Raw genomic sequence first — 288,358 nt, 5'->3', positions numbered from 1 at the left:
GAAGCTGGCTGCCCTTTTGAGGCAGCCTCCTATAGATCCCTTTGATGGTGGTGAGGTCAGCACAGGTGATGTACTGGGAAGTGTTCACCACTTTTTGCAATCTTTTTTGTTCCTGGGCGTTCAAGTTGCCGAACCAGTTGTGATGCAACGAGTCAATATGCTCTCTACTGTACACCTGTAGAAGTTCAAGAGAGTATTCGTTAACATAACAAATCTCCTCGATCTTCTATGGAAGTAGAGGCATTGATGGACTTTTTTTTATGATTGCATCAATGTGCTGGGTCCAGGACAGATCTTCAGAGATATGCACGCCCAGGAATTTAAAGCTTTTGACACTTTACCACCAACCTGTCAATGAAGACAGGTTTGAGGATCATCAGTCCTCTTCAAAAGTCAACAATCAGTCCTTGGTTTTATAACCATATAACAATTACAGCACAGAAGCAGGCCATCTCGACCCTTCTAGTCCGTGCCGAAGATGTATTCTCCCCTAGTCCCATATACCTGCGCTCAGACCATAACCCTCCATTCCTTTCCCGTCCATATAACTATCCAATTTATTTTTAAATGATAAAATCGAACCTGCCTCCACCGCCTTCACTGGAAGCTCATTCCACATAGCCACCACTCTGAGTAAAGAAGTTCCTCCTCATGTTACCCCTAAACTTCTGTCCCTTAATTCTCAAGTCATGTCCCCTTGTTTGAATCTTCCCTACTCTCAGTGGGAAAAGCTTATCCACGTCAACTCCCTCTCATCATTTTAAAGACCTCTATCAAGTCCCCCCTTAACCTCTGTGCTCCAAAGAATATAGCCCTAACTTGTTCAACCTTTCTCTGTAACTTAGTTGCTGAAACCCAGGCAACATTCTAGTAAATCTCCTCTGTACTCTCTCTATTTTGTTGACATCCTTCCTATAATTAAGTGACCAAAATTGTACACCATACTCCAGAATTGGCCTCACCAATGCCTTGTACAATTTTAACATTACATCCCAACTTCTATACTCAATGCTCTGATTTATAAAGGTCAGCACACCAAAAGCTTTATTTACCACCCTATCTACACGAGATTCCACTTTCAGGGAACTGTGCAGTTATTCCCAGATCCCTCTGTTCACCTGCATTCTTCAATTCCCTACCATTTACCATGTACGTCCTATTTTGATTTGTCCTGCCAAGATGTAGCACCTCACACTTATCAGCATTAAACTCCATCTGCCATCTTTCAGCCCACTCTTCCAACTGGCATAAATCTCTCTGTAGATTTTGAAAATCTACTTAATTATCCACAACCCCACCTATCTTAGTATCATCTGCATACTTACTAATCCAATGTATCACACCATCATCCAGATCATTGATGTACATGACAAACAACAGTGGACCCAACACATATCCCTGTGGCACCCCACTAGTCACTGGCCTCCAACCTGACAAACAACCATCCACCATTACTCTGGCATCTCCCATTCAGCCACTGTTAAATCCATCTTGCTACTCCACCATTAATACCCAACAATTGAACCTTCTTAACCAACCTTCCGTGAGGAACCTTGTCAAAGGCCTTACTGATGTCCATATATACAACATCCACTGCTTTACCCTCATCAATTTCCCGAGTAACCTCTTCAAAAAATTCAAGAAGATTAGTCAAAGCCCATGTTGACTGTTCCTAATCAGACCCTGTTTATCCAGATGCTTATATATATTATCTCTAAGTATCCTTTCCATTAATTTGCCCACCACTGACGTCAAACTAACATGTCTATAATTGCTAGGTTTACTCTTAGACCCCTTTTTAAACAATGGAACAACATGCGCAGTACGCCAATCCTCCGGTTCTATTCTCGTTTCTAATGACATTTGAAATATTTCTGTCATAGCCCCTGCTATTTCTACACTAACTTCCCTCAATGTCCTGGGGAATATCATGTCCGGACCTGGAGACTTATCCACTTTTATATTTCTCAAAAGTGTCAGTACTTCCTCTTCTTTGAATCTCATAGTTTCCACAGCTGCTCTACTTGTTTCCCTCACCTCACATAATTCAATATCCTTCTCCTTGGTGAATACCGAAGAAAATAAATTGTTCAATATCTCCCCCATCTCTTTTGGCTCTGCAGATAGCTGTCCACTGACTTTCTAATGGACCAATTTTATCCCTCGTTATCCTTTTGCTATTAATATATCTGTAGAAACCCTTTGGATTTACTTTCACCTTACTTGCCAAAGCAACCTCATATCTTCTTTTAGCTTTTCTAATTTCTTTCTAAAGATTCTTTTTACATTCTTTATACTCCTCAAGCACCTCATTTACTCCATGCTGTCTATAATTATTGTAGATCTCTCTCTTTTTCCAAACCAAGTGTCCAATTTCCCTTGAAAACCATGGCTCTTTCCAATTTTTACTATTTCCTTTCAACCGAACAGGGACATAAAGATTCTGTCTTTAAATGTCCTCCATTTCGCTTCCACATCTTTCCCATAAAACAAACTGTCCCAATTTACTCCTTTTAAATCCTTCCACATCTCCTCAAAGTTAGCCTTTCTCCAATCAAAAATCTCAACCCTAGGACCAGTTCTGACCCTCTCCATAATTATATTGAAACTAATGGTATTGTGATCACTGGTCCCGGACAGTTCCTCAACGCATACCCCTGCCACCTGACCCATCTCATTTCCTAACAGGAGGTCCAGCCCCTTCTCTAGTAGGTACTTCTATGTATTGCTGCAAAAAACTATCCTGCACACATTTTACAAACTCCAACCCATCCAGCCCATTTACAGAATGTGTTTCCCAGTCTATGTGTGGAAAATTGAAATCTCCCACAATCACTACCTTGTGCTTACTACTAATATCTGCAATCTCCTTACATATTTGCTCTTCCAATTCTCGCTCCCCATTTGGCGGTCTATAATACACCGCTATAAGTGTTGCTACCCCTTTCCCATTTCTCAGTTCCACCCAAATAGCCTCCCTAGACGAGCCCTCTAATCTATCCTGCCAAAGCACTGCTGTAATATCTTCCCTGATAAGCAATGCAACACCTCCACCTCTTGCCCCTCCAATTCTATCACACCTGAAGCAACGAAATCCTGGAATATTTAGTTTCCAATCACAGCCCTCCTGCAACCATGTTTCACTGATCGCCACAACATCATACTTCCAGGTGTCAATCCAGGCTCCAAGTTCATCCACCTTTCTTACAATGCTCCTAGCATTAAAATAAACACATTTAAGAAACCCACCCTCTCTTATTCTCTGTTTATTGTCTTTTTCTTCTTTCTCCCCTACAATTTGGGTCAGAGTGCTACCATTCTCTGCCTCCTGACTGCTAGCTTTCCCAATTTGAGTCCCTCCCCCCAACCATTGACATTATTGACATTAAGGGCAAAGTTATTGTTTTGGCACCATTCAGTCAGACAATCGATCTCCCTCTGATACTCTGACTCATCATCATCCGTAATTTGTTCAACAACGGTGGTGTTGTCTGCGAATTTAAAGTTGATGTTGGAACTGTGTCCGGCTGCAGAGTCGTAAGTACATAGTGAGTTGAGCATGGGGCTGACCACACAGCCTTGAGGTGCTCCTATGCTGATGGTTACCGAGGAATAAGTGTCGCTGTCAGTTCGTACTGATCGTGTTCCGTTGATGAGGAAGTCATGGATCCAATTGCAGAGGGATGTGCACAGACCCAGTTTTCTGAGCTTGGTAACCAGTTTGGAGGAGATGGTGTTCAATGCCGAGCGGTAGTATGAGAACAAAAACCTGACCTACAGTATATGTTTTTATTGTCCAAATGGTCCTGTGGAAGTTAAAAAAAAGATTTAAACTTACAAAATGGATTCAGCTGAAACTAAGAAGCTGCCACCTTCTCCTATTAAATGGCAAAGCCAGCAAAACACACTAACCTTTGCTTTCAGTAACAAAACTAACAAACTGTTCATGTTCCCTTTCCAATAACATAAGCAATATAACAAGCACGGCTTCATGGATGTCTCCTCTACAATATAAACATTGAGAGAGAATTCAGACTATAAGATTATAATATGCGTCATAAGTAGAAAAAACTAAAATGCTTGTTCTGCAGAAATATAACCTCATATAACCATATATGGCTAACCCTTCCTCTGTCAGAAGCCACTTCCACAGTCCAATGCATAGTGGAAAGCCAGCGAGATTGCATCTTCCATGGATGTATTGTGGCAGTAGGCAAATTGTAGTAGGTTCAGGTTCTTGGTCAGGTAGGAGTCGACATGCGCAACAACCAATCTCTAAAAGCAATTCCTGACCACGGACATTAGTGCCACCGGTTGGTAGTCATTGAGGCTTGTCACCTTACACTTCTTGGGCTATTAATGTTGTCCTTTTAAAGCAGGTGGGAACCTCAAACCTCAGACATGAGAGGTTGAAGATGTCCGCAAAAATGGCAGCCAGTTGATGCGTGCAGGTTTTGAAAATGCGACCAGGTACACCATTAGATCCAGACATTTTCCGAGCGGTCACCCTCCTAGTTCTGTTCTGCCATCTAGCAAGGACATGACAAATGCATTCAGTGGTTATCACAGGCACAATCAAGTTGTGTTGAAGGGAAGATCTGCAATCAAACAATGCTATTTTCATTCATGTGACACAAATAAACGTCTTGAAGAACTCAGCAGGTCAAGCAGTACCAATGGAAGAAAATTAACAAGTGACGTTTCGGATCAGGACCCTTCATTCAGATTGTAATATTTTTTTTCGCATCCATCTTAGTGAGGAATGTGGAGGAGTCACTGGTGGATGTTCATGTTAAAATGTATTTTGTGTGTTCTGTTGCTTTTTATTGGTATGGCTATGGCAAATCAAATTCCTCGTATGTTGCAAAACATACTTGACTAATAAAGTATGAATATTATGATTATGATTATGATACAGACTGTTGTTTCACCTGGAGTTCCTCCAGCACACTGTTCATTGCTCTGGATTTTAGTATCTGCAGCCTCTTGTGTCTCCACTCATGAGAACTTTGAATTGCCTGTTACTGAGCACCTGAGACACCAGGTGGCAGCCTTTCAAAAGGATGGGGCTCTCGGAACAGAAGGCTGCTGTATAATTTTACATTCTACCCGCTGAGGATACGCGACTGGCACATGCATAAAGATATCTGTCTGCATAAACACGTAATTGTTCACCGTGTGTAATTGCCAGAATAATTCAGAAAGTTATAAAATTATGATTTCCTTAAAAACTAAGCAAGCGTTAATTTCATTAGACTAGTCAGAGGAGGTGGACTCTACACTTCAGCAGTGTTTCAGCAGAAACACTGACTGGAAGGCATTTGCAGCCCAGGCCACCCTTGACTCCCACACGGACATTGACTCCTATACATCCTCTGTTCTGGACTTTATAAACTCCACCATATAGTGTCACCTCCCTCAAACGGGTGACCATATTCCCAAATCAGAAGCCATGGATGAACAGCGAGGTCAGGCTACTGCTGAAAGCACGAGACACCGCTTTCAGGTCAGGCGATGCTCGAGCCTACAGTTCATCCAGGGCTAACCTGAAGAGGGGCATCAAGAAGGCCAAGCACTACCATAAGCTTAGGATTGAGGAGCACTTCAACAACAACTCCGACCCCCGACGCATGTGGCAAGGCATCCAGGCCATCACGGACTATAGACCCACCAACACCACCCCCACATCCAGCGACGCCTCCTTCCTTGAGGAGCTTAATCACTTCTATGGCAGCTTCGACAGGGACAATCTAGAGACGGCCATCAAGGCTGTGCTCCCTGCCGATCACCAGCCCCTCATACTCACCCCCTACGACGTGTACGTGGCACTGAGTAGGACTAATGCACGTAAGGCTGCTGGCCCTGACGGCATCCCCGGGCATGTCCTCAGGGCCTGTGCTGCGCAGCTGACAGACGTCTGGACTGACATCTTCAACCTGTCACTTGCCCAAGCAGTTGTCCCCACGTGCCTTAAAACCACCTCCATCGTGCCGGTGCCAAAACACTCCACTGCGGCAAGCCTCAACGACTTCCGCCCAGTTGCACTTACTCCCATCATCACCAAGTGCTTCGAGAGGCTGGTCCTGGCACACCTCAAAGGCTGCCTACCCCCCACACTGGATCCCTATCAGTTTGCCTACTGCAAGAACAGGAGTACGGAGGATGCCATCTCAACGACACTTCACTTCGCCCTCTCCCACCTCGACAACAGAGACACTTACGTAAGAATGCTGTTCATCGATTACAGCTCAGCATTCAACACCATTATACCCTCTAAACTGATCACCAAACTCGGTGACCTGGGCATCGACCCCTCCCTCTGCAACTGGATACTCGACTTTCTAACCAACAGACCCCAGTCTGTTAGGTTAGACAAGCACACCTCTTCAACCCTCACCCTGAACACCAGCGTTCCACAGGGCTGTGTGCCGAGCCCCCTCCTCTACTCCCTCTTCACCTACGACTGCACACCTGTACATGGTACTAACACCATCATCAATTATGCAGATGATACAACGGTGATTGGCCTCATCAGCAACAACGATGAGTCGGCCTACAGGGAGGAGGTCCAGCTCCTAGCAGCATGGTGCGCTGACAACAACCTGGCCCTTAACTCCAAGAAGACCAAGGAGCTCATTGTAGACTTCAGGAAGTCTAGGGGCGGCACGCACACCCCCATCCACATTAACGGGACAGAGGTGGAACGTGTTTTCAGGTTCAGGTTCCTGGGGGTCAACATCTCCGATGACCTCTCTTGGACCCACAATACCTCAACACTGGTCAAGAAGGCTCACCGGCGTCTCTTCTTCCTGAGGAGACTGAAGAAGGTCCATCTATCTCCCCAGATTCTGGTGAACTTCTACCGCTGCACCATTGAGAGCATCCTTACCAACTGTATCACAGTATGGTATGGCAACTGCTCTGTCTCCGACCGGAAAGCACCGCAGAGGGTGGTGAAAATTGCCCAACGCATCACCGGTTCCACGCTCCCCTCCATTGAGTCTGTCCAAAGCAAGCATTGTCTGCGAAGGGCGCTCAGCATCGCCAAGGACTGCTCTCACCGCAACCATGGACTGTTTACCCTCCTACCATCCGGGAGGCGCTACAGTTCTCCGTTGCCGGTCTAGCAGGTTCAGGGACAGCTTCTTTCCTGCGGCTGTCACACTACTCAACAATGTACCTCGGTGTTTGCCAATCACAAACCTCCCCCCCCCCTGGACACTCCTCATACCAGGAAAACACTATGACTGTATGCATGTAAATAGATGTATTTATTGCTCATATTCTATGTCGCTATCTGCATATCTGCTAACTGCATTTCGTTGTCTCTGTACTGTACACTGACAATGACACTTAAAGTTGAATCTGAATCTATGCTTGTACATTTTAACAGTTGAAATATATCGCATGTCACAAACTTATCTTCTCCTGCTGCCCTCCCATTTAAATACGGGCCGTACCGACTGCAGAAACTCAAACAAATGTAAGCAGTGCATTTGCACACTTACAGGAAGAGAGACATAGTTAGATCTCGTATTGAAATAGATCAAAGCAGTGATATATATGCGGAGGAGTACCATGAAACTGGAGATTTCAGTACAATCCAAATTAAAGTGTGGAGATGTTGGTACACAAACACGAACAGCAGATAAGATTCGGGCAAGTTTCAGAAGTAGCCAGTTCCAGGAAAGGGACAGTCAACCATTGATTTCCCTTCTGCAACACAATTATTGGTCTGTGATCACCATGGAAAGTATTTCTGTGTCCTTAATCAAAGGCAGGACAAATCTATAAGGAGGAATATCTCACCAAACTTACCTTGGTAAGTGCAGTGAGAGCAGCGACATGCTGGGATGATGCATGTTTTTAATACCAATGTCCAGGACCAAGTTTGTTGAGGAGCGACCAGTCGCACGTCACAAGGGTCTCAGTGGAGAGTGGAGGGGGGGGGGGGGGGGGGGGGGGGGGAGAGGGGGTTTAGTGGCATTTGGCAGTCTCAGAATCTTGGCACAGGGTGGGGAAAATCAGGGCCATGAGGAAACATAGAAATTAGGTGCAGGAGTAGGCCATTCGGCCCTTCGAGCCAGCACCGCCATTCATTGTGATCATGGCTGATCATCCCCCATCAATAACCCGTGCCTGCCTTCTCCCCATATCCCTTGACTCCACTAGCCCCAAGAGCTCTATCTAACTCTCTCTTAAATCCATCCAGTGAATTGGCCTCCACTGCCCTCTGTGGCAGGGAATTCCATAAATTCACAACTCTCTGGGTGAAAACGTTTTTTCTCACCTCAGTTTTAAATGACCTACCCTTTATTCTAAGACTGTGGCCCCTGGTTCTGGACTCACCCAACATTGGGAACATTTTTCCTGCATCTAGCTTGTCCAGTCCTTTTATAATTTTATATGTTTCGATAAGATCCCCCCTCATTCTTCTAAACTCCAGTGAATACAAGCCTAGTCTTTTCAATCTTTCCTCATATGACAGTCCCGCCATCCCAGGGATCAATCTCGTGAACCTACTCTGCATTGCCTCAATCACAAAGATGTCCTTCCTCAAATTAGGAGACCAAAACTGAACACAATACTCCAGATGTGGTCTCACCAGAGCCCTGTACAACTGCAGAAGAACCTCTTTACTCCTGTACTCAAATCCTCTTGTTATGAAGGCCAACATTCCATTAGCTTTCTTCACTGCCTGCTGTATCTGTAAGCCAACTTTCAGTGACTGGTGTACAAGGACGCCCAGGTCTCGCTGCACCTCCCCCTTACCTAACCTAACCCCATTGAGAGGATTGAGAAAGGGGAGAATTGGAGGGGGAGGGATCGAAAAAATCAGTTCAGGTTGCGGGAGAAGGAGACTTATAGTGTGGGTTAAGTGCAGAGTGAGGAAAACCTGCCCATATGTAGTTCCCAGCTGCAGGCTTATCGGCTTTACACCTCGATGTCTGGCTGACACTGGCTTTGTCTATTGAGGGTGCTTGTTCATGCCCAACTAGCCCACACCATTCACAGGCCACCCATCCCATACTCTTATTGTGCAGATGTTCCAGCCAAAACATTCTTGTTCCTGGATGGGCAAATCTGCATATATCCAGGTGTCTCTGAAAGTATACACACCAGTTCAGACTAATGGAGTAGAGGAGGGAGGTGAGGGTGGGACAAAGCCTGGAAAGTAGTAGGTGGATACAAGAAAGTGGGGTAATTGGCAGATGGCTGGAGATAGTGACAAATGGTGGAGAAACAAAGGGGTCAGATAAGGAATATAGGGAACATAAAGAGTCAGATAAGAGGTGTGAAATGTAAAATCAGAGGGAGCGAAATGAGTGGAAGGGGTGAATAAAAGGGAAATGGGAAAGTCAGTGTTGGAAGGGATGGTAGATGAGCAGAAGGCGGAGGAGGCATGAACATGATCACAGAGGGGTGGGAGCAATGTGTGCGCACTGAGGGGGTTTTATTTAAATTAGAGGAATCAATGTTCATACCATTGAGTTGTAGGCAGCCCAAGCAGAATATGAGGTATTCTTCCAGTTGGCAGTTTTTATGCGGTCTCACTGGCAAAGGAGGAGCCTAAGGATAGAAAGGATTCTAGACATCTCAGGTTAGGCAGAGGTTCACTTGCACCTCCTCCAACCTCATCCCTTGTTCAAGATGTGGACTCTTGTACATCGGCGAGACCAAACGCAGACTGGCCGATCATTTCGCGGAACACCTTCGCTCAGCCTGCCTGAATCAACCTGATCTCCCGGTTGCTGGACACTTTAATTCTCCTTCCCATTCTTACACAGATTCAGTAGCGGACTGGGTCTAAAAATATTGGTTGCCAGGATACAAAGGGGGCCCACTTCATCAGGGGCCCACTTGATATAGGGGGCCCACTTGATATAGGGGCCCCCTATATCGGGCAAGTTGACACCCTGGCCAGTCCGCCACTGCACAGACCTTTCGTTCCTCGGTCTCCTCCATTGTCAGAGTGAGGCTAAATGCAAATTGGAGGAACAGCATCTCATATTTCGGTTGGGCAGCTTACAGCCCAGTGGTATGAATATCGATTTCTCTCACTTCAGGTAGCCCCGGCATTCCCTCTCTCTCTCTCTCTCTCTATCCCACTCCCACCCAAGTCACACTTGCTTCTCATGTTCACCCTACAAACAGCTTACAATGGCCTGTTTCCTTTATCATCGTTACTTTTTTGCATATCTTTCATTCATTGTTCTTTATCTTTCCACATCATCATCTATATCACTCATTTCCCTTATCCCTAACCAGTCTGAAGAAGGGTCTCGACTTGGAACATCACCCATTCCTTCTCTCCAGAGATGCTGCCTGTCCTGCTGAGTTACTCCAGCTTTTTGTGTGTATCTTCTGAAAGGATTCTAAATTTGTCCAGCACTTTATTTATTTTATTGAAGATTCCAGCATCCGCAGTCTCTGCATCTCCAAATACCCGATCTGCTTTCTAATAAAATGTAATTGCAAAGTGCAGATAAACATTACGATGGTAGGCTATAACATTCTTGTCCTAGGAGAATCTTCAGTCTGAAGAAGGGTCTTGAAGAAACGTCACCCATTCCTTCTCTCCAGAGATGCTGCCTGTCCCGCTACATTACTCCAGCATTTTGTGTCTATCTTTGATTTAAACCAGCATCTGCAGTTCTTTCCTACACATTACCCTTAGCAAAATTGGTTCATTTCATGTAACTGTTGTCCCTCAATCAACCCACCATGTAACCTCAAGGTACTAAACTCCTAAATTCACTATCCATTTTACATTGCTTTACAGTTTGCAACCCTTAACAAAAATCACATTAGATGTAATTATTAATCTCTGCCATTCAGACAAAGGATATTATATCAATGGTACTTGCTTCTGAGCAGATGATGTCTTAATTTATATGGCTCATTCTATGTCAGGTCACAACACAAGGTGTAATTCAAACTGTCCAAAGTGGCTAAAGTAAAACAGGACTAACGTCAATAAGTATAAATTAATGAATTGGCTAAGTAACACTTTCAGCTAAGCCCGTACTAAGGAGCAGTGTAATATCATAAATTGTTAACAGTGTTTCACCCTACAGAAGCTCTCTGACTCGCTGGGCATAGCTTATATTTAAAATTAAATGAGAATATGTAAAATTTGCATCCTTTAAATGCATAGTATAATTACAAACTATGCCTCCTGTCTGAAGAATAAGTGTATGTGTGTATTACCCGGTAGACTGCACTAAACAGCTCCTTCCTTGAATCTTCGTCTTGCTCTGAAGAGTGGCCAGTATCAGCTGTGTCAAGTTTTCTTAATAGAGGTTGATCGAAATTGACTATCACCAATCCAATCCCTTGTTACCTGCCCAAAATGGATTTTACATCAGAATTAATCAACCAACTAAACTATTCACTTGCTTCAAGGATGATAAATTGGCCCTCTTTTGGAAATCAAGCGTAACCAAATTTAACCCTGCAAATGAGACAAAGCTTTGAGTTTCTCTATCAAATGGATAACTGATATCAAAGACAGAGCAACCAATATTTCCTTATAACATAGAATGAGGCCATTCAACCCACTGAGTCTGTAGCAGCTCACAGAGCACCTGGGTGTCATGGTACACCAGTCATTGAAAGTAGGCATGCAGGTGCAGCAGGCAGTGAAGAAAGCGAATGGTATGTTAGCTTTCATAGCAAAAGGATTTGAGTATAGGAGCAGGGAGGTTCTACTGCAGTTGTACAGGGTCTTGGTGAGACCACACCTGGAGTATTGCGTACAGTTTTGGTCTCCAAATCTGAGGAAGGACATTATTGCCATAGAGGGAGTGCAGAGAAGGTTCACCAGACTGATTCCTGGGATGTCAGGACTGTCTTATGAAGAAAGACTGGATAGACTTGGTTTATACTCTCTAGAATTTAGGAGATTGAGAGGGGATCTTATAGAAACTTACAAAATTCTTAAGGGGTTGGACAGGCTAGATGCAGGAAGATTGCTCCCGATGTTGGGGAAGTCCAAGACAAGGGGTCACAGCTTAAGGATAAGGGGGAAATCCTTTAAAACCGAGATGAGAAGAACCTTTTTCACACAGAGAGTGGTGAATCTCTGGAACTCTCTGCTGCAGAGGGTAGTCGAGGCCAGTTCATTGGCTATATTTAAGAGGGAGTTAGATGTGGCCCTTGTGGCTAAGGGGATCAGAGGGTACGGAGAGAAGGCAGGTACGGGATACTGAGTTAGATGATCAGCCATGATCATATTGAATGGTGGTGCTGGCTCGAAGGGCCGAATGGCCTACTCCTGCACCTAATTTCTATGTTTCTATGTCTATTCCCATGGATTTTTCCCCCAGCCCATTCTCCCCACATTATCATCAATTCCACCTCTCCAACCAACCCCCAACCCCTCTGATCTTCTGAATTAACTGCCTCAAAACTTTAAAACCTGCATGAGCAGACAGAATCAGAAGAACAATTACGTCGATTAAAAAGGTAACAGTGCGAATGGCGAGGTACTTCTCTTAAGCAGACTGACAAAATCAATTTGACTTGTTTCATGCCTGCAGTTACCAGGCTCATTTATCAAATCACAAACCGAATGAGTTGTAAAGAAAAGAGGAAAACACTGGAAACCCATTTCAAGCCGGAAAAATATCTGGTTAACGATGCCTTACGTCGGTGTTAATGAGACCTGGTTTTGCAGTTTTGTACACCCTAATCGACGTTACATTGCTGAGGGGAAAGTGCCTCCAGTATATCTAGGACATACACGAAAGAATAAATTGCAAGAGTATATTCACACACAATTAATGGATCAGCCACAGAGCCAAGATAACATTTTATAAGCACTTTGGGTTTAGGGTTTCTGATCTCTCAGTCATGTCTTGTACCTTTTATAGAATCCTTTCATGGAAATTATATATTTTTGACATGCTGATTATGATTCTCACTTAAAAACATGACAAACAAATTGTTTCTGATAATTCCAAATAGACAATTCATCAATGTCACTGTTAATTGCTACATAATATTCTTGGTTACTGACTATTTAAATATCTCTTGAGTATTTTTTTTCTTAAATTTGGAGCAATAATGAAAACAAAACACAGATCTAATATTAAGGAACGAACAGAGTTATGCTTTGGTGGAAAGGAAGGTGGGTAGAAAAATGCATAGTCAGAGTTAGGAGCAGTTGGGGTTAGATTTTTGGGACAGAAAGCATTACTTTAGAGATACAGTGGGAAACAGGCCCTTCCTCCCACCGACTCGACCAGCAATCAGTCCGTATATTAACATTATCCTACACACCAGGGGCTATTTACAATTTTTATCAAAGCTAATTCACCTACAAACCTGTACACCTTTGCAGTGTGGGAGGAAAGCAGCAACTCTACTGCTACGCCACATGTGTCGTGTATCATAATAGATACATTTTTAATATTATTCCAACTTGGTTTTTAGGACTATGCTTCCACAAGTTACGTCTTTGCATTGATTTCATTACAGAAAGATGAATTTAAAGTTGCTAGAAATTGTCGTGCAGAGCAAAAACTATATAAATTATTAAATATATATGTAGACATGGGATTTATTTACAATGTTGGGAGTGTTAGCATCAGGATTCTTACAATTTGAGAAAGGGTGAAAGTTTTGTATAATAATCCAATAGTTCAACAACCATATGAATTCTGGTTTGAAAAGGCACAAGTGCCCTCAGCCCGGTCCAACAATGGAATGGAAGAACCAGGACAATGAGGTTGGAGCACAAAGATTGGATATAAATTTAAAAAACGGATACAAAGTGCTGGAGTTACTCAGCAGGTTAGGCAGCATTTCTGGTGAACATTTCTCATGAGGTCATGTTTCAGACAGGACTCTTCTATCCTGGAGGTTATGAGAGACCATGGGAAAAGTTGTAAGGTGCAATGTTTAAGAAAAATGGTTTGCTTACTTTACGAGTTACACAGAAAATAAGCCATTTTCATGATTTGCACTCACATCTTTGCCCATGGGCTTTTAGTGTGAGATTAACATGATGGTTCAAAATAAATATTTTAGAAATAAAAAAGATTATCCCCTGACATATTAGTACCTCTTATATTTTTCAATCTGTTGAAGGGTTAAAAAAATGGGATTATCCTGCAATAAGTTCACCTGTCATGATTCCAACCAGAACAAAATCTAAAGCCCATAAAGTAAAGTCTGCATTTGGTGATTGCAGATTTTAATAGAAAAATATGATAACAATTTAAAACAACATCGATTGAGCTGCTGTAGCCCTACCTTGTTGAATGGAGTGCTTGGTAGTCAGCAGCTCACAACTGCCTACACTTTGCAAGCCATTCTGTCAGAAATGATCGATGCTCCTCCTGTGGTGGAACTGAAGAAACATCAGACCTTTACAAACATTCAGCATCTGTATGTGAATTCCAACTGCTGTAACTGCAATGGAAAAAGCAGCCATCAGTACGTGTGACCAATGGCCCTGTTTCCTAAATGACTTAAGTCCGTGTACATGAGGTTGGGGGAGTTTTGTATAACATGTGAGATGGAAAGAAAGCAGCTTGAATGGGGTGCGGTTGGAGCCAACATTTCCTGGTGCTACTTGTACACAATTAATGCAAACTGCTCATGTCTATTGAGAATAGTTGCCTCAATCAAAGAAAACAATTGCTTATGACACAAATTTAAGTAAAGTTATCAAATTGGTGCCCGAGCCTTATTGTGTATTGTAGGCATTGTCAATTATCCACTTAACACTGCAACGCATACAGAGTTTAACATTACTTATGTAATTAAAAAGAAACAAAGTGAGCTGCGACAAAATTGCAGTCAGGAAATCTCCATACCTGTAAAATTAAGTCGTCATGTTTATTGTTCTTTGCACAAATACGGTGAGGTACAGGTACAATGAGAAACCTTACTCACAACAGCATTAGACGCATAGATTCAGGCAAACACACAAATACAAATGATACATCAATTATTCATAACATTTCTTTAAGAAAGAAGATTGGGCAAAAAAAACAAGATATTAGTGCAAAATCATAATTAGAAAAAAAAAATACAAATCCACAGTAGAGCAGAGGTGGTCCATAGTGTTCTAACTATGTTTCTATGAGAAGGTAGGATTAAGGTTATTCATGTTGGTTCAAGAACCCAATAGCTTTAGGAAAGTTATCCTGAACCTGGCAGTGTGGAACTTCAGGCTGCTTTACTTCCTGTCATATGGTACCAAAGGGAAGAGGACATGACCCCAATGATGGGGATCATTGACGATATATGACAATTTCTTGTGGCAGCACCTCACATAGATGCTTTCAATGGTGGGGAGGCCTGTGGCCTTGATAGACTAGGCCGAGTCCAAAACTCTCTGCAGCTTCATGCATTCTTGTGCATTCGAATTGCCGTACCAGATAATGATGCAGTCAGGATACATTTTACAATCATAGTTTGTAGAGTATTAGGCATTAGCTGAATCTTCCAAGAAAGAAGAGGTGCTGGCATGGCTACTTGCACCCATGATTGCACCCATGTGTAGGGGCCAGGACAGGTCAAATCACCAATGGACAAAATCAGTGTGCCTATGATGCTGCTGCCAAGAAGATTAGCATAGCACCTGTACTTCACCGTACCTGCGCATATGACAATGAACTGGATTGGACCACCAGCAGCCCCAGGCCTAGTAGTTTGCTCCGATGCAGTCCCCAGTTCAGTCATCTGCTGGAAGTCCAGCTCCAGCATTCTGACACAGCTACAATCACCAGCGCTCGATGATACGACTGAAAACACCAACAATGTCCCAAAGACAGGGTGCAGGAGAGTTAATTGGCTGCCAAAAATTGCCCCTAATGTGTAGGTGAGAGGTGGGATCTTGGGGGAAATGAGAGGAATGTGGAAAGGACAGGGGGGGGACATTGTAAACAGGAACTTGATGGTCAGCGTGGCTTCGGTAGAGCGAAGGGCCAGTTTTCCCCTGGACCTCCCCAGAGGTTATCGCTGACTCCTGCATTATTCATAGAGCAATGAAATCCTCCTCGATGACCTGACCAACATTCCTCAAACAACAAGAAGCTCATTTTCTCAGTGTGGTTTGTACAAAATGAGCACAGTGTTTTCCTTTCAACATTGTCCACAGCCCACAATGTATTTCAGTGTCTGTGAAATGCTCTGGGATATTCCGAGGCTGTGAAAAGAATTTATTCCACTACTCATTAATTTTGTTATTCTCCCAGATGGCCATTTGGGGAAAAAAAGGCAACAAACCCGATGTTTCAGCTGTAATTAGAGGTATTGCTCTCTCTGGAGCCTAGGTGGGATCTCAGCTGAGTTGGTCAGCCCAGGTGGTGCACCCCCTTTACAACGGAGCACATAAATGATGGGGAAGCTACACGTCTCACCCAATTATCTTCCAACTTAAAGGGACTGACCGAACAAGTGCACGGTGCACACCGGTCACTCAGCGCTCACATCAGGATCTCGTTACTTGCGATAAGGAACAGCTAACCTGACCTTTCAGAATTTCAGACAAACAGGAAGACCAAAGGATCGGCAGCAGAAACATTGGAACAAAACCCCAAACCTATTATTTATACAATTCTCCTGAGTTACCAAATAATAATTAGTGTGGCTGAAACATCGTTACAGACCAGAGTCTGCCTCAGGTTACGCAAGCAATGTCATTCAGTTATTCCATCAACTTTCACAGATCATAAATATGATAACAGCAACACAATCAATGGCAGTTATCGACCGATTTGTAGTAGGAAATATATTGCTCTCACCGCTGTCATCTCTCACTTTTATGAATATATGTGACAACCTGCTGCTCATTATACAGTTACCCAATTAACATCCAAATTCGACAGAACATATTGGAAAGCATAACACTATAACCTTGTCCAACATGCAAGGAATGAAACCTAATGTTGCTAAGGATCAAGAATAACCTCCTTAAAACATAGGTTTAGTTTTAGGCTTAAGTTTAGTTTTATCATTGTCACATGGACTGAGGTGCAATGAAAATCTTTGCTTTGTATGCAAACAAGTCAAACTTATGTACAATAGACAGAGCAAATGGGAAGATACAGAGTGCAAAATAGTTCTCAGCATTGTCACACAATACAATGTAGTCACAACAGCGGGGCAGCATAGTGGTAGAGTTGTTCCCCAACAGCGAAGATAGACACAAAATGCTGGGGTAACACTGCGGGACAGGCAGCATCTCTGGAGAGAAGGATTGGGTGACATTTCAGGAGGAGACCCTTCCTCTCCACTGACATCAGCCTGAAGAAGATACATAGACAAGGAAGTGTAAGGTGTGAAAACAGGAGAAAGGAAATTGAGATTAAGGAAAATCTAGAAAAGATCATTGTTAGCTGGGAGAAGGTAACAACAAAGCAAGCAGAGATAAACTGTACCTGGAGACAGTAGGACTGGTCCAAGAACTGGGAAGGGGGAGGGATAGAGAGAGAAGGAAAGCAAGGGTTACTTGAAGTTCGAGAAGTTAATGTTGATACCGCTGAGGTATCAGCTGACCAAGCAAAATATGTGCTGTTCCTCCAATTTGCGCTGGGCCTCTCTCTGACAATGGAGGAGGCCCAGGACAGAGAGGTCAGAATGGGAATGGGAGGGGGAGCTAGTGTTTAGCAACCAGGAAGTCAGGTAGGTTTAGGCTGCCTGTCCCACTGAGTTACTCCAGGATTTTGTGTCTACCTTTGCTGTAAGGGAACAACTCTACCACTGTGCAGCCCCACAGTCGTGACTACATTGTATTGTGTCACGATGCTGAGAACTATTTTGCACTCTAGATCTTCCTATTTGCTCACTCTATTGTATTAAAGTTTGACAGAGTGAGGCCCAGTGCAAATTGGAGGAACCGCATGTCATATTTTGCTAGGGCAGCTTGCACCCCAATGGGTGTAAGAAATATAAAAATAACAAGAGGGTCTGGGACTTTGGGGGAGATGGGGAGACATGAAAGAACAAATGAACAAGCTAGAGACAGACAGAGGGGAGAAGGAACTAAACCAAAGGCAGCCCAACAATATACAGATGACGGTGAGGAGTACACTGGTATACAAAATGAATGCCTTCCTGCTAAATGAAGAAAGGAAAGGCGCCCATTGCAATAATGAAACTGCGATATTGAAGAGCTTTTCACCAGACACCATCACTGTTCTCCACTACCTTGCTGCAGCTGGCCGGCAGGGGACTGCTCCAGCAGTTTCCTTGCAACGCTTGCACTGAATGAAATTGGATACTAATAAAAACCACATTACCCTGAAAAATGAGCACCGGCTGGCCGTACATTCGGAAACCACACTCCATTATTGCAGGATGTGTTCTGTCATGTGGACTCCTCGGCTGAAGATTTATGGAAAGACGTTACCAGTCTACAATACTGCACAGAAATAATTGCAATATTTTATGGATGGTTTGCAGCAAATGGGTTACAGTATCGAGATTGTTGCTGTTCACATGTTGTGGAGGGGAATAAATTGAAGCTCCATCCCATTTATGCCCAGCAGCACCACTTTTGTTTTCTTGGTGGTGACGTACAGGTAAGAACAAACACGTTCATCTGTGCCTTCAGAGGATGCATTATTTTAAGGTCTAATTAAAAATATTCCAAAATTCACAACAACTTCAGAGCACATTCTGGATTTACAAAGCATTCCCACCACTTCCAAAATAAGGTCCCCAGTCTCCCCAGCTGTGCCAGAAAATCACAGGACGACTGCAACTGGTAGTCACTCAGTCAGTGGTGTTGAGCAAACTGTTGGAGCTGGGTGGAGAAATATTCAGGATTGGATAAGATTTTTGATGCACTGGTGTTAATTTTCCAAAATTCTCTAGATTCTAATAGATTAGAAAATAACAAATGCAACTCCTTTCAAAAAGGGAGGGAGAGCAAGAGAAAGAAACTACAGGCCGTGCCCAAGTTATAAACGTCCAGCTCTTATGGACACCTGCAAACATGAACAAGCTCCCAGGATATGACTAAATTCAAGAGAAGACCCAGAGTGCTGGAGTAGCTCAGTGGGTCAGGCAGCATCTCAGGAGAACATGGATAGGTGATACTTCAGGTCAAGACCTTACTTCAGACTGATTGTGGTGGGAATCTCCTTTACACATTCTCCCTTTTGATCTTATAGCTGTACACTTTAGTATTTGACTGCTCCACCTTGGGAAAAGATTCTGTCTATACCTCTCATAATTTAATAAACTTCTATCAGGTTGCCTCTCAATCTCTGCCGATCCAGAGAAAATAATTTGAGGTGTCCAACCCCTCCTGGAAGCTACAAACTTCTAAAACTTCCAGCATCCTGGTAAACCTCTTCTGAACCTTAAATGTAACATCTCCAAGTTTACAGATAGCACAAAGCTGGGTGGCAGTATGAACTGCGAGAAGCATACAATGAGGTTACAGGGTCACTTGGATAGGTTGGGTGAGTGGCCAGATGCATGGCAGATGCAGTATATTTGGTCACAAGAACAAGAAGGCAGATTATTATCTGAATGGTGTCAGATTAGGAAAAGGGGAGGCAACAAGACCTGGATGTCCTTGTACATCAGTCACTGAAAGTAAGTATGCAGGTACAGCAGGCAGTGAAGAAAGCAAATGGCATGTTGGCCTTCATAGCAAGAGGATTTGAGTATAGGACCAAGGAGGTCCTACTGCATTGTACAGACAATAGACAATAAGTGCAGGTGTAGGCCATTCGGCCCTACGAGCCAGCACCACCATTCATTTCGTTGTCTCCACTGAATCTGATTCAATGTGATCATGGCTGATCATCCCCAATCAGTACCCCGTTCCTGCCTCTCCCCATATCCCCTGATTCCGCTATCTTTAAGAGCCCTATCTAGCTCTCTCTTGAAAGTATCCAGAGAACCGGCCTCCACTGCCCTCTGAGGCAGAGAATTCCAACTACTCACAACTCTCTGTGAGAAAACGTGTTTCCTCATCTCCGTTCTAAATGGCTTACCCCTTATTCTTAAACTGTGGCCCCTAGTTCTGGACTCCCCCAACATCGGGAACATGTTTCCTGCCTGTACCATGTCCAAACCCTCAATAATCTTATATGCTTCAATAAGATTCCCTCTCATCCTTCTAAACTCCAGAGTATACAAGCCCAGCCGCTCCATTCTCTGAGCATATGACAGTCCTGCCATCCCGGGAATTAACCTTGTAAACCTACGCTGCACTCCCTCAATAACAAGAAAGTCCTTCCTCAAATTAGGGAACCAAAACTACACCCAGTACTCCAGGTGTGGTCTCACTAGGGCCCTGTACAACTGCGGAAGGACCTCTTTGCTCCTATACTCGACTCCTCTTGTTATAAAGGTCAACATGCCATTCGCTTTCTTCACTGCCTGCTGTACCTGCATGCTTACTTTCATTAACTGATGAACACGGACCCCCAGATCCTGTTGTACTTCCCCTTTTTCCAACTTGACACCATTTAGATAGTCATCTGCCTTCCTGTTTTTGCTGCCAAAGTGGATAACCTCACATTTATCCATATTAGACTGCATCTGCCATGCATCTGCCCATTCACCCAACCTTTCCAAGTCACCCTGCATTCTCATAGCATCCTCCTCACAGGTCACACTGCCACCCAGCTTTGTGTCGTCAGCAAATTTGCTAATGTTACTTTGAATCCCTTTATCTAAATTATTGATATATATTGTAAATAGCTGCAGTCCCAGCACCGGGCCTTGCGGCACCCCACTAGTCACTGCCTGCCATTCTGAAAGGGACCCGTTAATCCCTACTCGTTGTTTCCTGTCTGCCAACCAATTTTCAATCCATGTCAGCACTCTACCCCCAATACCATGTGCCCTAATTTTGCCCACTAATCTCCTATGTGGGACCTGATCAAATGTTTTCTGAAAGTCCAGGTACACTACATCCACTGGCCCTCCCTTGTCCATTTTCCTAGTTACATCCTCAAAAAATTCCAGAAGATGTCAAGCATGATTTCCCCTTTGTAAATCCATGCTGACTAGGACCGATCATGTTACTGCTATCCAAATGTGCTGCCATTTCATCTTTTATAATTGACTCCAGCATCTTCCCCACCACTGATGTCAGGCGAACTGGTCTATAATTCCCCGTTTTCTCTCTCCCGCCTTTCTTACAAAGTGGGATAACATTAGATACCCTCCAATCCACAGGAACTGATCCTGAATCTATAGAACATTGGAAAATTATCACCAATACATCCACAGGGCCCTGGTGAGACTGCACCTGGTGTATTGTGTGCAGTTTTGGTTCACCAGATTAATTCGTGGGATGGCGGGCCTGACATGATGAAAAAATCATTGGGACTTCCCTTCCTTCCATCATGGACATGGGGTACAAGCGCTGTCTGATAAGGGCATCACCAGAGCCCCCACACACCCACAATTTGGAAACTGCTTAACTCTTGGAGGAGGTACCGCAGCATGATGCGGGACAAACACTTTCCCATAATGTTACTGAACAAGTCCAAAACCGAGGCTAGAACTTTTTAAATATCGACACTTTTTAAAACTTTTTATATATATTTATTTTACAGAACCATGCACATGAGGCATTTTTATGGACGCACCTAGCACTTTTTACTATTACCTGATTTTGGAGAGTCAAATGCAACGAAATTTCGTTCAAGGTGCACTGTGTCTAGGTGTATATCTGAATGACAATAAAGTTTTCATTCATTCATTCCACAGAAGGCAGTGCAGGCCAATTTACTGAATGCATTCAAGAGAGTTGGATATACAGAAACTATTAGGGTTAATGGAACCATTGTGGGGGGATGTTTTTATGTTTATTGTTAAATTTCTTTAATGTTCAATCTTTATCTGTGTGCTGCATGGCAAGACAAATTTCACTACACCATTTGGTGAATGTGACAATAAATGTCCTTTGTCCTTTGTCTGTTAAGGTACGCCATTAATAGTTGAGCAGAATTTTTAGCCTATGTTCAGGAAATTGTCTTCTAAGATATTTATAAGTACCGTTTATAAGTAATTATTGCAGGAAAACCTCACATTAATCTTAGTTTTGATTGTTTATTTAATTGTTGCCATTAATTGTATACATTCCACTTACATTTGACCTCCCGAAGTCCAGCACCTCAGACTTGCCAGTGCTCAGCCCTATGCTGTGCTCACTCTATACTCATGACTGCGTAGCCAGTCACAGTGCGAACTCCATCATCAAGTTCGCTGACGACACCACTGTAGTGGGACGTATCACTGATGGGGATGAGTTAAGAGTATAGAAGAGAGATCGAGCAACTGTCCATATGGTGCCAGCGCAATAACCTGGCCCTCAACACGAGCAAAACCAAGGAACTGATTGTGGACTTTGGAAGGAGTAGGAGGGGGACCCACAGCCCCATTTATATCAACGGGTCGCTGGTTAAAAGCGTCAAGAGCTTCAAATTCCTGGGCGTGAACATCTCTGAAGATCTTTCCTGGTCTGAGAACACTAATGCAATTATCAAGAAAGCTCATCAGTGCCTCTACTTCCTGAGAAGATTACGGAGAGTTGGTTTGTCAAGGAAGACCCTCTCTAACTTCTACAGGTGCACAGTAGAGAGCATGATGACAGGTTGCATCGTGGCTTGGTTCGGCAATTTGAGCGCCCTGGAGAGGAAAAGACTACAAAAAGTAATAAACACTGCCCAGTCCATCATCGGCTCTGATCTTCCTTCCATCGAGGGGATTTATTGCAGTCGCTGCCTCAAAAAGGTTGGCAGTATCATCAAAGACCCACACCATCCTGGCCACACACTCATCTCCCTGCTACCTTCAGGTAGAAGGTGCAGGAGCCTGAAGACTGCAACAACTAGGTTCAGGAATAGCTACTTCCCCACAGCCATCAGGCTATTAAACCTGGCTCGGATAAAATCTGATTATTAATAACCTTATCTGTTTTGTAGTAAATGCCTACTATGTTCTGTGTGCTGAAGCAAAGCAAGAATTTCATTGTCCTATACAGGGACACATGGCAATAAACTCATTTTTACTTGAACTTCAACTTGCCATCTATAGGTAAGCCAGTTCTGAATCCAAGCTATTAAGACCGTGGATTACATGCAGCTTCATCTTCTGAATCTTGAGGAACCTTGTCAAATGCTTTGTTAAAGTTCCTCAGGCCTTCAGATCATTGATCTGAAACATTAACTTAGTGTCTCTCTTCACCAATACTGCTTGACTTGTTCAGCATCTCCAGAAATTTCTGTTTACATTGCATGATTTAATATTAACTTAGCAAAGGAAATTGGATAGAATTTCAAAGGTAGAAATTTTAAAAGCTGAGGCAGTGCGTCTAATCAGAATAGTCTAGCAAAGGGCTAGCATTGGCACAATGGACTGAATGTGCTGTAACATTCAATGAAATTCTTCCACCTCATTGTGTGGGTACAGCAGCTAAATCAACAGGCAGATGATGATGACTTTATCTGGCTCTCATGCTAATCATTGAGCATGTCCGTGCATACCAGACAGCGATTTCATCAGTCTGACTGACAAATGACCTTCTCCCTGACATTTTCTACCAGTTTGTTAAAAACTACTTTTCACCACTCTTACAAATCTTTCAGCACGGCCTATTTAAATATGCTTACATAAAGTAGAATATGCATAATTTGAGGAAAATTCCTGTTTTAGAAAGATTCCACAATACTTGCCACCTTAAAGAACTCTACACATTCTTTAATGGGAAGCAGCTTTCAACATACTACAAGGAAATCAATCCTCAGCTTCCAGAGTCAACAACATTTTCAGCATTATCTTCCACCATAGTCATGGAGCTATACAACACGGAAACACATCCTTCAGCCCATCTTGACCATGCTAAGCAAGTTGGCGCACTATGGTAAGTGCTTTTGCCTGTATTTGGCCCTTATCCCTATATAATTTCTATTCATATATCTGTCTAAATGGTACTCACTTCTATAGCTCATTGCGCATATGATCTACCCTTTGAGTGAAAAATATGCTCCTTAGGACCCCTTAAATCTTTCCCCTATCACTGTAAGCCTATGCCCTCGAGTTAAAGAATCCTGAGAAAATGACTGTGAGCATTCACTTTATCCATGCTCTGCATGGCCGTGAATACTTCTACAAGGTCACCCTTCAGACTCTTACCCTACAGAGAAAAAATCCCAGCCTATCCAACCTCTCCCTCTCTCAATGCTAGATAATCCCTTGTGAATCTCTTCTGCCCCCTTTCAAACTTAACAACATCCTTCCTCCAACTGAAACCAGAACTGCACACAGTACTCCAATGACTTGTATGCTGTGCCAATGTGCTAACTTTAGCACTCCATTTCCTTCCTAATGAAGACAAGCATGCTAAATGCCTTCTTCAACACAGTGTCCACCTGACTCACAACTTTTAGAGAACCATACACCAGTACTGCCAGATCTCTCTGTTCTGCAATACTCTCCAGGTCTCTACTGACACCTCAATCACTTGCCCTGCCCTAAGAAGAGGTCCAATGTTGTGTCCTCTCTAGTAGGACCTTCTATATGTTGATTAAGGAATCTTTCTTGGATACATTTAAAAAGTTCTATCCCAACCAAGTCCTTTACACTTTGGGAGACCTAGCCAATCTCCCATGAATACCACCTTATTATTTTTGCAGCTATCTGCATTCCCTCCGCACATCTGCTCTAATTCATGCTGACTATTGGTAGGCCTATAATACAGTCCCCATCAGTGATCATTTCTTACCTGTTTCAAAGTTCGACCCATATAGATTCTCACTGGATGATCCCTCAAGAATTTCCTCTCTGAACACTACCTTCCCCGATACAGAAAGACCACCTCCCTTGCCCCATCTCCATCCTCGCCCCTTTTTTTCTTGCCTGTATCTCTGCATCAAGAGAATGAAGAGATTTACATTCACTACATTGTAGCATCTATAGCCTGGAACGTTGAACTTGTCTCAGCCATGTTCCTGTTATGGCTATAATATCCCATTCCTCCAAGCCAATCCATGCCCCCCCCCGAGTTCCTCTGCCTTACCTGATAAACCTTGCGGCGTGGCGATGACACTAGGTTTGCCAGTGACCATAGCAAAACTCACAGTAGGGTGAACTCACATGATGTGCATTATTTACAGAGACAAGAAAGTCCAGGATTGCATGGGGGCACCGTCCCTCATTGTCAGGGTGCATGAACTGTGACACCTGTGATCTCGGGCTTGTCCCGGCTGTTCAGTCCTGATCTCGAAGGAGGGAGCGTGCCGATCGCAGGCTTCTACCCGCAGTTCTCTCTTGCCTCAAGAAAAGGAACTGGTGGCTCCCAGGCTTATCCTATGGGCTCAGTTTTGGGGCTTGAAGAGGTGATGCTGCCGATCCCCGAGTCATCCTGGTGGCTGTCTTTGCCTCTGTGTGTGGGCGCAATTCCTCATTGTCCATGGGCATGAAGACGCACTGGCAACTCAGGCTTGCCGAGGGGCGGATATCCCGGAGGGGGAGGCAGGGGGGACACGCCCCCCCACCCCCACATTTTTTGTAATCCGGATTTTAAAAATTGGTGAAATTTCCGTGAGAATGGGAGTGGGCTTCATCCGTGAGACATCGGTGGGAGTGGGACTGATCATTCGATGATTGAGGAGGGAGACACACATCGGTCAGCAGCATCAATGGAGGAAGGAAATAGGGGGGGGGGGGGGGGGGATGGGGGGGGGGGTGGGGGGGGGGGGGGGGGGGGAGAGAGGGGGTTGCGGGGGGGTGGTGGGGGGAGGGAGTTGTCCATCAGAGGCAGAAGCAGGGGGGTGGGACTGAGGATAGAGCGCGGTGATTGGAGGAGGGAGACGTCCTGGTGGAGCAAATATCAGAGGCACTGGCTGTCTCGGGCTTCTTCCCAGCAGCTTAGTCTTGACCACATGGTGGCCCTGGTGGTCTTGGGTTTGTCCAAGTGGCTCAGTCTTCCTAGAATCTGCGACACGGGACCACAGCTAGTAGAGAGACATTGAGCTTTCTCTCCCTTGCAGCCCCCTCTTTCTTCTGCTTCTTCTCTTATCACCTCTGCTCTGGCTGGATGCCTGGGTTTATAAGGAGTAGGCTGACGAGCTTCAGGTGGGCGTCCCATAATAAGCTAATTGGACCCAGCTGTTACCAATAGTGCTGGGGCTTGTCCACTCTCAGCCTGTCCACCAGTGATGCAGATCTGAGGAGCATCCGAGGGAGGGAGCACAGTCACATTCCCACCTCCCCCACCCCTTTGAGACAATCCCGGGACTTGAGAGTGAGATAAATAAATTCTGTACTAGAGAGTTCTACTTTTGTCAGTTTATCATCTTTTTCTGTTCATATTTCCAGCAGCAATTATCTAGTTAGTTAGTTAACCATCTCTGAAGGGAAAAACAATATTTGGAAACCTCTGAAGGTGCAGAGTTCTACAGTGAACAGGAATGGCTGTAAACATGCTCAGCAGCAGAGACTGTGACACCTTTCAGTGTCAAAGTAATTTAATGTCCTTTTCAAGCAAAGTCCTTCTGAATGATACTCCGCTATTGTGTGCAGTTTTGGTCTACCTGGAGTATTATGTGCAGTTTTGGTCTCCAAATTTGAGGAAGGACAATCTTGCTATTGAAGGAGTGCAGCATAGGTTCACAAGGTTTATTCCCGGGATGGCAGGACTGACGTATGTTGATAAAATGGAGCGGCTGGGCTTGTATACTTTGGAATTTAGGATGAGAGGGAATCTATTGAAACATATAAGATTATTAAGGGTTTGGACCCACTAGAGGCAGGAAACATGTTCCCGATGTTGGGGGAGTCCAGAACCAGGGGCCACAGTTTAAGAATAAGGGGTAAGCCATTTAGAATAGAGATGAGGAAATACTTTTTCACCCAGAGAGTTGTGAGTCTGTGGAATTCTCTGTCGCAGAGGGCGGTAGAGGCTGGTTCTCTAGATGCTTTCAAGAGAGAGTTAGATAGGGATCTTAAAGATAGCGGATATGGGGAGAAGGCAGGAACGGGGTACTGATTGTGGATAATCAGCCATGATCACATTGAATGGCGGTGCCGGCTCGATGGGCCGAATGGCCTACTCCTACACCTATTGTCTATTGTCTATAAAATGGGGTCAGATGTTGGAAACAGTAGCAATCTTCCATTTGAATTTCTTCTCCCTTCATGTGGTCACCCAGTGTGGTCTTGCCTGCATTCTCCACCAGTCTGACCGGGAATAATGCCGGGATTGACAGTGACCACACTGACACTCGCAGAAGGGTGAACTCACGTGATATGTTTTATTTACAGAGACAATAAATACCAGGAGCTCATGGGGGGGGGGGGGGGGGCGCTGCCCCTCCCCATTAGGGGGCGCTGCCCCTCCCCATTAGGACACGTGGGCAGTGATGCTACCGATCTCTGGCTTGTTTCAGCAGCTAGGGATCAGAGCGGCATCCAACACAGGGGCCCTGTCACAGCCTCTAGTGTTAAATAAATGCAGTTTAAACCTCCAGTGCTTCCTTTCTTTTTGCAGTGTTATTTATTAGATCCCAGCATTACAGCTTCATCTGTCTCCAGCTATCATTTGCCAGCCTCCCTCCCTCCACTCCACCACCTGGCTCCATGTGCAACCTTTTGGCCTCACCTTATCTGTTTCAACCTATCACCCACCATCTCCTGCCTCCCAACTCCACTACTCCTCCACCTGCTTCTACTTGCCCATCATCCTGTCCTTACCTGGTTCCACCTCACACCTGCCAGTCCTCCCTTGCATTTATATTATACCTACCTACCCCCCCCCCCCCCCCCCCCCCCCCACACACACACACACTCAAATCAGTGACGCAGGTACTCAACCTGAAATGTGGACCATCCCACCGCCTCTACAGATGTCGTCTGACCTGTGGCACTTTTCCAGAATTCTATTTGTAGCTCCAATATCCTCCATTTCTGTAATATTCTCGGAATATTTTCATTTTCTATTTTAAGAGCATGTCATGGTGATAAATCACTTCCCAAAGGGACCAAACATTGAAATATATGCATAGGGAATGTGGACGGACTATAAAAGCAATTGAAACCTGTCCCATTATATTGAAGTTGGCTTAATCAATACAATACATTACAATCAGTTGTAGACGTCACTTGCACATAAAGTGCAAGTGAAATGAATTTGTCAGCAGCGGTACAATGAAAAAGAACACACAAAAACACGCTAAAAATGTAACACAAACATCCACAACAGCATTCATCACTGTGGTGGAAGACACAACATTTGGCCAGTCCTCCTCCATTTTCCCCCGTGGTCGGGATCTCAACCCTCCGCAGCCGCCACTGCGTGCGTCCAGATGTGCAGACAAGGTAAAAGTCCAGGTAAGTCCTGAATCGGTGCCTCCCCACCGGAGACCGCGGCTTCAGGTTGGTGTAGGCTGCAGGCTCTTAACCAAGAAGAAATTCAAATGGAAGATTGCTACTGTATCCAACATCTGACCCCATTTTATAGACAATAGACAATAGGTGCATGAGTAGGCCATTCAGCCCATCTAACATAACCTGATGCAAAGACACCATGTAAAGATTCAGATTTAGTTTGGCCAACTGGATTACTAAAGAACACACAAGAGGGCCAGCTGATTGTTCACACAACTTTCAAACAGACAACCAGCTCAAAGCTCTTAACCAAAATAAAGTGGGAGTTATTTTAAAGAATCAACTTCAAGCATTGCCTCCCTGTATCAACTCTTCTAACTCTAACAAGACTAATGTAATAACAAGGAACTGCAGATGCTGGTGATACCAAAGAAAGACACAAAGTGTTGTAGTAACTCGGTGGGTCAGGCAGCATCTCTGGAGAACATGGATGGGTGACATTTCAGGTCGGGAGGTACTTCAGACTGATTGCAGTGGGGTGAGGAAGAAAGCAGGAAAAGAGGAGGGGCATGAAAAAGCATGGCCGGCAATAGGTGAACGGAGGCGAGGGAGGTCTCTGATTGGCAGATTGATGAACAAAGGCCAGGGACAAAAAGACAGGTATAACCCTAAAAGGTATAAAGAGCTATGGGTTGTGAAACTCGGGGGTAGAAAAGTTGCTCATTGCTTAGCCAGTGGAATAGATGCAGGGGAAGAGGGGAGGGGAGAAACTGGTACAGATTGGGATATCAACTCACATGCCTGGAATGCTAGTTCAGATCACTATTGAACAATCTCCTCAATTTTGAATGTTCTTCATGAATATAACTTACTGTCTGTCTGTGAGTTGTCCGATGTTGGTAAGCGCTTAGGTTTTGAACATTGTGTGAAATCTCAGACCCCAAGTGTGCTCCTTTATTTGTAACTTAATTTGGCTCTGAATGATCTCGGCACACAAACCCCTGACAGATAGATATTAAGCCACAGAGAATGCAGATGCTGGAGTCTTGAGCAAAAACCAAAGTGCTGGAGGTACTCAGCAGGTAAGGCATCATCTGAGGAGGGAAATGGGAAATTTCACAACAGAAATGCTGCCTAACTCGCTGAGTTCCTTCAGAATCCATCGAGCTCTCACCACCTCTCTGACCATAACCATACATCTTTCTCTGTATATGTGGATCATCTGAGGGAAAAAAGACTATGAAAATAAGGCCCCCAGTACTGTGGAGATGCACTGGTTTCATTCTGAGGCTTAGAGGATCAAATTAATACAATCCGCTTTTAATACAATCATCCCACAGCAGCTAGTGGAGAAGCTGAAGCTGTTAAAGGTGGATACTGGCACTTGCAACTGGGTCCTTAACTTTTTATCACAACGGCAGCAGACAGTCAGGGTGGGCAGTCGGACATCAAGAACCATCGCTGTGAGCACTGGCTCTCCCCAAGGCAGTGTCCTAAGCCCCCTGCTGTTTAGTCTGCTTACTCATGACCGTACTGCTAGACTCAGCAACAACTATATCAACAAGTTCGTTGATGACACAACAGTGGTGGGTCTCATCAGCGACAATAATGAGTCGGCGTACAGGATGGAGGTGGAGCTGCTCACAGGATGGTGCAGATCCCACAACCTCACTCTTAATGTGGGAAAAACTAAGGAAATGGTGATCGACTTCAGGAGGGCTGGAAAACAACATCACACTCCGCTGTATATTGATGGAGCTGCTGTGGAGAGGGTCAGCAGTGTGAAGTTCCTAGGACTCCACCTGGCGGATGACCTGACCTCTACGACCAACACCACAGCAGTGATCAAAAGAGCTCAGCAGCGGCTCCACCGTCTCCGGAGACTAAGGAAAGCAGGTCTCCCTACTGCTCATCTAAGGACCTTCTACAGGGGCACCATCGAAAGCATACTGACCTACGGCATCACTTCCTGGTTTGGGAGCTGCAAGGCTTACGAACAATATCAACTCAACAGGATAGTGAAGACAGCCAGCAAGATCATTGGTGCCCCACTCCCTCTCCTGTTGGAGATCTATCAGTAGAGCCATCTCCATCATCAAGGACCCCTACCACCCATCACACCACATCTTCCCCATTCTGCCATCTGGGAAGAGGTACAGGAGCATCAGCTGCAAAACCAGCAGGATGCTCCACAGCTTCTTCCCACAGGCAATAAGACTGATTAACGGACTGTGTCCCCTCCCCAAATATCGTTCACCAACACATTTAACCTCATCCATAGTGTTTAAGAAGGAACTGCAGATGCTGGAGAATCGAAGGTACACAAAAAAGCTGGAGAAACTCGTCTGAAGAAGGGTTTCGGCCCGAAACGTTGCCTATTTCCTTCGCTCCATAGATGCTGCTGCACCCGCTGAGTTTCTCCAGCTTTTTTGTGTACCTTCAACCTCATCCATACTTTGACAGCTAGGCACCTGTCAAAGTAAAGCCACTGTCGGTCGGAATGTCTGTTTTTATTCTATTGTAAATTTTAGGCCTACTTTCTGTTTTTAGACATGGTAATTTTAATTTGTTTTTAAAGCTCTATGTATTTATCCCTTTTTTACGAACTACACTGAATGGAAACTGATCGAGTAACATTTTTTCATTTCCTCTGTGTATGCAAGTACTCAGTGAAAATGATATTAAATAAATACTGAATACTGAATATGAGCTTGAACCTGATTTCCAGCTGAACAGCCATACTTCCTTCAATTCAGCAGCAAGCCTTCTATGCAGTATTGCAACAAAGAGTTTATGGACATCTCTCTGCAAAAACGTTAACATTCTTTCTTTCAGCAGTACACGGATTTACTTCCTCAAACAACTCCAGCACACTTATCCTGGCGTCTGCTGCGAGTTACTCAGCTCTTGTAACACATGTAAGCAGTTTCACAATAAAACATTTTGTGCATTGTTTCAAGAGTCCTGGGAGAAAATAAAATGCAGTGAATTGGATGAAATAAACTGTTTCATGTGTTGTGACTTTTGCCCTTTGTAACAGCGAGAGGCCGAAAATGGAAAATGTGTCCTTGTGAAGATAAAAACTACTTTTGAGTGCCCTGACATATAAAATGAAGGTCATGTCAGACAAAGGGTGAACATTTAGCTCCTTAATAGTTGTGTGGGCACTGAGGTGTTCAGCAGTAGATGGTGAGATAGCATTAGATTAAAAAAAATTACAGAGAGAACGTTCCTGGAGAAAGCAGGCTCCCAGCCATCCAGTCACAGCAGAGTTAAAAGACACCTCCCAAAAACAAACGGATTTCAGAACCAGAGCCTTGTGCAGAATGCATCAAATGCGGTTTAGAATAAAGATATAAAAGCAACAGTCTGAATTCAGCCGAGAGGTTAATGGGGTACGGAGGTCTTTGTGAGCAGAGAAATAGGGCGAGGAAGTCTGTAAGGAGTTTGCAAACATAAGCATCATTTTATTATTATTCAGGTGGCCACTGGGTGCTCAGTAACACATTTGGTGTAATTCAACCATTTCATGAAAATATTCATAAGACAAAAAAACATATTAAAATAGGTGCAGGAGTAGGCCATTCGGCCCTTGGAGCCAGCACCGCCATTCAATATGATCATGGCTGATCATCTAAAATCAGTACCCCGTTCCTGATTTTTTCCCATATCCCTTGATTCCTTTAGCCCTAAGAGCAAAATCTAACTCTCTCTTGAAAACATCCAGTGAATTGGCCTCCACTGCCTTCTGTGGCAGAGAATTCCACAGATTCACAACACTCTGGGTGAAAAAATGTTTCCTCATCTCATTCCTAACTGGCCTACCTCTTATTCTTAAACTGTGACCCCTGGTTCTGGACTCCCCCATCATCGGGAACATTTTTCCTGCACCTAGCCTGTCCAATCCGTTGAATTTTATATGTTTCTATAAGATACCCTCTCATCCTTCTAAAGACAAAAAAGTATTTTATAACCAATTGCATAATTATTGTTGTACAGGACAAAGTGCAGCAGCATTCTAATTCGATGAACCCCACAAACATAAATGAGATAATTAAAAAGAAAAAGAAACTGCAGATGCTGTAAATTTGAAATAAAAACAAAACGTGCTGGATAGACTTAGTTCAGGCAACATCTGTGGGAAGAGAGAAGGAGACACAAGACACTGCAGATGCTGGAGTCTTTATAGTCAATGTACCAAACTGCTGGAGGAACTCCATAGATGCTGCTGCACCCGTACCAGCTTTTCTGTGTAACCTGCTGGAGGAACTCAGCAGGCCAGGCCACATTATGGAGGAAAATGGACAGATGACGCTTCAGTTCAGGAGCCTTCTTTGGACTGATGAGAATCATTTGAAATCATCTTTCATAACAATTAGCAAAAATTAGAAAATCAGCATGCTATAATTTGCAAAGAACAAAGTGAATGTTTATAATGGTGACGAGGAAGAGAAAATGGCTGATAGAGTCAGAGTCACACAGCACGGAAACTGGTCCCTCGGCACAATTTGCCCATGCTTACCAAGTTGCCCATCTGCCTGCATTTGGCCCACATCCCTCTAAACCTCTCCTATCCATGTATCTGTCCAAATGTCTTTCAAATGCTGTAATAGTACCTGCCTCAACTACCTCCTCTGCAGCTCATTCCATATAACCACCACCCTCAGTGAAAAATTTGCCCCTCAGGTTCTTATACATATTTTCCCCTCTCACCTTAAACCTAGCCCTCTGGTTCTTGATTCCTCTACTCTGGGTAAAATACACTGCGCTTCCACCCTATCTATTCCCATTATTATCTTATACACCCCTACAAGATCACCCCTCATCCTCCTGTGCTCTAAGAAATATAGTCCTAGCCTCTCTCTATAGCTCAGCCTCTCAGGTCCTGGCAACACCCTCAAAAATGTTCTCTCCACTCTTTTCAGCTGAGACAGATGATGTTGGAGCCAGCTGAGAAAGGGCTGGAAAGGCTCATTAGTCATTAATAACCAGTTAATCCAACAGTAGGGTGTGTAAATAAAAGGAGATGAATACAGAGGAGTGAGGGAAAGAATGCTGGAATCATGAGATACAAAATACAACAGTCACTGGGAATCTGAAATAAACCAGAATGTTGCTAATACCCTGCAGGTCAGGCAGCATCTGGGGAGAGAGATAAACTGATTTAAAAATGCAGGTTGTTTAAGAAGGAACTGCAGATGCTGGAAAATCGAAGGTAGACAAAAAGGATGCTGAAGAAACTCAGCGGGTGAGGCAGCATCTATGGAGCGAAGGAAATAGGCAATGTTTCGGGTCGAAACCCTTCTTCAGACTTTGACTCGAAACGTTGCCTATTCAGTAGATGCTGCCTCACCCGCTGAGTTTCTCCAGCATTTTTGTCTAAAAATGCAGGTTGATGACTTTCAACTGACCAGTTCTGAACAACTTAGGAAGGCTGCCATCCGATATCTACTGTGTCCCCAAGGCTGTAAACATCCCAGTGGGAAGTTGAAGTGCTGTTCCTCTTGTTCCGTTGGAATGGTGTAGGATAATGGTTCCCAACATTTTTTAGTTCATGGCCCCTTTGGGATCTTTAATTTTTCTGTGGCCCCTCCTGACATTATTAGCGGAAAAAAAAGTGACCCCCTTCATTGAACCTGTGGCCCCCTAAATCCCCAAATGTTTCTGTGGCCCCCCTGAAATTTGCCATGGCCCCAGGTTGGGAATCACTGATGTAGGAGACCTAAGATGAAGTTCACAGTGGGAGCAGGACGGAGAGTTAAAATGACAGGTAACTGGAAGCTGATGGCTACCCCTGCAGAGTGAACAGAGATGTTATACGAGGTGGTCACCTAATTCGGGTTTGGTTTCTTTAATGTAGAATCACATTAAAAGCGCACTAAATTTGTTTTGGAAATGGAGAGATAAATATTGCCCAAGGTACTGGAGGAGTCATCCTCAATGAAATAAAGCTGAAGGCTATTTATAATTGGGTCATAATTTAACCTCACCTGTGTGATCACCCTTCAGCATCATAGCAAGCCCTCAATACTCATAATAACAAATGTAAAGATTGCAACCAGTAATCTAAACCGAGACTCGTGACTCGTTAGCGCAAGGCACACACAGGAACTTCCCTAATCTAACTGATACCATTGGGGTTACATTCAAGCCTTTCAAGTTCTTTATTAGGTCAAGTTCAGCTTGATCAGAATGGACTTCAAACATGTCTGAACATCTATCGCTGTCTTAGTGCAACTGCACATGGAAGAAACCATTAGAACCAAGTTTGTCCTCATACTTTTAATCCCGTACAGAATACAGACCCTGAAGGGCAATGCCTAGTTCCAAGGATGTCTTTTAAGCCATATCTCATAGCATATTACAGCATGACTGTACCCTGCCTACAAATACTCTACTCACAAAGACAATCACTAAATTGTTTAAATAAGCCTTGGCCAGCTTTTACATATGGATTACTTTGGATTAGTATTTAATCATTGTTCAGCAGGTTTCATTTGACACTCACCACATGATCTTCATTTCTCTTCTGGTTTTGTCCTGTCGATATTTAGCACCCACACTATTTGATTTTGGGCTCAATTTGCTTTTGCACGGTCCCTCTGAGATTCAGCTAACTAACTCCTGGAAACGATTACTTAGGTAGAGTCAACACTGTATCATGCAGCCCGTTGCCAGCAATACTGATGAATCAGATTCAATGTGTACAGTTCATAATGTCCCCAAGTCTCGGAACCATCTTCACACACTTGACCTTCACAGACATGTCCTATAACTGGATTCAGCAACGGTGTCTTTTCAGATATATTCATTTACCCAATTAACAATGCCCATTCAATTAACTGCAGCAATCAGAATGTGCCAAAAAAGTATGAAGGTAATTTACATAACAAAAATGAGTTGATCAAAAAATTCTCACAAGGGTGCAATAAAGAAGTTTAAAGATGCATTTCATGAGATTTTTAATTAAGGTTTAAAGATGTAATTTGCTGAACTGCTACTGAGGCTACTGTAACAAATGTATGGCCTCCCTTTAGAAATTCTCTTGATAAAACTCTGCTACTTCCAGAGGTTTGTGTGTTGTATTTAGAGATGTGCATATTCTGCTCACTATGTACAGGGACAGGACAGCATGAGTCCGTTCGATTGTTTTTGTCCACTGTCATTCAATTAGAACAAGTTAGATTGAAAACCAAAGTAAGTGGACTGTAAGAGACCCTTTGGAAACAGTGATCATAGTACGGCAGGTTTCAGGGTGGTCATGGAAAAAGGTAAGATTGGTCCTAAAGTTAACGTCTTAAATTGGGTGAAGGATAATTCCGGCAAGATCTAGCAGAACCTGAAGATTGAGATAAGGATCTGCTGCAAGAGTGAAAAACAACACCTGATAAGTGGGTGAAAAAAAGACACAAAGTATAACTAACTCAGCGTGTCAGGCAGCATCCCTGGAGAACAAGGATAGGTGAAGTTTCGGTTCGAGACACTTCTTCAGACTGAAGAAGCGTCTCGACCCAAAACGTCACCTATCCATGTTCACCAGGCATGTTCCTTGTTTCTACCTGATAAGTGGATGGTGTTCAAAGGCAAGATAGTAAGAATTCGGAGTCACCATGTCCCTGTAAGGATAAGAAGCAAAGATGGTATAGAAACATAGAAACATAGAAAATAGGTCCAGGAGTAGGCCATTCGGCCCTTCGAGCCTGCACTGCCATTCAATATGATCATGGCTGATCATCCAACTCAGTATCCCATACCTGCCTTCTCTCCATACCCCCTGATCCCTTTAGCCACAAAGGGCCGCATCAAATTACCTCTTAAATATAGCCAATGAACTGTGGCCTCAACTACCTTCTGTGGGAGAGAATTGCAGAGATTCACCACTCTCTGTGTGATTAGGGAACTTTGGTTAACAAACAATATTAAAGGTTTGATCACAAATAAGTATATCAGGCATTGGCATTTGGTATCAAAAGAATCCATTGACATTTATGGGGGATGTAGGAGAAAACAAGAAAGAAATCAGGAGGGCGATTAGAGGATGTGAATTGGCCTTGGCAAACAGGATCATGGAGAATGCCACAACCTTGTGTTCGTTTATCCCGTTTGTTGCATACTATCGTCAAAGAAAAAAGTCTACATGATTACAATGAAGCCACCCACAGTTTAAAGATAAAGGATAAAGGATGGAGGATAATGGGTACAGCTGTCCACATGCGCTACATTCTCCATCATTTTCAAAAAGATCAGGTAACCAGATTCCAAGACAGTGCAAACTATTGGTGGCCGAGACATGATGGTGCAGCGGTAGAGTTGCTGTCTTACAGCGCCAGACTCAGGTTTGACTACGGGTGCTGTCTGTACAGTTTGTATTTTCTCCCTGTGATCGCGTGGGTTTTTTCCAGGTGCTCAGGTTTTCTCCCACACTCCAAAGATGCATGTTTGTAGGTTCATTGGCTTGTTAATTGTAAATTGTCCCTTGTGTGTAGGAAAGTGCTGGTGTATGGTGTGATCGCTGGTCAGCATGGACTCAGTGGGCCGAAGGGCCGATTTCCACAAGGTTTCTATAAATGTCTAAAAAGTCTACTGAGAAGCTTTCAACCAAATGGTCCCTTCTATCTCTTTACATTGTCTCACTCATTCATTTCCTTTGTCCTGTCAAGGTTTAAAATACTTACCACAACGGCGCAGAGCATGCAGAACATGAAAGTAAAAACACAAACATGAGCACATGTTCAAACATAAAACTTCACATGTTTAAGGGGAAGCTGGTTTAATGCATAACAGAACACAATGGAAGGATCTGCGGAAAGGGTGAAGTGCAGCAGTAGGGCATCAGGATCGCCAAAGTAGCATTAACTTCAATTAGAGTTTAATTTAGAGACACAGTATGGAAACAGACAGTTTTGCCCAATATGTCCACACCAACTATTGATCACCCATTCATACTAGTTAGATGGTATCCCACTTTCTTATCCATTGAAGGGATTCAAAGTAACATTAGCAAATTTGCAGATGACACAAAGCTGGGTGGCAGTGTGAACAGTGAGGAGGATGCTATGAGAATGCAGGGTGACTTGGACAGGTTGGGTGAATGAGCAGATGCATGGCAGATGCAGTTTAATGTGGATAAATGTGATGTTATCCACTTTGGTAGCAAAAACAGGAAGGCAGATTAACTAAATGGTGTCAAGTTTGGAAAAGGGGAAGTACAACGGAATCTGGGGGTCCTTGTTCATCAGTCAATGAAAGTAAGCATGCAGGTACAGCAGGCAGTGAAGAAAGCGAATGGCATGTTGGCCTTTATAACAAGAGGAGTTGAGCATAGGAGCAAAGAGGCCATCTGCAGTTGTACAGGGCCCTAGTGAGACCACACCTGGAGTATTGTGTCCTGGAGTACTAGGACATTCTTGCTATTGAGGTAGTGCAGCGTAGGTTCACAAGGTTAATTCCCAGGATGGCGGGACTGTCATATGTTGAGAGAATGGAGCGGCTGGGCTTGTATACTGTGGAATTTAGAAGGATGAGAGGGTTTCTTATTCAGACATATAAGATTATTAAGGACACGCTGGAGGCAGGAAACATGTTCCTGATGTTGGGAGAGTCCAGAACCAGGGGCCACAGTTTAAGAATAAGGGATAAGCCATTTAGAACAGAGATGAGGAAACACTTTTTCACACAGAGAGTTGTGAGTCTGTGGAATTCTCTGCCTCAGAGGGCCGATTCTCTGAATACTTTCAAGAGAGAGCTAGATAGGGATCTTAAAGATAGCAGAGTCAGGGGATATGGGGAGAAGGCAGGAACAGGGTACTGATTGTGGATGATCAGCCATGATCACATTGAATGGCGGTGCTGGCTCGAAGGGCCGAATGGCCTACTCCTGCACATATTGTCTATTGTCTATAAGAACATGGACAAAATAATGTAGTATTTCCAGTATATTCCAGAATGTAATAATTTCCAGTATTTTCTGTCCTATTTTAGATTTCCAGCCTCTGCAGTTTTTTTTTAATGTTCAAATCTCATCATGGTGGCTGCAGAATTAAAAGGCAATTAATTTCTGAGTGATGGGCTGACAATCTGGCATTGCAATATGCAATAACTTCATATTTTGTAGTTATGAAATTTTGTTTGAATGAAGCCACTGTTTACATTTGTGGGATGGTAGAATGGAAGAAGAGTTCAATGTTATGGCAGGTTTGTAACTTGTGGAGGTGTGGGCACAGGGATACGAAGGTAAGGCTTCTGCTGAGGACAGACCTTTCAGCATTGGAGAGGGGGAGCTCAGGGGGAATGGTGAAGACACAACAGAGTCTGAGAAGGGCAGAAGTGGGGATGGGACTCAGGGGAGAAACCATGGAGGAAGAAAGGAGGCTCAGAGGGAAGAGGGGTGTGCGGGGTAGTATAGAAGCGGAGAGTTTACATTAGTGTTCTTAGAAAATAGAACCTACCATCACACCCCTGCATGGTCTCTGTATGAATTCAGGCACAAGTAATGCAGCTGACTTCTAACTTCCCTATGGAATGGAGTCACAAGCTGCTCAAGGACACTAAATGTCACACGGAGAAATGTGTACAGTTCTGATCAGCACATTGTATGAATAATGGTCCTGTCCCACTTAGGCGATTTTTCAGGCGACTGTCAAGTTGCCGGCAGTCGCCTGAAAAACCGTCGACTGTATCAGCGACTGTCAGAGTGGAACACACACACATTGCTTCCTTCACCAGCCCGTTATACAGTTGGGGGATAGGGCAAGCGGTGGGAGCGCTGAGTGAAATTCACACGGTGCAAAGCCAAGGTGACACCGCGATGAACAGGAAGGTTGGCGCTGTAATGAGGACGCCTAAAGCACAGTGTGCGGTAAATCCTTTAAAAGGGGGGGGGGGGAGAGGGGGGGAAGAGGGGGGAGATGGGAGGAGAAGGGCGGAGAAGGAGGGAGAACGAAGGAGAAGGAGTAGAGACAACTTTTAAGAAGCCAGAGATACACGGCTATGAAGCTCGGCGGACATTAACGTTACCGGTCGGTTATGCTTAGTTCTGAAAACTACTGCTTATGTTTTTTTTCTCCAATGAGCCAATGAAATTCACCGGCTACAACCTACGAGAAACTACAAGAACCTTCGACCTCCTGGCAACCCACTAAGACCTCCTGCCGACCCACCTACGGCACGAGAATTCTCGCTACTCTTCATGGCTGCTTCATTCTGATCACCGCTAATTTTTCAACCATAATGAGGACGCGACTAATTCCCAGAATGCAGGAACTCCTCACGACCATGAAGGCGACTCCCCAGCAACCACCCGCGAACACGTGGCGACCATGTGGCGACTGCATAGTCTCCTGGAGTCGCCTAAAATGTCACCTAAGTGGGACAGGGCCCATAACATGATTAAACTGGAGAGAGTGTGAAAAGTTTCACAAGGATGTTGGAGCGCTCGAGTTATCAGGAAGGATAGGGTAGGCCAGCTCTGTTTTCCCTGGAAAGAAGGAAGCTGATAGGATAAAGGTATATAAAACTGTGAGAAGCGTAGATAGGGTGGATTTCCAGAATATGTTTCCTAGGGTGGAGAAAGACTAGAGGGCATAGGTTTCAGGTAAGAGGGAGGAGGTTTAACAGGGAACAGAGGGGTATTTTGTTTTCTGGTTTGGGATTCCAGAGGCCTAGGTAGAGGCAGGAACAGTAACAACATATGAGAGGCATCTGGACAGGTACTTGAATGAGCAGGGCACAGTGGGATATTGGATTAATGAATACCTTCCCTTCCAGGGTGGTCCTGATCTCCCATCTGCCTCCTTGAAGACCATTGAACTATTTTTAATCGGACTTTATCGGACTTCAATGTTATATCTTGCACTAAAGGTTGTACCCTTTATCCTTTATCTGTGCACTGTGGATGGCGTGAATATATATATTCATGTGTAGTCTTTTCTTTGACTGGATAGCACTTAAACAAAAGCTTTTCACTGTACCTCGGTACACATGACTATAAACTAAACAAGTGGGATTGGTCTAGATAGTCATGATGGTCAGCATTGGTATGGCGGGCAGAATGGCCTGGTTCTATGCTGTACAACTCTTTGATTGACTCCCAATACCAGCAAAGCCTTATGAACTAATTAAATAAAATACCACCAAGGAACAACTGATTCTTTTCTCTGTATTCCACGTGCTACAAAGTGCTGAAAGAGTCTGGCATTAACCAAATACTTCCATATTTCTAAAATATAAAATCAGTGCAAAGTCAATGCTGGAAAATGCAATAGACTCGCTGCCGAAGCAACAATGCTCATTAGCATCTGAAACATTCAAAGACACGGCTTCAATGTCAGGAGGTAAACTAAGAGGCCATGGAACACAGAGAGAAAGAGAAATTTGGAGATCTTATCATCTATGTTTGCCTCATCTGATAAAGACTAAATAATGTGGGATATGAAGAAAAAGGAGATGCTTTATGCAGATGTTACGTCCAGAAACGCCACTTCAGTGCAGCACTGGAATACTCTGCTAAATGAAACTTCATGCAGACAAGAACAAAGGGAATATAATGTTTAAATGACAGGTCTGCTGAATGAATACCAGTCAGTCAACCCACATCAGTTCCCCAAGGAATTCCTGGGATATCATTTACGGTAATTGGCTATGTCTTATGTGCTGGAACAAATTGACCCATTTAATTGCAGGAAATGTTTGAAGTTCTTTGCCTGAAAAAAAATGTAAACTGTCAGAAAGGCATCAAAAGGAAAGCATTTATCTGGTTCACAGAGGCAGACAGTACAGCCCTAATGGAATAATTAGAGCATTAATATCTTTCATTGTTCACCAGTACATAATGACCAGAAAATTTGATTTTTGACCTTCTGAGTTCAATGGGGATACGACATCCTTTCAAAGACATGCATTGCATAGGTGATGAGACAGGGCAATGCTCTCCACTCATAGATAACAACCATCACCAGAAAAATGTGCAAATAAAGGGCACAGCATCAGGAAAGAAAGGTTCATCAGCAACATGGAATGGGAACCTTTAATTTCCCAGAATTATTGTAAAGCAATACCTTCTCTTAAGGCACGCAAACGTTCCTTCTCCAACAGCCGAAATACAACAGGATTGGGAGAAGCAAGGAACTGCAGATGCTGGTATCTTGAAGCAAAACACAAAGTGCTGAAGTAACCCAGCGGGCCAGGCAACATTTCTGGACGACATGGCTGATGCCTATTCTATCCATGAATGGCCTGACCCGCTGAATTACTCCAGCAATTTGTGTTATACTGCAAGGTGTCATCCACTGCAAAGCATGATGTCTCTCTGTACTCATAGAACAGCACAGCACAGGAACAGGATGGCCCTTCAACCCATTATACCCATGCTGAACATGATTAAACTAATCCCTTCTGCCTGCAAGAACTCCGTATTCCTCCATTCCCTGCAAATCTACTGTATGTGCCTGACAAAATCCTCTTAAACACTACTACAGTATCACATTTAGAAACATAGAAACATAGAAAAGAGGTGCAGGAGTAGGCCATTCGGCCCTTCGAGCCTGCACCCCCATTCAATATGATCATGGCTGATCATCCAACTCAGTATCCTGTACCTGCCTTCTCTCCATAGCCACAAGGGCCACATCTAACTGCCTCTTAAATATAGCCAATGAACTGGCCTCAACTACCTTCTGTGGCAGAGAATTCCAGAGATTCACCACTCTCTGTGTGAAAAATGTTTTCCTCATCTCGGTCCTAAAAGATTTCCCCCTTATCCTTAAACTGTAACCCCTTGTTCTGGACTTCCCCAACATCGGGAGCAATCTTCCTGCATCTAGCTGTCCAACCCCTTAAGAATTTTATAAGTTTCTATAAGATCCCCCCTCAATCTTCTAAATTCTAGCGAGTACAAGTCAAGTCTATCCAGTCTTTCTTCATATGAAAGTCCTGACATTCCAGGAATCAGTCTGGTGAACCTTCTCTGTACTCCCTCTATGGCAAGAATGTCCTTCCTCAGATTAGGAGACCAAAACTGTACGCAATACTACAGGTGTGGTCTCACCAAGACTCTGTACAATTGCAGTAGAACGGCACGGACTAGAAGGGTCGAGACGGCCTGTTTCCGTGCTGTAATTGTTATATGGTTAACCACCCTGCTCCTATACTCAAATCCTTTTGCTATGAATGCTAACATACCATTCGCTTTCTTCACTGCCTGCTGCACCTGCATGCCTACTTTCAATGACTGGTGTACCATGACACCCAGGTCTCGTTGCATCTCCCCTTTTCCTAATCGGCCACCATTCAGATAATAGTCTACTTTCCTGCTTTTGCCACCAAAGTGGATAACCTCACATTTATCCACATTATACTGCATCTGCCATGCATTTACCCATTCACCCAGCCTATCCAAGTCACCTTGCAGCCTCCTAGGCAAGGCAAGGCAAGGCAAGTTTATTTGTATAGCACCTTTCAACAACAAGGTAATTCAAAGTGCTTTACATAAAACATAGGAAAGAAACACATATAAAATGACATTTAGATGTAAAACGATTATTAGATTATTCAGGTAAAACAATTACAAAATTAAAAGCAATCAAATAAAATATTTAAAATAGAATTAAACCAGGAATAGAAGTTACAGTGCAGTATAGGTAATTAATAAATTGTATTGTTTACTGAAAGGGAGCGGCAAACAGAAAAGTCCTCCTCACAGAAAAGCATCCTCCTCACCGCTAACACTGCCCCCCAGCTTCGTGTCATCCGCAAACTTGCATTCAATTCCCTTGTCCAAATCATTAATATATATTGTAAGTAGCTGGGGTCCCAGCACTGAGCCTTGCGGTACCCCACTAGTCACTACCTGCCATTCTGAAAAGGACCCGTTTACTCCTACTCTTTGCTTCCTGTCTGCCAGCCAGTTCTCTATCCACATCAATACTGAACCCCCAATACCGTGTGCTTTAAGTTTGTATACTAATCTCTTATGTGGGACCTTGTCGAAAGCCTTCTGAAAGTCCAGATATAACACATTTACTTCCACCTCCATCTCTGGCAGCTCATTCCAGGCACCCATCCCTAACTGTGTAAAAAAAACTTACACATTTCCTTTAATCCCTCCTCCTCTGACTTTAAATCTGTGCCCTCCAGTCTTTGACATTTCCACCCTGAGAAGAAGGTTCTGACTGTCTAGTTAGTCTATTTATGATTCTCATATTATATATATTATATATTTCTATCAGATCAATTCTCAACCTCCGACATCCCAGAAAAAACAATACAAATTTGCTAACCTCTCCCTGCGCTAATACCCTCAAAACCAGGCAGCATCCCGATAAACCTCTTCGGCAGCCTCTGCAAAACCTTCACATCCTTGCTGCGATGGGGCGACAGTTTTGTGCTTTCCACAAGAAACCCAAACTCTCCTCGGATTCAAATTTTGTTTGATGGGGATGTTGATAGGACAATGCTTTCTGCAACATAAAGGAAAAGTTACACTAAAACTTCCTTCCGTCTTTTGTAAGCCTCCCTGCACATAATCGGACACATTTGTTGTTGTGTGGTATTCACAGTGGAAGGGCAGGTCCCGCAGTTCACAGTAAGGATTATGGTGCATGGGGCACATCATCCCATTCAGAAAAGTGATGATAGGTAGAACAAATAGTCAGACTTATTTATATGCACAACATGTTGAATAATGTTTAGTGTACAATGCCAAGATGGATCTTGTCAGTCAATGCTAAAAAATACCTCTCACAGGGCCAGAGACCCGGGTTTGATTCTGACATTGGGTGCGCTCTGTGACCATGTCAGTTTCCTCTGGGTGCTGTGGTTTTCTCTCACATCCCAAAGATGCACGGGTTTGTGTGTTAACTGGCCACTGTATATTGTCCCTAATGTGCAGGGAGTAGATATGAATCTAGGCACTCACGTGAACGGATGGCCGATGGTCGGCGTTGGCTTGGTGAGATTGTTTCAATGTTGTATCTTTCAATCAAAACATTTAGATGCAATAGCTTAAAAACTACCGAGGCTGTGGGACGTATCAAAAGGCAAACAGCTCCTCTCCAGCTTATGAACATCTGACTTGTGTACAGCCCGCACAAACGAGGAGACCAGCAGGATGGAATTGCTGGCTGCTGCAGAGCTGTAGGCATTTTCTGCCGCATGGGAATTCAGGAACTGCACCCGGCCGTAACCTGGTGAGGGCCTGTAAATTGTTGCAGCCTAACTGAACCCATGTTCAATTTAGAAGCAAGCCAAACCCAATCAAGATTCATCTGCGGATTGACAATAAGTCACTTCTGGATCTCTTAGGTTTTTGTATCTTTGGTGCAACATTTATAAAATGTCTGTACAGGATTTAGTATAAACGTCAATCTCATTACGCACAAGAACAAAAGATTGAGAGCAGTAGTAGGCCATCTGACCCTCCCAGCCTTCTCTGCCATTCATGAGGACCATGGCTGTTCTTTCAACTCAGCACCATTTTCCAGCCAAGTCTCTTGAAGGTAAATTTGAAGCCACGTCTCTTCCAGCCAAATCTCTTCACCTAAGTGCTAAATGCCCTATCCCTCTTTCTCAGACTGTGACCTCTAGGGAAGGGGCAATCCATCCGCCCTGCCAAGCACTGTAAGAATTTTGTACATTTCAAAGAGATCTTTCAGTTTTTTGAACTCTTGAGAAATAAAGGCCTAGGTCTGGATAAGGTCACAGGGACCAGTCTGGTGAATACCACTACTCCCCCTATATGACAAGAGCAGGGGAGGAGACCAAGATTGGAACCAGTACACCAGGTGTACTCTCGCCAAGGATCAATATAATTGCTGTAAGACATCTTCATTTGTCTACTCAAATCCTCTTCTAATAAAGGCCAACACACCATTTGCCTTCCTAATGACTTGCTGAAACTGCATGTTGGCTTTCAGTGACTTGTGCACTAAGGCACCCTGGTTCTATGAACATCAACAACACCCTGTCATACTCACTTAAAGAGTGTTCTGTGCATCTAGGCCTCACATTTATCCACATGGTATCCCCCTGCTGCATTCCTGCACACTCATTTAACTTGTCTGTATTCCTCAAAGCCTATTTACATCCTTCGCACTATTCACAATTCCCACCTAAACTTGTAACATCAGAACAAATGTAATATGTAAATGTAATATTTGGTGCCCTTGTAAAAATCACTGAGATATGTTTGTACCACTAGTCACGGCCTGACATCGTAGGGAAGATCCACTTATACCCACTCTGCCTTCTATCCATTAACCAATGCGTATCCCATGCCTTATGTTACCACTATTCCATGCACTCTAACCTTGTTCACAAACTGCCAGTATGGACTGAAAGGAATGGAACGGGTAAACACACATAGTCTCTGCCTAGAGATGGGGAATCGAGGATCAGAGGACATATGTTCAAGATGAGGGGGGAAAGATTTAATAGAAACCTGAGGGGTCACGTTTTTACACAAATGGTGGTGGGTGTAGAGAATGAGCTGCTGAAGGAGGCAAGTACTATCAGAATGTTTAAGAATAATTTAGACAGGTACATGGATAGGATAGGTTTAGGGGAACATGGGCCAAATGCAGGCTGATGGGACTAGTGTAGATGGGACATGTTGGTCGGCATGGGCAAGTTGGGCCAAAGGGCCTGTTTACACACTGTTGGAATCTATGACTGTATGAAATGGAAACAAATATTGGTCACACATCATGGGGGATGAGGGGTCGAATAAGACATGGTTAGCTTGTGGACAGCAGTTTTAGATGGCAGATTAGGAGAGCAACAGCAATTAAGATGGAAGGAAACAATGATCTATTTTTGCTCGTGTTGACCAGGAGGTAATATTGAAATATTGGCCTGGCTACTTTAAGTTTCCTGTTCTTATTTGAACTCCGCCATATAGGTAAAGATCTTTTAACATTCATTAACAAAATCAACCTTAGCTGGTCCCCTCAGCCATGTCATGAGGGGATCTGAGCCTATGACTTTGTATAAGGATCCCGATCCGAAACATCATCTAACTATGTCCTCCAGAGTTGCTGCTTCAATCGCTGAGATACTCCAGTATATCTGCAGCTCCTTGTTTCTCCATAATTCTATGTCAGAGGAAAGACTGCAATCAATTGAATGAATGAATGAATGAATGAATGAATGAATGAATAAGTTTATTGGCCAAGTATATTCACATACAAGGAATTTGCCTTGTTGCTCCGCCCGCAAGTGCCAACATGACATACAGTGACAGTTAGGAATGACACATAAAACATTAAACATTAATAATAAAACATTATCGATTAAACATGTGAATTAAATAAAACACCAGCGCAAAAGGAGGCTACAGATATTTGGTTATTGAGTAGAGCTACTACTCGTGGAAAAAAGCTGTTTTTATGTCTGGCTGTGGCAGCTTTGACAGTTTGGAGTCGCCTTCCAGAGGGAAGTGATTCAAAGAGTTTGTGGCCAGGGTGCGAGGGGTCAGAGATGATCTTCAACGCTCGCTTCCTGGCCCTTGCAATGTACAGTCAATGGAGGGAAGGTTGCAGCCAACAACCTTCTCAGTTGATCGGATAATTCGCTGCAGACTCCGGGTGTCCTGCTTGATGGCTGAGCCAAACCAGACCATGATGGAGAAGAAGGTGATGGCCGTATAGAATTGGACCATCATTGCCTGTGGCAGATTGTGCTTCCTCAGCTGCCGCAGGAAGTACATCCTCTGTTGTGCCTTTTTGACTGTGGAGTCGATGGTAGCCCTCCATTTAAGGTCCTTGGAGATGATGGTTCTCAGGGACTTAAAAGACACCACAGATGCGACTGTGGTGTTGTTGATGGTGAGTGGGGTGAGGGGAGGGGGCGGGGCTCTCCTAAAGTCCTGGTTGACATATAAGGCATCAAGGTTATAGCTCGGAACTCAAAATGCCCCCAATCCACCCACCCCCACGGTTCTATAAACTGAACACTAAAAATTTGGCTGTTGTGAGTCAGGTAATCCCTATGCAATTGATGTGCCTCTGTGACTCAGAAAGTCATTTCCCTCACTTGTGAATTCTTAAGGGGTCAGAATAATTCATTCCAATGTAACGAATTGAAACAAGGACGGATATTAATGGGAAGTGGCTGCTTGGTAATTTTGTGCCGTCTCTTAGGGTTCGCATTGTTCTGAGCATCACTTACCTGACACACTTTCTCTCTTACTGAATACTAAAAACTGCCAGTTTAGTTTCTGCTCTCAGGATATGTGTGGGTAGCAGGATCTGTTTGAACAGTTTTCTGGATAAAGTGGCATTCTAATCAAATAAACACACATTCACAAAGGTGCAATATTTGTTCTAGTCCCGGTTAAAATGCAGGATTTTTACTTGCCTTTTAGCTATTCACGGCTTCAAAGCAAAATCCTCACTGATAATCCTCTGAATATTTCTCCCAATTCCAGCATTTTCACATTCAAGTTCCATTTGGAGACTGTTGGCACAACACTCACATTTCCCTGTTATCGGAATAATTAAAAAATGAGAATCAAATATTTTCTGCATTTTTTAGACTAAAATATACGTTGCAAATTCTCAGGAACAGAATCTTCAGAGGATCAGAATTTGTGCAAATGTACATCAGCGGTCACCTTGTCTACTGAATCTGAGGTCTGAGACAAGATCTGATCAGCAATGAGGTCTTGCTGTGGATTCACAACAAGTTTGAACAGTGTGTTCAACAGTGTGGATCAATAATAACAGTAAGTGCTCGCTGCACTGCCTCAAATGTGAGACAAATAGAGAACCGTTCCCACACATTTTGACTCTGCCTGCCTATTCACTCCATCTGGGTGCATATGTTTCGATCTCTTGACTACGCCCTGTCTTTGAGAAACACAGACATTTTGAAATGGACTCTGGTGAAGAGAGTGCTGTGTCTTAATATTTATCCATCAAAGCACAATCCTTGCACCGACCCAAAGAAACATGAATTTTATCTTCCTTCATTCAAAAAAACCTGCTCACCACTAGTTAATCTCCTCTGCACCCTCTCCAGTGCTATCACATCCCTCCTATACCTTTGTGACCAGCACTACTCGCAGTACTACAGCTGACATCTAAGCAAGGTTTTATAAAGTTGGAGCATAACCTCCCTTCGATGCCCTGACTAATGAATACCAGTATCCACTATGCCTTCCACACTAGGTTATCAACCTGTGTTAACACCTTTAAAGATCTTCCGACTTGTACTCCAAGATCTCTTTGTTCCTCAATACTTCCGAAGATCCTGCTATTCATGGTGTATGGGCTGGTCACTTTTGTACTCCACAAATGCATCACCTCACATTTATCTGCATTAAATGCCATCTGCCATTTTTAGCCCATTTCACCAAAACATTGACATCTCAGATTCAGATTATTTTATTCAATGGGTTTCAATTACCTTAACTGTGTTGTTACACACTCATCAACAACCCCAACCAACTTTGTTAAACATGATCTTTCAGTAACAAACCAGTGCTTATTAAATCTCCTTGTTCAATTGGTTAATTGGTTAATTTTGCTCTTGATAATTATGAATGTTTGTTTTAATGTTTCTTGGTATGTTTTATGTAGGGGAGTTGGGGGGGAGGGATTGGGGGAAACCTTTTCCAGTCACTTACCTCGATGGAGATGCGATTTTCTCCATGTCGCAACTCTGTCCCCCCCTGCGGCCTACAACGTGGATGGTGCGGCCTTCAAGCCGCGGGTACGGTGTGGACTTACCATCGCGGAGCCTGGGATCTTTTGCCGAGGATACTTAGAGATAATATATATAAGCATCTAGATAAACAGGGTCTGATAGGAACGTCAACATGGATTTGTGCCTGGGGTCATGTTTGACTAATCTTCTTGAATTTTTTGTTACCAGGGAAATTGATGAGGGGTAAAGCAGTGGATGTTGTCTATATTGACTTTAGTAAGGCCTTTGACAAGATTCCTCATGGAAGGTTGGTTAAGAAGGTTCAACTGTGGACTTATAAATGCAGGAGTAGCAAATGGATTCAACAGTGGCTGAATGGGAGAAGCCAGAGGGTAATGGTGGATGGCTGTTTATCGGGTTGGAGGCAGGTGACTAGTGGGGTGCCTCAGGGATCTGTGTTGGGTCCTTTGTTGTTTGTCATGTACATCAATGATCTGGATGAAGGTGTGGTAAATTGGATTAGTAAGTATGCAGATGATACCAAGATAGGGGGTGTTGTGGATAATGAAGAGGATTTCCAAAGTCTACAGAGTGATTTAGGCCGTTTGGAAAAATGGGCTGAAAGATGGCAGATGGAGTTTAATGCTGATAAATGTGAGGTGCTACACCTTGGCAGGACAAATCAAAATAGGACGTACATGGTAAATGGTAGGGAATTGAAGAATACAGTTGAACAGAGGGATCTGGGTATAACCGTGCATAGTTCCTTGAACGTGGAATCTCATATAGATAGGGTGGTAAAGAAAGCTTTTGGTATGCTAGCCTTTATAAATCAGAGCATTGAGTATAGAAGCTGGGATGTAATGTTAAAATTGTACAAGGCATTGGTGAGACCAAAGCTGGAGTATGGTGTACAATTTTGGTTGCCCAATTATAGGAAGGATGTCAACAAAATAGAGAGAGTACAGAGGAGATTTATTAGAATGTTGCCTGGGTTTCAACAACTAAGTTACAGAGATAGGTTGAATATTAGGTCCTTCGCAGGTTAAGGGGGGGACCACTTTAAAATGATGAGAGGGGACAAGTTGATTGACAAGCTTTTCCCTTTGAGAATAGGGAAGATTCAAACAAGAGGACATGACTTCAGAATTAAGGGACAGAAGTTTAGGGGTAACATGAGGGGGAACTTCTTTACTCAGAGAGTGGTAGCGGTGTGGAATGAGCTTCCAGTGGAAGTGGTGGTGGCAGGTTCATTGGTATCATTTAAAAATAAATTGGATAGGCATATGGATGAGAAGGGAATGGAGTGTTATGGTATGAGTGCAGGCAGGTGGGACTAAGGGGGAAAAAAAAAAAAAAAATTTGTTCGGCACGGACTTGTAGGGCCGAGATGGCCTGTTTCCGTGCTGTAATTGTTATATGTTATATGGTTAACTGCGGGGCCTGTGGACTTTAACACCGTGACACCGTCTCCGATAAGAAGCGGCCGACTTGGGAGCTCCATGCCGCGGAGTGTTGCGATCCGTCCTGACACCGGAGTATCGATCATCCCAACTTGAGGGCTTGAACAGCCGGACCGTCGGCAGCGGCACTGCGGAGGTTTCAAGGCCCCGGCCACAGGTGAACAAAGGAGGAAGATGACTGAACTTTATTGCCTTCCATCACAGTGAGGAATGTTGGTTCCACTGTGGTGGATGTTTATGTTAAACTCTATTTTATGTGCTGTGTGTATTTTTGCTTTTTTACTTAGTATGGCTGTAAGGTAACTCAAATTTCGCTGTATCTTAATTGGTACATGTGACAATTAAATTGAATCTTGAATCCAATTGAGATTAACTGGGAACATTCCTATTTAAAGGTCATACAATTAAGGAACAGGATGAAGCCATTTAGCCCTTTGAGCTTGTTCTGCCCTGTACCTAGACCTGACTGACATCAGTGCCGTTTCCTTGTATCATTCCCAACATTGCATAATTCCCTTAATATCCAGAAAAGTTCTGAATCTCCAAAGCCGTCTGGGGTAGGAATTTCTAATGATTTCTGATGATTCTCCACGCTCTAGGTGAAAATTAAAATGAAGGCAGTCTCAGAATAAAAAGTGAGCCAGTTTGATCTGAAAGAAGCTGCAGTTTTGCTATGATGCTCATTCAATGTACGATTAGTCTATACATAGAGGGAGCAGCACTGTACAGCTGCTGCCTCACAGCTCCAGTGACCCAGATTTACTCTCATTCCCCCAAGAAGTAGCTTAAGGTAGTTGCATCTGAAGAAACTTCAGTAGAGCATGGGTCTGTTAAGTAAATACTTTGTAGGGAACAACACTAGAACAGGCAACTTTGGGATCTTCAATTTTATTCCCAAGACTCCTGTATTTATATTGGATATGAAAAGATTCACAACACTTTTTCCTTCCAATATGGCCTGTCAAGCTTTCAACCCTCCTTCCCTGTACTCCTAGATCACATGTTTTAACCTGGTCTGTCCCCCATTGTTCTTCACTCTGACCAAAACCAGGTTTCCAACTATCTTGGATCCCCTAGTCTCTGGGACAAGACCTCGCCCTGTCAGGGTCGTTCAGCGGCTGGTCTGCAACAACCACCTCATGCAAAATAATTTACATACAGGCATCTTCCACTTGTTGGAACTAGAGCAGAAGCAAGTCACCCTCATTCCCATGGGATTGCCTGAGGAGATGGGAAGCCCATTACCTTGTCCAGTGTCCACCATTCTAACTCTATAGAGGTACTTACATGCTCAGGCCTTTGAGTTGAATGCACTTGTTCAGGACTGTGTACCGTAAAATGCCCCAGTCCCACTTAGGAAACCTGAACGGAAACCTCTGGAGACTTTGCGCCCCACCCAAGGTTTCCGTGCGGTTCCCGAAGGTTTTTGTCAGTCTCCCTACCTGCTTCCACTACCCGCAACCTCCGGCAACCACCTGCAATCTCCGAGAACCGCACGGAAAGCTTTGGTGGGGCGCAAAGTCTCCAGAGGTTTCCGTTCAGGTTTCCTAAGTGGGACGGGTAAGGCATAGGATTCTCTATGCCAAATGTGCTGAACACATTGTTTTCTGATTTAGCAAAATAAAGATTTATTGTTGCCCACTTTAAAATATGCAGCTTCCATCTGGCATCTTGTACCCATCTCTGTAACATTGCTGATTCTAGCTGCTCTTTTGGTTCTCTGAGCAACCCAGTCTCCCGGTTGCTTTTTGCCACTCTTTATTTACTCTTTATTACTGTTATGCCTATTGTTCCCCCAGAGCATATATTTGTTAAATATGCTCCATTGCCCCATAATGAAAATAGCTTCCTTTAATTTGTCATGCATTCTTTATAATATTTTATGGTCATTAACCAACCAATGAAGCCACGACAGCTAATGGCCAGTCTCATTCACAGAGACAGATGATGCGACTCACTCTTTTAAATGCTGAAAAACACTCTTGGGGAATTTTATGTCTCTTTCTTAATCAAGTCACTATTGCCATTTTCTTACATTCCCTAAGCTTACCTTATTCATCACTCTTCACTTGTTTCTTAATCGTCAAGTCAAGAGACAAAACCATTTACAAGGCACAGAGTATAGAAGTTGGAACGTTATGTTACACTTGTACAAGATGTTGGTGAAGCCACACTAGGAGTAATGTTCAAAAAGGAACTGCAGATGCTGGAAGATCGAAGGTACACAAAAATGCTGGAGAAACTCAGCGGGTGCAGCAGCATCTATGGAGTGAAGGAAATAGGCGACGTTTCAGGCCGAAACCCTTCTTCCGAGAAGGCCGAGACCACGTCTGAAGAAGGGTTTCGGCCCGAAACGTCGCCTATTTCCTTCGCTCCATAGATGCTGCTGCACCCGCTGAGTTTCTCCAGCATTTTTGTGTACCTAGGAGTATTGTTTTCAGTTTTGGTCAGCCTGCTAAATAAAATGTGCCGTCAAGCTGGAAAGAGTGCAGAAAACCTTACAAGGGTGTTGCCAGGACGAGGTATTGAGTTATGGAGAGAGATTGGACAGGCTAGGACTTTGTTCCCTGGTGCATAGGAGAGACTAAGGGGTGATTTTATGGAGATGCATAAAGTCGATCGCCAGTGTAGATTAGTTATATGTTATCACACTTTCTCATCCACTTCCTGCACATTGGGGACAATTTTACAGAGGCCATTTAACCTACAAACTCCCCATCTTTGGGGTGTGGGAGGAAACTGGAGCAGCCGGAGGAAACCCATGCAGTCACAGGGAGAACGTGCAAACTCCACATAAACAACACCCGAGGTCAGGATTGAAACTGGTCTCTAGCGCATTGATGTCGTGCCAATTCTATTTTTAGATTCTTCCACATTTTCATCAACTCTCCCCAGGTTCCAAAGCACTCACCAACACACGCAGTGCAATATACAATGGACGATTATATTACATGCCACATGTCCACGTGATGTGGGAAGAAACCAGAGCACCCGAGGGTAACCCACATGGATGCAGGAAGAACATGCAAACTCCACACAGACAGCTCCAGAGTTAGGATTAAATCCGGGTCTCTGACACTGTGAGTCTGTGTAGGAGTGGAAGTGGGTTGGTTATGAAAAATACCACACCGCCATTCTTGTCCCTTTCTCCCTCATAACAAGTTTTGGTGATTTTTTTAATGCCCCAATGTTCAACTAATAAATAATCACAATCCACTCACTTCCATTTTGGTGAATAGAAATTCACATTACAGCAGAGTTGGAGAGTTCAGAGACACGTGTTGCAGATGTTGGAATCTGGAGCAGGAACAAACTGCTTGAGAAACTCAATGGATCAGTTAGCATCTGATGAGGCAATGGGAGAGTTGACATTTTGGATTGAGGCCTGCATCAGGATTGGTGCCGAACCGTAGCTAAGGTAGGATTAGGGTTGTGTAAGGTTGGTTCAAAAAACTGATAGTTGCAGGGAAATAGTTGTTCCTGAACCAGGTGGTGTAGAACTTCAGGTCTCTGGGCCTCCAGACTGATCGCAGCAGTAAGAAGAGCCTGGATGGTGCAGGTCCTTGACGATGGATGCCACTTTCTTGTGTAGATGCTGTCGATGGTGGGAGGGCTGTACTCATAATGAACCGGACTCAGTTGACTACTCTCTGCAGCCTCTTGCATTCCTGTGTGTTGGAATTGCCTACCAGGCCCTGATGCGATCAGTCACATGGCCCAGACCACATCTTCTGATATTCCTTCCCTAAACCTGTCCCAACCCTCTGCGTTTCTCTCTGGCCAAATTTGTTTTGATAACACCTTTCCTCAGCGTTTTTGCATTTCGAGTATGAATACAAATGCACGTTGTTACATCAGTGCACCTTGACACCTTGTAACTTTTGTTCCCATATCTAACGTTGCCAATATAGTCACCGCCATGAATAACCAATGTGTTTAGCCTTAAAATGAATATATGCCTGAGTGCGTTGGCATTTCCCCTATAATTTAACAGATTGAAAAATATTTGGCAGTTTGCTTTTTCTCTGTTTCAGGATTAACTTAATCTCGTCAAGCTTGACTCCACAGATAAGAACCCGGTCGGTGTCTGTGAGACTGAATTTCATCTTCCATTCATATTAGATGTCCCTGACTTTTGTAAAATGGAAATTCTTGGTTGGCAGACAACTACCTCTTTATCGTTTTTTAAATCCTTAATTATCTGCAAATGGCAAGTGCCATAACTGCAATTTTGTCCCATGACCTGCAGAATTCAGTGGGTCTTTGCATTGCATCTTACTGATTAGCAAGCTATTAAAACATCATGTCCTTTGCAGAGATCTGGGACCTGGAAAGAGAACGCAACATCTCAACCAGTGAAGAATCCTTACTGAGACCCAGGCTTCCAACTCAGGAGGTATAAATCAGCTTTGTTAATCAAATATAAAATTGTGTTCAGAAAGTAAATTAGGGAGGGAATGAGAGGTGAGCCTGAGGGAGAGGGCACTCATTAAAAGAGACAGAAATCAAGTCAAGAGAAGTTGAGAGTTTAATTATCGTACGTCCCAGCAATGCTGCAGCCTAACAAGCACATTAATACAACAGCGCACAAATAAATAAACAATAATCAATAACAACTAATAATCAGCAATACCACATAGCCATACCATGATTGTATAAAAGTGAAGTCTGTATTGCAACCAGAAACCATCCTTGGAAGATTATAATTACCGAGTTAATGGTTAGTGCTGTGTCATGTTCAAGAGCCCGATAGTTGCCAGGATGAAGCTGTTCTTGAACCCAGAGATCCTGCTTTTCAGCTCCTACACCTCATTCCTGAAGGTAGTCGCGAGATTAGAGCATGGACAGGATGCTGTGGGTCTTTGAAGATATTATATTAGCTACGTTTTTAAGGCACTGCCTCCCATAGATCCTTTTGATGGTGGGGTGTTCAGTACTCATGATGTACCAGACAATGTCAGCCACTCTGCAGTTTCCTTCATTTCTGTGCTATTGAATTACCGAATCAGGCTGTGATGCAAACAGTAAAGCTCTCGACTGTATGCTGTAGAAGTTTGATAGAGTATTCGGCAACATACTGATTCTCATCAATCTTCTAAGGAAATAGAGGCATTAATGAGCTTTCTTTGTGATTGCATTGATGTGTTGGGCCCAGGACATGGAATTTTCAGAGATCTGCACACCCAGTAACTTGTAGTGGTGACTTTTCACCACCGCCATCCTGTTGATAAAGACACTTTCATGGATCCCCAGCTTTCCTTTCCTGAAGGCAACAATCAGCCTCTTGGTCTTACTGACGTTGAGAACAAGATTGTTGAACTGGCACCATTCACTCAGATTATCCTTCTCCTTCGTTACCCGTTATTCATCAAACAACGGTGGTGTTGGTCGGTGAATTTAAAGATGTCATGGGAGCTGTCACTGGCAACAGAGTTATGGGTATAGTGAGAGTGGAGCACACAGCCTTGGTCAATGGCTATCGAGGAGGAAGTGTTGTTGGCAATTCATACTGATTGTGATCTGCCAATAAAGATGTTTGGAATAGACAATAGACAATAGGTGCAGGAGTAGGCCATTCGGCCCTTTGAGCCTGCACCGTCATTCAATATGATCATGGCTGATCATCCACAATCAGTACCCCGTTCCTGCCTTCTCGCCATTTCCCCTGACTCCGCTATCTTTAAGAGCCCTATCTAACTCTCTCTTGAAAGCATCCAGAAAATTGGCCTCCACTGCCTTCTGAGGCAGAGAATTCCACAGATTCACAACCCTCTGCATGAAAACGTTTTTCCTCATCTCCATTCTAAATGGCTCACCCCTTATTCTTAAACTGTGGCCCCTGGTTCTGGACTCACCCAACATCGGGAACATGTTTCCTGCCTCTAGCGTGTCCAACCCCTTAATAATCTTATATGTTTCAATAAGATCCCTTCTCATCATTCCAAATTCAAGAGTATACAAGCCCAGCCGCTCCATTCTATCTACATATGACAGTCACCCGTCATCCTGGGAATTAACCTCATGCATCTACGCTGCACTCCCTCAATAACAAGATTGTCCTTCCTCAAATTTGGAGACCAAAACTGCACACAATACACCAGCTGTGATCTCACTAGGGCCCTGTACAACTGCAGAAGGACCTCTTTGCTCCTGATCTCAACTCTTCTTGTTATGAACACCAACATGCCATTTGCTTTCTTCACTGTCTGATGTGTCTGATGTATCTGCATGCTTACTTTCAGTGACTGATGAACAAGGACCCCCTAGATCTCATTGTACTTCCCCTTTTCCCCACTTGACACCATTCAGATAATAATCTACCTTCCTGTTTTTTGCCACCAAAGTGGATAACCTCACATTTATCCACATTAAACTGCATCTGCCATGCATCTGCCCACTCACCCAACCTGTCTAAGTCACCCTGCATCCTCATAGCATCCTCCTAACTGTTCACACTGCCACCCAGCTTTGTGTCATCTGCAAATTTGCTAATGTTACTTTTAATCCCTTCATCTAAATCATTAATGAATATTGTAAATAGCTGCGGTCCCAGCACTGAGCCTTGCGGTATCCCACTCCTCACTGCCTGCCATTCTGAAAGGGACCCGTTTATCCCTACTCTTTGTTTCCTATCTGCCAACCAATTTTCTATCCATGTCAGCACTCTACCCCCAATACCATGTGCTCTAATTTTGCCCACTAATCTCCTATGTGGGACCTTATCAAATGCTTTCTGAAAGGTATCCAAGAAAAGGTACACTACATCCACTGGCTCTCCCTTGTCCATTTTCCTAGTTACATCCTCAAAAAATTCCAGAAGATTATTTAAGCATGATTACCTCTTTGTAAATCCATGCTGATTACATAGAAATAAAAAGGTGAAGTTTCTAAATTTGAATATTTTGTTTTTCTTAAATCATCTAACATAAATTAAAATCTGAAGGAATGTGAACTTGCATTATCAGTAACAGAAAAGTTGCTGAGCATTTTTTAAGACAATTTTGTTGTAAAGGCTTACTTAAAATTAACTGAATATACCCTGATTTTTACTGGCAAGCTTGGTGGCATATCAGGAGCAAGTGCTAATTCTCTCCCTGAAATATATTGTTAGATTAAAGATTGAGAATTTCAGTGGTGGGTTAAGATTAACATTAATCAAAATTGAGGAGCAAATGAGGAGAAGCCATAGAAAGCAACAGCTGTGGTAGGAAGGGGAAGTGTGGAAGTCATTAGACCCAGCGTAAAACACTGAATGGATAATTACCACACCATGCCAGGGGTCAAGACTTTGAGCTACCTCAGGAGTGTAACATTTCTGGATGGTTGGGTACAAGATTAACAAGCTCAAAGTGCTCAGATCAAAGTTAATGTTAAGGGCCACTGACCAGAGTTAATGATGTCTTTGATACAAAGAACTCAAGGACATATTTACATTTAGATTATATAATTACAAATAGCAGGTATTAGAGAAAAATAAAAGTAATTAGTGCTGATACGATGACTAGTGTTTAAAGATGAATATATATATAGTGCTGGTTTATTTTATGCTAGGTTACGATGCACACATGTGCTTGTGACTAGTACATCAGGGAAGAATCTCTCAGGATACCAGAGAGATTATCAGAGTCCCAGAGCACAGTAGCAGGTCCTTCAGTCCATCAGGTCCGTGTGAACCATCAGGCAGAAATCTAATTTGATTTCCCCCACTCCCTCTAGATCCTTCCCTTCACCTATGACTTTGGGGCAATTTACAGTGGACAATTAACCTACTATCCTACAGGTCTTTGGGATGAGGGAGAAAGCCAGAGCCACAGTCACACAGAGAACATGCAATCTCCACATGGTATCCAAGGTCAGGATTGAACCCAGCTCTCTGGAGCCTTTAAGTAGTGGCTCTGCTAGCTGCACCATGGTTCTCCCACTGTTATATTCCAACAGATATGCAGTTAAGATTACTTGAACTGTAACGATAAGTCCTTGAGTTGAGTGTTGGAGTAAAATACTGCACAATTGGGGCAGCATGGTGGGCCAGCAGTCGAGTTGCTGCCTTGCAGCTTCAGAGACCTGGGTTTGATCCTGACACGAGGTCCTGACTGTATGGAGTTTGTACGTTCTCCCCTTGACCACGTGGGTTTTCCCCGGTTGCTCCCGTTTCCTCACACATTCTAAAGACATACAGGTTATTGTTTAATTGGCTTCAGTAGAATATTGAAAATTGTCCCCAGCGTGTAGGATAGTGCTGGTGTATGTGGATCGCTGGTCAGCAGGAACTCAGTGGGCCAAAGGGCCTGTTTTCGCACTGTCTCTCTAAACTAAACTAATCTAAAGGACACATCAGACTGCAACTTCTTGATTTCCATATTCCACTTCACATACATGGACTCCAAGATACGCTGTCTACAATAATAATTACTGCTGCCATCCTTACATTTTTCTACAGACTAAATCTGGGCCAATACACATGCTTTCAGGAGAGTTTACAAGATACTGTTAAGGTCAGAGAACAGCAATTGCTCAATCCAACTCTCTGTTCAATATATGCAGCAAGGTTAAACTCTACGTCACGAGTCAGTTGGTGAAACCTGACTAAGTTAAATTTTGACCCAATAAATAGGATTAAACAAAAGAGGAAGAAATTATTATATATTGTCACGACAAACAGGAGAAGCATCAAAACCAAAGCTAGTATACACATAGCATGCATAAGCAGTCAATGGTTTATCAATTATTTAATTAATAATAGATCAGCCAGACTTGCAAACTATTAATGTAATGTCTAATTAACTGTGATTGGATCTTTAACTAATAACATAATATGTTGAATTGATGTCTTAGGAATTAAGTAGAACCAGAATCTCAGCCAGAATTGATTTTGGATTGAAATTCATATTTTGACCACATCTTAAATATCCTTGCAGATGAACATTTCTAATTGAACCTTTTCCTTTAAAGACAGTCTCAAGTAAATAACCTTCTGGTGACCAGGCTACTAAATCACATGGTATGTACAGTGACCAGAGGTTTTCTATCAGAGAAGTTGAAATTTACTGGAAAAATCAGTGATGTATAATCAATTTCTCTCCTGCATTTTCAATACAATGTGATTATATGGTCATGATTTACAGGACTATATAAGCTCAGATGTAGTTGAATTATATATTTCAATATTTGTTAAAAAAAAAAAGTGTTCAATAAATGGTAATAGGAAAAACACATATTTTAAAAAAATCTCTTAGTTTTATGGTATGCTGCTTAATTAACATTTCTTTTGTTATACATCTTCGACATCAGGTCATTTATCTGTTATAATGAGTCTGTTAGGGATGCAACCAGACCAGTTTATACTTACTGAGCGTTATGACCATGGAGAGGCATTGAATGTGGGCAACTGGGCCAAAGACCACAGGACAGTTGATAGACATTTTATCATTGGCACAGTCACACAGGATGTTGACTTTTAATAATTGCTCCAATAAACCCCTTTGGTATTTTTGCTATGATGCAAAATAACTCTTCTTTGGTCAGATCATACTGAAGACACCTCGCCTATCCCATAAAGGAATTCCATCTGACTGCAGTGCCCACTGCAGTGCATTCTGGGCTCCCTTGTCAGTGCACTGGCGGGCAGAGGGCACTTGACAAAGACAGATTGGGCCCACAAGTTAAAATTGTGAATTACGGCAAGGCCAACTTTGAATGTATTAGACAGGAACTTACTAAAGTTGATTTGAGTAGGTTATTTACGGTCAAAGGGGTATTGGGATCCTTTTAAAGGTGTGATGATGAGAATTCAGGGCATGAGTGTTCCTGTTAGAGAGAAGGGGCAGGCAGGCAGTAGTAAGGAAGCTTGGATGCTCAGGTGGAAACCTGAAGGGCAATTTTTCACTCAAAGTGGGTATATGGAACAAGCTGCCAGAGGAGGTAGTTATGGCAGATACTAAAAATGCTACTAACATTTAAAAGACATTTGGAAAGGTACAAGGATAGGAAAGGTACAAGGATATGGGGCAAACATGGGCAGGTGAGACTGGTGTAGATGGGGCAACTTGGTCGGCATGGGCAAGTTGGACCGAAGGGCCTATTTCCGTACTGTATGACTATGTCTCTATAAGCCAGTCGCAGTAGAGGTCAGGGAATGTGTAGCAGAAGGAATTTCTCTGAGAGGGTGAAATAATGTGGCTATTAATGTAGCAATTATGCTCCTTTATGTAATGTGTTGTGGTTTTCATTTCAGATACTCTTTCCTGTGTTCAGTGCAAGTGGCTAACTACAAATTACTTCCCTTCTTGTCCTTTTCTGAGAGAGAAATTTTAAATTAAAGCACTCAAATGCAATTTGAAACAATGAACTGAGATTAGTGCATATCAAATATATAGCACCACTGTATTAGTAGCTTGTATGAATTATTTCTGCATCATATTAGCATACCAAATGACCCAAGCAACAATTAAGACTGCACAAGACTGAAGATAGTTAAATTTCAAAAGGAAACTCGTAAATCTGCAATGACCCGTTGAAAATAAAATTCATATTTTTATTGAATGGGAATGTATTATCTTAGGGGTTCTGGCATTTTCCTTAATACCTTGTTAAATGTCCTCATATTAAAACCTATCAAACAAATTTGGAAAATAACGATGGAGAAAATAGTGTTGATTAGGCAAGTATATTTTGTGTACCAGACATTGTGTTTCCAGGCGTTCTATTAAGCATTATCTGGATGATCCTTTGTTTCTTTCTCCTGGCTGCATTTGTGATATGACAGTCCATCATATCAGCTCACAACACCTGGGCTGTCTGAAAAGCAGCAATAATCAAAGAGCAAATCACCAGTCCCAACTCCTATCAGACACTGGAGAAACTGTCATCTGCAAAACGACACATCAGCAACAAAGGTCTGCTTAGTGTTAGCAGCTGATGGCTTCATCTACGGCTGCCTATCTCTGTTCAATAAATCCATTGACTGAGCTCCCTTCCTTCCCCACCCCACCTCAACATTGCATTAACCTCATTTCTGAATCTGCTGCTCAAGCTTCCAATGTTGTTCAGGAGTCACAGCAAGGTCAGAGGAGATTAGCCAGGAGCTCAGCTTGTACGAGTCGGCTGCTTGCAATTTTTTTATTAAGAATGCAGACATAACACAGGATTATTTTTAAAAAGTGCTCCTACCTTTCATTATTTCTTAACTTGCATCTTACTTGGTGAAGCAGGATGTGCCATTCAGACCAAAAATCCTACATCAAAGCAACTATTGTTCCACACATTCCACTGATAAATATGTATCTGTAAGGCAGGTGAAATCAACGGTACTAGACATAAAGCAGAGCAGTTACTGACTGCACCAATATCCATCATTTAAGGAATAAATGTGAGCACAAATGAACATCATGTGTAGAGTCAATAGCCAAAAGTGTTTTATTGTCATATGTACGGAAACAGAACAGTGAAATTCTTACTTTCAGCAGCACAGCCGGTCTGTAAATAGTAGTCAATAGATAACATAATTTCAAAAAGTTCAATAATTAAAAAAACAATATAATGCAAAACAGAGCAAAGCCCCAAGTCCCGAGTGCAACCTAGGCAGTTCGTAGTTCAGAGTTTGGTTGGAGTTCGTAGCGTTCAGCTGATGTTGGGAAGGAACGGTTGCTTTACCTTGACATTACAGTTTTCAGACTCCGATTTCCCTCAGATACCTACCTGATAGTATGAGTAAAACGAGAAAGTCAGAAAATATTGGTCTTAGCTCCTTCCTGGATCACTGATTTTCTGAGACACTGCCCCACATCAAGTCCAGAAGGGGCAGGGTAGACATATGTTTGCTGGGGTGGCATCAGTGCCATGGAGGGTGGGGGGGGGGAGGCAGATGGAAACTAGTTGTGTTGGAAGGAACTGCAGATGCTGGTTTACACCGAACACAGATACAAAATGCTGAAGTAACTCAGCGAGTCAGGCAACATCCCTGGAGAAAAGGAATAGGTGACATTTAGGGTCGAGACCCTTCTTCAGACGAGGCTAGGAACTATTTGTTGGTTTGGGGTAGCATGTGTAATGGAATAACATTATTGGGTTCTGGATTAGGTTGGGTGTGGGGGAAGGGAAAATTATTCAAGACTGGTCTTTCCAATGTAGGGTAGGGGAACCCCTCGGTTTGGGTGGGTGGGTGGGGTTGGTCGAAGGATAGGGCGGGCGATGGAACAGAATAATGGTGGGGGAGTGCTCTCGTATGTGGTGCTGGTGAGATCATAATTTCCTGCTCTACACGAAATGTCCCAAGAAAAACATTGCCCACGTTCTCTAAGAAGCATTACACTGGAAATGGGACCATGTCATCTGCCACAGAAATCACCCTTGAAATGGTCTTTGCTTTATTTCACTGAACAAAAAATGATTTTCAGTTCCATAGTTTGAAATAAAATATTAAATTGATATTTTTTGACAAATAGGTTCAAGCTTATTTTAACATTTTCTGTTAATTCTCAACCAAGTGCCTCCTTCAGGATTTTAGGGGATGGAAGAGAAAATTGTTGATAGGATGGTGAGAAGTGTGTCCTATTCCAGATCAGGTCTTCACATTAAATTCAATGCTGTTGCAAGAAAGAAGGGGGTGTTTGTTAGCAGGTGAATCTGTTTGAAATTCAGAATAGCTAATGACAACTCAAAGTCAATGATTGCATTGAAGGCAGGGCAGGCTGCTTGAAACAAGGAGTGCAGAAAACAAAGTACATTTCTTCAGAAAGCAGTATCTTCAGAAATAAGCGACGGAACATATGAGAGCAACTGCATCAATTTATTTAATAATTATTATAAATTAACTAATTAGTAAGTCCTATAATAACTATTGTACTTTAAAATGATTTTGCATTGCTTGAATTTTGCACTAACATCTTGTATCATTTTGCTGTTTTGCACTCTTCATTACTGCATACGGTTGACTATGAGCTTTGTGTGATAAATGAATTCCATTGCATCTTGCTTATTATGACAATTAAAATGATTATTATTTAACTTATTAAAATGTAATTTATTATTTAACTTATTATTCCTCCTGGGGTTAAAGGGTGTGCCAGTTGATTACCGACAAAATTACGAACATCACAGTTACTGTAATGAGATACAAGGAGGATTCGAGGATTCGGATCAGTGATGGAGAAAACAACATTCCAACAATGTGAAATAAATAGAAAACAACATTTTTGAAAACCACAATAAAACCCATAATGACAAAGCAGAAAATAAACACTGAGTCGCACACACCTTTTAACTCAAAAATCGAAACGTTTTTGAAATATGGGCGGAAACCAGAGCACACGGAGGAAACGCATGCAGTCACAGGGAGAACGTGCAAACCCCACACAGATAGCATCCGAGGGCAGGATTGAACTCGGGTCTCTGGCACTGTGAGGCAGCAGCTCTATCAGCTGTGCCACCTTTTAGGATATTTTCTGTTCCAAAGCCTTGGCAAATTTCTTAACTGCGACGCTCGGATCTGGACACCACATTCCAGCTGAGGTCTAACCAGCAGTTGATTAGTATCGTTTTTACGCTTTTCCACTCATTGCATTCAGTGACAATTCTAAAGATATCATGCTTTAAAAAAATCCAAATTGTCCTGTCACCTTCAGAGTTTTACTCTCATCAATGCCCAAACATTGCTGCTTCTCCTCAGTCTTCCACCGAAATATGTAATGTCACCTTTCTCCCCTTCTCTGCATTTAAATTTTCTTTTGAAGTTGTATTCATAAACCAGCAAGAACCTACTAATTAGATACAAACATCTATACACCTATTGTATTGGCAATGAAGAGCAGCTCTCATCTCCACTCTATATGTTTTTGTTTCCCAGGATAACACTGCCCCTTTATCAGATGAATAATGTCTATTTTGTTGAGAGTTGTAAAAGACCGGCATGGTGGCACAGCGGTAGAGTTGCTGCCTTACAGCGCCATAGACGCGAGTTCGATCTGTAGGGAGTCTGTACGGAGTTTGTACGTTCTCCCCGTGACCTGCGTGGGTTTTCGCCGAGATCTCCGTTTTCGCCGAGATCTCAGGCTGTCACACTACTCAACAATGTACCTCGGTGACTGCCAATCACCCTCCCCCCTCCCCCGGACACTCCTCCCACAGGAAAAACACTATGACTGTATGCATGTAAATAGATTTATTTATTGAAATCATATTCTATGTTGCTCTTCCAGGGAGATGCTAACGGCATTTTGTTGTCTCTGTACTGTACACTGACAATGACAATTAAAGTTGAATCTGAATCTGAATCTTTACCAAAGGTTTACTGAAGGTTTACCAAACTCAAAGACATACGGATTTGTAGGTTAATTGGCATGGTATAATTGTAAATTGTTCCTAGCTTGTGTATGATAGTGTTAGTGTGCAGGGATCGCTGGTCGGCACGGACACGATGGGTCGAAGGGCCTGTTTCCACGCTGCATCTTTAAACTAAACCTCATTGCCCCACCCTCACCAAACCTCTACTCTGCATGAAAATAACTTGATCCTGTTTGTCTGTCATGATTTGGCGGATATAAATTTGTTCAACTTGTGATGGCGGCGACATTGTCTCTAATAATCAAACAACTATAGATTTAAAAAAAGGGAATCAAGAGATATGAATTAGTGCAGGAAAGTGAGACTGATACCAAGTATCAATCAATGAACAGCGGAGTAAAAAAGGACTGAATCGTCCACTCCTGTTTCTTTTTTGTTTTATTTTCTTTACCTAGAAGTACATTCCTTCAGTCCCTTGGCTAGGATTTCATATGAGCATAACAATAATAAATGTTTAGAACATAAATTCAGATGGCCATCTAAAACATAAAAAAACTAAACTAAACTCAGACAAAAATTAAACTCAGGATGCTAAAAGCTTACAAGGTAATGGCATTAAAAAATTAGAAAAGGCCATTTAAGGCCACAGTGCTCTGGCAGATCATAAAACCCTTTTGCCTTGTGTAACACATGCGTTAAACCTTCTCTCAGATTGGCATGTCATTGCCCAATGAGTTCATGAATACATTTTTCCTTAATGTCCTTCTTCAATAATTTATCCGCATAGGCATTGAATCAAGTAATTCAGCTCAAATCTTTATTCTTGACTTCCTAATTGTAACCTTGTCCCTTTGCCTATTTGAAATCTGTCAAGATAAATAATGTGCCTGAGCTATCCTCATTAATGTTCCTTGATCTTAATACTTAAAATTAGATCACCTTGAAATCTATATTCTGTAAGATGTGAACCAGTTTTCCTCAGTTTAAGCTCCAGATTTACAAGAAGAGAGTACAAGGCACAGTTTGGGCAACACTCTTCACTCTGGAGAGAAGGAATGGGCTGAGACCCTTCTTCAGACTGATGTCAGGGGAGGGGGCGGGACAAAGATAGAATATAGGCGGAGACAGTAATGTAGTGGCCATTTGGCTTGTTTTGTGTGTCATTAATGATGGCATGTGTCTTTAAATTTTAGACTGCCCGTTATATTGTGGGTGGGATTTATGACGTATTTTAGGGTGTGTTTGGAGCTAAGTTTCTTGCGCAGAAGCTTAGTTTTTAGTTTAGTTTTGGACCAGCATGGGGCAGGTTTACCATTTGACCATGCGAAGTGTAACGGAGACACGAGGAGTTTTCTAACATTTAATGCAAAGGCTGGAGTTCGATGAAGATTATAGTGTACGAGTCGGAAGAAGTTTGGATGTACCTTATTGTTTATCATCAACAATAAATAATTCATTAATCAAAAGACTGTGTTATGAAGATTTATCTGTGAAGAAGCTCTGAAGGTCCCCGACAGAGAGCTCGCATGCGTATAACGACATTCTCCTTAATCATGTAGCCCACTTAGCGGCTAGAGGGAGTAATCTCTTGAACGATATAAAAATCTGCCGCTACAAGTAAGACGAGTGGGAGAACTCGGAAGGGGAAGGGGATGGAGAGAGAACGCAATGGCTATCTGAAGTTAGAGAAGTCATCGTTCATAATGCTGGGGCGTAAACTACCCACACAAAATATGAGGTGCTGTTCCTCCAAATTGTGCTGAGCCTCACTCTGACAATGGAGGAGGCCCAAAACAGAAAGGTCAGATTGGGAATGGGAGGAGTTCACCTGTGGAGTGACTGTTCATCATGCCGTGATGTTATTATTGAACTCAGCAACTACATAGCATTTCACAGCCACTAGAAGAACAGGCTATGAAGTTATCCTTTTATCGCATCCAAACTATACTTATCAGTGATCACCTGCTATGAACCCAGCTGCCTTTGCACCACTGCCAGAAGAATGTGACCATGATTGTCTATTGCTTGTAGAAGCAGCTGGACTTAAAGAGTCATCCGATTGATAATCCTGACCTGGTCCTATTTACCGATGGCTCTTCACACAGTGATGACAGATTATTAGCAGGATATGCAGTGGCCACACCACACCAAGTGCTGGAGGAGTACGCTTTACAATCCGAAGTGCTAATATCTACACCGATTCTCGCTATGCTTTTGGGGTTGTACATGAATTTGGGCAGTTATGGAAAAATAGAGGACACATCACATCAACAGGAAAGACTATTAAGCATGATAAACTGGTCTTAAATTTATTGGATGCTATTTAATTGCCAGTTATTAAATGCGAAGCTCATACATCATCGGATGATGATGTATCAAAGGGAAACAGGTCAGCTGATTATGTAGCCAAACAGATTGCCCTGAGGCAAATCCCGCAATTACAAGCGGTTAAAATTAAGTCTGCAGCACAAAGAAAGCTCCCAGGTAGCATTGATATAACCCAGTTATAGGATGCCCAGAGCCCAGCATCACTCCAGGAAAATAATTTTATTTTGGAGTCACGCGAGTGAAAACGTGAAGATGGCCGTCCAGGCACACGCGCGTCATCTCGTCAGACGCATTGCGCTGCAACTGCGATAGGAGGATGGACCTTCAAGCGGTGAGTGAAGGAGAACCTGAATGCAAGTATTTTCTACTTTTACTTTCAGGCTGCTTTTCTCCGGAGACTGCGTGCAGAGACACAGGCAAGTCTTATGTATGGAGAAAGGTGGGAGGAAGAATAGTAAGCGCACCACAGTAAGCACTCAATAAGTAGAGTAGCGGGCGCCCGGCTAAAAGTCGATTGTAAAGAAAGAACTATTTTACACGGGGGGGGGGGGGAAAGTCCCGTTGAAACTCCCGTTGAAACTCCCATAGGGAGCAAGGCCATAAAGAAATAACAGGCCTGGAAGACTCGGAGGAGTCTGAACTATAGAATTTATAAACTGGAATTCCTCATGGGTAAAACAAACTCCAGAAGGAGTGTGAAAGACGCGGGCTTAAAGCGCTGCCGCTGGAACACCCAGAAGAGGTTCTGGGAAACGTTGGCCCAGATTTGAGCCAGCGACTGAAATGCCTGATGATAAAGATGAATATATGGGCTGACCTGACAGGGAGGCAGCACCAGAAATGTCTGAAAGACAATACAGGCGTTGGTCTACAGGAGACCCAGAATATGGAGCAGCACCCAAAAGTGGGCTGCCAATATACAGCTCAATGGAAGAGCTTGATGTACCTCAAAGAGGGACAAAAAAGCGTAGGCCTATCATAGAGCCATCGCATGTAATACCTGATATGGAAATCCAGGTGAAACCCATTATGAGGAGGAATATCCAGAATACTCTGATACTCTGATCAGTTGAGGACCAGAGCCAATGCAAAAAAAAAAAAAAGAAAAGTGCCATGGGCTGGCCCAAAGGTTCTCTAGTCCCAGAAACAAGGGACAACCTCTATCAGAGGAGATAGCAGAGAGTATAAATTACCTGCTTTCCCATCAGTTGGAAGACCAACGATGGATGAAATTGTGAACAAATATAAAATCCCGCAGAACTGTGCTCGGTTAGGAGTTCCAGCTGTTAAAAAAGAAGTGCGGAATTATATGGGCACTGCAGTAAGAGCTCAAGAAATGAGATTACAGCGGGTATTAAAATTAATGGGGTCAAGCATTAAGGCATTTGTCAGAGATCTGGAAGAAGGAAATGTGACAACGTCACAACAGGATGTGATGGGAATGATGTGTAATGCACATTTTGGAGTAAGTCTGTGATAAGACCTAACATACATCCTAAGTTTGCAGGGCTTTGTAAACCATCTAATATATAATTGCCACATTTACTCTTTGGAGTGGTGCTTGCCCAAAAACTGAAGGTTCTCAACGAAGAATCAATAACCATCGGGATGATGAAGCCACCAATGTTTGGCAGCACAGCTAGAAGGCAATATCCATACTGAAGGGGAACTGAATACAACCACAGGACGTGGAGGACATGGTATTCCCACAAGGGGCAAGGTACAAAAGGTGATATTGGTAAACCACGAGGTAGGTGGTTCTGGTTCTGAAAGAAACATCAGATGTGTCCTACTTACAAATTGGGGGTAGGTTACAATTCTTTTTAAAAGAATGGAAACTAATAACATCTGATGCATATATACTGTGCAGTATAATGAGGTTTAGAATTGAATTTTAACAGAATGAAAATCCCCTACTCAACATATTCCAAAAAGTATTCAATTTTCTCTAAAGAGATTAGAAAAATTCAAATAGAAATTGATATTTTGAGTAAAAAAGGGGTAATACAGAAAACAACATAAAAAACCTCACAAATCTCAAACCTTTTGTACAGTATAAACATTTCAAAATGGAGATTTTACTAATGCTTTGCAATTAATTTCAACAGAATGCTGTATGGCAAGCATACATCTCCAAGATAAAGATTGTAGATATTTTAAATTTGTCTGGATGACTCAATAGTGGCAATTCAAAGCATTGCCTAATGTGTTAACTTCAGCTCCTAGATTGTTTACAGAACTGCTGAAACCAATCTTAGCATTGTTAAGAGCTCAAGGCCATTTGATAATGGCTTATTTGGATGACATGTTATTGTGGGAGACACTGAAGACATGGCAACAAGCCTCAGTTTTAAAATGAGTTGGTAAAATGAATCCAAAATTGGCTGGCCTTGAACACAGATAGTCGTAGTTGGGTATTTTATGACTTGAGGCCTGTGACTTGTGGAGCTTTGCTGGGTTCAGTGCTGGGTCTTCTGCTATCTGTAATATTTAGAGCCAGGATTTTGCCATAAATGCCATGTGCCTTTTCATGCCTTTTTTGATGATTTCACTAAGATAATGCCTTTTTCACGACCGAGTGCCTAAATCAGCCTTTTTTTTGCCATTTTGCTAAAAGGTCGTGCTATTTTCTCTAATTGTACCGTGATTACAATGACGTTTTCTACGTTAACACGTTAATATTAATGTTATTATTAATGTATTAACATAGTATAACTTACATGAAAATTTCCCCCACTGGGGCAACACCGGGGGTGCCACTGTCGGTCGTTCATTCGTTCGTGCCGTTGCCCGCTGGTTCAGCCTTCTCCAAGATCTATTTAAGAAACAACTGCAGATGCTGGAAAAATCGTAGGTAGACAAAAAATGCTGGAGAAACTCAGCGGGTGAGGCAGCATCGATGGCGAGATGAAATAGGCAACGTTTCGGGTCGGGACCCTTCTTCAGACTGGGGGGGGGGGGGGGCAGGAAAAAGAAAGGAAGAGGCGGAGACAGTAGGACTTGAAGGAGAGGTGGGATCTCGTAGGATCTAATCTAAGATGGCGCCTGCCAGCGGTGACTTTTTGCTAACAGCCAAACAGAAGATTACTTACAGCAACAAGCAACTTATTCATGCCTACTATATTCTGTTGTGCTGAAGCAAACCAAGAATTTCATTGTCCTATCTGGGACACCTGACAATAAACTCTCTTGAATCTTGAAGGTTGAGGGGGAGGAGAGAAGACAAGGGATATCTAAAATTAGAGAAGTCAATGTTGATACCGCTGGGATATAGACTACACAAGCGAAATACCCAAGCTTATCTCCTCATTACATTTACTGCTGGCTCCAGTCGCAAATCTGAGTTTTCGAGTGATCTGTGCAAGGCATTCATTGATGCTGAAAGTTCACTGTGGAAATTGGCAAAATATTCTCTCAGAAGTTTTTTGTTAGAGAAATACTCAGAAGAACATATACCATGGAAAAATTATGTTGACAGCAACTTCAACATTGTTGTGCAGAAAATTAGAGATGAAGTTGCATGCAACAAAATATGGATCTCAAGACGAGACAACCGATGCTGTGGGGAGATATGTTGCCAATGTGGTAATCGGTACATTGGAGGCAGGTCAACCATCAAAGTAGTATTTGTTGACATCAGAAGTATTGGAGAAGTGAAACAGCTCAACTATTAGCCAGTTGTTTACATCTGCACGCTGTACTTTGGCCAGATGGCATAAAACACGAGAATGTTCTTCTGGTTGTGACTGATGCAGCTCCGTACATGAAAAAAAATGCTCGTGCTCTTAAAGTTTTATTCCCCAAAATGTTGCATTTGACATGCTTAGCTCAAGTACTTCATAGAATTGTCAAGCACATACGTAGCTTGTTTCCAAATGTTGATCGCCTGGTTTCCAATGTCAAGAAAATCTTCCTCAAAGTCACGTATGTAGTTGTTCGAGGAAATGGCGCCCGAGATTCCGCTACATCCTCAGCCCGTTTTCACTAGGTGGGATACTTGGCTTTCTGCTGTACTCTATTATGCTGCAAATTTGAAAAAATAAAATAGATCCTGTTTTGAAGAAGGATCTGCTACAGTCAGGATCGTCAGTGAAATCATGCCAAAAAAGTCCCTCCATCGCGATCTTGTGTTTATTGCTTCCAATTTTGCAAACTTCCCACAAGCTATCACTTCCCTTGAGAAATGTGGTAAAACATTAGTGAATAATTTGCAGGTTTTCAACAAAGTAACTGATGATTTCCGTAAAATTCCTGGTGATGTAGGTAAAGATATACAAGAAAAAAGTGAGAGAGTGGTTTTAGCTAACAAAGGTCTTGAAGAAATACAAAAACAGCTAAAGTTCTCAAATGTAGTTGTAATGCACCAGATATCAACATGAATACAGAGTAGGTGCTTGTTTCGGGTATGCACCAGTGACAGCTGAGGCAGAAAGAAGTTTTTCACAACTGAAGCATATTCTGTCTGACAGACGGCATAGTTTAAGACCAGATAATTTGATAAGAAAATGCTAGTAATTATGTGCACCCAGGCAACATTGGTCATTTAATGTAGAATACCTTTATTATTATTTTAACCATATTTTGGTGGTCGAAATACATTTCTTTTTATGCCTTTTTTGTCAATAAATGCCTTTTATTGTGCATTTTTTGTAATTTTATTATGCCTTTTTGCCTGCCTATTTCAGTGTTTTAGCGCCTAAACATCCTGACTCTAGTAATATTATATGTGAGATTTGGATGAAAATGATCTGATTAGTAATTTTGGAGACACAAAAATTGCGGGGCTGTAGATAGCCAAGATGTTTATCAAGGGATGCAGCAGGGTATAAAACATGGAAATTTAGGCAAAAGAAATGGGAGATGGAAATATAGTTCCAGCATGCATAGTTATTTAGGTTGAATGTAATGGAGGCACAGAACTTAAAACCAGCCATACCACTTTGTGTTCTTCAATAACTTGCTGACACACAGCTTCTGAAAACCAGCTAATTGGATATCAAAGAATATTCATCAGCTTGTGTACGAGCACCAAATTTTGAACTTCTGTTTATTCTGGTTAGTACACTGAGGAATTTTTTTGAATATAAAGTCTACATAGAGGACACATAATGTGTAGATTTATATATTGCACAATAAACAAAAATACAGAACACAATCATACACAGACAGAATGCAATACACCAACCCAAGTTTTATTGGTGTGCAGAATGTCAATAATTATAAAAAAACAACTGTGTTTGATGCCACAAGCTCTACATATTTCTGTGCAACATTCCCTAAAAATGACACCAACAACATATATTAAAAGTCAGGTGTAAATTTATTTTTATTTCATTTCTACATGTAACAGAGAATCATGCTGGGATTGTTAATGAGAAATGGAACAGTATTAGTGCTGGTAACTCATGCAGTGATTACAGTATAACCTGCTCATTACACAGTGAAACATTACCATAAAGTTTAAGGTGAACAATCTCCTAAACACAACTTGGAAAGTTTTGATCACCTAAACAATTTATTCTGCCATCTGTCTTTTCCTGTAACTCCATAAGATATGTTTTGCTTAGATACTGCTTCATTTTAGCAATTAATGGAAGAATGACACACCCAAGTAAATAAAAGTTATAATTTCCCCAATATAGTTTCATAGTGGGATATCATTTGCTGTTGCACTGTGTAGGACTGTTTGATTTTAAAATATACAAAAAGCTAGTCAATGAAAAGGCTGACCCGTTCAGTATCAAGTGGTGTCAATAATTCCGTTTTAAAAAGGATGCCAGGACACACAATCACGAAGGGAAGCGGGCAGACAGGTAAAAATGAGCTCCCATCCAACCTTGAAAGTTCTTTCACGCGTTAAGTTTCCATTTGGATCTTCAAATTTTTCTGATGCTAGTTAACACTGCCATAGTGGTGTATTGACACCACAAGGTGGATGATAAATGATTATCCATGCCAAGTTTAGCCACTTGTAGAATTTACAACTACTGAAGTATGATCTCTCCCCAGGTTCCTGCTACTGCTCAAAGTGTTGCTAAATCAAATGGATTCAAAGAGATATACAGCACTGAAACTGGCCCTTCCGCCCAACTCATCCATGCCGACCAGATGTCTATCTGAGCTAGTCCCATTTGCTTGTGTTCAGCCCATACACCTCTAAACTCTTACTGCCATTTATTTGTCTGAATAAATGTTTCTTAAATGTTGTAATTGTACCTGCCCCCACAGCTCCTCTGGTAGCTTGTTCCATATACATTTTCCAATGTTCTATAAACTCAGGATTAGTTCCTGTGGATTGGAGGGTAGCTAATGCTATCCCACTTTTTAAGAAAGGCGGGAGAGAAAAAACAGGGAATTATAGACCAGTTAACCTGACATCGGTGGTGGGGAAGATGCTGGAGTCAATTATAAAAGATGAAATAGCCGCCCATTTGGATAGCAGTAACAGGATCGGTCCGAATCAGCATGGATTTACGAAGGGGAAATCATGCTTGACTAATCTTCTGGAATTTTTTGAAGATGTAACTAGGAAAATGGACAAGGGAGAGCCAGTGGATATAGTGTACCTGGACTTTCAGAAAGCATTTGATAAGGTCCCACATAGGAGATTAGTGGGCAAAATTAGGGCACGTGGTATTGGGGGTGGAGTGCTGACATGGATAGAAAATTGGTTGGCAGACAGGAAACAGAGAGTGTGGATTAACGGGTCCCTTTCAGGATGGCAGGCAGTGACTGGTGGGGTACCACAAGACTCGGTGCTGGGACCGCAGCTATTTACAACATACATCAATGATTTGGATGAAGGGATTCAAAGTAACATTAGCAAATTTGCCGATGACACAAAGCTGGGTGGCAGTGTGAACTGTGAGGAGGATGCTATGAGAATGCAGGGTGACTTGGACAGGTTGGGCGAGTGGGTGGATGCATGGCAGATGACGTTTAATGTGGAGAAATGTGAGGTTATCCACTTTGGTAGCAGGTCACAAGGCAGATTACTATCTAAACGGCGTCAAGTTGGGAAAAGGGGAAGTACAGCGGGATCTGGGGGGTCCTTGTTCATCAGTCTATGAAAGTAAGCATGCAGGTACAGCAGGCAGTGAAGAAAGCGAATGGCTTGTTGGCCTTTATAACAAGAGTTGTCGAGTATAGGAGCAAAGAGGTCCTTCTGCAGTTGTACAGAGCCCTAGTGAGACCACACCTGGAGTATTGTGTGCAGCTTTGGTCCGCTAATTTGAGGAAGGACATTCTTGCTATTGAGGGAGCTCAGCGTAGGTTTACAAGGTTAATTCCCGGGATGGCGGGACGGTCAGCTGCTGAGAGAATGAAGCAGCTGGGCTTGTACACACTGTAGTTTAGAAGGATGAGAGGATATCTTATAGAAACATATAAGATTGTTAAGGGTTTGGACACGCTGAAGGCAGGAAACATGTTCCCGATGTTGGGGGAGTCCAGAACCAGGCACCACAGTTTAAGAATAAGGGGTAAGCCATTTAGAATGGAGACGAGGAAAGACTTTTTCTCATAGGGAGTTGTGAGTGTGGAATTCTCTGCCTCAGAGGGCGGTAGAGGCAGGTTCTCTGGACGTTTCAAGAGAGAGCTGGATAGGGCTCTTAAAGATAGCAGAGTCAGGGGATATGGGAAAAGGCAGGAATGGGGTACTGATTGTGGATGATCAGCCATGATCACATTGAATGGCGGTGCTGGCTCGAAGGGCCTACTCCTGCACCTATTGTCTATACCCACCACTCTTGTGAAAGAATCCAACACTCTTTTAAATAATGTAGAATTCAACATTTCTAGACAGCCGAGAATCCCTGATCTTGGTTAATTTAAGGAACAAAAGTTCAAGGAGAGCAGAGTTCAAGGAAAACAATAGCATGCTCAAATCCAAATATCTTATTAAAATCTTTCACCATTTCCCCCATGATTCCTAACCTGGTTGCGAGAAGACTATATATGCACATAGGAACAAATTATCGATTCTCACATATTATCTAAAAAAGGACAAGATCTCATTTACTTTTAGCCATTACCCAAAGGCTTTCTACTACATATTAAATAAGGATTTCAGAAAATACATTTGTGTATAGAAAATGGTGACATACAGCAGGAATTACTCCAACAGCACCATTTTCACTTCTTTGCAGATGCACACAATTGATTTATTGCATTTTTGGAAGATCGCACAGTATTAATTACTGAAGATTCAGAAAATATTGGTGACTTAAATCCAGTGATTTTCAACACATGTTCTCCAACATGAAAAATTCTAATGTGAACAAGTGCGAGTCCTTTTTTCTGCTTCAGTCAATTTTTTTGTGGCAAGGTTTGGAACAACAATATCTTTTTACCAACATCAAGTCAAGATTGGCTGATAATGGTTCATTATAGTTCATTTGCAAATAATTAGTCTCCTGAACAACCTTAATAGATTTCAGATCCACAGGTTCCTTATTTCTCACAGCACAGCTTCTGGTATGCTTCTCAAAGGAAAAGGTGCCAGGAACATATTCCACGAGCATTATGCCATTAAGCTAAGCTCTTGATGCTAATTTCGCACGGAATGTACTTACACGTCTTGTAGACCAACACTCATTTTTCTTAGTGCTACATTTTTCTTTCCTTCACTATGTATGTACAGATATGATGTCCACATAATTAATTGAAACACTATCCATTGTTGAAAATACGCTTTCCTGTTTGCTTTCTTCCCATCGCATTATATTAATGGCCCTGATTTCCCCGTACCAAAATTGCTGAAAGCCTGCCCAAGGCTACAATGTTGGTTCAAGCCTAGCTTTTGACAATCTTTTGCTTGGAGCTTGGCTCCAAGCACTTCAGAGTGAACCAGCATAGCAGAGGGGATTGGCACAGTACAGATGACTAGTGTCGCAGAAACTCTTTGACATGAGGAAAAACCTAGACTCTGAATGTCAAAGCTGGGACTGTGCTCTTTGTGTTTTGTTAATGTCTCTTATTTTTACAAATTATTACAAACATTCAGCAACAGTCAGGACCCAAAACAAATTAAAGATGTTATTAAAATTATAAACAGTAGAGAAAAATTACATAAAAAGCTATAAATATCATCCACACAGTAAATAACAAATATAATTATTCAAATAAACAATAAAGTAATATCTATTCATCTTTCCCCTGGGAGAAAGTGCTTATTTGTGCCCAATTGAATGTGGTGCACTATTCTGCACCATTCACCCAGACACAGGTTTGGTGGAATTTTTTGCCTCAGGGTGAGAAGTCTGCAGAAGATCGTGCTGTCTGTTGGACTCCATAAGAAACACATCGGGACAGCACAGGGGAGGGGGGTTGAGATGCTTCTGCTATTACCAGTGCTGGAAACCAGGATGTTTGTGTGGTTTAGTCTCATGCTGGTGCTTTTGTCCAGGTGTAAGGTATACCTAATGTACTAAACCGCAGAAAAACTCACGTTTCCCTTCACTAATCTGAAAACAAGACATCAATTATACTGTAGCCAAAGCTGGTGAATTGATAAATGCATCAAACATCTCTTGGGGTTTGAGATTTTGGCTGTGATGGAAATTTAAGAAAAAGAACAGCAACAAGATTTCACCCCTACCAAAAAGAACTGTTCAAAATATCCAGCAAAACTCAACATTGCTATGACTATTACATCCAATTGCCAGTTTGGCATTGTGTATGTAGTATGCAATTTGAATACTTGCAACAGATGGAAAAATCCAATCTTTCTCAGTTGTTAAATTTTAGTTAACGTTTTTATTTTTGACTTTAATTTATTATGAAAAGTGAAATACCTAAATGTGACTGACTTACTAAGTACAAGGTGCATTAAACATTGAATTCTTTGAGGTGCTTCCAAAGCCAAAGTACAAAATCACTTCACATAAGACAATGAAAGTTGTGTTTAAGTGATTGTTCCTTTTAAACAAAAAGGTGACAAAATATATGCTTACAGAAAAGAACCTTTACACTACATTTCCGTGTGAAGCAATAAAATACGCGTCATCCTCCATCACCAATGATGTGCAAAGGTTAGATACTTGACAATACACTCCCATAGTGCAAGAGAATTCATCACCTTAATGACAATAAGATCTTACAGTATGGAATAGCTACTGTGACAAAGTACATATTTGATGATACCCTTAACGCGGACAGGGTTCGCTACGGGATAACAGATCTATTTAAAGAGACAACACAAGAGTACTGCTTCTCCACAATTGGAGATAAATATTCTAGTTAATTACAGTAAATTACAGTGAAGAAACTACCATTGTTTGAATGGGTTGATGCATTTTTGCTAACTTTGTGGTAAAAAGTTCCACATTCTCAATAATACTCTAGGTAGTTTCTAAATTTGTCATCAGATTTACTAATCAGAATCTTAGATTTGTGACCCTTGGTTTTGGAACCCTACAAATGTGGTGAACAGCAGTCAATTGAATTTACAACTCAAGAATTGGTATTGCACACAAAGGCACACGAGTTGGGATGTCAGTGGAGTGGAAGGGACAATTGATTGCTGCAGGTTTGAAACTCCTTGTTATTTCTAATAGCGCAGCAAAATTCTATCCAGTATTTAACTGGTCATGGTAGGTCATTCTTTTCTTTCATCAGATACCCATTTACCTTATTTATCAAAATATTAGTGCTCGAAATCAGTATTCAGATTGTTATATCCAACAAAACAACCTCTAACATTAGAGCATTGGCTTTACCTCTTTAAATGATTTCATATGTCAAATCTTTCCTACGACTTCTTTGTTTTTTCCTTTCCAAGGAAAAATAAATGTCTCCAAATCTAAACACTACTGATTCAGATAATATAAATCAGACAACCCGAGGATCTACCTGTGAATAATTTTAAATAAAAATTCTATGTGGCAACCAGCATTCATCCACAATTAAAAGCAGAATGGGTTCAGGTAATTCAAATAGGTGTTAAAGGTGATAAAAAGTTCTAAATTTCTACAGATTTACTGTTTTGATCTCCAGCTGGTTGGGATCGTCATTGCCTTTCTACGTATCCTGAAAGAATCAAGTTCAGCACTGGCTTGTAGAATACATCCTAAATCTGCTGATAAAGTGAAGCAGGTTAAGCTCAAATTCCATTAAGATATCAGATCCATCTCAAACTTTGGTCCAGGATCTAAGCCAGTGGACTGTTTAATAAATAATTTCAATCCATTAATTTTCTACTTGTCTAAAATAATGTTCTCCCCGTTGGATTGCAACCCTGTCATGGTTGGGGAGCTTGTGTGTCTCAGTGACCCCTAGAGCTATGTCAGCGGGAGATTCGTCTCCTGTTAGGGTCTCCCATGCTGGACAGGTCGAAGGGTAGAGGCGAGACGAAGAGCGATCCACTGGTCCTCCAGGTTGGAGGTTGAGCACAGGGCTAACAAATATCGTAAAACAATTGTCTCGTAAAACAAATATGTTACGGAAACAGCAACTGAAGGAATCAACATGACCTGGGGTAGTGTCCAGAAGCTAGCCCAGAACAGACAGGAGTGGAGGACCTTCGTTGCTGCCCTACATGCCAGGAGGCATAATAGGCAGTAAGTAAGCAAGTAAAATAATGTCAATAAAGGGGCTCTTGAATACAAGCTTGGGAGCTGCATCTTCCACTTTACTTTCTAGTCTTTTTCTTGGAGTGAGCTGTATGGGTTCAATTAGAAAATCATTCTAGTATGCAAAAGTGTGGCAAACCCCACTTCTTTTGCCATATTCAAAGCAATGGAACTTTAGTTATTTGCTTAGGTCATAAGCAGATAGGCACAACTTGCCATAAGGTTTCAGAATCTCCTTGATTTAATACATTTGCAGATGTGCAGAAGAATGGGCATTTCTCTCAAGCCAGACCACAATCTAAATATACAGATCGCATAATTACCATTCTTCCACACCTGATTTATTCAGAATAAAATACCATTAAGGCCAAAAATGTATGCTCAAGATTTTTGCCCAGTGCATTAAACGCTGAAACTTTTGACTATGCAACTACCTTGTAATAAAAACGGTAATTTCTTACATTTAACTTGGATTTCTAAACACTGACAACAACAAACTTTGAGCTTTCCAAAACAATTCAGAGATCTTAAATGCACAAGAAATTCTGCCCGTTCCAGAATGAAAGCATATAATTAAGAATAATTTCACTTGTAATTCAACAAGTTTTCAAGTGATCCAATCACTGCCAACTTGCATCCCCTTTTATTTCAGCACCACGCGACATCAACATTTAATGGAATACAATTAATTGCTGTACTATTAAGTAAAATTTGACCCTTTACACTCATGATTACTTCATTCTGGTGCAATGGTTTAATGCAAGGAACATTTGCATTTAAATATATGCTATTCCAGTTTACACAGAAGGAAACAAGCACATCAACAGTCGTGCATGGAGAATGAGCAGGAAGAAGCAGCAGGCATACAAATAGACTGTTAGCATTCCTTTCATGGCCTGGCTAGGCTGCAATTTAAATTTTGCTAAAATGTATTACATCGATTACATTTAAAAAAAGTTTTTTGGGGGGATTTTGACCTTTCGTGAACACTTATTCCCAGTGGAAAATGAATTATCACACAAGAGTGCTGAATTTGCCTGAACAAGAATCACTTCAGTTGAATGAATAGCATTGCCTTGGATAAGATGAACCCGAGAACAATGTACTAATTAAAAAATATATAGTGTTTCAGTTTGCAAACAAACAAATGCTACAGCTATTGCAAATTAGGAGATTCCTAAACCCAGAATACTTGGGAGGACAGATAATTAAACAGATTCTAATAATGCAATAATTCTGATTTTTAATGTAGAATGTTCACATGTTTTCAGTGGAAGCAGTAGTTTTCTCCTCCACCTGATTTTCCCCAAATCCCCACATATTTCTTTAAATTAGATGTTTCACCTATTAACTATTATACACATGTAGGGAAAAGTTACAGGGAATCCCAAGGTTACGACAGGGCACCATTCCTCAGAACTGTTTGTAACCCAAACAAAAGCAGTTTGGAGAGGGTAAGAGAAGCAGCTCTGATGGGAGAGCAAGCAGTTCCAGTTGCAGGCCTCACTGAATCAGTGAGTGAGACAGACTGCCCAGGGTACCCAGCAATGCTTGGCTCAACCCAACCCCAATTGTTGCGGCTTGGAGCTGGGGGTGGGGGAGATGGCTTGCACAAATGCCCAGCTCCTGCTGGCAGAAAATGTCAGCAGCAGCTAAAAAATTAAGCCCCATCCATCTGCTGGGCTCCCAAGTGCTCACTTGTACATACATGGTGTTCATAAATCGGGTGTTCATAACCTAGAGAGGACCTGCAATCATTTAATGCTACATGCTCAGATTCATATAATACAAATAGATGGTGCTGCAGCTATAGTGCAATCAGAAAGTATTCAGACCTCTTCACCTTTTCCACATTTTGTTACGTTACAGCCTTATTTTTAAATAGATTAAATTAATTTCTTTTTATCATCAATCTGCACACAACACCCCAGAATGAAGAAGCAAAAACAGGTGTTTAGAAATGTTTCCAAAGTAATTAAAAAGAAATAACTGAAATATCACATTAACATAAGTATTCAGACCCTTTGCTATGACACTCAAAATTGAATTTAGGTCCATCCTGTTTCCATTGATTATCCTTGAGATGTTTCTAAAACTTGATTGGAGTCCACTAGTGGTAAATTAAATTGATTGGACATGATTTAGAAAGCACATACCTGTCTATATAAGGTCCCACAGTTAACAGTGCATGTCAGAGTAAAAACCACGTCATGAAGATGAAGGAATTGTCCGTAGACCTCCGAGTCAGGATTATGTCATAGAAACATTGAAAATAGGTGCAGGAGGAGGCCATTCGGCCCTTTGAGACAACACCGCCATTCATTGTGATCATGGCTGATCGAGACACAGATCTGAGGAAGGGTATAAAACAATTTTTGCAGCATTGCAGGTCCCAAAGAGCACAGTGGCCTCCATCATTCCTAAATGGAAGAATTTTGGAACCTCCAGGACTCTTCATAGAGCTGGCCGCCCGGCCAAACTGCGCAATCGGGGGAGAAGTGCCTTGGTCAGGGAGGTGACCACGAACCCAATGGTCACTCTGACAGAGCACCAGAGTACACTCCACCAATCAGGCCTTTATGGTAGAGTGACCAGCCCGCTTGAAGCTTGCCAAAAGGCATGAGAAACAAGATTCTCTGGTATGATGAAACCAATTTTTAACTCTTTGGCCTGAATGCCAAGCGTCACGTCTGGAGGAAACTAGGCACTGCTCATCACCTGGCCAATACCATACCTACGGTGAAGCATGATGGTGGCAGCATCATGCTGTGGGGATGTTTTTCAGCTGCAGAAACTGGGAGGCTAGTCAGGATCGAGCGAAAGATGAACAGAGCTTCTGAAGAAGGGCTTCGACCCGAAACGTTGCCTATTTCCTTCGCTCCATAGATGCTGCCTCACCTGCTGAGTTTCTCCAGCATTTTTGTCTACCTTCGATTTTCCAGCATCTGCAGTTCCTTCTTAAACAAAGTACAGAGAGATCCTTGATGAAAACCTGCTCCAGAGCGTTCTGGACCTCAGACTGGGGTGGAGGTTCACATTCCAACAGGACAATGACCCTAAGCACACAGCCAAGACAACGCAGCAGTGGCTTCTTGACAAGTCTGTGAATGTCCTTGAGTGGCACAGCCAGAGCACGGACTTGAACCTAATAGAACATCTCTGGAGGGACCTGATAATAGTTGTGAATCAACGCTCCCCATCCAACCTGACAGAGCTTGAGAGAATCTGCAGAGAAGAATGGGGGGAAATTACCCAAATACAGGTGTGCCAAGCTTGTAGTGTCATACCTAAGACGATTTGAGGCTGTATTCGCTGCCAAAGGTGCCTCAACAAAGTACTGAGTAAAGGATCCGAATACCTATGTAAATGTGATATTTCAGTTATTTCTTTTGAATTACTTTGCAAAAATTTCTAAATACCTGTTTTTGCTTTTTTATTGTGGGGTATTGAGTGTAGATTGATGATTAACCATATAACAATTACAGCACGGAAACAGGCCATCTTGGCCCTACAAGTCCGTGCCGAACAACTTTTTTTCCCCTTAGTCCTACCTGCCTGCACTCATACCATAACCCTCCATTCCCTTCTCATCCATATGCCTATCCAATTTATTTTTAAATGATACCAACGAACCTGCCTCCACCACTTCCACTGGAAGCTCATTCCACACCGCCACCACTGTCTGAGTAAAGAAGTTCCCCCTCATGTTACCCCTAAACCTCTGTCCCTTAATTATGAAGTCATGTCCTCTTGTTTGAATCTTCCCTAAAAAAAGAAAAGAATTTAATCCATTTTAGAATAAGGCTGTAACGTAACAAAACGTGGAAAAAGTGATGGGGTCTGAATACTTTCTGAATGCACAGTATATGGAACTCTAGTACAATAATTAGAGTATCTTGAGCAATCCCAGGCATCACACTTTAGGAATCATAAAGCGGTCAAATGGAGCGCAGCTTGGATATACCAGAATTATTTGAGGGCTACATTGAGTAGAGGTTTCACAAATTAGGATTACTTTCCTGAAATTTATGAAGGTTAAGGGTGGGGTTGGATAGTGTTGATTTAAGATGTCAAGACATTAAAGGAAATTGATATGGGCAGGCAGTAGGAATTTATTTCAGCTGGATGAAGAGTTTAGGAATCGAACACAAATCTTAAAACTAGGGCATTTAAATGTGAAGTAAAAAAATATTTAGAGGATGGTAAAATTCAGAATTCTCTGTCTCAAATGGCAATTAACATTCGGTTAGTTGTTAATTTAAAATCAGGGTTGATATATTTTTGATAAGTAAAGCTACTACGGTGTGGGGGAATACAGATCAGCCATCATCTTAATGATCAGCAGATCATGCTCAAGGGCAAAATGTTTTTTTGATGTTCCAATTTATTTGAGTGCCCAGGTTAGCACCTCCAATTTGCAGCTTGATTTGTCTTCTATTTATCAAAAAATTGTGCACACCATTGAGAACGCCAACAATTTTTGCATCTGAATTCACAGCATATGGTCCCTCTCTTAATAGGATGCCCTGTGCAATAAGTGCCAAATTTGAAAATCTAACCCATTAAGCAAAATTCAAAATTGTTAAAATCCATGACTATTTCCCACATAGCTTTTAACAGAAACTGCAGTTAACACTTTCCTTCCAAAAATTAGGTGCATTTGAAAGAGTAACACTGATTAAAAATACGGGAAGGTGCTGCACAATTGAATGAAGCTATCAATTGTTGACATTACCCTTCAGTTTAGAAGCCAATTAAAACAAGTATTGTGTATACCAATTATTGTGCTATTTAAAAAAATCTAGCCAGTAGCCAAGAAAAGGGGACATGTTCTTATTTTAGAAAAACAAAATTAAAAAATTAGTTTAAAGTTAATAAATACATCTGACATATGGAATTCCAGCAACTTTCAATTCCTAAAAATCCCAACATTTCTCTGCATTTAGACAGACAAAACAAACTGATCCTGTTCAATGGGTTTTTTCACCCACATGCCTAGTCCACTCTTCTGGAACTCTTTGATCAAGGTCTCCTTGGCAGCTTGATATTCAACAGCAGCCTGCTTTGCATCATAGTAAGAACCAGACTTCTCTTGCTTGGATTGAAGCAAACATGGCAACTGTAGGAATAAGAAAATATATGTATGGAGTGAAAAGGAGCAGGAAAGCAAATTACATACATAGGTAGACATGAATGCATATGTTAATTGAATAAAATAATTCAGCATAAAATCCTCTTTGTTAGAGATTTTCTCTTGAGGTGTTTTTCATAACAACTGGAAGTAACATAATTTCAAATATCAGGATTACAAATGAGTTATTTGCTAGTTCAAAATGTGTATAGTGCTGCTCTCAAAATTAAATGTTGCTTTCATTGGGCAATGAATGCTTCTTCGGAAATAAACACAGGTATGGTGGCTTAGTGGTTTCACTGCCTTCAGAATGTGACAAGTTCAATGGCTCACAAAATGACATAATTCAGTCTATGGAACTTTGGAACTTAGTATCCCGACCAAGTTTGTTTTATGCATGATTCCAATTTAATAACTACTGATATGCCAGGTCACGTACCAGTAATAACCGAAATAACTAATTTTTACCTGTCAATTAGTAGGAGTGACCATTACATAATCCGTGTGAAGAGTAAGTTATATCTTCACATTAAGGGTAGCCTGCACTGTATATATATATATATATATATATATATTATGCTATGTAGGGCAGATAAAGGATAGATCTTCCAGAACAAAACAAAAACAAATGTTTGAAGCATTATGCAATGTTAAAAAGGTTCACAATACCAGAATAAACTCGATTTGCATACAACCTATAATTCAGATACATGTGCATCCCTACATCAGTTCATCCCGAGCCAGTTCCCAAATAAACAGAAACAAAACAGTTCCCATTAATACTCCATAAACATAGAATCGTATGACTTGATATAAATCACATGAATACAATCCGCAGCAAAATAATTTGTGTACGTCAAATTCCCTTTTGAAACATTTAACTCATCCTTTCATTTCATACAATGTATTCCAGATCATAATTCACTGCACAAAACAAACCTCTTTAGACAATTACAATAACCCGGTGTCCGATGTTTATTAATCATCCCCATTCCACACAATTAAAACAATCTTTGAGTGTAACATTTTACGTTGGTGGGTCATTTGTTGTGAGTTATTGATTACTGTAGTTAAGAGGCAAGCATAATTATCATGCAAACCATTAAACAGATGACCAATTTAAGTTAACTGACACATCAATGCAGGTTCCAGCATGTTTTTCCCCAAAAGAAACCAACGCCTTCAGAGGAAATTATGTACTGAGTACATTAAAAATCTACAAACTATAATAATGGACAATCAAGCAGTTTAGACTCCAGTTGTACTTTTACACAATTTACAAAATATACTTGACTGATGCATCAGTCTCTCTGCTTGCTTTAAGGTTTCTAAGTAAAATACATTTGGCTAGACGAGTGTTTTTAAGTGACAATGGTGATCAATATCACAAACACCTATTAGGTCAGACTACAAAGGAGTTGTGAGGGAAATTCCATGTACATGGTGCTGAATGCAGAGTGTAGTGCTAATGGAATTGTACTCTGCGTCTAACTAATGGTGCAGCATATAGTTGTTTGTGCAACCTATCAAAAAATATTTAACAGAACAATATAAGACTAAGTTTTACATATTGGACTTTCCTGGAAGACCAGCTTTGGTGCAATTTAAAATGGAAAATCTTTGCTGGAATAGAAAGCTATTTTAAAATATTACGTTGATAGGAAATTTCGGATTCATCATACCTTGGCATGCAAGCGTAACCAGCGACTGTAAAGAGCGTGTTTACACAGCCGAGACGGTCGCCCCATATCATCTTTCCCTGTCATGGCATTAATAACTTCCAAGGCTGTGTCATCTACAGCCCAATTGACACTGAAATTTGGAGCTTTGCCTGGCTGACGTGATTCAGTGTTACTTATACCTAAAAAGAGACAAACAAGTTCAATGAAGATTATAGTCAGGTGTTGAAACTGTGAAATTATTCAGGGTGCTTTATCCACCCCATTACCTGAAGGCTGTAGAGTAATGAAATCAACATTTTGTATTTGCCTGTGTATACTTCACCACAGCTTCTGACAAAATCTGTAGAATGAATGTTTGAAAAAATGGCATCACTTCCACAAGTTTTAGGCTCCACTGAATATATTTCTACTTGATGTGGATGCCAGCCAACATTAGAAGTGATACGAGTTCATTGGAACTATGTTTGGCACTTTGAATTATGGCTTGAATATTGGGCTGATTAGCCTCATTGGTGAGGCAGTGTTTTGGCTAAATTGGACAGTCAGCATCTGTTGGCATCTCTTTTAATGTTCTTCAAAAGATAAAATCTAACCATCACGTACTCTAAATCTGTTTACTTAGGCTGTAGCTTATAGATATCTCCTTTGCATGAACATGGTTGGAATTTGTTACTTTCAATTGCATCAATGAAATTCTGTAGCATATTTTTTACAATTAAATTAATTTGGATATATTTGTCTACTCTGATCTTGGTCCTGTGTGACATTTCAGATATATGACTTCAATATCTATGGGAAATTTTAATGTCAGCCCTGTTTTAATTGCCATTATTCTGGTCTCTAAATCAGAAGGTGTGGGAGTTCAAGTACCATTCCACTGAAACAGAACATGGAACAGTACAGCATAGGAACAGGCCCTTCGGCACATAATATCTGTGCTGATTATTATTATTATTATTAAATCGTTGAAAGCATTAGCGACGCAGTGGTGCTGGTTTCCGACGGGCACAGTGACGGACACATCACACATCTCTGTCCTCCATGCAGCTGGCAAGCTCCTCTTTTGTCCCTACACATGTGTCTTCCATCATGTCTTGGCATCATGTGCCAAACATGATGCCAAGACCAACTCTTATCTGCTTGTACATAATCCATATCCCTCTAACCCCTGCATATTCTTGATTAATCCTGCATATTTTTGCAGGATTCTAGGACAAATGTCTACAATATAAAGGTTCTGCTATAAATTTTAACTGCATATGATTCATACTTTAATTTGAAAGTATAGACAGCATGTCATGTAAATGACCATCCAGAATACTCGATTTCTGACAAACTCCCATGTTTGTCAAATTCCACTTCTAAGAAGAAATGTTAACAATAATTGATAAGGTCCCACACAGGAGATGAGTGGGCAAAATTAGAGCACATGGTATTGGGGGTAGGGTATTAACATGGATAGAGAATTGGTTGGCAGACAGGAAACAAAGAGTAGAAATAAATGGTTCCCTATCGTATTGTATTCAAATTTATTGTCATTGTCTCAATTTGAGACAACAAAATGAATTTCCCTTACAGGCAGTATCATAAAAAAATCACAAAAAAATAATAAAAATAAATAATAAATAAATAATACAACATATTAAAAATAAAATTGAAATTGAATTAAAAATTTAAAAATTAAAAAAAAGCACAAACACAGAAAGTCCACGACACAACATAACATAAATGGCACCAAGGTGAGGATGGCACCATAGTCCAGCCAGCCTCCCCTCCATGTTCATCATTATAGCCAGGCAGTGGCGAGTGGAGTGTTGCAAGGCTTGGTGCTTGGGCCGCAACTATTTACAATATATTAATGATTTAGATGATGGAATTAAAAGTAACACAGCAAATTGGGTGGCAGTGTGAACTACGAAGAGGATGCCAGGAAGTTGCAGTGTGACTTGGACAGGTTGAGTGAGTGGGCAGATGCATAGCAGACGCAGTTTAATGTAGATAAATGTGGGGTTATCCACTTTGGCGGCAAGAACAAGGAGGCAGATTATTATCTCAATGGGGTCAGATTAGGAAAAAGGGAAGTACAACGAGACCTGGATGTCCTTGTGCACCAGTCACTGAAAGTAAACATGCAGGTAGAGCAGGCAGTGAAGAAAGCTAATGGCTTGTTTGCCTTCATAACAAGAGGATTTGAGTATAGGAGTAAAGAGGTCCTTCTGCAGTTATACAGGACCCCGGTGAGACTACATCTGGAGTATTGTGTGTAGTTTTGGTCTCCTAATTTGAGGAAGAACATCCTTGCTATTGAGGCAGTGCAGCGTAGGTTCACGAGCTTAATCCCCGGGATGGCAGGACTGTCATATGAGGAGAGATTGGAAATACTGTGTTTGTATTCACTGTAATTTAGAAGGATGAGAGGGAATCTTATAGAAACGTATACAATTATAAAAGGACTGGACAAGCTAGATGCAGGAAAAATGTTCCCAATGATGGGGGGTTCAGGACCAGGGGCCACAGTCTATGAATAAAGGGGAGGCTATTTAAAACTGAGATGAGAAAAAATAATTTCACCCAGAGCTATGAATTTGTGGAATTCTCTGCCACAGAAAGCAGCAGAGGCCAATTCACTGGATGAATTTAAAAGAGAGTTAGATAGAGCTCTAAAGGCTAGTGGAATGAAGGGATATGGCGAGAAGGCAGGCATGGGTTACTGATTGTGGATGATCAGCCATGATCACAATGGCGGTGCATGCTCGAAGGGCCAACTGGCCTCCTCCTGCACCTATTTTCCATGTTTCTATGTTTAAAAAGAAGAATTTAAAAAACGACAAATTTCTGAAATGGTTCTAGGCTATATCAAAAAGAGCTCACAATCGGTACACAGTTCATTTAATTCAATGCCTTCGAACTCAATCTTTTCATCAGATGTAGCAAGTTCCTTTTCAAGTTGTCAGTCTCCTTGTTTGGTATTCTTGCCAGACTTCGTGAGATTAGACCATTTTCAGATATGATGTTTGACCTACCTGTAAAGCTAGCTTTTATATTCTGTGAAAGATGGCAATCTTTTCCAATCTTTCAGCAGCTGTCCATGCAGATTAAATTAATCTTATTTCTGACCACACAAAGGTTCAGGGGTCATTACTTCAAAGTGGTCATGCTCAAAATAGAACAGAATAAAAATATTGGGCTTTATATAAAAGTTCACAGCTAAAATGGGCTTAAATAGGGCAATGCAAATAAACTTTTACACAAAGTCAAATGAAAGATTTGTTTTCTCAATATCATAGTCGTTGTGCAGTCCATAATATTTATTGCAAAACTTTCCAAAGAATAAAGTCCATTGTAGAATTTTTATTGAATTGTCTGCTACATTTCTTCAGTTTTAATATTCAACAGAATTGTATACATTTTGGACAGAATTATGTGCCATTTGTTGCTATGTTCATTGCGCTGCTTGTGAAGTGAAATACAAGTTACAAATCAGCAAGGTCAAAAAGGTTCATAATGAGCACATTCATTCTTCCTGTCTGTGATTTAGTGTTTAAAAGTGAACGATTAGTCAAGAGACTCTGGGGACAGAGGCAAGTGGAAGTTGAAGTGGTGGCAATTCAATGGACAAGGCATGCAATTTAACCTGCCAATTTGTTCCAGGCTGCAGCTAATTAATTCATTCTGCAGCAAAGAGGTTTTATTCATCAGGATACAGCAAAGAGTGTTTAAGAAACAGGATCATTCTAGCAGGACTGCTCATTTCTTGCTAACTATCAAAAGCTGCTTTTTCCTCATCTGAACTTCTCATTCCCTGGCATCCCTCGGCATTCTATTGTGACAGACAGAGGTTGTGTCATCTTTTGACAGTCAAGAGTGAAAAATGGTGGCTAAATATGACATCTGAACTAATACATATCTATATAACTAAAAGTCTCATCTTGACCACTTCCTGTCTACGCTGTATATTGATTTTAGAAAAAACGCCACCATACATCGCTATGAGTTTTGACCATCTTACTCACAGTCCTCCTCTGCCGGGGCAGCCCCGAGGATTTTTTCCGATCGATGAAAAATAAAAAGGTTATGAGTGTTTAAAAAATCTTGAGATCAGCTGATTGGTCCTCTCGCATGTCAATCACCACGGTGAAGGTAACGCCTCTTCCGGGGGTGGGGGCAGGACGACAAAACCCCGGATGCCTGGACGTGAGTCAGTCACTCTGGAAGATCGCGAGGGAGAGTCCACAACTGTGATTCTAAGCTGAGAATCAACTGAACTGTGAGTCTGCAATGTACTTGCAATAAATGATTTGTTAGCCCTTAATGACAATGTAATGAGTTGTCTGGCAATTTGGAGGGCTGCACTCTGCGTGAAATGCTATGAAACTGAATTTGGTGGCCTGCACTCTGCCTGAAATGCTATGAAACTAAATTTGGTGGCCTGCACTCGGCTTGAAATGGAATTTCAAGGAATATCCCTGAGTGAACTGCCAGCCCACCAGCCCTGAGTGACTGATCTGGCAGTCCACCAGCCCTAAGTGACTGAGCTGCCAGCCCGCCAGCCCTAAGTGACTGAGCTGCCAGCCCACCAGCCCTGAGTGACTGAGCTGCCAGCCCACCAGCCCTGAGTGACTGAGCTGCCAGCCCACCAGCCCTGAGTGACAGAGCTGCCAGCCCACCAGGCCTGAGTGACTGAGCTGCCATCCCACCAGGCCTGAGAGACTGTGCTGCCAGCCTACCAGGCCTGAGTGACTGAGCTACCAGCCCAAGAATCCATTTGGCCCACAATGTCCATACTAGTCCTCTGGAAACCAGTCCCTTTGGCCCACAACACCCATATTAGCGCTCCCGAAAGCCCCTCCCTCCCTCACTGGCCACCAATATTCGAATTGGTGTAGAGGTGGAATATTGCGTTGGGGGACCAGCTCTCCCGTGTGAACATGGGACCCAGCGGGTCCCACTTAGTCTACTAATATATTATATGTATTAGTATGTAGTATATGTATAAGTTCAGATAAGGAAAAATATCTACAGGCCCACAAACAATAGTATGGATATAGGGTGCAAGTTGAATCATGGGCATCACACGCCTCAGCACTCGTGAGTAAGGCAAGGCAGCGCCTTTACCACCTCAGGCAATTGAGGAAATTCAGAGTGTCTCCGAGGATCCTCCAGTGCTTCTACGCAGCGGCGGTGGAAAGCATCTTGTCCGGGAACATTACCATCTGGTTTGGGAATTGCTCTGCCAAGGACAAGAAGGCTCTGCAGAGAGTGGTGCGTTCGGCCGAACGCACTATGGGAACTTCACTTGCCCCCCTGCAGGAACTATACATCAGGAGGTGCAACTCCAGAGCCAACAATATCATGAGAGACCCCTTCCACCCCTGCAACGGACTGTTCCAGCTGCTACGGTCAGGCAAACGCCTCCGTTGCCATACGGTGAGAACGGAGAGGTTGAGAAGGAGTTTCTTCCCAGAGGCCATTCGGACTGTAAACGCCTATCTCACCAGGGACTAACTCTACTGAACGTTTTTCCTTCCATTATTTATTATGTAAAAGAATATGTGTGTTATGATTGTGTTTATAGTTTGTTTGGTTGCTTGTCTTTTGCACAAAATTCCGCGAGCATTGCCACTTTCATTTCACTGCACATCTCGTATGTGTATGTGACAAATAAACTTGACTTGACTTGACTTGACTTGAATCAGGGGTTAAAATTGACATGTAGTAAAGGTAATGCTATGGTTGTTATGGGAGATTCCAACATGCAGGTAGACTGTGAAAATCAGGTTGGTACTGGACCTCAAGAAAGGGAGTCTGGATTGCCTCCGTGATTGATTCTTAGAGCAGCTTGTATTGGAGCCTACCAGGGAGAAGGCAATTCTGGATTTAGTGTTATGTAATGAACCGGATTTGATAAAGGAACTTGAGGTTAAGGAGCCATTAGGAGGTAGACCATAATATGGTCAAGTTTAATTTACAATTGGAGAGGGAGAAGGGTAAATTGGAGGTGTCGGTGTTACAGTTGAATAAAAGGGACTATGGAGCCATGAGGAAGGAGCTGGCGAAAGTTGACTGGAAAGATACCCTAGCAGGGATGACAGTGGAACAACAATGGCAGGTATTTCTGGGAATAATACAGAAGGTGCAGGATCAGTTCATTCCAAAGAGGAAGAAAGATTCCAAGGGGAGTAAGGGGCGACCATGGCTGACAAGGGACGTCAGGGACAGTATAAAAATAAAACAGAAGAAGTACAACGCAGCAAAGATGAGCGGGAAGCAAGAGGATTGGGTAATGTTTAAAGAACAACAGAAGATAACTCAAAAGGCAATACGGGGAGAAATGCGAGGTACAAAGGTAAGCTAGCCAAGAATATGAAGGAGGACAGTAAAAGTTTCTTTAGGTATGCGAAGAGGAAAAAATTAGTTAAGGCCAAAGTTGGACCCTTGAAGACTGAAAAAGGTGAATTTATTATGGGGAACAAGGAAATGGCAGATGAGTTGAACAGGTACATTGGATCCGTCTTCAATAAGAAGGACATAAACAATCTTCCTGATGTACTAGTGGCCAGAGGATCTGGGGTGACAGAGGAAATCCACACTAGGCAGGAAATGGTGCTGGGTAAACTGATGGGACTGAAGGCCGATAAATCCCCAGGGCCTGAGGGTCTGCATCCCAGTGTACTTAAGGAAGTTGCTCTAGAAATCGTAGACGCATTGGTGATAATTTTCCAATGTTCAATAGATTCAGGATCAGTTCCTGTGGAGTGGAGGTATCTAATGTTATCCCACTTTTTAAGAAAGGCGGGAGAGAGAAAACAGGGAATTATAGACCAGTTAGCCTGACATCAGTAGCGGCACATTTGGATAGCAGTAACAGTCTGAGTCAGCATGGATTTACGAAGGGGAAATCATGCTTGACTAATCTTCTGGAATTTTTTGAGAATGTAACTAGGAAAATGGACAAGGGGGAGCCAGTGGATGTAGTGTGCCTGGACTTTCAGAAAGCATTTGATAAGGTCCCTCACAGGAGATTAGTGGGAAAAATTAGGGCACATGGTATTGGGGGTAGAGTGCTGGCACGGATAGAAAATTGGTTGGCAGACAGGAAACAGAGTAGGGATTAACGGGTCCCTTTCAGAATGGCAGGCAGTGATTAGTGGGGTACTGCAAGACTCGATGCTGGGACTGCAGCTATTTACAATCTACATCAATGATTTAGATAAAGGGAATCAAAGTAACATTAGCAAATTTGCAGATAACACAAAGCTGAGTGACAGTGTGAACTGTGAGGAGGACGCTATGAGAATGCAGGGTGACTTGGACAGGTTGGGTGAGTGGGCAGATGCATGGGGCAGATGCAGTTTAATGTGGATAAATGTGTGGTTATCCACTTTGGTAGCAAAAACAGGAAGACAGACTACTATCTAAATGTTGTCAAGTTGGGAAAATGGGAAGTACAACGGGATCTGGGGGTCCTTGTTCATCAGTCAATGAAAGTAAGCATGCAGGTACAGCAGGCAGTCAAGAAAGAGAATGACATGTTGGCCTTTATAACAAGAGGAGTTGAGCGTAGAAGCAAAGAAGCCATCTGCAGTTGTACAGGGCCCTAGTGAGACCACACCTTGAGTATTGTGTGCAGTTTTGGTCCCCTAATTTGAGGAAGGACATTCTTGCTATTGAGGGAGTGCAGCGTAGGTTTACAAGGTTAATTCCCGGGATGGCGGGACTGTCATATGCTGAGAGAATGGAGCGACAGGGCTTGTATACTCTGGAATTTAGAAGGATGAGAGGATATCTTATTGAGACATATAAGATTATTAAGGGTTTGGACATGTTAGAGGCAGGAAACATGTTCCCGATGTTGGGTGAGTCGATGTTGGAGACGAGGAAACGAGGAAACCTTTTCTCACAGAGAGTTGTGAGTCTGTGGAAATCTCTGCCTCAGTGGAGGCTGGTTCTCTGGATACTTTCAAGAGAGAACTAGATAGGGCTCTTAAAGATAGCGGAGTCAGGGGATATGGGGAGAAGGCAGAAACGGGGTACTGATAGGGGATGATCAGCCATGATCACATTGAATGGCGGTGCTGGCTCGAAGGGCCGAATGGCCTACTGCACCTATTGTCTACTGTATTTGTCTATGGATACATTATTTGCTCTTATTATAATGAATGAAGAACTGAAGCAGCTCTGTATATTCCTTCTTCACCATAATTTCCATTACCTTGTCAATGACTCCATTTCAGCCTTGGATCATTCTTTGCTTAGTAATGTTTTTGAACATACTTTCATGTATTTGCATCTTCATAACATTTCCTTTGTTCATTACTATCTAAACTCTCACCTATGGCTTTATCGCCTTTAGACGATTTATTCCATTCAAAACAGCTAGCCTGTGACCTTTTACTCACATTTGCCACGAGGTCCTCTTCTATTGCTTAATAAAATTCATCTATTACCCTGGTTCGCATTAGTTTACCTTGAGTCTTAATGAACCTTAAATTAACTTAAGTCTGAAGAAGGGTCCCAACCGAAATGTCTCATTACCATTCCCTCCTCAGATGCTGGCTGACCTGCTAAGTTCCACAAGCACTTTGTATTTTACTCAAGATTTCAACATTCTTGTGTTCTTATTAACTTACATTCATTTTTGAATTGGCAATATCTCTATTTTAAAATTCTTACAAAAATTAAAATTTCCTGATTTCAAATGCTCCAAAGCATCATTCTGCCTTAGCTCTTCAAGGTGCGCTGCCCCGTACAACCCTTAGAGTCATTGAGATATCTGCAAAATTTTAGTTCTGGCCTTCTTGATCAAAATATATTTTAACCATTCCTTGGTTAACCAACTGTTGACACAATGTTCTGGAATCCCAATTCAAAGACTCTTTATAAACCTTTATAACCAACCTCCAATAAATACGAGCAAAATACAAAGTGCTGGAGGATCACACCGAGTCGGCAGCATCTGTGGAGGGAATGGACACGTGTATCCTGGGTTGGGACCCTTTCTCAGTCTGAAGAAGGATCCCGACCTGAGACGTCGTCGGTCCATTCCCTCCCATTAATGATGCTGACTCATTGATTTCCTCCAGCACTTTGTTTTTTTTGCTGAAGATTCCAGCATCTGCAGTTACTCGTGTCTCCCGATAAATATGATTTGGATGCTTAAAAGTTAATTTTAATCCAATATAAGAGTGTTTAGATTAGCCTGTAGATGCTAAAAGCCAGAATGAACTCACCACTAAGCAAAGGCCTGTTGAGAGTATATATGCTTGGGAGCTCTTCGATATCACCAATTCGCTGGTAGACGGCACGAGACAAGTGATCAGCATGGTATAAACTACCCAGAATAATGCTGGCAAAATAAAGAGGCTCCATAAAATGGCTTAACAGAGCTCCTTGTAATCCAAGCACGTTCCATCTGAAAATAGAGACACCATTATTTTGCCATGAAATAAACAGGGAAGTCATCAAGTCACAACAGTACTATATACTGATTTTTTTAAATTCAAAATCTTGTGTAGTATGATACTAGAACTAGACATTTCTGATAAATTTTATAACTGCAGAGAGCTTAAATATAGACAAGCATACATTAAGCTGCAGATTAAAATGTTCCCTGCCAGTATGACTGGCACATTCATGTACTCTCCATACACTCTTATGCCATACTTATTAGTTTCAGTAATACTTCTAAACTCACATACTGGTTCTGCATAGGTACGTTTCTGAGAACTGGATAGAATATTAAATGAGACAAATAAATCAAGTAGCGATCATCATTAATAGAAATATTAAGCATTAAAACATGGAAAGGCAATTTAACAGACATTGACACGTTAAATTATAATTTAACTGCAAACGCGGCACATGTTCAAAAGTTTAACAATACCATGTACTGTCTAAAAAAGCAATCCATAGTGGCATTAAATCGTGAATTATATTTAAACTAACCTATAAATTCTTTTCTCCATTTGGAATTCTTTTCATAGAAAATAGGTGCAGGAGGAGGCCATTTGGCCCTTCGAGCCAGCACCGCCATTCATTGCAATCATGGCTGATCGTCCCCTATCAATAACCCGTGCTTGCCTTTTCCCCATATCCCTTGACTTCACTAGTCCCTAGAGCTCTATCTCATTCTCTCTTAAATCCATCCAGTGATTTGGCCTCCACTGCCATCTGTGGCAGGGAATTCCACAAATTCACAACTCCCTGGGTGAAAAAGTTTTTTCTCACCTCAATCTTAAATGGCCTCCCCTTTATTCTAAGACTGTGGCCCCTGGTTCTGGACTCGCCCAACATTGGGAACATTTTTCCTGCATCTAGCTTGTCCAGTCCTTTTATAATTGTATATGTTTCTATAGGAATTCCCCTCATCCTTCTAAACTCCAGTGAATACAAGCCCAGTCTTTTCCTAAACCTTTGTATCACAAACCCATTAAAAATGTATAATGTAACTGAACCTATATAAAACCAATGACCTCACTACAACCTGGAGCTCAATGCTCTTTAGACAGTGGAACTGATTGTAGTTAGGAGAGCTCCCCCCCCCTCCCCCCCCCCCCCCCCCCCCCCCCCCCCCCCTCCCCACAGTCACATCTGTGGAGTCATTTAAGTTGTTTGGAACCATCATCTCCAGGGACCTCAATTGGGAGGCCACCATCGACTCCACAGTCAAAAAGGCCCAACAGAGGATGTACTTCCTGCAGTAGCTGACAAAACACAATCTGCCACAGGCAATGATGGTCCAGTTTTATACTGCCATCATAGAGTTTGTCCCCGCCTTCTCCATCATGGTCTGGTTTGGCTCAGCCACCAAGTATGACATCTGGAGGCTGCAGCGAATCGTTCAATCAGACGAGTAGGTTGTTGGCTGCAACCTTCCCCCCCATCAACGAACTGTACATTGCAAGGACCCGGAAGCAAGCGGGTAAGATCATCTCTGACCCCACTCACCCTGACCACAAACTCTTTGAAGCACTTCCCTCTGGAAAGTGACTCTGGACTGTCAAAGCCGCCACAGCCAGACATAAAAACAGCTTTTTTTCCATGAGCAGCTCTTCTCAACAACCAAAAGTCTGTAGCCTCCTTTTGCTCTGGTATTTTATTTCATTCTTCACATGTTTAAATTATAATGTTTCATTCTTAATTGTTTTCTGTATATCGTGTTGTTACTTGCGAGCAAAGCATAGAAACTTAGAAAATAGGTGCAGGAGTAGGCCATTCGGCCCTTCGAACCTGCACCGCCATTCAATATGATCATGGCTGATCATCCAACTCAGTATCCTGTACCTGCTTTCTCTCCATACCCCCTGATCCCTTTAGCCACAAGGGCCACATCTAACTCCCTCTTAAATATAGCCAATGAACTAGCCTCAACTACATTCTGCGGCAGAGAATTCCAGAGATTCACCACTCTCTGTGTAAAAAATGTTTACACAGATCTCATCTCAGTCCTAAAATATTCCCCCTTTATCCTTAAACTGTGACCCCTTGTTCTGGACTTCCCAAACATCGGGAACAATCTTCCTGCATCTAGCTTGTCCAACCCCTTAAGAATTTTGTAAGTTTCTATAAGATCCCCCCTCAATCTTCTAAATTCTAGCGAGTACAAGCCGAGTCTATCCAGTCTTTCTTCATATGAAAGTCCTGACATCCCAGGGATCAGTCTGGTGAACCATCTCTCTGTACTCCCTCAATGGCAAGAATGTCCTTCCTCAGATTAGGAGACCAAAACTGTACAAAATACTCCAGGTGTGGTCTCACCAAGACCCTGTACAACTGCAGTAGAACCTCCCTGCTCCTATACTCAAATCCTTTTGCTATGAATGCTACCATGCCATTCGCTTTCTTCAATGCCTGCTGCACCTGCATGCCTACTTTCATGACACCTCGTTGCATCAAGGCAAATTCCTTGTATGTATACATACTTGGTTAATAACATTTATTCAATTCAATGATAAACAGCTGGCTGAACCAAAAGATTTAGACTCAATGGAAGAATCTGATGCATATGCTCCATTAGCAGTTGATACATTCGTTAAGGACCTTATTTTTAATTTATAATTTAATTTTCTGATTTAAAGTCAATCTAAACACATGCTGCAGATTGGCAATCTAACCACATGCTCCGCATAATCATTTAGGTGATCCAAAAGGATATTTTGAGGAATCCCATTGAATCTGTACCCAAGCAGGAAGGCTACATAGTGTGGAAACCACTGCATCAGGGGTCGGCAACCTACGGCCCCTGGGCTGAATGCGGCCTGTAAACCGAAATCATCCGGGCCCGCAGGCGTGTTTTTTTCCCTGTAATCATCCGGCCCGCAGACTTCCATCATCTCCGATACCTCCCGGGCCAGAGGCCGCGGCGTCAAGGCGTGGTGACGAAAGGTGGTCTGCGCTGGTGCCCACAATGGCGGAGCCACTGAGCAGTGCTGAGTGCCGAGCTCTGGCCGTAACGCATCCTGCGCAAAGATGTCGGCACGGCCGCGTGTGTCTGGGCTTCACTGTCAGGATCGGGGTTGTCAATAGGCCGGGAACGAGTGAGTAACTAGGGGCCAGTGCTCCGGGTGGCGTCCTCGAAGGGGCGGGATCTATGTGAACACGTGATTTGATGCCTGCGATCCGCTCACTGACATGCGTCCTGGCCCCTATGCAGAACAAGGTTGCCGACCCTTGCACTACATGGTTTTGAGATTCTTGTACCCATGGGTGACAATGATTGACTCACTGACAGCATCAATCTTGGTGCTATAGGGGTCTATATTTGAACCAAGAACGATGTCCACACACCTCAAACACAAACAGTTTAGCATAGCCTGACATGAGTGCATTCTATTGACTGATCAAGAACCTTGAAAGATCATCTAGCTATGGACCTGTAAAAATGCAGCAGAGATAGCATCATTATTTTAACTGCCAGATCCCTTCTATAAAGGAAACATATAATGCTCATGATCAGTAAATAACAAGACTCTGAAACATTAAAGTTTCCTTCAACATCAAGAAGATCAAATGAAACATTTTAAAGAGTTACCCTTCTGAACAATTAATTCTCTCAGTCTGATCATATCAGGAAAACATGACATGACATCTTTGATTAAACGTCCACAAATTCAGTAACCACGCTGTCATACCCGCTAACGGCATTCTGGCCCATTTATGAACACTATAATCAGTTTTGTGGGGTGCACAAATTCAGACTCCTGCCACATTTGGAAACTAATTAAGTTCAGCCATAGGTATATGGTCAACACTGTGGGATTAGAGGGAACACAGAATCATTGTTATAATTAGATCAGTTGCAATCATATTAAATGGAAGATCTGGCTTGAGGGGCTGAGTTGTCTACTCCTGCCTCTAATTAAGTATGCAGTCCAGAGTGAGATCAAATCTGATGGGATTCCCACATGAATAAAACTGCCTCTTTTTAAAGGTGAACTTGAGGATCATTCTACAACTGCATTATTACATATAGTGGGAAAGCCCAAGAGACTTACAAGCCCCTGGCCTTGACTTCCCAAATGACACAAAACATCCACATAATTCTTGCTGAAAATGTACATTGGGAAAACTGTCACAAGGACATGCATTCTTCATAAGGCAAGGATTCATTATTACATCTTTGTCATACTAGATCAGCAATCTCAGCAGGTATGAATCTAGTCTGTTATTACATAGTCACCTTTGGGCAGTCTCCCAATGAAAAATTACTTAACAGGAATTCTAGCCTGATAACCTAAGCATGGATTTTTTTTTGTCACCCCCATTTAAATTGGAATTGTGTTGATTTGAGACTATGCCCACCTTCTCCTTTAAATTAGTTGCAGCAGAAATCAGGGACCCTGAATGTTCCTGGTAATGGCAGGCTAAACCAGTGGACACCAAACTACATACAAGCAATCTCAGTGTAATGGGTTGCATTCTAAGCAAACAGTCCAGTTCACGATTTTCTGTGATGTGAAGCCACGTCATCTGCACATGCACGAAGAATTGAAAGTTGAAAATTAACATTTTGTATTTAATTTTTTTCACATATTTTCATGAGAAGAAATTTCAATTCTGTATCCCAAATTTATTGCGAATTACACAAGAGCATATTTCTGTTATGCCAATTGCTGTAATGTGAAGGTTGCCTGTGTATTACAAAGTCATTTGTCATGGACACATTTTAATAAAATCGGCTTTAATCCCTCTCATCACAGACATTGATATCCTGAGAGAGAACAGAACTTTCTTGCTACATGTAGCCGTTTGATATCCGATAACTTTAAATCTGGTGTAAGTCATATTACATCACTGTAACTACACAAGGTTTCTGGTCTGGATGGCAAATGAAATGCCGCAATTCAACTTTCCTGCCTGTTCTCCATAACCATCGACTATCCTATGGACAAAAATCCGAATCATGAATACATTCGATTAGATTAGATTAGATTAGATTAGATTCCTTTATTGTCATTCAGACCTTTCGGTCTGAACGAAATTATGTTGCCTGCAGTCATACACAGAACCAATAAAAACAAAACATACAATAAACACAAATTAAACATCCACCACAGTGAGTTCACCAAGCACATCCTCACTGTGATGGAGGCAAAGTCTTAGTCTCCGTCTCTTCCCTCCTTGTTCTCCCTCTGCACTGATTCAGTCTAACAGGATATTAAAGCAGATAATTCGAAAGATTAATGACCCTTTGAGAATAAATTCTTCCTCACGTCTATCTTAAATAGGAAACCCTTTTGTCAAACTTTGAGATTCCCCCACGAGGGAAATATCCCCTCAACATCTATCTTGTCAAGTTATCTTAGAATCTTATAGGCTTCAATAGGTACATCCCTCATTCTTCTAAACTCCAAACAATATAGGCCTAACTTACCCAACTGCTCTTACGAAATCTGTTTCTCAAGATCCAGCTTAGTGAAAAATTTCAAAATTGTCTCTAATGCAAGGATAGCCTTCTTTAAATGACGGAAACAAAACTGAATGCAGTGGTGTCACCAAAACCATTTGCAAAATTACATACTCTCGTACTGCATCCCGTTTGCAATAAAAGCCAATTCCGCGATTTCCATCCAAACTGCTGTATCTACATGCTAGCTAACTTTCTATGCTTCAAGCGCAAGGACATCCACAACCCTCTGTTTCAGTGATTAGGTGGCCTTCAAATGTCAACTGAATAATGAGAGCAGGATGATGTCCACAGGCACGTGATATTCATTTCCAAATAAGCAATTGGATGGTATTAGGTAGAACAATGCGTTATGAATTTGAATTGCAATCAAACATGGAAGCCAAATGCCAACACCACTGGGATACAGTAGCACAGTGCTACAAACAGATAATGCTGCTGCTGTACACCTCCAGTGACCCAGGTTCAAGTCAGGCTATGAATGCTGCCTGGATGGAGATTGGGTGGCAGAGAATTCCACAAATTCACAACTCTCTGGGTGAAAACGTTTGTTCTCATCGCAGTTTTAAATGGCCTCCCCTTTATTCTTAGACTGTGGCCCCTGATCCTGGACCCCCCCCCCCCCCCCCCCCCCCCCATCATTGAGAACATTTTTCCTGCATCTAGCTTGTCCAGTCCTTTTATAACTGTATACTTTTCTATAAGATTCCCTCTCATCCTTCTAAATTCCAGTGAATACAAACACAGTCCTTCCAATCTTTTCTGATATGACAGTCGCGCAATCCCGGGGATTAACCTCGTGAACCTACACTGCACTGTCTCAATGGCAAGGATGTCCTTCCTCAAATTAGGAGACCAAAACTGCACACAATACTCCAGATGTGGTCTCACCAGGGCCTTGTACAACTGCAGAAGGACCTCTTTACTCCTATACTCAAATCCACTCATTATGAAGGCTAACATGCCATTAGCTTTCTTCACTGTCTGCTGTACCTCCATGTTTACTTTCAGTGACTGGTGTACAAGGACACCCAGGTTTTCCTAATCTGACACCATTGAGATAATAATCTACCTCCTTGTTCTTGCTACCAAAGTGGATAACCTCACATTTATCTACATTATACTGCATCTGCCATACATCTGACCACACACTCAACCTGTCAAAGTCACCCTGCAACCTCCTAGCATCCTCTTCGCAGTTCACACTGCCACCCAGCTTTGTGATATCTGCAAATTTGCTAGTGTTACTTTTAATCCCATCATCTAAATCATTTAATATATTGTAAATAGTTGCGGCCCCAGCACCGAGCCTTGCGGCACTCCACTTGCCACTGCCTGCCATTCTGACAGGGACCCGTTTATTCCTACTCTTTGCTTCCTGCCTGCCAACCAATTATGTGTCCATGTCAATACCCTGCCCCCAATGCCATGTGCTCTAATTTTGCCCACTTATTTCCCGTGTGGGACCTTATCAAATGCTTTCTGAAAGTCCAGATACACTGCATCCACTGTCTCTCCTTTATCCATTTTACTTGTCACATCCTTAAAAAATCCCAGATGATTAGTCAAGCAGGATTTCCCCTTCATACATCCATGCAGACTTGGACCAATCCTTTTACTGCTATCCAAATGTGCTGTTATTACTTCTTTAATAATTGAATCCAGCATCTTCCCCACCACCGATGTCAGGCTAACAGGTCTATAATTCCCTGTTTTCTCTCTTGCTCCTTTCTTGAAAAGTGGGATGACATTAGCTACCCTCCAATCCACAGGAACTGATCCCGAATCTATAGAACATTGGATCTCCAATGCGTCCACGATTTTTAGAGCCACCTTGAGTGCCCTGGGATACAGACGATCAGGCCCTGGGGATTTATCAGCCTTCACTCCCATCAGTCTACCCAATACTATTTCCTGCCTAATGCAAATTTATTTCAGTTCCTCTGTCTCCCTAGATCCTCTGTCCTCCAGTACATCTGGGAGATTGTTTGTGTCTTCCTTAGTGAAGACAGAACCAAAGTGCCTGTTCAACTTGTCTGCCATTTCCTTGTTTCCCATAATTATTTCACCTGTTTCTGCCTTCAAGGGACCCACATTTGTGTTTAATAATCTTTTTCTCTTAACATACATAAAGAAGCTTAACATACATAAATAAGCTTTTACTATCCTTCTTTATATTCTTGGACAGCTTTACCCTCATACTAGGGGTAGTAAGTTGGTTCAAGAGCTGATGGTTGCAGGTAAGTAGTTGTGGGACTTCTGTATCTCATGTCCGATGGTAGCATTGAGAAGATGGTATGGCTCAGATGGAGGGAATCCTTGATAATAAATGCGATTTTTGTGGCAGTGCCCGATGTAGTTGCTTTTAATGGATGGGAGAGCTGTGAACCATGACGGTCTGGGCTGAGTTCATCACTCTCTGCTGCCTCTTGGTTTCCTGTGATTTAGAATTGTCATACAAAGCCACAATCTAACGTGTCAGGTTATATCTGTAAAAGTTTGTAAGAGTATTCAAAGACATATCAAATCTCCTCGAACTTAGAAGAAAATAGAGGCACCAGCATGCCTTCTTTATGATTGCACCTTTGTGCTGGGCCCAGGATAGGACAGGTCATCCAAGATGTCCATGCCCAGGAATTTGATATTGCCAACTCTCTCCATCATTGACCCACTAATAACCAGCGCTTGGTCACCTGAATTCCCATTTCCCAAATCAACAATCAGATCCTTGGTCTTGTTGACGTTGAGCAAGAGGTTTTTGTTGCGGCACCACTCAACCAGGTGTTTTATCTCTTTCACCTACATTGACTCATCACCACCAGTAATTTGTCCAACTATAGCAGTCGTTCATAAATTTATAAATAGCTCTGGAACTGTTACAGTCATTTGTGTAAATAGAGTCAAGCAGGGAGCTAAGCACGCAGACTTGAGATACACTCGATTTGATGGTCAATGAGAAGGAGATGTTCTTACCGACCGACACTGTTCTACTGATGAGAAAATCAACGATCCAGTTGCAAAGGGACGTACAGAGGGCCAGGTCCTGGAGCTTGCAGGAGATTGTAGTGTTGACCCATGTTGTTTAGCTAACAGTTGCCACATCCTAAGATTCTAACATCCCACCTAAAACCTAAATTATAAATGAAGCTCTAGGTGATATAGACCACATTTTATGCTTACCCGAGAGGTTGGAAATACTTCAGCAGAATATATTCTGCAAGTACAGATAGAAAAAACTATAAATCATTTAGAAATAGGTTGCTAATTAATGACAGGTTTCAAGCACTTTATACAAATTGTGCATACATTTAAACACAAAACATGAAAAATTAATCTCACTGTAAACCAATCGTGTTCATTTAAAAAAAATAGAAACCAGTATACTGAAACAATTCAATTCTTGTTTGTTGGTGCATTTGAAGCTGACAAACAGAGGAAAAGAATAATGGTTACTTTCAATCAGCTTCTTAGTGAGAATACAGTACACTATGTGAAGTTTGATTTCGGTCCATCTTGTGCACGATACATGTGAATGTAGGTTGCTAGGCAGGTACGGTGACACAAGTGGCAAAATCTACTTGCGCAATTGAATCCACAAATGGGGATACCATTCAAACAAAAGGAGATCGCCAACAGCATGGTTTAAAGAGGACCCACATCGATTTGCTGGTAGGTACTCTTAAGTTCTTTCTTTGATGTTGCATCCTTTTCAAACAACCATTTCACCTTAATACCCATTCCCTTAGGGCCTTTGTTCAATCTCCCTTTTCAATCCAATAGTGTGCTTCGTCAGACACCACTCACCAACATCACACAATTTCATGTCCAACCGGTGTCCCCTCATCCATCCTTACTATTCACCTTTCTCTGACCAGCACCACTTCCTCCATTCATTATCTGATCACAAGTCTGCCTCCTGCATCCATCAATGCCCCATCATCCTGTAGCACCAGACACAACCTTCTCCTTGTTCCTCATGCAATTTGGGATCAACTTGAATTGCTCCTTTTATCACACACAATGCTTGAGTCCTGTACAAATTGAATTTTAGTGATGGGGGGGGGGGGGAAGGATGTGGGGTGGAAGGCTGTTAGTGGTGGTGGAGGGGAAGGGGTGAGGAAAGAGGATGAACATAAAACTTGGCAACTGTTTAAACTACTTTTGTTTCCCAGCATAGGATTTCCAACTCAATGTCTTTGATTCAATCACAAGTTTGTTATTTCCTTAGTGCACACTACAAATAAAATATTAACAAATTAGGTTACTCACCTGGCTATTTTATCACTACATGACATAGTGAGTAAACGTTCTCCTTGTAACACTCCATCCCATGTCTGAATGGTGTTGCTGGATCTAACTGGAATTGTCCCTTCACCAGATTCAATTTTTGTCCTGAGTTGCCCTCGTGCCTTCCGATTTGGGTGCTTGTCTCCCTGATCTGCCATTTCAGAAAATAAGTGATATGACACCAACTATGTACAAAGAAATCCAGCATTAAAATCGATGAGGTTTAACGTACATAGTAGATTCAGATGTGACGTGAATAACCAGTGGATTTCTCGCAATTGATCTCAGGTAAATTAAATGATTTCAGTCACATTAGTAAAGATGTGTAACAAATGGTTCAAACTTTTTGAGAGTTGTAGCTGCACTCATTCAAACAAGTGGAGAATATTTCATCCTGCTACCAGCCTGTAGCTCATAGTTGCGGGAATTCTTTAGGGTATCAGAACATGAGTCACAACCCAAAGGACATCTAACCCATCATAAAAACCCATCAGGAAAGGAAAACTGCACATAACGCATGTGTTAGATTTTTAACTGCCTTCTCAGATCAGTTGCAATTAGGGGTGGCCAATAAATGCTATCACTGTTTGCAATGTCTACATTCTGTGAACAAAGAAATAATATAGTCAAGACAATATTTGTATAATCGGTCCAGTGAATTCCTGAATGTCATTTGTGGAGGATTTGGCACTTCTGACGAATATCAAGAAAATGTGTAAGGAGGAACTGCAGATGCTTGTTTAAACTGAAGATAGACACAAAAAGCTGGAGTAATTCAGCGGGACAGGCAGCATCTTTGGAGAGAAGGAATGGGTGACGTTTAGAGACTGAAGAAGGGTCTCGACCCCGAAACGTCACCCATTCCTTCTCTCCAGAGATGCTGCCTGTCCCACTGAGTTACTCCAGCTTTTTGTGTCTATCAAGAAAATGTGGTTGGACTCATTCTTGTTGGAGATGGCATTACCTGATGTTTTGTGATGTCAATGTTATATTCAGCATCATGTCTGCATATTGTGAAGGTCATGCAAAATTGGGGCTTGGGCTGCTTCCTTTACTAAAGACTTGGGAATGGAATTGTACATTGTTCACTGATAACGGAACATCACCATTTCTGACTGAATTATGGAAGGAAGGAAGGTCACTGAAGGTGGTTTGGCCTAGGACATTGAAGGATTCCTGCATTGACGTTATATGAGAAGATTATGGAGATTTGGTATGTCAGAAATGTTTCCCTTGAACTTCTACAGATGCACAGTAGAGACCATATTGACTAGTTGCATCACTGCCTGGTTCGGCAACTTGAATGCCCGCGAGCGAAGATGACTGCAAAAAGTTGTGAACACTGCCCAGTCCATCACTAGCTCTAACCTCCCCACCATCGACGGGATTTACCAGAGTCGATACCTCAAAAAGGTAGACAGCATAATCAAAGACCCACACCACCCTAGCCACACACTCATTTCACCCCTGCCATCGGGAAGAAGGTACAGGAGAACTGTAATGTCCAGGTTCAGGAATAGTTTCTTCCCTACAGCCATTAAACACTACAACCTCAAATAAGCTCTGAACTACATAGACTATTACAGTCATTATTGCACTATTATTGTTTGTTTTTTGTGTGTACATGTGAGTGTGTACGTGAACTATATATGTGTCTTGACTCTCTTGACTTGAGCTGAAATTTAGTTCTGATTTTTATGGAATACTTATTATTGATTTGTAACAGCAGAAATGCAAATTGCAAAGCTCAAGGCTGGTTGTGACCGAAAATAATAAGATTAATTGTTACCTAAAATATTATCGAAGATACTATATATTACTCATACTACAATAAAACACTGATAGTTCAGCACCTTTAGGACTTGATGATGTCAGACGAGCAATTTGTTTTCCCAAATATTGGATGATACTCCTACTAATATCCATTCACTTTCATTTTCCATTGGACATGATGAGCATGGTGGGAATAGAAATACCCAAGGACTTCAAACCCTGGCCAGTCACAAACCAAGCGCATGTTCCTGATCCCCGTTATTCCAGAACCAACCCTAGCTCCAGCCAGTGGTTCCTTCCCCAATAATAACTCTGACAGTAACCAACAACAAACCCTTACCCTCTACTGCTGCCTCATGTGGTGAGAAGATGCGGGCATCTCCACATGGTGATGTACTGATGTAAAGGTGGAACTGCACATTTTCCTTAAGTTTGAAGCCACCTCCTTCGCATTTAATAAAAATTGATCTGTGATGGTCTTCTGTCTTGTTGCTTTAAATGAGATCACAGCATTGTTTGTACAACAATAAATAGTACAATATACTTTAGATATATCCAAGCACAACCTTGTATGCCAGACTACCTCCAAACTGCTGAAAGAACTCCAGGCAATTTTGTGGAGGAAAATGGACAGACAGTGTTTAAGGTTGGGGCATACTCAGGCTAATGGACAGGGTCATGGTCTGAAATGCCCATTTTCTTGCACAGCTGTTGACTGACCTGCTGAGTTCCTCCAGCAGTTTTTTTTTTGTTCAATGTTGGACAAAAAATTAATATATATAAAATGTATAAAAGAGAATGTTGTGAGAACACAGCAGGTCAAGCACCGCCTGAGGAGGCAAAACTTGAGACACTGCAGTAGGACTGTGAGGGATAAGAAACAATTGCCAGGATATAGCAGTCCAAAGGATTGTAGGATAAGGAGATGGAATTATGTGGGGAGCAGGAGGGGCTAGGAAAGGTGAACATAGGGAGAATAAAATGAGGCAGCTAGCGAGTTTGTGAGGAGAAGGACATTGGAGGGGTAGATTACATGAAATTGGAAAATTCTATATTTATGTCATTTAAGCGAACTAAGCAGGATGTGAGATGTTTGCATTTGTATTTGTCCTCTTGATAGAAATGGAGGTCAGACTGTTCAGGAAAACAGATAAAAGGATAAGTGACCATGCAGGGCTTTAAACACAACAATGAGTATTTTAAGTCTGAGAATGATGAAACTGAGACCTATACTATAAGTAAGAGATGTCAATTAATGGATGAACAAACCATGACTTGAGATTAGAAAGTTTCAGCACTTTGGACCAACTGATGTCTCTGGAGGGTGGAGAAAAGATGGGGAGGGAGAGATAGTGAGGGTGATGGTGAGCAAAGGAAGGAGTGGGGTAGTGTATTTAGAAATGAAAGAATGCAAGGGAGTCCTCATCAAATCCACATAGAGCTTAATGCAACTTGACCTCAGCCACAGAGAACATAATTTTCATAACTTTGATTTGGTGCTAAATGTAGATGAAATCCTGCTTTTAATATTTAAAAAAGCAACGTGGGCATAATCAATAGGGCTTTAGAAAGCTGATGTGCAAAACGGTTGGAGTCTGCTTCATTACTTACATGAACAGAGAGGTTAAAGATATTTTTTAACGGTCAATAGAACAAAGGAAAGAAAAAAAGTGGTAGTAGCAATGTTAGCTAGCACGAGAGCCAGGGTGTCAGGAGTGTATTACAAATCAGGTTGAGGAAGCAGTTGGTTAGGTCAACTTCAAAAATTGTTGTAAAGATAGGGACATGAGATACCATTGTGATAAGATTCAATAAACAATAGACGCAGGAGTAGGCCAGTCGAGCCAGCACCGCCATTTAATCTCAGGGTTGGAGATGAAGCATTGGCATATTGTGCAGGGAACAGTTATAGAGCAGGGTGGTAAAGTTCCCCAAATATTGTTAAAGGTGAGAAGAGAGAGTAAAGGGGAAGAGCTCAAGCAAATAGTTGACAAAAAGTAATAGAGATACCTGTAACCAATAAGTCACAATAGCAACTGAATTCTACACAAGATAATAAACTGCAGTGAAATAGAATTGTTATAAAACCTGGAAGAGTATGAGATCCTTTAATTCCACCAACCTTAAATAACACTCCATTTGGGAATAAAGAAACCGGATGAGAGATCTACGTGCAACAATTTCGGCATGACAATCATTCAGAGCCAGGCCTCGGTCACTCATATACTCGCCGTTGATACATTTAGTTCCAGTGGCAACACATATAACCATGGCATCTTTGACATCAGTTCCTGATTTCAGAAGTGGGGATGAGGGTGTGGAGGAGGTGGGGAATAGGGTGGAGGACAAAGCAAGAAACAACAAGTCAATAAAGTACATTATGAGGAATGAACACATTTATGCCATAAAAGACCAGTTGCCCCACTATAGCTGCACTGAATTAATGTTAAGCATAACAAAATACATTTTGGTGTCCTATTTTCTCCCCAAGCCATGCAATTTTCTCCCCAATCTGCTCTAAATACGTATATATATTTTCCTTCAAAAGATACTGTGGTCCCCTGTGTGAGGCAAACTATTAGATGCTTCTACTCTGCACTCCTCTTTTCAGGCCCCAATTGATAAATTGACCCTCATCATTGACTCCTGAACCAAAGAGAATAGTCAATGAAATGGCCAGTGACGCATCAAAGAACATATGTAAATCAATGTAAAAATGCCAAGTGAGAAAACTTCATCTGTCCTAATTGAAACAAATCATCAATTCGAAAAAACATGCTTTGCTTTCAATAAATTAGTGCTGGTTGTCCTTGGCATGCCACCATGCATAGGGGCAAACCATCCTCTATGCAAATCCTCAACATTGGTGCTCCGCAATGATGCGTCACAGTCCCCTTCTCTGCTCCTTATACACCAACAACTGTACAGCTAAGTACAAATCCTTTTAAATCTACAAATCCGCGGATGACACCACCTTTGTGGGCCGGATATCAAATAATGACGAAACGGAGTGCAGGATGGAGATTGAGACTCTCTTGACTTGGTGTCAAGATAACAACATGTCTCTCAATGTCCGCAAGACAAAGGAGATATTGATCGACTTAAAACAATGTGGTACACATATGCACTGACGGCATCGAAGTAGAGATGGTTGAAAGCAGTAAGTTTTTAAATATCACCAGCAACTTGTCCAAGGTCACCAATATCGAAGCAATAATCAAGAAAGCACACCAATGCCTCTACTTCCTCAGAAGGCTTATGAAATTTGGCATATCCCCAGCAACTTTCACCAACTTTTACAGATGCGCTGTAGAAAGCATTGTATCAGGATGCATCACAGCATGGTTTGGGATTAGCTCCATTCAAAACTGCAAGAAATTGCAGAGAATTGTGGGCGCAGCCCAGACCATCACACAAACCAATCTCCCTTCCATTGACTCCATTTACACTTCACATTGCCTTGGCAAGGCCACCAGCATAATCAAGGATGAGTCTCATCCCAGTTACTCCCGCTACTCTTCTCTTCCATCAGGTAAGAGATACAGAAGTGTGAAAACGCACCTCTCCCGATTCATGGACAGTTTCTTCTCCGCTGTTATCAAGCAACTGATCCATCTTATCAACAACCAGAGAGCTATCCTGAGCTACTATCTACCTCATTGGAGACCCTTGGATGATCTTTAATTGGACTATACCTTGCACATTATTCCCTTTACCATGCATCTATACACTGTGGATGGCTCGATTATAATCATATATAGTCTTTCTGCTGACTGATTAAACCCGTCGTACGGTACGAGTTCATTCCAAGAGTTCTCCCGAGTTTGCCCTGATTCGAACTCGGAGATTTACGGTAATGGCCACTTGTCGGTACTTGGGGCTCTTGTGGACATTTTTCATCATGTTGAAAAATCTTCACGAGTCTTCCCTGCCGTTAGCGAGTCTTCCCGGGTACCTGCCGTTAGCGCTAAGAGACATCCCCGAGCTCCGACGTACCCGCTACGTTCATTCTCCGTGCTTACCACGAGTTTGATTTTTTTTTAAACTCGGGAGAGCTCTTGGAATGAACTTGCACCGTGGGACAGGGCTATAAGCATGCAAGAAAAACCTTTCACTGTACCTCAGTACACGTGACAATAAACTAAACTAACTAACTGAGTTTGGATTAATATCTTTTCATGCACAGTGTTAAATGTATTAACAAATCTTTGCTTTATGATGGTAATTTAAACACTAACTATGTGCAAAGTGAGGACGGTATAACTGGGCACTGCACTTTTGCAAGAGCATCAAGTCTTCAAGAAGAAAGATGAACATGGTATCTTGGATGGGGGGGGAGGGGGGGGTTCAAATGCAAAGAGAAGCATGTGTTTATCTCATTGAAGATTAAAGGAATTTTTGACAGGTGTCAAAAATATCAAAGATTTTGCTGTAGTAAAGTAATGAGCTGTTTCCAGTGGCAATAAGAAATGGTAACCAAACTCTTGGTAAAGGGGCTGTCCCACTTGGGCGATCTAATCCTCGAGTTCTGGTAAGTTTGCCCTCGACTCACACTAGTAGCATGGTCGATACGAGGTCGTAGGAGGTCTTTGTAACTCTCCTTCATGCTCGAGAGTAGTCCCCGTGTACTCAAAGCCTCAGCTAGGTCGCGGCGTATTTTTCAATATGTTGAAAAATGCCCACGAGTAAAAAAAGGTCGCAATGTAAAAAATCGATACTTTTTTTATTCGTAGGTTTAGTTGTAGTAGGTCGGCATGTTACTCGTAGGTAATCGAGGGTAGATTCAGATTCTGATTTAACTTTAATTGTCATTGTCAGTGTACAGTACAGAGACAACGAAATGCAGTTAGCATCTCCCTGGAAGAGCGACATAGAATATGATTTCAATAAATAAATCTATTTACATGCATACAGTCATAGTGTTTTTCCTGTGGGAGGAATGTCCGGGGGGGGAGGGGGTGATTGGCAGTCACCGAGGTACATTGTTGAGTAGTGTGACAGCCGCAGGAAAGAAGCTGTTCCTAGACCTGCTGGTCCAGCAACGGAGAGATCTGTAGCGCCTCCCGGATGGTGGGAGGGTAAACAGTCCATGGTTGCGGTGAGAGCAGTCCTTGGCAATGCTGTTCGCCCTTCGCACACAACGCTTGCTTTGGACAGACTCAATGGAGGGGAGCGAGGAACCGTTGATGCGTTGGGCAATTTTCACCACCCACTGCAGTGGTTTCCGGTCGGAGACGGTGCAGTTGCCATACCATACTGTGATACAGTTGGTAAGGATGCTCTCGATGGTGCAGCGGTAGAAGTTCACCAGAATCTGAGGAGGCAGGTGGACCTTCTTCAGTCTCCTCAGGAAGAAGAGACGCCGGTGAGCCTTCTTGACCAGAGTTGACGTATTGTGGTTCCAAAAGAGGTCATCGGAGATGTTGACCCCCAGGAACCTGAAGCTGGAAACACGTTCCACCTACATCCCGTTGATGTGGATGGGGGTGTGCGTGCCGCCCCTAGACTTCCTGAAGTCTACAATGAGCTCCTTGGTCTTCTTGGAGTTAAGGGCCAGGTTGTTGTCAGCGCACCATGCTGCTAGGAGATGGACCTCCTCCCTATAGGCCGACTCATCGTTGTTGCTGATGAGGCCAATCACCGTTGTATCATCTGCATACTTGATGATGGTGTTAGTACCATGTACAGGTGCGCAGTTGTAGGTGAAGAGGGAGTAGAGGAGGGGGCTCAGCACACAGCCCTGTGGAACGCCGGTGTTCAGGGTAAGGGTTGAAAAGGTGTGCTTGTCTAACCTCACAGACTGGGGTCTGTTGGTTAGAAAGTCGAGTATCCAGTTGCAGAGGGAGGGGTCGATGCCCAGGTTACCGAGTTTGGTGATCAGTTTAGAGGGTATAATGGTGTTGAATGCTGAGCTGTAATCGATGAACAGCATTCTTACGTAAGTGTCTCTGTTGTCGAGGTGGGAGAGGGTGGAGTGAAGCGCCGTTGAGATGGCATCCTCCGTACTCCTGTTCTTGCGGTAGGCAAACGGATAGGGATCCAATGTGGGGGGTAGGGAGCCTTTGAGGTGTGCCAGGACCAGCCTCTCGAAGCACTTGGTGATGATGGGGGTAAGTGCAACTGGGCGGAAGTCGTTGAGGCTTGCCGCAGTGGAGTGTTTTGGCATCGGCACGATGGAGGTGGTTTTAAGATTCGTGGGGACAACTGCTTGGGCAAGTGACAGGTTGAAGATGTCAGTCCAGACGTCTGGCAGCTGCGTAGCACAGGCCCTGAGGACGCGCCCGGGGATGCCGTCAGGGCCAGCAGCCTTATGTGCATTAGTCCTACTCAGTGCCACGTACACGTCGTAGGGGGTGAGTGTGAGGGGTTGGTGATTAGCAGAGAGCCTTGTTGGCTGTCTCTAGATTGTCCCTGTCGAAGCGGCCATAGAAGTGATTAAGCTTCTCAAGGAAGGAGGCGTCGCTGGATGTGGGGGTGGTGTTGGTGGGTCTATAGTCCGTGATGGTCGGGATGCCTTGCCGCATGCGTCGGGGGTTGGAGATGTTGTTGAAGTGCTCCTCAATCCTGAGCTTATGGCAGTGCTTGGCCTTCTTGATGCCCCTCTTCAGGTTAGCCCTGGATGAACTGTAGGCTCGAGCATCGCCTGACCTGAAAGCGGTGTCCCGTGCTTTCAGCAGTAGCCTGACCTCGCTGTTAATCCATGGCTTCTGATTCGGGAATATGGTCACCCGTTTGAGGGAGGTGACACTATTGATGGTGGAGTTTATAAAGTCCAGAACAGAGGATGTGTAGGAATCAATGTCCCTGTGGGAGTCAAGGGTGGCCTGGGCTGCAAACGCCTTCCAGTCAGTGTCTCCAAAACACTGCTGAAGTGTGGAGTCCGCTTCCTCTGACCAGACTTTAACTGTCCTCACAGTCGAAGGTAGTCGGAGATAGTATTTAACATAGTCGAAGGAGGTCTTCTACAGAGTCGAAGGAGGTCTTCAACATGACATTTTTTTCAAACTCTTCTAAACTCGCCAATTAGGTCGCCCAAGTGGGACAGCCCCTTTACTAACCAAGATTTTGAATAATTGGGTGAACACTAAACATAAAAGAAGAAAATTCACATGGCAAACTTTTATTTTCGAGAAAGGATGTTTGATAATTTCTAATAGCAAATTGGATAAATGCATGAAAATAAATCACAGGGCCATGATATAAAACCACAGGGCCATGATAAAAATACAATGACCAGATTCAGTAGATTCAGAGACTCTCAGGAGTCTCCCTCCTTCACATCAAGAGAAATTAAGGAATGTTTCACACAAAACATGAATCTGTATGTCATCAGTTTCCTATTTTTAAGGATTTAAATCGCACGTAAGGGTTTGCAGATAAATCCATTTAAAGGGCGATAAAATATTATAGCTTTTCACATTCATTTACTTAAACTTTTGTTACTACATAAAAAGCTCATCCTATAAGAAGAGTGATAGCTCTTACAAAACAACATTTTTCAATGCAAGTAAAAAAATCTGGATTACACAAATGCCTCTTTGTAGGATAAAAGCCTTGCTCTATAGCTTGCAATGGAGCTTTTAGAAATGAGGGAATTTATCCATAAATGCATTATTTAAAATCAAAATAACAATAAAGATTATGTATATGCTCAGAGGGTTAGTAAAGAAAACTATCCGTAATAACACAATGTATGTTACTTGAATGATGTTTAAATATATATTCCTGGAAAGATTGCAGCAAGGAAGAGGCCATTCAGCCCGCCAGGTTAGCCCTGGTTCTCTGCTAGTAACATCTCCTTGACTCCCTACAGACCTGCAAATCTACTTCCATGTATTACCCTTGTAAGATATTCATGACGCTAACCACTAGCTATGTAAAAACATTTCACCTCGTGTTACTTTTGGTCCTCTGGTAATCATCCTCATTCTCTCTCACCCTCTTGAGCCATGAGGCCAGTTCATTGGCTATATTTAAGACGGAGTTAGATGTGGCCCTTGTGGCTAAAGGGATCAGGGGGTGTGGAGAGAAGGCAGGTACAGGATACTGAGTTGGATGATCAGCCATGATCATATTGAATGGCGGTGCAGACTCGAAGGGCCGAATGGCCTACTCCTGCACCTATTTTTTATGTTTCTATGTTTACCTCAGAGAAATGTTTCCCTCCATCTTCTCCATCCACAAATTTTAAGGTGTTAAATGCCTCTGACAGATCTCCTCACAACCTCTGTTCTGAGCAGAACAACCTTAGCTTCTCTAGTCAAAGATTTTTCAAAGCCTTTACATCTTTCTTAATAAGTACTGCCAGTTTTATCCAGCAAAATTATCCGGTTTTGTCCAAACCATATTTTACAAAGTTTCATCATTATTTTCTTTCACTTTTATTTCACTGGAGTCAAGAGGATTGTAAGCATTGGGCAAGAGTGGGAAAGGAGAGAGAAATTGTAGCTGAATATGCAGGGGGAACAAGTGTGGTGGACATGGATGTGGGAAGCTGAAAGTGAGGCAAGAGCAAAGCATCCAAGAACAAGAGCAGTGGGAGGAGTAGAGGAGCAGGAAGATAAGGCGGAGACATCAATGATATGTACTTTTGGGAGGTTTTGGAGGGATATGGGCAGGTGTTGACAAGTGGGACTAGCTCGGTTCGGTACATGGTTAGCATGGACAAGTTGGGTCGAAGAGCCTGTTTCTGTGCTAAATAATTCTGTAACTATGAGAAAGTTTTTGCATAAATATAAGGAATTGGTTTTGAATGCAAATTATTGAAACACATACTTACATTGTATTAGAATCTTTATATTTAACTCCTAGAGCCATGTCACTCACATAATTGTAATTGGGCCAATTTGGTAAACTCCCAAATCATCGTTTATTTTTGGAGCTTTTCAGATGATCACTTCCTTTGCATCAGGGTCACAATCGCCTCCGTCCACAGTCATAACTCCAAACCAATGATATTCTAAATATTATGAATACTGTTCCCTATGTTCTCCCACATCCTCGTTCCACTTGGCTTATCTAATTTCTTCATAATAAGTCCAACAATGCTCAATACCTTTCTGTTGGGCAAGAAACGTATCAAGAAATGCCTAAAATGCTACAAAACCAATGCTTAAAGAGGTACACCTCTTTCCTACCCCTTCCAATTTTATCCTTTAGGTTACAGGTTCCAGAACAGTTCCAGTAATCCAAGTTTTTAGGAAGCAAAGAGAATTGTACAGTTGAAATAGTAAATTCAGACAAGCTGGTCTATGTCAGAATTTATGTTCTAAATAAGAATCTATCCATCTACTGCATCTTACTAATAGCAGAGCTCTCTATCTATTTATTTTTCACATAACTATCTTCATATTAAAGAAGATAGTTCTTTAATATCTGGATCACAATCATTCCACATGATTGACAGCTGTATAATTTTGTCAGTTTACCATCAAAACCAAACTTTAAAAATATTAACCAGATTACAAATAATTATTTATACAATCTGTTTAACAAATAAAATCTGCACACAAAAGGAAGTGAAGTAAAATACCTGTTGTCATGACAATGCCAGCAAGCACTTTCCTCCTTGCATGTGGGGAGGCGAAGTTGTCAGTCAGTTCACTGAATTTATCCACAACCAATCGAGCCACAGCATCTGCCAGCACCTAGTCAGAGGAATGAGGTCAGACATTTAGGTCATATCTTTGCAGTATATTGTTCCCAACTACACTTTTTCTACTGTACTGTTTAATTAGTCAGGAAAATATTTCGATTGGAATGATCAAACTTAGGATGCAATTAAAATGTATATAGCATTAATATGTGAAACGCAGAATCGTCTGACCATGGGTAAATATGTTTTGCAATTACCATATATAATCTGGCACTCTCATATCGATCTTCTGGCTTCTTCGGTTCCGTTTATAAATAATACTTCTATATTTGAATGCAAGCGGTAACGAGCCTTTCACCACTTACATCACAGTTTAATCAGCTCAGAACGAGGAGAAAAATATTCTGTTGATTGCAGATTCCAAAGAAAAATAAATCTGTGCAATCTTTATGGAATTCCTCTATGATATGGTTTGACTCAACCAAGCAAACCAATTCGACACTCCTTGGCCATCTCATTTTGAGAGATCACAGCATGGTATGAGAAAATGGAAACTGCGCAGAAGGGGATATTTGGTGTTTATGAATGGATATGCATATGGGTGGAATATCAAGGGCTTCACTGTGCATCCGAGCTATAACTGACCTTAAATACTTAAAAGGGAAGAACTATTCCCCAGTAATGGTAGCACTCCCCAATGAGTGTAATAAAAAGAAAAGCATGCCTGCAGATTTTACAGAAGACCAAATACCTGCTTCATGCATTACTGTGAACCTTTTGTATTTGTACTCATATGATATATATATGTAGTTTCTCTTTAATAAAAAAGCAAAGTGTAGGAGAACTCAGTATGTCAAGCAGCATTTGTGGTGGGAAATGGAACAACCACACTTCCGGTTTGAAACTTTTCTTCCAGCACTTTGATTTTTGCTCAAGATTTTAGTATCTGCAATTTTGTGTCTCTGTATTCTTCCTTAATTGTCGCATCAGATCCCACTGGATTGTAAAGATAGGTGCGTGTTTCTTCCTGCCACTAGTTGTTTTCTTTCTCCTCATCTCAAACAACATGTAGAAAGAACTTATGAACCTCTCCGACACCACAATTGAGTCCATCTGCAGAACTGTATCTGCCACATCTCATTTTCATTTTAAAATCAAGTTTTGACAAGGATATCGCCTGCCGTGGCTCCAAACACATATCCGTTTCTAATTTCTCTTCAGTCTCTCTGCACCTGCTTACCATGCTCACCTTGTCTGCATGACTTAATTTGTGGTTACGAACAGCACTGTGCTTACAAACCAACATCACCTCTAACCTTTCTCTTCTTGTGTTGCCACTCAGCATTCCCAAACCTTACCTCACAACCACCTTCAATTAAACACTGAAATCTGTGAACCCTGCCGCCGCTGCCACTTCCACACCGATGACTTGCCCCACAGCGGAGCGGCTGCCTGAAGAAATTACTGTTGGCTGAGATGTGGGATCAGGGCTATACCCTGTTTGCCAGTGAGAGCTGGTTATTGCTGTGGACTGCTAGGGGCTTTTACTGATAGGCCATCTGGACTCTAACACTTCCTTTTTTCACAGCAGTTAGATATGATGGAAGGAGGCGTCTCCCTGGCCTTGTTTAGCTGCACAATGCACTCCAGCCCATGGATTTATCTACTGTAATGAGCTCAACAACCAATATTTATTATTGAGCTTGTTACTGCTGGGGAGATGTGAGAAACTTTAGGATATTGTTGGTCTGTCAACAACTGACACATCTTAGCACTGTGTAGCCGCACTGTTTACCTGTTCAACCCTCTCAGGTAGCCTCTCCATTCAAAGTTGTGGTGATTGATAGTGCAGGAACACCATCAGACAGCATATATTCATACTAGGTTCCAAGTACACTAGCGCGTACTAGAGGGAAGGGCAACACTTTGTGCCAGATTCCTGTACACAGGTTCCCAGCACAACAAGTTGCAGCTTGGAGAGCAAATTTATGTTAGGTTCCCAGCAAGTAATGGGAAGGAATAAGGATTCACACAGGTTTTCAGTACCATGCAGAGTGAGCAGATATCTCTGCACTTTGTGTCTGTCTTTGGTATATACCAACATCTGCAGTTTTTTGTATCTATATTTAATGAATACCCAGCTCAATTCAAGTGGAACTGAAAACCCACAAAAAGAGATAGAGTTTCATATCTTGTTGCACAGCATAGAAAAAATATCCTAATATGCAGCTTCCCATATCAGTGCAGAGATATATTCCAATCTCCAATTCCAAATATTTTACAGGATGAACTGCAATGATTATAAAAGCTGGCTGCAAAAGCAACTACTAATTGGTGCTTTGAAAACAGTATTTTTTTTGTTAGTATACTATTGTTGGAGAATGTGGCAGGTGTACATTAATTGCACAATGTGTTGAAAGTAATATAATAAAACTGTTGCATAAAATGCAACCCATGAATTTAATCATTTTGAACTCCTAACTAAATGAAAGGGAGCCAGGCGCACATTTCACGGTAAATTAAATAAATATTTAATAACCTAGAATTAATTAGGCAATTAACCAGCTGTTATTCACACAGAATCATTTTCTCATGGTGAAAGGTTTCTCTTGATTAAAGGTATTAGGTGATCCATACAAAATGCTTTGCACTCATGAACATTTCTACCTTTACAACATTCATCAATATTGCAGCTAGATTGGGTCTCTACTTCAGTGTTTTATGATTTGTAAGTTTTATTCATGTTTGCACCTTATTAATGAAAGCTCAATCGACTTCACTGTAGAAAACAAACCCGGCTGAGGTTTAGGTGTTTTATACTAATAGTAACGGGCAGCTGAGGCGGAGTAGCGACAGGAAGGACTCGGCAGGTAGGCCCGGCATGCTGCGGGCCGTCAACTGAGGACCCCCCCCCCCCCCCCCCCCCCCCCCCCGTCACAGATCATTCACCGCGGACCGACGACGACGGTGGACCACTCGCCGTGGACCGGGAATTGCTTGGACGGAGTCACAAAGAACAAAGGAGACCCAGCGTGGGGGGGCGAGAACAAGAGGGACCTGTGGTTGTGGTGGGTGGAGGCGACGAAGTGACCAACAATGTTCAAGGGTACTTTGTAACTTTGTTTGCGTCTGTGGCGACTCTTTTGTGGACTGTGTATGCAAAAACAAAGACTTTCACTGCACCTTCACGATACATGTGACAATAAAGTATCAATCTATCTATACAACAGCACATTCACTCCATTATAGCATTTGGTTGTAATTTGGTTATTATGTTTTGTCATACACTGTATAGATCTATTTGACTGTAATAGATTTTGAACCACCCCTAGTACACTCTACTGCTAACAAATGATCAAGGAGTTTGGTCTTCAGTTTCTTACTTGTAAACGATTGATGTAACACAAGTCTAGAGTTTAAATCATCTTTAATTATAACACACAGTATAGCGGTACAGCAGGTTGTTAGTTCATCACTGCCGCTTCCAAGACTACTTGATGTATGAAGTGGGTGGTAATATAAAGTATACAGTAAGGTGGGGTTAATGATGCTACTCAACCATGATTGGTACACATGCAATAACCAATCTACATCCTTCCCCGTAAAGAGTAAAGATGGTCAGGTAAGGTAAGACAGGCGGATTTAAACATACTCGCCGTATCTGTCCGGCACTAATACGGCTCGAATGCCTACGGACGAACCCCTCTCCCTCTGTACCAGAAGAGTTAGTGGGGGAGGGAGGCAGTGAACCCGGAAGGGAGAACGTGGCTGGGAACATTTTGGGCGACCGGTAGGGTGAGCATGCGTGAGAGGTAGTGTTGTTGTTAGACGGGGTTGCCGACCGTGGCGGAGAACGGGACACACTGGGACTAGTGATAGCAGCAGCAGCAGCAGCAGCAGAGGGTTTAAACAGCAGGGGTGGAGCAAACGGATCAGCTGGAAGTGGACGAGGTTCCTTTACGAGCAGCAAGTGTTGGCGGCTCCGTCTGTACAGGGCACCATCGACGTTGACAAGGTAGGAGCGGGGTTCCTTAGACGGGCCGACAACGAAATCCAGACGGAAATGTCCCACAGCAGTCTGCAAACGGACGACTTGACCCTGCAGTAGCGGGTTCAGTGGTTTACTGGACTTGTCGTATGAGCATTTCTGGATGTTGTGTTTCTCCTGAATGCGCTTCTGGACCGCGGCTGGTTTATACACCTGTGGCATCCGCTTCCGCTGAGCGATTGGTATCGGAGGTCGTGTTGTCCGAGACATCAGGCATTGAGCTGGTGAGCCTCGGACCCCGTCTCTGGAGCTGTTTCTAAGGTTTAAAAGGATGAGATAAACATCTGACGGCCAGGTGGGAGCGTTCCATTAGTTGTTTTGCGTTCCTGACGGCCCGTTCGGCGAGCCCGTTACTTTGAGGATATTCTGGGTTGCTTGTGCCATGGTGGAAGTTCCACCGCTTGGCAAATGCGTGGCTGGTAAATTGTCTTCCGTTGTCAGTTTGCAGGCGGATTGGTGCGCTGAATACAGAAAAGTGTCTCTGTAGCTTTTGAATAACCATGTCGGATGTGATGGTGGGCAGTAGGAGTCAACTAGGACTAGGTAGTGTTTACCGTGCCATTCGAAAATGTCTGCTGCCAGCGATGTCCAGGGCAGTGCAGGCGGGGGTTGTTGTAACAGAGGCTGTTTCTGTTGGTGTGGTGCCAAACTGTTGCTGATGGGGCAGGATGCTGTTCTGTCCCGTATGTACTTGGTCATCCCGGGCCAGTAGAACATGCTCTGTGCGTGGGCCAGCGTGGCCTCGGTGCCTGGGTGGCCGTTGTGTGCCTCTTTGTAGTATTCGTCTTTTAAGGATGATGGGATCATGATTTTGTGACCTTTAACAATGACACTGTCCTGTATTACCAGCTCATCGCGGACAAGGAGGAACGCTGCACTTCCAGTGGTGTGCTGGATTGTCTGTCTGGCCAGCCTCTTTTGATTATGGATGAGAGTAGCTGTAGAGTGCCGCCAGCGGCTGTGTGTTCAGCCAGGCGGCGCAGGGAACAAAATCAACCTTGAGAACCGTAAGCTCATCGCATTCATAGGGATGTCATTCACTAGATGCACGAGGTGCACGAGAGAGTGTCAGCAACAAGCATGTTCTTTCCTTTTTTGTAAACGATTCTGAAGTCGAACCGCTGGAGCTGCATCATCATGGCCTGCGGTCGAGCAGGTGCTGCGTGTATAGGTTTGTTCAGGATGGTTACATGTGGTTGGTGGTCGGTTTCGACTGCAAAAGTGTTCCCAAAGATGAAATCCTTGAATTTTGAGCAAGCAAAGACCACAGCAAGCAGCTCTTTCTCGATCTGGGCATAGCACTGTTCGGTGTCCGTCATGGTGCGGGAGACATATGATACAGGTAGTACAGTCCCATCAGGGTCTGTTGTTCGAAGGCAGGCTGCAGCGCCCAGCCTGTATTGTGAGGCATCACAGGTTATCGTGACAGGACGCTTCAGGTCGAAGTACGTCAGGGTAGGAGCGCTGGACAGCTGAAGTTTAAAAAAAATCGAATACCTGTTAATGCTGCTGGTACCAGGTCCATTCAGTGTCCTTGCGGGTGAGTTGTCTCAGTGGTGAACTGAGTTCGCTTAGATTCGGTATGAACTTTCCTAGATAGTTCACCCTACCCAAAAATCTTTGTAGGCTTAGCACGTCGGTAGGGGCTGGCATTTCTCTAATGGTAGCAGTCTTCTTCGGGTCAGGCTTAAGACCATCAGAGGTGAATACGTGTCCGACATAAGTGACCTCTGGAACGCGGAACTTGCATTTCTTGGAGTTGAATTTTAGGTTAATCTCACATGCCCTGTCCAGAATAAGCTTGAGGTTGTTGTCGTGCTCCGCTATGTCCTTGCCATAAACCAGGATGTCATCTACGATGATGGCACACGGGAGGCCTGTGAACAGCTGTTCCATGATTTTTGAAAAACTTCACTGGCCAAGTTGATGCCGAATGGCATTCTAAGAAATTTGAATCTACCAAATGGTGTAGCAAACGTAGTGGGGTTCGAGGACTCGTCATCTAGAGGTATCTACCAGAACGAGCTTTTTGCGTCTAGTACAGAAAACACTGTTGCGCGCCCGATTTGTGCAGCGACGTCCTCAACAGACCTAATCGGATAGTGAGGGCGCTTGATGGCATTGTTTAGGTCTCTTGGATTGATGCACACGCGGAGCTCATTTTTGTCTTTCTTATGCGTGGCAACCATGGTAGAGACCCAGTCTGTGGGTTCACTGATTTTGGCTGGTACACCCATGGAGACCCTGTTTTTTAGTTCAATCTCAATTCTGTCTCGCATGGCATGTGGCACGCGGTGGGGGGCACGGATCGCTGGGACGACGGTGGGGTCAATGGCGATCTTATAGGTCGCAGGCAGCTTGCCCAGCTTGCCATCGAACAGATCAGGGTAGCTTTTTATCGGGTCCTCAGATATAAGTAACTTGTGAACGGAGCGGTTGAAGCAGACTAGCCCTAGGTCCTGGCGCGCATGGGTGTCCAGTAGAGTCACAGAGTCTGATTTTAGGATATAGAAAGTCAAATTTCTTGTGGTGTTTTGCAGCACACATTTGAAGCTAGTTCTTACAACAGGATGCAGAACATCCCCCCCATAAGCATGTAAGGTAGAGCCATCTCTAGTCAAGGTCTCATTATTTTTTATCTTGTTGTAGACGTGCAGAGACATTACATTCACGCGAGCCCCAATTTGGCCTTCACAAGCTTGTTATTTATTGTAGTGAGCACCAGAGCTAGCTGCATAGCACATGACTTAAGTACTCACCCCGAGATGCCTCGTGTTCACCCGTGTCAGAGCACATTCCTCCCTTCAGCTTCGTTAGCCAGCTGGCGGTATTGTCATTAGTCGGCAGATCTGGGGTGGTGTTGCCCGTCTTGAAATGAGCGTAAAAGGAGTTCAGGTCATCAGCTAGGGAGGTGCCGGCACTTGCGGTAGCTTAAACGGATGAGGGTGTGGTGCTCCGGCAGTTGGTTACAGTCCGTAGCCCCTGCCACAGGCGTCTGGTATCCTGCTGCTCCATCTGTGATTCCATCGTGTCCCTGCACCTCATTTTTGCGTCCTTCACCGCCCTTCGCAGTCGGTAGGACTCTACCTTGTAGACGTCCATGTTTCCGGATTCAGGGTTTTAGATTCGGAAAGGACCTTACCCTTACCGTGGGGACGATGTTGCTGGTTATTGTTACGATGAAGTCCGTGACTGCTTCCGCGAACTCACTGACGTCACTGGAACTTGCTTGGAATATATTCCAGTCGACATCGCTCAGTGCATCTTGCAGCATGGCCTCTGACTGGTCAGACTACCACTTTACGTCCCTCGTCACTGCCGCTTCCCGAACTATCCTCTGTTTATACTCCGGCAGCAGGAAAATGGCAGCAAGGTCAGATTTTCCTAGGGGATGGAGTGAAACGGCCTTGTCGCCCTTCCGGAACGGCGTACAGCAGTGGTCCAATGTTCTTACCCCCCTGATGGCACACGTGATGTGTTGGTAGAAGTTCGGCATGACCTTTTTGAGATTTGATTTATTAAAATCGCCAGCCACCACCATAGCCGCATCCGGGTACTTGTTTTGATGTCGACATAGCACATCGTATAGGGCCGATAGTGCCACGTCGGTGTCCGCATGTGGTGGAATGTAGACGGTTGTGATGATCACTGAGCCGAACTCCTGGGGAAGGTAGAATGGGCGGCATGAGATCGTCAGGTGCTCCATATCCGACTTGATATTTCCAGGGTTGCACCAGTTGTTATTGGTCATGAAGCAGACTCCTCCACCCTTGGATTTCCCAGATGTTTCTGTTCTGTCAGCACCTTACCATGACTTCCCTTAGCATTCATACATGCTGCCTTCTTTTAAAACTGTACGCTATGATTTACATTGTGCATAAATAAAATCTACTTATATTTAAACAATCAATCACCAAATTTTGACCTGGTTAACGACATTTAAGTTTACTTTCATTTTATGTTACAGGGCTAATGTGCAAACGATAGTGTGATCTAGCAGTACACTGGGATCACTGAGAACAACCTCATGCCAAAATGAGCATTGAGCAGTAGAAGATTAGAATGACAGGAAATGTTATTTTAAAAAAGTGTACAATTTAAAATGTATGTTTTAATACGATACGATAAAACTTTATTCATCCCTGGAGGGAAATTGGTCTGCCAATAGTCACAACACACAAAAAGATACACAAAAAAGTTGAAATTAAAATTAAATTAAAAGTGAAGTGAAAAAAAAGAAAAAGACGAGATCTATGGGTGGCTGGCTGTTGTGTGCACAGCGCCTGTTTCGTTTTTCCAGTGATCCTTTTAGATAAATTAAAAATAATGGCACCTAGAAAGATTTCTGATGAAAAAAAGGGGAATTGACAAACAAGTTAAGCTGGCTTTATCTAATAGAAAAATGAAAGGCAGAGGTTTACTGAGATAACAACACGACTTTGCTGTTAGTATCATCTGATTGATTAATCCATAAGTATAGATGATAGAAGTCTTAAATGAAAACAGAACATGCAGAAATACACTGCAGGCCAGGCAAAATCTGTGGGTTTTTGCTGACCTGTTTTGTGCTTCCAACATTGTTTTATTTGAAGGAAATTACTCAACATCATTATCCACAATACAAACATTACTCTATTAAGAGCACTGGGAGCATAAGCAAGCTATTCGGCCCTTGCTCTGCCCTCCAATATATTTTTTCCTGACATTTTCTATTGATCTCCTGAATATACTTGGTGCCTGAGCCTCCAGTCTACTTTGGTAGAGAATGGCAAAGGTTCACTATTCTCACTATTTCTTCTCAGCTCTGTCCTGAATGGCCAAGCCATTATTTCAGAGATGGTGATTACTTGTTCCACACATCCTAGCCAAAACGAATATCTGCATTAAATGTCAAACCCTGTCTTATTTTTTTACAATATAATGTGTTAATTTCTCATTCTTCTTAACTCAGGAGAGTATGGTCCCATTGTTTAATCTCTTCTCAAATGACAAACTACCATTCCAGGAATTATTCTGATGAATCTTCCTTGTCCTTTTTCAAAAGCAACTTTAACCTTCCATAACTAGGGAGACTTGACGTGCACACAACATTTAAGATGAGGTCTCAGGATAAGGCCTCTATTAATGGAGCAAGATGTTTCTACCCTTGTATTCAATTCATATTGTTCAGCTTTCCTAATTGCTTGCATCAGCTGCATATTAATTTCACAGTGATTCAAGTACAAGGGCACTCAGCTCCAGTTGCACACGCCATTTTTCAAATTCATACAATTTATTCTATTTTTTTGTATCAAATTGAAGACTGCGCATCTTCGTCCTGTACTCTGCTGTCGATAGCTTTGAGACAAAACACCTCGAAGCCCTGGTCATTGTAATTGGAGACTTCATCAAGCCAATTTCAGGGGGCATACTACCAAAGTACTATCAGCATGTCTTTTGCCCCACCACAAGCTAGCATACCCTCGACAAAAACGCCTGGTGCGCCAGATATAATACAATTACGAGACGGGGTACAGAAAGGAGATCAAGAACCTCACAACCTGGTGCCAAGACAAAAACCTCTCCCTCAATGTCAGCAAGACAAAGGAGATTGTGATTAACTTCAGGAAGTGAAGCTGTACACTAATACATTGATGGTGCAGAAGTAAAGATGGTCAAAAGCTTCAAGTGCTTAGGATTAAATATCACCAGCAATTGTGCTGGACCCGCTACATCAAAGTTATGGCCAGAAAGTACACCAATGCCTCTACCTCCTTAGAAAGCTTAGGAAGTTCAGCATCTCAAGCAACCCTCTACTGATGCACTGCAGAAAGCTGCTTATCGGATGCATCACAGCGTAGTTTGGGAACAGCTCCATCCAAGACTGCAAGAAATTGCAGAGTTGAGGATGTTGCCCAGACCATCACACAAAACCTCCCTTTTATTGATTCCATCTACATTTCACGCCGCATTACGCACGCTTGGTGCGTGGTGATGTAGGCAGTGACGCGCGGCGATCTGCGTGACGCGCAAATGACGCCCAAGTGGGACAGGCCCTTAAGGACCAGGCAAGAGGTACAAATGTTTCAAAATGCATACCTCCAGATTCAGGGAGTTTCTTCCCACCATCAGGCAACTGAACTGTCCTTTCGCCAATCAGAGGGCGGTCCTGACCTCCCATCTATCTCATTGGAGACTTTTGAACAATCTTTAATCAGATTTCACCTTGCACAAAGTGTTGTACCCTTTATCTGTACACTGTGGAAGGCTTGATTGTAATCATGCATATGCTTTCTTTGGCTGGATAGCACACAATAAAAAACTTTTCACTGTATCTTGGAACACGTTACAATAAACTAAACTAAATGAGGTTTAAGGTGAGAGGGGAAGGAACCTGAGGGGCAACATTTTGACACAAAGGGTGGTGGGTATATGGCCAGAGGAGGTAGTTAAGGCAAGTACTATCACAACATTTAAAATTCATTTGAACAAGTACATGGACAAGCAAGGTTCAGAAGGATATGGGCCAAATACAGTTCGATGGGGCATATTGGCTGGTGTGGACAAGTTAGGCCGAAGGGCCTGTTTCCATGCTGTATTACTCTACAACTCTATGGCTTGATGCTCCCATGTGAAGGAACCAAAGGAATCACAGGCCATTTATTTCTTACCCAATAATATTTCTCACATTCATTGTGCAATGTTCTTTATTTATTTCTGAACCTTGTCTTCATAATGTAATGATTGTCTTTCTAATGACTTCATCTAATCAGAGAGAACATGCTCTGCGAAGAATGTCAACGTGTGACCTTTCAGGAAGAGAAATATCAAATTCAAAGATTTTACAAAGGAATCTGACTTTAGAAGGATAAGACATTAGATTAACATAATAGTTCTAAGGTATTTACGGGTGTGTGCATCACATCACAAGTCTAATATGTACCCCAGAAGTGGAAAAGTTCCATTTATGCAAGGCAGCCATGGTTACCATGCATAAAGCAAACAGAAATATCACACAAATGCTAGGTAACTATCTAAATTAGATTAAATAAAGAAAATAAACCATGCATTTAAAAATAGTAAGACCTGCAAATGAAAATAGTAAAATAAGTTTACAAATAACGCAAAAGCCAACAGGAAATATTTCTACAAAACATGAAGCTGCTTAAGCACATGCTAGCCAATTAAAAATAAACTATTAATGCAGTAATATACACCATTGCAGATGTATTGAACAAGCATCTAGCTTACAGCAGAGAAAATTGGTAAATTACCAGTAATGAAAAGGAAAAATAAATCAAGATGAGAAACTTAATGGATTTAATACACGTTAAACAAAAAAGGAGGATTGAGACAGATGGTTCTCCTTGACTTGACAATGTGTGCTCCAGGATATTAAAATAAGTGACAAAGCTCTTTGGGATTCAGAAACTGTTCTATTATGTTGAAAATTTGTTGGTTACCATATTATCAAAGAATGGTTGTGCAGTGATTAAATTGAACTTGTTTTTCATAAACTTGGAATAGAAAATTGGGGACACGAGTTCAAATCTTACCACCATAAATGGAAATTTAAATCACCTGGAGTTAAAAACCTATTCTCAGTAGTCCTTAGGTGGACAAAAATGCTGGAGAAACCCAGCGGGTGAGGCAGCATCTGTAGAGCGAAGGAAATAGGCGACGTTTCGGGTCGAGACCCTTCTTCAGACTGATGTGGGGGGGGAGGGGGGAAGAAGAAAGGAAGAGGTGGAGACAGTGGGCTGTGGGAGAGCTGGGGAGGGGATGGGAAAGAGGGAGAAAGGGTCTACCTGAAATTGGAAGTCAATGTTCATACCGCTGGGGTGTAAACTACCCAAGCGAAATATGAAGGGCTGCTCCTCCAATTTACGGTGGGCCTCACTCTGGCCATGGAGTAGGCCCGGGACAGAAAGGTCGGATTCGGAATGGGAGGAGGAGTTGAAGTGCTGAGCAACCGGGAGATCAGGTCGGTTATTGCGAACCGAGCGAGGTGTTGGGCGAAGCAATCGCCAAGCCTACGCTTGGTCTCACCGATGTAGAGCAGCTGACACCTAGAGCAGTGGATGCAATAGATGAGGTGGGAGGAGGTGTAGGTGAACTTCTGCCACACCTGGAAAGACTGCTTAGGTCCTTGGATGGAGTCAAGGGAGGGAGGTAAAGCGACAAGTGTGGCATTTGCTGCGGTTGCAAGGGAAAGTATCAGGAGAGGGGGTGGTTTGGGTGGGAAGGGACAAATTGACCCGGGAGCGGTCTCTGCGGAAAGCCGAAAGGGGAGGAGATGGGAAGTGGCCAGTGGTGGGATCCCGTTGCAGGTGGCAAAAAATGTAAAAGGATTATCTGTTGTATGTGACTGCTAGTAGGGTGAAAGATGAGGACAAGGGGGACTCTGTCCTTGTTACGAGTGGGGGGATGGGGAGTGAGAACAAGTTATGGGGTATAGATGAGACCCTGGTGAGAGCCTCATCTATAGTAGAAGAGGGGAACCCCCGTTCCCTAAAGAATGAGGACATCTCCGATGCCCTGGTTTGGAACACCTCATCCTGGATGCAGATGCGGCGTAGACGGAGGAATTGGAAGTAGGGGATGGAGTCCTTACAGGAAGCAGGGTGGGAAGAAGTGTAGTCCAGATAGCCATGGGAGTCAGTGGGTTTATAGTAGACCAGACCAAGTGCATACCCGTTGGGTCTGCTCCCCCAATGGAGCCGTTCCCTACCCGTAGCCCCCACGGGAGACGTGGTCCTCCAATTCAAGTGGCTCAGGAATCAGCAGTGCGGCTGTTATTAAATAGCGTCTTTGAGGCAAGATGCGGGCACCAGCAGCCGTTATGGTCGCTGGCCAGCAGGAGGCGACAAAATGAGTGAGTGGGGGGCGGGAAGAAGGATTTTATTAAAATTGTGTACATAAACATGACAAAATTTAATGAGGAGTGGATACTTGGAATGAAAAGTGAAATCTCTACCGAAATGGAAAAAATCAGGGCGTTTGTGGGTCGGGTGTTGGTGTGGCAACGAATCAAAGGCTGGCAGCCACAAGTCAGAAACACACACAGCCACCCAGCCAGAAACACGCACAGTTTTATATATATACTAGACCAATGGCAGTTGGGTCTGCTCCCCCAACGCAGCCGTTCCCTACCCGTAGCCGTTCCCTACCTACAGCCCCCACGGGAGACGTGGTCCTCGAACTGAAGCCGTCCTTGAAAGGGCAAATTAAATGGCGTCTCTTGAGGTTGAAATGCGGGCGCCAGCAGCCGTTATGGGCGCTGGCCAGCAGGAGGCGACAAAATGAGTGAGTGGGGGGGGGGGGGGGGGGGGGGCGAAGGATTTGATTAAAAACGTGTACTTAAAGGCGACGAAATGTAATGAGGAGCGGATACTTAGAAAGAAAAGCGAAATCTCCATCGAAATGGAAAAGATGTGCGAGATTGAGCGTCTGGATTTGGCGTGGCAGTGAATCAAAGGAAGAAAGTAAAAGGATCCATTCCGATTGGACATCTGCGAGCATCGGCCATTCCGATTGGACATCTGCGAGCATCGGCCATTCCGATTGGACATCTCCGAGTATTGGGCACGAATCAAAAGACAGAAAGGCAGCCAGTCGTCAGGCACAGTTTTATAGAGATAGATAGATAGATAGATAGATAGATAGATAGATAGATAGATAGATAGATAGATAGATAGATAGATAGATAGATAGATAGATAGATATAGATAGATAGATAGATGTCAGTCAGTTGTCTGTCACCTGAGATGGAGATGGTGAGGTCTAGAAACGGGTAGGGAGATGTCGGAAATGGTCCAGGTGTATTTGAGTGCTGGATGGAAGTTAGTGGGGAAATGGATGGTCAGTGAGTTCTGTATGGGTGCAGGAGGTGGCACCAATACAGTCATCGAAGGTCACCTTTCACCCTACCAGCCGTCACATACAACAGATAATCCTTCGACATTGTCACCACCTCCAATGGGATCCCACCACTGGTCACATCTTCCCATCTCCTCCCCTTTCAGCTATCCGCAGAGACCGCTCCCTTCATAACTCCCTGGTCAATTCCTCCATGGTCAGAGTGAGGCCCACCGTAAATTGGCAGTACCTCATATTTCACTTTGGATAGTTTACACCCCAGCTGAATGAACATTGACTTCTCTAACTTCAGATAGCCCTTGTTTTCTCACTCCATCCCCTTTCCCTTCCACTAGTCTCACTGTCTCCGACCACATTCTATCTTTGTCCCGCCCCCTCCCCTGACATTAGTCTGAAGTAGGGTCTCGACCCGAAACGTCGCCCATTCCTTCTCTCCGGAGATGCTGCCTCACCCGCTGAGTTACTCCAGCATTTTGTGTCCACCTTCAATTTAAACCAGCATCTGCAGTTCTTTCGTACCCACACATATGTGTGTGTGTGTGTGTGTGTGTGTGTGTGTGTGTGTGTGTGTGTGTGTGTGTGTGTGTGTGTGTGTGTGTGTGTGTGTGTGTGTGTGTGTGTGTGTACGTGTGAGTATGTGTATATACTCACTAAACTTTTTTTTTCCCCTCTCATTTATTATATTTTTTACAGTGCACTATGTTTACATATTCTGTTGTGCTTCAGCAAATTAGAATTTCATTGTTCTGAGACATATGACAATAAAACACTCTTGACTAGTAAGAAAATCTGAAAACTTAACTTTTTATATCATATACACATGTACATTACCGAGCATTCATTCAACTGAACCAGATATACTTGGTAGCTCGAGCACAGAATGTAGTCAGGGGACTTCAAAGTGCAATGCCAGGATCCACTTGGTAGCACCACCAATAACCAAATATGATGAGTACCAAAAGACTAAGCTCCAAGACGATATCTAAATCAGGTAGTGAGTTGAACAAACAACAGAAATAAAATAACCTTGTCTCATCCTTACCTGTCTTTTGCATATTTATCCATCTATGACTATATTGGTGGATTGATGAGAGTAGATTGGGGATAGTTATCCCATATTAAGCTACAAGACCTATATAAATAGTTATTAATGGGGGCACAGGCCTGTCTGGCTAAACGTATGTGAGTAGGACAGAAAAAATAAATCAGAAAATGGAAAATCCTGAAAAAAGTTAGGCGATTTTTTAAGCGACTGCCGACGACTATGGCAATGGAATTCAACGAAGTCAGCACCGGCAACAACCTACATCACCTGGCGACAACCTACGCCATCCTGGCGACAACCTACGCCATCCTGGCGACCACCTACGACAGCACCTATGTCAGGAGAAGACAAGCTACGACAAGCCCACGGTCGCTGAAAAGTTTTGAACATTTCAAAATCCAGCGGCGACCAGTAAAATGTTACGACTCTTTGGGCGACTGAGGAGACTACTCACGACCATACAGGTGACACCCCGGTGACAGCCTAGTCGCCAGCAGTCGCCTAAAAAATCGTCTAAGTGGGACAGGCCCTTTAAACATTTATGCCAGTCTTTGCAAAGCATTACAAATGGAAGCTCATTGGTACCCTTTTGTATCAAGTCACAAATACGACTACATTTTTCATTTCACACTCTATTCAAGGGAGTAGATATGGGAGTCAGGTTTACAAAAATTAAAAGTAGCATGACTACCTCACTGACTGGCATGAGGAAATATAAAAATGAAGTATCATAAAAGCAGTGAGTTTTTTAAAATGGAACAGATTCTATAGTGATCTGATAGAGGATTTTATAATTAGCAAGGGAAAGGAAAGATTGATGGGTGCAGCCCAAGGGACAGAGATCATGCAACGTTAGAGACAGCCATATGTGAACGTGACAGCTCTGAAAGATTCTCCAATTAGTACAATAATTGAAAAGGAATGGACAAAACAAAACAAAAATGGTAATAGAAACAGGTGGTAACTGTTTGAATTTCAAAAGCAAGTGTCACCAGCAAACATCTGAAAGATTTAAGCCATGCACTTGTCAATATTTCTAAGCGTATAGGGAACCGTTTTTATCATATATCTGTAGTATTTAGAATGATTTATTCAATTAAAATACAAAATCTTACCAGTAAAAGCAAATATTAATATTGTACACCTTTCAAGAGCAAAAACAAATTGTAAAATATTTTTTCATACATTTGTTCAAGGTGCAACTGCTAAGATAGTAAGTAGATAGAGGGCAAACAAAATAATTCTTGCTCAAACCTTTGCCAATGATAATAGGAATCATGAAGAACTAAGAAGACAATTTGCTTGGAGACCAAAAAAGACACAAAGTGGTAGACTAACTTAGAGGGGACAGGCAGCTTCTTTAGAGAACATGGATAGGTGACATTTCAGGTCGGGGCTCCTCTGAAGAAAATATTGCCTGACCCACTGCATTACTCTGGAACTTCCTGTCTTTTTAAGGCAATTTGCATGTCAATTTTGGCATGCTTCTGGAAAACATTTGATAAATATTTATCCTAACTATGCCCTCTTTTTATAAAAGAAAGAGAAAACACTGCACTCAGCGAGTCAGAAAGCATCAATGGAAAGAGAAACAGAGTTAACGTTTCAAGTCAAAGATCATCGTTAGAACTAGGAAATCCAGTAAACAAGTGATTTTCAAAAAAATGGTGGGTAATGGATAGAACATAGGGAATATGTATGATAGGGTGAGGCAAGGTTGCAGTGATGATAAACTGTGGAGGTCATCTGGTTGCTGTGTTAATGGGGGCAGTCTAATAGGCAGGATAAGGTGATAGGTGTTGCATCTTTTCATATTACTTATGCAGTTTCATAGGAGAAGTAGTTGGTGGGGATGGAAGAACGGACCAGGCAGACCCCAAAGTGAATCGTCCCTTCCAAATGTTGAAAGGGAAGGGGTAGAGAATGTGTCTGGTGGTGAAATCTTTTTGGAACTGTCAGACATTAAAAAGGATGAAATGTAATGGCATGGAAGGTGAGGATCAGGGGATCTCTCTTTGCTCTGTCCAGGAGGTGAGGTGATGAGAGCAGGCATGCAGGAAATAGATGAGATATGGCCAAAGGTTTTATGAACTATGATAGAGAAAGAGATATTTCAGGGCTGAAGTTAAACATTTTACTTTTATTTATTTGCATTATCACCTTTTTATTACCATAAATTAATGCTTGGAGGATCACTACAACTTATCCCCACAGAGCACTGGCCTTCCCCGTCGCAGAAGTTCACTTTGTTCCATCCATTCTCTTTCCATCACCTTCTCTGCAACTTAAAATTAACATGGGTTTCTCCCTCTTTACTACCTCCGATGAACAGTTTTTGATCTGAAACATTAACTCTGTTTCCCTTTTCATGGGTGTCACTTGACATGCTGAGTTTTCACTTCAGATTCTCAGCAAATGCGGTTTAAAAAATAAATTCTAGTCCCCTATTATTTTGAGAATGGTAAGGCTGATTGCTGTATGAAATGTATTTGTATTCTCCTTGTATGCACATTAACAGTATTTTGTCGAAGACTTTTATCCTAAATGTTAACAAAACACTAATTTGTGTTAGTGGGTAAAATGTTTAAATGCAATTTTCCTACCTGAGGCAGGTGAAGCTGAAGTCCTTCACTGAGAATAGGTTGCCGTGATGGAGTTGAGTCCAGTTGCATGTTAAACAGAGTTTGAAGAGTTGCTTGAGCGGCACGAGCCTTTGCCAACTTCTTGTTTCTCCCTGACCCTTCAAACATCTGCCCATCTACTGTCACAGCCATGATGAAATTTTTTGCATGGCTCTCTCCACTCTCAGAAACAAACTCATATTTGAGTCCTGGGCGCAGTTCATTCAGGATCATGACTGGGTTCTTTCCACTAGTCATGACAAAAGAAGATGGAGTAATCATTGCTGACTGACCTACAGTATTTCCTCCAGCAACACACGAGACACCAAAAGAATTATAGTCACCTGAATTGAAGGAACCATCTCCATTGGACCCTAAGAGGTAAGGATCATCTCCTTGTGCTGGGGTTTCAAACCCATTAAAGAGAGTATCTGGAAAGTCAGAATGATCTGAAGTAAAGTCTGTATTAACATTCAGCATCCGACCCATAGCCAAGTGGGCCTCAGAAGCATTTGGAAACTGGACAAAGGACCTCAGGGCTCTTTCAGCTACATGTAACTTGGCTTTTTTCTTGGTGGGTCCAGATCCTTCAAAGTTTTGTCCATTGACCTCAACAGCCATGATGAAAACAGGAGCATGGACTGGGCCAGATTGACTCAGCAACTTGTACTGGAGGCCTGGTTTAATTTCATTTAATTGCATAAGTGCATTCTTTGGCAGAATGGGACCTGGTGTTTTCTTCCTCTTCTTAGCACGGAACTTAGGATGTGAGTGCCCATTATTGCCTTCTTCCAACGGTCGTTTTCTGTTAATGGAGGAATTGCTGCCATTTGAAAGCTGCGTCTCACCAGGTGTTTGATTGCTTTCCTTAAGAGAGACGTTCTCCAGATTACGGTTCTCTTTTACGTCAGTGCTGCTTGAACCTGCAGTGCCCAGAAAGAGCAACTTACAACACCTTTGTTGTAGAATCTTGTAAATGTAAAATTTAAAGATTCCTCATCTTTCTTTGCAACAGAATGAATGATGTGTCTGATATTCATCTTGGAATTGGAGAGTTTGGATTTAGGCCAATGACAGAATGTGAGAAAATAGATTCAACAATTAAATTTAAAAAATACAAAAAAAATTAACAACCTAAGTTAGCCCAAAATGGTAATGAAATCCCAAGGATAAAAACAGCAGATAATATTTATTTGGAGAGGGCAGGAGGGTGGGGAAGAGTAAGAATATTAAGATTTAATGTTATCACAATAAAGGGCTCTACACTCCATGATTATGTATAGACCTCAAGGTAAACGATTAAATTACTGCAACACTAAAGCACTTTCCAACTTATATTTGAAACACCGTATATACTTGGAACGTAATAATTAATAATCCCTTTGCTAAATACACCTGACTATAAGAATTTTCACCTTTCAACATTAGTGCATTCTTCCAAGATGTTTTCTAATATGTTCATCATCGGCTCTGACCTTCCATCGAGGGGATTTATCGCAGTCGCTGCCTCAAAAAGGCTGACAGTATCATCAAAGACCCACACCATCCTGGCCACACACTCATCTCCCTGCTACCTTCAGGTAGAAGGTACAGGAGCCTGAAGACTGCAACAACCAGGTTCAGGAATAGCTACATCCCCACAGCCATCAGGCTATTAAACCTGGCTCGGACAAAACTCTGATTATTAATAACCCATTATCTGGTATTTGCACTTTATCAGTTTATTTATTCATGTGTGTATATATTTATGTCATGGTATATGGACACATTTATCTGTTTTGTAGTAAATGCCTACTATTTTCTGTGTGCTTAAGCAAAGCAAGAATTTCATTGTCCTACACAGGGACACATGACAATAAACTCACTTGAACTTGAGTACAGAGAATTGGCAGGTCTCCTGTTTCTTTGCCAAGTCATTCTATTAATGATTGCTAGAATATGAAAATAAATATCTTGTACTAATTCACTACCTGCTTTATTCCACAGTCTTACATAAAAAGTATAATCATAGGGGGAATGACCGAGCTGTGTTCTACCAGTGTCATCAGGGGTCTCGAAAACATTTTTTTTAAAGATGCTTTTTAAAAATATGGTTACATAATTATAGATATGTTATGATAGAAAACTTAACCAAAGTACACTTCTAATGTAGGAATTACAGAATTAAAAATATATATACATTAGAGGACAAATAGTTAAATTTATTTATATTCCCTATCTGTTCATATATATCTATATTTCAATGTAACCAAGGTGAGCTGCTAAATTATGTGTTTTGATGTCTTATTTCATTGAAATCGAAAACTCTGTGTCATCCATTTACACAATGTGTGCAAGTCACATTATCATAGACAATAGACAATAGGTGTAGGAGCAGGCCATACGGCCCTTCAAGCCAGCACCGCCATTCAATGTGATCATGGCTGATCATCAACAATCAGTACCCTGTTCCTGCCTTCTCCCCATATCCCCTATCTTAAAGAGCCCTATCTAGCTCTCTCTTGAAAGTTTTCAGAGAACCGGCCTCCACTGCCCTCTGAGGCAGAGAATTCCACAGACTCACAACTCTCCGAGTGAAAAAGTGTTTCCTCATCTCCGTTCTAAACGGCTTACCCCTTATTCTTAAACTGTGGCCCCTGGTTCTGGGCTCCCCCAACATCGGGAACATGTTTCCTGCCTCTAGCGTGTCCAAACCCTTAATAATCTTATATGTTTCAACGTTACCCTCTCATCCTTCTAAACTCCAGAGTATACAAGCCTAACCGCTCCATTCTCTCAGCATATGACAGTCCCGCCATCCCGGGAATTTACCTTGTGAACCTACGCTGCACTCCCTCAATAGAAGTATGTCCTTCCTCACATTTGGAGACCAAAACTGCACACAATACTCCAGGTGTGGTCTCACTAGGGCTCTGTACAACTGCAGAAGGACGTATTTGCTCCTGTACTCAACATAGCACACATGAAAAACAGGAAAACATACCATCGAGTGCATCTTTGGTTTGAATTCTGTTTCTTTACCCATGAGGTATGTTAAATCATTGCATATATTACCTATTTGAGTTCAAATTATACATCAGGTAGTACTTATTGACCAAGCATGTCCATTCATGTGTGTTGGAGAGAGTTGAGCAGTAGGTTGGTAAGATCACAGGGTTCCTCATACACATCATCTCATTCCATTTGCAAAGTTGATAGAATATCAGTCAAATTTTCATTTATAACATCCTTCAGCAAAAGGTCCATAGGTTACTCATTTGGAGCTCAGAAAAATATCTGTCATGCCAGAGTGGGAATTCTTAATACCAGACAAAGGGGAACAGGAAGGGCTAAACCTGATAACATTATAAAATAATGATAACATTGAATCACGTTCAATCAACAGTTGCAATTTGGTCACCACAAGCACATGACTCCAATTTCCCCATGTTTACATGCACACCTTAACGTATCTGCTTGCTGTTAATGACGGATTGATCATGGATGATACTGTTTGTTATAAATATACTGTCAATACAAATGAAAGGATATAATAAATATGAATTTCAGTTTACAGTTTTCCAAAAATAATAATTATGTGCAATAATTGTAAGCCATATAATTTATACTTTGATTGTGTGTTTAGGTACAGGAAGCAAATGCATTTATAAAACATCTGCAGCAAGAATACGTGAGCCAGTTGCATGAATATCTGGATCTGACATTAGAATAGGCACCAGCTCATCATGCAGAGGTATTTGCCTACTGATTATAAATATGATTATTTTAGGTGATAGAGCCAATTTTCAAGACCACAATGCTAGATACTGAAATTTAAGAATATACCAAAATTTAATATTTGAGATTAATCACAACAACTAAAATCACGACAAAAGTTGCAAAAGAATGAATAGAATGATATTAACAATTCATATTAAATATGTCCTCTATTTAATAATAGCAAATGAATGAGTTACTTCAGTGAGCATGTTCACATGAGTAGATAGCGACACCAATGAATGGGCTTTCCTTTCTTTTAGCTCATTTACCAAATTCATCTTTTGAAGGCCACCGCGCAAACCAACAAACATATCACAATGCACAGTGCCGAAGACTACAATACATTTACCACATTGCAGCACAGGAGTAATTTAAGTTACTTAGAAAATTCCTTTGAAATGGCAGAGAACTAATTCTAAACTCATTTCTTATTCTGCAGCTGCTTTATTTGGTTTAATATAATTTTTAAATACAGTTGGTTAATTAGCTATAAATGTTTTAAATTCAGCCTTAACAGCCGAAAGAAAACACTATGTTCATGTATTCATGCTCACTGAGTTAAATGTGTGAGAGCTTCAGGGAATAGCTGCTGCAAGAACATTTCACATATATGAATACCCACTCTGGCAATGCATTATTAGAAAAGGTATCTCGACATGGAAGAATATTCTGGATCAAATTAATACTCCTTTCTAAAAAAAGCAAAATTTGTTTAAAAATATAACTCAATACAACATAGATATATGAATGACATTTGAAAAGTGTGCTGCAGGCAAATTATTACACTAAATGACCAATGTAAAGGGTCATTGCATTTAGTCAAATATATTCTAAGTGATACGGCAAGTCACACCAAGCAACAGCACCACATATTGTTTAGCTCCTGTTACGCTCTCTGTGCTTTCCTATTAAGCACACTATATTTGACTGTTTGTCCATATTGTCACGTATATAGTGGTGACCGACTATCAAAACATAAGCAATATTTTAAGAATGCTGAATAAGTGGCAAACACGTAACTTAAGTGGCAAATTTGCGTTTTTAGTTGGATGTGAACAGCTTAATAGGTGAAGCTTTTTTTGCTGGTCTCACTCACCTCATGTTTAGGGGGGGATTCTGGGCTAGCGATAGCACACTATTTGAAACTTAGTTATGTTTGTTTAAGATAATATATGCACTTGGAACTAAATTCCCCCCAAAAGGCTTTCATTGCAAATGGTAAATAGAATGAGTGGATAAGCAAAGATTGTAAAATTGGCTTGCTCTCTGACAATTACATTCATAAAAGTCCTCTAGGTATCATCAACAGATGAAACTAGTTCAGAAATGGCTGTGAATTGGGACATTAGGCTTTTTTTTTTGGCGTTAGACAACATTAAGCAGCTCTGTATTAGGAACTTGCCTAAAAACATACTTAAATGTGAACATAAAACAGTGATAAATTCTAGAACTGATTAAATAAGGAAGGAATGCCCTGGTTATACTAAATAAATAATGTTATTGGAAGATATGAAGCAGAGGGAAAAAAAGTGCATTCATATACAGGTAATTAAACTTATTGGTCCTGATCCCATGTCAGCAGGAATATTGGGATAAAACTGAAGAAATGTTGTGGGGCTGAGATATTTTTTGTTCTGCTGCCTCTGCTGCACCAGCACTCCTCTTGGAGTTCAACAGGACAGCTCGAACATCTGCAGACTTTCCAGCTCCAAGCAGAATATCACTGTGCCAGGTCAAACTTGTTGAAAGCACAGCAGTCTCCATGTAAATGGGAAGAACCACAGCTGAAAGATTTTATTTTTAAGCTTTTTAAATTATTTTTTTAATTTGGTGTTTTAAATATAATACAATGGAATGTTTATTTTGTATATTGACTGATTGTGGATGTCAAAGATGTTCATATTCACTGGTCCCAATAACAGCGACAACTTTGCAATCCATGAACTGTCAGAACAGTTCTTTGGGTGCAGTTGCCTGAGGAAGCTCCCAAGCTTAGCCAAATTCCCACCTTGTGACTGCCTGGGTCTGTGATGAAACAAACAGCGCACTTCAGAAGTAATTGGACAGTGAAATTTGGACATCAAAAGATCTGTAAAATTGCTAATTATGAACAACAGCATTTCAAGGAATGAAGCAGCATTCAGTCTGAAGAAGGGTCTCGACCGGAAACGTCACCAATTCCTTCTCTCCATAGATGCTGCCTCACCCGCTGAGTTTCTCCCGCATTTTTTGTCTACCTTTGATTTTTCCAGTATCTGCAGTTCTTTCTTAAACATTTAAATTTCAGGTTTTCCCACAAAATAGAATTATCGGTTGCAAAAGCAAATACTATTACAAATTAATTTGGTCGGCCTTCACGGCCATGGCTGTTTTCACCCCAAAATCAAAGATTATCGGTGAAGGTTGACACTCACATGGAGTTTTAAGATCACTACAACATTTTATTACACGGATAGATGCCACTCTGCATTTCAATGGAGAGAACTGCTGTAAAGGCTCAGAGTTAAAGTAGATTTGATTAGATTTCATTGGTTTATTATCATTTACTCCAGGGTCCAATGAAAGTCCTTGTTCACATTAGGATCACAGAGTAAACAGTATACAAACAGTAGTGATAAATACAACAATATATACAAAAGCAAGCGCAAAAGAGCAGATTGGTGCAAGATTTTGGTGCCAAATCCAAGGGGTGCAAATGAATATAATGGTACAATTATGGAATAACTGAATGAGGTAGAATTAAGCGTACATGGCATTAAAAGGAATAGGGTGTAAAAGGGGAGATTGTTGTGGGAGTAGGATAGCAGTAGGGATGAATATATTCCTAAATCTGGACATCTGAACTTTATAACTCATGCAAAGGGAAGAGATTGAACCTTCCATTGCAATGAGGAATGTGGAGGAGTCACTATGGTGGATGTTTATGTTAAAATGTGTTTCGTGTGTTCTGTTGCTTTTTATTTGTGACTGACTTGGCAAATGAAATTCCTCGTATGCTGCAAAACATACTTAGCTAATAAAGTATTATTGTGATTGTGATCTTCTCCCAGGAGAAGAGAAAAAAAGGAATAGGGGCCAACAGTCATCCAAGACAATAATGCCTGTATAGGGTGGTTAGCATTTTCTGGATTAAATGAGTTTTAACTATTTAAATGTTTTAATATCTTGAAATATTTTTTAATATTTAAGTTTATTTTCTGTTAGAAACATTCATAAGCTTCATAGTGCGGCTTAACAAGTTTTTCTCTGCGTTCCCATTGGCAGGGACTTGCTCTGACTATCATGTCATATTACTTATGTCTCAAATGTGCAATCAGCATTCAGCCTTGCTGAGACAGCGTTGTCATGGAAAAAGACTAAAAATTCCAATGAAGATTACTGGGGCGTGAGTAGTTGAGCAACAAGTGTAACGATATTACCCGTTTCCAAACAGTGTCTGCAAAGCAACATGAATATGAGGAACTGGAGAAAATGGACACCTTCAATCCCTTGTATTACAGTTAACAAATACACTAACTGCAGAAATTTCCCTCTTTCACTTCAATTACTTATACACTCTACCTTTCCTTCTTCATTTCAGCTCATTTGTTCTTTACCAGTTCTGTTTCTACCCTATTATCACGTCCTGTTCCCTTTCCCACACCCACCTCTTGTTTATTTTGGCCTTTTCTCCTATTTACCATCAAATTATTTATGCACATTACCCATCAATAAGAAAAAAAATTCCTCTCAAACACAACACCCAAAAATGAATATAGATATTCTGCTGCCAAACCTCCTAGCCACTCCAAGGATTTATTTTTCACTTCCTTGATTGAATCTGCCAATCTTCTCATCTTCAATTCAACTAAGATTTTGATACTTTGCAATTTCCAACCTCAGTTAATGATTACATATGCCAACTTTACCAATGAAGTGACGGAGGTCTTCGATGTGAAAAGTTAGCTCAGTTTCTATTCCCACAGATGTGGCTTGAACGGCTGAGTATTTCCAGCATTTTCTGTTTCAATGTGAATATTTTATATTATGCACTAACCCACATCACTATTGCACATTATTTCCTGTAGTAATTGATCAATGACAATTATAATTGGAATTTAGTTGAATTCAGTTTCGCCTGAACTTGTGAGATTTCAGACGCCTAGTGCACACCTGCGTTCAATCCAACACATGGGAGAGGTACCTAGAGTTAAGCATCTGGTTCACTGTACTTTTTGTTACAAACTGCATTCCAAAACAACTGCCTGTGAAAAAATATGTAGTCTCCACTTTGCTTCTGCTCGTATTGCAGAAAATCCAAATTTGCATGAAAAGTAAAATAACACATCTCAGTTTACTGATAGTGTAGATATGAAATCTGAAAAGGTAAGAAGAATTCATTAGTTCAAAACACAAAAGAGAACCAGTGGAAATGAGTTTTCAATGACTTTGCAACTTAAACAGCAACAAAGGTTTTGTTTTTTATCGGAATAAAGGGGTCAGCAGTAGATCGTATGTTCATATACTGAAAAGGTCAGCATTCTTACTCATGTTTTCACCATCCTCATCATCCACATCCAAAGTAAAATATTTCTGCTGGCTTCTCGACTGGTGGTAGCCAAGTGATCTATCTGCAAGACAATGGAAGTTATCATGAAGCATTTTTGGTTCCTTCTAGTTCAGGCAAATGTTACATGGTGTTACAAAAGAGAATTTTAAACATGGATGACATATTACAGCGTGCATTAAACAACAGATGTATTTATAAACATATTTAACTGAGATAAATAATTAGAAACAAAAATAGTAATTGCAAGAAATGTGTTAAAAAAAAACAACCCACAAATCATCATTTCAGTGAAGATTGGCAAAGGCACCACACCAAATGCAACGGTCATGTCTGACATAAAGCTGTGGGATCAGATATAAATCAGATATGCAGCTCTTCAGCTCAGTATATTATAGAACACCCATGGACCTAATCATGAACATAGGTTTTCCGCAAAGATTGGAGAGTAGCAGCAGCAAGAAGCAGCAAGAGCAAGTATTGATTATATTATCGAGAACCCTGAAGTAGTTGATTAGGTAACAGATAAAGAAGTGCAGCTGTATGGGTGCGGCGTTGTTGGGAGCGGCCTTGTTGAGGTGAAGTGCCTTGGTGAGTAAAGTGTGAATTTTTGACTTGAAAGTCTTCGGCGAGGAGGCTGAGGCAAGGAGGCTACACTTGATCGAAATTTGTGATTTTGGTCCACTGAAGAAATGTCAGGCAAGTTGATGCAGTGTGTTTCCTACAGGATGTGGGAACTCAGGGACACCGCTGGAGCTTCTGGAAACTACACCTGCAGAAATTGTGTCCAGGTGCAGCTCCTGAATGAACGTGTTGGAGAACTGTGGGTCCCTTGAAGGCAGACACGGGTGAAATTATTATGGGCAACAAGGTAAATGGCAGAAGAGTTGAATAGGTACTTCGGATCTGTCTTCACTAAGGAAGACACAAACAATCTCCCAGATGTACTGGAGGACAGAGGATGTAAGGGGGTAGAGGAACTGAAAGAAATGTTCATTAGGCGAGAAATAGTATTGGGTAGGCTAATGGGACTGAAGGATGATAAATCCCCTGGGCCTGATGGTCTGCATCCCAGGGTTTTCAGGGAGGTGGCTATAGAAATAGTGGACGCATTGGTGATCATTTTCCAATGTTCAATAGATTCAGGATCAGTTCCTGTGGATTGGAGGATAGCTCATCTTATCCCACTTTTCAAGAAAAGAGCGAGAAAGAAAACGGGGAAGTACAGATCAGTTAGCCTGACTTCGGTGGTGGGAAAGATGCTGGAGTCAATTATTAAAGAGGTAATAATGGGTCATTTGGACAGCAGTAAAATGATTAGTCCAAGTCAACATGAATTTATGAAAGGGAAATCATGTTTGACTAATCTCCTGGAATTTTTTGAGGATGTGACAAGTAAAATGGATGAAGGGGTGCCAGTGGATGTAGTGTATCTAGACTTTCAGAAAGCCTCTGATAAGGTCCCGCACGGGAGACTGGTGACTAAAATTAGAGCACATGGTATTGGGGGTACGGTGTTGACATGGATAGAAAATTGGTTGGCAGACCGGAAACAAAGAGTAGGAGTGAACGGGTCCTTTTCAGAATGGCAGGCGGTGGTGAGTGGAGTGCCGCAAGGCTCAGTGTTGGGGCCACAACTGTTTACCATATATATTAATGATTTGGAAGAAGGAATTAGGAGCAACACTAGCAAGTTTGCAGATGACACTGTGAAGAGGATGTTAGGAGGTTGCAGGGTGACCTGGACAGGTTGAGTGAGTGGGCAGATGCGTGGCAGATGCAGTATAATATAGATAAATGTGAGGTTATCCACTTTGGCGGCAAAAATAAGGGGGCAGATTATTATCTCAATGGGGTTGGGTTAGGTAAGAGGGGGGTGCAGCGAGACCTGGGCGTCCTTGTACACCGGTCACTGAAAGTTGGCTTACAGGTACAGCAGGCTGTGAAGAAAGCTAATGGAATGTTGGCCTTCAAAACAAGAGGATATCAGTATAGGAGTAAAGAAGTTCTTCTGCAGTTGTATAGGGCTCTGGTGCGACCACATCTCGAGTATTGTGTACAGTTTTGATCTCCTAATTTGAGGAAGGACATGCTTGTGATTGAGGCAGTGCAGCATAGGTTCACGAGATTGATCCCTGGGATGGCGGGACTGTCATATGAGGAAAGATTGAAAAGACTAGGCTTGTATTCATTTGAGTTTAGAAGGATGAGGGGGATCTTATAGAAACATATAAAATTATAAAAGGATTGGACAAGCTAGATGCAGGAAAAATGTTCCCAATGTTGGGCGAGTCCAGAACCAGGGGCCACAGTCTAAGAATAAATGGAGGTCATTTAAGACTGAGGTGAGAAAAAACTTTTTCACCCAGAGAGTTGTGAATTTATGGAATTCCCTGCCACAGTGGAGGGCAGTGGAGGCCAAGTCACTGGATAGATTTAAGAGTTAGATAGAGCTCTCGGGGCTAGTGGAGTCAAGGGATATGGGGAGAAGGCAGGCACGGGTTATTGATAGGGGGCAATCAGCCATGATCACAATGAATGGCGGTGCTAGCTCGTAGGGCCGAAATCGCCTCCCTCTGCACCTATTTTCTTTGTTCTATGTTTCCATGTAACTGGAAAAGCAGCCAGATGGCCTCAGGGTCATCTGGGAAAACAAGAATTTCCTGGACAGGACCGACAGTGAGGTTGTCATGCCAAGGATACAGGAAGAGCGAAGGTGGGTGACTGTGAGAAAGGGGAGTAAATGTGGAATGCAGGAGATCCCGGGGGGCTGTGCCTAATGAAAACAGGTACACCCTCTTGGGAGTTGTCGGGGCAGACGACGCTTCCAGTCTGAGTGGCAGACAGGTCGGTGGTTTCAATCCGAGCAATGAGACTCGACTGGCGAGACCGATGTCGGGCAGAGCCATAGTGGTGGGTGACTTCTAGGGTGGTTATCTCTGGATTGCTTCGTGCTGATGAGGGCAGGAACAGGGAGATTGGGGATCTGAATGTGTGGCTGCGGGGCTGGTGCAGGGAGCAAGGATTTAGATTTATAGACCACCAGGATCTCTTCTGCGGTAGGGGTGACCTGTACAAAAGGGACAAGTTACACCTCAACTGGAGGGGGACCAATGTTTTGGCAGGAAGGTTTGCTAGTGCTACACGTGTGGGTTTAAACTAAATAGCGGAGAAGAGGGGAGGGTTTGACAAATTGGGAGTATAAAGATGGAGTTCAAGGGGAAGTGAGTACAGGAAAAGTTACAAAAGACTCCTGAATTAATGGGAAGGAAAGCTTGAGAAGGGTTAAGAGAGTAAGGTCAGGGCCAATAGTGAAGGGAAGATGAATATCGAAGTTAAAGTGTTGTATATGAATGCGTGAAGTGTAAGAAATAAAATGGATGAGCTTGAGGCTCAGTTAGAAATGGGCAAATATGATATAATGGGAATTACAGAGACATGGCTGCAAGAGGACCAGGGCTGGGAACTGAATATTCAGGGGTATACGTCCTATCGAAAAGACTGACAGGTGGGCAGAGGGGGTGGGGTAGCTCTGTTGGTAAGGAATGAAATTCAGTCCCTTGCGTGGGGTGACATAGAATGAGGAGCTGTAGAGTCAGTATGGATAGAACTGAGGAACTGTAAGGGTAAAAACACCCTTATGGGAGTTATCTACAGGCACCAAACAGTAGCCTTGATATAGGGTGCAAGTTGAATCAAGAGTTAAAATTGACATGTTATAAAGGTAATGCTACGGTGGTTATGGGAGATTTCAACATGCAGGTAGGCTGGGAAAATCAGGTTGGTACTGGACCCCAAAAAAGGGAGTTTGTGGAGAGCCTCCGAGATGGATTCTTAGAGCAGCTTGCACTGGAGCTGACCAGGGAGAAGGCAATTCTGGATTTAGTGTTGAATAATGAACCGGATTTGATAAGGGAACTCAAGGTAAAGGAGCCAATAGGAGGTAATGACCATAATATGATGTTTAAATCTACAATTTGAGAGGGAGAAGGGAAAATCGGAAGTGTCAGTATTAAAGTTGAGCAAAGGGGACTATGGAGGCATGGGGGAGGAGTTGGCCAAAGTTGACTGGAACGAGACCCTAGCAGGAACAACAATGGCAGGTATTTCTGGGAACATCACATAAGGTGCAGGATTAGTTCATTCCAAAGAGGAAGAAAGATTCTAAAGGGAGTAAGAGGCGACTGTGGCTGACAAGGGAAGACAAGGACAGTATAAAAATAAAAGAGAAGTATAACATAGCAAAGAAGCCAGAGGATTGGGAAACTTTTCAGAACAACAGAAGATAACCAAAAAGGCAATACGGGGAGAAAATATGAGGTACGAAGAGCTTGCCAAGAATATAAAGGAGGATAGTAAAAGTTTATTTAGGTATGTAATGTGAAGAGAAAAAAAAGTTAAATTAGTTAGTCCCTTGAAGACAAAAACAGGTGAATTTATTATGGGGAACAAGGAAATGGCAGACGAGTTGAATAGGTACTTTGGGTCTGTCTTCACTAAGGAAGACACAAACAATCTCCCACATGTACTAGTGGCCAGAGGACCTGGGGTGACGGAATAACTGAAGGAAATTCACATGAGGCAGGAAATGGTGTTGGGTAGACTGATGGGACTGAAGGCTGATAAATCCCCAGGGCCTGATGGTCTGCATCCAGGGTACTTAAGGAAATGGCTCTAGAAATCGTGGACGCTGGAGTCAATTATAAAAGATGAAATAGCAGCACATTTGGATAGCAGCAACAGGATCGGAGTCAGCATGGAATTACGAAGGGGAAATCATGCTTGACTAATCTTCTGGAATTTTTTGAGGATGTAACCAGGAAAATGGACAAGGGAGAGCCAGTGGATGTAGTGTACCTGGACTTTCAGAAAGCCTTTGATATGATCCCACATAGGAGATTAGTGGGCAAAATTTGGGCACATGGTATTGGGGGTAGAGTGCTGACATGGATAGAGAAGTGGTTGGCAGACAGGAAACAAACAGTAGGGATTAACTGGCCCCTTTCAGAATGGCAGGCAGTGACTAGTGGGGTACAGCAAGGCTCGGTGCTGGGACCGCAGCTATTTACAATATACATTAATGATTTAGATGAAGGGATAAAAGGTAACATTAGCACATTTGCAGATGACACAAATCTGGGTGGCAGTGTGAACTGCGAGGATGCTACGAGGATGCAGGGTGACTTGGACAGATTGGGTGAGTGGTCAGCTGCATTGCAGATGCAGTTTAATGTGGATACATGTGAGGTTATCCATTTAGGTGGCCAAGAACAGGAAGGCAGATTATTATCTGAATGGTGTAAAGTTAAGGGCCTGTCCCACTTGGGCGTTATTTGCGCGTCATTTACACAACATCATTTACGCGTCACGACGCACACGCATGGCGTGCATTACATGCGCATGGCGCGTGGTGAGATGTGATGGCATAGGCAGTGATGCACGGTAGCGCGCGGCTCCCCAGCATTTTGGGATTCTCAAAATCCTCGCGCGTCAATGACGCCCAAGTGGGATAGGCCCTTAAGGAAAAAGGGAAGTACAACGAGGTCTGTTCATCAGTCACTGAAAGTAAGCATGCATATACAGCAGGCAGTGTAGAAAGCTAATAGCATGTTGGCCTTCATTACAAGAGAAGTTGAGTATAGGAGCAAAGAGGTCCTTCTTGTTGTACAAGGCCCTAGTGAGACCACACATGGAGTATTGTGTGCAGTTTTGGTCCTCAAATTTGATGAAGGACATCCTTGCTATTGAGGAGTGCAGCGTAGGTTCACGAGGTTAATTCCCAGGATGGCGGGACTGTCATATGTTGAAAGAATGGAGCGACTGAGCTTGTATACACTGGAATTTAGAAGGATGAGAGTGGATCTTATTGAAACATATAAGATTATTAAGAAATTGGAAACGCTAGAGGCAGGAAACATGCTCCCGATGTTGCCAGAACCATGGGCCACACTTTAAGAATAAGGGGTAGGCTATTTATAATGGAGATGAGGAAAAACGTTTTCACCCAAATAGTTGTGAATCTGTGGAATTCTCTGCCTCAGAAAGCAGTGGAGGCCAATTCTCTGGATGCTTTCAAGAGAGAGTTAGATAGGGCTCTTAAAGATAGCAGGGTCAAGGGATATGGGGAGAAGGCAGGAACGGGGTACAGATTGTGGATGATCAGCCATGATCCCAGTGAATGGCGGTGCTGGCTCGATAAACCTGCACCTATTATCTATTGAATGTACCTATGCCCGACCTCCACCTTGCTCCACACTTCCACCAGGCTCAGAAGGCTAGGAAGTTCAGACGATGCAATGCACACGCTGCAGTGGTCCGAGACAGAACTGACAGTTAGCTGCCGAAACTATGCCCTACTGATGCGAAGAAGTCCACACAATGATGGAAATAGTCAGAGCTGCGTCTATATAGGCCACAATATCAGGAATATAATTTAGGAAAGGTCTGTGGTATAAAGGCTGTATTCCAATGCACTGTTCCATCCTTGAGGGAATGCTAACATGAAGATTTGAACAATTATTCCACTGATATGAGAAAACTTTAAAATTATAGCAAAATAAAAAGTCTAGTCAAATTGAAGTTTAAATGAAATCACACTCCAGTTGTTCAGGCAAAATCACAACTGTGGAAAAAAAAAGGTACCTTCAAAGCAGCTGTGCAAGATGACAGACAAATTAAAAAACTTGAAAGTCAGTCACATGAAGCAATCAACATCCATCACTCAATCACTTGAACTAAGCAAATTTCTCCAGACCAAATGACTGTTTAAATAGAATGGAAGATAAACATTATCTGCAGATAGCACGTGTTAATCTAGCTGGCACAGGATACATTTGGAAAAAAATTGAGAACTTTGATGCTCAAGAAAGCTTTTTAATAGTGGTATCTTCAATTGACACATTTATAGCTGTCTGAAAATGAGAAAAAAAATTTGGAGGATAACAAAATTACTTTGGTATACAAATACATTTCTAAGATAGTAATTTAGTGAAGATTAACAAACATAAATTGAGAGGAATTGGCTACTTCCCTTGAATGCTATATAATAGGTTTTCTCTGATTTTAAGTAAAATTTTCTGCAACTGAAACAGAACTTTAATTAATCCCAAATAACTTGCATACCTCATTGCCATTGAGCTCTGATAGCCTAAACCATTACAACCACACAACAGAGGCAGATAATTCCAGTTTCACAACTATCTGGGTGAGAAAGTTTTTCCTCATCTCATTCACAACAAAAAATTAGTTTCCATGCAAAATTTGGGGCATTTTGTGTTACAGTTCTCCCTCTTTAATCTCTCCTATTTTCAAATCATACTCTTCTCTTTATAGCCATATTATTCTCCACGCATAGCATAGATGAAAGTTATTGAAACTTCACAGGAATGCTCTCAATTAAAGGTTGACATGGAGCCAAGGAACGGAAAAGGTAGGCAGATGACCAAAAGCTTACTCAAGTGGTAGTTTTATTCAGTGTCTTAAAGGAAGAAATAGAGAATTGACAATCAGATGTAGCTCAAGGAGAGCCATTGTCGATCAGCAAGCACAAGGATGAATAATTAGGACAGTGCAAGTCAGTGGTAGCAGAATTTTGCATGGCCACTACCTTACAGGAGTCAAGGGAGGCTAGCAAGATGTGCACAGAATACATCTAATTTAGTTTAATAAAGTTTAATAAAGGTACTGATGAGAGATTTCAGCAGATGTGCAACAGTAGAGGCAGATGTGTTAAGGTCAGTAAATGGTAGAGGGAAAAAAAGGTGATTTTAATGATAAGGATATCCAGAACTCATTTGTATTTGCAAAGGAAACTTCTAGTCAGCCATTAATGAAAATTAGATGAGGTTTGATAAGAAGAACAATGGAGTCAGTTGAGCAAGGATGTTAACACCGGGCAATATGTGCGTAGAAGCTTTTAGATGATGATGATGATAATGACGACGATTACATCAATTAATGGCAATATGTAGCTGTGACACAGGACAGCCTTTTTGGGACAGCAGAACTCAAAGCATAGAGAAAACATTGCTGAAATATTTGATTGCAACTGGGTAGACAAGACAAATCAGACGAGGGCAGTCCCACTGTCTTCCATATGATTGAAGGAGGATAGTCAAAGGAGGTGGTACCAAGTTTGGGCAAGAGACAATGACAAAATACTTCATCTTTGAGTTGTATTCAGAATTATGAAAGACATCTGATCCTGACTGTGATTACTGAGAGAAAGAAGAATGTCATTAGCTGCAATTTCCCAATTTTTCATACACATGGAGGTGATGTTCAATGACTGCAAATGTTACTCTCCATTGGGAAAAGGCAAATATTCCATCTGCAGGCCAGTCAGATTAATGTTGGTGGTCGGGAGGGTAATCTGGGAACAATAATCTGGGATAAAACTAAATATCAGTCTAAATACAGCAGAGAATTTTTGATTAATTTGAATTAGCTTTTTTCAAATGGCAAATCGGGTTGATTCAAGAAGTAGAGTTGATGTTGTCTTATGAACTTACAAAATGAATTTACGCATTTAAAAGCATGCCACATATTAGATCAGATGGCAAAATTAAATCAAAAGGTTTACAGTGGCAACTTTCATATAATATTTGTAAAGGATTGACCATGTCTCAATGGAGAAAATAATTCAGAGGTCTTCCACGAATATCATCAAAAGGCTCACTATAATGCAAGCGAATGATTTGGACAGGATGATTAATAGGTTGATTGAAAGATAGTGTGGAAACAGGCTCTTCAGTCTATTGAATCTACGCTGACCTGTTCATTCATTCATTTTCGTGTCTCACACAACTTTGCCAATAGCGAAAAAATGTTAGTGCCACGTTGTTTATCCTCTGCAAGATCCTTTAGTGCATGTGTCATGCAGCATGTCACAGCTCAGGAGATGTTCCATAGTCTGGAGGCCTCGTCCACACTCGCAGACTGCCGCATCTTCATTATATCCTGCACTTCGGCATGTTCGATTTGCTTCTCACCATGTCCGTCCGTGGTCTGTCGAGACTGCGCTAGATTATCCACCGTTGGTCGGAACCTGGTGGGCGTTTCTCGGAGGGATCGATTGCCAAGTGAATGACAGAGTTTGAGCCTTCTGGACGATGCACTGCAGTCCAGGGGATGGACAGAAGAGAGGAAACCTCTGTGTGATTTCAGACGCTGAGGTTACAAAGGGTGGTCATTCAGGGGGTGTCTTTCATCCTCTGCCTTTTTCTCTTCCTCAAAATCCCATCTCCCTGCTCGCTACTCCCGCTACGTAAACTCTTCGGCTGCCAGTAAGTTCTCCGAGGCTCTCATAGCCGCCCCCGACATCTGTACCATTGAGGAGTCTGCCCTCCATCTCAGCACTGACAACCTAATTTCTTTATTCAATACCACTTGCTCTTCCATCCTGGATTCTGTTGCTCCTCTTAAAATGAAAAAGCCTCAGCCTAAAGGCTGGCCCTGGATCAATGACACCACCAGAGCCCGAAGAAGAGAGTGCAGAAAATCAAAACGGAAGTACAAATCTGATAAGCTTCAAATTTCCTTTGAACTTCTGAGGAACAATCTTCTCAAATACCAGGAAGCAGTAAAGTCTGCGAGAACACAATACTTTTCCGACCTTATTTCCAAAAATGCCCATAACTCCAAGGTCCTTTTTAGTACCATTACCTCTATCATATGTCCTGCCCCCAGTACCAGATTAGCTGGGTCTCCTGCTAAGTGCGAAGAATTTACTACATTTTTCACCAGCAAAGTTAAGAACAACAGATCGAATATTTCCCCTCCCATCCGTGACCTAGCTGTCTCATTGGTCTGTTCTTCAAAATTAGACTATTTCCAACCCGTTACTCTACCCTCCCTTGTAAGGCTGGTCACCACCATAAAACCTGCTACCTGCCCCCTCGACGTTGTCCCCTCTGCCCTTCTGAAGGATGTCATTGCAATAGCCGGTCCCAGCATCCTCGCCATCATCAACAGTTCTCTGGCCACTGGCACTGTTCCTACCTGCTTCAAGCAGGAGGTGCCCCCCCCCCCCCCCCCCCCCCCCCCCCCACCCCCCCCTGAAAAAACCTAACTTAGACCCCCACCTTGCTTAGCAACTACAGACCTATTTCCAAACTACCCTTCCTTTCAAAAGTCCTTGAAAAGGTAATTTTAAGTCAACTTATGCCTTACCTTCACCAAAATACCATCCTGGAAACTTTCCAATCAGGTTTCAGGGCCCACCACAGCACAGAGTCTGCCTTGTTGAAGGTACATAACGACCTACTTCTCACCATTGACTTCGGCGACTGTGCAATCCCGCTCCTTCTCGACCTCAGCCCAGCATTTGATACAGTCGACCACACAATCCTAATTGACCGTCTCCGGTACGGGGTTTGTATTGATGGCACTGCCCTGAGCTGGTTCGTCTCCTACCTCAAAGATAGGAGTTTCTCTACAAACATAGGCAACTCTTTCTCCTCCCCAGCTAGCCTTTGCTGCGGGGTTCCACAAGGCTCCATCCTAGGCCCCATTCTCTTCTCCCTGTATATGCTCCCCTTAGGCCAAGTCATTCAAAGGCACGGCATTTCCTTCCACTGCTATGCAGACGATGAAACCCAACAACCGATCCTATCTTCTCAGCCTTATCCACTGCCTCGAGCATATAAAGTGTTGGATGCCCCAAAACTTCCTCCAACTAAACGAGAGCAAGTCTGAGATCATCCTACTCGGCCCCTCGGATTCAATCAAAACAATAGCAGGCAGCCTTGGATGCCTTACCCCATTACTCAAAACTCACGTCAAAAACCTTGGCGTGATATTTGACTCTGCGTTGAAATTTGACAAACAAGTCGTGGTAAAAGCTAGCTTCTTCCAACTTCAGACGATAGCTAAAATAAAACAATATCTCCAATTTGACGACCTCGAAAAGATCATCCACTCATTTATCTCCTCCCGCCTTGATTACTGCAACGCCGTTTACACTGGCAACAGCCAATCATCCCTGTCCCGCCTGCAATTGGTCCAAACCACCGCAGCGAGACTCCTGATGGGCACCTGAAAAGGGGACCACATCACCCCGATTCTGGCCTCTCTCCACTGGCTCCCTGTACGGTTCTGAATCAATTTCAAGCTCCTTCTTTAATTATACAAAGCCCTTAATGGACTTGCCCCCACCTACAATCAAAAATCTGATTACCCACCATACCACCTCCAGGTCCCTCAGATCGGCCGACTTGGGGTTACTGACCATCCCGCAGTCTAGGCATAAGCTCAGGGTTGAGCGCGCTTTTGCGGTTGCAGTTCCTAGACTATGGAACAGCATCTTCCCATAACATCTTGCTCCCTCCATCGACTCTTTTAAGTCTAGACTTAAAACTTATTTCTACTCTCAAGCCTTTCTTGATGTCCTCTGAGGGAGCGCTGTATGTATGCATCTATGTATGTATTGTTGTTATATGTACCACTGTTTGTAGCACGTTAGTACCCGCACCAATGTAAAGCACATTGGTCAATGTGCTATAGAAATACAATTGACTTAACTTGACTCCAATTGTCTGAGGCGTTCTTTTTGACTAGCTACAGCTCTTCTGATTCCAGGGGGTGCAATGCCAGAAAGTAGGTAGTTGTTGTCAGTCTTGGTAGGTTTCATGCATCCACTGATACAGCGACAGCTTGTGTTTAGCACAGGATCAATCTTCCTTGCATGAGCTGAGCGCTCCCATACTAGGCAGGCATACTTGGCAGCGGAGAAGCAGAGAGCCAGAGCTGTTGATCGAATGATTGTAGAATTTGCTCCCCATTTTGAAGTACAGGTGCACAACCTTTTATCCAAAGTTCCGGAAACCGAAAAACTCCGAATACCGGCCATTTTTCCAGGATGTCGGCTGCACACCAAAGCTCGCGTTTGGCGCCAAACTTGACACGAAACGACCCACGGTCAACCCAGGTCTGTACTACTGTAGCGGCTGCCTCCTCCCCGGAGACCGGGGAGACACTTAAACATCTGTAAATCATTGCTTAAATGTTAGTCAGTTAGTTTGGAGGGCTTCTATGTGAGGGGGGGGGGGGGGAAGGGGGAAACTTTAATTCTTAGTCCCCTACCTGGTCGGAGAGGCGGGGAGCGGTCAATGCCTTACCGGGTCGCCGTGCAGTAAGCTCCGCAGCGCTGTGGCCGCCAACTCCCAGCTGGGGCTGCGGGCGTCCGGCAACGGGCGGCGCCGGTTGTAGCTCCGACCCCGGCAACTCTACCCCTGGCTGCGCGGCGCTCCAAATCCATCGCGGCCCGCGGCCGGACGCCCGCAGCCCCAGCTCCGCGATGTTGTGTGTCGGCGGCCACAGCGCTCCGGAGCTTACCGCACGGCGACCCGGTAAGGCATTGCCCGCTCCCCGCTGGTATCCCAGCGCTGTGATGCCGCCGACTCCCAACATCGCGGAGCTGGGGCTACGGGCGTCCGGCCGCGAGCGGTGCTGGATTTGGAGCACCTCGCAGCCAGGGGTAGAGTTGCCGGGGTCGGAGCTCCAACCGGCGCCGCCCGCGACCGGATGCCCGCAGCCCCCAGCTCCACAATGTTGGGAGTTGGCGGCCATAGCGCTCCGGAGCTCACTGCACAGCGACCCGGTAAGGCATTGCCCGCTCCCCGCCTCTCCGACCAGGTAGGGAACTAAGAATTAAAGTTTCCCCCTTCACCCCACCCCCCACCACATAAAATCCCTCCAAACTAACTGACTAACATTTAAGCAATGATTTACAATGATTCCCCGGTCTCCGGGGAGGAGGCAGCCGCTCCAGACTTTTCAAGCCGCCCGCGCTACCTACCTAATCTACGCTAAAAATCTTCCATTCGGAAATCCGAAAAATTCCGTAATCCGACAAGTGTCTGGTCCCAAGGCTTTCGGATAAAAGGTTGTGCACCTGTACTCAGCTTACTAAGAAGAGTATTTCTGGAACTGATTTTTCCTTTAAGCTTGATGATATGTGCTTTGTAGGTCAGATATCGATCAAAAGTCACACCGAGATAGACTGGATTGTCACAGTGCTCCAATCTGACTCCAATCACCTGTTCACAGTAGTTCTATGTTATCCCACTTTCCATTCCACTTCCTACACACACTGGGGCAATTTACAGAGGCCAATTAACCTACAAATCTGCACGTCTTTGGGATGTGGAAGCAAACCGAAGCAAGCTCCACACACACAGCACCTGAAGTTAGGATTGAACACAGGTCAGTGGTTCTATGAGGCAGTGACAGCTGAGGCAGCTTTGCCAATGTGCTGCCCTGGTTATCAAACAACACAATCAAAATATGCAGATCAAAGAAACACCAAGAAAATTAGCAACGTGATGATAGATATCAACCAGTACAATGCAGTCAGACTTGCCTAATTGGTGGAAGCATTATAGATGAAACTTAACTTAGAAAAACGCAAATTAATTCTCTGTAAATTGATACATGATACGTGTGGGCTGAATCACCTGCAGCTCAACACCGACAAGACTAAGGAGTTGGTGGTGGACTTTTGGAGGAGAGGAACACCCCTGTCCTGTGTCTCCATCAATGGTGTAGATGTGCAGTTTACCAGGGAGTACAAATACCTTGGAGTGTACATGGACATGGAGTGTACATGGACAGTAAAATAGACTGGTTCAGGATGTTGAGGCACTGCACAAGAAGGGACAGAGCCGGCTGTACTTTTTGAGAAGGCTCCACTCCTTTAACGTCTGCAGTAAAATGCCACAGATGTTCTCCCAATCGGTGGTAGCCAGTACCATCTTCTTCGCTGCTGTGTGTTGGGGCAGGACGCCAATAGGATCAACAAACTCATCAGGAAGGCTGGTCCTGTCCTGGGGGCAGTTGGATTCATGGGAGGTGGTCCAGGAGGGGAGGATGCTCATCAAACTGCAGAGCATCCTGGACAATATAGCTCACCCCCTCCATGGCACACCCATGAAGGAGTACTTCATGAAGGAGATTAGTATACAAACTTAAAGTACACGGCATTGGAGGTTCAGTATTGATGTGGATAGAGAACTGGCTGGCAAACAGGAAGCAAAGAGTAGGAGTAAACGGGTCCTTTTCACAATGGCAGGCAGTGACTAGTGGGGTACCGCAAGGCTCAATGCTGGGACCCTAGCTATTTACAATATATATTAATGATCTGGCTGAGGGAATTGAAGGCAATATCTCCAAGTTTGCGGATGACACTAAGCTGGGGGGGCAGTGTTAGCTGTGAGGAGGATGCTAGGAGACTGCAAGGTGACTTGGATAGGCTGGGTGAGTGGACAAATGTTTGGCAGATGCAGTATAATGTGGATAAATGTGAGGTTATCCATTTTGGTGGCAAAAACAGGAAAGCAGACTATTATCTAAATGGTGACCGACTAGGAAAAGGGGAGATGCAGCGAGACCTGGGTGTCATGGTACACCAGTTATTGAAAGTAGGCATGCAGGTGCAGCAGGCAGTGAAGAAAGTGAATGGTATGTTAGCTTTCATAGCAAAAGGATTTGAGTATAGGAGCAGGGAGGTTCTACTGAGTGAGTGAGTGTGTGTGCTTGTGTGTGTGATTTTCCCTTTGAAACGTATTTCCTTGAAAACCGGATGCAAAAACGCGGAGATTTTTCCAATCTCGGTAGGGATTTAACTTATGATTTCAGAAATCCACTCAAAATTCGGTCAATTATTTCCCCAGATTTTGAATAAAGTTTTTCACAAAACTAACTTTTTCAAAAATAATCGCCGCTTGCCAGCTGCTGACGTCCCAATGCCCACCAATCCAGGCCCACCTGCCTCCTGACCCTTGCCCCCCCCCGTCGCTGTGGATTAATGCAGCTGCTGTCAACGCACATGCGCAGTTTTCCACGAGGTACGTTCGCCCACCCATCCCCCGTTCTTCAAAAGGCGCAGAAAGATCGAGAAAGTTCTGCAGAACAAAGATTCTACAGCTCAGCTATAGGATCTTTGTTCTGCAGATCTCGGGGTCAGCAGCGCCTCACGTGCTGAACCTTCTCCTCACTGCTGGCACAGCTCATGAGGCCCCTCCCCTCCCATCCCCTGCCCGCTCATTCCAGCTGTGGGTTTCCAGAGAGTCAGAAGCCGCTTTTTTTGTCTCTCTCCTCATTTGGCAGCCCACTCACTCGCCCGGCTCCCCTCCACCCCCACCCCCCCTCTTCCTCACCTCCTCCCCCCCTCCCCTCTCCTCTCTACCAAAGATCCTATACTGCTATAGGATCTTTGCTCTCTACTCGTCACAGGGTACGACCTCCTCTCCAGGGAGGCCCAGAACACCACATGACAGGCTGTCCCCAAAATCCGGCCCGCCCCGGCTCTGTCACACTGGCGGAAGCCACGATTGGCTGGTCCCCCGCGCTGCTTTTCACCGTCCTCATCGCCTCCTGGCCTCGCTCGGGCTGCCGCCCCCGCCCCTCTCCTCTCTACCCCCCCCCCCCCTCTGTCTCCCTCTCCCCCTCTCTCTCTCCCCTCTCTCCGCTCCGCTCTCTAACCATATAACCATATAACAATTACAGCACGGAAACAGGCCATCTCGACCCTTCTAGTCCGTGCCGAACACATAATCTCCCCTAGTCCCATATACCTGCGCTCAGACCATAACCCTCCATTCCCTTCCCATCCATATAACATATCCAATTTATTTTTAAATGATAAAAACGAACCTGCCTCCACCACCTTCACTGGAAGCTCATTCCACACAGCTAGCACTCTCTGAGTAAAGAAGTTCCCCCTCATGTTACCCCTAAACTTCAGTCCCTTAATTCTCATGTCATGTCCCCTTGTTTGAATCTTCCCTACTCTCAGTGGGAAAATTTTTCCTCTCCCCTCTCTCCGCTCTCTCTCTCTACCCCACCTCTCTCACCTCACCCCAACCCCGTCCTCCCTCCCCTAAATTTTTTTCCCCCCATCCCTTCCCTTCCTCTCAGCCCCCCTTTTCCCCTCTCTCTCCTCCCATCTCTCGCTCCTCCTCCTCCCTACACCCGCCCTCCCTCTCCTCCTCCCCTCCACCCCCCCCCCTCCCTCTGTCTCTGCCTCTCTCTCTGTCTCTCCCCATTCTCGTACTGCCCTCACTCTCTACACCCCCCCACCACTCCCTCTTTAGACGCGCCTGCGAGTTGGGGGCCATGCATCAGTGGATAGGGCGGTTATGGGGTAAAAGGAGAAAATTAATAATATTAATATAATATCAAAGGGGATAGTTAGTGTGTGTGTGGCGGTGGTTAGTAGGTGGTCTGCACTTGGTCTTGTATACTTTTAAAACTCTGTGTGTTGAGTATGAGTGTGTGTGTGTGCGCGCACGCGTGGGGGGGGGGGGCGGGGTGTGTCATTTTGCCTTTGAAACGTATCTCCTCAAAAACCAGACGCCAAAACGGGCAATTTTTACAGAGTTCAGCAGCGATTTACCTTATGATTTTAGAAATCCACTCCTCTGTAAATTTGGTCATTTATCTCCCCACATTTTCAATAAAATTGTTCACAAAACAGACAGTTTTTTTTAAAATCAAACAGCTGCCCAGCTGCGGACGTCACAATGCCCTTGCTCGCGGCACCCACCCCCCCCGTTCTCAATTAAAGCAGATGCTGTCAATGCGCAGGCACAGCCGTTCACTCGAGGCGTTGCTCACAGCCGCACACTCGCATCCGGAGGCCACCTGCTTGCTTCTGAGTCCTCTCCATCTCCTTCGCCTGATCGTAGAACATGGCGGCAGCCGCCGGTATCGTCGTGCGGGGCACGCGATGAGAAGCTGGCCCTGGCCCAGGCGGCCATTACTCCCTCTGTGGGAAGGATTGATTGGCTCAAAGGAGCGCCGACGCCGATCCAAAAGTCAAGTCTATTCATTGGCTCCGGGAAGCGCTGACTTGACCCCTCCCCACCACGTGGGAAAGATTGATTGGTTCAAGGGAGCGCCGATGCCGACCCAAAAGTCGAGTCCATTCATTGGCTCTGGCGTCGGCTGCCCCCCCCTCCACGTGGGGGAAGGGTTGATTGCGTTGGGGAAACGGGTGAGTGGTGGAAATGGATTGCGTTGGGGAAACGGGCGAGTGGTGGATATTGTATTGGGGGAACGGGGCCGAATGGGTCATGGGGGTATGGAGGGGAGGGAGTTATGGAGGGTGGGAGGGAGTGACTGAGGGTAGGGAGTGACTGAGTGTAGGGGAAAAGAGAGGTGAAGGAGGGAGTGGAGGAGGGGAGGAGGTGAGAGGAGGGAAGAGGGAGGGTGAAGGGTAGAGGGAGGGTGAAGAGAAGAGGGGGAAGGGTTGGGGGGACAGGGCCCAATGTGTCTCACTTGATCTGGTACTCCTCTAAAGTTTCTATGGCAGGATGACACAATTGATATACTGCTAAAGCAAGGTCTTATTTTACAATCCAGAATTGCCACTTTCCACTGCTCAAAATGATAGCTTCCAGATTTGTGCTGTGCACAAGTAGCAGCGCAGCACTCAAATCACTTAAGGCACAGCTTTGTTATTTTGATCAGCTAACATCAAAATTGAAAGCAAGGATTATAGATGCAGAGAATTAGTGTAATTTGAGTCTTTTTTCTTGTACAATGAACTGAATGATATATTAAAGTGTTAAATATTGAAGCAAAGTTCTTTGTTAAGCATGCCTAATGGATGTACACTTGATCATAAATACATAAAATCAACTTTCATGTGTGTGTCGCGAGCACAGAAGGCCACAAGATAATAGAAAATATCACTCAAAAGGGCAGAATTCCTTGATAATAGTTTGAGCTACTAAATTACATCCAAAATTGTTCATCTTCAATGGTCAATATGTTTGTATGGAGCCTCTCTTTTGGCAGAATGTTGATCTGCTGTCAACAGATGCTGTGATAAGTTAGACTGTACAATATTTCAAATATAGTTAATCAAGGAGCTGTCAGGTTGCATGTCATCTGCAGCACTGAACAAGAAAGTAATGGTGCAATTGGACACAGGTCAGCAACTCATTCAATAAAGGGATATTTTATAAACTGACATATGTTGGGTAGAAACCATATTGTCTAAATATCAAACTGTCTGCATCTCCAATCTGCCCGTTCCATAGTCACAATTCATTTTTCAATATGCAAAGCTGTATGTTCATTATATACTATTAAGTGAGACATACATACAGTACTACATCTCAAACAGTTATTATTTTCTACAAGCTAGGCCAGTAATCTTAGATCACTCTTTCTCAGCAACCCCAATCACTCCTAAAGTTAACATTTTGACTAATAAAACAAACTGATTGATTTTAAGAGCCAGCTTTCCTAAAACATCAATGCCTTGCAATTCTATACATCCAAATAAAAACCATTTTGTTAAATCCTTCCCTTCAGGTACAGTTATGGCAAGTCACATACAAAAATCAAATGTTTGTTCCCTTCTGTAGGCCAATGAATTTGAAGGGGTATGAAAAGGTTTGACGTGCAAACACAGGGAAAGGGAAACAAGTTATGCCGTTACCCATTCCTTCTCTTATGATGCTGCTTGTCCCACTGAGTTACTCCAGCTTTTTGTGTCCATCTTTGGTTTTCGGTTACAATTACGGGAACTGTGTAAAAAGAACTTTGTAAAATCTAGAGCTCAACAGGTGTAATGGCTTGCTGAGATGTTGTTTGTTTTCTTCAGGAAGCCTAAAATATTTCTGCATCACACTTGAGAAAGGATCAAGGACAGGTGTGAAAAATATACATCTTCTAGATGGGCTGGGATGCATCCTCAGTGATGTGATCTGGGGTCATCGGGTGTTTCGAGTCTCAACATCAGACACCCTTGCCCAGGCAACCCAGCCGGGGTTGATCAGGCCCCGACTTACGTCCCAGCAGCAACCGGATCAGCCATCTTAATAACTACTCTGCAGGGGTTGGGAGATTCTAGTGCGTGGAGGGACTGGGCTTTGTGGGGTGAGTCCAGGCCGGGCTCCTCCTGCATCTCACCAGGTTCAAGGCCTGTGCGCTGCAACTCTTTCTCCTTCTCCGAGCATTTCATTCTCGCGTGATGGATTTTGATGGTTCTTATTGACACTTTGATTCTTTCCTTCCCTCTTCTTGCAAGAAACAGCACATCTTCATAAATCAGCACATTATAGTTGCCTTAAATTTACTTTATCTACATATCTATATTACTAAAAGTCTGATCTTGACCACTTCCTGTTGTTCTGTATATTAATTTTAGACAAAACGCTGCCACTTATGGCAGAGATTTTTGGCCATCTTACCGCTGTGCAGGATAAGAGGATTTTTCCCACCGATGAAAAATAAAACGAGTTATTAGTGTTTAAAAAATGTTGAGATTATCTCTCCTGAAGGCCACGCCCCTTCCTGAGGGACTAGGTATATTACTAAAAGTCTGATCTTGACCACTTCCTGGTGTTCTGTATATTGATTTTAGAAAAAACGCTGCCACTTACGGCTGAGATTTTTGGCCATCTTACTCAGTCTCCCTCCGCTGTGCATGATAAGAGGATTTTTCCCATCGATGAAAAATAAAAGTTATTAGTGTTTAAAAAATGTTGAGATTCTCTCTCCTGAAGGCCACGCCCCTTCCTGAGGGACTATAAAACACGGAAGTGTTGAGTGCCTCAGTCAGTCTCTGCAAGATGGGGGAGTGAGAGGGTCACTCTCAGTCTGAGCTGTGAATAACACTGAACACATGTCTATTAAACTGTGAGTGTGGTTTTACTGACCTTGAGTGCCCTTAATGTGGTTTGAAAATGAAAATGTGCTTGGTTTGAAAAAGCACAGCAAATGGTTGGTGGTGGTTGGTTTAAAATAAAGCACAGCAAATCGTTGGTGGTGGTTGATTTGAAATGGCAAATGATTAAAAGTCTAAACTTGACAACTTCCTGTTTGCACTGTATATTGATTTTATGACCATCTTACTCAGAGTCCCCCTCCACTCATCAGGTGCAGAGGATTCTTCCCATCAATGAAAAATAAGTGTTATCAGTGTTTAAAAAATGTTGAGAATCTCTCTCCTGTCAATCACGCCATGAAGGCCATGCCCCTTCCGGTGGGAGGGGGAATTATAAAACCCGAAAGTGTGGGTGTGGTTCAGTCTCTGCAAGATGGGGGAGGGAGAGGTCACGACTCTGTCTGAGCTGTGAATCAACTGAACACACTGAATGTCTACCGAACTGTGAGTGTGGTGTTTATGTGGTGTTTTGTGTAGTTTTATGGTGGTGTCATCCTGCTCGAAATGGTATGAAACTGTATTTGAATGTGGTGGCCTTGCACCCTGCATGAAATGGTACGAAACTGCACTTGAATGTGGTGGCCTTGCACCCTGCATGAAATGGTATGAAACTGCATTTGAATTCGGTGGCCTTGCACCCTGCTTGAAGTGGTATGAAACTGCTCTTGAGTTTGGTGGACTGGCACCCTGCTTGAAGTGGTATGAAACTGCACTTGCATTTGGTGGACTTGCACCCTGCATGAAGCGGTATGAAACTGCACTTGAATTTGTTGGCCTCGCACCCTGCTTGAAGTGATAGGAAACTGCACTTGAATTCAGTGGCCTTGCACCCTGCTTGAAGTGGTAGGAAACTGCACTTGGATTCGGTGGCCTTGCACCCTGCTTGAAGTGGTCGTAAACTGCACTTGAATTTGGTGGCCTTACACCCTGCTTGAAGTGGTAAGAAACTGCACTTGAATTTGGTTGCCTTGCACCCGGCTTGAAATGGTAGGAAACTGCATTTGAATTTGGTGCCGTGCACCCTGCTTGAAGTGGTAGGAAACTGCACTTGAATTTGGTGGCCTTGCATGGTGGAATATTGCGTTCGGGGACCAGCCCTCCCGTGTGATGCCACGCCACCCACCTCCCCCGCATTGGGGACGGGGCCCAACAGGTCCCACTTGATCTAGTAAATAATAATTCTCTACCTTCATTAGATGTTTTCTGGACCAATGCTTCGTTTACGTACTTTCCGAATAATTTAACATTTTGATTTCAGCTAAATATTTTTGTAGTAGTGATATTAGTTGCAGAATGTTATACAGTTACTATGGTCTTTGAAAAATGTGATGATTGTAGTCTAAAACTGAAAATGTAGAGGGTCAGTCGGTACGTGCATGAATGCAGTTGGAACAAACTATCTGAAATGAATTAACATTCTTTTTTCTCCAAAGTGTTTGGACTATGCCCTGCTGCAGGAATATTTAAATAATCCAATGAAGCACAAACATAAGAAATCCACATATGTACAAAATAGATAAAAGTAAACTGGTTAGTAGGTAGAGCATCACTTTGTACTTCTTTTAAACTCAGTTTAAAGCAAACGGTCAAATTATTCCAAATTAACAAAATCAATTTATCTGTGACAATGCTAGAAATTGAACATGTTCATTCAAGTTCAAACTGGGAGTCCAGCATAGATGCTATTGAATCTCTTGTTATATACTCCAGTTAGAGAAGGTTATCATCAAAAATTCTGTTGGTGCACCACATCGTATACATGGCTCATTAACTCACATTTGGGTAAGAGAAAAACAATTCAGAGTGTAATCAGACTGTCAAAAATAAATGCATACAATGGCGTTGAGTGTAAAGTGCTTTTGATGTGGCACACAAAGCACAGGATACAAAAAATATTTAAAATGTATAAAAAAAAATGTTTTGGTCCATGAAACAATATCCCATCTTTGTATTAACAAGCAATATCAAACATACCCCGATTTGAAACTGCTGAAATAATGCACACTTTGATACTATGCCGATTACAGATTACAGAAATAATGAATTATATCTTGGCTTTCTTTAGCCAGCTAAGAAATAAAAACCTCAACTAGAAGATAACCTGAAGCTATGACAAAAATGAACAATTCTGTATTCTAAAACCAGCTGTTTACATAAATAAAATAACAAACTGGAAATGTTTAGAAAGTTGGTCAAGCAGTATCAATGGAAAACTAAATATAATTCATTTTCAAAGTCAATGGATTTACATTAAGAACAGTCAATTTGTTTAATTGCTAACGTTTGATAATAGGAGGGAGAGGAAGACGATATGCAAGGCAGATGAAAGCCAGACAAGCCTAAATAGTTTAAAAAAAAGGCTTATGGGGTCAGGTGAGCAGCTAAATGGGAAGAGCAGGATATACATTTCTTGAAATCAACGTTAAGCTTGTAAAGATAGACACAAAATGCTGGAGTAACTCAGACAGCATTTCTGGGTAGAAGGAATGGGTGACGTTTCGGATCGAGACCCTTCTTCTAGGCCATTTAGGACTGAGATAAGGAAAAGCTTTTTCACCCAAAGTTGTGAATCTGTGGAATTCTCTGCCACAGAGGGCAGTGGAGGCCATTTCACTGGATGTTTTCAAGAGAGAGTTAGATATAGCTCTTAGGGCTAATGGAATTAAAGGATATGGGAAGATAGCAGGAATGCAGCACTGATTTTGGATGATCAGCCATGATCATATTGAATGGCAGTGCTGGCTCGAAGGGTCGGATGGCCCTACTGCACCTATTTTCTGTTTCTATGTTTCAGACTGAGAGTCAGGGGAGAGGGAGACATAGAGATAAGGAAGGATAAGGTGTGAAAACAAGACACCAGAGGAGAAACAACTCAAGGAAAATGTAGAATAGATCATTGTTAGCTCGGAGATGGTGTCTTCTCTCCACTCCATCCAAGGACCTCGACAGTCTTTTCAGGTGAGGCAAAGGTTCACTTGTACCTCCTCCAACCTCATCTAATGTATCCGCTATTCCAGGTGTGAACTATATATCGGCTCGGTGATCGTTTCGCTGAACATCTCCGCTCAGTCCGCCTAAACCTACCTGATCTTCTGGTTGCACTTTAACTCCCCCTCCTATTCGGACCTTTCTGTCCTGGGCCTCTTCCACTGTCAGAGTGAAGCCCAGTGCAAATTAGAGGAACAGCACCTCATATTTCGCTTGGGCAGCTTACACTCTAGCGGTATGAATACTGACTTCTCTCATGTCAAGTAACCCTAGCTTTCCCTCTTCCTCCATCCCTCCCCAGTTCTCCCAACAGCCTGACCGATCCCCTGATTAAAATTTATCTCCATCTGCTCTCTGTATCACCTTCTCCTAGCTATCAATCTTCTTCCTTGAACTCCCCTTTGAGTCTCGTTTTCACACCTCACCCTTCCATATCTCTATGTCTCCCCTGACTCCCAGTCTGAAGAAGGGTCTTGAAACATCACTCATTCCTTCTATCAGAGATGCTGCCAATCCCGCTGAGTTAGTCTAGTATTTTGTGTCTATCCTTTGGTGTAAATCAGCAGCTGCAGTACCTTCCTACCATTGAGTTTGGAAAGGTGCTTTATCAAAAGATGAGATATTATTCCCCCAAGTTTCTTTGCAGTTGTGTAGGGGACTAAAAAAAATGGCCAAGTGGAACAGCAAATTTAATTGTAAGATCAGCAACTTGCAAAGTGAAAGGAGTGACTACCACAATCTATGAAGGGCTTCACTAGTGCAGTGATTTCACTGTGAATAGCAATGAATTGAAAGTAGAATTAATCGCCAGACAGCGTGTTTAAAAGTCTGACCAGCAAGATGGAAGAAGTCAAAGGGATGGTATTTCATTGATTGGGTATATCCTAGTATTTCAATAATTGGATTTCTCTTGTCCATACCTCCAATCCTACCAGTTTCACTTTCAACAGATCACCATCCATCAATTGCAAAAAAATAAGATGCTAACCTGGCACACACGTGAAGCAGCAAACACATAATGCTAAGGAGAGCTAAGTGAGATCACAACCAATAAATCAAATCAAACGTTCTGCAGACATGCCCTATCCAATAGTGGATGTTGGAGAAAATAAAAGAGCAATCGGGAGGACACTAAATGAAATCCCAATCCTCAACGAAGCTCCCAATCACAGAGCTAAAGATAAGACTGACTAATTTGCAAATGTTTTCAGTGCTGAGTGTAGGTGGTTATCTGGGCCTTCTACTGAGATCCCCATCATTACAGGAACCATTCAATTCACTTCACGTAAATCAAGAAATAGAACATACACTAAATAAATGGATTCTGGCAAGCACTACTAAAGATATGCTTCAGAAGGAAACTGCATCCCCAGACAAAATGTTGGAATCCATGATGCTGTACAAATTTGCCAAGATATGTAGAGAAAACACAAACCACTTGTTTATGTATTCAATTCCTCCAGTGTCCTTCAGTACAGTGCAGCTTACTAAGGTTTCTTGAACAGCAGCTCCCAACCCTCCGACCACTCCCACCTAAATAGGTCAAATGGGGCGGGGCAATTAAGAATCTGCAAGTTTCCCTACAAACTACACGTCATCCTACTTAAAAATCTATTGCCAGCTTGCAATTGATGCTGGATACAAGTACTAGAAGTTCCCATCAATCAGAGTAAACTGACCACAAGACTACACAGCAGTTCATGGAAGTATTTCATCACTTTGTGTGAAGTAGGAATCTATCTCCATATCTACATCTATATATATGTTATTATATGTATTACATTACTAAAACTCATCTTGTTTGTGATTCTGTATGCGTGCGTGCTCCTGGAACTATGCCAAAACGGTACACGATATCGCTACAATTTTTGGACCACCTTCCTCACAATTGTCTTGCGGTGTGTTTTTTTATTGGTTCGTTCAGATTGATGTTATATTTTACAAGTTATTCACATTTTTAACTTTACAAAATCCGGTTTAAGAATCACTTGAACTTGCAGTGGCAGTAGCTATGACATCACAACGGGATCTCATTTACATAAACTGCCCATCAACAGTGTTCCACCCAATGCAATGAGAGATGTGTTACATTGTTGTAAGGGAGGGAGGGGAAATGTTATTTAAACATTGTGTTTAGTGGGGGAGTGCGATGGGGAGAGGTGAGAAGTGGGGAAGCAGGGAGATAGAGGGAGAGGGAGAGGAGTGGGGTGGGGAAGGGGTTATGCAGAGATGGAAGAAGTAACTGAGGGTAGGGGAAAGGTGATGGAGGGAGAGGTGGAGGAGGGAAGGAGGAGAGAAGAGGGAGGGCGAAGAGGAGGGGGAGGGAGTGCATGAGTCGCGCATGCGCAGTTGGGGGGCATGGGTGTGTGGTGGAATATTGCGTTGGGGGAATGGGTTGTGTTGGGGGAATGGGTGAGTGGTGAAAACAGGTTGCTTTGGGGGAACGGTGAGTGGTGCAATGTTGCATTGGGGGAAGGGGGCCCAACTGGTCAGGGGTGTAGGGAGGGGAGTGGGGTTATGGAGGGAGTGACTGAGGGTAGGGGAAAGAGAGGGAGGGAGAGGTGAGGGAGGGAGTAGAGGGGAGAGAGGAGTGAGGGTAGAGGTGGGGAGTGAGTGTTGGGGATGAGGGGAAATTACACAGTTGGGGGCTATGGATGTGTGGTGGAATATTGCGTTGGGGAATGGGTTGAGTTGGGGGAATGGGTGAGAGTGTGGTGGAATATTGCGTTAGGGGAACGGGTTATGTTGGGGGAATGGGTGAGAAGTGAAAATGGGTTGCGTTGGGGGAACGGGTGAGTGGTGCAATGTTGCATTGGGGAACGGGGCCCAACGGGTCCCACTTGGATATATATCGCCAAGCTGACATCTAGAGCAGCGGATGCAATAGATGAGGTTGGAGGAGGTGCAGGTGAACCTCTGTCGCACCTGGAACGACTGCTTGGGTCCTTGAATGGAGTCGAGGGGGGAGGTAAAGTGTAGCATCTCTAGTGGTTGCAAGGGAAAGTGCCTGGGGAGGGGGTGGTGCGGGAGGGAAGGGAAGAATTGACCAGGGAGTTACGGAGGGAGCGGTCTTTGCGGAAAGCAGACAGGGGGGAAGATGGGAAGATGTGGCGAGTGGTGGGGTCACGTTGGAGGTGACGAAAATGACGGAGGACTATTTGTTGTATGTGACGGCTAGGGGGGTGAAAGGTGAGGACTAGGGGGACTCTGCCCTTGTTGCGATTGGGGGGATGGGGAGAGAGAGCAGTGTTACGGGGTATTGAAGAGACCCTCGTGAGAACCTCATCTATAGTAGGGGAGGGCAACCCCCGTTCCTGAAGAATGAAGACATTTCCGATGCCCTGGTGTGGAACATCTTATCCTGGGAGCAGATGCGGCACAGACGGAGGAATTGGGAGTAGGGGATGGAGTCCTTACAGGAAGCAGGGTGGGAAGAAGTGTAGTCTGGGTAGCCATGGGAGGAACCAGGCCTCCTGTGTAACAGGGACCGAACGGGTTGCATTTGATCTAGTTACATTTAAATATCTGCCTTGCCAGTGGTGTCCATATGCAATGCAGAATGAATTGAAATGTCCAGCATTTCTAATAACATCACAAATAAATGCATGTTCCCTTTCAGGTTGCTGAAGAAACTACTCCATACTTGACACAATGATCCATTCCTTGTTCACATACTAAACCCTTCCCTTTTCCACAATACGTGATCTGAATTGACACTTCCCCAAACAAATCAACAAACAGAGAGATAGGATATTCTGAAATAATTTTGATTGCCTTGACAGTCATCTTCTTAATCGTCCCAAATTGTTTTTCTGAATCAATTCACTAATTTTACAGGTAACTTATCTTTATTTGCAGCATCCTCTTTGTGTGTCATACTTTTAGATAAGAGCCCCAAATTAACCAGTTTGTATTTTGTTGTTGCATTTTCTACATTTAGTTTATTCTCCACAATGATGAATGTCCTTTGAATTTCTATTGTAGATCTCTAGGATAAATATCTTTATTCCTACAGATTTACTTTTAGTAATTCCCTCTCACTGGTGTCAACAGAAAAGGCAATGGTAATTTTTTTAAATGTTTGCAGGCCTAGGCAAACACAGATGTTGCAGAGTAAACTATATTGGCATGGGAAAAGATCTAAATACACTATTTGAATTAAGTATTTTATTTGGCTGTTTCCTGAAATTGAGACTTTGAAGCCTCTAAATACAAAATACTGCAGATGTTGGAAAAAAAAAGTAGAACATTCTTCAGACACTCAGCGTTCGTGGAAAAAGCAATTTTCAGTTGCTCACAAAAAGGAATTTTTTTTTGCAAAAGTCATTAAGGAATAAAGAATAGTTCTATATTTCTTCCTGTAATACGTGAATTCCATCAGCATCCAGACATGCAATATGCACTATCCCCTCGGATAGACAAAACAAATATTTTATAAAAGGCAATGACCTGACCAGAGTGCATATAATATATATTTAGCTGCCTATTTGTTTCAATTTCAGTATGTCACATTGCTCTCACCATAAATATATTGCAGGCAAGGCTGGAGCACATCAAAAAGAACTCGTTCATGGACATGCCTCACTATATTTATATTTTCAGTGGTAATGCACTTTAAACACTACTAAAACACCACTAAATGAAATATTAGAACATTTCAAGAACTAGTAGCTATATGACGAGTAGTTATTTAATATTTCACATATTTTACTATAAAAGCTCATTATTAATGATAACTATCAATGCCTGAGGGCTTGCAAGTGGACTAACTGCCTGGTGTAGCTATCAATGTAAATCGTCTTTTACATCTTCAGTTGCAGAAACCTGTTATTTGGAACCTCATCTATTACCTCTCAATAAAAATCCCACGTTCCTTTGTGTTGCTATATTTTGCTTTTACCATTGGTTATTCTGAAGTTTGATTTCTGAAGGGCTGACAGCCTTATCAAATATTTTTCTGCCCTTTAATGAAGTGCCCAAGGCAATCCACCAATTCATGTGGAAATATGCTCGAAATACATGGCTGAGTGCAGAGGGCACAACCAGTCCTTGGCAGAGATAAATCACTTATACCAGAAAGTGATTAATCTCATGAACACCAACAAACACCAATGCAGTTGCAGGTCTTTAATTCAATAAGTTTCCAAATTTACAGTATTTTCTTTCTTGAACATTTATTTTTAACTTCAAAACTATTCATGCGTGATTCTTATACAATTCCCACGTTAGAACCCATGTTAAAAGAAACAAAGAAATTTTACTGACATTTTCCTGCAGTTCCTGACTGGGTAATTTGATGGACATCCAAAAATGCCTTTGGAATGACCGATACTTTAGCAGGTAATATTTAGACTGGATCAGCCTGAGTGAGACCAGGTAAGCACAAAGTGCTATTTGCAGCAAGGAATCCGACAAGAGGGTTAAGGGAAATGTAAAATACAAAGATTATTCAAATTATTTCAGTTGTGTTTCACAGGGGTATAGTTTCAAACACCACTTACCATATTTTTTGTACTTTGGATATTAGTTCAATAGTTTGCATAAATTTGCAAGAGTTCTATTTTGAAAAAGTCTATTATGTGCATTTAAAAATGTTCCTGCTTTGTATATTCTGCATTCGCTTCCAGCCAATTCCCGAAGGCTGTCCACATCTTGCTATATGCAGGAACAAACTACTTCATTTTCTTAGTAAACTTAGATTGTGGCAATAACAAAGAGTCCCATTTAATTCTAAAAGTTAACTATAACCTTAATACATGGTGAATGATGAAACTTACAAGCTTATTTTTTGTTGCCATTGGAAGTAGGAAGTCAAAACATAGAACAATGCTTCTGAGAGAAACCCCTTTTCTTTCATTCCATTATCTAGAATTTATAAAGGTAGATTTTATCTTCTTCAGGGCAATCTGCTGATCAAATTACGGTAAATTTTAATCTCATCTCAAGTTATCTCAATCTCAATCTCATCTCATTTTATAGAAACATATAAAATTATAAAAGGACTGGACAAGCTAGATGCAGGAAAAATGTTCCCAATGTTGGGCGAGTCCAAAACCAGGGGCCATAGTCTTAGAATAAAGGGGAGGCCATTTAAGACTGAGGTAAGGAAAAACGTTTTCACCCAGAGAGTTGTGAATTTGTGGAATTCCCTGCCACAGAGGGCAGTGGAGGCCAAGTCACTGGATGGATTTAAGAGCGTTAGATAAAGCTCTCTGGAGTAGTGGAATCAAGGGGGTATGGGGAGAAGGCAGGCACGGATTATTGATTTGGGATGATCAGCCATGATCACAATAAATGGCGGTGCTTGCTCCAAGGGCCGAATGGCCTCCTCCTGCACCTATTTTCTATGTTTCTAAGTCAAATGTGTTTCTCTTAAAATGTTCACAGCCAAACGTGAACATGGGCAATTTCTAGAAATCTTGCCAAGATAGAATGATTCATATTAATACAGATCTCAACACTATTCAGTATAGTTGCTTTTATTTCCAGATATTAAATCAAAATACTTGTAAATTAACTAGAGCTGACATCTATCTATTAATCTATCTATCAATATATAAAACTGTGTGCCTGACGTCCGGCTGCCTTTCTGCCTTTTGATTCGTTCCATCGTGTGATGTCACAATGCCCAATACTCGCAGATGTCCAATCGGAATGGATCTATTTACATGAACGGCTGCCGGTAGTTGAGGCCAGTTCATTGGCTATATTTAAGAGGGTTAGATGTGGCCCTTGTGGCTAAAGGGATAAGAGGGTATGGAGAGAAGGCAGGTACAGGATACCGAGTTGGATGATCAGCCATGATCATATTGAATGGTGGCGCAGGCTCAAAGGGCTGAATGGCGTACTCCTGCACTTAATTTCTATGTTTCCCTCTCCTCACCCCACTCCCTCTCCCACCCATCCCTCTCTTCCGTGCACCCCCTTCCCTCTATAACCGCACCCCCCCCCCGGTGCTGGCTCCCCCCGCCCCCTTCCCCTCTGGCCCCTCTTCCACCACTCCTATGTTCCCTAAGTCCAACCACTCCCGCTAACCCTCTGTCTCCCTCCCAAACTCTTCCACTTCTCTCCCCCTTCTCTCCTCCCCCCTCTTCCCTCTCCTCAGAATGATTCTCCCTCCCTCCCCTCTCAAGACCCTCTCTACCCCACCCCATTCCCTCTCTCCCCCCAGATATTAAATCCCCTATCCCTCTGTCCCTCTTCCATCACTCCCCCTACCCCTATTCTCCTCCTCCCTCCCCACTCTTCCACTTCTCTCTCCCCCCCTTCCCCCTCCACTCTCCCTTCCCCACCTTTTCCCTCTCTCCCCCCCCTCCCTCCCTCTTCCCCCCCCTCCACCACATCTCTCTCCCCATCCCCCTCTCTCACACCCCCAACCCCGCTCTCCTTTCTCTCCCAAATTGGTCCCGTTTCCTCCTCCTCCTTCTCTCTCCTCCCTCCCCCTCTTCTCACCCCCTCCCCCCACCTGTGTGTTTGGGGGGGTGGTTAGGGTTAGTGCGAAGGCAGGCAGGCCCCCCCCTTGGATGATCCCCCGCAAACGCCGTTGGGGAAACAGACCCAAAGGGTCTGCACTTGTAGTCTAGTTTAATATAATTTCTATGTTTCCCTTTCCTCCCACCCCACTCCCTCTCCCACCCATCCCCCTCTCTCCCCCCCCCCCCCCCTCCCTCTCTAACTCTCCCCCCTTCCCCCTTCCCCTCTGTCCCTCTTCCACCACTCCCCCTACCCCTCCCTCCCCATTATTCCACTTCTATCCCCTCACCCCACCCCTCTCCCTCCCCCCACCCCTCCCTTCCCCCCACCCCTTCCCCTACCCCTCTGTCCCTCTTCCACCACTCACCTGTCCCTCTTCCACCACTCCCGCTACCCCTCTACCCCTCCCTCCCCACTCTGCCACTTCTCTCCCCCTTCTCTCCTCCCCCTCTCCCCTCTCCCTCACCCTCTCCCCCCCCCCTTCCCTCTCTACCCCCCCCCCCCCCCTTCCCCCCACCCCCCCCCCCCCTCCCTCTCCCCCTCCCCCCCCCCTCCTCCCCCTCCCTCTCTCCCCCCCCTCCCCTCTCTTCCCTTCTCTCCCCCCTCTCCCGGCCCCTCTCCCCCCCCCCCCCCCTCTTTCCCCTCTCTACCCCCTCCCCCCCCCTCTCTCACCCCCCAACCCCTCCTCCCCTATCCCCCACATCGGTCTCTCTCACCCCCTCCCCCGCTCTCCTTTCCCTCCCAAATCTATCCCGTTTCCTCCTTCTCCTCTCCCCTCCCTAAGGTTTCTCCCCACCCCCCCCCCCCCCCCCCCCCCCCCCCCCCCCGCAAACGCCGTTGGGGAAACAGACCCCCAGCTGACCTCCCAGTGGCTCATAAAACTTCAACTCCCCCTCCCACTCCGCCCTCTCTGTCCTGGGTCTCCTCCATTGCCACAGCGAGAAACACCGGAAATTGGAGGAACAGCACCTCATATTCCGTTTGGGGAGTCTGCACCCCGGGGGCATGAACATCGAATTCTCCCAATTTTGTTAGTCCTTGCTGTCTCCTCCCCTTCCTTAGCCCCCCTGCTGTCTCCTCCCATCCCCCAGCCTTCTGGCTACTCCTCCTTTTCCCTTTCTTGTCCCCACCCACCCCCACCCCCGATCAGTCTGAAGAAGGGTTTCGGCCCGAAACGTTGCCTATTTCCTTCGCTCCATAGATGCTGCTGCACCCGCTGGAGTTTCTCCAGCTTTTTTGTGTAACCAACGGGTCTGCACTTGGTCTAGTGTAATTTAAAATGTTGTGATGGTAAGTATTATTACTAAAAACATTTAATGGAAATGTTACTGTTACTTCCACCATACACCTTACTTTTTGCACTTTTAAGGCCACAAAAAATATTGCAATTGTCTTTGCTCAAGACTAGCCATTTCTATCATATTTTGTCCTGTATTTCAATGGTTTGTTTGGATTGGAAATTGATTTTGTTTGTAGCATCAATTAATAAAATTATGTCAACAACCTGAACTACCATTCTGGTTCAGATCCAGTTGTACTTGTCAGCACTCCAGTTCCACTCAAAATGATAATACCAACTGGCATAAACATCAAATATCTTTTGAACTTAAATCTTCACACAACAAAAAAAATATTCACTGACAGCAAGGAAGACCACTAAAACTTTGCAATGAAATTTACGGCAACATTCAGAGTGATGTCCATGACCCAATGCTTGTAACACAGCACATTTTAAGATTGTGATCTAACACTTTTGTTTGGCCATCCAATTGTTAGTGTGAAAGTGTTCAAATGAAAGCGTATCACATCAAAGACATGCAAAGTAACAATAGCTGGTGGAGCTTTACCATCAAATGCTCATGTGGTGGTATCAATTCCCTGGCATAAGCATAAATTGCTCCTAGCATCTTTCTAACTACCATTTTCTGAGACAACAATACAAATAAAACTAACTGTCCAACACGTGGTAGTGCACTGTGTGCTGAAATTTAATACTGTTTTCTGCAGGTTACTGATATTCCAGTCTTATCTGTTTTTACATTTTTTGCAATTCAAAAAATATATAAAATGATTGCCTATCAAGATCAATTGAAAAGATATTTATGACTTTGTTAATGAATGCGAAACAAAAAAAAACAAATTCAGTTTGCTTCAAAAGTGTGAATCTCTCAATGATATGCGGCAATTTGGACTTGCATGATGCTTTTTAAAATCTATGGCTCTGAGATATCATTCATTTTCAAGGACCAGGCATGATCATCAGCTCTGGAATATGATCTTGCCCAAATGTAAAATATTTGCCCGCCTTCACAACTTCAAGTTCCTGATTTACTTTGAATGAGTTGCAGTATAGTCTCAAAATCAACTTAAGCTTTGTAGAAATACCTAGCACAATTTTTATAAAGAAAACGCTTATCATTTCTATCCAGTCAATGGGCTAATAGTTTCAACATGGTACAGAAGGTCGACACAGAGTGACCTTTATTTCTGTTTAATTTCTCCAAGTTTCAGCCTTCGTCCTCTACCTGTACAAATATAAATTCATATCAGGCTCCAACAGTTTTCTAATATTTAAATTACATTTGAGTAATATTACGTGTTCCCTTATGGATTACAGACAACAACAAGGTTTTCATTTTTTTTTTGATTTTCATATATTTGAAGACATAATGAATGAAAACATGGTAACTTGCTTATGTTTGTTTGCCACAGACCAATTATATTAAAATTACTAAACTGGACACACTGAACCATAAATGCTCTGAGATTGGGCAGTTTGGCACTGATTATCCATTATCTTTTACATTCCACGCACTCCTTAATTTCACACAACAATTACATTGAAACATTTTTTATTTTAGTGAATTCGTGTGGCAACTTTAATGAAAGTATTTAATTTTAAAACTAGCATAGGATTCTCTGCAGGATTTCTTCCACTCCTTTTACAGCAGGATCTGAAAATACCAATTAAAGGTTTTTTTTTAAATGCTAGATGCTGGATCTGAAATGAAAACATTAAGTGCTGGAAATACTTAGCATATCAGGAGGTGTCTGTACAAAGTAAAACTGTTCTGATGGAGGGTCTATGATCTGAAACATTAACTCATTCTCTTTCACATATTTTATGTTTTCACTTTAGAAATTAATAATGTTTTGTGTCAAACTTTCAACCTTGTAAACTAGCACTAATGCCAATGTTGAATAATCAGAGGCATCCACGAAAAAATGCTTCCACAAAGGCATATTTAAATTAGAAAATGTGCACTTAAAAATATGACCATATGTACATTTAGTACATACGTGCATTCAATTATACTTACATTCAGCATGGATGTATAATTTATAATCTGATTAGAGGCTTTGCACAATATGATAGTTAAAGAGAAATAATTAAATAGTTAAATGCATTCTTAAAGTAATTCTTCCATTTTTAATTAACATTAATCAAATACTAAAATGTATTTCTCCAGTGGGCTCATGGCACTATTAATCCTACCTTCTACCTGCTTTTCCCCCGAATATCACTGATGATTTTGTCATTACTCGTGATTATGGAATTTGCAAAACAAGGAAGAAAAAGTGTTCACCTGTGAGAATGTTGATGACATTTGCACATCAAGGAAGTAAAAGTGTTTAGGACAGAACTGCAGATGATAGTTTCAACTGAAGGTAGACACAAGAAGCTAAAGTAACTCAGCAGGTCTAGCAGCATCTCTGGAGGTGGAATAGGTGATATTTCGGATTGAGACTTCTTCTGTGAGAATTCCCAATTTATTTGGGCTCCACTGCTGGAGCCTTCTCCCACAATTATCTTCAACCCATGCATGAGTCTTCCTCAAGATCCAGCCTTTATGTTGCAATTCATTTGACAGGTCTGTTCCAATGTCTCTGCCTGACAGTTTCCAATTGAACATTCCAGATATAGTGAAAATAAATGATTGCTCATTTTTTTTTTAATAAACCACATTTTATCAAAACCACTTCATACTCACTCATCTTCAAAGGATATCTAACAATGTTCCCTTGCCCCCATTTTTACCCCAGAACAGAGTGTTCACGTTTGTCTCCTCTGGTCAACTACCACAAATAGAACCACTACCAACTGCAGGTAATAATCTAAAGTGGTGCCTCAAATATGAAAGTGTCAGTATCAAGTAATAGGCTCAGAAATTACCAATTTTTATCCCCCCCACAATGAAATCCCAATAGAGCTTTGAAAGAGAAAAACTGGATCCCCAACTCCCAACTCCTCCCCACATTACATAAGCACGAAACAAATTAAGATTAATGGTGCCTCCCATGACAAAGTATTTTTGTAAAACACATACAAAATATTTCGAGAAAAGAAACAATGTTCGACACATACCTTCAGCCATGGATTTGTTACGGTTTCCTAAAGAAAGAGATAAGAAAGAAGTTAGATTTCAAATATGGGCATATGTGAATTTTGTTTATAAAAAAATTATATTAAACTTTACTCGCTTGATTGAAAACAATTATTTTACAAATGGATTAAAATAGATAGGATAAATTATTAAGCAGATTCAATGATAAATTAAATGACACAATTCCTTATAATGATAAGACCATTTAGTGCTAATAATTCACAATGATTGAACAAATCCTCTGTTCTTTGGAAATCAAATTCCCCTGCTCAATAAATTATTCACAGAATTTTTGTTTTAACTTTACTGCTTGTCAAAGCAGTAATATGTTGTGGGCCCTTCTATTCTGTCTGACATTGCTAAAGAGAGGGAAAGTAGAATTTGATTTCGTTGGGCCGTTAATATGCATATTGTGTGAATTATGCTGACTGGTAAAGATCAGGATAATTCCGACAGAGGATCTGGACCATCACAGCTTTGTTAACAACTTTTGATTTGTTAAATCCTGCTTCCTGGTGTTTTCCCAACTTGAACTGAGGACTGATTAAATGTTCATGTCAATTCCCGACAGTCTATGCATCCACTATATATTGATACACCAGGCCATTTTTACCCATACTGTCTCTGATTTCATTATCTCTGACAATCGCTCTCCACAGCCTCCAATTTTATTATTCCTGAGCCTTGTGAAGAGCAGCGGCCGCAGCACCGAGCCCTGCGGAACTCTGCTAGTCACTGGCAGCCAACCAGAAAAAGCCCCCTTTAATGCCACTCTTTGCCTTCTGCCATCCAGCCAAACTTGAAATCCATGCTAGTATATGCCATTTGATACCATGGGCTCTCATCTTTCTCAGCAGCCTCCCGTGTGGCACATTATCTAGTAGCATCTTAGGCATCCAGTCCAAAAGCACTCATCAATCCCAAAATCACTATCAGCTTTGCTAGTTTTAGAAATTTCAACAAACTTCTCAATGGTTGAGACATTATCAATTATAATCAGGGGACATTTTAAGGACAGTCAGAGGATTTATAATGACTGTTAAGGAATTTTTAAGCACCATCAAGGGATTTTACTGCATCATCAAGTGATTTTTAAACGCCATCAAGAGATTTCTGAGTGCTATCAAGAGATTTTTAAGTACCAGCAAGGTATTTTTTAGTGTAATCATCAGAGGATGAAAAATATTGCATTTGACCCCAAGTCCTGGTAGTTCATTCTGGAATTAAATCTGCCTCTGCAACTCTTTGTAATGCAGTTTGAGATCCCCCTATTAATCTTTGACATCCCTGTACCATTTAGCATACATTTTAACATGCAGCAGTCTTAAAGGACCACGTTAACAAAAGCAGCCAGCATCCTTGTTAAACTGTTTGAATGAAAATAACCCTGCAAATAGTTTTGAAAGGATTTAATTAAATTATTAAAGTGCAATAAACAATATTCATTTGCAAGAGCAACAGGAATAACACAATAGGCAGGAAAGAACTGCAGATGCTGGTTTAAATCGGAGATGAACACAAAATGCTGGAATAACTCAGCGGGACAGGCAGCATCTCTGGAGAGAAGGAATGGGTGACGTTTCGGGTCACTCCAGCATTTTGTGTCTACCTAGGAATAACACAAAGCTTATTTTTAACCTGGTAACCCGTGCCTGCCATATCCCTTGATTCCGCTAGCCCCTAGAGCTCGATCTAAAGCCCCTGTCACACTTACGTGTCCTTGGCACGCTAATTACGCGACCTCGTGGTCGCGTTGAGGCGCGACGGTCCCGCGAATGTCGCACGCGACCATGTGTCCGCACAGCCATCTAGAGTCATTTGATGGCATTTGAAGATGGACACAAAATGCTGGAGTAACTCAGAGCCAATGAATAGGAAATAATTCACAATAGAACTGTCAAAGTAACAGCTATTACCCTATATTTTCTTCTTCTTCTGAGGAAGTCCTTACAACTGAGAATGTCTCCATTCCACACTGATTTTGTTGGTTCTGAAGTGACAATGGGGCCATTATGGAAATTGCAGACTCTTCAACAGATTAGGTGAGGTGGCTGTTGAAATGTGCTTCAATAAAAGCTTTGACAACAGCTTGCAGTTCAGTGTCAGAGCTTGAGCAAATGCAAGAATAGTCTGCATACTGCAGCTCATCCAATGAGGATTTGGTAAATTAATTCTGAAATACAATCATGAGAGGATAAACTACCGATTAGTTCTGAAGATTAGCTCAACTCTCTTCAAAGTTTGTTACTGAGATGCAGTAATGCAGCAAGAAAGATTCAGGTAAGTGTTTCACTGTTGCCAGACAGGCAACCAAGGCAGCTTTCCGTTGCCGAATGACAGTTTAGGTGGTCATTTAAGACGGCTTGCATGACGCATGCGATAATGTGCTTGGACGAAGTGCGTCGTTACCAGTCGGAATTATGCTCAATGAAGCATTCACATATTATTTCTGCTTCAAATAAAGTCACTAACTAAACATATTCACCAATCAAGACATGATATATACCACAATGACATACAGCCAAATAATAAGACAGTATCTCAACTCTTTTTACAGATAGCAATTAATGCAATTTCTATTAGTTCTTTCCACTTCCAAACAAAAATGTGGTTGGATTATTCAGCGTATGATCAACCTGTGTCAATAAATCCTGGACCATGGTAACATATATGCTTAACCATGCACACTAGATTGATGCAAGCATGTTTTCTGTGAAGGACCAAAAATTATCATGACATGGCCATAGCATTGGTCTTTGCCTCTTGAATCTTCAACCATCAATCCCTGGTGTGCTAAGTCACAGCAAGGTAAGTTGATTAAAAATTGGATCGATGTGTTTGACACCTTTGAAGGTAGACATAGTAACAACATCAAGAGGGGAAAAATAGATACATAATATATCCCTTCTGCTCTAGAATTTTGTAATTTATAAGAAATAAAGAATGGAAGTGTACTTTGATTTTCTTTTTCTTCCTGTTGCTGTATTATTATTATTATTATTATTATTACCTGACCAGACCTATTGCATACTTTTGAATGTACATAGTACCTCTTTTACACTGTTCCCACTAAGAAGATGAGTCATGGAAGTAGGTGACTATATTGAATCAATCATGGAACTTGGCAGGCAAAAGTGGTGGAGAAACTCAGCGGGTATGGCAGCATCTACGGAGCGAAGGAAATAGGCAACGTTTCGGGCCGAAACCCTTCTTCAGACTTGGCAAGTGAGATAGACAGAGATGGAGACAGAGACAGACAGAAAGACAGGGACAGAGACAGATACATGGATAGATCAGGTTTGGAGGGATATGGACCAAACACGGGGAGATGACTTTGCAGTTTCTCTCCCCCTCCCGTGGGATGAGTGATTTAAGGGCCTGTCCCACTTGGGCGACATTTTCAGCGACAGCCTGAAAAGAGGTTGTCACGTCGTGGTCAGGTCGTTACGCATGGTGACACATGTCGTGATGCACAGTGATTCCCTGTCGCCCCAGGATTTTGGAATGTGCAAAATCCATGGGCGACATTTGGTGTCTCATCATGTCGTGCGCCCTGTCACACGCTGACGTATGCTGTCCTGCGGGTGACACCCGGTTAGGGCTAGGGTTGGGGTTAGGGTCCATAGATGGGCTGTAAAACATTCTTCCTTCAATGCATGGATTTTAAACATTAATATATTAAAATTAATACAATAAAATCAATTGTGCAAATGAAAAGATGTCTGAATCGTTCAGTTTTATTTTGTATTGGTCCGCTTCCAGATCCAAATCACCGTCTCTATCTTTTCACAGCGATGGATTCAGTGAGAGTAGGCTGAACTCCTCTCTCCCCTCCACCCCCTCCTTCTCCACATCATCTGTTTTATCAACATTGACTATGAGATAAATGCAGACTTTGGGAACAACAACACCCCTCCACCTCCCCTCCCCCCCGTGTGTGGGATAGTGTGCGGGGGATCGCTGGTCGCAGGCTGGGTCCACAATGGGGGGCGTCGGGGAAAGGTGGGGGGGGCGGGTGGTTGGAGAAGGGAAGGAGAGGGGGCGAAGAGGATGTGAGGGGAGATGAGGGGGGGGGGGGGGGGGGGAAGTGGAAAAAGAGTGGAGCGGGGAGAAGGGAGGAAGAGGGAGGAAGGGAAGAAGGGGCGCAGGTGCTCGAAACCGCAGCAAATTGTTCTGTTGCAATTTTTTTCGGCGACAGACGCCCTTTAAAACCGTCACTGACACTCCACAGTCGCCGAAAAAAAATCGCAAAGTGGGACATGCCCTTTCAGGGAACAGCAGCAACAGAACAATTTGCAGCGATGTCGAGCACCTATCCGCTGCCTGAGCCGCTGGTTCATAAACAAGCAGCAACTCCATAGGGCAAGGCAGGGAACAAGAATAAGACAGGAGCTCTCTGAGAAACGCCGGCACAGTTTGCATCAGGACGTCTGCTGTCTACATCAGCCAAGCTTTCCTTCGCTTGCCAAGCCAGGCAAAATGACTCTACTTTTAGGTTTCCTGGCGGGACTTTAGGTGGCCATTGGTATCCGGACAACCGTTAATTTCGAGCCCTGAACCAGCACCTGCAGTTCCGTATTTCTACATTTCCTTGTATATTTTCTAGTAGTTGTCTCACACATATGCACACTCACACACATACTGAAATCCAAACCTGTTTAAAAGAAAATTGGAGAATTTCACACCAATAAAATGTATTCACGTTTTCTGAATCACATTCTATAAATTCCTGGAAAATTTAGTTGGTCTAACTGAGACTTCTGTTGAAAAATGTCATGCAAGCAAATCAAATTGTAGAAATGAAACAATTAAATGCTTTTACTTTCATATTTTGGCATATTTAGTTCTGCCTTTCTTTTTGAGCCAGCTGCTGTTAAATCATTTTGACAAGTCTAATTTATACTATGGTCCCCGAGCTCCTCTTCTCTCTATAACACATAATATCAATTCCTCTTTGCTGTCTGTGCTGTATCATGGAAACAGGCAGAGGTTAAGCTCCTCCCACTGGGATTTGGAGAAACGGAGCAATACAGCAACATTAGCCCACAATTAACAAGCTGGAAATGAGTTAAAGAGACACATTACTGAGACTTGTTCTACTTTCAAACAATCATCATGCTAAACACTCACAATGGCCCATCAACCCACCAGGAAACTCTATGATTTTAAATTCAGAAAATGAAATGCTTTATAGCCACAGAAATGTGAAATGAAGAACAATTAACTTAACACATATTGAAATTTAATTCATATTGAGAGTCAAGAAGGTGAAATAATGAACCCTTCCCTGTTCTAAGCTAATTGGATATTCTGTTGTAAATGGCATCAGAAGGAACATATGTTCTACTATCTTTCACAGCAGTACAAATTCAGAATTAACTACAATGCACTTTATATTGTATCAGTTGTTCACAATATACGCCATGGAAGTCCAGACCACTGAAGGAAGCCAGTTACTGGGCTGTGCTGATTCTTTGATAGTGTTATCCAATTAATTTCACTTCTTTGCTCCTTTCCCACATCTTTCCAAAATGCGTCCTTTGTTATTACGTCCACCGTCAATTTTATGGCACCCTTAGTTCCAGAACCTTGCTGAATTTGCCAGACCAACGGAGGCCATGTAATAATGATACAATGCACCTCTGACCAACTAATTATATTACATCCCTTCTATGTCTCTAAAACACCATGGTCTGCTAGAAACATAAATAAAACAAATATTAAATGTAAATTAAAATTACAGTGAAACTTGCATTTTATTCATGGGCAGCCCAGGTGCTAGTTAATGAGTTGCCCTTGGAAGTCCCCATGACAGTTAGATCAGTGGCTGCCTGCAGGGCCAAGGCACTGCTTTCCCAGCAGGACTGTTGCCACCCAGCAGGCCCCTGCCAACCAGAGTTTTGTCGAATCTGCTGAAAATGGGGTTGACTATGGTAATGGGTCTGCTGTCTCCGCCTGAGCCGGTGTTCCTGAGCCGCAGGGGACAAATTCCATCTGCCGATTGGAGATCCAGCCACGTACGTCCTGAGGAGGTCGAGATCCACTGCCTCACCCAGCCTCGGTGACACTTTTTCAGGTGGATTTCAAATGTGCTCTCGTAACTTTTTCCAGTTAAAAGGAAGTTCCAGAAAATCGGTGGTGGACCTATATTTATCTGTCGTTTCAAATATTACTATCAAATCCTCCAACTCATCTCCTTCACGTGTAGCACACTGGATCACACTCCCCATTGTAGAGGAGGAAAGAGGTTCCATTTGCTACCTCTGCTTCACCTTAAATCTATGTCCACTAGTTACTAACTCATGTGCCACGGCATATAACTTAGCATTCATTATTTTTAACATCTAAATCCAATATCCACTTTAACGACCCAAGTTCCTCGTCTCTTCATATAATCAAGGTACATAGCTTCAGTGCCTTTCACGCACCTTTCCAAAATTTCAGCATTCTTCCAAAAATTTGGTGAGTGGATTTCGATTCAGAATAAAATAATAATGCCCAACTGAAACCTCATCACTTACCTCACAAAACTAACACCTGGTTTAGAATCTCAGTATACATTAAAGAGACAAGATAAATGTGGCCTTATATTACATCAAAATAAATTCAAATTAGGCCTGCTTGCAACTGCAGCAACGAAAAACAAACAGAACACATCATCAATGATTGCCATCACTGTCCCTCCATTCCAATCTTTTGCAGAATATATGGTTGATTTTCAGTTAGTCATAGGAGATGACATAACCTAACTCCAAAATTTAGACATGATATAACATGTACTTGCACCATGAGAAGTCGACCAAAATACTCCAACAAGGACCAACAAAATCTATCTTTATTTCTCCAGCAACATCCACTTCAGCCCAGGTTCTGATGACCTAACACCCACATTTGGAGCAATAGTTAATGCAAAGTAAGTACAGGTGCACAACCTTTTATCCGGTGTTCCGGAAACCGAAAACCTCCGAAAACCGGCCATTTTTTCCAGGATGTCATCGGCACACCAAAGTTCGCGTTTGGCGCCAAACTTGACACGAAACGACCCACGGTCAACCCAGGTCTGTACTACTGTAGCGGCTGCCTCCTCCCCGGAGACCGGGGAGACACTTAAACATCTGTAAATCATTGCTTAAATGTTAGTCAGTTAGTTTGGAGGGCTTTTATGTGAAGGGGGGGTTGAAGGGGTAAACTTTAATTCTTAGTCCCCTACCTGGTCGGAGAGACGGGGAGCGGTCAATGCCTTACCGGGTCGCCGTGCAGTAAGCTCCGCAGCGCTGTGGCCGCCAGCGGGCGGCGCCGGTTGTAGCTCCGACCCCGGCAACTCTACCCCTGGCTGCGAGACGCTCCAAATCCACCGCCGCCCGCGGCCGGACGCCCCCCACCCCAGCTCCGCAAATGTTGGGAGTTGGCGGCGTCGCAGCGCTGGGATACCAGCGGGGAGCGGACAATGCCTTACCGGGTCGCCGTGCAGTAAGCTCCGCAGCGCTGGAATACCAGCGGGGAGCGGGCAATGCCTTACCGGGTCGCTGTGCGGTAAGCTCCAGGGCGCGGAGGCCGCCTTCTCCCAACATTCGCGGAGCTGGGGCCGCGGGCGGCGCTGGCTTTGGAGCGCCTCGCAGCCAGGGGTAGAGTTGCCGGGGTCGGAGCTACAACCGGCTCCGCACGCGGCCGAACGGAGCCCCCAGTTCCGCGATGTTGGGAGTCGCCGACCAGGTAGGGGACTAAGAATTAAAGTTTCCCCCTTCATCCACCCACCCCACCACCACCACCACCACATAAAATCCCTCCAAACTAACTGACTAACATTTATGCAATGATTTACAATGATTCCCCGGTCTCTGGGGAGGAGGCAGCCGCTCCAGACTTTTCAAGCCGCCCGCGCTACCTACCTAATCTACTCTAAAAATCTTCCATTCGGAAATCCGAAAATGTCCGAAATCCGACAAGTGTCTGGTCCTAAGGCTTTCGGATAAAAGGTTGTGCACCTGTAGTAACAAAATAAAATTGACCAACTCGTATCCAGACTCTGAAGAAGGGTCTCGACCCAAAACGTCACCCATTCCTTCTCTCCAGAGATGCTGCCTGTCCCGATGAGTTACTCCAGCTTTTTGTGCTATCTGCAGTTTAAACCAGCATCTGCAGTTCCTTCTTATACACTAGTTATGCAGAGACTGAATAAACTGAACTTGATCCATATAAAGCAGAGAAGGGGGATCAGAGATTTGATGCATGTGGTCCAAATCATAAATTGTTTTGATTGAGCAAGTACAAAGATCCTTGACCTGGAGCATTATCTGTTTCTTTCTTCAAAAGCCGTTTGACCTGCTGAGAATTTCCAACATTTTTAATTAAGTATTTAAGTTCATCTCGAAAGTGAACAAATTTTAAAACATACAAGATAACATATCAAACCTTGGTTAGTGCTATAAAAATGTGGCAGGGGCTACGGATTGTAACCAACTACCGAAGCACCGCTCCCTCATCCGCATGTGCCGGCACCTCCCTAGCTGACGACCTGAACTCCTTCTACGCTCGTTTCGAGAGGGGCAACACCACCCCAGGTCTGCCGACTATCGACAATACCGACAGCGGGCTGGCTACCGAAGCTGAAGGGAGGAATATGCACACATTCTCGCTGTCCGAGCACGACGTGAGGAGGGCACTGACACGGGTGAACACAAGAAAAGCTGCAGGCCCCGATGGCATCTCGGGGCGAGTACTCAAGTCCTGTGCTACGCAGCTAGCTCCAGTGCTCACTACATTATTCAACCTCTCCCTGGACAAGTCCGTGGTCCCTGCCTGCTTCAAAAAATCCATCATTGTGCCGGTACCAAAAAATGCCTCCCCAGCCTGCCTGAATGACTACCGTCCGGTGGCCCTTACCTCGGTAGTCATGAAATGCTTTGAGAGGCTGGTGAAGAATCACATCTGCGCCTTCCTCCCTTGGAACATGGACCCGTTGCAGTTTGCATACCGTCCGAACAGGTCCACGGACGATGCAGTCTCCCAGGTCTTGCACACCGCTCTCTCCCATCTGGACAGCCAGAAGGGGGGCTACGTGAGGATGCTGTTCATAGACTACAGTTCAGCCTTCAACACGATAGTCCCCACCAGACTGGCCGGGAAGCTACTGGAATTGGGGCTCAACACCTCCCTGTGTGCCTGGGTCCTGGACTTTCTCACCGCCAGGCCCCAGGTAGTCAAGATGGGAGGTAATACATCGAAGTCCCTCACCCTGAGCACAGGATCGCCCCAGGGTTGCGTCCTCAGCCCCCTATTGTACTCCCTGTACACACATGACTGTGTGGCTAGGTTCAGCTCCAATTCAATAATTAAGTTTGCTGATGACACTGTGGTGGTGGGCCTGATCTCAGACAACGATGAGAAGGCCTACCGGGAGGAGGTGGCTGATCTAGCACTCTGGTGCCAGGACAACAGCCTCCTCTTGAACATCAAAAAAACGAAGGAGCTGATCATGGACTTTAGGAGGGCACATCATCCGAGGACGTACAGTGCATTGAGTATAAATGGGGATCCTGTGGATAGGGTGAACTGTTTTAAATATCTGGGAGTCCACATCTCTGAGGATATGACATGGTCATCACACGCCTCAGCACTGGTGAGTAAGGCAAGGCAGCGCCTTTACCACCTCAGGCAATTGAGGAAATTCAGAGTGTCTCCGAGGATCCTCCAGTGCTTCTACGCAGCGGCGGTGGAAAGCATCTTGTCCGGGAACATTACCATCTGGTTCGGGAATTGCTCTGCCAAGGACAAGAAGGCTCTGCAGAGAGTAGTGCGTTCGGCCGAACGCACTATGGGAACTTCACTCACCCCCCTGCAGGAACTATACAACAGGAGGTGCAACTCCAGAGCAAACAAAATCATGAGAGACCTCTTCCACCCCTGCAACGGACTGTTCCAGCCGCTACGGTCAGGCAAACGCCTCCGTTGCCATGCAGTGAGAACGGAGAGGTTGAGAAGGAGTTTCTTCCCAGAGGCAATTCGGACTGTAAACGCCTTTCTCACCAGGGACTAACTGTACAGAACGTTTTTCCTTCTATTATTTATTATGTAAAATAATATGTGTGTTATGATTGTGTTTATAATTTGTTTGGTTGTTTTGTTGTTCCGCGAGCATTGCCACTTTCATTTCACTGCACATCTCGTATGTGTATGTGACAAATAAACTTGACTTGACTTGACTTGACTTGACTTGACTAAAAACTAAATGCAGTTCTGATATCCATGTTACATGATAGATAAAAACACTTTGTAACACAGTGGTTCCTTAATAATACGATAGTTGCCGGTTGCCTGGTATGAAACTGGACTACTGTGTACTTAAGAGACAATAGTGTTTGATTACTGCAGGGACGTTATATGGAAACAAAATTGTTGGGAGGAACTCAAAAGGAAGTAAAGTGCTGGAATAATTCAGCAAGTCAGGCAGCATTTCTGGGGATCATGGATACGTGATATTTTGGGTCGAGACCCTTCTTTAAACAGCTTTTAAAGGAACTCAGCAGGCCAGGCAGCCAAATGGGCTGACGATGTTTCGGATCAAAACCCTTCATCAGACTGAAGTCTCGACCCAAAACACTGTCTATCCATTTTCCTCCACAGATGCTGCCTGACCCAATGAGTTCCTCCAACAGTTTGTTTATACTCAAGATTCCAGCAACTGCAGTCCCATGTCTTGAGGTGACACAGAGACAATATTTATCCCGTGACTGCCTTCCCACCCACCCACCCCCTCCCAAGGTAGCTATATTTTTCTGTTTGTCAATTTCTAAAGCAACTTTTGAGTCGTTCTCTAGTTCCCAATCGAAACTGCATTATAACCAATCGAACTTGCGTAATAGACTCGCGTTCCCTAATTCATCAATCACGTTCAAGTCAGAGTGATACAGTCCGGAAACAGGCCCTTCGGCCCAACTTGCCCACGCCGGCCAACATGTCCCAGCTACACTAGTCCCCCCAGCCTGCGTTTGGTCCATATCCCTCCAAACCTGTCCTATCAATGTATCTGTCTAACTGCTTGTTCCAAGCACCCACCACCCTTTGTGTGAAAAGGTTACCCCCCAGATCCCTATTAAATCTTTTCTCCGTCATCTTAAACCTATGTCCTCTGGTCCTCGATTCACCTACTCGGGGCAAAAAACTGTGCATCTTGCCAACCTATTCCTCTCATGATTTTATATACCTCGATAAGCTCACCCCTTATTCTCTTGCGCAACAAGGAATAGAGTCCCAGCGTACTCAACCTCTCCCTATTGCTCAGAAACTCTAGTCCATGCAACATCCTCGTAAATCTCTGTACCTTTTCCAGCTTGACAGCATTTTTCCTATAACATGGTGCCCAGAACTGAACACAATACTCCAAATGCAGCCTCATCAATGTCTTATACAACTGCAACATGACCTCCCAGCCTCTAGAATAGAATAGAATAGTTTCTTTATTGTCATTGTAACATGAACCATGTACAACGAAATTTAAAATGTCAGCCAGTCAGTGCAGCATTCAAACATTTCTAAAAGCTAATGATACATACAAGGTAAAATATTAAAGATAAACAACTAAATAAATATCACGGACAAAGCACGCATACACACCCAACCCTCCATCCTTCTGTCGATTCCACAGTTACCACAGTCCCTTAGTCTGTATCGCCCCTGCGTTCCTTGGCGGCTACATTTAGTGCTTTTATAGCAGTGGGGTAAAAACTGTTTTTTAGTCTATTTGTCCTTGTCCTTGTAGATCTGTACCGTCTGCCTGACGGCAACAGTTCAAACAGGGAGTGTCCGGGGTGGGAAATGTCCTTTATGATATTCTGGGATTTTTTGGGTGCAGCGGGAACTGTGTAAGTCCTCCAAGGTAAGGAGAGGGCAGCCGACAATCCTCTGGGCGTTGTCAATGGCCCTCTGGAGCGCTTTCCTCTGAGCCGCTGTGCAGCTGGTGTACCACACGCATACACAGTATGTTAGTATGCTCTCAATGGAGCACCGATAAAAGGACAGCAGCAGTCTCTGAGTGATGTTCTTCTTCCTGAGCACCCTCAGGAAGTGCAGTCTCTGTTGGACCTTTTTCAGCAGCGCAGTGGTGTTCACGCTCCACGTCAGGTCCTCCTCAATATGGATTCCCAGGAAGCGGAAATCCGCCACCCTCTCTACACAGTCCCCTCTGATAGTCAATGGTACCATGTCCGTTTTGTTCTTCCTGAAGTCTATTATTACTTCCTTTGTCTTTAAGGTGTTGAGGAGCAGGTTATTTTCTTCACACCACACTGTCAGCACTGTCACACTGTCACACTGATCTAACCTCTATACTCAATGCTCTGACCGATGAAGGCCAATGAGCCAAAAGCCTTTTTGACCAGCCTATCTACCTGCGACTCCACCTCAAGGAACCATGCACCTGTATTCCTAGGTCCCCCTGCTCGACAACTCCTCAGCTCCCTACCATTCACCGTGTAGGTCCTGCCCATGTTAAACTTCCCAAATGCAACACCTTACATTTCTCTGCATTGAATTTCATCAACCATTCTTCAGCCCACCTGGCCAATCGATCAAGATCCTGCTGCAATCTTTCACAATCATCTTCACTAACTGTAAAACCACCCACTTTTGTATCATCAGCAAACTTATTTGCAATGTATGTTCTCATCCAAATCTTTGATATAGATGACAAACAGAAGCAGGCCCAGCACCGAACCCTGAAGCACACTAGTTACAGGCCTCCAGTCCGTGAAGCCACCTTCCACCATCACCCTCTGCTTCCTTCCATTAAGCCAATTTTCTATCCATTCAACTATTTCTCCTTGGATTTCATGCGATCTAACCTTCTGTTATATCCAGTTAATGCTATGAAAACATGCTTTGCAGCAGAACCAACTGTAATTGTAAGTAGATTTACTAAGATAGCAAAACTGAGTGAATATACTTAAACAGAACAATAGGCTGGTTATTCACTGAGTCTTAACAAAACTAAAAGAATTTTAGAGTGACAGGTAAACATACAGAAAATGTTACCACCAGGGCTCTCACTTAACTTTTTTTCCCTGTTGCCAGCCGGGCAACCTAGGCAGCTTTTTAGGTTGCCAAATGACAGTTTAGATGGTCATTTAAGACGGCTTGCATGACACGTGCAATAATGTGCTCGGACGAAGTGCGTCGTTACCAGTCGGAATTATGCTCAATGAAGCATTCACATATTATTTCTGCTTCAAATAAAGTCACAAACTAAATCAAGACATGATATATACCACAATGACATGCAGCAAAATGATAATACAGTATCTCAACTCTTTTTACACATTGAAATTAATGCAATTTCAATTATTTCTTTCCACTTCCATACAAAAATGTGGTTGGATTGCTCAGCGTATGATCAACCTGTGTCAATAAATCCTGGACCATGCCAACATATATGCTTAACCATGCACACTACAGATTGATGCAAGCATGTTTTCTGTGAAATGATCATGACATGGCCATAGCATGGGTTGTTATTGTTATTGGTACAGAAACATTCTCGCTTCCCACATAATTTATCCACAATAAAATATACAGGTTGCAAGAAAATGTCTAAAGGCATTTTATGATAATAGCTGATAAAACCGACCATACCCATCTGACAGGTTAAACATTACACTAACTGACAAGAGATGACCAAAGGACATAACTGCAGCAAGTGTTCTTTTGGTAATATGTTTAAAGGTGTCAAAACGCCACATTACTGGACATTCAGATTAGATGTAAATGTTGTGAACAGCAATGAAGATACCCAGTTTGTACGCACCAGTTTTAAAAACATTTATTAATAAACGCTGTTTCCATCATTCTCACTTCAGAATTAACATTAAAATTTCAACTGAAATATCTCCTGACCAAATTTGTGATGTATATGACTGACTGTAGAAGTAAAACCTGGATAAATCCAACATATAGTTGTGAAAGTTGCTCATTAAATAACTACAGTACTGATAATCAATATTAAGTACATTGATTTGCCGTTAAAATGAATTCTGTAATAACGTGTCAATGGCAGCAGTGACAATCGAACACTGCGGTTTTAATGTCTCACATGTGCACAATTTAATTAATCCATCTTTATGGATAAAACAAATAATAACATTGGGAATTAAAACACATTTGATAGCATCCCGTTATCAAATATAGTTAATGTTTGCTCTGAAGACATTTCCAGCACAATAGGGTCGGTGGGGGGTGATGTGTGAATCAGTGCGGGGTGGATAGATTGGGTGGGAGGGGGGGGGGGGGGGGGGGGGGGGGGGGGGTGGGGGGGGGGGGGGGAATGGGGGGGGGTGAATTGTGTGTGTTGGTTATGGTATGTAAAAGTGTCAGGGGAGAGCGCGGGGGATGTCAGTGGGGTTGAATGGGGGGATCAGTGCGGGATGGACGGGGGGGGGTCTCTACAGGATGAATGGGGGGGGGGGTGGTCAGGACAGTGTGGATCGGAGGGTCTGTGCAGGATAATGGGAGGGGGGGACTACAGGATGAATGGGTAGATCACTACAGGATGGATGGGGGGGTTAGTACGGTGTGGATCAGAGGGTCTATGCAGGATGGATGGGGGGGTCGCTACAGGATGGATGGGGGGGAATCACTACAGGATGGATGGGGGGGGATCAGTACGGGATGAATGGGCGGATCAGTACGGGATGAATGGGCGGAGCAGTGCAGGATGAATGGGGGGGGAGCAGAGCAGGATGAATTGGAGAGGGGTCAGTACAGGATGGGGGGGTGGGGGAGGTGGAGCCGCTGCCACTGTGCGGGGCCCGTCATTCGCTCCGACCCTCCGTCACCCCATATCTTTGCCCACACTACAGTCGCCGCTGATACGAAATGTTACGTTCCTTTTCTCCAGAGATGCAGCCTGACCCGCTGAGTTGCTCCAGTTTTTTGGATATATCTTTGGTATAAATCAGTATCTGCAGTGCCAAGACGGGCAAAATCACTTGGCATTTAGGTAGCCCGGCGGCATTTTAGGTGGCCATTGGCACTCGGGCAACAGCTAATTTCGAGCCCTGTACCACCCATGGGAAGCTCATAACTATAGAAATTACATAAATGGTATTAACAAATTAGGTATTCAGCAGAAACTTCTTTACTCGAGATGGGTAAAAATATGGCACCCGCCACCGCAGGAGGTATATAAGCAAACAATAATGATAAACTTGAGGTTAGGTAAGAAATGGTACAGGAGGATGGAACAGAAGCACATGAATCTCTCGTTAAGTAAAAGCAATTGAAAGGAGGTTTGTATGAAGTTGAACCCCTATATTAATTGGCCTCAGATTTTCAGTAATGTTCTGATTTTCTACATGCTTGTCAATGTTGATCAGAGGACTCTCAGCCCAGATCTGTCCTTAGCTTCAATTTCATGCTAAATGGATGTTTGTTTCAAAATAATTATATATTACATTTTTTCACCCAAGTATGTTCTCTCTGACAACACAGCACTCTCAGTAAAGAGCCCAAAAAGTAAAACGGAAACTTGCAGTGAAAATATTCAAAATCAAACATAAGAGTTCTGTCCTGGAGCTACAGATGGTACAACATGCCAAACAGATAGTTCATCAATAAATGGACGAGCAAACTTAATCAATGGCACACTTTAGCTTTCCAGAATTTACAAGCGTTCTTTTCTCATACCAAAATAATAATATTGCAAGAGTTTTGTGCTATACATAAATGACATAAGAGTTCAATTGAACATTTTGGTATAACCGCAGCTGGTTAATTTATGTACAAGGCTCAGATACAGTGTGGGAGGAACTAAGAAGTCAGATAATATTCAAGACTATTTAAACAATCAGATTTCTTAAACTTGCTATTTTGCTTGCTTGCACTAATTTCCACCTATGAATCAACTGTCTGGTACGCATGGCTTTTTCAAAAATTGTGATGAACTGCCTGTAGAAAACAGTAAATGCCAATATTTTTCGAGCACTAGGACACTCAAAAAGAATTAAATCAACACAGACTCTTGGAAAAGAGGCTAGCGGGTAGAAGAGAAAATCCCCTTGGCATTAATGGAAACCATTTTTTGATGACTTTACAATTCTCCTTCATCACAGGAATGAAAAATCAGCATTTTTTTTTATTAGCTGCCTCAAAACATGGAAGATGCAATGACCTTTTCAGGCTTCAAGGTGGTTCTTGTTTGTACTGGCCATGCTACTTTTTAAAATTCACTTGAAAGTCGATCTGCTACAGAAGGTGAGCAATCAATTGAAATTATTTGCATAAAATTATTTTGAAATTTTGCAAACAAAAATTTCCTGATTTCCTGAGAGGGATGAATAGTTTAATGTGCTGTAATATCATAAGGTCCCATTGAGGTTTAACTTGTCAAGATTCAAATTTCAGAAAGCATTTAATTGAAAGTTGCAGATGCACAGGCAATGAATGTATGTCAAGGAACAAACGATGCAGGAGGAGCAAGGCACACCAATCCTCAAACTTGCCCCAGAACTGTACATAGTTTATTCTATCCATTTTACCTTTCTACCCGCATGTCATTGTATTCACTCAGTGCCCAAATATTTCAGAATTTGAAAGCCATACCTGGCATGATCAGTGTTCAATGTAGAATATGGCATCAATTTGCATGGAAGATAAAACCAGTTTGTTAATTCAAAATGAATATCAAAAGAAACTTGCTTAAATAAATTCTCTTTTTACAATTTCACAATCGTAAAAAAGTACCAAAATAGGTACTCAGGGTTACAAAATATTCTGATGAACAGAAAGACAAATTAGCAGGATAAATAGAATGCTCAGGATAAATTTATAAGATGGCATTAAATCATTTAAACATAAAATTAGCATTGCATAATTTTGCATTAAATAAAAATATTGCTTCGTCTTTTATATCTACAAATTCAAAATTGTGGTTAACAACTACTAGTGGGGAGTTATAACGGCCAAATTAAACTTTTAGGAGGTAACAATCATCGACAATCGCACAAAGTCCTTCCAATCTCAAAACATTTATTCTGTCAATACAATCAAAATTAAGGGGCGGGAGATTGCAACCTTCACATGGTCCACCCTGTTTCAACAAATGCAATCAACCTGGCGTGCACAAACAGAAGATCAAACAGAACAAGTTGTAAGACAGGCTGTGCACGCCATACGCAAGAAGAAGAATCAAACTTTAAAAAATGTTTATTCCTCAAAACATTACACACGTTCAAACCAATGAGATACGTTTTACTTCCCTTCCCCCAATTCTGAACGATAGAGATACCCCTAATTTTCACCCCATCTGCTGTGTCCAACACCTCATTCTCCTACATTTCCATCACCTTCAAATTGACTCCACCACCAGTCACATCTTTCCATCCACACCTCTCCCGCTTTCGAGACCACTCTCCCTGCAACATTTTCCCGTCGCCTGAAGATATGTAACACCTGTTCCCACATCTCCTCTCTCACTTCCATCCAGGGACACCAGCAGCCCGTCCAGGTGAGTCAGAAGTTCAAATGTACTCTTCCAATCTCGTCTACTGCACATGATGCTCGCAATGTGGCTTCCTTTGCTTTGGAGAGACCAAGCTAGGTGGCTATATAATCGAATACTAGTGCTATGTGTGCCAGGCCTATTGGAGGTCCCGACTGTTAACCACTTTAACTCCCCTTCCCATTCCCAGACTGACCTTGACCTCCTCAATTACCAGAGTGAGGCCACATGCAAACTGGAGTAACAACACTCATCTAATGCTTGGGTAGCTTGCAACCCAACGGCATGAACACTGAATTCTCAAATTTTCATGTAATGTCCCTCATCTTTTTCCCCAGCACTCCCTCCCCAACCCAGTACTCACATATTTCTTCCACAACCCATTCACCTGTGCCTTTCCTCTCCTTTGTACACTCATCTCCCATCCCAGTCCTGCAGTTTCCTTTGGATCCCCTTCATTCCCCTCCCCCTATCCCCTTTCACTAATAACCTCCCTCTCTGGCTTTACATTTTCCTCCTCTCCTTAATTTGATCTCTTTTTTACCTCTAGCCTTTATCACTTCCCTCACTTGTATACACTGTCAACTCCCCTCACCTGTATACACTGATCACTTGCCCGGCTTGGTCCTAGCCCCACCTCTTTCGAGCTTTCTCCCTCTACTCCAATCAGTCTGAATGGTCCAAACCTAAAACATCATCCGTCATCCCCTTCCCCCCCCCCCCCCCCCCCCCTCCCCCCCCCCCCCCCCCCCCCCCCCCCCCCCCCCCCCTCCCAACCCCATACATGCTGCCTGACCCGCTGAGTTTCCAGCAGCACTTTTGTTTTTTTTGATTGGGACTCCAAACCAGCCAAAATGACAATAGACAATAGGTGCAGGAGTAGGCCATTTGGCCCTTCGAGCCAGCACCGCCATTCAATGTGATCATGGCTGATCATCCCCAATCAGTACCCTGTTCCATCCTTCTCTGCATAACCCCTGACTCCACTATTTTTAACAGCCCTATCTAGCTCTCTCTTGAAAGCATCCAGAGAACCTGCCTCCACAGCCCAGACGCGCCACTTTCTGTGAGAAAAAGTGTTCCCTCGTCTCCGTTCTAAATGGCTTACTCCTTATTCTTAAACTGTGGCCCCTGGTTCTGGACTCCCTAAACATCGGGAACATGTTTCCTGCCTCTAGCATGTCCAAACCCTGAACAATCTTATATGTTTCAATGAGATTCCCTCTCATCCTTATAAACTCCAGAGTGTATATGCCCAGCTGCTTCATGCTCTCAGCATATGACAGTCCCGCCATCCCGGGAATTAACCTACGCTGCACTCACTCAATAGCAAGAATGTCCTTCCTCAAATTAGGGGACCAAAACTGCACACAATACTCCAGGTGTGGTCTCATTAGGGCTCTGTACAACTGCAGAAGGACCTCTTTGCTCCTATATTCGATTCCTCTTGTTATAAAGGCCAACATGCCGTTTGCATTCTTCACTGCCTGCTGTACCTGCCTGCTTACTTTCATAGACTGATGTACAAGGATCCCGTTGTACTTCCCCTTTTCCCAACTTGACGCCATTTAGATAGTATTCTGCCTTCCTGTTTTTACTACCAAAGTGGATAACCTCACATTTATCCGCATTAAACTTCCATCTGTCATGCATCTGCCCACTCCCCCAACCCGTCCAAGTCACCCTGCATTCTCATAGCATCCTCCTCACAGTTCACACTGCCACCCAGCTTTGTGTCATCTGCAAATTTGCTAATGTTACTTTGAATCCCTTCATCCAAATCATTGATGTATATTGTAAATAGCTGCGGTCCCAGCACCGAGCCTTGCGGTAACCCACTAGTCACTGCCTGCCATTCTGAAAGGGACCCGTTAATCACTACTCTTTGTTTCCCCACTACTGATGTTAGACTAACTGGTCTGTAATTCCCCGTTTTCTCTCTCCCTCCCTTTTTAACCTGCCAACCACTTCGCTATCCATGTCAGCACTCTACCCCCAATACCATGTACCCTAATTTTGCCACTAATCTCCTATGTGGGACCTTATCAAATGCTTTCTGAAAGTCCAGGTACAAATGATTTTTTAATTGACAATTTGGCACACTTTAAGCATTGAAAAGATGTGATGTGGAGCTGCATTCTCTCCTTTGGTGCATAAATAACATGATTACTTTTGTCTGCACTGTTATACCACACAATTCTCATTTTTATTGAGGATGTATGAATTGTGGAAGTGGTTGAGAAAGTATAAAAAGTACGACAATTTTTATAACTCACTTCACAACTCCAAAATTGATTGCAAGCAATAAAGTATTTATAGCACTATCATCATTGTCATGTGCATCAATGTTCTATCAAATGTATTCCAGCACAAAACATCCAATCACTGGGAAACCCTGACCCAATGTGCATTTATTTATCTGTAAATAAAATGAAAGCAGCTGGTTGTTCCGCACTGTAAGCTTTGATCTAGCATTGAACTGAAAATGTTGCAACGTAAAGGCTGAATTATATTGAGTTTAGGAATAAAGCAGAGTAAATGTACTTTTTCCCTCAGAATACTGAATTTGTATTCTGTTTGCAGCTTTGACGTGGCAAAGTTCTCACCTCTCCAGTTACAAAATTATTGGAGACAAATTGTTTTTGCACACTTGCGTAATGTCAAATCCAACCCTAGGGTTCTTCAATAATGTGAATTTAGAGCAAGTTGACGCCAGGTCACATTGCCCACAGGAGTGATCTGCAAAGGGCCTTTGTAGCCACAGAAATGCAAAAAACAAGAATTCATGCCCTGTCAACATGAAAACTGCACAAGACGCAGAAAGAAAAATCAACTAAGGAACTTTATTCACACAAGTAATATCACATGTTTTTAATGCGATTTATGGTCCATGTATGATCTGAAGGCTCGCATTTTTCAAAACTACATTTCTTGTGTCACTGATTTTACTTGCAGTGGACAGTTAAGAACTTCGGAAGAAGCAAATGACCATTCACGAAGCATGAGTATCAAATATCAAAATGAGTTATATGTTAGAAATACTAAATCATGATGTTGTATACAATACCTACAGTGCATTCAGAAAGTATTTAGACCCCTTCACTTTTTCCGCATTTTGTTACGTTACAGCCTTATTCTAAAATGGATTAAATTCCTTTTTTTTTAAATCATCAATCTACACTCAATACCTCATAATAAAAATGTGAAAACAGGTGTTTAGAAATGTTTGCAAAGTAATTAAAAATAAATAACTGAAATATCACATTTACATAAGTATTCAGACCCTTTACTCAGTACTTTGTTGAGCACCTTTGGCAGCGATTACAGCCTCAAGTTTTCTTGGGTATGACGCTACAAGCTTGGCACACCTGTATTAGGGTAATTTCCCCCATTCTTCTCTGCAGATCCTCTCAAGCTCTGTCAGGTTGGATGGGAAACATCGATGCACAGCTATTTTTAGGTCCCTCCAGAGATGTTCGATCGGGTTCAAGTCCGTGCTCTGGCTGGGCCACTCAAGGACATTTGCAGACTTGTCACGAAGCCGCTCCTGCGTTGTCTTGGATGTGTGCTTAGGGTCGTTATCCTGTTGGAAGGTGAACCTCTGCCCCAGTCTGAGGTCCAGAACGCTGGAGCAGGTTTTCATCAAGGATCTCTCCATAGTTTGCTCCGTTCTTCTTTCCCTCGATCCTAAATAGTCTCCCAGTTCCTGCTGCTGAAAAACATCCCCACAGCATGATGCTGCCACCACCATGCTTCACCGTGATGAGCGGTGCCTGGCCAGAGTTCAATCTCGGTTTCATCAGACCAGAGAATCTTGTTTCTCATGTTCTGAGAGTCCCTTAGGTGCCCTTTGGCAAACTCCAAGTGGGCTGTCTTTTGCCTTTTACTGAAGGATGGCTTCCGTCTGGCCACTCTACCATAAAGGCCTGATTGGTGGAGTGCTGCAGGTATAGTTGGCCTTCTGGAAACTTCTGCCATCTCCACAGAGGAACTCTGGAGCTCTGTCAGAGTGACCATCAGGTTCTTGGTCACCTCCCTGACCTAGGCCCTTCTCCCCCGATTGCTCAGTTTGGCCGGGCGGCCAGCTCCATGAAGAGTCCTGGTGGTTCCAACGTTCTTCCATTTAAGAATGACGGAGGCCACTGTGCTCTTCGGGACCTGCAATGCTGCAGAAATTATTTTAAACCCTTCCCCAGATATGTGTCCCGACACAATCCTGTCTCGGAGGTCTACGGACAATTCCTTCGTCTTCATGGCTTGGTTTTTGCTCTGACATGCACTGTCAACTGTGGGACCTCATATAGACAGGTGTGTGCCTTTCCAAATCATGTCCAATCAATTTAATTTACCACTGGTAGACCAATCAAGTTGTAGAAAAATTTCAAGGATAATCAATGGAAACAGGATGAACCTAAGCTCAATTTTGTGTGTCATAGCAAAGGGTCTGATACTTATGGGTCTGTGTGTAGATTGATGATAAAAAATAATGAATTTAATCCATTTTAAAATAAGGCTGTAACGTAACAAAATGTGGAAAAAGTAAAAGGGTCTGAATACTTTCTGAATGCACTGTATTAGCCCACGGTATGAATACTATGTATAGTTCTGGTTACATAATTGGAAACATATCGTATTGGGACAGATGCAGATTGTTGAGGATATTTGCATATTTTCTTAGCACATTGATTCGATGAGATGAATGGCCTTCTGCAGTTGCTCTCAAAGCAATCCCATTCCACAATTAATTTCTTGGTAATCAACATGCTGTTTTCAAGAAAATACTTTTCCGCATTTCTCAAATGTTTACCCTCGTTAACCACAGATTATGTTTGCTGTTTTAGCCTATTTCATGGTATATCTCTACAAACATCTCAGTCTTCTGCTCTTCTACAGAACCAAATTGGAACCATAAGGCTGAACTCAATTGTTTGCTTTCGCTTCCCTGTGCTGTTTGGACTGGGGGGGGGGTCTCACACAAAATTTACAATGTATGAAATGTCCACCTCCAGATATCAAAGTACTAACTTCTACATCACCCACACAAGTATAGGCACCCATCCTCTATCTCACATTGAAACACATTAAACTATAGGCACAGAAAAAAGAGAACAGAGCCCAAGACAATCCATGCAAAGGTCTTCTTCCAGATTCAAGCTAGGCTTTGCAATTTGTGTTCAGTTTATTGCTGTCCAGCTTATTCATTCCCTTTTTAAATATAACCTTTGTGGAGTCTTTGTTGCTCCAGAATAATATTTTCCCATGTTTAAACCTTATCTAATGTCTTCTAAAATTCAAAGTTTTTGAATTCAAAATAACAATAAAACACTCTTAACTGTCAAATATATTTTAGAAATCCAAATCAAATATATTCCCAAGCTACTCCTTGTTCCTGTATGTTTCAGGTGGCGCAGCAGCCAGATAATAATGCATGAATAATTACTCGGTCTTGAGGGCATGAGCACCCTTCAAATGAATATCCTATAAAATATTAGGAGAATATTTCAAACTTAAAAGATATTTCAGCGACTGACCTATATTTCTGTTATTTCACTATATTTTTTTAAATGAATGCAGCATCTGTCACTCCCACATGACCATTCAATATGTGTTCCAAATGGGTTTTAAGCAGATGTACCCCACCTCTTCTCTTTCGTTTCTGAGAGAATTGTAGAGAATTACCCATCTGCTTTATAGACATTTAGAGGGAGAGAAATATATAGTATATGCTTCACTGATTTCCACACACTTTAAACATACCACAAAATAATGATCTGAAAGCTGCCCATTATATCCCTTTGAAGTTTAAATTTCAAAGTAAAAACTTGTGTAGAAACCCTGGCCACATTTAAACCGTAGCAGGATGCATTCTTGAAGAGCCTTGATCAGCAGAGCCACAGACTTGGTACTGAAGGTTAGATTAAATTGAGTAACCCTTTTTTATTTTCAAATCAGCACATATCTATTCTTTATGTGAATCGTGTAACGCTGAAGGGGTAAATTTGTGACTTAAAAATCAACCTTAGAGAAGGTATCATTTCTTGAATAAAAAATATTTTTTTGACAAGATTTCTTTACAATAACTTGAACTGATTACTTTCAGCACTGCAATTTAAAGCCTTTACAAAAATTCATAATATATCCTAACTTTTTCGAAGGCAACACATCGTTCCACAACCAATACTGCAAAGATACAAAATGTTCACTAATTGGATAAACATTAATGGTTTGGATGAGGAATGTTCTAATATGCTATACGACTGTGAAAACGCAAGCCAGGACCAAACATTCATAATAATTTCAGAAAGCAAAACCAAAATTGAAATTGTCAAAATTAATTATTAAAATATTTCAAGAATGAATGCATTGTGTTTCAATAATACAAGAAACTAGAAATTATAGAAACAGGAGACTTGACGAGCTCAGGTCGCTTGACAAAAGGCTACACGGAGAGTTTAAAGACAGCTTCAATATATTACTTACATCGTCATTGAGTAATATTGAGTACTGAATTCACATTTTGTGAATTTATATTTGCTTTGATAATTATCACTGTGGAGAGTGGAAGCAAATTATCAGTATGATTATATTGATGTATGTCAAATTTCCGAAAGGCTAAGGACAACTCGAAATACAGCAGAAACAGCAGAAGGCACTAAATCTTGTGTGAACAAATCATCTTATTGTGTCCCCAACAGGCAGCTCCTCACCTGGATCACCCAAATTTACGTAACTTCAACAGCACCATTGACCCAAAAGGGAAATTCTCCCATGGTACGTAACCATATACATAGTCATATACAATCCATTTCATTCCTTATTTAGAAAACTAAATGGCATGTTTCAAATAATTCATTCTACTAGTCATTTAGAGAAGTACACTGCATGTTTCAAACAATGTGGCCTCAAATTGCACCTTATCACCATCCTTCCACATTACTCTCCAACTAAAAGAACCACTGAACCTCAATCCTGCTAACGTTTTAGGACCTTAAGCTCAGGTTACCTATTCACTTAAAGTTTTAAATTTTATTTTACCAATCTTTAGAAAGTTAAATATTCATTCCTTAATTAGAGATGCCTAAGTGCGAATATAAATTAAGACATAATATGGTTTCACTAAAATACAATAAGAGTAGAATTCCTAATTATCTCAAGATTGTAACCCATTCAGAGTAATCAAAAATCTGAAATGTTACAATACAACTAAACATAAAAAATTAGATGTAATTATACACAAGAACATTTAGTGCTCACTCAAAATCAACTCCAACATTATAAGCATTGAACAGTTGCTAAGCAGACATACACACTGACAACAATTTTGCAAGTTTCATTCAGTAATCATAAATGGGGAGAAACATACTTCAGGTAAACGCAGCTTGATTTTAAAACATCGAAATAATATTGGGAAAGAAAACGAACAATTGAACTCCTCCTCAGACCGGAAAGCTATGTACAAATAGAACAATAATCTTTGGTACATCTTTGTTCAAGCAGTAACTCTCACTTTTCCTGATATACAATAAAAAAGATAGAAATTCAAATCTACCTTTCCTTTCTGACCGCTTCTTCCGACGCCTTTTGAACTTGCGCCTGACCAGATGAATGTAAGTGCCCATGTTGAGTGTCGCAGCCAGCAGTGAAGCCATACAGCACCGAGCTGGCTGTGCAGCTTGTACAGGTCAGTGATGTGCTAAATTGCTCCGTCTGACTTAACAAAGTATATTAATACAGCAATTAATTTAAGCCATCACGCATCAGCAGCGGTGACAGTTAACTCTGTGCTTGCCCTTTCACAATCCGAGCTTCTTTATACTCAGTCAACATCTGCACTCTCCCCCTGACCAAAACAAGTCTGCCGACAAATTAAAAGGGGAAATTGACTTCAAACATGATCCTACATATTTTGTAACCTTGAGACATAGCACCACAATTAAAAGCAGTTGGGTTTGGTTAGTCCACAAGCCACCCCCACTTCGACCATCAATGTAGCCCGTAAAAACTACCCATAAAGATCAATGGTTGGATCCAATCATAATTGCTTCTTTCTTATGACATCATGTACACCACCTCCAGTATGCTTTAGAACACAAACTGCTTGCAGATGGATGGTATAAGTGATGTGAACTACATTGTATATATAATATGAGATATGTCCAAATACTAGCACATGTACAAAGTTACTTCCCAGCAAGCCACTAACTAACCAGTTTGAATCCTAGTTGCTAAGGTTACAAAAGAGGGAATATTACCTCCCAATTTAATTATTCTAAAATATTTATAATAACTTTACATACTTTTAAATGTGATAGAACAAACACTTTCAACATAAATTCAAAGTGGACTAATCACATTCCACAAGGACCAAAACTAATAGGGCACATTTTCAAATTCACACCACAATTAAGTAACAGCTTCCAAATTTTATTTAACTAGTTTAAAAAGATCATACTGCCTCAAATTTTCCAACTTCCGATAAACTTTATTGCATAAAAACTACTCACTGTCTGTTGGATCTCTATTCACAAATGGTTTGTACACCCCAAACACATTAAAAAGCACATCACAGAAATTGTAATTTTATGTTACCATTGTGAATATTCAGCATACTATTTTAATAGTTGGCAGAATCAATTTCAATCACTAATTCAAACATGGGCACAGCATACTTGCAATTTATATCGCCATTAGTTCCAATATTTTTGCCTTGATCTAAACAGCAATTTTACAACAGATGCAGCTATCCAAATAATTTTGGAATCATTTTTTTCGATGTGCAAATTTCCAATTTTTTTTCGATGTGCAATTTCCAAATCCCATCCATATCACTGCTATAGGTTCCCGTAAAAAAAATCCTTAATATGTGAAATTTTCAAGAAAAACTCAGCGGAACAATAGATGATCCAGTGTTAAAAATAAGTTGCATCCCATCAGGAACAATTGAAGCTCTTCTTGACTTTGATATGAGAAAGTAATTTTAACTGAAATATCTGATATTCTGTTACTAGGTGACCATCTCAAATAAAATAATCTCCCTGCATTGTAATACTCCTAACCTGATTTCTAAAATGGCCTTTAATTTGAAGCCCAACCAATGCAGATGAATAGGAATAAAACTGTAAATCACTGAATATTATTGTTTACATCCAGAAATTCGTCATAACAGTGTGGGGAAGGGGGGGAGGGGGGGGGGGAGGAGGAATCACAGAATTGTAGGATCACAGAACAAAGGTTTTGCAAACACAAACTCTTTGAAAGTACTGTCCAGCTTATTTTCACACCAGCTTTTATTGTCTCATCATAAACGTACAAAGTAATCTTCTGCAAATATCAGGCGAACTGCATTTAAAAATTTCCAGAGCAATTTTCTTCTACAATGCTCTTAGGTGTGTTTTAAATCTTAATAATACTATGTGAAAACTGCCCCCTCATTATTTCACCAATCATTTCAAGGCTGCATTATCTGGTTACCAATCCGTATTTTAAACAAATCCATTCTCCCATTGCATTCTATTGCTCTTTGAACACTAATATTGGACTAATCTGGTCCAAGAAGAATAATCTACCCTTCAACAATGTCTCTACACAGCTGGAGCACCTCTCCGCGTAAATAAAGAAAATCTTCAAGACACCACGCGTTTGGATGACCACAAATTTTTATTCCAATATAATTACAATTTGACAAAGCTATTGTCTCACCATCGACCATCGGGACAACTTGAGGTATGGATTCCAGATATTTGTTCTGGAAAGGGATTAGCATTCCATATTTACTGAAAACATTTGGTTTGATAATGCTCTGCTCCGATCATTTGTTCTGTTCGAAGCTGGGACAGTTTTATAATCTCTATGTGCAAATCTGAATGTAATTTCCTTCAAGCACCCATGAAATTTGTGGGTAAAGATTTGTTTTGGCTTTTAAAAGAGGGAGAAACTATTAACATTAGAAAGTTGATGCTTGAATGGACTGGGCTGAAGCCAATTTCTAGGAATTCCATTAAATGCACAGTCACTCAATGAATGTACATTTAAGTTATCATTGTAAAGAATGAGGTTCAAACCTTATAAATGGAAAATTCAATGCTTTGGAAATTTTAGCAGAAAGAATGAGACAAAGTAATATAAACAGGGAGGCATTATTCTGAATGAATACAAGAACAGAAATGTCTGCCTGTATGTGTGCATCGTTTACTGAAAGTGGCAGAAAAGGTTGAGAAACACCTTAGACAAAAACACTGGCTTTTGTTATTTATACAGCGAGAAATATAGTACAAGAAACCTTTATATTCAGCTGGTTCAGCGGCAACTGAGAATTGTGTCCATTTCTTTGCAATACATTTCAAGGAAGTTATAAAGGGCTTTGAGAGGCTGGGGAGCAGATTATCAGGTTTGAGGCACTTCAGTTAAATAATAAAACGGGAATATGCAAGTAGAGGGAGAAAAACTTCATGTTGACAGAAGGTCCCATAACCACATGCAATATAAAGAAACTTTTTCACAAAAGCGATGCGAGGAAAAACACTTATACTCGGAAAACATACACAAATGCAGGAGAGTCAGGGCCCTTCTCGAGTCTGAGGAAGGGTCTTGACCTGAAACGCCACCTATCCATTCCGTTTAGAAATGCTGTCTGACCCGCTGAATTCCTCCAGCACATTGTATTTTTCAAGATTCCAACATCTGCAGTTCCTTGTCTCCTTTTTTTACTAGGGTCTGGCATACAATACCAGGGTTAATAATGGAGGCAGATTCAATTGCAGCATTCAACAGGGAGCTAGATATGTATACCAGTTCCAAAGCTGCGTGTTTAGAATTTCACTGAGAACTACAATGGTTTTCTAAGACTCTGAGAAAGTTCTAGGTTTATGTCTCAATCTTTTAATTTGAGAATAAAATTCCAGATTAATATCCCAGTGCTGCACTAAGGGTGAGGCCTTCTAGATTAGTGGTGAATCTCTGGAACTCTCTGCCACAGAGGGTAGTTGAGGCCAGTCCAGGGGGTATGGAGAGAAGGCAGGTACGGGATACTGAGTTGGATGATCAGCCATGATCATATCGAATGGCGGTGCAGGCTCGAAGGGCCGAATGGCTTACTCCTGCACCTAATTTCTATGTTTCTATGTTTCTATTAGATATTAAACAGATAGTCAATTGCTTGTGTGGCTTCAAGGGTTAATTTAAATGGATACAACAGATCCCAGGAGATTTTAGAAAACTTCACAGGAATGTATGGCTAGTATTTATCTCTTATCCAAATTCTGGAATAGATTATGTGTCATTGTATTTCAGGCAGTTTGCTTTACATATACAGGCTGCTGAGTTTCATAAATTATAACTGTGGCTACATTTCAAAAGTATTCAATTAGCTATAAAGTGCTGTGGGGTGTTCCAAACAAAAACACCAAAGATCATGTCAAACACAAGACTTTGTCCTTCTAATCAATCATAGCAGATTTATTTGATCTTAGCAACGGAGTGTCAAAGGAGACAACTGATCACACAGTATTTCTTAAGGAAAGTATCCTTTTAAAACCAATCACTCAGAATATCAAATAAAGATATAATAAACATTGTGCTGTTGATTTCAATGAAAAGCCTGATAGTACAACTGAAGAGTGCTATTTAATCACCCGAATCCATCAACTTTAGTCATCAACTATGCAGTCTGAAAACACTGGTTGATTTGTTGCTCAAAAAAATCATTTTGAGAAATAATGCTCTAATCAGCCCCACTGAAGAAATCAAACTGAACTGCAAATGCTCTTGAGATATTAAAGACTAGTGGGGTGCCGCAAGGCTCGGTGCTGGGACCGCAGTTATTTAATATACATTAATGATTTAGGTGAAGGAATTAAAAGTAACATTAGCAAATTTGCAGATGACACAAAGCTGGGTGGCACTATTAACTGTGAAGAGGATGCAGGGTGACTTGGATAGGTTGGGTGAGTGGGCAGATGCATGGCAGATGCAGTATAATGTGGCTAAATGTGAGGTTATCCACTTTGGTGGAAAGAACAGGAAGGCAGATTATTATCTGAATGGTGTCAGGTTAGGAGAAGGGAAAGTACAACGAGACCTGGATGTCCTTGTACATCAGTCACTGAAAGTAAGCATGCAGGTACAGCAGGCAGTGAAGAAAGCTAATGGCATGTTGGCCTTCATAACGAGAAGTTGAGTATAGGAGCAAAGAGGTCCTTCTGCAGTTTTACAGGGCCCTGGTGAGACCACACCTGGAGTATTGTAAGCAGTATTGTAAGCAGTATTTGAGTATTGAGTATGTAAGGAACAGAGACAATAAAATAGTAGAATAAAATAGTAGAATAAGTAAAGTATCAGCTTGGCCTTTTGGGTCCTGAATAAACTGACATTTGCAATTCTGTACCATACTAGAGGAGCTGTGGGAATCATTAAGCTTGCATACCAAAGTCTTCTGTTGGTTCATCCTTCTGAACCTTCTGAATTTGTAGTCGGCAGAGCAGTACTCTGCATATCGCCATCCTGTTATGTTTCTTAAAGAACAATTGACAATGCTGTGAGAGGATGCTGGTTATCTGTGGACTGGAAATTGGGTAAAGAGAAACTTCTGTGTGTAATTTATAAGGATCCTTACCATTGACTAGTTCCTGTTATGGAGAAGTTTTGTAAACCGTTTGTGATCGCTAAAACCACAGTATGATGTATTGTATTAGTGACAAGTATACTTTGAATGGGTACAGCCTGTGATTGATTTGTGTTAAACATCATTGCTGCAACTCTGTATAAGCATGTGACCACATTGCCTACACACTATAAAATACCCTGTATGTCTTGGTTCATTGGAGTGGTGGCTCGGGAGGATCAAGTGCCTGTTGCTACTTGATTCGTGTATCCCCGACACTCCCGCCGGCAGTAAAGCTTGAGTTGGTTTACCTAACACGTTGTGTGTTGTCTGTTTTTAAGTAACAAACTTTATCATTTTGGTCTCCTAATTTGAGGAAGGACATTCTTGCTATTGAGGGAGTGCAGCGTAGGTTCACAAGGTTAATTCCCGAGATGGCAGAACTGTCATAGGATGAAAGAATGGAGCGACTGGGCTTGTATTCACTGGAGATTTAGAAGAGGGGATTTTATAGAAACATATAAAATTATTAAGGTATTGGACATACCAGATGCAGCAAACATGTTCCCAGTGTTGTGGGAGTTCAGAACCAGGGGCCACCGTTTAAGAATAAGGAGTAGGCCATTTAGAACTGAGATGAGGAAAAACTTTTTCACACAGAGTTGTGAATTTGTGGAATTGCTTCACTGGATGCATTCAAAAGAGAGTTAGATAGAGCTCTTGGGGCTAGCGGAATCAAGGGATATGGGCAGAAGACAGAAAAGGGGTACTGATTGTGGATGATCAGCCATGATCACATTAAATGGCGGTGCTGGCTCGAAGGACCGAATGGCTTACTCCTGTCCCTATTGCCAATATATCTATGCAAGTCAGAATATTGTACTTCTATGAAAAATACTGTAAATAAAATTTCTCAGTAGGTTGTGTGCTTATTGTAATATTGACGATTCAAAAACAATTCATTAATTGATTGCATATCCAAGATCTGTACTATCACATTCCAGATATTATACATGTGACCTTATGGAAAATTGCCGATGTCTATCCTCAGAAGTGGAACAAATCCAATGCAAATCATTATTCAATCCAATAGACAGTCGAGTAATGAAAGATGTAATTGACATTGCCTTCAATGCAAGTTCAGTTTTTGATTTGGCTTCACAATAACCATTTGGGTCCAGACCTATTGTAAACTGTCCAAAACTGTGTTTTCAGAGATCAGGAAAGAATTACTGTTCTTGATATCAAAACAGCATTTGACTGGGGTGACACAACAGAAAAAAACACCCGAGTAGTAAGAGCCATACAAAGAAAGATAGTTATATAGTTGGAGCTCAACCACTCCAGCTCCCTCTCTTTCATGTCCCACTCAATTCTCCAGCTCCAACCCTGCCCTGGATCCCAACTCTCCAGCTGCTGCCTAAGTTTAGTTTAGTTTATTATTACTGTCACATGTATCAAGACAGTGAAAAGCTTTGCTTTGCATGCTATCCAGTCAAAGAAGACGATACATGAATGCAATCAAGCCTCCACAGAGCACAAATAAAGGATACAGGGTACCACATTTAGTGCAAAATATAACATTGAAGTCCGATAAAGTCAGATTCAAGATAGTTCAAAGGTGCGCAATGAGATAGATGGGAGGTCACTTGAGCTGATGAGAGGATCATTCAGTTGCCTGATAGCGGCTGGGAAGAAATTATCCCTGTATCTGGAGGTATGCGTTTTCAAAATTCTATACCTTTTGCCTGATGGGAGAGGGGAGAGGAGTGACTGGGTGAGACTGGTCCTTGATTAAGTTGCGGGCCTTGCCTAGGCAGCAAGTGTAGATGAGTTAATGGAAAGGAGGTTGGTTTGAGTGATGGTCTGGGCTACATCCACAACTCTTTGCAATTTATTGCGGTCTTGGATGGAGCTGTTCCCAAACCAAGCTGTGCTGCATCACAAGATGCTTTCTACATTGCGGAGTATAGCCTTCTGATCTACTTCCTTTGATCATCGAGTTGACAACAACCGCCATTGATTAAATAAGTAAATGAAAGGAATTTTACAAAGCATACAATGCAAGAAGTGCAAATATGCAGCATTTCAATCTAAATGTCACATGAGAATACAACTGAATTATGTGGCTTGCTTCAAATATGCTATTAAATCTCATTGATCTTAAACAGAAGGACAAAATCTTTATTGCAAAGCAATAATCTTGTGCACATACTGTACATTTTTACATTGTTAAATGAACAACAGGAAGAGTAATAAATTATTTCCTTACTGAATTTCTTGCACTTCCTTAACCATTAATCGAATTTAAATCATTGCCAGTTAATAATTTCAACATTATTAACTGATTTATTTACTGCTTCACTTTTACTGAACAAAAGCTGCAAATATTTGTGGCAATTATTAACTGACCAAGCTCTCTCTTCATTACCTGATTTTCAAAGAAATAGGATTTTACAGAACAAAACTATGGTGATTCCATGCATCACGACATGACTGTTAATTCCCTAATACAGGTGCACAACCTTTTATCCGAAATTCCAAATAACGAAAAGCTCCGAATAGCGGACATTTTTTCAGTCCTTGAAGAAAGGTCCTTGAAGACGTTCACCGAGGGCGGCCCGCAGAGGTGACAGCAGAACCTCCAGTCAGTCCTCGAAGAAACGGGAACTAAATAGCAAAGAGTAGGAATAAACGGGTCCTTTTCACAATGGCAGGCAGTGACTAGTGGGGTACCGCAAGGCTCAGTGCTGGGACCCCAGCTATTTACAACATATATTAATGATCTGGATGAGGGAATTGAAGGCAATATCTCCAAGTTTGCGGATGACACTAAGCTGGGGGGCAGTGTTAGCTTTGAGGAGGATGCTAGGAGACTGCAAGGTGACTTGGATAGGCTGGGTGAGTGGGCAAATGTTTGGCAGATGCAGTATAATGTGGATAAATGTGAGGTTATCCATTTTGGTGGCAAAAACGGGAAAGCAGACTATTATCTAAATGGTGGCCGATTGGGAAAGGGGGAGATGCAGCGAGACCTGGGTGTCATGGTACACCAGTCATTGAAGGCAGGCATGCAGGTGCAGCAGGCAGTAAAGAAAGCGAATGGTATGTTAGCTTTCATTGCAAAAGGATTTGAGTATAGGAGCAGGGAGGTTCTACTGCAGTTGTACAGGGTCTTGGTCAGACCACACCTGGAGTATTGCGTACAGTTTTGGTCTCCAAATCTGAGGAAGGACATTATTGCCATAGAGGGAGTGCAGAGACGGTTCACCAGACTGATTCCTGGGATGTCAGGACTGTCTTATGAAGAAAGACGATAGGATAGACTTGGTTTATACTCTCTAGAGATTTAGGAGATTGAGAGGGGATCTTATAGAAACTTACAAAATTCTTAGAGGGGTTGGACAGGTAGTTAGATGCAGGAAGATTGTTCCGATGTTAGGGGAGAAGGCCAGGACAAGGGGTCACAGCAGATTGAATGGTGGGATAAGGGGAAGCACCTAATTTCTAGAATTGGGAGTAGGGGGATAGATTGAGATGATCTTATAGAAACTTACAAAATTCTTAAGGGGTTGGGACGGCTAGATGCAGGAGATTGTTCCGATGTTAGGGAAGTCCAGGACAAGGGGTCACAGCTTAAGGATAAGGGGAAATCCTTTAAAACCGAGATGAGAAGAACTTTTTTCACACAGAGAGTGGTGAATCTCTGGAACTCTCTGCCACAGAGGGTAGTTGAGGCCAGTTCATTGGCTATATTTAAGAGGGAGTTAGATGTGGCCCTTGTGGCTAAGGGGATCAGAGGGTATGGAGAGAAGGCAGGTACGGGATACTGAGTTGGATGATCAGCCATGATCATATTGAATGGTGGTGCAGGCTCGAAGGGCCGAATGGCCTACTCCTGCACCTAATTTCTATGTTTCTATGAATTGGGAGTAGGGGATAGAGTCTTTACAGGAAGCAGGGTGGGAAGAATTGTAGTCTAGATATATACGGTAGTCAGTGGGTTTGTAATAGATGTCAGTCGATAGTCTATCTCCTGTAATGGAGATGGTGAGATCCAGAAACGGTAGGGAAATGTTGGAGATGGTCCATGTGAACCATCAGTCAGTGGGGGCGCTGCAAGATGGCTGCCCTGCCAGCAGAATGTTCGTTATTTCTACTTTTTTGGGGTTTTTTTTGGTGTGTCTAGTGTTAGTTTGGGTGTCTCTCGGTGTGTCTTATGTGGGGGGTAGTGGGGAGGGGAAAGAGGTAAACCATTTTCGATCACCTCCTCGACGGCAAGCTGACTTTTTCAATGTCGCCTCCCTCGTGGCCTAACACCATGGATTGGAGCAGCCTTACCCGGTCGGGACCAGAGAATCGACAGTAGGCACAGCGTGAACTTTCCATCGCGGAGCGGGCGAACCCTTGCCGGGGGTTGCCAGAGAGGAGTGCTCTGATCGCTGGCCTGGTGTCGTTGACATCATGGGACTGTGGTCTGCGGAGCTTCCAGCCGCGGGCAGGGCATGGACTTACCGTCCGGAGCCTAGGATCCCTCACTGGGGATCGCCGGAGAAGAGCTCCAACCGCCGGCCCGCGGCCTATAACATCCTGAAGCCGCGGTCTGCGGAGCTTCTATCCGCGGGCGGGGCATGGACTTACCACCCGGAGCCGGGGATCGCCAGAGAAGGGCTCCGACCGCCAGCCTATAACATCCTGAAGCCGCCGGTCTCCGGTAGGAAAGTGCCGATTCGGGACCTCCAAGCCGCGAAGTGTGTTCCACTGTCCCGACGTCGGAGTTTGGATCATCCCGACGAGGGGGCCTGTATATCGGGCCGTCTTTGGCGGCGACTACGGAGGGGCTATGGCTCCGACCACGGGTGAACTAGGAGGAGGACTGGGTGAACTTTGTTGCCTTCCACCACAGTGAAGAATGCTGCGGTGGATGTATGTGTTAAATGTTATTGTGTATTGAGTGTTCTTTTTAAGTGTATCGCTGCTGGCAAATTCATTTCACTGCACCTTTGGGTGCATGTGACGAATAAAATTGACTTTGAATTTGAGTGCAGGATGGAAATTAGTTGTGAAATTGATGGTCATTGAGTTCTGCATGGGTGCAGGAGGTAGCACCAATGCAGTGGTCAATGTAGCGGAGGTAGTAGTTCGAGGATAGGGCCAGTGTGTACCTGGAACAGTGATTGTTCGACATACCCTACAAAGAGGCAAGCATAGCTCTTTTATACAACTCAAGATAATTGAGTGCATATCTATTTATTTATTTATTGTATCTGATGGGTCTGTAGCAAGCAAGAATTTCATTTTTCCAGTTCATATCCAGTGAATGAGACAAATAATCAGTCTTGAAACTCTTGATCTGCTGAATATTGCTAATACTCCATTTTAATTTTATAATTATTTGTTTCCTTGCACTTCTATCTCTTGCTGACATCATGTGCAGGCGTCTGCTTTTATTTTCAAATATGATTCGAGCAGAGTATTAATGTGCTCAAAGGTGCTCAAGGGCAGAAAGTAATATGGTATTATTGCACCACCTGCTGGTACAAATACCACTACTCAGCTAATATTTCTGCTACAAACCAAACTCAGCATTTTCAGCATATTTTTGTCATTCAGAGATTCAACTGCTGTTGTAATCCCATTTTGTATAAGCAATTCATGATTCAAATCAGAAAATTAATGACAATTACTGGTGAAAATATGAATCTTATTTCTCAATGAAAGGTTAATTTTATTTATTTTCATTTGACAATATCAACCGGCCTCCATTTATTCTATTGTCATGTCTTGGATCTGCATACTATTTTTACATTATACCTTGGCCAAGTCCTTTGACGGTTCACAAACATAGATGCACCAACAAAACAAAGGTTGATTTCATTCTAAATGTCAGCCCATTATGAGCACCTCAGGTCGTTGATTGTAGTTTGGTTATATTGGAGACATAAACGATAGTGGAATCTTGATCCAAAAAAAAAAGTGCTGGAGGAACTCAGCATTTATTGAGGGAATGGACATGACGTTTTATGTCAGGAATTAAGGAAATTTGATTCACTGCGTTGCTCTAGCATTATGATTTTTGCTTTTAGTTTGTGACAACATCCTCATCAGGGACCATTTCAACCCTTTATTGTGAGATGTTTACAAAGCTGCTTTATCATATCAGCTTTGAGATATCCAATATATGTCTCAAACCTGACCACGCCAATAACTCATCAGTATTTTTTCAAGTGACAAGTATCAAAGAACATAAGAAATAAGACCAAGAGTAGGCTATCTGACCCCTCAAGATACAAGATACATTTATACAAGATACATTTATTTGTCACATGTACCAGTTGGTACAGTGAAATGTGTGGTCACCATACCGCCATACAAATAAAAAAAGAACACGACACACGATACACTGCAACATAAAACATCCCCACACAGCAGAATCAAAGTTTCCCACTGTGAGGGAAAGCACCAAAGTCAGTCCTCTTCCTCTGATGTTCTTGATCTTCACTCGTGGTCGGGGCCTCCCGAACCCTCTGCAGTCGCCGCTACGGGCGGTCCGCTCGCCGGGATGATGGAACTCCGGCGTCGTAACGGGAGGACAACCTCAGCGGCTTGGACCTCCGAATCGGCCATGTCCTATCGGAGTCCGCGGCTCCCGACGGGCGGAGATTCACGCTGGCGGCCATCGGCAAAGGGATCCCAGGGCACTGCAATATTGAAGTCAGCGCTGCCCATGCTGGGAGCTCTACGAACCACAGCTCCGCGATGTTGATGCTGTAGGCCCAACACTCCGGAGCTTCAAACGGCGATCCGAGTAGAAATCGCCCCGCTCCGCGGTGAATCCAGCGCTGCGCCGCCGCAGCTGAAGCTCTGGTCCGGTCCCCGGCAGGAAAGGCCGCACCAATCCAGTTGGTAGGTGGGGGGCGAGGATGCGACTCGGAGAATAGTCGCATCCTCGCCAGGAAGTGACTGGGAAACGGTTTCCCCCTTGCCCTACCCCCCTCCCCCACAAAGAAAAACTAAAAAAAACCTCCAATACATACTTTTAAAACAGACTAAAATTAAGAAAAGATTGAAAAAACAGACAGACTGTAGGCAGAGGCTGCCATTAATGCGGCGCCCCTAGTGGTCAAACCTCTTCAAGCATTCGTTATCCTGGCTGATCTTCGACTTCAGCACTATTTTCCAGCTTGATTTCATGAACCTTTGATTCCCTTCATGTTTTTAAATAATAAAGCATAAGACATCCATGTTATGACTAAATTTCCTCAGCAGTATCACAAACCCTGGGTCCACACTAAAATCGACAGATCAACTTGGCTCCCATGACAAATTTGCCAGCGCTTTCCATTATTCCCTATTTTCAGATTCAGATTCAACTTTAATTGTCATTGTCAGTGTACAGTACAGAGACAACAAAATGCAGTTAGCATCTCCCTGGAAGAGCGACATACGATTTCAATAAATAAATCTTTTTACATGTATACAGACATAGTGTATGTCCTGTGGGAGGATTGTCCGGGGGGGTGATTGGCAGTCACCGAGGTACATTGTTGAATAGTGTGACAGCCGCAGGGAAGAAGCTGTTCCTGGACCTGCTGGTCCGACAACGGAGAGACCTGTAGCGCCTCCCGGATGGTAGGAGGGTAAACAGTCCATGGCTGGGGTGAGAGCAGTCCTTGGCGATGCTGAGCGCCCTCCGCAGACAGCGCTTGCTTTGGACAGACTCAATGGAGGGGAGCGAGGAACCGGTGATGCGTTGGGCAATTGTCACCACCCTCTGCAGTGCTTTCCGGTCGGAGACAGAGCAGTTGCCATACCATACTGTGATACAGTTGGTAAGGATGCTCTCGATGGTGCAGCGGTAGAAGTTCAGCAGGATCTGAGGAGACAGATGGACCTTCTTCAGTCTCCTCAGGAAGAAGAGACGCTGGTGAGCCTTCTTGATCAGAGTTGAGGTAATGTGGGTCCAAGAGAGGTCATCGGAGATGTTGACCCCCAGGAACCTGAAGCTGGAAACACGTTCCACCTCCGTCCCGTTGATGTGGATGGGGGTGTGCGTGCCGCCCCTAGACTTCCTGAAGTCTACAATGAGTTCCTTGGTCTTCTTGGAGTTAAGGGCCAAGTTGTTGTCAGCGCACCATGCTGCTAGGCGCTGGACCTCCTCCCTATAGGCCGACTCATCGTTGTTGCTGATGAGGCCAATCACCGTTGTATCATCTGCATACTTGATGATGGTGTTAGTACCATGTACAGGTGTGCAGTCATAGGTGAAGAGGGAGTAGAGGAGGGGGCTCAGCACACAGCCCTGTGGAACGCCGGTGTTCAGGGTGAGGGTTGAAGAGGTGTGCTTGTCTAACCTAACAGACTGGGGTCTGTTGGTTAGAAAGTCCACTATCCAGTTGCAGAGGGAGGGGTCGATGCCCAGGTTACCGAGTTTACAGGTTGCCCAGGTTCAAGGATGCCCAGGTTCAAAGTCTTAACTGCTTGTTTCTCGGATCTGAATCTTCAATGTTCACCAAAGTTACCCACCACAGACACTAGATTCAAAGTGCTGGAGTAACAGCGGGTCAGGCAACATCCCTGGAGAACATTGATAGGTGACGTATCATGTCAGGACGTCACATATCAATGTGTTTGAAGAAATGTCCTAACTAGAAACCTCATCTAAGATATGTTTTCCAGATATGCTGCCTGACCTGCTGAGTTATTCCAGAACTTTGCCTTTTTTTTTGTAAACCTGCATCGACAGTTCCTGGTTTCTACAGATACCGCTTAATTTTAATCAACTGTGAATGATTTGTACAGAGCCCTAGCGAGACCACACCTGGAGTATTGTGTGCAGTTTTGGTCTCCAAATCTGAGGAAGGACATTCTTGCTATTGTGGGAGTGCAGCATAGGTTCACGAGGTTAATTCCCGGGATGGCGGGACTGTCATATGTTGATAGAATGGAGCGGCTGGGCTTGTGTATGCTGGAATTTAAAAGGATGAGAGGAAATCTTATTGAAACATACAAGATTGTTAAGGGTTTGGACATGCTTTGAGGCAGGAAACGTGTTCCCAATGTTGGGGGAGTCCAGAAACAGGGGGCCACACTTTAAGAAAAAGGGGTAAGCCATTTAGAACAGAGATGGGAAAAAACTTTTTCACACAGAGGGTTGTGAATCTGTGGGATTCTCTGCCTCAGAAAGCAGTGGAGGCCAATTCACTGGATGCTTTCAAGAGAGTTTGATAGAGCTCTTAAGACAGCAGAGTCAGGGGATATGGGGAGAAGGCAGGAACGGGGTACTAATTGTGGATGATCACAGTGAATGGCGGTGCTGGCTTGAACGGCTGAATGGCCTACTCCTGCACCTATTGTCTTTTGAAATATAGCTGTTGTCCCAGATACCTTGGTGTTTCCAATAATTTATTTAACACATTTATCCAGAATTAGTAAATGCATACATCCCTTTGTCAGATTTAAAAACTAATTTAGATTATACTCATGACACCATTACACAATTTGTAGTGAAATATCTATTTAAAGAGAATTCAAGCGGGTAATACTAAAGGGCCAATGGTGCTGACTGAACAAGACAAATGTATAACAACACAACCTCTCCCAATGTATCCAATAGATGTTTCTTTGCAAAATCACCATCTGAAACTTCTTAATTAATCTGAGTACCTGCTTGTTCCCATTTCCTTCCAAACATATCTTGGGTCCAGTGATCTGCAGAGAGAGAGGATAATTGTGTCATAAAATGTAGTCTTAAAGCACTGGTTTCCAACATTAAGGATGTTTTGGGCTCAAATTTATAAATACAAAGCAATTTATATTGCAGCTGCGTTTATTCTCAAATCTAAACAATACCAAAAAAATGAATGTAAATATAATCTTCAATAAAATAAAATATCCCAATGCACCACATAAGAATATTTGAGCTCACGCGGTAGTAGACAGGGGCAATATTTACAGAATGGAAAATGCACGCTATGAACCTAAAACCTCATCTTAGGGTCAAATATTGCAAACAATCCTGTTTTATATCATTACCTGGGGAATAAATCAATGCCTTTGTAACAGTTTAAGGCAGGGACCAGATTTTCATCTCTGCAGTCTTTGGTTGGTAGGATATTTTTTGCTCTTTCAGTGGCAAGTAGTGGAAAAAAACAGACAATTTAGATATTGCAGGGAGATTAAAGAAGATAGAAGTGAATAACAGCTGCCATTCATATCCTATGACAACTGAAGCTGTGTTTTCAGATTGGTAATTGGTAAAATGTTAATAGATTCTTAGCGTACACCAAAGATAACAATGCTCGCATGGAAGCTAAACAAACCACAGCAGGTGATTCTCCAACAACGATTGGATTCAAAAAAGAATAGAAACATCCAATTGCACTCCCACATGGCTAAATGATCACGGAGAAGCCCTGGTAAGAGGATTACGTAGTCATTGTGTCAGAAACCACTAACGTAGCAGTAGGTCTCATCGAACCGTTTAAAAGAAAACTAAAACTAGTGCCGTGACAAAGTGTGAGAGACTTTACTGCATTGGTGAAGGAAATTAGAAGTGCAATGTTTACCACTACAGAAGTTATAATTTTTTAAATCCCAAAAACATAGTGTACAAAAGCAGCAGTGTTAAATATTTACAAAACATTACTCAATCGATCACAATTGATATTTTGAGCCTAATTCTGTCTTTAGGAATAATATGATGGGTCTCATGAGGAATCATGCATTAATGTTTTCAATGCACACTGCCCTTGAGTCACGAATGGGTTCAATTTTCTTAGACAATCAGTAGTCACTTCTCTCTAAGCCAGAATGTATGTCTGTACATGTGTGAGTGAATGAATGAATGTTTATTGGGCAAGTATTCACATACAAGGAATTTGCCTTGGTGCTCTGCCTGCCATAGTGACAGGTAGGAATGACATAGTGACGGTTAGTAATGACACACAAAACATTAATAATAAAATTACTCCATAAGGTAATAACTCCATAAGGTTACTCCAAATACAAAATTACTCCATAAGGTAACCATATGTTCACAGCAATGAGGTAAATGGAACTACATCTATAGAAGCTGCTGAGGTTCAATTTTCCATTCAGACGTTTTTATAAAACATGCCAAGTAAAATTTGAACGAAGTATTCAATACTCTCGTTGACACCCCTAGAAGCCTTGGTGCATCTCACTACATCTTGCTCTTCTAGCACTGCCAAACGTTAAAATCCCTTCAAAAGCTGCCAATGTTTTTGTTGTGCATCTCATTTCAGATTCAGGGGTTTCAACTTCTCGTTCTTCTTCCTCGACTATGCTTTTGCAGTTCCATAAAGCCTTTACTGCTTTGCTCTTTATCCAGAATTAGTAAATGCATAACAGCCCTACCTACTCAGTAAATCCTTGGTAAATGGTCACTGGGACAGCATACAGAAACCAGTTTGATAGGAGCACATAGAAGAAGCCTGGAATAAACAGAATGGATGCACCAGCTACCAAGCTATCCACCCATTCTCCCTGTCAAAACTGGTTTGGAAACGTAATGCTCAAAGTATAGGGACTGCCTGAAAATATGTTTTTAATATACCAAATAACACACTTTGCACAATCATGCTGCGCTTTGATCATTCTTCTCCTTGTAAGGAAACAAGTCTTAGAAGATGGTTCTACATGTAGCCCCAAAGAAAGGGCAGTCGATTTTCACAAAATAAATGCTAAATGAACGGCTCTTACATTAGCATACACACTGAGAATAGGAAGAAACAAATTAGAAAAACAAAACAAATTACTGGAAATCTGATATCAGCCTAAATGGAACTGCCTTTGCGTCAACCAAGCTTCCTGAATAACAGGAAAGCAAGAACATTTAGCCTTGGAGTTTTGCAGGAAGAAAAACAACGAATAACCTAACAGTTGAAGCTTGCCAGAGGCCTGATAAAACATAATTAAAGCAATCAAGTCTGCAGCTAACAGTGCACGAGGAAAAAAGCATGGGCTGAGAAAAGCAACATCATTGCACAAAACAAAGAGGGGAAATGGGGGAGTTATTGATAATACAACAACGCAACATTCCCAAAAGGACTTTAATGCAAACAATTATTTCAAGGCACAAAATAAAATAATCATGGACACATAACCAAAGAACATATCAAAAGGAGAGCATTGAATATTTGAGGCCTATAACCAGTTCATCACCAGAACTGGCCAGGTCAAATCCGTGCCAAAATCATGCATATTGTCATGATTACCCAAGTAACGAAAAAAAATCCCTTTAGGCAAAAAAGAACACATTGAGGTAATCTTCTGAGAATGTGTGTATTTTCGAACTTACAAATGTGCTAAAAATACACTTCAAATAAATACGTAGAGAAAAATTATTCTCACAGAAGGGATCAAATTTAGAAACAAAGTGCTGGAGTAACTTAGTTGGCTAGGCAGCATCCTTGGAAAACATAGATAGGTAACATTTCGGGTCAGGACCCTTGTTCAGACTGGGGGGCGGGGCAGAAAGACGAAATAGAGGAGCAGCAGGGAAAAGCGTGGCAGGTAATAGAGGGAGGTTTTTATAGTATTCACCTATTACATGCCTCACCTGTGTTCACAGACTACCTGCCATGCTTTGTCCTGCTCCTCTATTCCAGCTTTCCCTCCTCCTCACCCCTCACTTATGTATAGTATGCAAAACAAACACTTTCAGTGTACCATGTACATGTGACAAAGTATCAATCAATGTATTTTAAGTTCTGTTACTGTACGTGCCTCAACTATTTCCGCTGGTACAGGTGCACAACCTTTTATCCGGTGTTCCGGAAACCGAAAAACTCCGAAAACCGGCCATTTTTTCCAGATGTCGTCTGCGCACCAAAGCTCGCGTTTGGTGCCAAACTTGACCCGAAACGACCCACGGTCAACCCAGGTCTGTACTACTGTAGCGGCTGCCTCCTCCCCGGAGACCGGGAGACGCTTAAACATCTGTAAATCGTTGCTTAAATGTTAGTCAGTTAGTTTGGAGGGCTTTTATGTGAAGGGGGGATGAAGGGGTAAACTTTAATTCTTAGTCCCCTACCTGGTCGGAGAGGCGGGGAGCGGTCAATGCCTTACCGGGTCGCCGTGCAGTAAGCACCGCAGCACTGTGGCCGGTGGGGCTGCGGGCGGCACCGGTTGTAGCTCCGACCCCGGCAACTCTACCCCTGGCTGCGAGGCACTCCAAATCCAGCGCGGCCCGCGGCCGGACGCCCCAGCTCCGCGAATGTCGGGAGTCGGCAGCGTCGCAGCGCTGGGATACCAGCGGGGAGCGGGCAATGCCTTACCGGGTCGCCGTGCGGCAAGCTCAGTGCTGTGGCCGCCGACTCCCAACATTCGCGGGAGCGTCGCTGGATTTGGAGCCGCGCAGCCAGGGGTAGAGTTCCCGGGGTCGGAGCTCCAACCGGCGCGGCCCACGGCCGGACGGAGCCCCCAGCTCCGCGAGGTTGGGAGTCGCCGACCAGGTAGGGGACTAAGAATTAAAGTTTCCCCCTTCACCCCTACTCCACCACCACCACATAAAATCCCTCCAAACTAACTGACTAACATTTATGCAATGATTCTCCCGGTCTCCGGGGAGGAGGCAGCTGCTCCAGACTTTTCAAGCCGCCCGCGCTACCTACCTAATCTACGCTAAAAATCTTCCATTCGGAAATCCGAAAATGTCCGAAATCCGACAAGTGTCTGGTCCCAAGGCTTTCGGATAAAAGGTTGTGCACCTGTAGCTTGTTCCAAATACACATCCTGTGCGTTAAAAAGGTGTCCCTCAGGTTCTTATTAAATCATTCCACTCTCATCTAAAACTTGTGCCCTCAAGTTCTTGATACCTCTATCCTGGGGAAAAGACTGTACATGTACTCCAAGCAATACATTCCTAGCTTTCCCATCCTCTCCCGACAGATTAGGCTTGTGTATCTTGTCAATACCCTCGCAAATCTTCTCTGCATGTGCTCCAGCTTAATGGCATCTTTGTTTTATATATAGCACAATAATCATAACCGAACACAATACTCCCATTGCAGCATCACCAACATCTTATCTAATTGTAACATAATGTCCCAACTTCCAGAGATGCAACCTGACCAGCTGAGTCCTACTTATCCCGTAGACCATGACCCCACAGACGAGCACCAGGCCTTGATCTCAAACATCAATACTGATTTCACCACTTCCAACCTTATCATTTCCCAGCCCCGCTCGCCCCGATTTTATCTTCTCCCTAAAATCTACACACAGAACTGTCTCGGCAGACCCATTGTTTCTGCTTATTCATGTCTCACCAAATTAATTTCCTCATATCTCGACTCCATCCTATCCCCCCACATCCAATCACACCCTACCCATGTCCAAGACACCTCACACGCTCTTTGTCTGCTCAATTACTTCGGTTTTCCAGGTCCCCACTCCGTCATCTTTACTATGGTTGCCCAGTCACACGCCACCTCCATCCCCCACCAGGAAGGTCTTGAAGCCCTCCATTTCTTCCTCGACTGCAGAAGTAGTCAATTTCCATCTACCAATACTCTCCTCCGCCTAGCAGAGCTGGTCCTAATGGCTGGTTCTCACGTTGCGAGTTGACACAAGAGGTACCCCGAGTGAAAGACTCGTGGTTGTGTACGAGATTGCAAGTGTATGATCAAGAGTTTAACCGAGTTCCCACGGGTATGACAAGTTTGCCGTTTACTTCTCATTTCTGCGATGTTCCAAGTTCGTCTCCCGAGTTACTCTTGAGCCAATCCTGATTGAAGGTTTGTTTTAATAAGCAACATTGTTATGTTTTCATAAGCAACAGTGTTAAAGAAGACCTCTCCATCCTGTGGCTTTGTTTTAAAGATATAATTCAGAGCGGCCGCATCTATTGATGTGACCTACAAAGGGAAAATGCGCACCATCCAGTGCCAGAGCAGTTATACTTATGATTTGTTTGAAACACACAGGTTTGATATGTTTTAATTGAATTTACTGCCATGTCTACACATTGTGGGGAGACGGGAGATTAAATCTTTGAATGTGGACGAATGTGCACATCAGATTGTTGTGAGACGGAGCTCAGGGTTCGCCTCCTGAGTTGCTTCGGTGCCCAGGCGTGAGTTGAGATGGAGAGAGGTTGGGGGGGGGGCGTCATTAATCTGTCTGGGGTGACATGGCTCTTGGGTTAGGCTGGGATCATTCTCTGCGGGGTGATCTTAGTGCGGGAGACAAGTGTAGGATAGGTGTACTGACTGTGTGGGCTGAACTTTGGAAGTGATTGCCCACCAGTCTCAAAAGCCGCTGTGTCTCCCTGTCTCTGGGATAGTAGGGGGCGATCAAACAGCACAATACCCCCCTCCCCCTCCCCCTCCACGCCAACACGAAGGGCAACGATCCCAAGGCTTTAGCGTCACCTGCCATTACGCGAGAGAGATCATGCACTGTTGTACATCTCCTTTGCACGTCGGTGTTTCTGTCTTTCTCCACTCATTGTTGGCCCTATCTATCACCACCCCCACCCCTCTGCTTCTCGGCCATGTGTGTGACTCCTTCCCTCCCCTCTCCAGCTCCCCGCCCATTGCACCGGTGCGGGGGCTTTGCACTGTCTTCACGTCGACGATGCCAGCAGGTCAGTGCCAGTCGCACCGGGGTAGTCGCTCCCTTCAGTTTCCCAGGGGGTCGGGATGGGACTGGAGTTGGGAGGGAAAGGTAGGGGGGTGGGGGATGGGTGGGTTAGGTGAGCAGGAGAGTTGGGTTGTTTGCAGTTGCAGAGGGAGGGGGCAAGGGCGGTACAGTTCCCAGTCTCAGCTCCTGTCCAGGGGGGTGGCCGGAGACATCAGGACCAACGGGACACCGACCCCCAGGCCCACCAGGCCCACTGCAAGCATGGAGAACCCAGAGGCCAACAGCCACTCCAGCCCAGCCCCGCTCCAACTTCAGAGGAATCCACTCCCCGATGGGCCGCTACGGCGACAAGTGGCAGGTCGCCCACAGCCCGAGCTGCGCCCCCTCATCCGCCACCCCAAGAACAAGACGTACCTTGCACACCATCAGCTTCTGCCCCTATGGGGAGCGTGTTCCTCTGGAGTTGGAGCGGTGCTGGGCTGGAGTTGCTGCTGGCTGTGGGTCTCTGGGATCTCCGTGCTTGCAGTGGGCCTGGGGGTCGGTGTCACTTTGGCCCTGACGTCTCCGGCCACCCCCCTGGACAGGAGCTGAGACTGGGAACTGTACCGCCCTTGCCCCCTCCCTCTGCAACTGCAAACAACCCCACTCTCCTGCTCACCTAACCCACCCTGCTTCCTGTACTCGATCCCCTACTCCCAATTCCTCCGTCTACGCTACATCCACACCCAGGATAAGGTTTTCCATATCAGGGCATCGGAGATATCCACATTCTTTAAGAAACAGGGTTTCCCTCTTCTATTATAGATGAGGCTCTCACTAGGGTCTTCTTGATATCCCGCTCCGCTCTTGCTCCCTCCTCCCCCCATTCGTAACAAGGAGTCCCCCCCTTGTTCTCAACTTCCACGCCATCAGCCGTTGCATACAGCATATATTCCTCCAACATTTTCGCCACCTCCAACGTGATCCCACTACTGGCCACATCTTCCCATCTCCACCCCTTTCTGCTTTCTGCAGAGCCAATTGTCTCCGAAACTCCGTGGTCAACTCATCCCTTCCCACCCAAACCACCACCTCCCCAGGTACTTTCCCCTGCAACCGCGGGAGATGCAACACCTGTCCTTTTACCTCCCCCCTTGACTCCATCCAAGGACCCAAACAGTCTTTCCAGGTGCGGCAGAGATTCACTTGCATCTCCTCCAACCTCATCTACTGTATCCGTTGTTCCAGGTGTCAACTTCTCTACATCGGCGAGACCAAGCGCAGGCTCGGCGATCGTTTCTCTGAACATCTCCGCTCGGTCCGTCATAACTTACCTGATCTCCCATTTGCTCAGTACTTCACCTCCCCCTCCCTATTCCCAATCTGACCTTTCTGTCCTGGGTCTCCTGCATTGTCAGAGTGTGGCCCCACGCAAATTGGAGGAACAGCACCTCACATTTTGCTTGGGAAGTTTACATCCCAGCAGTATGAACATTGATCAGTCTGAAGAAGGGTTTCGACCCGAAACGTTGCCTATTTCCTTCGCTCCATAGATGCTGCCTCATCTGCTGAGTTTCTCCAGCATTTTTGTCTACCTTCGGTATGAACATTGACTTCTCTAACTGCAAATAGCCCTTGCTTTCCCTCTCTATCCCCTCCCCCTTCCCAGTTCTCCCACCAGTTTTACTGTCTCCGGCAACATTCTATCTTTGTACCACTCCCGACATCAGTCTGAAGAAGAGTCTCAACCCTAAACATCACCCATTCCTGCTCTCCAGAGATGCTATCTGACCTGCTGAGTTACTCCAGGATTTTGTGTCGACCTTCACTGAGTTACTCCAGCACTTTGTGTCTATTTTTGTAAACCAGCAGCAGTTCCTTGTGTCCCAACTTGTACATTCATTTCCTGACTGATGAAAGCCAACTTCCCCAAAGCCTTCTTCACCACCCTATCGACATGTGATGCCACTTTGAGGGAACTTTGTACATGTCACCCTAAAAGGACACAAAGTGTTGGAGCAACTCAGGTCAGGCAACATCTCTGAAGAACAATAATAGGTGACATTTCGGGTCAAGACCCTTCTTCAGACTCTTTGTTTCTACTTGTAGTCCTAAGCAGCTCTGCTCCACAACGCTCGGCAAGTAGGGATCACTGTGAAGATACTGACCTGGTTTAACTACCCAAAATGTTTCACTTCACGCTTATCTGAATTATATTCCATTAGCCATTCCTTAGCCCACTTGACCAGCTGATTAAGATCCTACTGTTACTCTTGATCACCATCTTTACTCTCTACAATATTATCTATTTTAGCATCAGGTACAGAAGGCAAGAGCAAATTGTGGAGTTAGGTAGGAAGAGCAGCTGAATGAACTGTCTGTCATGGATACATTTGTGTCCAAGATTATGTACAGGAAATAGTCGTCAATGAAAGTTTTAAATGCTTTAAGTATTGTTCAAGAATTTAGTATATTGCCCAAATTTCTGTAGTGATATAAAAGGGAAAAAACAGACTAATACAAAAATCGTTCAAATTTTTGTGATTAACAATTACAAGCTCACCTTTCAAAAAGTCACAAAGACATTTTTGGTCCTTTTTGTTGCATAAGACGTGAAAAATTATCACAAAACTTTTTTTCTTGAGAACGGTACATTCCCAGACAATATGGCGCTAATGACGCAAAGGGCTAAAATGGTTTACGATTAAAGCCACTGTAATATTAGATTTGACTCTGGTGTATTAATAAAATCATTGCATTGAACATTGCATCAGCGCTCATTAAAAACTGTTGTATGCACTACTGATATCATAATAAGCAAAAAGAGTAATTAAATGCACCAGTGAAGGTCCAGGATGGAAAGTGCCAGGTAGAATCTTGTGAAGGTCATGATTTCAACCAGAAATTATCCAGTGTTCTCAGATCTCACTCTTACTGAACTGCCACATCATGTCCCTCTTCTGACAGCAGGTGGCACTGCTTCATACAGTTACTACCTCACTGGGAAATTATTGCAGTCCTGAAAAGCCAGTAGTCAAAGGAGATTTATTTCTCACCAAATGTTTGGTCAGTCTACCCTTGTCTACCCGCATAATAGCATCCAGTTGCGCATGACCCTAGTGTCACAAAGGTCCTCGCCATTCAGCATCAAGGCTCGACTTACAAGCATCAATTACCAGTGTGATAAACAATTGATATACTTGAACTTAGAGTGACAAGTTTTGGGAGCAAACTTAGTTAATTTTAAAATAGATCTGTTATTCTATTGGTAGGCCTGAAAGTCTTTTGCACGTTTCATAATAATAGCTACCAAAGGGCCATACGAAGGGAGGAATTCATGGAAGAAGCCTATTAGATAAACTAATCAGGCTAAAGGCCACAAGTCCCCTGGATCCCCCAGTCTGCATTCTAGGGTCGTGAAGGAAGGGGCTGCACAAATATTGCACGTATTGGTTGTAATTTACCAAACTTCCCTTAATTCTGGAGTGGTCCTCACCTCCCCCACTGCCCTCCTCTCCCTCTATCCCCCCCCCCCCCCCCCCCCCACTTTCCCCCCCTCTCCCTCTCCCTCCTTATCCCCTCCTCTTCCTCAATCCCCCCACTCTCCCTCCTCACCTCCCCAGGATCTCGAGGTTGCCGCTCCTCTCCTTTCTTGTGGCCCCGGAGGAGTATCAGCACCGTCCGCGCCCTCAGAGCCAGGCCTCGTGATCCCCGGCAGGAAGGCCGCGCCAGCAGGAAGGTGGGCACCGACAGGAAAGTGGGCACCAGCAGGGAGGCAGGCCGCGGCCGATGTCTAACAGCGTAGGCGGCCAATCAGCGTGGTGATGGTGCCAGAAGGGGCGTCGCCATCCCAGCCGTGTGTCTGACAGGAGAGGAGGCCAATCTGCGCATGCACAGTTTTTAGGATATTTTAACCTTAATAACTTTTAAAATATACCAATCAGTCGGAACAAAACTTGGTGCATTTGCAGCACAGGACAATGGTGGGTAAGGTGGCTCTAAATCGTAGCGCTATCGCGTACTGTTTTTGCGCAAATGTGACAGACAGACAGACCAAACACAGGCACGTGGGACTAGTGTAGATGAGGTATGTTGGTCGGCGTGGGCAAACTTTTGTGGTCTATGACTATGAGGTAGATCCTATTGGTACACACCTGTGTTCATTGTCTCTGCCGATCAGCATCAGAGCACTGAATGTAGCAATCCCACCTTATTGCACCAGAAGTGGTCTCGATTTCTGTGCTCAGTTCAGATACCCTCACTCATGCAAGGGAGCTCATGTTAGAACCACAGTTGATAGACTGCAATAGTCTACGATTCTATAACTATCTCTATTGGTGATTTAGGAAAAGGGAGAGTGTACTGTGGTTGAATCTGCCAATCTGCAAGTTGTGAGGACAACATCAAATGGCAAGAAATGGATGCACAGAGGGTTGAGATCGAACAAGTTTTTGGAAGAATTGAAGCATCATGCGGGAAAATTGAGGTCATATTCTTTGGAACAATGAATGAAAAGCAAATTATTATTGAAGCTGAAGCTACAAATCAGTGCAGTTGAAGTGGTTCTTTCACTTGAAACGGATACCCTGAGCACATTAGTATAGGTGCAAGGTGCAATCTGGATCAGCTGCTATCTTACCCAATAGCTGAGGGTTTCTGTTTCCTGTGCTCATTAAAGATTAAATAAATTGGGTCAAAGCTTATTGAAGATCTTTGAGAATATCTTCCAGCCAAGAAAGTGCTTGGTTTATTGTTAAGGTGTTGCAAAGCACTACAGCCAAATGTCAAAGCATTGGAGGGATGGGTGCAGCATTGCCACCTTTTCTGTTCATTCTAATCCTAAACATCATAAAAGCTTTAGAGCCCCTACTTCATGTTTGGCAATCAGTTAAAAATAATCAAATTATAACTTCTGCTTTATGTTTCATAACAAAGGCTGTTGCCATCACAGCGTATCATTCTGTTGGATCATCAAAATTAGAATCATAGAGATTTAATTGGAAATCAGTCAAGCATTGACATGTGTTAATCACGTACAAAAGGTGTGCAAAGAATAAATCATTGGAATTACAGTTTTTTTGGGCAGCAAACATCTTGGATACATCATTTGAAACCTGGAATTATTAGACATCTCCCATGGGTAGATAGTATGCAAAAGGAACTCATAACTCATGGACCAAATTTGCCTACAGACTCAGTTCCTCGCTGGTCTTGAGCAGATAGAGCTTCAGAACCGATACATGTTGACAATGATTTTTCGAATTGCAGGTAACAAACAGATCTTCATTATCAAACTTTGTTTTTCTCAACAATACAGTTCGCACCTTTCTAAATAACCAGGCCGGAAAATTCAAACAGAACAAATCACAAATCAATACAGCTGAAATATGGATTAAATTACCCTAGGTTTAAAAACTGGATTCAAGACTTTGCTATTTCCAATTGACCTCCAGCCTACAGATCTATTTGCATTAGAGTCATAGAGTGTTACAATGTGGAAACAGGCCCTTCAGCCCAACTCGCCCACACCGGCCAACAATGTCCCAGCTACCCTAGTTCCACTTGCCTGCGCTTGGTCCATAACCCTCCAAACCTGTCCTATCCATGTCTCTGTCCAATTGTTTCTTAAACGATGGGATAGTCCCAGCCTCAACTATCTCCTCTGGCAGTTTGTTCCATACACCCACCACCCTCTGATTCCTATTAAATCTTTTCCCCTTCACCTTGAACCTATGTCCTCTGGTCCTCGATTCCCCTACTCTGGGTAAAATACTCTGTGCATTTACCCAATCTATTCCTCTCATGATTTTATATACCTCCATAAGATCTCCCCTCATCCTCCTGCACCCCATGGAATAGAGAGCCAGCCTACTTAACCTCTCCCTATAGCTCACACCCTCTAGTCCTGGCAACATCCTCGTAAATCTTTTCTGAACCCTTTCAAGCTTGACAATATCTTTCCTACAACATGGTTCCCAGAACTGAACACAATACTACAAATGCGGTCTCACCAACGTCTTACACAACTGCAACATGACCTCCCAACTTCTATACTCAATAACCATATAACAATTACAGCACAGAAACATGGCATCTCAGCCTTTCATGTCCGTGCCGAACACTTATTTTCCCCTAGTCCCATCTATCTGCACTCAGACCATAACCCTCCATTCCTTTCCCATCCATATACCTATCCAATTTATTTTTAAATGATAAAATCGAACCTGCCTCCACCACTTCCAATGGAAGCTCATCCCTGCACGGGAGACCCGACCTTTTCTTTGTCGGGTCTCCGTTGTCGTTGGGGCTGCAACGAGGAGCGGCCTCCAACAGGAAGACCGGGGGCTCTGGTGCCGACTACTCACCTCACCGTCGCGGAGCTGGCCGAGTCCAGAGCGGGTGGAGCGGTGGTGGAGCGCTGCTGCAGCCCGACCTCCGGAGATTCGGAGGCTGCAACTGCTGGTCTGGTGGACGGCGGCACCGGGAGCCCGCGGGTCCCTGGAGGGAGACTGCTTTTCAGGGCTCCCGTAACGGCGACTTCTCCCGCCCGAGTTGCGGGGTCGAAGAGCTCCTGGAGCGGGGCCTTGCAGCACCGCCCCGCGCGGCTTGGAATGGCTGCGGGACTCTGCGAGCGCACGCCGGGGGCTCTAACACCAAGACCCGGTGTGCGACCTTGCATCACCCGGCGTGGCTTTAATGGCCGCGGGACAATCGCCATCGCCAGCCGGGGGCTTTGACTTTGACATGGGGGGGGGGGGGGGGTGCAGTGGAGAGATACGTTTTTTTTGGCCTTCCATCACAGCAATGTGATGGATGTTTATGTAAATTATGTTGTGTCTTGGGGTCTATTTGTTTGTAATGTATGGCTGCAGAAACGTCATTTCGTTTGGACCTCAAGGGGTCCAAATGACAAATAAATTGTATCTTGTATCTCTTGCATCATTCCACACAGCTACCACTCTCCGAGTAAAGAAGTTCCCCCCTCGTATTACTCCTAAACTTCTGTCCCTTAATTCTCAAGTCATGTCCTCTTGTTTGAATCTTCCCTCCTCTCAATGGGAAAAGCTTATCATCTGCACTCTCAATACTCTGACTGATGAAGGCCAAAGTGCCAAAAGCCTTTTTGACCACCTTATCCACCTGCGATTCGACCTTCAAGGAACCATGCACTTGTACTTCTAGATCCCTCTGCTCTATAACACTACCAGTTACTGCATAGGTCCTGCCCTTGTTCGACGTACCAAAAATGCAACACCTCACACTTCTCCGTCTTAAATTCCATCAACCATTCCTCCATCCATCTGACCAATCAATCCAGATCCTGCTACAATCGTTCACAGCCTTCTGCACTATCTGCAAAACCACTAACTTTTGTATCATCAGCAAACTTGCTAATCTTGCCCTATATTTCTTCATCCAAATCATTGATGTAGATAACAAACAGTAAGGGGCCCAGCACCGAACCCTGTAGCACACCATTAGCCACTAGTCTGAGAAGCAACTTTCCACCATCACCCTCTGCTTCCTTCCGTGGAGCCAATTTGCTATCTATTCAGTTATTTCTCCATGGATCCCATGAGCAGCCTACCATGCAGCACCTTGTCGAACGCCTTACTAATGTCCATGTACACAATATCTACAGCTCTGCCCTCATCAACCTTTTTGCTCAACTCTTCAAAAAAAAAATCAGATTTGTGAGACACGACCTCCTACGTACAAAAGCAAGTTGATTGTCCCTAACCAGCCCTTGCCCATCCAAATGCCTCTATATCCTATCCCTCAGAATACTCTCCAGTTACTTACCAACTACAGATGTTAAGCTCACCAGCCTATACTTCCCAGCATTTTCCCTGCAGCCATTCTTGAAAAGAGGCACAATATTTGCCACCCTCCAATTCTCTGGCACCTCTCCTGTATTTAAGGACTCATAAATTTCAGGGCTCCCACAATTTCCTCTCTAGTTTCCCGCAATATCCTTGGATATATCTGATCAGGCCCCGGAGATTTGTCTACCTTCAAACATGATAGTACCTTCTGTACTTCGTCGACAGTAACCCTGACTGCTCTCATGACACTTCCAGTGACTGCTCCAATTTCCTCCGTCCTATTCTCCTTGGTAAATACGGAGGAGAAATACTAATTTAGGACCTTGCCCGTCTTCTGTGGCTCCACACAGAAGTGACTGCTGTTATTCCCGAGAGGTCTAACTCTCTCTCTAGTTACCGTTTTCCCCCTTACGTATTTATAAAATCTTTTGGGATTGTCTTTTATGCTGCCTGCCAGACCTATCTCCTGGCCTCTTTTTGCCCATCTGATCTCCATTTTTAGTTTGCTCTTTAGTTCCCGAAACTCCTCTCGGGATGCACTTGATCCCTATCTGTCCCATGCATCCTCCTTGTTTTTGACTAAAGTCTCAATTTCCCTCGTCAGCCAAGCTTCCTTATGTTTGCTTGCTTTGCCTTTCATTCTAACGGTGACATACACATCCTGAGCTCTCCTCAGTACAATTTTAAAAACATTCCACTTAGCCGATGTTCCTTTTCCCCCTCAAATAACCTGCTCCAGTCAACTTGAGCTAGACCTTCTCTCATACCCTCAAAGTTGGCCTTACCCTGGTTGAGCATTTTAACCGGTGGCTGTCCATCTTCAGCAGGATCTCGGTGTCTGTCGGACTGAGGGGAGGGTGGAGGTGGTGGGCTGTCGGCTAACCCGGCAGGACAGGCAGTCGAGCTGGAGCTGCAAGTCCGGGGCCGCCCCGCTAGCCCAGGGCCACCCAGACAGGGACGGGACACCGGGGAGGGGACGGGGACTGCCCAACAGCAAATCAACAGCACCCACAGCGACGGAGAGCCGACCCTACCATGGACGAAACGCAAGCCTGCACACAGTGCAGCACAACCATTGCCGGGACTGTTTATAGCTAGTGACCTATGACCTGGGCATGCACAGTCGGAATACCAAACTCGCTTATTAGTGAGCCAAAGAGCTAGTTTTCACGCTGTAAGACTCTATGACCCCAATTTATACCAGCTCTCCTAACGCCAGAAACCGTGTATGGGTGCTGCGTCTTCAGTCGCTTTAACACTAACAAAAATAATTTTCCTTTATTGATCCAAGTCTTTTCAATTATTTTGTTGGAAAATGGGTAAACGGACTCAGGCACCTGGTTAACAATCCTTGGATTAATTTTCTGACAATTCAACAGAGCATCTGCTCCTGCACAGACTTACCAGTCTTCGCATGGCCTACTGCTTCCAGTGAAACAAGCAGCACCAACCTAAGTTAATGAATCAAGACAAGCAATGTCAAGAACAACATCTGTGCCTTCAGGCTAGAATCAGGATGGTATTGATAAGGAAGCCCATATGGTAAGTGTGGAGCAGAAGGCACACAGCTTGCATTATAATTTTATTTTATTTGGGAAGTAAAAGGAGTAGTAATATATCTGGTAGAGAAAAAAATAAAGCTGGAAATAACAGTCAAACTTTGTGGAAAGATAATTATGTGTCGCGACCAGCCTGCGACTTAGAGTACTGATTTGGGACAGGTTGATGTGAAAAGATCAGAGCCAGTATTTGCAGTTTCTCCAGGCTGGGGACCAGGAGGAAGGAGGGGCAGCGGAAGAGAGGGTAGATGGAAAATTCACCCCCACCTCTCCATTCCCTGTTCACATCCGTACCATTCTGATCCAGATATTTTGAACTGCTGGCCGGGATGCTCTGCAAGCTGGGTGTATGATGAAGCTTATCGTGACTGATTGAAATCCAGTCAGTGAAGGATTCAGCATCAAAAGTGACAAATTGGTATTGGACATTCTGAAAGGCTTTTAAGATACAACCTAATACAAAGGCTGAAAAACAAGTCCTGGGGAACATTTGAAGTCGTGAGGTGAGAGGATGTCACATGTTATTCACGACAGTGCCAGCCACATGGCCAGATAGGTTCTTCACCAATTAGTTGGAGACTTTGGGCAGGGTGGTGTTAAGGAAAAAGAGACTAGCCTCCTCTGGAAAGAATACATTAATGTAAAAATGGAAGAAATAGCTTGCTCCCACTGAAGTTGTGCTGGTGAGAGCCATTGACAGATCTTTCCAATAATTGTGTAAAGTATGTATCAGGAGGTTGGCTGATTGTGCAAATTGGATGATGTAATGCTAAGTTCCTAAACTCATACATATTCAAATTTCTAAAAATATGTAGAATTTTTAAGTGATGTATTATGTGAAGGGAGTAGGCCAACTCGCATGTCAAGTTTACTCCACTATTCATCTCCACATTCCGAAATCCATGGTAACATTTCACGCCCTTAATTATCAAGCACCTGCCATAAAATTATTCAAAAGTTCTATTTTTACGACTCCTTGAAGAAGAACGTTCCAAAGATACAAGCCATTAAAATAAAAATCTTTGCAATCTTTACGGGCAACTCCTTTATTTTAAGCAGTTGTTCTGGTTTATCAGAAGAGAGCCTCTTCACAGCGGGTAAGATACCCCATTGAGTTCCTGTTATTTTATGTGTACACATCTTGGTAATGCAATGGGAAGAGAACAAAAGCTGCCAAATATATATTTTCTTTAATGATTTCCAGGAATGCTTCAATTGTTTATTATCAACATCACTAACATCAGTACAATTCTTATGTCATTGTTAAATTAACTTACTATAAAACTAACAGTTCTAGAAAAACATTTGTTCAAAAATCAAATATCACTATTTTTAACTGAGTGTGCACCAGATGTAGAATGAATGGTACTGATAATGGGGTAAACCATTTCAAAAAGAAAATAGATAACAAGGGAAATAAATAACAAAGCGTCCATCGCTGAAATGTCTGTTCGGGCTCCCATAACCCAATGCTTGAAAGCTCACACAGAAGTCATTCGGCCCTTCCTGCTTGTTCTGGTTCTATGGGAAGACTGGCAAATTAGTCTCACTTTCCAGCTCCCCCCCCCCCCCCACCATAATCTTGCACATGCTCCTTGATGAAATATATACCGTGGGTATTCATGACCCAGTGACAAATGCGAGGTATGCAAAAATACTGTACTTTATGAACTCTGCAACAGAGATTGTTGCATGCTAATTGCTCACCTTTGTGGATCAAATAAAACTGGCATGTTACCATATTCACACACAATTTAAAAAAAAAATCACAAAAATACTTAACTTTTTCCAGACAGGCCAAGGAAAGCACAGTCCATTAAAGCAAGGGGAATAACATCAATGAGTGCTTAAAAGAAACAGCTGCAAAAATACATATCACACAGAAAAATGTGAATATGTTAGGTGGTATTATCATCAAATGAAGATTAAACTCATTCCAGTGGTAACAACCTAAAAAATTTCACAAAGGCTTGGTGAGGACTTCAATCTACCTTATTTTCTAATAAAATTTCTATTTTTTCTTATTTCCCTGTATTTGTCTCGTGATGCAGTATTTTTGTAGCATTCGCAATATAGGACAATGTCCTGAAATGCTTCTTCGCAAGATCGTCTGCAAATAAATTTTGACAACCGCCACAGAAGATGATACTAGGACAGAAGTATGAAGTGTCTCAAGTAGGCAAGAGGTTTAGAGAGGGAATTGCAGTGCTCAGGTCCTTGAAACTAAAAGAACAGCCAACAATGTGTAGGAAGGAACTGCAGATGCTGGTTTACACTGAAGATAGACACAAAATGCTGGAGTAACTCAGCAGGACAGGTAGCAACTCTGGAGAGAAGGGATGGGTGATGTTCCAAGTTGAGACCCCTCTTCAGACTGAAAGTCAGGGGAAAGGGAGTCTGGAGATATGGAGGAGGTAAGGTGTGAAAACGACAGATTGTTGGGAGTAATTACAATTGTGGAAATAAAAAAATTTCAGTATAAACAGTATAAAGGTGGAAGGGGGAAATTAAACAATCACATTCCAACAAATTGTATATGATTTGGTAATCAGACTTTTGGAAAGGAATGAAATAATCAGCTTAAAATCAAAGAAATTTAATTACAATGTTGGGGGTTCCCGTAGAAACTGATTTTATAGTTAAAAAGACACCGTGAAGAACAAATGTAAATATGGTCACCTATGAGGGTATATTTAAAAGGATGACATTCCACAATTTAGAGAAAACAAATTTAAGGATACAAATAAAATTGTTTGCAGTGTGTAAACAGGCTTCAAACTAACCTAGCATCCCATGACATGAGATGAAGCACAAACCATCCAGTCAGTTTGGAATAGGTGTGCTGGATCTTCTATTACCCAAATTGTCTTTACCAGAACATATTAGCATTCATTCCTGGTACAACAGCAGAAACTAACAATATTTGCTCTTATTAGCTGGATATTATAAGCATTGGCAGTTAACATCATGACTAAGTGAATCAGCAAGGAGACGACAAAATCAAAAATGATTCATCTATCTGTGGACAAATGCCAACATCTTGCTGCTATGGGTTGAAATACAAATTGAGACAAGCTTACTGTGCATATTTGTTCCGTTTTTGTTTATCATTGTGGTCTCAGCTTCGAAAAACTTCCAGACTTTATAGAAAGGAAAAAAAGTCAGATATTATCTTGACAACTATGGAAAAAAGGTCTATTAAAAAAACTATGGATGTTGTACTTGAACATCAATTAATATTTCCCACTGACAGCGCTTAGAAAACAGTTCCCTGTTTGATCATACCAATATCAAAAGAGATGTCTTTAAACAAAGGGAAAATGGCATAAAGTAACAAATTACACCCACATTATGATCAACATACACGTGCAGAAATGCAAAGTTCTCAAAAGAAACTTGGCTGCAGCGCCATCTTCAAATTGAAAAGAAATTGAAGTACAAGATAAACATCTTTTATATTTTCTACAAAAATCAATTACAATAATATGTCAATTTGGTTTTATTATATTATGTTGTGTATGGGTGTGGGAGAAACGTGTTTTTGGTCTCTTCCTTCGGGGGGGGTATGCGACTTCTCTTGTCGTATCCCCCGTGTCCATCTCCGACTGCGCCGAGGCCTAATGTCGGAGCTGGCGGCCTCGGAGCTGGGGCAGCGTTCCAGCGGCAACATCGGAGCTTTGGCGTTCCGGCGGCAGCGGCAGCGGCGACCCGACAACGGAGGATCGGTGGACGACAGCGTCGGGAGCTCACAGGTCGCCTCGGAGCAGAGGGAGAACAAGGAGAGAAGAGACAAGGACTTTAAGATTTTTGCCTTCCATCACAGTGAGGAGGTGCCTGGTGAACTCACTGTGGTGGATGTTAAATTTGTGTTTATTGTGTGTTTTTGTCATTTTTATTATATGTATGACTGCAAGGCAATGAAATTTTGTTCAGACCGAAAGGTCTGAATGACAATAAAGGCTACTTTACTTTACTGTATCCATTGTTCAAGATGTGGACTCATATACATCAGTGAGACCAAACGCAGACCGGGCAATCGTTTCGCGGAACACCTTCGCTCAGCCTGCGTGAACCAACCTGATCTCCCGGTTGCTGGACACTTTAATTTTCCTTCCTATTCCTACACAGACCTTTCTGTCCTCGGGCTCCTCTATTGTCAGCTTGAGGCTAAACGCAAATTGGAGGAACAGCATCTCATATTTCGCTTGGGCAGCTTACAGCCCAGTGGTATGAATATTGATTTCTATCACTTCACGTAGCCCCTGCATTCCCTCTCTCTCTATCCCTCCCCCACCCAAGTCACACTAGCTTCTCATTTTCACCCAACAAACAGCTTACAATGGCCCGTTTCCTTTACTTTTTTACATATCTTTCATTCATCTCCCCACATCACCGTCTATCTCTCTCGTTTCCCTTATCCCTAACCACTGTAGAAGGGTCTCGACCCAAAACGTCACCCATTCCTTCCCTCCAGAGATGCTATCTAACCCGCTGAGTTACTCCAGCTTTTTGTGTCTATCTTTGGTTCAATGGAATATTGTTTCTAGTATTACCTGGTTTGGGAAAGTATTTTATATGATAGACAAAGAACAGCCAGACAATGCATGCATGACAAAAGTGGGAAATTAAATTAATTAAACAATCCCCGTTTAATATATTTTCCTTACACTTAAACTTTCAAAGCATATATCTTGGCATTGTACAATTAAATTTGAGACTCCAACTGCAGTTGTCATTATCGTCCCTCCGGGTATAGGGTGATTTCACCAAAGGTCAAATGAGCGTAGATCCCCCCCTCACGTGACCGAAAATTTTAACTGGAGGACATCTCTCAGTTTGGTACATGTAAGTGAATGGGGAAACACGCACTTTCCCACCCGTTAAAGACATGGAAAACGGCCGATTTTTTAGGTGAAATTTTCTGTGCTAGTCGGGGTGACCGTGAAGCACAGCGACCTAAATTTTCAGGCAAAAAAAAAAGATAGAAAGTGAGGTAATTACAAGAGGGAACTGAAGGTAGAAAACGGCGGAAGTGAACAGCTGACAATTGCCGTGGTGATTTTAAGATCCAAAATATCGGGAATTATCGCGTTTGCTCGCTGAATTTCATCAAAAGTAAGGCATTATTAACTTACTTTTGATGAAATTCAGCGAGCAAACGCGATAATTCCCGATATTTTGGATCTTAAAATCACCACGGCAATTGTCAGCTGTTCACTTCCGCCGCTTTCTACCTTCAGTTCCCTCTTGTAATTACCTTACTTTCTATCTTTTTTTTTGCCTGAAAATTTAGGTCGCTGTGCTTCACGGTCACCCCGACTAGCACAGAAAATTTCAGCTAAAAAATCGGCCGTTTTCCATGTTTTTAACGGGTGGGAAAGTGCGTGTTTCCCCATTCACTTACATGTACCAAACTGAGAGATGTCCTCCAGTTAAAATTTTCGGTCACGTGAGGGGGGGGATCTACGCTCATTTGACCTTTGGTGAAATCACCCTATTAGGAAACAAAAACTAAGGCAGTATTAAGCAATCATGTTCCAGAGTCAAGGGCCACAAAAATTGAAGAATTTGTGACAAAAAGGGTGCAAAAAACAAGGGAAAATATAACTTTTCTCATTGCAGTAATACAATAATAGAATGAACTGCATACTGATGATGCTCTAAATCTTAAATCAGGAGCTATCTAAAATGAATTTGACGGCAAAAATGTTCCAATTACAACTGTGATTTGGATTACATATTTCTATCATTTTGAGTTGGGCATATTTGACCATATCAAATCGAATGTACTACTTCTTTTGTCAGCAACCTCTTGAGGACCAAGTGGATTGCTATTTATTTTCAATATCATCTACATTTATAAAAACTCCAAGGAACAAACATTTCCTGCATGCAGAGTACCAAAATACATCAATCTTACTGTTAACCATGACCAAAGCTCAGTGAGCACATAAATTCCAGTGCAAGTTTGGACAAAGCCATTAATAGTATGAATTCTGGACCAGATCCATGGCAACTTTGCTGATAATATGGAATTCTGCAGTCACATTGCACAGTGGGATTGACTTAATTCAAACAGCCATGTTCATACTCTGTCTTGCCGAACACTTTCAGACCATTTACATAAAGAGTAGACCAATAAGCACGATTAAATCTTGATATTTAATGAAACCTATAAGGGTTTTTCCTGGACTTCCTAGGGACAACATTTTTTTTAGTTAACAAGTACCAACAAAAGGTCTTATTCAATGATAATCAGCTGCCAAATCAAACAAGCCAGCTTACAGTTTTCATGACACTAAATATGCCATTTTGGCACAGATGATAACTCGTTCCGTTGTCAACAATGACAAAGAATTTTATTGATCAAAAACAAGCTATTTGGTCTAACTAGTTTGTACTTGCGTTTAACATCAGCCTTGCTTCATATCATCAGTTTTCAATTTGTTTTATTCCCATCATGTCCTTATCTTAAAGTAATGTGGGTATAAAATCCGCACAAAATAAAATCATTTGCATGCACTAATATCCGGGGAGTGTTTTTTAGTAACATTAGCAAGAAATGAATTTTTTGATTTTGATTTAAAGAATGGTGGATCAATTTGAAATTTGTTATGAGAATGTTCTAAAAAATGAAATTAACAGACTGTTTCTCATTTCTTTTGACAAATGCAGTTCAGAATTTATGCATTGGTCGTTCTGAATCGCGAAATGAAATAAAACAAAATGAAGCACCACTCCTGGGTTCATTCTTGTTAATTTCAATTCGACTTTATTTACTAGTGGAAAAAAAGGACTTCTGCAGGTTATATCTTTATAGTGTAATGTAATGGCGTTTGAAAAATATCAGAAAATCCATCCAAAGGGCAAGATGCCTGCAGATGTTTAGCCATGCCTCTTTTCACCAGTGTGTGGCATATCATCATTTGCAGGACTATATTTCAAAAGGTGGAGTGGTCTGACTTCAGATGATTTTATCAAAGGCCAAACCTGCACTTGTTTGCACCTCCCAAATATAGTTACTAAGTTTGGACATGCATGCAAATTTTTTTTCATCATGCCTTGCAGTTATTAAACTGTCAAATAAAAATCACATGATGTGATTGAACTGGAGAGGGTGCAGAGGGATAAGCAAGAACGTTTCCAGGACTGGAAAACTGCAGCTATGAAGATCAAAGAAGCTGGAGTTTTCTTCTTTGGAACTGCTGAGACAGACTTAATTGTCTAAAAATATGAGAAATGATTTAAAAAAGGTAATATCCTAAGGCAAAAACCAAAGGGGGCAAAAAACAAATTTAAAATACTTGGTCAAATGATCAGAAGGGAGACGTTTTCACCCAAAATGACAGAGATCTGGAAACCATTATCTAGGGGAGGGCAATTAGAGGTATGAAAAGGTTCAGAACAAATCAAAGCAGGCACAAATGACCAAGGAAAGGAAGAGCCCACAATGGTCCATTGTTGGCTGTAGAAGAAGTGATAACAAAGAAATGTAACTTACAAAATTCTTAAGGGGTTGGACAGGCTAGATGCAGGAAGATTGTTCCCGATGTTGGGGAAGTCCAGGACAAAGGGTCACAGCTTAAGGATAAGGGGGAAATCCTTTAAAACCGAGATGAGGAGAACTTTTTTCACACAGAGAGTGGTGAATCTCTGGAACTCTCTGCCACAGAGGGTAGTTGAGGCCAGTTCATTGGCTATATTTAAGAGGGAGTTAGATGTGGCCCTTGTGGCTAAGGGGATCAAAGGGTATGGAGAGAAGGCAGGTACGGGATACTGAGTTGGATGATCAGCCATGATCATATTGAATGGAGGTGCAGGCTCGAAGGGCCGAATGGCCTACTCCTGCACCTAATTTCTATGTTTCTATATGAACAGTGGAACAAGCAGGAGGATTAGGGTGGAGAAGAGAGTGAGAGAGAGTGCAGGGGTTACTTGAAACTAGAGAAGTCACTATACAGTGCATTCAGACCCCTTAACTTTTTCCACATTTACACTTCAGCCTTATTTTAAAATGGATTATTTTTTTTATCATCAATCTACACACAATACCCCAGAATGAAGAAGCTAAAACAGGTGTTTAGAAATTTTTGCAAAGTAATTAAAAATAATTAACTGAAATATCATATTTACATTAAGTATTCAGACCCTTTGCTTTGACATTCAAAATTGAGCTTGGGTTCATCCTGTCTCCATTAATTATCCTTGAGATGTTTCTAGAACTTGATTGGAGTCCACCAATGGTAAACTAAATTGATTGGACATGACATGGAAAGGGACACACCTGTCTATATCAGGTCCCACAGTTGACAGTGCATGTCAGAGCAAAAACCAAGCCCCCAAGAAGTCGAAGGAATTTTCCGTAGAGCTCCAAGACAGGATTGTGTCGAGACACAGATCTGGGGAAGGGTATAAAACAATTTCTGCAGCATTGCGGGTCCCGAGTTCCTCTATGGCAATGGGAGAAACTTCCAGAAGGACAACTATATCTGCAGCACTCCACCAATCAGGCCTTCTTGGTAGAGTGGCCATACGGAAGCCACTCCTCAGTAAAAGGCACATGACAGCCCGCTTGGAGTTTGCCAAAAGGCAACTAAAGGACTCTCAGACCATGAGAAACAAGATTCTCTGGTCTGATGAAACCAAGATTGAACTCATTGGCCTGAATGCCAAGCGTCACGTCTGGAGGAAACCAGGCACCGCTCATCACGAGGCCAATACCATACCTACGGTGAAGCATGGTGGTGGCAGCATCATGTGTAGGGATGTTTTTCAGCGGCAGAAACTGGGAGACTAGACAGGATCGAGAGGAAGACGAACGGAGCAAAGTACAGAGATATCCTTGATGAAAACCTGCTCCAGAGCGTTCTGGACCTCGGACTGGGGTGGAGGTTCACCTTCCAACAGACCCCATTCAGCTGCTTGGCAATGGCAATGTACAATTATGTATGTTGTTGCAAAAAGAGATGTGATAGAGAAAATATTGAGTTCCAAGCACGGTGGCATTGGGATGTAGGGGATTGCAGATTCCAAGGACCCAAATAATCTTTCCAGGTGAGGCAGAGGTTCACTTGCACCTCCTCCAACCTCATCTACCGTTTCCGCTGTTCCAGGTGTCAATTTCTCTACATCGGCGAGACTAAGCGCATGCTCGGTGATCGTTTTGCTGAACACCTCTGTTCAGTCCTTCTTAACCAAGTTGATCTCCCGGTGGCCCAGCACTTCAACTCCCCATCCTTTCTGTCCTGGGCCTCCTCCATTGTCAAAGTGATGCCCAGCGCAAATTGGAGGAATAATACCTCATATTTTGCTTGGGTAGTCTGCACCCTAACGGTATGAACGTTAACTTCTCTAACTTCAGGTAGCCTTGCTTTCTCTGTCCATCCCCTCCCCCTTCCCAGTTCTCCCACTAGTCTTACTGGCTCTGCCTACATTATTTCATTGTCTCGCCCCCTCCCCTGACATCAGTCTGAAGAAGGGTCTCAACCCGAAACATCGCCAATTCCTTCTCTCCATAGATGCTGCCTCATCCGCTGAGTTACTCCAGTATTTTGTGTCTACCTTCAATTTACCAGCATCTACAATTCTTTCTTAAACAAGAAAACCTGGGAACTATAGACTAATCAACCTAACACCTGTTAGAGGAAAGTTAGTTGAGGATTCTGCTTTATATGTATACCTGCATTTGGATAGACAGAGGATGATTAGTAATAATTAGCACGGTATTGTACATGGGAGAATGTGTCTCGCAAATTTGATTGAGTTCTCTGAAGACGTAAACACGGAGGATGTCAAAGGCAGGGCCCTACATGTAATCTATGTGGATTTCAGAAAGGCCTTTGATAAGGTTCCGCATGGAAGGCTGCTCTGGAATGTAGGACTGCATGGGATCCATGGAGAACTAGCCGACTGGATACAGAAGCGGCTTCATGGTTGAAAGAAGAGTGTGAAATAGGTGAATGGATCCAATGGTATTTACAGCAAGATGTGTATGTATCTGGAATATTGTATACAAATCTGATCTTTTGAAGAAAGGATATGACTGCAAGTGCAGCAAAAGGTTTACCAGGCTGCTTCCTGGATGATATGCTTGTTGAACAAGATATAATAGTTGAATTAAATAAATTGGGCCGATACTCCCTTAAGTTTAGAAGAATTGGAAATGATCTAATTGAGCTGCACAAAACTCTTGGTGTGAAACAAGGCAGGTGTAGAGCTGATATTTCCCCAACGTAGAAACTCCAGAATCAGGCTCAAAGTCCCAAAATATGGAAGTAGCTATTTTGGATAGAGTTGAGAAGAAATATTTCACCCAGAGGGGTGTGAACTTTGGAATTTTCTTCTCAAGGGACCACTGGGCATATTCAAGGCAGAGATTAAGATATCTTTAGATGTTAAAGGAAAAAAGAGATATGGCGGTAGCGCTGAAAAAACAAAAATGCCAAGGTAAATGCTTATCAGCAATTCCTCGGCATAGTGGAGCAGATGGTGGCCAGTTCATGTTTTTATTTCCCATGTCCTTAAAGATGGGGCAAAAGGAACACATCGCAGAAATCCCAAATTCAGCATAGATGTTTTAATCACAAAGAGGTAGGATCAGATAAAAACAGATCAAGTGCTTAAGTTAATTTATTTGGTATTTCTCTCAAATGTTAAAAACACACAAAGCAAGTGTAGCAGATGGTTAGGCACGAAGTAAAAGACAATAATCTAGTTGGGAGATTCTGATGGCAACAAGTTCAGGATTGCATTGCTCAAGTGGATAAAATCTTCAACAAAATCTTGAATATTCCAACACTGTATTGAGATCTGCCAAACATTGTAATTCTATTTCGTTATCCACCTGGTAGCATTCACATCAAAGAGTATTCCAAGTCCTTAAAATGGCTTATTGCCAGTCTGTTTTTTCTTGGCTGCAAGCCTAATCGTCCACTAACATTGCTACATAAATACAAATGTTCGTCACCTGCATTGTTTTGCCAGGAAGTACACATTTTCTAATGGCATTGATATCATGAAAGTGTTGTGGAGAAATAAAGAGTCCTGAAGCTGACCTCAATCTGAGAGCCAGACTTCCAGGAAATGGCTGCAGAGATAGTGGGTGCATTAATGATCTTCTAAGATTCAATATGTTTCAAAATGGTCTGAAGAGAACAGAAAGCAGCAAATATAAAGTTGCCAATCAACATGAGGAAAATATAATAGGTTACTTTAACACCAGTTAGCCTGCCATGAGCTGCCAGTAGAGTTCTAGTCAAGTCAAGTTCATTTTATTCTCCAATACTTAAGTACGGTGAGGTACAGGGGTACAATGAAAAATTGAGCTTGCATCAGCATCACAGGCACATGACTCAAACACAAAAATAAATTATAAATAATAAAATTTCTAAAAGAAAAAATAACAAGACACAAATCCAAAGGAAATAATTAGAAAAAATAGCCCATGGTAGTACAAGAGGTGAACTGTGGTATTCTGCTGTCAAAGTAGGATTAGGATTGTGCTGATGAAAAGGAATTACAGATGCTGGTTTATACCAAAGATAGAAACAAACTGCTCGAGTGACTCAGCAGGTCAGGCAGCATCGATCCAAAACGTTACCTATCCATTTTCTCCAGAGATGCAGCCTGGCCCGCTGAGTTATATCTACCTTTAGGATTGGGAGAGTTAGGTTCAAGAATTTGATAGTTGCAAGAAAGTAGCTGTTGCTGAACCTGGTGGTGAGAGACTTCAGGCTTCTGTACCTCCTTCCCTATGGTGGCATTGAGAAGAGGACATGGCCCAAATGGTGGGGATCATTGATGATGGATGCCATGTTCTTGAAACAGTGCATCATGCAGATGCTTTTGATGGTGGGGTGGGCTGTCCCAATGATAGACCAGGCTGATTCAATGGCTTTTTGCTGCATTATTAATGATTTGGCAACCAGGTACTTCAAAAAATAATACTACTAGTGTCAACACAGTTGTATGAAAGGGAAAATATATTGGATAAATCAGATTTTGATGATGCTATTGGTTGGGATGATAAGAAAGCCAGTGTATGTTTCATATATGGATTTCCATACGGCTTTTGAAAAGGTATTACACAAAAGATTACTGCATAAAATTAGGTCATGTATTGGGGCAACAGATTACCAAACAGGATTGGCCACACAGAGACATAAGAAACTCTGTTTCAGCAGTGTTTTGGAAACACTGACTGGAAGGCGTTTGCAGCCCAGGCCACCCTTGACTCCCACACGGACATTGATTCTTATACATCCTCTGTTCTGGACTTTATAAACTCCACCATCAACAGTGTCACCTCCCTCAAACGGGTGACCATATTCCCGAATCAGAAGCCATGGATGAACAGCGAGGTCAGGCTACTGCTGAAAGCACGGGACAGGCAATGCCCGAGCCTACAGTTCATCCAGGGCTAACCTGAAGAGGGGCATCAAGAAGGCCAAGCACTGCCATAAGCTCAGGATTGAGGAGCACTTCAACAACAACTCCGACCCCCGACGCATGTGGCAAGGCATCCAGGCCATCACGGACTATAGACCCACCAACACCACCCCCACATCCAGCGACGCCTCCTTCCTTGAGGAGCTTAACCACTTCTATGGCCGCTTTGACAGGGCCAATCTAGAGATGGCCATCAAGGTCTCCCTGCCGATCACGAGCCCCTCACACTCACCCCCTACGTCCTGTACGTGGCACTGAGTAGGACTAATGCATGTAAGGCTGCTGGCCCTGAAGGCATCCCCAGGCGCGTGCTCAGGGCCTGTGCTGCGCAGCTGACAGACATCTGGACTGACATCTTCAACCTGTCACTTGCCCAAGCAGTTGTGCCCACATGCCTTAAATCAACCTCCATCGTGCCGGTGCCAAAACACTCCACTGCGGCAAGCCTCAACGACTTCCGCCTAGTTGCACACTTACTCCCATCATCACCAAGTGCTTCAAGAGGCTGGTCCTGGCATATCTCAAAGGCTGCCTATCCCCACATTGGATCCCTATCAGTTTGCCTACTGCAAGAACAGGAGTACGGAGGATGCCATCTCAACGGCATTTCACTCCACCCTCTCCCACCTCGACAACAGAGACACTTACGTAAGAATGTTGTTCATCGATTACAGCTCAGCATTCAACACCATCATACCCTCTAAACTGATCACCAAACTCGGTGACCTGGGCATCGACCCCTCCCTCTGCAACTGGATACTGGACTTTCTAACCAACAGGCCCCAGTCACAGAGAAATATTGGGAGTGGCGGGTGGGGAAAAGAGGCAGAGAGGTCTGTGACAGGGTGGAGATAAATATAACTCCACTTCATCACAGCAGTTCCCTTGCATTCTCCTAGACCATCCTTTTTTCACTACAATTTGACACCTGATCTACTTTGTACTTTATACAGCTTTAGAGAAAGTTCCCGATCCAGTTTCTCAATGAATGCCATTGACCTGCTAAGTGACTCCAGCATTTTCTATCTTTATAAAAAGTAAGTCATATTTTGATTGAAAGCAAAGTGCTGGAAGAACAGCGGATTAGGCAGCATCTGTGAAGGGAAAGAGCAGGGGACATTCCGCACCGTCGAAGCGTTGCCTGTCCATTCCCTCCACAGATACTGCCTGACCTCCTCAGCTCCTCCAGCACTTTGTGTTCTGCTCACGATTCCAGCACCTGCAGATGCTTGCATCTCCCCTGTTTTGATTTAATCATCTCCAGTAATTTCAATTCAGGTTACACATCTTTACAACTGAAGAAGCAATGTTGCGAAATAAGTTTTCAATTTTTAAATAAAGCATGACATACATGGGCAATTAGAAGGGCCAAATAGGGAAGCTATTGGAAAGGATTCTTCGGGATTAGATCTACCTGAATTTGGAAAAGAATGGGCAAATTAGGGACAGTCAGTTAGGCTCTGTCCATGGCAGATCATGTCTTACAAAGTTTCTTGAGTTTTTGAGGAAGTAATGAAGTTGCTCTATGAGAGTAAGATAGTGGGCCTTGTATACATGAATTTTGGTAAGGCATTTGATAAAGTGCCTCATGGTGGGCTGATCCTGAAGATTAAAATTTCTGGGATCCACGGTTACTTGGTTGTTTGGATTCAGAACTGACTTACTCATAGAAGACAGAGGTGGTGGTGGAAGGGTGTTATTCGGGCGAGAGGTCAGTGACCTGCAGAGTTCCGTTTGGATTTGTGATGGGTCCTCGATTGTTTGTGATACATATAAATGACTTGGACATCAATATAGCTAGGTTGGTAAGTAAGTTGACAGACTTCCAGAATTGGAGTCGCAGACAGTGTGAAAGGCTATCAAAGGACATAGAAGGGTATAGATCTGCTGGAGAAATGGGCACATAAATAGCAGATGATGTTTAATCCAAGAAAGTGTGAAGTATTGCACCTGGGAGGTCAAATGTAAGCGTAACTATACAGGTAAAGGGCAAGACTGCTGCTAATAGCATTCATGTACAGTGGGATCTTGGATCCAAGACCATAACTCTCTAAAAGTGGCAACAGAAGCAGATGGAGTGGTAAAGAAAGTACGTGGTATGCTTGCTTTCATCAATCAGGGCATTGAATATATGTCAGAAAGTTACGTTGCAGCTTTATAGGACTTGGGTGCGGCCACATTTGGAGTACTGAGTACAGTTCTGATCACCCCTTTGCAGGAGGAATGTGGAAGCTTTGGACAGGGCACAGAAGAGGTTTGCCAGAATGCTGCCTGGATTAGAGGGTATTAGCTAAAAGGATACCTGACAAACTTGGATTGATCCACTGGAGCATTGGAGACCGAGGGAAGATCTGAAAAAATATATAAAATTGTGAGAGGCATATATAGGGTAGACAGTCAGAGTCTTTTTCCCCCATCATGGAAATGTCAAAGATTGGAGGACATTAAGGTGAGGACAACATTTAAAGGAAATGTGTGGGGCAAGTTTTTATTTTACACAAACAGTGATGGGTGTCTGGAAGGCACTGCCAGAGGTGGTGATGGAGGCAGATGCAATAATGGCATTTAAGATATGTATATTTGCACATGAATATGCAGGGAATGGAGGTATATGGATCATGTGCAGGCAGAGGAGATTAGTTAACCTGGCACCATGTTCCGCATGGACGTTGTAGCCCACTGGGCCTGATCCAGGGCACTGACAATTTAATAACTCTGGCACTGTCCACATATCAGTTGCCCTTGACATTTTAATGGCTGTTTTTACTGTATTTTAATGTTGCTGTTTTACCTGCTTTTAATTATTTATACTGTTTTATCAGGGACTGGATTGTTTTTACTGTTATTATGTGTGAAATGTTTAAGTTTTATGTGCGATGCTCCGGTATCCCCTGGGAAACGTCTTCTCATTTTGCACTGTACAATTGTTGCTTGCAAGATGACAATAAAGGTTGATTTGACTTGATTTGATTACATTCTATGTATATCAAGCTGGTACCAAATAGTTTCTTCAAATTCAATGTGATTGATGATTCACTTCAGTGTTATACATGAGAAAGTGTATTTGAAAGTGATTAATGAAATTAATTTAGTAGATAACAAAGGCTACGACTGGACGCGCAAGATGCTAGAGTCTGACACAATAGACTACTTCAGGAACTCAGCTGTTGAGAGATAGGAAGGACCAATTCACTGCACCAAGGTCGAGAGTAATTACTGACTGTTGCAATGATCCCAGTAAGGGAATATTTTTAAATATAGCTGCTACATTTCTGTTCCCATTGTATATTGAATGCTTCAATTAGCTTTGCTGAAGTGTTTAAACAAGACCAGTTTATCAATACAGCTGCCTGTAATCAACCACATTTAAACAATTAAAAACAGTATCACAATCATTTTTGTATCTGGAGTATTTATGCTAATATTTGAATAGAAAAGTTTTGCTCTTGCTTTATCAGTAAGAAACACTGATTTATTGTTAACCCAAGATGAGATTTAAGCAAACTTCTCTCCAAACTTCATGTTTTGCAAATTCCAGAATTAGAAAAGCCAGCTTCAATTCATGAAACTGATCAGTTTTATATAAAATTACAATGGAATACTAATGTTAAACAATACCAAACAGAGAAATTAATGTACACAAAAAAGCTGGAGAAACTCAGCGGGTGTAGCAGCATCTATGGAGCGAAGGAAATAGGCAACGTTTCGGGCCGAAACCCTTCTTCAGACGTTTCGGCCCGAAACGTTGCCTATTTCCTTCGCTCCATAGATGCTGCTGCACCCGCTGAGTTTCTCCAGCTTTTTTGTGTACCTTTAATTCTCCAGCATCTGCAGTTCATTCTTAAACAGATAAATTAATGTGCCTGAACAGACCTGTCAGATTGCCATGTAAAACTATTTTGAAACCTTCACATGGTTCATTGTTCCTATTCCAATCCTAAAAGAAGCCTTGAAACAACTTGAATGAGAAACACTAAAATTATGTTATTAAGTTATATTGCACACTTAAATCAATAGCTTTCTAAAACCAAAGGCCTCCCACTTCTCAATTCTTAGCAATTGTGCAGAAACACAGCAATTCTGAAAAATGTGAATTCTAACTCCTAAATGCTTATTTTCCCCAAAAATAGATTGTACAAGAACCACATGATGCACAACACCAAATGAAATGCCCTGATTTATAAAATAACTTGTGTTTATAGAGCCACTGGAGTACTTCTTAAGTGCTGTCACTGCTTTAGACAAATTGCTATGATTGAATATCATGCTTTACAGGGAAGTGTATGAAGTTACATAGTACAAACAGATTTAATCCTGAATGGCATATTATTCAGATTTATGCCCGAAAACTATTCCTTAATATCATTACAGCGCTTTCTCACTTAAGCTCCAATAATTCCCAGTGTAAACAATGTTACAAGTTTTGGTGTTTCTAAGAAATGGTATTCAGGGCATTGGAGGATTAGCATTCATTTTGCAAACCGAAACTGTACAATCTTTAGCAGTGTAATCTTTAGCAAGCTTACACTGCAGTTGCAAATTACAGAATAAATCTTTGTCGCAGATTAGTTCTAGCACGGCAAATTCCTCATGCATGCTCTTTATTAGACAATTTAAAAATTCCGAAAGGCATGAAACTGATCAGTTTTATATACAATTACAATGGAATACTAATGTTGATCAATTTCACAATAGGTGCAGTAGGCCATTCGGCCCTTCGTACCAGCATCGCCATTGAATGTGATCATGGCTGATCATTCACAATTAGTACCCCGTTCCTGCCTTCTCCCCATATCCTTTGATTCCGCTAGCCCTAAGAGCTCTAACTAACTCTCTTTTAAATGTATCCAGTGAATCGGCCTCCACTGCCTTCTGATGCAGAGAATTCCACAAATTCACAACTCTAGGTGAAAAAGTTTTTCCTCATCTGAGTTCTAAATGGCCTACTCCTTATTCTTAAACTGTGCCCCCTGGTTCTGGAGTCCTCCAACAGCGGGAACATGCTCCCTGCATCTAGCGTGTTCAATCCCTTAATAATTTTATATGTTTCTATAAGATTCCCCCTCATCCTTCTAAATTCCAGTGAATACAAGCTCAGTCGCTCCATTCTTTCATCATAGGACAGTCCCTCCATCCTGGGAATTAACCTCGAGAATCTACGCTGCACTCCCTCAATAGCAAGAATGTACATCCTCAAATTAGGAGACCAAAACTGACACAATACTCCAGGTGTGGAATCAACAGGGCCATGTACAACTGCAGAAGGACCTCTGCTCCTATACTCAACTCCTCTCCTTATGAAGCCCAACATGCCATTTGCTTTCTTCACTGTCTGCTGTACCTGCATGCTTACTTTCAGTGACTGATGTACAAGGGCACCCAGGTCTCATTGTATTTCCCCCATTCCTAATTTAACACTATTCAGATAATAATCTGCCTCCCGTTCTTGCCACCAAATTAGATAACCTCACATTTATCCACATTATACTGCATCTGCCATGCATCTGCCCACTCACCCAACCTGTCCAAGTCATCCTGCATCCTCATTGCATCCTCTTCACAGTTCACACTGCCACCCACCTTTGTGCCATCTGCAAATTTGTTAATGTTACTTTTAATTTCTTCATCTAAATCATTAATGTATAATGGAATTAGCTGCTGTCCCAGCACCGAGCCTTTCGGCACCCCACTAGTCACTACCTGCCATTCTGAAAGGAACCAGTTAATCCCTACTCTTTGTTTCCTGTCTGCCAACCAATTTTCTATCCATGTCAATACCCTGCCCCCAATACCATGTGCTCTAATTTTGTCCACTAATCTCCTGTGTGGGACCTTATGGAACACAAATGTAAAGCACTTTGGCCAATAAGAGTTGTTTTATTAAATGTGCTATATAAATAAATGTGACTTGACTTATCAAAGGCATTCTGAAAGTCCAGGTACACTACATACACTGGCTCTCCCTTGTACATTTTACTTGTTACGTCCTCAATAAATTCCAGAAGATTTGTCAAGCATGATTTCCACTTTGTAATTCCATGCTGACTTGGACCGATCCTGTTACTGCTATCCAAATGTGCCACTATCACATCTTTTATAATCAACTCCAGCATCTTCCCCACCACTGATGCCAGGCTAACTGGTCTGTAATCACCCTGCTTTCCCCCTCCCTCCTTTCTTGAAAAGTGGAACAACATTAGCTACCCTCCAAGCCACAGGAACTGATCCAGAATCTATAGAACATTGGAAAATGATCACCAATTATAGCCTGGGATGCAGACCATCAGGCCCTGTGGATTTATTAGCCTTCAGTCCCATCTGTCTACGCAACACCATTTCCTGACTAATGTGAATTTCCTTCAGTTCCTCCATCACTCTAGGTCAGTGCTCTTCAACTTTTTAATACTTAGCGCCCACATTTGAAACTTTCGTGAAGGTAACATTTCCGTCCCGCCCACTAATATTTAAATTGGAAAAAAAGTTACATACCCAGCATAAAACAATAAAATTAATTGAAATTACCTTTAATTTAATGAGATGTTTGAGCCTGATGCTGAGAAACTAAATGTTGGATATCTGGTTCAATTTTCGTAAGGAACAAGCGAAGGTCTCTTTCAGTGATTTTTTGGCAGTTTCTGTTTGGTGACAATACAGGGGGAAGGCAACCCCTACAAATCCAATCACCAATACCGGAGAGAAGATACATGGAGCAACAACTCCTCCGCCCAATCATATAACAGTACCTGCAAACATCTTCATAAATAGCAATAAAGTAGAAACATCTTAGTAAGAGAAACATACCATTGAAGGCAACCAATCATGGGTTACGGTGGGGAGACACAGAAAGAAAGTAGAAACATCTTTAGGGCAATAAGAAACTTCCACGTGCAGGCCACCCTTCTGGACCAATCACAAGCATGCATTAAGCGTCAGTGTCCTGGACCTCCTGCAAAAGCCCAGACATCGTGGCAACCAGTGGTTCACAGGTGCAGAAGCTTCCTGAAACTTCGGCAATGTTCCAGACTCAGTGGAGCCAGGTCCAGCAGCTTGCAATGTGATGTCATCAGCCCATTCTCACAGCCACCCACTTGCCATTTCCCAAGTACTCAAATCCTGCATATTATAGTATACTAGACCAAGTGCAGACCCGTTGGGTCTGCTCCCCCAATGGTGTGATCCCCCATCCCAATATTCCACCATGCACCCGTCTCCTCCAACGGAACTGAACCCGTTTCCAAATGTAAGATTCCAGCACTCCCCTGCCTCCCTCAGCAGTGGATTGAAAAAAAATTCCAATTGCACCTCCCCTGCCTGCTGCAGCAGTTCCAATTGCAATACCAATTGGCCCTCCCCCTCCTGTTGACGCACTTGCCGTGATATCCCATTGAGGTGAAAAGTTCAGAGTGTTCCTGTCTTGCAACTTTGTTTTGAAGTGTGTTGGAAGCTGAGAGGAAGGAGCAGCGAATCAAAAGGAAGAAAGGCAGCCGGCAGCCGGACGGACGGAAGACGGCAGCCACAGACTTTTATATAATAAATAGATTTTATATTAAATGTCTTATATAATCTTGTATAATGGCTTCTATGACTAAAGCAAATAACATTGGAGAAAGGGCACATCCTTGCCTGTTATCCCTAGATAATGAAATTTAGGTGAAAGCATTTGATTTGTCAGTATTCTAGCTGTCGGATTAGTGTATAAAAGCTTCACCCATAAAGTAAAGTTTCCTCCCAATTGAAAATTTTCCAACACTGAAAAGATAAGACCATTCCACTTGGTCGAAAGCTTTTTCTGCATCTAGAGAATTGTTAGATCTTCATTTGGCATTCTCTGCGAGTATATTATGTTAAACAAACGTTTCAAATTATAAAACGAGTGTCGTTTAGGTATAAACCCAGTTTGATCTGGATGTATAGTTTAACGATAACCAAGCTTAATCTACGAGCCAAAGTCTTAGCTAGTATCTTCGGATCCGTATTTAAAAGGGCTATTGCCCTATAGGATCCAGGCACTTCGAGATTTTTATCTTTTTTTGGAATAGTTCATTCAGCAAGAGTTTGTGGTAAAGTCTGTTCTTTAAATGCTTGAACATAAAGGGCTTGTAAGCGTGGAGAAATTAAATCATTACATTTTTTATAAAATTCGTTACTAAACCCGTCCGCGCCAGGAGTTTTTCCACTTTTCAATGATTTAAAAGTCTCTACGATGTCTTTTGTTGTTTTCTCTGCTCCTAATTCATTCTGTTCCTCCTCATTAAGGAATGGGAGATTGCAATTCTCAAGAAAACTTTTCATCTTTGCAGGATCAGCTGTTGTTTTTGATGAATATACTGTTTAGTAAAATTGTAAGAATTTTTTATTAATATCTTTAGGCAATGTAAACAGATCTAATTTTTCTGATCTAACTTTGTGTATTATACGGTCATTCTCTAATTTGAATAGTTGACGTGCTAGTAGCTTGTGTGGTTTATCATCAAATTCAATTTTTTTTTGCTTAGTATAATGAAATACCCTAATAATTTTTGCAGAGAATCTGATTTAATTTAAATTTTAATGCAGCTATCTTATTATGTTTTGCAATGGTTGGGTCAGCCGCGTTTTCTAGGTCAAACTGTTTTATCTGTTTTTCTAATTCCAATTGTTCAGTCTTATTTTTCTTGTTTTGAAAAGCTTGGTATGCGATAATACAGCCTCTAACATAGGCTTTAAAAGTTTCCCACAGCAATGATAGAGAAATACCGGGGGTGTCATTTGTCTCAAAAAATATTTGCATCTGTAGCTTCAGATAGTCACAACAACGTGCCTCAGCTAGTATTTGTGGGTTGAATCTCCAAAACTATAGCCTGCAGCACAGAATCCAGCTCCCCATAGAATAATATTAAGCTGCCTATTATTGAGCATCAGGGCGTTGTTACTTTTTCTAATAAATTCTCTAATCATCTTAATTCATTAGCGGACAACTTTTGTAATTGACGAGTTATGAATTCCTTCTTAATGATATTTTATCTAAATCTGTGCCAAATTTCAGGTAGATACCAGGCATGGGTCACAAAAGTTAAATTCTAGACACTTTTCCGATGCTCGGCCCATGACCTACTGTACCCAACATGGTTTGATTTAAATCTGAGAGTTCACAAGACTAAATTAGTAAACATTGTAAACGATGCCAGCATCATTCAAAAATTATGACTGCTAAATATCTTTTGAAAGTACAGGTGCACAACCTTTTATCCGGAGTTCCAGAAACCGAAAAGCTCCGAAAACCGGCCATTTTTTCCAGATGTCGTCTGCGCACCAAAGCTCGCGTTTGGCGCCAAACTTGACCCAAAACGACCCACAGTCAACCCAGGTCTGTACTACTGTAGCGGCTGCCTCCTCCCTGGAGACCGGGAGATGCTTAAACATCTGTAAATCATTGCTTAAATGTTAGTCAGTTAGTTTGGAGGGCTTTTATGTGAAGGGGGGTGAAGGGGTAAACTTTAATTCTTAGTCCCCTACCTGGTCGGAGAGGCGGGGAGCGATCAATGCCTTACCGGGTCGCTGTGCAGTAAGCTCCGCAGCGCTGTGGCCGGTGGGGCCGCGGGCAGCGCCGGTTGTAGCTCCGACCCCGGCAACTCTACCCCTGGCCGTGGCCGGACGCCCCAGCTCCGCGAATTTCGGGAGTCGGCGGCGTCGCAGCGCTGGGATACCAGCGGGGTGCGGGCAATGCCTTACCGGGTCGCCGCCGACACACAACATCGCGGAGCGTCGCTGGATTTGGAGCCGCGCAGCCAGGGGTAGAGTTGCCGGGGTCGGAGCTCCAACCGGCGCTGCCCGCGGCCGGATGGAGCCCCCAGCTCCGCGGCTCCAAATCCAGCGACGCTCCGCGAATGTTGGAAGAAGGCGGCCACAGCGCTCCGGAGCTTGCCGCACGGCGTCCCGGTAAGGCATTGCCCGCTCCCCGCTGGTATCCCAGCGCTGCGACGCCGCCGACTCCCGACATTCTCGGAGCTGGGACGTCCAGCCGCGGGCCGCGCTGGATTTGGAGCACCTCGCAGCCAGGGGTAGAGTTGCCGGGGTCGGAGCTACAACCGGCGCCGCCCGCGGCCGGACGGAGCCCCCAGCTCCGCGAGGTTGGGAGTCGCCGACCAGGTAGGTAGGCGACTAAGAATTAAAGTTTCCCCCTTCACCCCTACACACCACCACCACATAAAATCCCTCCAAACTAACTGACTAACATTTATGCAATGATTCTCCCGGTCTCCGGGGAGGAGGCAGCTGCTCCAGACTTTTCAAGCCGCCCGCGCTACCTAGCTAATCTACGCTAAAAATCTTCCATTCTGAAATCCGAAAATGTCCGAAATCCGACAAGTGTCTGGTCCCAAGGCTTTCGGATAAAAGGTTGTGCACCTGTACCACCCAAAATCACAGTCATGAATATGACCTTATTGTGCTTTTCTGACAACCTTAAGATATAGTTGAGGTAATTTGTAATATATCACACATATTAAAAGACAAAAGAAAATATATTCTCCCAAATATAATGCATATCATAATTTTAGATTTTTCTCAAATCTGGAGTTTAATATTGTCTCGTGGTTTTCATATAATTAATTTTACATCATAGATGCAAAATTACTTTTTCCCAACTGCATTCCAAATTCAATTAAAACAAAGGAATTTCAGCCCTTTTACCATTCCTGTGATTATGCAGGTTATCAGCTAATCCTTTGAGAATTTCACTTTTCCAGGGATGCCCCAACTTTAGAAACATGAAACAAATTGTAGATAATTTTCAGGATCAGTTTAGATTTTGTACATTCTTGGGAATAACATGACCAGAACAGCAAAAGAGATGTGATGTGATGTGCTTTGCACTTCAAAGAGCAGCATGTGGCATGTGGAGAATGTCTGTATTTGAATCTGTAGATTGTAGGAAAAGAATTAACAGTTTAGAGCCATGTGGTCTGTTTTGGCAGTCAAAGTAATTCCAATTATTTTTCCTGAAGATACACACCTAAGATAACCAATTAGGTTTCCTCATTTTTGAAAATTCCTAATGGTATACAAATTACACAGAAGTAAGAGAAAAATGAAAATGGAGTATGTTAGAAAATGTAAAAGCCAAACTTGCCGGAGTAGAAAAAAAATGTCTGTTCAAACACCACCAATGCAATGAATTCCGTTCACGCACCTCTTAACTATCGCTTCAATCTTCAACAAGATGAGTTAAAGATTTTGTTGAATGTTCTTCTTCACTACAATGGTGGTTGGATTGGATTCACCTGGCCCTACTCTTAATTAACCAGTCAAAACAAACCGTCTTCAAGAATTATAGCCAGTAGAGCTACTGCCCCACAGCGCTTCAGACCTGGGTGCAATCCTCATCTTGGATGTTGTCTTCGTAGTTTGCATATTCTTCCTGGGATCGTATGGTTTTGCTCTGGGAACTCCAGTTTCCTCTCACATTCCAAAGGTGTACAGGTCAGTTGGTTAATTACCGTTGTAAATTACCGTTGTCACATTGAATTACCGCTAACGTAGAGGCAAAAGGTACAATTTTGGAGGAGTTTACAAAATGCAGAATGTATGGAGAATGGTATTAGTATAAATGGATGGCTGATCATGGACTCTGTGCCAAAGGACCCGTTTCCATGTTATATCTCTGTTGCCCCAGGTCGACAGCATCATGAGACCCTCAAAATCCTTCATTGGCATGTCCCTACTCCTCAGAGGTCTGAGACTAGATAATTTGAAGTAATAGCGTCCATGTGTATACAGTTGCTAACCCAATTTCATTCTCCAAGACGTCCGTCAAATTTTTTGCCCAACGTTGAAATTATAAACGACACTATCCTCCAAAGTCATCACATTCATTCAAAAAAATATTGTATCACCAATTGAATTCATCTTCCTAATCATTGACTGAATTATTCAGCTGGTTGCTTCTAAACACTGTCAGATCTCACAATGAGTTACCGCCTCAGAACATCCCCAAGATAAACAATATTTCCATCTTTATAGTCTTAATTCCTTCCACCCAGTAACTGAGCACAACTGCAAGTGAAACTCATAAATCTATAAATTCTAGTATCCATTATTCCAAATTTATTTTTCGGCTCAGGCCACATTCTTATCAAAAAATTTCCAAAACCTCCAACTCTTCATTGTATAAGAGCGCGCACGCACACACACAATGAGACAAGTTCTTCTCTTACCACACAACCCACAGCGTAGCACTTAATCAAAGACCTCTCGTAAATCCACTTGCAAAATATCCATTACATTTCTTTTTTGAATATACTCCATCTTCAAACCTTAATTCGCCCTTGCCTTTTATACGACTACTTTTAATCCCAGATGATGTCTGAGAATTTAGCTCATTTTAGTTACATAACCCACTCTTTGTTTGAATAGGAATGTTATATTTGCCATCGCTTTAATTTTGGATTTTTGAATACGCAAATCTTTTCCTTTCATCAGATTATTTGTAATTTCACAGTACTTCTGAATTCAACATCTGAATACACACAGCGTACTACTTTCAATCTGAACTAAATACTTGAACCATGCACACATTTTCCTATCTGTGTTTCACAAGTCTTCCCTGAAGGTGATCGAAGAAATCATTCATTAAGATAAAGAACAACATAAATTAATAAAGTGGCACAGCTAGTTCAGTTGCTGCCTTAATTCGAATGACCGAGGCTCAATCCTCACTCTGGTGGAATTTGCACGTTTGGTCCAGTTTCCTCCCACATCCCAAATATCTGTGGCTTGATGGATTAGTTGGACATTCAAAACTGTCTCTCATGAGTACATGTTAGAATCTTTGGGAAGTTGATGTGAATGTGGGAAGAATAAAATGCGATAGTATACATTGGTGCGTTACGGTCAGTATTGTCTCAGAATGCAAAAGGACTGAATGTAATGACATTGTATGATTATAGGAATCAAAATATTTTACTTTGCTTTATTTTATATTTATTTGGTCAAATCTTATTCAAACTGCAGAATGTCACTGAATAATCGATGTAATGTCACAATCATCTAGATTATCCAACGACTTGGACAAATAACCTATCCGGATAATTCCAATTCGCGATCCTGATAAATCCTGATGACCAGTTGGCTCACTGAGTGGCAATTCCTGATTTGTCTGCCACTCTCCAGGGTTATGGTTCCTGTGTTCCCAACATGCACCAGAGCCCAGATTCCTGTGCACCCTTGAATTTTACAAGCTCTGTTTCCAACTAAAGCTATGAAATTTACCAGGTTCACTGGAAAGTTGTCAGTGAAGTTGCACTGGATTTATGCTACTGCTGCAATGCTATGCTGCAATTATGCTATTGCCGAGAGTAGATGAATCGAGGACCAGAGGACATGGGTTTCACATGAAGGGGAAAAGATTTTATAGGAATCTGAGCGGGAACCTTTAAAACACAAAGGGTGGTGGATGTATGGAACAAGCTGTCAGAGGAGGTAGTTGAGGCAGGGACTATAAATATATAGAAGCAGTAAGGCGGGCAAATGGTGAGGACAGGTTGACGGATACGAACCAAATGCTGGCAAGTGGGACTAGTGTAGCTGGGACATGTTGGCCGGTGTGGGAAGTTGGGCCAAAGGGCCTTTATCCACACTGTACCACTATATTACTCTACTGCAATACTATCTAAAAAAAGTGTTACACAGACTCCAGGAACTGCAGATGCTGGAATCTTGTGCAGTAAACAAAATGCTGGAGTAACTCAGCAGGTCAGGCAGAATCTCTGGAGGACACTGATAGGTGACATTTCAAGTTGGGACTCTTATTCAGACTGATTGTAGCAGGAGAGAGAAAGCTGGAGAAGATATGGGGGCAGGACAAAGCCTGGCACGTAATATGTGCATACAGGCAAGGGTTTTTTTGATTGACAGATGGGTGGATAAAAGCTAGAGATGAAAAGGGGAACGGGGGAGACCCACCAGCATATGGGGGGGGAAGGGGAAGGGGGAGGGGGAGGGGGAGGGGGAGGGGGAGGGGGAGGGGGAGGGGGAGGAGATTTCAAATCATATTTTCTAAACTACTCATTATTGCCATCGTATTCTATCATTCAGTCTGTGGCAAACTAAGTAACGCCAATGGACAGTACAGCACAGTGTCATTAAGTGTCATAACTGACCCTGTGCCTTGAACTGGAGAGGGAAGTTCTTTCTGCCAATATTTATGCGGGACCTCCAATTAGAAAATCATGAGAGATCAGTTGTGATTGTATCCATGACTGCAAATAAACATTTACTCAGAAAAAGAGAACCATGACAAGGAAACAATGGCATTTGTTTATGACTATGGAGCCGTGAGGGAGGACCTGGCCAAAGTTAACTGGAAAGATACCCTAGCAGGGATGACATTGGAACAACAATGGCAGGTATTTCTGGGAATAATACAGAAGGTGCAGGATCAGTTCATTCCAAACAGGAAGAAAGATTCCAAGGAGAGTAAAGGGCGACCGTGGCTGACAAGGGAAGTCAGGGACATTAAAAAATAAAAGAGAAGTACAACAGAGCAAAGATGAGTGGGAAGTCAGAGGATTGGGTAACTTTTAAAGAGCAACAGAAGATAACTAAAAAGGCAATACGGGGAGAAAATATGAGGTAAGAAGGTAAGCTAGCCAAGAATAATAAAAGCTTCTTTAGGTATGCGAAGAAGAAAAAATTAGTTAAGACCAGTTAAGTTAAGTTAAAGTTGGACCATTGAAGACTGAAAAAGGTAATTTATGGGGAACAAGGAAATGGCAGAGGAGTTGAACAGGTACTTTGGATCCGTCTTCACTAAGGAGGACACAAACAATTTCCCTGATGTACTGGTGGCCAGAGGATCTAGAGTGACGGAGGAACTGAAGGAAATGCACATTAGGCAGGAAATGGTGTTGGGTAGACTAATGGGATGGAAGACTGATAAATCCCCAGGGCCTGATGGTCTGCATCCCAGGGTACTTAAGGAGGTGGCTCTAGAAATCGTGGATGCATTGGTGATCATTTCCCAACGTTCTATAGATTCAGGATCAGTTCCTGTGGATTGGAGGGTAGCTAATGTTATCCCACTTTTTAAGAAAGGTGGGAGAGAGAAAAAACAGGGAATTATAGACCAGTTAGCCTGACATTGGTGGTGGGGAAGATGCTGGAGTCAATTATAAAAGATGAAATAGCAGCACAATTTGATAGCAGTAGCAGGATCGGTCCAAGTCAGCATGGATTTCCAAAAGGGAAATCATGCTCGACAAATCTTCTGGAATTTTTTGAAGATGCAACTAGAAAAATGGACAAGGGAGACCCAGTGGATGTAGTATACCTGGACTTGCAGAAAGCATTAGATAAGGTCCCACATAGGAGATTAGTGGGGAATATTAGAGCACATGGTATTGGGGGTAGGGTGCTGACATGGATAGAAAATTGGTTGGCAGACGGGAAACAAAGAGTAGGGATTAACAGGTCCCTTTCAGAATGGCAGGCAGTGACTAGTGGGGTACCGCAAGGTTCGGTACTGGGACCCCATATATTTACAATATACATTAATGATCTAGATGAAGGGATTAAAAGTAACATTAGCAAATTTGCAGATGACACAAAGCTGGGTGGCAGTGTGAACTGGATGCTATGAGGATGCAGGGTGACTTAGACAGGTTGGGTGAGTGGGCAGACGCATGGCAGGTGCAGTTTAATGTGGATAAAAGTGAGGTTATCCACTTTGGTGGCAAAAACAGGAACAAGATTTATTATCTAAATGTTGTCAAGTTGGGATAAAGGGAAATACAACGGGATCTGGGGGTTCTTGTGAGGAAATATTATACAATAAAATTGCTCAAATGATAAGTTCTTAAGGAACTTATGTTAAGTTGCAAGAGAAAGACTTGGATACATAGGCCACAAAGAAATAAAGAACAAAGAATACACACAGGAGAACAGATGGCTTATCATAACATGGAAATGTTGATCTGAATAGGCATATCTTTATTTATTGCTTTGAAGCAATAATCATGCTGTCAGAAGTTGTATTTGGCTTAGGTTGATGTTTAGAGTGTTGGTTGTCTGGGCACCATTGTTCTTTCGTTGTGACACATCTTTGAGCTCGGCTGTGTCATGAAGGGGATTTATGGTTGTCTATATTGGGTTGTAGGCACCAAGGGTAGATATTTGTCTGTGATTTGGTTTGTGCTGTTTAAATGTATTTATGTTGAGATAAGAGATAAGGCATAGGTGATGTTTGTGTGACCTTTGCAAAAGGGTTTCTTATGGTTATAGAAAACTGAGAAAGTATCTCTGTTTTGATAATCTTTCATTTGTTGTGTGGAATGCTATTGGTGAAGAGGCCTTACATTCCTTTCCTCCAGAGATGAGCAAGGGGGCGGTTAATACAGAATGAAATTAGACCCGAGCTGGGGAAGAAGCAATCAAGCGTGACAAGTATATGGCCTTTGTGTGCTTGGAGTTGGGAATTGTGTGATTAGAAATAACTTAAGTCTTTACCACTGTAAGAATGGGGCAAAACATATTTAATCTTTGTAATCCATAAGTAACTGTTTTAACTATGTAGTTGTAAGGAAATTATTTATGAAGTGTATTGTGTTTTAATTACGATTGTAAGTATTAGACTTTGTTTAAATCTGAAGTTTTAGAAGCAAACTTTCTTTTCCAAAAGTGGAAATATGTTTTGTGTGTATGTATGATGTGTATATTATATTCTGAGGTGTTCTCTGAGAATTCGTTTTATATCTGTGGTTTTACTTCATTGAAATAAAATAATTTTGAGCAAAGAAGTTAAAGAAAACCACAGAGGGGAAGGTTGAAAAGGGCCAGAAAAGAGAAAATCATGTGACTATACATGTTGCCAATCAATGGAAAGGATTTAGTTGATTGGTTAATGCAATAAGTTAAATGTATGGTATAATGATTTGTTAATAGTTTGCCACTCCTTTTGTACCATCCTTGTCTATTACCTATATAATGTGTAATGTTTATACCAAAGTCAGTAGTTCTTTCAACCTGCTCCAGAGTTTTTAGCTCTGTGTTGGAAGGTTTAAAGAATTATCCAGCGCTGTCAGAATAAATAATTGATTTTAGCAGCAATTGTTTCAATCAAGTTTTCTTGAATTGGACTTACAAAAGAACTCAGTTCAACGCTTGTTCATCAGTCACTGAAAGTAAGCATGCAGGTACAGCAGGCAGTGAAGAAAGTGAATGGCATGTTGGCCTTCATAACAAGAGGAGTTGAGTATAGGAGCAAAGAAGTCCTTCTGCAGTTGTACAGGGCCCTAGAGAGCATACCTGTAGTATTGTGTGCAGTTTTTGTCTGGAAGCAAAGATCAAAAGGTCAGGTGACCGTCAGTTGATAAAGACAGATAAGAAGCCTTACTGACCAATGGTACAGGAACACAAACCATGTGAGCTGGATAGTTCGGCATGGAAAAATGTTCCCAATGTTGGGCGAGTCCAGAACCAGGGACCACAGTCTTAGAATAAAGGGGAAACCATTTAAGATTGAGGTGAGAAAAAACATTTTCACCCAGAAAGTTGTGAATTTGTGGAATTCCCTGCCACAGAGGGCAGTGGAGGCCAAGTCACTGGATGGATTTAAGAGAGAGTTAGATAGAGCATTAGGGGCTAGTGGAATCAAGGGGTATGGGGAGAAGGCAGGCACGGGTTATTGATTGGGGATGATCAGCCATGATCACAATGAATGGCGGTGCTGGCTTGAAGGGCCGAATGGCCTCCTCCAGCACCTATTTTCTATGTTTCATTGTTTTGGTCTCCAAATTTGAAGAAGGCATTCTTGCTATTGAGGGAGTGCAGCGTAGGTTTATCAGGTTAATTCCCGGGATGGCGGGATTGTCATATGTTGATAGAATCGAGCAGCTGGGCTTGTATACTCTGGAATTTAGAAGGATGAGAAGGGATCATTGAAACATAAGATTATTCAGGGTTTGGACACGCTAGAGGCAGCAAACATGTTCCCGATGCTGGGGGAGTCCAGAACCAGGAGCCACAGTTTAAGAATAAGGGGTAAGCCTTTTAGAACAAAGATGAGGATAAACTTTTTCACACAGAGTTGTGAGTCTGTGGAATTCTCTGCCTCAGTGGAGGCTGGTTCTCTGGATGCGTTCAAGAGGGGGTTAGCAAGAGCTCTTAAAGATAGCGGAGTCAGGGGATATGGCGAGAAGGCAGAAATTGGTTACCGAGTGTGGATGATCAGCTAGATCACATTGAATTGCGGTGCAAGCTCGAAGGGCCAAATGGCCTTCTCCTGCACCTATTGTCTATTTATCCGTTATCTGGACTACACCTTCCCACCCTGCCTCTTGCAAAGATGCGATCCCCTGCTCTCAATTCATCCGTCTCTGCCGCATCTGCTCCCAAGATCCTTACTAGGACATTCGAGATCTCCTCATTCTTCAGGGAATGTGGGTTCCCCCCTTCAGTCATAGATGGGGCCCTCGCCCCTTTCCTCGGTATCACGCAGTTCTGTTCTAGCTCCCCCTCCGCCCTCCCCCCAAAGCAAAAAGCACAGTTTCCCTGGTCCTCACCTTTCACCCCACCAGCCTCCAACCACCAACCACCATATTATCCTCCAACATTTCCGTCACCTCCTGCGAAATCCACCATTAATCACATCTTCCCATCTCCACACCTTTCCGCAATTCCTTGGTTCACTCATCCCTTCCCACCCAAACCACCACCTCCCCAGGTACTTTCCTCTGCAACAACATGCGATGCAACACCTGTCCTTCATCAACTCCATCCAGGGACCCCAACAGTTTTTTTCAGGTGAGACGGAGGTACAAGGTGTACCTATTCTAACCTCATCTACTGCTTCCAGTGTTCCTGATGTAAGCTCCTGTACATCGACGAGACCAACGTAGACTATGACTATTTCCCAGAACACTCGGTCCGCCGTGGCCCGGAGATCTCCCTGTTGTCAACTATTTCAACTCCCCTTCCCCATACTGACCTTCCTGTCCTGGGCCTTCTCCATTGCCAGTGTGAGGCCACACACAATTTAGAGTAACAGCACCTCATAATTCGCTTCAGTAGCTTACAATCCAGCGGTGTGAACATGAATTCTCCCATTTTAAGTAACTTCCACCGTCACTCCCCTCCCCTCCACCTTGCTCCCTTTCTCCACCCTAGTAGTTTAACCAGTTCCACAGTTCACCACGTTGTATCCCTCTTGAGATCACACCTTCTATAACAATGGGCCTACCAGGGCAGCACCCTGCCCAAGGTCATCTGTGGGCAGTCCTGATTGGTCCTGGTCTTTTCTCGTCACCAGCTCCTCACGCCCACAACCCCTACTTTCAGTCTGAAGGGTCTCGACTCAAAACATCACTTACCTTTTTTCTCCAAAGATGCTGCCTGATCCCCTAGGTTACTCCAGCACTTTGTGCATATCAATGGCATTCAAATGCCAGCCATCAAGTTAAAATAAAACAATCTTCAAGAAAAAGTGGAGAAGAGTAGTATATAGTCTTAAACATAGAAACACTCTTGGCAACTGTAACTATGGAACAGTTTATGGTGATGCATGGGGTGTGGAGATATACAACAGAAAGAGTGTGAAGGATTTGTGTGAGTCACATTCATACACAACCAAAACAAAAGTAATACGACATTTGCTGGGCTACAGCAACACTCATTCCAATATAACAGCGCCCTCAACCATATTTCATGGGAAAGCTATGAAAATAAGCAATAAATGAATCATGCAGCTTGCATAATTTACATAGTTCATATAAAGTTTTTTTCAACTGTTTAGAAAGTCAAACAATATCCTGATCTACCAACATCAAAATACCCAATTTTTTCAATGTTCAGAGACCCCATTAAGCTACAATGCAGTTCAGTGCCTCAGTATTTGTTGTGATGGTGGACACCCCCAACATACCAAAGTATGCATAAATTAATTGTTTCACTCATCCAGCAAGAATTATACCAGGACATTACCTTACAAATCTAGTTGTATCTGATTAATAGCTCAACAACAAATAACACAAAAATCTGTAGTATTCAGTTCCCTAACTTTAGAACAAAGAATAATAGACTTCACACTCTGCCCAGATTTTCTATTTGAAAACAAAATCATTCCCAATATCGATCAATTCTTTTTAAGAGCTTTGCTGGAACTGCTTCAAATGAAATTCAGTAATAGTTTACCTCTTGGTTTCATTGTTGATACTACCATAGGAGCAAAATACGGACAATAATTATCACACATATTGCACCTGATAAGTGCAAGGTTGAATATCAAAGCAACAATCAGTTGATGTCATTGTAACACACTAAAATACTATGAATATTGTGCTGGGGATTCAATTTCTTCTAGATATGATTTTGAAATTGATCTAACTTTCTCAAAATAATTATTTTGGCCAATGTGTAGACAATCCGGTGAAACTTCAAAAAAAAAAATGATAGCTCATCGGTCACCTGACACCGTTCTAATTTTTGTTAATTTGTGAGATGAGATACGATTACCTCATCTGGTTATAGCCAAAATATACCCAAGGTTTTCAGCAGGCTGTGTTCAGTAACTCTTGTGCATATTTAAATTTAATTTATATTCCCAATAATAAACATGTATTAGAGAAGGTGATCCCAATTTTGCAGATGATACCCAATTATCTCACAAATACATCTTTCAACTATCTTGGTTTTGTTAAGAATGATTCTCTAACATCCAATATTCAAAATGCTAATTTCTTCCTACTAAATCCTGGGATAGACCAAAGCTTCCTTGCCCACAGACACTATTCTAGCAATGTCATGTTCTTCTCGGACAGTGACTCAAACTAAGTTAGACTGCTGGCAATATCAGCATCCCAGGCAACCCCAAGTTCCAGTCTGGTACAATGTAACTCACTTTGCTAAATATTGCCCAGTTTTGTCCCATCATCCTCATTCACAGAATTGCTCAACTGTACTTCTCTCAATCTCAGCTCATCAAAAAATCTACTGTGTTCTACCTTGCACCATGCCTGGTAACTCAACAGCTTTAAATGTTAAAATCCTGATGTTCCAATTATTTCATCACGTCATGCATACCTATTGCTACCAGCTCTATAAACCTCTATCCCCATGTTCCTGCAACTTGGGCATTTTTCATCCAATCGAACACTGCCAACCATGCTTTCACCTGTCCAAACACATTCCTGATTTTTTTTTACTTCTACCTCTAAACTATTGCTTCTTAGCCTCTGCAATCATTTTTTGCCAGAACTTGATTTTAAAAAGGTGCATTACAAGTTCCAGCTGCTGTTCCAGGCATGGCACCTTGCACTGTTTAATGTTGATTAATACTGACAAACTAATTGTAATGATATAATATTCCATGACTGCATACTTGAATACAATTATTTGTAATCTCATGATCCAAGACTCTAATAATTTTGATTTCTTATTTATGCAAGCTTAATTGGGAACATAGGTGATTGAGAGCAGATATTGTGAACATGCACCCAATTTTGATAGCATTACACAACGGCAACAAAAAAATGTGTTCCCTTTGATGATGGTACAAAAACAAGGGAGCAGAGATTCAAGCTTATGTACAACAGAGATGAGGAGGAATTGTGTAAATCAAATAAAAGGTTAAGAGATTGGATAATGTTGACATTCAAAGGGACCTGGGTGTGCTTGTGCAAGGGTCAGAGAAGGTCAACATGCAGCTGAAGCAAATAACTAGAAGGGCAAATAACACATTTGTAAATAATAGAGGGTGTGATTATATGATAAGGAGATCTTACTGCAATTTGGTAAAACTACACCTCCAGTATTTATAATACTGTTTGGTTCCTAACCCCCATAAGGGATATACTTGCTCTCAAGGGAGTGTAGAGAAAATTCAGCAGGCATATACTTTCAGAAAAATTTGAAAAATTAGCTCATCAAAATAGAGAATTCGGAAATGGTTTGGTGGATGCAAGGAAAATACCTTTCTGTCCTGGGCCTCCACCATCGCCAGAGTGAGGCCCAGCTTAAATTGGAGGAACAGCACCTCATATTTATCTTGGGTAGTTTACATCCCAGCGGCATGAACATTGACTTCTCCGATTTCAGGTAGTCCTTGCTTTCTCCCTCCTTCCCCTCACCTTCCCAGCTCTCCCACAAGCCTACTGTCTTCCTGTCTTCCTTTCTCCCCCCCCCCCCCCCCCGACATCAGTCTGAAAAAGTGTCTTTCTTAACCCGAAAAGTTGCATATTCCTTCTCTCCATAGATGCTGCCTCATCCGCTGAGTTTCTCCAGCATTTTTGTCTACCTTCGATTTTTCTGAAATTCTTTCTTGAATACCTCATTCATTATGTTCATTCAAAACAGCAATTAGTAGATTTCTAAGCATTAAGGGAGTCAAGGGACATGAATGCAGGTCTGGAAAATGATATTAAGGTACAAAATGGCACAACAGACTTAAAGGACTGTGTGGCCTGCATTTGCTCCCATTTATTACATCCAAGTTAATTACAAGAAAGGTGAAAAGAGAATGTCTAAAGGAAATGGAAGAGACGGTTCACCAAAGAGAAAAGCAAGAGAAAAGGATCTCAGGAATTCCACAATGATAATTTTTTTTCAAGAAAGGAAATGACTGAATGCAGTAATTTAGAGCTATTTTCCTGGTGTCCATCACTGGGAAAATCATTGCAATAATAATCTTCCAGCTTGTCCCAGAAAGCAGACAGTAACAATGCAATGCAAATTCTGACCATTAACAAGCATGATAGATGAGACTTTCATCTGATGGATAAATCCAACAAAAGTGCAGGAAGCAGCATCAATCATTGTATGGGACCTTCTTGGATCTCAAACAAGTTTTCAACTGTGATTCACAATCAATCACAATAATATTTTATTAGCCAAGTATGTTTTACAACATACGAGGAATTTAATTTGCCAAGTCAGTCATGTAAAGAAAAAGCAACGGAACGCACAAAACACATTTTAACATAAACATCCATCACAGCGACTCCTCTACATTTCTCTCGGTGATGAAAGGCGAAAAAAAGTTAAACCCTTTGCTCTCCCGTGGTCGGGGGCCTCAAGCCCTCTGTTGGCGAACGATCTCGACTCCCATAGCTGGCGGCAGGCCCTCTGTGTCGAGGCGATCAGCTCCTACATCTGATGGGGGGGGGGGGGGGGGGGGGGGGGGGGGAAGGAAGGGGGGGGAAGATGTCAGCTCCCCCCGCGCCGAACGATCGAACCATGCATCGGGCTGGTCGAACCTTCCGCGACATTGGAGCTCTCAACATCCACGGCCTCTCCCGAGAATGCGAGCTCCCGATGTAAAGACCGCAGGCTGCGGTTGGAGCAATCCCAGACAAGGGATTGACTTCGATGCAAGTCCACGCCCAGCGGTGGGGCTCCAAGGTCAGTCCGAGGAGGCTTCCAGCTCCATCGATGGTAGGCCGCAGAGCGACCGGAGGGTATCTCCGGCAGGGTAAGAAACTGAAAAAAGTTTCCCCCTCCCCCTCCCCCCACATAAAACAAACCAGAGAACATTTACACAAACTTTTAACACACACTAAAAATAAAGAAAGGCGAAAAAACAAACTGTTGGCGGGGCTGCCAATCGTACGGCTCCCCTGGTGGTATTATTATGAATGAATGAATACGTTTATTGGCCAAGTATTCACATACAAGGAATTTGCCTTGGTTCTCCCCCGCAAGTGACAACATGACATGTGACAGTTAGGAATGACGCATAAAACATTACACATTAATAATAAAACATTATTGATTACACATGGGAATTAAATAAAATACCAAGAGCAAAAGGAGGCTATAGATTTTTGGCTATTGAGTAGAGCTATTGCTCGTGGAAAAAAGTTGTTTTTATGTCTGGCTATGGCAGCTTTGATAGTCTAGAGTCGCCTTCCAGAGGGAAATGATTCAAAGAATTTGTGGCCAGGGTGAGAGGGGTTAGAGATGATCTTACCCGCTCGCTTCCTGGCCCTTGCAGTGTACAGTTCATCAGGAGGGAAGGTTGCAGCCAATAACCTTCTCAGCTGATCAGACGATTCGTTGCAGCCTCCGGATGTCGTGCTTGGTGGCTGAGCTGAGAAGGCGAGGACAGACTCTACGATGGCCATATAGAATTGGATCATCATTGTCTGGTATTGTTGATGGTGAGTGGGGTGAGGGGAATGGGACCTCTCCTAAAGTCTACAATCAATTCCACTGTCTTAAGAGCATTGAGCTCCAGGTTGTTGTGATGGCACCAGGACGCCAGCTGTGTCATTATAATGGATAATAAAGGAACCTGCTTAAATTTTTTGCCACATCCCAATATCTGTTGCTATTTTCAGTCATCTTCAGGACGGAATGCATTCCCAATCCAAATCAACATATCCATTGATCCAATTCCAGTACAGACCTAGGATTAATCCCCTTCTCAATTTTCATCAATGCACCATTTCACCTTGTTTCCAAGAGTTGTTAATCTGTATGGAATAACTTGAAATCTTTCTCTCATCCTTCCACTCAGAATCAAGATCAGGGCAATTTTAGACAGTCTACAGATGGGACAAGTATGCATACACTAGGAGGTCTAGTTGCAAATCTTGTAAATTGCTACATCAGTAGCACCGAAGAAGGTGAGTCTTGCCATGAAATAAAGGTCTTTCATCAATTTGCCCCATTCATAACTCTAGACAAGGACATCTTCCAATAACATGATCCTGCTTTTTCAGGACCCATCGCTCAGTTTAGTTTAGAGATACAGCATGGAAACAGTCCCTTTGCCCCAACCAGCCATTAACCATACACTAGTTCTACCCTACTCACTGGTCTATATATTCCAGAAACCAATTAATCTACAAACCCATTCGTCTTTGGAATGTGGGAGAAAACAGACTGCACCCGAAAGCCAGAAAAGTCTGATCAGATATAGTCTGAGGGTCTCCAATGAGGTCGATAGTAGTTCCTGGCTGCTCTCCAGTTGTGGTAGAATGGTTCAGTTGCCTGATAACAACTGGGAACAAACTGTTGCGGCTCTATAAGGTGCTGGTAAGACCGCATTCGGAATATTGTGAGTAATTGGGCACCATATCTGACGAGGCTGTGCTGGCTCTGGAGAGGGTCCAGAGGAGGTATACAAGAACGATCCCAGGAATTAGTGGGTTAACCTATTTTGAGCGTTTGTCGGCACTTAGCCTGTACTCGCTGAAGTTTAGAAAAATGAAGAGGGGGGGACCTCATTGAAACACAGAATAGTGAAAGGCTTGAATAGAGTGGATGAGGAGAGGATGTCTCCACTAGTGGGAGAGTCTAGGACTAGATGGCATAGCCTCAGAGTTAAAGGACGTTCTTTTAGGAAGGAGATGAGGAGAAATGTCTTTAGTCAGAGTGAGGTGAATCTGTGAATTATTTGCCACAGAAGGCTGTGGAGGCCAAGTCAGTGGATATTTTTAAAAGCAGAGATAGATACTTGATTAGTACAGTTGTCAGAGGTTATGGGAGAAGGCAGGAGAATGAGGTTAGGAGGGAGAAATAGATCAGCCATGATTGAATATCCAAATGGCCTAATTCTATTAATTCCTTCTGACCTTACGTCCCTGAATCTGGAGGTGTGCGTTTTCACACCTATATCTTGCTCGATGGGAGAGGGGAGAAGGGAGAGTGGCCCGGGTGTTGAGGAAATATTATATAATAGAACCACGCGGATAGTGACTTCTATATGCTAGGTAATTTGCAAAAGAAAAGTTTAAGGTTTTCAGAAACACATGTATCCTAAAGAAATAAAGTACAAAGAAACACATACAGCGAGGATGAATCAAAACATAGAAACGCTAATCTGAACCTGCATAGCTTAGTTTATTGCTTTGAGGCAATTATAACGCTGGAGGAAATTGTATTTGATATGATTTTGTTTTGAAGACAAATTGGGAGAATTCACATGAACATCGAATTCTCCCAATTTTGTTAGTCCTTGCTGTCTCCTACCCTCCCTCAGCCCCCCTGCTGTCTCCTCCCATCCCCCAGCCTTCGGGCTACTCCTCCTTTTCCCTTTCTTGTCCCCACCCACCCCCGCCCCCGATCAGTCTGAAGAAGGGTTTCGGCCCGAAACGTTGCCTATTTCCTTCGCTCCATAGATGCTGCTGCACCCGCTGAGTTTCTCCAGCTTCTTTGTGTAACCTTTGAAATATTTCTGTCATAGCCCCGGCTATTTCTACACTAACTTCCCTCAATGTCCTAGGGAATATCCTGTCAGGACCTGGAGACTTATCTACTTTTATATTTTTCAAAAGTGTCAGTACTTCTTTTACTTTGAAACTCATAGTATCCATAGCTAATCTACTAGTTTCCCTTACCTCACATAATTCAATATCCTTCTCCTTGGTGAATACCGAAGAAAATAAATTGTTCAATATACCCATCTTTTTTGGCTCTGCAGATAGCTGTCCACTCCGTCTCTCCAATGGACCAATTTTATCCCTCATTATCCTTTTGCTATTAATATAGCTGTAGAAACCCTTTGGATTTACTTTCACCTTACTTGCCAAAGCAACCTCATATCTTCTTTTAGCTTTTCTAATTTCTTTCTTAAGATTCTTTTTACATTCCTTATACTCCTCAAGGACCTCATTTACTTCATGCTGCCTATAATTATTGTAGATCTCCCTCTTTTTCCGAACAAGATGTCCAATTTCCCGTGAAAACCAGGGCTCTTTCCAATTTTTACTGTTTCCTTTCAACCGAACAGGAACATAAAGAATCTGTACTCTTAAAATTTCCCATTTAAATGTCCTCCATTCCTCTTCTACATCCTTCCCATAAAACAAAATGTCCCAGTTCACTCCTTTTAAATCATTTCGCATCACATCAAAGTTAGCCTTTCTCCAATCAAAAATCTCAACCCTAGGTCCAGTTCTGACCCTCTCCATAATTATATTGAAACTAATGGTATTGTGATCACTGGACCCGAAGTGCTCCCCAACGCATACCTCCGCCACCTGTCCCGTCTCATTTCCTAACAGGGGGTCCAGCACCGCCCCTCCTCTAGTAGGTACCTCTATGTATTGCTGCAAAAAACTATCCTGCACACATTTTACAAACTCCAAACCATCCAGCCCATTTACAGAATGCGTTTCCCAGGTTATGTGTGGAAAGTTGAAATCTCCCACAATCACTACCTTGTGCTTACTACTAATATCTGCTATCTCCTTACATATTTGCTCTTCCAAGTGTTGCTACACCTTTCCCACTTCTCAGTTCCACCCAAATAGCCTCCCTAGATGAACCCTCCAATCTATCCTGCCAAAGCACTGCTGTAATATCTTCCCTGACTAGCAATGCAACACCTCCACCTCTTGCCCCTCCAATTCTATCACACCTGAAGCAATGAAATCCTGGAATAATTAGTTTCCACATCACAGCCCTCCTGCAACCATGTTTCAGTGATCGCCACAACATCATACTTCCAGGTGTCTATCCAGACTCTAAGCTCATCCACCTTTCTTACAATGCTCCTAGCATTAAAATATGCACATTTAAGAAACCCCCCGCCTCTTATTCTCTATTTATTTCCTTTTTTTTCTTTCTCCTCTTGTGTCCGAGTGCTTCCCTTTTCTGCTTCCTGCCCCCCATTCTGTCTACTAGCTTTCTCTATTTGAGTCCCTCGCCCCAACCATTCTAATTTAAAGTCTCCCCAGTAGCCTTTGCAAATTTCCCCGCCAGGATATTGGTCCCCCTCGGGTTCAAGTGCAACCCATCCTTTCTGTACAGGTCCCACCTTCCCCAAAAGAAGTCCCAATGATCCAGAAACTTGAATCCCTGCCCTCTGCACCAGTCTTTCAGCCAAGACATCCTTAGTGTCCCTCTGAAAAAAATTAACATCCTCTCTGATTCACGGAGAAGCATTTAAGGCAATTTAGAAAATATAGTCTTGCTGTTGGGAACTTGTGAAGGCCAAAAAGTAGAAGCACACAACAGCCCAAACAACTGCTCCATGAAGTACCACTTTTCCAGTTCTGCAGATACCACATTCATCAACTCTGAGCCTACAGAACTTTCTTAAATATAAATCATTCATGATTTGAAGAGACCGCCCAAGAAGTAGGAGGATGACGACTGCTAAAGATGATAATACATTACAAATTGGCATTGCTGTTGCACTTGAAATTAATGGTAATCCATAATAGTAGAAATAATAGAAACCTTACTTCAAACAAACGAGGTCTCGCCAGATTTCATAATTCAATGTGAGGGGGAAAAAAAAGAACAGAAATATTGCTGCTTATAACTTGGAACAAATCAGTCATTCAAACATATGACAATAGCTTTAAAATTTAATAATGGGCACAGATTATGTCCCTCTCCTCAAAATTATTATCTTCACCATATCTTGCACTCATCTGGTTATTTCCAAAGAAAGAAACCGGAGAAAAAAAATTACTAATAGTAGTGTCATGTTATATCGAGTATCCAGTTTTGGACAGTTCTGTTTGAGCTTCAAATATATATTTGGACGTTAAAATATGTATCGCAGGTCACATTTAACATAAAAGACAGCTCATAAATATATTATAAAACTTGATGTACAGCAATGATAATTATTGGGAATAGATTATCGGCATAATAGTAATTAATTGTATAGCATTTAGCATGGATTAATGAGAAAATCTTATCTAATCAGCCTTTTGGGGTTTTTGTGATAATGGATATCCCAAACAAATCCTATAATGTGGGATGACAGAATTGGCAAAAAATAATTGAAAATTTTCAAAATAAAAGGCCGAGTTAAGGTCATGATAATAATCAGAAAACGGTTATGTACTACGTGATAGAAAACAATTTGCCAAAGAAAACGTAATATACTACAGTTGCACAATCATTTATAAAAATATATATATATTCTACATACCCAGGAGGTCAGACAGTTTTGAGAGTGAAACAGTCATTTTAGTGTCATTTGCAAATTTACTATGTCCATTCTCATCCAAATCATTGATATGGATGAAAATACAGGTTCCTATTACATTCTTACCTCTCACCTTCAACCTATTTTCTTGATTCATCAACACTTTCACACTGTGTGCATTCATCCTATCTATGATTTGATGGCTTGATACATCTCTGCAAGATCCCTCAGTCTCTTATGCTTCAAGAAATAAAGTCTCAGCCTACCCAACCACTGCAATTGAATAAGGAAAGGACAGGGGGAAAGAAAAGAGAAAGAATATGCATGAAAAGTCTTAAGTTAAATTTCCCGGTCTTGCATTTTAAAACTGAGCTCATGAAGCAGACTGCAGCAGCACATTAAGATATAGGAAAAAAAGCAAGTAAAAATATTTCACTCACACAACTCATCTTCCACCATTATCCATCCGCATAACTATTCTTTAATCTGGATAGTTGTCTTTACCTCTTTTCTAACATCTTTAACTGAAAACATTTTATGCATCCATTTCCTTTTTATGCTTTGAATTAAACATGTCCCTAGTCATTTATAACCATTAAAATAAAGGTGAAAGAACTAATGTACATCGCAAATGCTCTTTTCTGTACTTCTAATTCACATTCTTTACAGTCAAATCATTATGTAAATATTCAATGGGTCAGACTGCTGCCATTGGTTTCATGAATGGGCAGAATTTGAAAAAGAAAATTAAAATATTTAAGATGTGGATTATATTTACAGCCAGAACAATCACTTTCACATCAGATTCAAAAAATTCAGGGGACTAATTCAGAGCACTCGTCTGTTGTCGTTTGTTTTATCAACATCAAAAGAGGTTCGTTCACATCACATTCCTCAGAGAAGGTTTGTGTACAAGAGAAGTTAAGTGAGTGCCAGGATTTGTCAACAACAGAAAAGCTTAGTTTAAATTGTGTATATTTATCGAGGAAACTAGGTCAAAGTTAAATTACCACATCAAATCATGAGATGAAACTATTGTACCTTTACTTGGTCCTATGTTAAGGAACCAATGATTTCTAAAGAAAATAACACGCATTGTTTATACACATTTTAGTTCAATAAAATGACACATTTCAAAAGCCAAATCTCTGTATGGTCAACAGTGCACTATTCATCTCTTGGCAAGAGATTCAACCTGCAGCTCCATGCATTCTAGCAGTTGCTGCACTGCGTTTGGACGAACAGTTTTAATATCTGGTTTTATTTTCATCCATTTATTGGAGAGGTTTAGATACAATCCAGCTTGTCAGGGATGCAAGTTAAAAGTGTAGCTTTGACAGTGAACCCAAGTGCAAAAATATTAACTACAGCTTCAGGAAACAATCAAGGAAAAGCAGAGCTTGAAATAAAAAAGGCAACATGTTTATATATCACTAGACTAAGTGGGACATGTTGGCATGGGAGGGCTGGTCCCCCAATGCAATATTCCACCTCTCCACCAATTCCAATATTGGTGGCCAGTGGGGGGGGGGGGGGGGGGGGGCTTACTGAAGTGCTAGTATGGGTATTGTGGGCTGAAGGGACTGGTTTCCAGAGGGCTAGTATGGACATTGTGGGCCAAATGGATTCTTGGGGTGACAGCTCGGTCACTCAAGCCTGATGTGCTGGCAGCTCACTCACGGCTGGTGGGCGAGCAGTTGACTCACGGCTATTCCTTGAAATTCCATTTCTAGCAGGTGCAAGGCCACCAAATTCAAATACAGTTTCTTACCACTTCATGCAAGTTGCAAGGCCACCAAATTAAGGTGCAGTTTCGTACCACTTCAAGCAGGATGCAAGGCCACCAAATTCAAGTTCAGTTTCATACCACTTCAAGCAGGGTGCAAGGCCACCGAATTCAAGTGCAGTTTCCGACCACTTCAAGCAGGGTGCAAGGCCACCACATTCAAATGTAGCTTCATACCATTTCAAGCATGGTGAAACCACCATAAAACCACACAAAACACCACATAAACACTCTCACATGTCAGTAGACATTCAATGTGTTCAGTTGATTCACGGCTCAGACAGGGTCGTGACCTCTCCCTCCCCCATCTTGCAGAGACTGAGCCACACCCACACTTCCGGGTTTTATAATCCCTCCCCCCTCCCACCGGAAGGGGCATGGCCTTCATGGCATGATTGACAGGAGATAGATTCTTAACATTTTTTTTTAAACACTAATAACACTTTTATTTTTCATTGATGGGAAGAATCCTCGGCACCTGATGTGCGGAGGGGAACTGAATAAGATGGCCAAAAATCACAGCCATAAGTGGTAGTATTTTATCTAAAATCAATATACAGTGCAAACAGGAAGTTGTCGAGTTATCACCAACAACCATTTGCAGTGCAGCATTTCAAAGCATTTACCACCACCAACAACCATTGCAGTGCAGCATTTCAAAGCAGTAACCACTACCAACAACCATTTGCAGAGCAGCATTTCAAAGCAGTGCAGCATTTCAAAGCAGTAACCACCACCAACAACCATTGCAAAAAAGATCACAAGAAATTACATCATAACTACTGCACAAGTAAACAATATATTTGCAATCAGCTCAAGCTTGAGAGACACTGACCGCATCAGCAGCAAAGATTGAGGCCAGCATATAAATAGTATTTTGTTAAAGAATACTGAAAAAGGTTTACTGACTACTGGACATTTGTCAGTCAGCATGGCTCAGTCATGAGACTTTTAATTTAGAGTCAGAAGGTTGTATTTGAGGCTAATTCAGAGAAATTAATACATAATCTAGGAATGACACAAAATAAATCACATTCCTGGAGATGAAATCAAAACTTTTGCAAGTCAATGAAAAAGATTCTAGATAGTCTTAACCACAAATGAAAACTTACTTGTGTGATGTATTTGTACAGTGTACCATAAGGAATTCAGGAAAAATAGCTGAGGAGTGGTGGTTAGAAATAAAGGTTAGTAACCAGGCAACGGAGGAACAAAGACAAAACCACCATCTGCAATTTGCACTCCATGCCATACAATGCCCTAACCTGGAAATGTATTGCCATTCCATAGTTACTAAAACAATCAATCTAACAGCATTGTAAGACTACTTTCATCACAGACTGTGTGGCAAGAATGTAGTCTGCTGTCTCAAAGACAACCTATAATAACTTTATTAGAGTTGGAAGTTATACAGGAACTATATATAAAATACTATTTCATCCATTTCATGAGTACTGCATAAAGGTCTGGTCAGCACATTAAAGGAAATATATGATTCCACTGGAGAGTGCAGAGGAAATCTATGAAGATGTTGTCAGGATTGAAAAATTGAAACCATGAGCAAAGAATAGCTAAGCTATGATGGTTTTCCTTGAACAGAGGATGTTGAGGGGAGACTTAATAAAGGCATCTAAAATTATAGATACATGGAAAATAGATGCAGGAGTAGGCCATTCGGCCCTTAGAGCCTGCACCGCCATTCAATCTGATCATGGCTGATCATCCAACTCAGTATCCCGTACCTGCCTTCTCTCCATACCCCCTGATCCCTTTAGCCACAAGGGCCACATCTAACTCCCTATTAAATATAGCCAATGAACTGGCCTATGAAAGGCTGAGATAAATAGAAAGTGCTTACTTGCATAAATAGATCAAAATTAAGAAGCATTTATCTAAAGTAATTAGCAGAAGGTGTTGAGAAGAGGTAAAACAAATATTTCCATCCAAGGTAGTAGAGGTCCAGAACTCATTACCTCAAAGGGGTTCAAGGTGGAATGTTTCCCCAGAACGTTGGGGAACAATAATTTGCAGGGCCATGGACTAATTACTAGCAGCTGAGATAGACAAAGTTTTCTCTTTGCGTATACATATTTCGGACACACGCACTTCCAACAAATAAACAGAAACAAGTTTAAAGTAATACGTAAAACAGTATGGACTATGCTTTATACTTAACTAGAATCTTCACTCCAGTAGTAATATGGTCCAACAGTGATTTACTGCATGCCACACAAGGTATGCCAATCTTAAGATGAAATGTGTATTATTTGTGATTCCAAGTTGCTTTATTGCTGTATCAGGCAACTGAACCATCCTATCAACAACTAGAGAACAGTCCTGAGCTACTATCTAATTCATTGGAGTCTCAGACTATCTTCATCGGACTTTACCTTGCACTAAACGTTATTGCCTTCATCATGTATCTGTACACAATGGACAGCTTGATTGTAATCATGTGTAGTCTTTCTGCTGACTGGTTAGCACGCAACAAAAAGCTTTTCACTGTACCTCAGTACATGTGAGAAACAAAACTAAATTGCTACATACCGTCAATCTTTCCTCTTCTCTGTCATGTCCTCTTCTGTCTTGATCCAGGAGACCGAGCACACAGAAGGGATGGGACTTGTGGCAATGGAGGACCCCTACAACTATGTTTGGCCAGGCCAACCATGCAACGTTGCTGGGACAATAGGCCTTTGTGGCCAGCTGCACCTAGAGCAACTTGGACTTTGAAAATTGCACTAAAACATGGAGCCTCTCGAGTCTTTTTACAATACTGGAGAGATTTTATGTTCAAGATTATTTCGTTTTTTACACCAATACACTGTTCTTAACAAAAATCTACCCATCATGTGAAACCTTACAAATAACAAATATAAACTAGATAACTTCAAGACCAAAAGTCAAAAACTCCTCCACACCAAAAATGTGACATTAAAAACTCTGCCACATTTAGTCATGAATATTTAATTCATAAATAAACTTCATAAGGCCCCTCATACAGATGCATTTTGATAATGATCCAGGGAAATATCTTCATCAATACCAGGAGGAAAAATAAAGTAACATGTCTGGTAATCCGCCTAGCAAAGATCCGGTAACGGTCGTTGTGCTTGGTGTCCATTGTCACAATGACCGTTATCGTGGTCGGTACCTCCGTAAGTTGAACCACGGAGGCTCCAAACATCTACTGCTTTTCACAAACCCCAACGAAGTATCCTATGGTAGTAGTGATTTTTAGGCAAATTAATTATTTTTTCTTATATTCAAATTTAATATATCAAAAACATCGTGGTGTCAAAAGCAAAACGACCATTTATGATATATTTTCCGACTTTTTAAAGTCAACAAAAAACATTTTTTGGGCATAAATTGGTCATCAAAACTAAGAAACCAAGCCAAATCTTCAATTTGGTAACACACTGTCTTTTGTTTACCTTTCGTACAGACCAAGTCGCGAACTTCATTCCTTCGTGTCAACTTCGGGAAGCTCCACAACGACCGTGACTGACCTGCATGCTGCAGCCAGTCCTGGGGCTAGCGAGCCGCCCTGCGAGCTACAGCCAGTCCCGGGGCAAGCGAGCCGACCTGCGCGCTACCGCCAGTCCTGGGGCAGGTGAGCCGCCCTGCGAGCTACAGAGTCCTGGGGCAGGTGAGCCGACCTACAGCCAGTCCTGGGGCAGGTGAGCCGAGCCGACCTGACCTGCTTGCTACCGCCAGTCCTGGGGCAGGTGAGCCGACCTGCTTGCTACCGCCAGTCCTGGGGCAGGTGAGCCGACCTGCGCGCTACAGCCAGTCCTGGGGCAGGTGAGCCGACCTGCGCGCTAGCCAGTCCTGGGGCAGGTGAGCCGACCTGCTTGCTACAGCCAGTCCTGGGGCAGGTGAGCCGACCTGCTTGCTACCGCCAGTCCTGGGGCAGGTGAGCCGCCCTGCGAGCTACAGCCAGTCCTGGGGCAGGTGAGCCGACCTGCGAGCTCAGCCAGTCCTGGGGCAGGTGAGCCGACCTGCTTGCTACCGCCAGTCCTGGGGCAGGTGAGCCGACCTGCGCGCTACAGCCAGTCCCGGGGCAAGCGAGCCGACCTGCGCGCTACAGCCTGTCCTGGGGCAGGTGAGCCAACCTGCGTGCTACAGCCTGTCCTGGGGCAGGTGAGCCGACCTGCATGCTACCGCCAGTCCCGGGGCAGGCGAGGGACTGGGAACTGCAGAAAACGACTTGAAAAACACGTGAAAACTAATGTGAAAAACAACACCAAATGTCACACTGTGGTGATAGATTTGGCTTGCCATCCGCTCACAGACATGGGTCCTGGCTCCTATGCAGAACAAGGTTGCCAACACCTGGTGTAACACGCATCACAGTGTCCACTCAGATGGATGCAGTTTTCTACTACATAATCAGGTGAATGAAGTGGAAACTGTGTTTGCAATTTTATTGTTCCATATGGTATTCATAAACATTGAAAGGAATAAGAAATACGTGCACTTATTGTGCCAACCAAGTCACTGATGGACACCACACGACAACAGTTATACAAAATCTATTTGTGTGTTCAGATGCCATTTTTGGAGACTTGCCATCAATATGCTATCTTTTCTTATATGTTTTGTTGATACTATGTTAGTCATGAACCCAATAAAGTGTTTGTCAACTTTTTTGAAGGAATTTGAAATTTGACCCCCTTTGTCTCATTATTGTAGAAAGACATATATGGTCTCACTCGACTGTTTCTATAAACTTTGTACTTAATCTGGGATTGTGTTTATGTATAGTGATAATTTACTTAACTGTACGTAGAAAAAGAATTACACTGGACCTTGCCACATATGATAATAAAGAACCATTGATCAATTTCAGAAATAAAATCTATAGGACATCACAGAAGAACTAACAAACCAATATTTTATGACTTTAGTTTTCGTAAAAGTGATCACATTAATATCCTTCAAACGGACTCTTGTAAACCGACTACTTCATTGTCCCACTGGATATCCTAACGCATAACTAACAACAACTCTATAACAATATTTTAAAATAGGTCTAAAGTTGTAGAAAACCCAAAAATACAGATTCTTTCAAAGGCTCAATGCGACAAGAAAAATTTACAAACATGCAGCAAAACATTTACACACACTGCAGTTGTTAAATAAACTGAGAACTGATTAGATATTTGCTGTAGATGTAAAAATAATTTTTTAAGATAAATATTTATTTCTCAATACCACGTGTATTGATACATTTTCATCCTTAACTGAAAGTTTCTTAAACAAATGAAAACAAACAACATCATGAATAGCACAATAAGGTCCATGGAAGATACAATATTCTGGATGTTTGATTTCTCAGTAATAGCTTAAAATAATGTATTTACTACTAATAGGGCAACACTTTTATAAAGAGCCTGAACAGAACGTTTGCTGGAACTGAGCAATCCCACTACAATGGACAGGAAATTAACATTAACAATTACTAATTAAAATTAGAAAGGGTTTAAGATTATTCATCATCTGTGAAGAGAGATACAAAAACTTAATACTTCAGGTCAGTGACCTTTCTTCAAACTGGAAAAAGTGTGTTGCATGTCATAGAGTGGGGCAAGGGTGAAGGGAAAGAGAATGTCTACGACAAAGTGAAGAATAAAGTTGTCCAGATGACAACTGGACGGTTCTGACATCATCTAGAAGAAGGGAATTATGTTAGCTGTTCTGCTGGTTATCCAGAGGAAGATGAACCGGGACAATTAGAGTAAGTCACACCAGCATGCTGGTCCTGTCAAATGCACAATACAGCAGTCGCTAGTAATCTGAAAAAGGGAAGGCGGGAATACGCAGCAACTTGGGTTGCTTCAATGGTGAGATAAAAACAATAAAATCTATTTTAATCTTAAAAATTGATAACTTTACATTAGAACTGGTCAAGAAAGAAATCTGAAGACTTATCGGTGGTTATCTGAAATGATTGAATTCAATATTGAATTTGAATGGCTGCAACATTCCTTGAGTTTATGCTAGGAATTGTTGGAACACCTCAAGAGTCATTTTCCACGTTAGATTACTCGTATTTTCATGATCATGCAGTGCAAACAATCAATCCATTATGTTACGGATTTGACTTTCCACAAAGATAACATATTGGATTAAGAGGTGAACTGAATATTCTTCTTTAATGGGACTTTACACACAATTTTCTAATTGGCTGAAAATTTAAGGCTTCTGTTCTATTACACCACAGTTCCATTACACCGCAGAGAGTGGTGAGTCTGTTGAATTCTCTGCCTCAGAGAATTCTGCCTCAGAGCCTCAGAGGTAGAGGAGAGCTAGATTGGGGTCTTAAAAATAGCGGTCATGGGGATATGGGGAGAAGGCAGGAATGGGCTACTGATTGGAGATCTGGCTCGAAGGGCCGAGTGGCCTACTCCTGCACCTATTGTCTATTGGCTTTGGTGGTGTCAGGTTATGGGTTCAAGTACAGGTACACAACAATCTAGATTAGAAAAAATATAAAAACAAAGTGCTGGAGTAACAGCATGTCAGGCAACATCTGTGAACAACATAGACGGATGACATTTCAGGTGGTTGGGGGGGAAGGGGGGGGGGGAGAAAGCAGGAAGGACATGGGGGCAAGTGATAGATATAGATATATAGGGGGGTTTGGATAGATGGTCAGACAAAGGCCAGAGATAAAAAAAAGACAAAGTGAGAGAAAAGTCTAGTAAATATACAAATAGTTGAGCCTGGGAGACGGATATAGATTTTTTTGGGGGGGGGAGAAAGAGAAAGAGGGAAGATGGAGAGATTTGTTTATAGATTTAGATTGGTAGTTTGGTGCAGGGCCAAGACTGCGGGGCTCTGTCAGGAGGTACCACATTCTAAAGAAGGTCCCATTTGCTCTCTTAAGTAGAAATAAAAATTGCCAATTGACCTATGATTATGAAGATATGTATGGGAGTCATCTCACTATAAACAGATGGAAAAAGAAAATAAGGAAAGATAAAATAGGAACTGCCCATCCAATCTGCAGGAAAGTGAAGATATCAGCCAACATTTATCACTCAACAGTCACCTAGAAACAGATTATCAAATTGATGTTAAATTGGCTAGTTTATTTCCCACATTAATCCATTGGACAAAGGTATTCTGATATATTCCAAGATCATAAAAATAAACTTGCAAATGACTGCAAGTTTGGCTTTATTGAATAATAATTAGCCGACAGAACCACAGAACAAGAATCATTAAAATCTTATGCAATCTTTTGATATTCCACACATTAGTTCAACACCACCCACCATCACCTCTGACAAACCATCTGAAAGCTTATGTTTAGTTGTCAATCCTGCTGCCTTAGAACTTAACACCTTGAAATGCAAGTTTAGGTATTAGTATTCTTGAATAGTTTGAGCATGGATACATCAAATTTCCATTAATATGGAAGGACTGGCACAGATTGACCATGGCAGATATTAACCGTGGCAATAAGTATAATAATCCTTAATAAGGATAATAATCTGCAGGATAATAATCCTTATTTATCCCCAGTGTCACTGAACTAGAGATTTTGCTTTAAATAAGTATCTAGCTTTTCAAACTTAACAGTGCATGTTAGATAAGGTTGAATAAGCAAAACCATCACTGTCAAAACTCCACATAATAACCTTTGGTACCTTTGGGAAAGGTACCAAAGGTTAACCAGTGACTTTAACTGTACCCGTTAAAAAAAGGCAGTCGCTGTGTTTCACAAAGACATACAATTAATTTTGTAGTTATTTCTTCCATGAAGCTTAGCAAGATAATTATGTTTCTCTGGCAAGTCCATGCACATATTTTATTCAACTAATTGAGAAACCCGAACTTGAGGCAGGTTCTACTTACACAGATTTATTGATTCCATTTCCAACAAAACTATGGAGAAAACAACCAACTGCTTAAACTTTTAAAAATCTGCATGGGGATTTTGTTAAAGGCCTTTCAATTTGACTTTCATTCATGTTCTTCCTAAACTATTACGGCTTCACTATCAGTCACTGTCATTTTCCAAACAGGTATTTTCTCCTTCGTCCGTTACACTACTTATAAAGAGCGACATTCCCCAAGCAATTATAGCAATTTCCTAGCAGCTAAGGTGTTACGAAAGATTCAAGTGCAGAACACTGCTTCAACAGCCAGTTCAGCAGACTTAAGTGCATCTTAAAAACTGTACTTCCCAGATATGTTTCTGCAAAGAAGTCGGTGTATATCAACTCTTTATGGGCCTGTTCCACTTTGGCGATTTTTTGGGTGACTACAGGCGACTGCTGCAAAATTTTCAACATGTTGAAAAATTTCCGGCAACAGTGGCTACAATTTTTGCTGTCGTAGGTGCTGTTGTAGGTTTTTGCCTGGTGTCGTAGGTGAATTTCATTAAAACTAGTCCCTGGCAGTCGCCTAAAGAGTCGCCTAAGTGTCCGGCCCATAACTGATGTTTTTAGATGATAATCAATTATATGCTTTAAAGCAGATTATTCCACTAAGTAAGATAGTAAAAGACACACCAGAGAAAGAAGCAGTAAATTAGTAACTTCCATCTTTTAACAAAGATCCACAGAACAGGGATAGAGGAAATGGAAAATGCACTGACAATCTAAATATTAAGGTAGATATATTGGAACTGCCCGAGTCAGGCATACCAAATATGGAAGAGCTGGTCCACAATTATCACACGGAATATAATATGGGGAAAAGATGGAAAGTCATCCACACTGTTAGAAAACAAAGACATTTTTTTTTTTTTTTTTTTTTTTTTTTTAAAAAGGCAAGAGATCGAAAAGCATTGATGTTCAGAGGGGCCTGGATGTTCTTTTATGAGCTACTGAGAGTTAACATACAGACACAACACACAATTAGGAAGAAAAACAAAATGTTGATTTTCCTGTCAGACAATCTGAATACAAGATTAAATTGCACTATTTTGTGCAATTATTTCAGACCCCACTGAAGCAACTCATGGAATATCCATACTGGCTGAATCACCCAATCGCTCAACTGATTGAAGTCATGAAATGGAGGTACATCAGATTGATTTCTGGAATGTGAGCTTGTCCTGAGACAAGATCCGCCAGACTGAGGATACAATACAGAATTCAGCAAAGCAAGGAGTAATCTCACTGAATCCATTCTTCTGGGAATTGAAAGTTTTACTGAGTTGATTGATGCAGGGGTTATATTTCCCCTTCATGGGGATGTCTCTAAACAAAAGTCACCATGTCCAAAGTAAGGGGCCAGCCATTTAGTACAGAGAGGGGGAATAAATTTCTGCAACAAAAACAGTGAATCTTTTGGATTCTCTGTCCAAGGTTGTCAGGAGATTCATTGCTGATTATATTCAAGAAAGGGATTGGTAGAATCTGAATATTAAAATAAGTGGGATACAGTCGGTGTCCGAAAGAAGCAACGAGACAAAAGATCAACCACAATCTTAGTGAACCAGAGAGCAACTGCAAAGGGTCTACCATGGCTGCTGCTAATTTCAATATGAGAATGTAACAACACATTTATATTCAGCCTGAAAAACTAAAGTATGTGCATTATGATTTGGGGAAAAATATATAAAAGACAACACCGTGAGGGCCTTTTAAAAAAAAAGGTAATGTTGCCAACTATTTATTTGAAACAATATTACCCAAAAGGAAAATAAATTATTGTGGGTGTGCTACGGTACGGTAGGAGTATCAAAGGTATATGACATAGTAAAGGGAAGTAGCCCAGGAAAAAGACGAGGTGAAGAAGTCGAAAAGAACAATACATCTTGACCATATGAAGAGTGAGAGAAAAGCAGGGAAAGATTTTTTAAGTACGTCAAAGGGAAGGAAGATTTATCAAACAACAACCTGCTTCACTGATGGAAGTGGGAGCTGTCCCTTACTGGTAAAAGCAGAGGAGCGAAATGGAAGCACAAGTAAATTAGAATACACAGAACACCCACACCCACTGCCGAGTTTGCCCACGCCGATCACGAATAACAAGTGCGCTGGATCAGCACCAACTCTGTCCATGAGCGGCACTGCCTTCTCTTTAAATAATAGTGAGGCGGTGGGGATGGGGGCGAGTAGGAGGCACTGGCACAATCTGTGCACATCGTGGACACTCCAGTCGCTGCCAATTCCCTTTCACGCGGGCTGCAAACACGAAAATACGCACTAAATAAACTTTAATTCCCCGCCTTCGCAGTGTTATTATCCTGCATATGGCTACAGAAACGCACGGAGGAAGCGGAGAGCTGCTGTCGCCATCTGCGCTCCGCGCACACATGCATGAGTGCACCGGTCTCCGCATTCTGCATTGCATGCATGCATGATTACACTGCACAGCCGCTCGCCGCCCGTTATTAAATCATGTTTTGCACCAATTTTGATGTAGGTGCCTGGGGGTCGCGTGCCGCACCGCGTCGTGTTTCCAGCCGGCAACGGCTCCGGCGCGCACTCCAGCACGGGATCGGCGGGAACGGTGCCGTTGCCGTTGCCGCTGCCGCGCTCCCTCCCTCCCTCCACCGCCGCTGGCCCCTCCGCCTCAAGGAACCGAGCTGGGTTGGCGCGGCTGAGCCCCGGTTCGCCTCACCTCGTTGGTCAGGCTCGTTGTCCCCACTCCGCTTTCGCACAACGCGCTGCTCCGCCATCTTCTCGCTGCGAGGTTAACGTCAACCACACGGCCCGCCCCCTATTGGGCGGCGCGGAGCCCGGACCTCGCTCCTCATTGGACGGGAGACTCAGCCCGCATCCACTTCTCATTGGACAAGGCTGTGCGGGCTTTCCATTGGTCTGAAATAGGTCAGGCCCCGTCTGTCATTGGACAAGAGAACGGACGGCCTCGACCACTTATCGGACGTCCGTGAAATAATCAACAGCATGTCTGGCGATAGACACAAAATGCTGGAGTAACTCAGCGGGATCGGCAGCATCTCTGGAGACAAGGAATGGGTGACGTTCCGGGTCGAGATCCTCCCCCAGAGCTGTGCCCCCGTGCAAGCAACGGGACAAGTTTCCTTTCATCGGCTGAACAATGCGCCACTGTATCCCCATCACCATGCACTGAAAGGGCAAGATTTCCAAGCGGCTGTGGCACGGGTTGAAGGTGGCTGATTGGCACAAACAGAATAGAATATGTTAGAAATACCCCGTCGATCAGGCAGCAATTGTGAAGAATGAAACAACGCAATTATTTCAGGTTACAAAACGTAGGCGCAATAATAAGCACGTTCGTGTTTCCTCGTATCTCCACCATTCATTTTAAAAAATAGACAATGTTTAGCCTGTATCCAACCAACTACTTTTTTTCCAGCTTTCTCCACCCTTCATCAGTCTGAAGAAAGGTCGCAACCCAAAACGTCATTCAATTACCTGGTCTGCTGGGTTCTTCCACCCCTTTATTAATTGTTCAAAATACCAGCAGCGGCCGTTTCTTGTACCCCGGGTACTGGGTTCAAGTGTATGAAGCCTAGATTAAAGAGACAAATTATGGCGATAATCTTACTTTATGGGATGCAAACAAATATTCTCAAAGGATGGGTGGATATTCTTATTCAAGCAGAAGCCCAGAATTTAAAGACAATTTCAAACCATCTCTACAGTGGCTTAATAATTCATCCTGTAAACTAGAGGGCAAATACTAAACGGGTTGTTGTAATTAAGAGGGGAGAAAAAAGGACAATCTAAGCACATGCCAGTTCATCTAAAATTAGCCGTGAGCAAGTTATTGGAATATTCTGTTTAACAATTTGAATCGTTAATTGGAAAGGCACAGGCATTCATCATGGCAGCTGTATATCTAAATGATAACATCATTCTTTGCAAAGACAATAATAGCCAGTTAGGGCAGGGCATCTGATGTAAGACCATGTGAATTTCAGTAAGGTATTTTACATTGTCCCATAATGGATGACATAAGTAAAAGCCACATGGTCAAAAGCAAAGTTGCAGGTTGGATCCAAAATTGTCCCAGTGGCATGAAGCAAACAGTAATGTTTCTATTAATTAAAAGTAGTTTGCAATAGTAGGATTTCATAAAACTCAGTAGTTGGGTCTCTTGCCTTTATGATGCTTATCAATCTTCTGCTTCATGGAGGAACCATACTAATAAAATTTGGTCATGAGGTTGACAATATGAATGCTATGGATAACAGAAAGATCAGTTATATCGCAGAAAATCTGTAACATTGAATCTCAGTCTTTACATTTTCCAGGCGCACATTTACAAGTATAGCAAATTCTACACTTGAAAACAAAACACTCCATCATGACTTGTAAAAAAGTGTTCCAAGTTAAACATTAGTTTCAGTTTAGGACACTGTATTCAGGAAAAATTTGCGCAACGAATAATAAGAATGGTAACAGCATCTTCAATTACATGGAGATGAGAAAAGCTGGGGTGATCGCTCTTGTCGGCAGAATATGGGGGGGGGGAGGGGGAGGCAGGGGATATGGTTTTTTTTCAAAAATATGTATGAAGCTATTTCTTGCGGCAAAAGGGTTAGAAGTGAGAGGACATAGATGTAAGATAACTACAACATAATTCATTCAAAGGATGCTTTCAAGGACCATATTTTAAAAAACTCACAAAACTATCGTAGAGTGGAATAGCTAAATTACATAAATTTCCTGTACAACATCTATCCATCAACTAACAGCATTAAAACGGATTGTCTGCTTTGCTGCTTTGGGAGTTTGCCAAGCAAAATGTGGCTGCCACACAGGAGTATCTGCACTCCAAAAATGCCTGAAGATGTAGATGTCCTCAAAGGGATGTGAAAGGTACTCAATTGGCTTTTTTTCAATCGTGTATCTTGAATAATTCTGTAAGCCAGAAGTGTAACCAGAAGTGATTGCTCATATTTCTGATGTGTAGTTTTTTTTTTTTGCACTTTCAACAAACATGACAAGTTAAGATCAGATACAAGTCAAGAAGCTGCTTAATTTCAGAATAAGAGAAAGATTTAGTACATTGCTAGATTATTCAGATTCCCATGGCTTCACTTTGGATCAACAAAATATACCAAGGAGTGTTCTTATATTACTTGCATAAAACATTTTCACCACATGCCCCCTCTACAATACTGCTTAAAATGTAACTTTTTAGCTGGTTGCTGGCCTAATATTTCCTAATGCAGTTCAATATCACATTTTGTTTGAAAATGCCTCTGATGTTACTTGGACCAAGTGCAGACCCATTGCTCCCCCAACGCTAGATTCCACCACTCACCCGTTCCCCCAACGCAAGCCGTTCCCCCAATGCAATATTGCACCACTCACACATAGCCCCCAACTGCGCAGGCGCGGCTCATTTTTCCTCATCTCCCAGCACTCGCTCCTACTTCTATTCAATCCCTAGAGAGGGAGGGGTAATAGAGAGGAGGGGGAGGGGTAGAGGGGGATGGGGAGGGGGTAGAGGAGGAGGGGGAGGGGGAGAGAGAGGGAGGGGGAAGGGGTAGAGATGGAGAGGGAGGGGAGGGGAGGGGAATAAAGAGGGAGGGTAGAGGGAAGGGGGGGTAGAGATGGAGGGGGGAGAGGGGTAGAGGGAAAGGGAGGGGGTAGAGTGTGGGGGAGGGTAGAGAGGGTGAGGGACGGGCGTAGAGAAGGAAGGGGGTGAGGCTAGATAGGGAGGGGGAAGAGAGGGGGAGTGAGTGTAGAGAGGGAGGGGAAGAGAGGGAGTGTAGACGTGCCAACTACCCTCCCTACCCCCTCCTCTCCCTCAATCCCCACACCCTCCCTCCTCACCTCCCCAGGATCTTTCCTCTCTCCACCCCACTCCCCACCCCATATCTCCCTCCTCCACCCCTCCCTCCTCCAGACGCCCCCCCCCCCCCCATTCCCT

At 42.6% G+C, this 288,358-nt stretch overlaps 1 protein-coding gene across 2 annotated transcripts; it reads right to left on the bottom strand.

Moving 5' to 3' along the window:
• Positions 1-72,326: 72,326 nt before the first annotated feature.
• LOC129698941 (double-stranded RNA-specific editase 1-like) lies at positions 72,327-286,067 on the bottom strand. Of its 2 annotated transcripts, XM_055638427.1 has the most exons (12): positions 285,110-286,067; positions 216,122-216,166; positions 176,351-176,377; positions 141,826-141,909; positions 133,523-134,463; positions 115,906-116,020; positions 108,496-108,664; positions 106,714-106,865; positions 104,583-104,751; positions 94,639-94,820; positions 85,409-85,587; positions 72,327-83,714 (listed from the first exon to the last, which is right to left on the bottom strand). In XM_055638427.1, the coding sequence occupies exons 1-12, from the start codon at positions 285,165-285,167 to the stop codon at positions 83,538-83,540; spliced, it is 2,298 nt and encodes a 765-aa protein (XP_055494402.1). In that variant the 5' UTR covers positions 285,168-286,067; the 3' UTR covers positions 72,327-83,537. The 2 variants fall into 2 exon arrangements, with proteins under 2 accessions (XP_055494402.1, XP_055494404.1); XM_055638429.1 differs by lacking the exons at positions 216,122-216,166; positions 285,110-286,067 and adding an exon at positions 201,407-201,953.
• Positions 286,068-288,358: the final 2,291 nt, after the last annotated feature.

The sequence above is a fragment of the Leucoraja erinacea genome, chromosome 7, assembly GCF_028641065.1.
Source record: "Leucoraja erinacea ecotype New England chromosome 7, Leri_hhj_1, whole genome shotgun sequence".
In the NCBI taxonomy this organism is placed as follows: Eukaryota; Metazoa; Chordata; class Chondrichthyes; order Rajiformes; family Rajidae; genus Leucoraja; species Leucoraja erinaceus.
The sequence above is the reverse complement of the archived record's forward strand: the minus strand, read 5'-3'. Positions and strand labels throughout refer to the sequence as shown.

Bases quoted from the DNA above. Each gene is read 5' to 3' on its own strand.
- LOC129698941 (XM_055638427.1), bottom strand. From the start codon at position 285,167: ATGGCGGAGCAGCGCGTTGTGCGAAAGCGGAGTGGGGACAACGAGCCT. The intron at 176,378-216,121 runs GTACTCAGATTA...CTCTTTCTTTAG, and splicing joins AAGGAAATGGGAACAAGCAG to GAAACCGTAACAAATCCATG. The intron at 108,665-115,905 runs GTATTTTACTTC...TTCTGAAATCAG, and splicing joins TGGCATTGTCATGACAACAG to GAACTGATGTCAAAGATGCC.